The following is a 267,132-nucleotide window of genomic DNA, read 5'->3' on the forward strand; positions in this document are numbered from 1 at the left end:
TCTCATCATTGGTTTGCCTTTTGTATTGTACAGGTGTTGATGGCCGGTTCTGGTACGTAAACAGCGCTGGGTTGGTGTGTTCAGATGGTGAAGCCCCAGAGGATTTCACTTTGGAGCTCCTGGAGCATGGCCGCCTTGCCATTCGTGGCAAAAATGGCAAATACCTGCGTGGGGACCAGGGAGGCACTCTCAAAGGAGATGGACTTAGTCTGAGTAGCTCTGCTTTGTGGGAGTATTAAAAGTAGCCAACATTAGTTAAAACCTGAGAGTTCATTCTTCTAATGTTTGAGATGCTTCACAACTTTAACATTAGTAGTCAAAAGTTAGATTTCATGACATTTATGTCACTGTTTCTCTCCCATTTTGCAGCATAAAAAAATGCAGTATAGTCAGCCGAGACAAGTGTTGATGGAGTGAACAATATTTTGAGTTAGATCTCAAACCACAAGATAAAATAGTATATATTCCCTTTCTTTTCTTTTCAACTAAACATCTGGTGCAAGCGCGACTGGATGTCTGATAGTAAAGAAATAAAGACATGCAAAGTCCCACGTGCAACATTTATGTGACTGATTACTGGTATGACTGGATTTGTTGTTTCATTACATGCTCTGTCCTCCCATCTGTGTCTTGGTCTCTTGCAGGTATTAACATGAGGGACGTTGAGGCAGTTAAGTGGTACCACAGGCATAATGGTGCTTGTCACTAATCAAGTCAAGTACTGTACAGTGACTCAGGGTGCTATTTGAGACGAGTGCGGTCACCATTACAAGAGATGTCACCTTTGAGAGGAGTCATACTGCAGTGATGTTTATTAGGAGAAAATAATGACAGGGTTTCAGGTTAAGAAAGCTGTGGAAACTAAGAACAAGACTCAGATAATACAAACTGTATCTTTTCAACATGGTGTGGGTGAATTTTCCATTTAGTTTTTTTTTAGTTGATTGTAGAAATTATTATGTTTTGTTTCAGCAATGTCAGATTTCTCAGATTGTAGGAGCCAATGAACTATATGTTTCCCATGGTCTTTATGAAATGATCAGAAGTGCATAGTAAATAACAGTCACACAGGTCGAGTGTAAAACAGATTTCAAAATGTTACTATATAATATATAAAGTATAATGCTATTTTGAAACAGGGCTAGAATATAAACATCTTTATACCAGAAATACTGTGTTAGATCAGTGCATTAGTAAGGCTATAAGCGTTTATAATGTACAGCTGTTCAAGCTCTTGTTAACAAAAGTAGCTTATCAGCCAATCACTTGACAGCAGCTCAGTGCATTTAGGTATGTAGACAGGGTCAAGATGACTCACTGTTCACAGCAAGCATCAGAATGGAGAAGAAAAGGGGTATTAGTGATTTTGAATGTGGTATGACTATTGTTGCCAGATGGGCTGGTCTGGGAAGTACTGAGATATTCATATTCAGCTATCTAGGGTTTACAGAGAATGGTCTAAAAAAGAGAAACTATCCAGAAAGCAGCAGTTGTCTGTTGATGGCAGACATTAGAGAATGGGCAAAGTAGTTGGAAATAATAACAAGGCAAAACTAACTAAAATAACCACTGGTTGCAATCAAGACATGCAGAATACCATGTCTGAATATAAAACATGAGAAACCTTGAAGCAGATGGGCTACAGTAGCAGAGCACCACACCAGGTGCCATTCCTGTCACCAAAGAACCAACGTCAAATTAATCCCAAACTGGTTTTTTGAATTCACTGTACGTCAAAGGCCTCCACAGTCACCAGATCTCAATCCAACAGAGCACCTTTAGGATGTGGTGGAACAGATTTTCATCATGGATGTGCAGCCAACAAATCTGCAGCAACTCTGTGATGCTATCATGTCAATAAGTACCCAAAAATCTGAGGAATGCATTCAACACCTTTTTCAATCTATGCCACCAAGAATTAAGGCAGCTTTATATTTTTGATGCGAGCAGGCATCACTGCTGGTATTTCTGCGACGAAAGCAGCTGTTGCTCTTGTGATAGCAGGACATCCTATCAGCTTCTCATTAGTCCCAGTTGTATATTGTACCATTTGTTATGAACCCAATCAACTGCTTCCTGCCCTCTGTACCTACTTCTTCTCACAACTATCTTTACTCCAGACATACTTTTTCAATTCTTTATTTCAGTAAGTTTGTAATTTTGTGAATAAATTTAATTGAGGAAATGGAAAAATAAGTAAGTAAATACATAAATAAATAAATGATGATGTTTTTTTGGTGGACATGTGTGTTAACTAAATAGTTACTTAACAACTAAGTACTGGTTTCTCCTGAATAGTTTCTCTAAACATCAGCCTGACACTGATGGATTGGTTAGCACATTTCCATCAGTCTGCCCCTGGGCAACTGCGGCTACACATGTAGCTGACCGTCACCAAGTATGACTGAGGAGGGAATAATGGATACAATATGAAGCACTTTGGGTGCATTTAAAAGTGCTATATAAATCTAATCCATTATTATTATTATTATTATTATTATTATTATTATTATTATTATTATTATTATTATTTTCTGAAGCCTAACTGATACTTTAATAAAATGTCATTTGAATATAAAAACTCTTTTATTTGATCACTCACACAAGCCTAAAGAATGTGATATACAGGTAGGTCTATAGTTGGTCATTGGGTCATCCTCTTTTAATGAAGGGAAGAAAAGCTGAGCACCATACCAAGGGAATTTCATTGTTTTCTACTGCCAGAAAAGGATAGTAAGATGTACTGCTTCAAAATCCGCTGCTAATTTAAAAATGTGGACCACAAGATTTTCCATTATCTAAACCAGGGGAGCCCGTCCTCGATTTCTACTATCCTGCAACTTTTAGATGCACCCCTTCTCCAACACACCTGAATTAGTTTGACCGAGTGAGTACACTTACTAACTGGGTACAATTAATAAAATCACAGAAAGATTTAAAATCAGAGTAGAGTTGCTGCTCCTCCGCAGCCAGATGAGGTGGCTCTGGTATCTGGTCAGGATGCCTCCTGGACGCCTCCCTGACGGGGTATTACGGGCATGTCCCACCAGGAGAAGATCCCAGGGAAGACCCAGGACATGCTGGAGGGACTACATTACTCGGCTGGCCTAGGAACGACTCGGCATTCCCTCGGACGAGCTGGCGATCGTGGCCGGGGAGAGGGAAGTCTGGCTCCCACGACCTGACCTCGGATAAGCGGTAGAAAATGGATGGATGGATGGATCATTAGACTGCTCTTAGCCAGTCCCACTTTGAATCAGGAAAATTTCAATGAAATTTTCAGGAAATCTTAGAAATGGAATGAGGAACAAACAATTAAATTTTGGAGGCGATTGGGATCTCCACCTCGATCCAGGAATTTTTTAAAGGATTCTTTACTATGGGGAGAGAGGGATATTTTTACCATTAGAGTTTCTAACTAAAAAATTAATACCCTAAATTATTATTAACAACAATAAATAAATAAATATTAACAATAAATTACAATGGCTTGGTGGAGGTCTGCGCTCCGAGTGCTTTTAGTGTAATCATGTAAGACTTCCTTCATCACTGCAGAGCTTGTTAAAGGGGATGTTGTTTAACATCCATCGCATCTCTTCTTCATCTAGCAAGGTTATTCATCACCTAGCCTCATTCAAAGGTGAATATAAAAGGCTTTTTATTCTCTTATTTCTGCACTCAAACTAATAATTCTTTTTCTCATTAATTATTTCTAATTAAATTGCTAAATGACTCACAATTAAAGGAAAACTCAGAATGGCATCAAACACCTTTATGCATGTTTGAATCAATATTACATACACACAAAGATGCAGAAACATAATAAACCAAACAGACTGAAAATGTATACAAACTAGATACTCTAAATCACATAGAATTACAAAGACTTTAAAACTACAAATAAGATCCAGACAAATGACAAAAAAGTAGAAAACAAAATTAAACTTGAATGTAGCCATAAAATTAGAAAAATATGACAGAAAATTACCACTTTTTGCATCCGAAAGCCTTTTTGTTCATAATATAACAGTTAATTTGCTCTGTGAATGTATTTATTTTGAATCCATTAGAGCTGTATAAGTGTACAACAGTCAAAGAGTAACAAGTTAATGAGTCACACAATAATGACTATGAAGTGGACAGAGTTCAAAAGTAATACAGAAAATCTTAGTTTATTCTCATGGAAATAATGTAATTGATTTCTAATATATATGCAAATAAAGTCCTTTATAGTCACTTCAAAGTTTCTGTCTATATAAAACATTATTTACATTGTGATGTAAAAGTATACTTATAGTGGAGATAATTATGCACCATGAATGGTTATTATTTTTTATGCAGGACAAACAAGGCTAAATTATGAGGAGAGGATTCTCTCTGAGTTCTTGGTAAACACCAACAAGAAACCGGTTCACCTGCCCAGAGGACATGCCCACACTAAAGGCTTGTGAGATTTGACTCTGCTGCATCTGTTAAAATGAGAAAAAAGGATGAAAAAGTACAAAAAGATACTATAATTCCAACAGTTTTAGAGACTAGCAGCCCTGTTGTTTTTATTTAGTTGCAATTAGTCATTTCTACCACTAGAGGACACTATAGCCTACACACTGTACCTTTAATGTAAGTAGTTAAAAGAAAAAACTAGGAAGGTCTTACCTTGGCCCGTTGAAGCGCCCGGCTCAAAACTAAATTCTGGACCCCTTTGGTGGAAGCAGTTCTCTCCGTAGCCCTCTGTAACAAAGTCTGTGCAAGGGAACAGAGTGCATTATTAAACCAAAGCAACGTGTTCATCAATCAAGGATAAAAATATAAAGCTGAATCTTGGAAATTTCAAGGTAAACCTGAAGGACTGAATGTTTGTTTCTGAATTAAAGTAGAAGAGTGTGGCTTATATAGGTTTGTATAGGTGTTTGTACCTGCATGCGGCACAGCAAAGCATGATGCAGGCCACACACTGCTGCTATAGATGAGCTCTCAATGTAAACCTCAATACTCATCAAGGAGTTCTCTTTCCCTGGGCTCTCCTCGCCAACATTTACCTGGAGACCAAAGGAGGAAATTATACTTGCATAGCATAAAAGGTAAAATGTGATTAGTATTTTGTTATATAATGAGTCACCTCTTTTGCAGTCAGTTTAACTGTGGCTTCATTTGGACAACGAGCATGGACCACAGAGCTGCTGGAGTCAATCTCATCTCCTTTTCTTGCCATTTGAACTCCTCCAGCACCTCCAGACAACAGCCAATCAAGTAGAGTGAAGCAGAGGTGTTGATGGGCCAACTCAGGCCCTTTGTGGTCAAAATCAAAGCTTTTTGACTTCAGTGTATCCCTCAGTAACTCTGATGATATACATACACTTGCAGAATAGCTCTCAGGCTTTGATGCACTTTCTCCTCCTCTGTCCGTCCCTCTGCTGCACCTGAACTGGTGGGAGTTTAAAAAAGCTTGGACCCCAGATCCCATGAAGCTACTGGATTGAGATGTGGTCATTCTATGAGCAGGTGTGGGACTGATCACGCGCAGGGTGTGCAACCAGTCCACTGTCAGAGTGTTTAAGGGCAAACTAAAACAACTCCTCTGCAAGTCAGGAAAAGCTGCAAGCTCTTCTTCTCCCAGAAGAGCTAAGAGTGAGAACATGAGTGAACAGTTTATAGTCAGAGGGAAGGAAGTCTCACCTGCAGCTGCGACTGGCAGGGTCACTTCTAACGTTTCGTTTGGACAGAGAGTGTGGAATGAAAATGAAAAATTTGTAGAAGAGGTTTCCTTTCCTGCGGTTGATGAGTAGGACAGAGGAGAGACGGAAACGCAGAGTGTCCAGCCTTGTTCCAGGATGTAAGGACTTGAATTGTCCAGGATGCAGGTAAGATTTAATGAGTCTTTTTGAAGCAGTCTGCTCCAGCTTGCGGTGGCGTGACATCTTATTGGTTTCTCCTGGACTGGATGATGCTCTTCGGTATTTGTAGAGGCTGTCAGCAGGAAACTGATGTGGACCACTTGATTCAGCTTCCTGAGGATTTGGTTTTTGGATTTGATGATTGTTTCCAGAACCGATGCTCTAAAAGAATAAAAAGGAAATGACATGCAGTTTGTCACACAATGTTGCTTTAGCCATTTCCCAAAACATATTCAAGTTACATAAATTACATTTGCATAGCATACCTTTCACAAACATTGCCAATGGCAGACAGGAAGTCCCTGACATTATGGCCCACATGTGAGGAAGGAAGCTTGGACAACGCTTCATCCTGGCTTTTCACAGGTAAGCTAATCCTCTGGAGCTGCCCTCTGACAGACAGCCCGAGCAGTTGAATTTCACCTGATGCGTAAGAACAAAACCAAAGACGGGAAAAACAGTTTCAGAATCAAGAGTAAAAAGGGATGTAACAGCAAAAAAATAGAGCGTAATACAGCTCTTACTTCACTCGCACCACAGCCAGCATCATAAGTCCTGGATGAGGACAAAGTCATTATCTTTAAAGTCATTAAAAAGATAAATAATTCTCAGCTGTGGCTCCGAGGCTGTGGAATAATCTACCTTTACAGACTGGCTCCTTCTTCTTTAAAAACTCATTTTTATTCCTTGGCTTTAAACACCATGTGAGATTTTGAATTATTTTAATTTATGTATTTTTATCTCTGTCAGACTATTTTGGTTTTTCTTTTTACTATGTATAGCACGTATAGCACGGCACTGTTGCAGTTTTAAAGGTGGTTTATAAATAAAGAATGGTATTAAGTTAACACTGATATAAATCTATGATTAAATACTCTTATTTGCCTCATACGTTATGTTAACAATGTACACTTTGCAAGTTAAAGGCTGCTATTAATCTTGGTTAAATTTAATGCATCTGAAGGAATAACAGCCAGCAGAGTTACAGCAGAGTTTCTTATATGCTTAACGTTTAATTGCATTTTGAGATTCTAGTCTTTCTTTTCATCAGAAACAAAAGCCACACTCATTATAAAAAGGGTAGTGTGTATTTCAAAAGCTATTTTTTAGCAGCTAACTTACCCACTTACATGCAGGTAACATGCAAGAATTTAAATTAGTTTGCAAGTCTTTTTTTCACTGCTGAAAGCACAATGGCTGTGCTCTGGTTAACCTGAGTAGATGCAATCCTTTCTCATCTGCTCACCTGCAGCGTTGCATGTGGGCTCAGCCAAGGCGATGATTCTGCACACATTTAAGCTGCTGGGACTTTGGAAGGTGGCAGCCATTGGCCTTGATGCCTCTTTGTCCACTTCTTTCTCCCCTCTCCCTGGTGATCCCTCTGACATATTCAGTTTGAACAAGTCTGAACCGGTGCTGTAGTAAACAGAGTTTTTATCCACACAGACACATTTCACAGGTCCCGATACACACCCCTCAGTGAAACCAGCCACGATGCCACCTCTCTCTGGTCCACCCTTATCAGTTTTTATCAGGACCACTCTGCCCTGTTCACCCACAGCCACTAAACACTGTGCAGGTCCTGTATCTGTCCCGGTGACAACTGACGTTCCAACAAAGACAACTGGCTGCTCCAGGCTATGGAGAACTTGAAGTCGTGATCCTGGAAGATGCAGAGGAAGGAAGCAGATACGTCCATCTGGCAAACCGCAAAGGACAACGGGTGATTTGGCGAGAGCAGCTTCAACCCCAAACAAAAGTTTGAAGAGAACAGGCTCGAGTTGGAAGTGGGCATGAGCTGAAGCAGCATCAAAAGAGGATTGTGTCATGTCACCAGAATGGACACAAACCAGTACAGGAGTCCTTGTCAGGCCAGTCTTTGATTCAGTGGTGCCCTGTACAACAGGTAAGACCAGCGGAAGACTGAATGAACTAAGCACCTCATATGCACTGTGTTTGGATTGTGTTTGTTGTGGTGTTTTATACAAGGTCAACAACCAGGATCCATCTCTCTGGCAAAGGCCTAGGAGCACAGAACCAATGAGGAGCAGAGCAGACGCTCCATCTGTGCCAACAACAAGAAACTCAGTGGAGATTTTCAGCACAGTTGGACTAGGGAATGCACAAGCTGAGGGTACTTGAGACCTGCAGACAGATTAAACACAACATATGGGGAGTTCTGTCACTCACTGACAAGAAACTGACACAAATCCAACTGTTGCATATACCTGGGCAGCAGAGAATGAAAGCTGACACAATAAACTCCACTCCTGCATGCCACAAAGATGAGCTGCTTATCATGGTTCTCAACCAGATCACTCACAGGACCAGGAAACTGGAGGACACCCTGCAACAGTGAGAATAACACTGGGTATTCAGCCAATGGTTATAACTATAATAATAATAATAACAATAATAATAATAATAATAATAATAATATTTAAAACCACAAACCAAACAAGTTACTCACCATGAGCTTTCTCTCGTGAGCACTGAAGATATACACCTCGTCGCTTCCAGTACAGACGAAAACATCTGTCCCAACACCATACTTGATATTCGGTGTATTTAATGTTTCCAAAAACCCAAATTCAGCCCAAGTCTCAACAGCACATCGTTCTTCCATTACCACAAACTTGAAGACGAAAAGGGAATCTCTCTGATCATTCAGTAAACAATCGCACTTGTAACAGACTGCAGAATTATGATGTATGAACTAATGCGGTCCCGAGTCGGTTGGTGCCAAAAAGAAAAGCGAAGTACCGCACGTCACGTTTTCCAGCAATGACAGCCATGAACTACATTACCCATGAAAAACAAGCGGGAATAGGATGGCAGGATGGTATTTATAGTTTTGTACTCAATGTTCTTTCACTGAAGCTCAAGGACAGTAGCAGATACGGACAAAATACTCTTTTTAATCTAAAAATATGCCTAAATACAATCAGAGTGCTTGTACTTAGTCTATTTCCGCACCCAGTCACAAACACTGGCTAACGTCCATTAGGCATTTCCACGAAGAAGAAGTTAGGAGACCCTCGTGGTCTTTAACCGCCAATCAAAACAGCCGAAGTGAACATCCGCCGAAATTTGAAAACGCCCTCTGAGCCATTACGTTTGTAGGTGATAGATTTTAGCTGGAATAAGAACTTTTATTTTTATCAGTAAATACAATGGATTCGTTCAACGAAGAAGATATCAAGATGTACTTTTATGAGAACAGACTAAAAACCTTCGAGAAGTGGCCTTTCGACGAAGACTGCACTTGTACGCCCGAGAACGTGAGTGGACGTTTATACGCTTGAGTTTTGCTTTCTTTAGCAAGGCTTTAGCACTCGAAAACTAACAACACAACAGTCATCTATAAACGAAAAACACCGCCCTTCAAGTGGCTGACATTCCGTTTTAACCAGAGTTTAACTGTAGATTTAAAATTATTTAAATAATGGTCACTCAGGTTAAAGATTATAGTTGTATATGTTGTTACTAGCATAACTGGACACAGTGCAGCCCATAAAAAAGCTAAGCTTGACACTACTGTTTTTACTCTGTTACTATACCTTTGGCTGCAGCAACCAATGGTATGAGGTGTTTTGTTTTTTTTTTCTTAACACTTCTTCTTTAGCTGCTTACAAATAGGGGTATTGCATGAAATATTTAATATTCAGTGCTTAAGTAAAAGCGCACATGTAAGCATTTGTGTGAAATTCAATCATGTGAGATGTTTAGAGGGAAGAGTCAACATTTGTACTGTAACCCTAACTGCACTTTTTTGTCGTATGATTATTTGGAAGCTGCATTTAATCTTTAACAGTGTTTTGTATTCAACATGCTTGTTTTATCTGTTATGTAAAATCTTGGAAAAAAAATCTTGTCAGTGAAGCTGACAAATGTAATAGAGAAGGAAGTACAAAATAACTTCTGAATAGTTGATTATAAATCACTGAATTTAAATATGTTATTTAAGTAAATGTACTTTATTTTCCAGAAGTGGCAACCTATAACTTTTTGACTATGGGCTCATTTTCTAGTTATATAAAAATGGTTCACGGTCCCTGTTTTTACACTGATAGAAAAACAATTCCTCATTCTCTTAATAAAAACAAAGTTTTAACTGACGGATGAAAGTGCTGGTAACAAATATTTTTTATTACAGATTAATCTAAGACTGTTTTGCTGCATTAATTATTTGGTCTATCAAATGGCAAATGTTTTGCTTCCCTAACAAGATCTCACAACATAAAGTTTTCAATTAAATTATGTAATAAAATCTAATAAGTACTGGACCATTAAAAAAAAAAACTATATGAAAATTTTCTTTCTATCTTTCTTAACTTTTTATTTTGGGTTGCAGAATGGTTTGATTGTTTCAGATTGGTTCATCTACTGTATTGACCCCCCATGCTGTCTGCTCATTTCTTCTTTTAGATGGCCAAGGCCGGCTTCATCCACACACCATCAGATAACAGCCCAGACGTCGCCATATGCTTCTTCTGCCTTAAAGAATTGGAGGGCTGGGAACCAGAGGATGACCCAGAGTAAGAATAAAACATAAGTTTTCACTTAAAAAAAATAATAAACATACCAATAAAATAATAAAATATGTATACAGTTAAATGTATCATTTTAAGCTGATCTTCTTTTTTTAAGTTACTTGTTTTAATAATGATTTAATTTCTTTTCTTCAGAAACAAGGTTAACCTTGGCATAGAAATAAATGTGCTTTCATTAAAGTATAAAATTCAAATCAGAAAACTTTATCAATCCCAGAAGGCTATCCATTCGCAGTCAAGTCCTGTCAGAAGAAAATACATAGAAGATAGAATTACAATAAAATGCACTCAGACAGCAATCAACCAACAACATCACCAGTGACAGTGTGCAAATGAGTGCAGGACCCACTTGTTACAATTAATGTGTCATAAAACAGTACAAATAAAAATTAAAGGCATTATTAGAAATTGCTCTCAGTGTTCAGTAGCTTGATAGCTGAAGAAATTTAGGAATTTGCGTACCTAGAGGGCGGATAATATTGTCAACCAGAGGGGATAAAGGAGAATTCTGTCGCCTGTACATGGTCAGGTCTGCTAATAACAATCTTAGCCTTCTGGATGATTCTTTTCTCCCAGAGAGAGCTCAAGTCTTCCTGCTTGGTTCCAGTGATCTGGGAGCAGACCATAACACTATCATGCAATATATTTTTCTTCTTAACAGACAACCTTTTATTACAGCATAAAACGGAGCGGTTACAAACTCGCAGCGAAGCACTAATACACAAAATGTTCTTGCAGATGCCAAAGTTGTTGCACATCCTTAGCAGATGGACTGGTTACCCTGCTTAACAATACAGTTTATGTTCTCAAATTTTAACTATGGATCAATAACTGCATCCAAATACCTGTAGTTCTGTCTTGTTTGAATATCTTCACCATGAATTCTTCTGGCTTTATTTTTTCCTAAATTTAATTATCAGTTTCTTGGTTTTGGTTACATTAAGATCAGGGAAGCTGTCACATCTGTCAGCAAATGCAGTTAAAGCACCGCTGTGATCTATCTGGCTTCCCTGAAGAAGACACAGCTTGCTTTGTCCTCTAAATTTTTGACAAGGTAGCCGCCTGTCTGAGAAAAGCAAAGCAAAGAATTCACAGTTAATAATAATCTATAAAGTAGATATAAAGTAATTAATTAGGTTTTGAAGTACAATGAAATTAAAACTGAAACATGAGAGCAACTCTTTGCTCAGTTTGGGGCACAAATTTTCTCTTACAGGACGCCATCAGTGTTAATTTCTTCAGCTCACAGAATAATACTCAGCGATATTTTTCTCTTCTTGGCTAACTAATGACACTTTTATTGCATGAGAGAGCTTAGAACTGTAATACAAAGCAGGTTCAGCATATCCGGGGATTATTTAGGTTCTCTGGCTTAATGAGCCATAACAATGGAGATCCCGTTGAGTGGTATCTCAACTCTGGTTATCAAACGGGTGACAGTTTTCAGAAAACCGATTCCAGCTATGGATCTGGAATTGTATATTTCTTAATAAAAAGGAAAAACTGTGACCCCAAACGTTCACGGAAACTTAGATAGTTAAAGCAGATCTGTAACAAAGCTGCTGCTGCCAAAGCAATACGGAAAGCAGGCAAAAAAGAAAGAATGGCAACTGTGGAAATGTAAACGAATAAAGTGACGTCACTACATCATTAATAAAGGTTGAGTATTGTGTATTATGTCAAGCAAATGTGCTGCACAAACTTATTCTTCAGGCTTTTGAGAAAGTCCTCTTCTGTCAGATACAACACTGACCTTTTTAAATGCTATTTCCACCACATGAAGAACACTCAAACCAGTCAACCAATTTCTATTTGTAGCTGGGATGTATGTCACGAATAGACTGTGTAAAAAGTCGAAAGGTTTAGTTGTATAACAGCCTCCTCTTTCATACTAAGACCATGGACTTTTAAAAATCTTGTTAAAAACTAATTTTCTCTAGCTTTTTAAATCAGTCTCGGCTGAATTTTAGTTTCATGCTTGTCTTTTTATCATCTAATTTATTTTTATATCTTTTTTTGTTGTTGTTTAGTCCTCCTTTTATTTGCATATTATCTCTTAGGTGTACACCACTCTGGTCAACATATCGTATATTGTTTTTAAATGTGCTTATAAATAAAATTCACTTAAATAGATTGGTCGAATGAGGGTGCTTTTACTTGTGTTCTGCACTAGAGCAGGTTAGTTACATTAGACTGGATTGTGTGTTAATGTTTGTTTGAATCTGATTTTTGGAGGCTCCACAGAAGTTGTCTCACACAAATCTGTTGTTTGTAGCGCACTCTCCTGATAATGGCTAATAAAATAATAATAATAAACAACCTGTAAACAAGTGTGGAAATTGCCCAGAACTGAAGGAAAGTTTGGTAAAAATGTGATAAACTTCTATAAGTTTTTAGATGGTACGACACATTTCGACTTTTCATCCTAGCATTTGCCATCTGATTTCACAAGACTGATTTCTGGTTGGTTATGTAGTTTTGCAGTACATCAGCACTTCATGTTCAGTCTGTAAATCTGTAAGTGCTCATATTAGCAAAACTGACACCACTCTTTTCTGTAGGAAGGAGCACAAATCTCATTCATCCTCCTGCCTCTTCATCGCTTTAAAGAAAAACATAGAAGAGCTGACTGTGGAAGAATTCCTCAAACTGCAGAAGGAGAGACACAAGAGCATCATTGTATGTTATAATGTCTAAATGATTTAAACCACATCTTTAATCTCCCTTTTATCTCTCTATTATAAAAATGTCTGACAAGTAAATTAATTGCAACAAGATCGGCGTCTCCAAAGTAGTTGTGGAAGAACAAAAGCACAGCCTGAATAGTAAATAATGTTTAATTTCCTTTTACATACAGATTAAGACTGGAAAGGATGCCATCGCCAAGTTTGAGGAGGCAGCCAAACTGAAAAGAGCAGAGATGATCAAGACCGCCATGGAAGAGGAGTGACACCAGAGTAGAAGCAGATGAATGAGATGGGTGGTGTGTGAGGGACAAACTGCCAAGTGACTGTGTGGTTTCTTGGTGAACTGATCACCAGTCTTTGTTGTTAGTGTTGTATATTCTGTATTGTTTAAATGCTTTTGTTCATTAAATGTGTTCAGTTTTAATCTTTATTGTTTTTGTTTTATTTAAAGTTCAATTACACCCAGAGAATAAAAAGAGCAGCCTTTAATCATTCACTTTTTAGCTGTTAGAGAAATGCCCTTCTTGGTGTTAGTAATGATAAATATTTGTTTTTAGAAACCCAAAGAAATTTCCAGATCCAGCTGTTTTGTTTTGGACACACACACCTCAAAAAAATGGTCAAGATGCATCCGTCTTTATCTTCACACTTAATTAAAGTGCAAAATGACTGCAGTGTTTTCCCAAGCGTTGATTTGCATAAAAGCGCGCGCCTGTCTATGAGTCCCAGTCCCTCCCAGACAGAAAAGTTGCTGCAGCTCGAGCGGAATTTACTCCGTGGAGCAGTAAGAGTCGGTCATTCAGGTCAGGATGCGCTGATGTCCACCTCTGTCACTTTAATCGCTTAAATGAAAACGGCTTTCTCGGAAAATCGCAACTCTACAAATTCGTTTTTTATATAGTTTTTGGTGTGTTAACAGATTACACGTGGAATAAACGTTTCATAGACTGGATCACCGTCAGAGAACCTGCGTTTACGCGTGAGTAAATCCTTCACCTGGACAAGATGAAGTCAACCTTTGGCGCTTTGGTGATCGTAGCCGGTTTCTGTGGGATTTTGAGCTTCGCGTTTTTGGCCACTTCCCTCGGATCTGATTATTGGTATATAATAGAAATGAATCCCATGAATGCGACCGACTCTGAGGATATAAGCTCCCATTCGGGATTATGGAGCATCAACGAAGGTAGGCTGAAACATCTCCCTAACTTTTTGGTCACAGGGAGGGGCGCTTGATTTATATAAATGCCATTAAAGAAGTGGATTGTAGTTTTATCCAGATAATTTGTCGCTTCAACCTGTTTGTGTTACATTCAGGTGGAAAGATGCACGCAGACTCCATTGACTCTTTTACTGCTAATTACTCCAGATACTCTGAGACTGAGCAGCGCTTGCTGAGTGAGTCTTTCTTCCAGCTTTGATGAAACCGTCTGTTTATTGCCAAATCCCCTGCTAATAAAGTTTCAGTGTCAGGACAGTCATAATTCCGCTGATGCTCCATAATCCATCTGTTCATGTCCCAGAAATGCACAGTGCAATAGTGGTGGTGCTTCCCCTCAGCCTGGTCCTGCTGCTGTTTGGAGGGATCTGTGGATTGGTCAGTTCCCTGGCCCGGAGCCCGCTTCTCCTCACGGGCACAGCCACATACTTCTTCATCTGCAGTAAGTTAAGGTTGAGTTTTTCTTCAATCTTTCACTATAAACCATATTTAGCTACTAATGTTTGTTGTTACTGGTACACAAAGATATGTACTCCAACACAAATGAAAACCTTCAAAGTCAAGAAATACAGCGAAGAGCCAAATTTATAAGTAAGTATGCATCATGTTTTGCTTATTGATATAAGATTACAACCTCACCAAACCAACATATTTCCCTGTTTAAAGGCTTAAAAGAGAAAACTTTCAAAATCCACAAGCTTGTAATTAACTGCCAAGAAGGTAACTTTAAAGACAATGTTGAGTAATTTTACTGCCATTTCAGAATAATATGACACTCAGGGAAATCGCTAATGGTATAGAGTATAAACGTCTGCATTTAGAAATGCACCACCAGCACTAATGGGTATATAAAGGTTTTTTTTTTTTTAAGCAACATTTGCTCCACATCCTGACAACTTGGGGAGGCCTTTCATATTCAGCATACCATGCTAAACCATTTGCTGCATGTACAGCCACAGCAGGGCTTCACAGTAGCAGAGTGAAATCGTGAAGTATGAATAAGAAGGAATGTTGAGCAGCTAGAATCCTGTATTAGATAAGAATATGACAACACTCATTCATCCAACGGCGACTATTCTCATTTCTCCGATGTTTAAGTGGGATGTTACACACTGATAAACTTTGCTAAAACTGTTTGGCTGCATGAGTCTTAACCGCTGATGACTGACTGGTCATGAAAAACACCTGCCAGCTGTTAGGCACATGGGTGAATCGGTTATATTTGTTACGTTTCCGTTGCAATCTGTGGCACAATGAATAGTGATCGGTAGATGGAAGAATGGGTTTGATTAAATACCAACAAATTCTGGAAACATCACAAAACCAGCAGAAAAGCTGACTATGAAAGAGGGATGTCTTTATGTCAACAGGACAATGAACCAACATCTAAAAACTTACAACAGTCCCTTTCAAGTGGAGCAAGTCCCAGTTTTTGCCACTGCCCTCAGTCTTATTTTTAAAAGGATCTTTGGATAGACCTAAAAATAGCCCAATAAACAAGTGACACAAGAATTTCAAAGAAATAGATGCCTTTCAAAGGGAGAATTAATGAAAATCCCCCAAACAAGAACTGAAAGACTATTGACTGCTACAAAAAAAAAAGTTTTTAAATGTGGGGGCCTGGGGGAAGATCTGTGGGACTGGAGATGGCCTGGCTTTGTGCCCTGTGACAGTCCATTAGGTTCTGCCATGGATTGGTGTAGATGGGGGTCGGCGTGCACCAGGCCTGGTAAGAGATGCGGGGCTGCCACAAATAACAATCCATATTTTTTTTGTTTTGTTTTGTTTTTTTTTGTTGTTTTTCTTGTTATTTATTGTCATTTGCTCCCTGATTATAGTCATATATTATATATCTTTGAAAGTTTGCATTATAAAGCCTCCCTCTCCCAGGTCATAAAACAAATACAGGCTACAGATATTCACATAACTCCCCCAGTCTTACAAAGGCACCCCTCTCCCCACTTGCACACCCATACGCTAAGCTGAGTTATTTGTTTGTATATGTTATGGTATAAATATTATCTTTTTTCCTTCTTTGTATTTGCTGGAATATGTGTTTTTCTTTGCACCTGTGGTGTTGATTAGTAAGTTTTTTTTGTCTCTCTCTCTTTTTTTTTTTTTTTTTTTAAGAAAAAGAAATAATATGTTTTCAAGCTGCAATATTTGCCAAAAGGGGTGTTACTGAGCACAAACTGCAGGGTTCCAAAACTTTTTACTATACTTTTTTTTTCATTTTAAAACCAGAAAACTGGAAATAAACAGTAATCCTATCTGAAAATATGAAATGTTGAAGCTCCGGCCTATTCAGTTTTGTCCTACAAGGGTCGCAGTTCCGCAGGTCTTCAATGTATCCCTGCTACAACACACCTGACTCAAAAAGTCATTGTGCAGATAGGCTGTTGGGTCCACTGAATTTGAGTAAGATGTGTTGGAGCAGGGAAACATTGAAAACCTGCAGGACTGCAACCCTGCAAAACTGTTGTTTTTTGGTCTAGTTGCTTGTGTGAGGTCTAATACTGTGTCCTGCTTGAGAAATGATTAGGTTTTTGTATATCTTTCAAAATTAATTGGTAAGCAAAGTAGTTTTAGCTGTCCACAAATCTGTAAATGATACATAGAAATATAATAAACTAGTCTTCTGTGCAAAATCTGAAGTTACTGGCATGAGTTCATGTTTTACTGTTTTTGTTTCACTAATCCAAAACTCAAAATCACAGTTAAAAGCCAAATTGTAGCATTTTAATATCCAGAATCATTTGTTCTTGTGCTGTTGTTTCCACAGGTCACGCAGCCACTAAAAGTGATAAGTGTAAAAATGTAAAAGCTTAGTGGTTGAAGGAACAAACACACATAAGCTCAAGGTTTCATTCCTTACATTGTTCATACATGAACAGAAAAGTTCATTTTTTCCTGGAAGAATATCCATTTTTGGATTTGCAGCAAGTTTTGTTTGTAAACTTCTGAATTGGAAAGTTTTATTCTTTATTATATGTCAAATGTTTCTTTTTCTGTCACAAACACTGATCACCGGAAAAGTTTCTGTCTCCGCTGTTTGTCATCAAGAAACTTTTTCTCAGAAAAGATGAGAGGCAAAGCGCAGAAGGAGCTGATATCTGTTGAGATACCACAAATATTAGAAAGCTGACTAACTTGACTCACAGCAGGAAGAAGCAAGATGAAGGGAATATTTCATATGTTACAGCTACTAGTTATCTGATGCAAATTAAGATCATAATCAGAACAATAACAGGTTAGCTTGTCACAAATTTGACTGGATAAACTGAATCATGGGAAGAAAACAAGAAACCGTATTAATAATAGCATCATCGCCTAAATCACATGTATGTCATGTACCAGACACCCAACTTAAGTGTCTAATAAACTATATAAATTTAGGTTATTGGTTGAGTGAGATTAATGTTAACCATGTTAAGGCTATTGTGCCAATCTGGGTATTAAAAGTAATCAAATTACTGTTGTATGCTCATAAACCTAACACTTGAGCATCTGGCACTTCTTTCCCCCGGATCTCTTGAGTGCTCTCCTGCCAGCGCCTTATGACCGCCACATAAAGAAGACCTTGTGATAGACAAACACTTACTTTAAAAAGACTCTTTATAGTCTCGTCTTAATAAGGAGCACATGGTAATGAGTGGAATGGGATAAAGGCTTGAATTAGATGCAGTAGCCCTATGAACTTGTTGGCTGTCCAACTTTTAAAATAACCCAGTCCCAGCAGTGCTGCTCTTCATTCAGTTATATTCTGGAGAAAGTGTTAAACACTCAGAGGCTGAACAGTATCACAGTGCATTCTCAGTCAGTGTTAATAAAACCCTTGAACAAACACGAAACAGTGTATGATCACGGAAAGGACGAGAAAAGATGATGCTGGAAGGATACAAGCATTTTCAACCACACATACTTAATGGGTGTGGTTGGAAATGGAGATAAACCTCATAATGATTCATACCCACACCCAACTGGGATTTGTAATGGATTTTTTAAAATCCAAATAAGTGTATCCTGGCATAAAATGGCATGAGCAAGTGGCAAAAGTAGCACGTCAGCTATGTTATTGATATATCCTGTTTTTGTTGTTTGTTGTTTATGAAACTCGGGGGAAACTACAGGCTGTCTCCATCACACTCAAGCGGCAACCTCCGGCGGTGAAATGTGAAGCCTATGCGAAAGTGCAAAAAATTGCAGTTCACCCCTCATCCGCTAGGGGCTGGCTCCAAACCACAGCAAATCCCCATAGACTCCCATGTCAATCATCCACCCCCACGCTCACAGCCCCCATCTCAGCACCGCCACTTTGCCCATTTTTTTTTGTATTTTCCGGGTGTGACGGCAGGCATGACGCTGCCAGGCGATGGTAGGAACCGCCCAACTTCACTTTTGCTCTTCAGAAACATACGGGTGACGTCACGGAGGCTCCGTCCATCTTTTATGTACAGTCTTTGATCACACTACTTGTCCTCTGTAAAAATCTTCAGGTCTTTGATGTTGGCAGTCTTCTTTTTAGTATTTAGACCCCTCCAAAGATTCTCAGTGGGATTCAGGTTTGAGGGTCTAGCTGGACTGCTTCAGAAGTTTTGTTGTTTTCTCTTAATCTGTTCCCAACCCGTCAAGCTGTGTTTTAGTCATTGTTTAGTTAAAAGGTATAGTGCTACCCAAGTTAAATTTTTTCTACACCTGCTTGATAAATTTCCAGTCTTCTCCTCAACAAGAAAAGCTGTCCAGATGCTGCATAGAGCTGGTCTCTGCTGGCAGCAACTTACTCCACCTGGACAAAGAAGAATGTGTTTGCTGAATGAGACAAAAATTAGAGTTCTCCAAATACAGGGACAAAGCGTTCTTTTAGCAAGAAGCAGGACAATCATTCAGCCCCACAAAACACCATCCCTACGGTCCGAGTGTGAATTACACAGTGACAGTTGGCATGCTGGTTTGAGCTGCAGTGAATTAAAATAATTCAGAGTAGTGCAAGCTCGTGATACAGTGAACTTAAGTCCTACAGTCCTTACAGTGTTTTCCTTGTATCCCATAACCTCTGGAGTTTTCTAATTTAACACAAATCAAATTGGTTACACAGGCTGATACGACACACTGCACAACAACTTTAGTTGTCAGGAGCCATGAACAATTGGTATTCAAGATCAAAGAAACGTGGTGGCTATGAATACAATCTTTCAGTAAAAGAATTAACCAAAAATGTTTGTATTGACTTTCCACTCCTGTTAGATTGCTGTACAGTAACTTGAGGCAAAATAACGAAAACCAGCTGATCTTAGTCTTGATCATAACTTCACTTAAAGAAGCGCTACAGAACTTTGGCTTTGACTTTCTCTGTGACATCCCCCCTTACGACAGCTTATTCAGCATCCATCTTGCATCCTACCTGTACTCTGAACTCTCTTCAGACAGTAAAAGTTGGTGTGATGTTGACTCTTGTCTTATCTTTTATTCTGTCCTTTTCAATCTTTCTTTTTCTCACTTCCTTTGAAAATGTCCTCTTGCCTTTATTTGATGAATCAGCCACAGGGCATGTTCAAAACAGGCACTGTGTTGATATCCAGTTGCTGGAGTGTGTGGTTCCAGGCTGGAACCCAAAGTAGTGAAGTGTGGTTTCTCAGCCTCAGCATATTTCTGGGCAATGATGGCCCCAGGGATGTAGACAATAAGTGTCTTTGTGCCATCAAAAAAAATCAGAAACACATATTTTTATGGTCAGAAAGTTACATAGTGCTACTTTAAACTGATCTGAAAAGTACCAAACAAGGTAAATAGCTTTGACTTGTGCAGCTGACATTGGCAGTTTTCAATGGTGAAGTGAGTCTGTAATAACGAAAGTAAATGATTAAGAAATTTTTTGATCCTGCAAAAAGGGAGAAAAAAGAACTATGTGAATATCTTGGATAGACGATCTTGATGTAAGGTTCCTGTTCAATCGTTAGCTGGGGTCTTTCTGTGTGGAGTTTGTATGTTCTCCCTGTGCATGTCTGGGTTCTTTCCGTATACTTTGGCTTCCTCCCGGTCCAAAAACATTTATGCAAGGTCAGTTGGTGTCCCTAAATTCTCTTTAAAAGTGAGTGTGAGTGGTTGTTTGTCTCTGTGTGGGCCCTGTGGTAAACTGGTGACCTGTCCAGGGTGGACCTTGCTTCTGAGGGCAGTGGGATAGGCTCCAACCCTGCAAAAAGCTTGTGCTGCATGGGAACTTCCAAAAGAGAAAATTATCAAACTAAGTGATTTTCCAGTCATTACTGAAGAAAAGTATAAATATTTTTGGGCAGAACAAAAATGCACAATATAAACACAAACACTGAAATGTTTTTCCTTTATATTTTAGTCCACTGTCTTACTGTCGTAATTGTTCACTACCCTCCTCACCAGACATCATAAAGCCTCATGGGTGTTTTCTGGACTACTTGATGAGCTGGATTTTTGGGCTCTAGCGGCCTTTATTCAACAGTAACCTGCCAGGAAAGGGGATCATAAAGGGCAGGGAATGACATGCAGCAAAGGGTTCCACACCAGGACTCAAACCTGGGCCGGCTGCTCATTTGTTCATGCAGGACTCCTCAACCAGTAGAACTAAACACCATCCTCAAAATGAGAACATTTCTAATACCATAAACCACCCTGTTTAGGTGTAAATGACAACACTGAGTTAACCCCATGTTTATCAGTATGGATTTACATTGGCAGAGAATCAACACTCACATCATAATCACAGTAATGGACAGTGAAAATAGGTTAAAACAAATCTTTTTGTAGTAATTTAGGAGTAATGGTGATACAGCTTTATAATTTCAGTTAGTTTTTATTTTTAATTCTAAACCAAAAGTGACGTACAACCTGACGAGACACCGACGTCCCTGTTTGTGTCACTTTACTGCTGGCTGGCTAAAAGCATGCAACAGAATTTCCAAGAACTGACTTTAAACAGACAAAACTCCAACCATAATAATAACTTCCTCTAAAAGAAAAAGACAGTCAGCTAAATAATGATACTAATGTCTAATCTGTCCTGTGTGTTCAGTCATTTCCCATCTGTCTCCTTGTCTCTTTCTGTTGTTCTGCTCTTTGCAATGAAGTGCCTAAAAATTAGATGTTGGATGCTAGATTCCCAGTTTGTTGCACCTCCGGGTGTAATTCCAATCACATTTTTATTAGTCCCACCCTGGGTAGCTCCACTTACATCACCTAAAAGCAAGAGCATGCTAGTCAAAATTAAAGGGGTTTCCAGTAGCAACACTGTCAGACATGTGTGGACTGTATGTGGGTGTCATTGTCTCAAGTCTGATAAGGGTGATAACACATGCGTCATTAGATTTCCTGTTTCTGGATATTAAATTTCTCATAGCTCCATCAGTAGCTCGGTCTTACTTATTTTTATTAATCAACTCTCACTGTGACAAATATCCGCTTTATAATTGCGTAGTAAAATGTCAGCTTGTGCTCGTTTTTGTGCCTGAAAACATGTTTAAAATTAATAGACACCAATTCAAGTGCTACCCTAGTTACGTTCTACATACTAGAGAAAAATTGTGGGTAGAAATGAGTAAAGAGAGACCTTTGTGTTGCCTTAGTTTTAATTAATATCAAAGTTTGTCCCACAAAACCTGTCAGTTCAATATGAACAAATCAAGACGTCTGCACAGCTGAAACTAGAATGTTTTTTTTTCCCTGTCTGTATAATCCATTAGGTTTGCTGACTCTGTGTGGCACAACCCTCTACATCATCTACTCGTACCAGGCCCTGGCGGAGACCGAGAAGCAGGTAGGAAAGGAGGGTCTGGCCTATGTCCACACCTCCTTCGGCTGGTCTTTGGCTCTGGCTTGGCTCTCCTACGGCCTGGAACTCCTCACCGGAGCTCTGCTGCTCTTTGCTGCACAAATAGCCAAGCAGCAGCAAAGCATCCCCACATTGGCCTGACAAATTCCTTCATCACGGACCCACACTGTCCAAGAACAGGACTGAACTGTGAGTGAACTGGGGGGAGATGCCGCAGTCTGGTACGTTTCTGCTGTAAGACATGCAGGGCTGTAAGTGAACAGCTGGGAGTTGCAAGGATCTGAAAGAAAACAAAGGCTGGACTGCTGTTGGGGACTGATTAAAACTTGCTCTTGCCTTACTTTTCTGTTACCATCTCTTATGTTAATGGGCCAGTTTTGACCCATGTCAATCAGCTGTAAAATACACAAAAAACAATCATCTATCATCCAGTTTCTTTCTTATCTCTTGGTTACCTTGTTAGGCTTCCTCATTCATAAAAATATGGATTTTAATGTTTTCGGTGTGGGCCTCCAGGACCTTTTTTGTCCCTTAATTTTTAACAAAAATTAAAAAAGAAAAAAAACATGGTAAAATGAACCTCAGAAGAATAATGTAAATGAATTAAAGGTTTGTTGTGCTACCTGACTATTACTGAAGAGTATTAGAATACATTTCTTAAATAAATTTAATTAAGTTTTTTCTTTTTAAAATCATTAATTATGCTAACCTCTATGGTGTTACAGGTCAGTTTTGACCCATATTCATTTGCTTAAGAAAAAGATCAAAAAAGGTTTTTTTTCTGCACTTTTTTCCCTTTAGTTTCTCAAAGCAAGGATGCCTATTTTTACTGACGTTGGCATAAATAAAAACATGTCTTGATTTCACTAACTCCTGTCACAGCAAACCTGATGATTTGCAGCAGCTGACCTGCATGTGCATCATGAGGTCCTGACCAACAGATTTTACCATCTTTGGATTTTAATCTTTCATTTGTATTAACTTTACTAACAGTGACCTCCTCATCAGGTGTCTTGATACTATACATTGTCTTCCTCCCACACATCCTTATCGCTTTATCACTTATCTTCACCAAAAATCTTACCTGGAACTTTACTTACTGAAAATGTTCTTCTCATTTTTGCATACTGCAAATTGGACATGTGCACTTTTCAAGTCAGCACCTCTATACTGAACGCTGGACATGCCCAGCTTTGTTTGTTTTGTTTGTGTGCAGGTATACAGGCAAACAAAGCAAAAAGAGAATCCTCTAAATTTTAAATAATTGGGAGAGAAGCAGGCTGTCAGTGTGTTGGATGAGAGTGCACTTATGATTTCAGTTTTGGCTTTAATTATTGCTTTATAATCTTCTTTTTACAACTGGGTTAAAACCGACCGTAACAACACAAAGGTCATAATTTCAGCAAGAGTGTTTTTTAATTTAGAGAAAAATATTTGTTAGCTTACATTTGAATAGAGGTTCCAGACAAAGTCAAAAAGCCTCAGTACAATTGACATATTTATGTTGTTCTTTTACTAATTTCAAACCTAAAAACGGGTCGGTGCCGACCCTAACACAAGAGGAAGGATAATAAAGGTGTTTTTTAAGTGTGTTATTGCCTCAGATTGGTGAATCAAGTAGAGTCAAGAGGTGGACTTTGACCAATTTCGCCCTCTTGTGGTACAAATTGAAGTTGCTTTTCTACTGTAGTTGTGTGTGCCTAAACTAAACTGATAATTTGATATTACTTTAATACAACAGATACATTTGTAAGCTGGCATTATTTCACCTATATTGACTATTTTTATGGTAAATGGTTAAAGTTATATTTGTTGCTTATGGATGCGTTATGTATTATGTAATATGTATTGTGTAGCATATGGACATGTTATTAACACACTGTACTGGTAAACTTATTTCTACATTTACTTACAGCTTTAGACTCAGACTACTTTATTGCCCATTTCATTCTCAAAATGGAAATTTGTCTTTGGCTATTAGAATCTGTATAAATTTGTTATTTGAAATCCCTTTATCAATACTTCTTGAGGCTCTGATTTAATTCTCATGTTACTTAATTTCTGCAGGTATGTAATATAGTGAATGCTGCATACTGACTATTTAATATAATGTAAAGGTCACTTTGCCAAACAGTTTATGTTCTGTGCTATTAAAGAGATAGTCCTAAAATAAAGATACGCTAAACATTAGTATGCTTAAACACAACTGAATTTGTGGTGCTGTCAGATATAGATGGCAGGATTTTATCAGAAAGGGGTAACACACACATTGCTGAATACTACTCAAGATGTGGCAATATAAACATCCCGTGTTTCTTTGCAGGCAAGTGATGCAATTATAAGATTTTGCAACAGACATGCTCTGCCTAGTGGCAAATAACATCAAGTGAAAGTGAATTAGCAGAAAAATAAACAGTTTTGGCCATTGCAAGAATCTTATGTATCTGAAACACGCAGAGTTTAGACGTGTTTGTCCCTGTGGCTCAGAATTCATACATTTTGAAAAGAAAAGAAAAAAAAACTGAAAGAAATTTCAATTACCTTTTTTTTTTTTTTAATGAGATGACAACGTCCATGCTCATTCACAAACATCACACTGCTTTTAGACAACGACAGACTCTGTGTCTTTTCATTGATACGTTGACACTGGCATCAATGCTCCAAGAGCATTAATCAATTCATGAGCTCAATCATGTCCTTATAATGCTGGAATAATTAAAGTCTTCAAAAAAAAAAAAAGAAGATGAGTAATACATTCACTACATCACCAATGCTGTTAAAGAGAGGCAACTCAGATTCATCATTTTTTCTTACTTGAGTGTTAACCAGCACTCACCAGCTTAGAGACTCCTGCCTCGGTTGCATCCATGGATTAAAGCCCTACGATCCACTTGTCACGCCAGTCTTTTAAGCTAAACAGTTTCATGCAACTGAACTGAAACTGATAACATGACATTAAACTGAACAAGCAATCTGAAAACAGATCTTTAAGGCCAAGTGATCCACCACACATTGTAGGGAAGGTCCGTGAAAGAATATTTACAAACATCAAAGCAGGACAAATAAATAAACAGAAGGTGTCAAGAAACTAAACTTTATTGTATATATTACAGGAAGTTCCATGTAACAGAGGTCAGGGGAGACCCTCTGTCATACTGGAGATGACTGGCCAGTATTTAGCTCTTCCAGGTAAGTCTGATCGATGATGGATGATGACTTGAAAGAGAAGAGCCAGTTGTGGCTTAATTCTTGCAGTTATGGCTGGGTAATTCTTAAGGCCCATTTAAAGACTTGATATTCTTGACACCCCTCTGTCTTAGATGCAGTTGCAATCTGTCCACCAACAGTCCTGCTGTACTTCTGCCATGGCGGAGTCTGTTCTAAAAAAATTCCTCTCACATGTTGGTGTTTTTCCAAGTATTCAAAAACAGGGGGTATATCTCAGCCTGGCAAACACACCTTCCCGGCAAACAGCAGCCCCACAATGGTGAAGAATATGGACAGTATGAAGAGCACATAGGAGGAGCCCACCATTGTGCTGTTGGGCAGCTTATATGGCTGCCCTCCAACCTCACTGATGTAGAAGCCCATTGGGAATACAAGAGCAGCCATGCAAAACAGGACCACTATGATAGAAAAAAAAAAAAACAGGAGAGAGAAATTTAAGCATCCCTTCTGGACCAGCGATGCTCAACAAACACACAAGTTCAGTTTATTAGAAAAGAAATATTTAAGAATTTAAAAGAATATGCCAATATACACTCATAAGTCACTTTATTAGATACACCTGTTCAATTGCTTGTTAAAACAAATTACTGATCAGCCAATCACGTGACAGAAGATAATCACATGTAGGCACGGTCACTTGCTGAAGTTCAAACTGAGCATCGGGACGAAGAAGAAGGAGGATTTAAGAGACTTTGATGGTGGCATGGTTGTTGGTGCCAGACAGGCTGGTATTTCAGAAACTGCTGATCTACCGTGATTTTCACAACCATCTTTAGGTTTACAGAAAACAGTCCAGATAAGACATTCAGATGGTAGAGTCTAAATTTAGTAGAAACAACATAAAAGCATGGATCCATCCTGCCTTGTAACAAAAGTTCAAGCTGCTGGTGATTGTGTAATAGTGTGGAGGGTAATTTCTTGGCACATATTGATGCCCAGTGTGTGCCAAGAAAGACCATCCCAAGTGTGCCAAGTGTGGATTTACCAGTAAAATATGCCTTTCATTGTGAAACAGCAAAGGTAAGAGAAATCTTTGTAACTAGCTTCTGGCTAAGTGGTTTCTGCTGGTGTTGTTTACTGGCTTCTATCTCTCTGATGCGTTGGTGTAGAGAGCTGGAAAGCAGATTGTTAGATTAGGATCTCTGCTTTCAATTGACTGGAGCATTTTAAAAGAAGTTTTTGTGGTTTTTAGCCCAGCTTCTGCTGTTTAATTTGATGTGCTGCATCACTATAAATCAAATCTTTGTAGTAAATTTTAAGTAAATTCTAAGCAATTCTGATAGAAATTGAAATATGTGCAGAAACAATTTGCAGCTATAGAGCGAAACAATACTCTTCCTTTTGTCATTAGAAGACCTAATTTTCAACACTTCAACATGTCGTTTCCCCTTTCTAAACGTAAACCAGACATCAGCGTTAGAAGCTCTTTCCCACCTTGTCGGGATGTTCATAACTACCACAGAGGAGTCAGCTTAATTTCAAACTAACTTTTCAGCTCTGACATGAGTGACTGGCCACAGAGCAAAGCTAACGGAGCTTTAAACTAAAATTATGCAAATAATCTCTACTCCTCCTGGGTCAAAATTAGATGATTGTGTTTACTTATTATAATTTATTATATAGTTTAGGGTTGTGATTTAAAGTGGACTTGAGGTTTAGTCCAAACTACTCTATCATATGTAATCCTCCATCTCTGCAACTTTGGGTTCAATTCTATCAGCATGCAAACGTGAATAATCTTGTTTGGAATAATGGCAGTTTTTTATCAAGGCTGACAAACTCAAAAACTACCTGAGAAAATGTACTGACTTTGCCTTTATGTTTGATGTCTATAAATGTCGAGATGCTGATGTTGCATTGGGCTGGCATGTTAAAAGATAAAAAAAGAGGGAAAGAGAACTTCTTACAATGATTTGATTCATTTTTGAGGGGCAGTGTGATAAGATGCCCAAGAGATATAAACCAATCACACATCTGTCCACAAAATCAAAATGACAGATTTACACACAGCCTCTCTGACCCACCATCTGTAAAACACCCTCTCAATTATCACCTGAGCTGCTCCTAACTTTAGCCAAGCTTCTCATTTTCAGAAAAGAATTAAGTGCAGAGCTGTGGACATGTGTGAGAACGTCCCCGGGGGCCATCTGTGACTGAAAACAACCCAGGTTTGCAGTAAATACCTACTCCCTGTAAAGGCGATCCATCGGGCATAGCGAGTAGCCTCTTCATGCCAGTGTGACATCACCAGCAGCCCACAGGTAACAGTGAGGGAGATGATCCCCAAGATGATGAAGAAGAGTGTGGTGATCCACTCGCGGGGAAGCTGTGGGGGGATGCAGGTCCGATCTCGGCCGTGGATGGTCTGGCACTGCCGGACTAGACCCATTGTCTGAGAGCCTATGTGAAGAAAGGAAAACAGCATTTTAGCATCCCTGTAGCCTTGAGTCTGTGCATTTAATATGACTTAAATCTATTTTAACACATGACATCATTTGTCTGTTAACAGGCTTTAAAGCACAATGACCTCCCAAGAGTTTCCCCTATAGAGGCTGGGGGGCTGAGGAACCTGTTGGTATGGAAACAAGTCAACAGAGGTTATGCCAGGATGAGCAGCAGGAGCTCTTCCCCCACCCGCAATGATTAACGCATGACGTCAAACAGGTTCAGGGCTCCAGCATGAACCACCGCAGCACGTTGCACACAGAGAAGCGGAAGTGGCCTCCTGACTCGTAAATCCTCGTGTGCACGGTGATGTCGGGTAGGTGGGCTTCTGTCTGCAACAGAGAAGAACACATGGTTCCCAGCAGAGACTGCGTCTGCTTGACTCTTGTTTCCAATCTCAGCACGCAACACCCCAAACAATGCACGTAATGAGAATGGAAAAAAACACATATTGAAATCCCCACACAATGTCATTTATCCATTTGTCTCCCTCTGTTTTCTTTCTTTCCCAGAATTATCACCAGAGAACAGTTCGTACACAGCAAGAAGACGCAGGAGAGAAGCTTCATACATTTTATGCTTTTATAAATTCAATCAGGGCAATTTAAACCCACTGAGTGCAGAATTAACATAACTGTCACAATGGCTAAAATTAAAATATCACAGAGTGCAAGAAAAACATCCTTTAATTTGGATCCAAATTGAATAAAATCTATGGCTTTGGAATAAAAATGGGATGTTTAAAGCAACCCAGTTTGCATTTTATTATTTGGTGTCCGCTCATTCCACAAGACAAAAACAGAAAAAAAAAAAAACATCTTAAGCTTTATTTCTACATATTCAGTTTCTGCATGAACAAGCTGAGCATGGACACAACTGTGGGCGAAGAACAACAGATGAACCACATCCTCCTGCAAAATGACCTATCCTTATAGACAGGATATCCTGTTTCTTCCAAACATATCCCTTCATACCACAGGGTGGGGGACAATGTAAACAAGTGCACTCATTTCCCTTCAAATTACAAATCAGATGACCAACGTGTTTCTGGCTCTTGCCATTCCGGAAAGTGGCTTTTATTCTTCAGGAAAATGTGATTAAGTGAAGGGTTTTGTTAATGGAATGACTATTTCAATTCAATCGATCCAGTTCATTGTTCTAGGCTTAAATTTACAACAAAGTCATCTCAAGGCTGTTTAAAGGCGAAGTAAAACAAGATCCATACGAGTCAAATTAGATATAGTCCAGTTTAATCCTATTATAATCCAGTTCCATCCACCTAATGGCTTTTGATTAGATTTTGGGTGGCTTAAGACTTAAAGGTAGACATGGTAAGACATAAAGATCTGTTAAAACTGAATAAAAGAAAAGCAATGAGGATGCTGGGTTTGCTTTTTTTTTTTTTTTCTTGTGATGAAGTTTCTGGAAAATGCCTCAGTGACTTGAGTGTATCCAAAGGAAAATCATGAAGATCTTAAGATGCTTTGCAGGGAGCACAGAACTCAGTTTGTGGTATTTACGCTTTCACACGATGACACCAACTCTGACCTGCACTTTGTGCTACTTATGTAGGAAAAGTGCTTTATAAATAAAATTTGATTTGATCTGCTGTAGCTTAAAGGACCCTTAACGGCTTTATCCTAACGGTCCGGAGTCAGAATAGCTACTCTTCATTACCGACCTAGACTATCCACAATTCTTTTCCCTCCACTTTAATGTCTTATTTTATTTACATAAGCTTAAATACACAGTTCCACACCACGGTGAGTGAGGACCCTGCCCGAGTATTTATTTATTTATTTGGTAACCTGAGGGAGCTTTGGCATGAAATATTTCCTATTTGCATTGCATGCGTGACTATTGATGAGACCATTGATGTTTTTAAAAAGAGGCTTAAGACCTACCTTTTCAGCTTAGCTTTTAACAAAATTTTAATTGATCTTAATTTATTTTACATAATTTTATTTCACATAATTTTATTTTATTTTACTCAGCTGTACTACTTATGTATTTATTAATTCATTTATGTATTCATTCAGTCATTCATTCTTAACTGTTCTTTTTGTTTCTTAAGGTTATTTAATCTTCATTTTAATTCCAGTGTTTTCCTCGTCGGGATTCTCAATGCAGGGGGTTTTGCCTGCTCAGTCTGGGGGCTGTTGCCGTGGTGATCGCCCTTATCTAGGTGGTTGGGGCCCTGCACTGCAGCCTTATGGCTGTGATGTGGGCTCCAGTCTGTCCTGATGGGGGTGGTTGCTGCTGTTGGACATGGATGGACTGGCTCCTGGTGTAGATGGATCCCCATGATATTGATATTGTTTCCTCACAGCAACATCCGGCCAGATGTTTATCATTTTTAGCATTTTATACCTATATTCAGTTTGGAGACAGAAATTAGTCATGTTTGTACAGAATTGGGGGGGGAGCTGCTTGGTGTGTGTGTTTATACATGTGTGTGCGTGTCACTGTGTGAAAGATTTTAATTAGTGTTTTTATTGTTTTGTAATTCTACTTTGATGTATGTAAAGGCTTGTTTTATTTTTAATATACATACATTTTTAATCATTTTAAAGCACTTTGTGTTGCCTGTGGCATATAAAGTGCTTTATAAATAAAGTTTTGATTTGACTGATTGACCACAAGGTGCACAACACAAAACCCAAAAAAAAAGGAAAAATGCCTGACAAAAAGACAAAAACAAAACATTTATTAAAACCAAAAATATTTTAACAATCCACATGCCCTGGTAATTTGACTTGAAATCTAACTAAAAACTAAACACAGAAAAACTCATAAAAACTCATAGAAAGAGGACATTAAAGGGCAGAAGTGAGGAAAAGATAAAGTGGGGCAAGAGCCAAAATCGGACTTTTAGCTTACATGCAGAACGGATACTAATTCTAATTTGGGGGCACAGATCTGCAAAAATCTGGCAACGTTCAGCAGTGCCACTGTTTATGTTTTTAGTTAAACATTGAGTTCAGTTAAAGGTGTTCCTAATTTTTGTTTTGGTATTGGTTTGTTTTCTCTGAAGTTTATTTTATTTTACAAACTATGTTTTGAGCTTCAGGACCACCAGCACTTGTCCTTAATTATTTTAATCTATATTTACAAATAGCGCAAACGTGGACACATTTACTGAAGTTCTGCCTCTTAAAAAATAAAAATAAAAAATACACCTTACTAAAGAGATTCATCAGTTTGATGGGAAATTACTGAATCATGCCTTTATGTCTACAACTCTACATCCAAAATCCAAAGTCAAATAAGTCAAAACTGAGCAAGCAGAACCTTAATTCTCCAGGTGGAAAGCATTATCCTCCCAAGAGGCCTAATTAAAAGTCACATATCTTCATCCCCAAAGAACACTTCCTGCTTCAGGTTATTACTCTCTGACTAATGAGACAGAAACAACCGGCTTTCAGACCTGTCATTTAACACCTTCACCATTTACTGTCATGAATGAGAAGTAAAACCTGCTCCTCTGAAATTTAGTCCACTTTCTTCCTTGATGCATGATTGTTGTTGATATAATTGTTCAACAAGAAGCCCCTTGTTAGGAGCTTAATTTGCAGATGTTTGCAGATCTCAGTACAACGGCTCCATTTATCTTTATTGCACTGCTGCAATATGGCGGTTGGTGGGCAAGATCATCAGGGCAGCTGTGCACACTTTACAGTAGTACTAGTAGTTTGCTGCATCACGTTTAGTCAATGTTTAGCTTTGGACTTTGCATCTGAATATTAGCTCACTGTAACAACCAGGGAGGCCGTATGAGCATAACGCATACTGGGGCAACTTTTGCATTTAATATGAGCTGTTGGTTTATTATTTGCCTTTCTTAAGATTTGAGTTTGGCTTTCTGGATCCAGAAGAATCAACATTTGGACAAGATGATGTAGCTAAAACGTGATAAAAATAAGTTTATTTTGCCAAAGAAAGTGTTACTTTGAGGACGTATATCTATTCAATCACAAAATTATTTCTAAGTGGGCAAACCACACCAACCAGAGGAAGTGAAGGAGCTGATAAGACGGTGCTGAGTTAATGCCTGTACTCTGTAAGAACAGAGATTTATTGCATTGTTGCACTACATTGTTCTCTCTTTCTCCATGAAAAGAGAGAGAACAATGTTTTGTGGGGTATGAAATGTCCTGGCCAGGAGGAACTGTGCTCTTGTTCTTGCCGCCTCAAGAAAATTAGTAGGTTTCCTTGTTCTGGTGGACTTTACACTTTAATTTTAAACAATTATATTTGAATCAACGTACTGGAGCCAGAGGCTGTTGGTAATATTGCACTTTAAGTTACTTCTACATAGGATTTATCTCTGACAGTAGATGACTTTGTCCATCATTTAAACCAACTACAGTAAATGCAAACGTTAGTGTGATTGTATAGAGCTCTGATAATCTGATAAAACACCCACAAGATGTATAACAGCACAGTCCATTCTGTTTGCTTTGAGTTTCTTTGGCCTGTGTCAAACTTTTATCTGAATCTACCATTAAAAAACAGGATGGTCTAATGGACACACACCTGAAGGGCTTCAAACAGCACATGAGGAAGGATTATGAAATCCAAAGACTTATCTATGATAGAAATATGCCCAAGTTATGTTATATAAACCCATAAATAAAGCTTTAAGTGTTCCCATGTGGTCTTAATCGTTGTGAAAATGTTAAACTCCCTGCCTTACCAATTAAAGGATCCAGCAGATACTTAGAATAGCCTCTGAATACAGAACTTTCCTTAAGGACCCCCATAGTTAAGCATGGTGGTGGTAGCATTGTGGTATAGGCATCTCTGGGTATACTTTAACGCTTTTTCTAATTTGTCTGATGTCTGTCAGTCTTTTCACAAACTTTTGTTCTTTACCCGGGTTAACACCTGACCTGTAGCATAGTTAGAATAATAAGAAAGTGTGCTCATCATACCAGCTGATTCTCCAGTGTTGATCCAGTCCGAGTTGGCGATGCTGGCAATGGCGAAAATGTCTGCAGCGAGGAAGAGACATGCCGATATCACAGTGAGTTTATCCATGTTGTGGACACAGGTTCGGGTTCGACGAGTTTCGTGCCTCTGTGTCACATTTTTCTTTAAGGGGGTCGGGATATTTAAAAGTCACTATAAGCCTCATGTTGTTCCATCCCGCCGGTCAACAGTAAACCGACCTCCTGGTCCTTCTCCCTCGCTGCCTGGGCTCATGGATAGCTCCGGATACGCCGCCACATCTCCGGTATATTAAAGAGGAAAATGGATAAATTTCCTCAGGAATGCGAGTTTGGATACTTCAATCTATGCTCAATTCTCCTTTTGTAAAAGCAGCTTCTCGCATCCAGTCGACTGATTTCCCGACTTTGCATGAATCCTGAGCTCTCTCCCCCAAATGGAAACGTTTTCTTTCCTCCGGACGAGCGCAGACGAAAAACACCGCCCCTTCTTAAACAAAAAGCGCTTTTCAAGAGATTAAAATCTCACACCCAGACTCAATCCCCCTTTTATAACCAATATTAATACGGCTCTATTCTGTGCTAGACGATTCTGTTCTCTCATAGTGTGGGAAACTGAAATATCGTCAGCTTTCATCTCCATGCCTGTTTAAAAGGAAACTCTCGCGAGAGTAAGTAAATAACAGGCGTTGATATACCTTTTGGATCAGCGTAATTTATGCAGAAGATAATGGGTTGTTTGTAATCTCACTGTTAATAAAAAAGAAAATGACAATTTCTCATGTAATGTCTACAAATTATTAAATATCTACTTTATGGAGATGTTCACTATAGACCACCGATATAGTCTGCCTAGTTTCTTTTTTTAACTAGATGCTTTACCTTTAATTGTATCAAATTTACTGTATCTATATTACATTTACGGTAAATAAAAATAGATTAAAAAAAATCTATAATATGAATAAACTGTCCCAAGATCAAACCAGTTATACAATCCAAGACACAAATCACTGGAAATTATGTTAAGGTAGATAGAATTTATTCCTTATTTTACATCAGCTATACAGTTAATGTGGACAGATGAATGGAGCACAGTTCTGTGATGCACCAAAGCAGCATCATCTGAACATATACTGTTACAACACCTATAAATAGCCAGTGGTGTTATGACGTGTTTCTCTGAACAATGGAATTGCATAAAACAATGATAACCTCTGCTTTTGTTCAAATGTGGTGGAAAACAAATTCTGCTTTGCCGTCAATCATAGTACAGAAGGAGAATTTTAGAGCTCATCCACAAAGGGTGTTTTTGTGAGGTTGCCGCTGGCTGCCATGGTCTTCTTACCAGTCACAAATTTCTTGGCAGCCTGGAAGTGAAAAGAATAAAAGCATAATTATTGCCTGCCATAGAAACAGCATCCAGTCTTACATAACTGAGCACCGATGAAACAAAAAGGTCTTACATTAGCAACATCAGTCAAGGAGATATTGTCAATGTTTTTGGAGATTTCTTCAGGGGAGTGGTAGGATCCACTAGCCAGTGCCTGAGTGCCCATGGCCTCCAACAAACCCTCTGAAGTTTCCAAAGACATCAGGAACTGACCCTTAAGCTGCGCCCTGCAGAAGAAAGAATCGCAAAGTCATTCCCAAACACAACTTTTATGAGAAAAACATTAAACTTGATGAAGTAAATCTAGTCACTCTCAGTTCTGTCTGTGAAGAACATGCTTGTTATATGTTACATACTAAGTGTTTTCTCCTTTCTCACATATTCATACCCAGACACATCGGAGGGCAACGTGGGGTTCTGTGTCTTGCCCAGGGACACTTAGGCATGTAGTCAGGGGAAGCCTGGCATCGATCCACCACTTGCTGTGGTAAATCGCTTTTCCTCCAGAGCTACAGCCACCCCAAATAAAGAAAGATACTGAATCTATACTGTGCAATGCTGCTAACACTTTGTAAAAGGAAACAACTTGCTTCTAAAAGCAGGTTGTGTATTTTCTTTACGCAGACCACTTGCTTCTTCTTCTAACCACATACAAAAAAATGTGTTATTTTCACGTGTATTCATTTATTCTCATACTGAACTCTTGAACTGCCTATTGACAAGTGTTATATTTGCACTCACTTTAATTTGGATAAAGAATTACCAGTAGCACAGCTACGTTTTGCTGGCGTTTTCTTTTAAAAGGACAGATATACAATTTTAACCCCGAAAGCCCTATTAAGGCCTTTTATAGATTAGTTTTTGGTGTACATGCTTGCTTTTAAGGTTTTTTTTTCCTGAAAATTAGCAAAACTGTTGCTTCAGGAATGAAGAAATTAAAGTTAAATCAACCAACTAACTTTAAAGATATTGTTTATTTTAATCTAAGCCCGTCTGCAGCACACGTGACACATGACAAACCACAGCTGAGCAGAGTGGAATGAGCTCAGTCTTTATTGCATGTTGCTGACTAGCTAATAAAGTACATGACTGTAGTAAACAAACAGTGGTCCTGACCATTAGAACCAAAAATCTAGTATTTGTCAGCCTCTTAAAATATGTTTAATTTCTCAACGTAGCCGTGTTTCTTACTTGGCTCGAGTGAGATCAACAGCTGTGACTCCACCATCAGCAACAGCCTTTATCTGAGCAACAGCAGCCTTAATCACCTGGAGAAACAGAAGGTTAAGAGTGATCTTTCCTAGACAATGATCTGGGGCATTTAAATATTCTCAGTGTAATTTCTCAAAAATAAAGCAGAAAGCCTGATTTCATTGCTTTACATGTTTGTGTCATGACTACATCATACTTACATCACTAGCTGCTGCAGCCTGGGAGATGGTGTAGACCCCAAAGAGACCAGAGTCAGAGTAGCTTGCATTGAAAGCACTGACCTGTAACAGAACAAACAAACAAAAAGAAACTGTTTTAATATTTTCCTACACAAGATCCTCTGTAGGCATATAAACCATTTTAACCATGATATCACAAACTGGCTGCAACTCACATCAAAAGGGTCAGCAGTTGCCTTAGCAACACCTTGGACCAGTTTGCTGGAGGTCCTGGGTCCCCTCTTGACATGTGGACCAGCTCCCAGTACATGTTGCAGCACACTGAAGGCCAGAGCTTCATTGGTGCCTGCTGCTGCTGACTGGCACACCACAGCTGAGTGGACCAGACTGGCGTTGCTGGGCAGACGGATCTCACCTGAGGAGAATTACAGGCTAATTAAGAATCTTGGGTTAAATGCATTTCAACTACAGGGAAGTTTTTAATCTCAAGTTTCCAGTAAAGGTTTGCATGCAGCCAACATGTATTTTTTTTTTTTTTTAGGTTTGTTCCCCTCACCTCCACGATACTGAGCCTTAGCCCCTGTTGTTCCAGCCCCACTGCGGATGTTGAGGAATTGCTCCCCCACCTGCTTCAGCACATCATGGTTAACACCTGGAAGAAAAGTTGAACATTATAATCATAACTGATCAATTCATCATTAAGTATGAACCTGAGTATGTTGCTTAGGTGTCATTAGCACTGTCATAAAGCAACATCATGGGTGCCGATATCTTTCTGAAACAATGATGCTAGAATATAATGATTGTTCTTACCAAGTCCAACAAGTGCCATTCTTGCATTTGTGAAATTGTTTTGGACAAACTGGTGGAGCTGGAAAAAAAAAACCAAATATAAAACATAAAGAGAATCGTTTTAAATGGGTAAACCGAAGCAGTTACGAAAGTAAACAGAAATACTCACATGTTCTGACTGGATGTTGTCAATCATGTGGTTTGGGCAGTAAAGGGAATTACACAGGGCGTTCTTATAGGCTGCTTCATGTAGACTCTCAACCACAGCTGGAAGAAAGAGAGAGGGACTTAACTGGGAACGAAAACATAGTTATGGTGAAGACTCATTTTTCTTGTCATATTTGTCTGTATTTGGTTGAGCTGCCTGCAGTCACCTGCTAATGTAGATAACGAACACTTTATGATTGGACATTTACTTTGCACACAAGCCAGAATTAGATCAAATACGATAGCAACAAACTCAACTTTTTGGCCATATGATAAGTATGAATCTAAAAGAAGAACTAAATTTCTGCTATGTCAGACAAACAAATGAGCTGGTTTGCAGCATTTTGTCTCATCCGATTATATCAGGCTTAAATCTGGTCTAATACTCAGCTAAAGGAGAATGATCCTGTCGCCTGTGGCACATAGGTGAGGATACAACTGAGTAGTTTCAGAATAATTTATTTTCAATGCCTTAATTTTGCAGTGGAAATTTTAAAAAAAGAGAAAAAAGGCCCACCTATCTGGGGACTCTGTGCAGCTTGTGCCTTGTCCACCTTTACTCTTGGCGCGAGTTCTGACACCTCCCACGGGCGAAACTCTGGCGCTGTTGTCACGTTGATCAAAAACTCCATGACTGTATCCCTGCAGACCAAAAAATGAAAACAGAAAGGGGGAAAAAAAAGTGGTATGAGGCACTGACACTGTGCAAACACCCTGAAAAATGCCTCCTACCTGCAGCATAATCCTCCCCAGAGTTTTCCATAAAGGGTTATTCATATTAATTTAAGAACAGCCACATTTCTTTCTCTGAATACTGGTATTTAAAACATGTCCATTCAAGGACACACTCACATGTCATCTCTCAGACAGTCGACGGTGTAGACCATATTCTCTCTGGATGAAGTCACACTGCACATTAACACAGAGATTAAAATACTGAACGGTTGTGACGATGGCATCTTTACAAGATTAGGTTTTTTTTTTTCTCTCTTTCTTTTTTAAAATTTCTTATTTTTCTTGTTTGTGTGTGGGAGATTACTGACCTCAGGCTGCCACCCACTGCCTCAACACCACGGCATATCTTGAACGCTGATGCTCCTTTGGTTGTCTGGAAAGATGAAAATGTAAGTCAATATCAGGCAAAGACAGTGGTAGACATTACTGCTCCGAGTAATTATTCTCTTAAATCAACACATGATGTGTATAATTATCTATTCTGGAAGACTTCAATAATGAAAAAGTGTTCATTATAGACTAAATAATAATGTAAATATGAATGAAAATGTAACTTTATTGACTGCGGTAGCTTAGAAGGATTAAAGTCGATGAGGACAATGCCGATTTTAACAGAGGACAGTATTTCATACCAAACTAGAGGCCAGCCTGAGGAGGTGGGTGACCCCCTGGTTTTCAGGGGTCTCATAACGACAACCCGCCTTGATAAAAACGCCAATTTTGGACGCTGGGGAATAGTTTTCCAGTGAGGCAATCACCAGTCCACTGGGCAGTTTGGATACCTGGACAGAAGGATACATGTAGAGTTATCCTTTAGTTTCATCACTGCCATGAAGTATAAGAAACCTGCTTAACTACCTTCAGCTTATACTTGAAAGGAACATCTAAGATTATCTGGATATATAGTTAAGTGATTTAACAAAGCAGCAGACCATGAGGAGATAAATGGCACAAACTTAAAACACAAACAACATTTTCCAATAGGGGTGGGCACTCTCAGACCCAAAATGACATTATCTAGATCTATCTAGCATTAGCTATTCAGGACATTCCCCAACCTACATGGACATCCTGGTAGGAGTGGGCAGCCCCAGGAGAGAGCTTGAGACCAGCCAGCGGCTGGTCAAGGGACTGGCCTTGTCTGGCAGCCACATACAATCGTTTCTGTGGAGAAGAAAGACATGTCAACAACCACTGACCTGCACGTCCTGAGGATGAAACCCAGTGACTTCCAGCTTACGGGCAGCCTGGGCTGCGTAAAGCCTTGTCTGGAAAAACAGAGGAAATGGGAAGGCAGGACATTACAACTAAAGTGTTGCTGACTTGTTGTTTGATGCAAGGGCAGTGTTTAGGTCTCCTTAGAATTGGTGTGAGTTTGAGCATGCTTTCTAATAAGTTAGGACTTCTAACCAGAAGGAGTGAATGTTCATTTACAGGACAATATTACAGAATGCAAACATCAGCAACACGGGCATATACTACTCCCAGCAGAGACGCAGCTCAGCTGTTATAAGAATAACTCAAATTAAATACAAGTTAATTTTTTCACTTTGCTGGACATGACATAATTTGATAATTGAGTTCATAGTTTTTGTCACATCAGTGTATAAATATTCATTACTACTGTGACCTGCCTCACATTAGCAGCTAGGTTCTAAGGAAAATACATGATGATGGACACAATTAAGCACGACCAAAAAGATAGATATTACGCCCATATTTACAACTGAATCTGACAGCACCGTGGGCAAGCTACTTTTCCAGTCACACATGAGCTGGCCAGAAATGATAACAAGTAAGGGAAGAATATATCTCTTAATTAGAGGGGAAATATTTAGTAGTAAGAGACATCTTGTTAAAAAACAAATATGGCTTGTCAGAGCAGGGGTTTAGATTCATATTTTCAATTTTAAAAAACTGTTTGATTTTGACACATTTTTATGCAGCATCATATAAATGTGTGCATATAATGTCCATAGACTTATAGGCAAAAATAATACCTTGTGAGTAATAACAAATAACTACAGCCTACTGCATACAAAGCACATTCAAATTTTAACACTATACCAAAATTAGCACCTCTTGCTTCTGATTCACACAGTATGGGAGGCTGTGTAGCTCAAAATTAATTTAAGTTTGATTTAAAACTATGAATATTGGAAACATCATTAACAAGCTCAAAAGTTTACAACCTAAATTAAACATGTATCATCAATATAAGATAACATTGTATTCGTACAATGTTATCTGTTCTGGAGGCTTTAACTGAATGCACGTATATGGCTCATGAACTTGTCTTATGTCATTTGAGCTAGTATGACTGAAAAGACTTGACTGCTGAAAGAAAGAAACTATTCAAACATCCATGATTCCTTAACAGCTGGAGGATTACTTTCAACAGCAGCCAAGCCAGGACCACGAAGCCAGTTATGCATTAACATTTATGAAATGGTAAGCTAGCCAAACAAGCTTCAGGTTTTTAGATGAAACTAAACCAAGTAAACGCAAAATAGACTAGAAGGTGGATGTTAATTCTCTAGCTAGCTAGATTTAATAGAGCCTCGGGTTAGTGAATACTGGTAATTTAACAACGTGTTGAACGATTTTTTATAGGGTCTATGATGTAACCTTTTCAGGTAGTTTGGTTTAGGTTAAGCGAATTGCTAAGCTTTAGCTGACAGCTTCCTCGTTTCACCCATCACTCACAGCTGATCCGAAACCGTTATTGTCTTTTTCATCGACAGACAACAAGGTAAACCCGCGTGTTGTTTGTGTACTTATGTTCCGACGCAAAAACATAAAGAAAATATACACGAAGTTCTCACCGATAGTTGACTGATTCCCCGAATCCCCTTCATCTCCCCGCTCTCCTTCAGCCAGGACAACGAACCAATATGGCTGGCTTGAAAGTGCCCTACCCAGAATGCACTGCGTCTTCTTCTTTCATCTCAGAGGAGCACAGCCAAGCAAAATCAGCGCGCGCCCTCTTTGCTCCAGAAATTAATGTTGTGAGACAATCCCAACAGCACAGACTTTTTGAATATTTTATTCTGTTTAAAATTGAGGCTGGTTTTTCTGTAACGTGTTACACAACATTTCAGCATTGTAGAGGAAAACATAAGCAATGAAAATGAGAAAAATGCTTTATCAAAACAACGTGTTAATTAATAAATGACCAGATCAATCTGGTGTGATGCTAGTTTAAAAAACCTAAATTTAAAATATCCAATGTTTTATGTGAATCATAAGTTTCAATGCCAGATAATGATTCAGAGTCTCTGTAAAAGGATCCACACTACCTGAATGAAAGGGGCACAAAACACAAACTGTGTAGATACAATTTGTGGTTGATCCAGAGTGCAGCTAATAACCTTGTAGCTGTTTTTCATCAGTCTGTGATTTATTTTATTTATTATTTTTTTAAACTGTCATTTTGTATTGGTTTGCAAAAACATTTTTTTTCTGCATTGTGATCATTTAATGTAATGTCATAAAATTTTATTTTTCTTATTGGGCCATTCAGTTTAATTTGGTAATTATTATTTTACTCATTTTGTGCATGTTTATCTAACAATAGTTTGTGTCTTCCTTTGTGTCCCTTTTTGTTTCTCTTCATGACAGTTTTGATGTCAAGTTTTTATTTTATGGCAGATCTTTTCTAATAATTTTGGTCACTTTGCATTTCCATTTGGTCATTTTGAATGCCTTTACAACATTCTAGCTGTGGTATACAGTCCCTGACAAAAGTCTTGTCGCTTATCCATTTTGTAGAAACAAAAGCTTATAACCTGACTTTAAATTCATCGATTGGTTTTAGAAATGTCTCATATGAAAGCTAAAACCCTCCCAAATTATGCTCAATATACTAAAATAAATTTGCTTCACTGAAGAAAGATTGATCATTTAATGAACACAGAAAGGTCAGATTTTGGCAAGACAAAAGTCTTGTCGCCTTGTCATATGATGCACCCAATCCTAGATTACAGCCTCACCTGTGATCAGTTACTGATCAATCACTTAGTGGGTGTGTATAAAAAGAACCCCAGCACACCAGACCTTCACATCAACTGCAACTTGACCTCTGACAACATGCCTAAGATCCACCCTGAGACCAAAGCGTTAATTATCAAGAGGCTGAAGACCAGATCCACTGCTGAGGTGGCTGACACCTTCAATGTGTCTCAGCGTCAAGTACAAAGAATAAGAAAAAGATATGAAAAGACTGGAGATGTTTTTGACAAGCCCAGGTCCGGCAGACCCCGCAAGACAACTGCTCGGGAGGACCGTTTGTTGCTTCGAAAATCCAAGGCCAGCCCCTTTTCCACTGCAGCAGAGCTCCACCAGGCCTGGTCACCTCAAGTTCCTGTGTCAACCAGAACAGTTTGTAGAATCCTGTCTCGAAATGGCCTCCATGGTCGAATCAGTGCACAGAAACCAGCTCTAAACAAAAGGCAATTAAAAAACCGTGTGGCATTTGCCAAGGCCCACAGCCTGCTAAAAGGATGGACACTGGAAAAGTGGCAGAAGGTGGATTTCTCAGATGAATCCTCGGTTGAATTACATCACAGCCGCCGCAAATATTGCAGGAGACCTACTGGAGCCCGCATGGATCCAAGATTCACCCAGAAAACAGTTAAGTTTGGTGGCGGAAAAATCATGGTCTGGGGTTACATCCAGTATGGGGGTGTGCGAGACATTTGCAGGGTGGAAGGCAATATCAATAGCCTAAAATATCAAGAAGTATTAGCTACCTCTTACATTCCCAACCATAAACGGGGTCAAATTTTGCAGCAGGATGGTGCTCCATCACATACTTCTATCTCTACATCAAAGTTCCTCAAGGCGAAGAAGATCAAGGTGCTCCAGGACTGGCCAGCCCAGTCACCAGACATGAACATCATTGAGCATGTCTGGGGTAGAATGAAAGAGGAAGCATGGAAGGCAAAACCAAAGAATCTTGATGAACTCTGGGAGGCATGTAAGACTGCTTTTTTTGCTATTCCTGATGACTTCATCAACAAATTGTATGAATCATTGTCGAACCGCATGGATGCAGTCCTTCAAGCTCATGGAAGTCATACAAGATACTGAATATGGATCTCACAGCACTACTACTTAATTCACTGATGTTATGCAACATATTTTTGTATTTGAAGTAAATTATTTGTTCAATTTTCTGTAGGCGACAAGACTTTTGTCTTGCCAAAATCTGACCTTTCTGTGTTCATTAAATGATCAATCTTTCTTCAGTGAAGCAAATTTATTTTAGTATATTGAGCATAATTTGGGAGGGTTTTAGCTTTCATATGAGACATTTCTAAAACCAATCGATGAATTTAAAGTCAGGTTATAAGCTTTTGTTTATACAAAATGGATAAGCGACAAGACTTTTGTCAGGGACTGTAGTAAAGGTTATTTCTGTCTCATTTTGGTTGTGGCAGTTTAATTTTTGTGTTTTAATTTCTTCATTTATATCTGCTTTGTATTGTTTAAATATCTGTGTAATATTTCCTTGGGATAAGACAAAGAGTCAACTGTTCAACTGTTGATGGTTATTGTTATTACAATAATCTTTTTTTTTTTTTTGCATTGAATGCAAAATAATTTATCAAAGGTATTTTGAATTGAATTAGATCCCACCCTTCGCCTATTAATTATACATGTGTTTTAATTTAGAATGTGCTTTATAAATAAAGTGAATTGGATATAATCTATTGTGCACATAACCACTGCCAAAAGAGGAAGACATGCATTTCCGGTTGAGTATGCTGATGTGATCAGTGCGCATGTGCACTATCACAACCACACGTGGGGTGAACGTTTGAACTCGTTGCATGCGGGAGAGCTTACGGAGTTTATAACGCTATTAAACTAATTTGAGAATAAAATATTAGGCGTCTTTTTGCCCTTTAACAGTCAAATAGAAGAAAATAGTCCTCCGTGAAGCATTTCGCCGAGAGGGCCGGAATACCAGAAAAAGAATCCACAATGGTGAGTGTTTTTATGAATCAACAAGCTAACATACTAGCTAACTATTAGCAATAATGGAAACGGTTTGTATCCTTTACGCTCAAGATTATATGTCGTTATCGAATTTGTACTTGGTTTTTAACCGGGATTTATGGAGTTAATTCTTTTGTTTGTGTGCGTGTGTTATGATCAGACCGAAGCCCAAGTGAACCCAAAGGCCTATCCGCTGGCCGACGCCACTCTGACCAAAACCATCCTGGACCTGGTGCAGCAAGCATCCAACTACAAACAGCTGAGGAAAGGGGCTAATGAAGGTGAAAACCTAAACATCTGTCTAGTCTATGTAAACACATTTAAGCTGATAGACAGGCAGACCACATTTTTGAAATGTGATGAGCCATCGAAGACTGTGGGAAGGGACTACTTTAACATCAAAGAGCGTTATTTTGTTAAAATTCTCATTTAGATGTATTCAGAAGGTCTTAAGATGAAAATAACTTAACAGGTCAAAAGTCCAGCAGATGAAACCGATCACATTCATAGTTGCTTAGAACAAATATCTGTTGATACATCATATTAAAGTATAGTCACTGGGATTTGTTTAAGTTCTTCTTTTGACATTTGTTACCTAATTCTAGTAAACAAGTGCTTGAAAAATTGCATAGGATGAATATATTGTATAAAGAAAGTATGTTATCACATTGTTTTATATTGGTGTCTATATTTTATCAGTGCACTACTAGATATAATCTAGGGTAAATCTTTCTAAAGTCTAATATCCAGCTGATTTTAAAATGTTTAGATACTATGGACCTCTTGTTACTCATGCATGTTTGTAAAACTACCATCAACAAAAGCTACCAAAAGGAAGAGTTTTTTCTTCTTTCTTTCATGCTCAGGGGATTCTCATTATGCTTACCATACTCTACTTCTTCCCCAGCTACCAAAACCCTGAACAGAGGCATAGCTGAGTTTATCGTCATGGCTGCTGATGCTGAACCTCTGGAGATCATTCTCCACCTGCCGCTGCTCTGCGAGGACAAGAATGTACCGTATGTGTTTGTTCGATCCAAGCAGGCGCTGGGCCGAGCCTGCGGGGTGTCACGTCCTGTCATCGCTACCTCGGTTACAATAAAGGAGGGATCTCAGCTTAAGCCACAGATCCAGTCTGTGCAAATGGCTATTGAGAGACTGCTGGTGTGATATTTTTGTTGCAAATCTTAAACGGGTGGATGGATTCCAGATTCGGATTTAGTTTTATGTTTGACTTTAAAACGAGCATTGACAAGATTTTTCTTTTTTAACAATATTGGTTTACTTTCTGTGTATCATTGTGCAGAGCCATCACCTGTTTCTGAATAAACTAATTTTTTAAATAAGACTTGTTTTTGTCATTAATTTTTGGTTATAGAAATTATAGGCAATATTAAGATGTTCCTAAACTGTAATTATAGAGGATTTTTTTTTATTACTTTAGCACTATATAGGAATGTTAGTCTTAACATTTAAGCTATGGGTATCATATTTAGGCGGTGCCATTACGCAATGAAATCAAACCTAACTTCACATGAAAGTGCTGCAGCGTAGTGCTGAGCAATATAAAACCAATATAGCTCTATGTTTTACCTGAATCACAATAAATGACAGAATCTCAATATTTTTATTTTTTTTTTTTTGGGTCAAGTAACCAAAGAAATTTCTAATTTACACCCTTGAGGACTAAATTCACCTTTAATAAGGATCAGCAGCACATGTGCATTACAACAGTAGACTAAAATTAAAGTAGCTGTTTATTAAAGTAAACGCTTTAAAAATGAATGAAAAGTACTTTTCAATGACCATAACAAAAATACAGTTATGCACAAACATAAGATAATTTTACCTCAAAACAAGCTATCTCAATATAAATGATATTCCCTCATTCAATATCACAACTAATAATCTTGATATATTGTTGAGCCCTAGCTCAAAGTACTGGTTGAGATGTCAGCTCTGGATGCCTGCTGTATGCTTATGAAGAACCACAAATGGCTCTTTTGTAATAAATGTATCCTGTTAATTTGAATTAAAGAGACTTGAGTGAAGTATTTTTCCCCCTGTATCCATATGGAAATACCGATGACAGTGCTACATCCTTGAATAAAACAAAGGTTAAATAGTTGGTATTCAGTGAAAGCAGAAATTTCAGCCTTTTTTTTTTTTTTTTTTTTTTTCTTATTTTTTTTTTTTGAGGGTTTTTTTGAGGGAGGTAGAATTGTATGTTCCTGTTCCCCAGATCCCCAGAGGACAAGGACTATTTAACCGTTCTGAACCCTTGTTTAAGAACAACAACCAACATACTGCAAAACTTAAATGCATCAAATTCAAGAGGGCAAATGTGCATTATGGGAAATTTGAAACCGGTAACTTATGTGCTAAATGACAACTGAAATACCATTTTAATTTTCCCTAGAAAGAAAAATATAAGCGAAGAAGAAGAGAATCAGGAAAGTAAAAAAAAGCAGAAGAAAAAGGAATGCCCGTAGAAACTGCGCGAGCTTTTGAAGAACGGTTATATGCGAATGTTTAGGGCATGTTGGACGGCTGGAAACAACTTTATAGCGATACATTATCTCCGCCAAACAGTTTGTGAAACCGACGTCTGCTGGCTGGAGTGAACTCTGAGCTTTTCACTGCCCGCTAGTGGAGGAATTGACTTAACCACCATGGCAACGCAAAACACACATGACATGGACATATGGACGGCGAAGTATGACAAAGTTTGAAACGGACGTTGCTATTTACGTACGTAAGGGAGTATAAATGGGCATTAAACAATTTTACAAACTTGTTATCGAGAACAACTTTCCTTCGTCAGTCCACTTTTCAGAGACTTCAATAAACATTTCTGCTTCTCTTGGACGCCACTCAGATTCCTGACTGTGGCCTGTGCTTCAACCTTTGTACCAAACACTCCAGTGCTTGTCTGACTTGATTAGATGATTAGAAGAAGAAATGGCCGAGCCTCCTGTTATCATATGGGAGCATGAAGTGAAACACCTGCTGCACTACAGAGACCTGATCCCCCGCCTTGAGGACGCGTTGGGAAAATTCTCCAGACGAGACCGTGCTGAGGTGATCCAACCTGTGCGCACCGCTGTCCCCCTGCAGAAACACAACGGGTAGGCCTTATAACAACTTCTAAAAGAAAATTTTATCAAACACTGGTGGACTACTGCTGTATGATCCTCATTGGCCTTTCAGCTTCATGGGGTTAATGCCTACGTATATGGAGAACGATGGGGTCCTGTCCACAAAGTTTGTGTGCTTCTACAAGCGGGAGGATGGCTCCAGTTTGCCAGCTGTTAAAGCCACAGTAGTGCTGCTGGATCCAGAGTATGGAAATGTCAAGGCTGTGAGTTGAACTGATGCATACACAAATGATTTTGACACACATCAGCTGTGGTTGGTTCAGATGAAGCTGCACTGGTCAAACATGCGGCTCTGTCTCAGACCAGAAATGACGTTTCCAACTTGCAGGTCATGGATGGGGAGGTCATCACAGCCATGAGGACGGCTGCTGTCTCAGCCATCTCTGCTAAGGCATTTCTGTTAACTTTTTTTTCTACAATTTCTTTTCATTATTATTATTATTTTATCTTGTACTATTGTTTTAACTCATAACTATGGTCTTTGTGTACCACGCAGCTGCTGATGAATCCTGGGGCAGAAGTTCTGGCCATCCTGGGGACGGGTGCACAGGCCCTGAGTCATTACAGTGTCTTCACTGAAATATTTTCATTTAAAGAGGTACATTTGCACAAATAATGGATGGATGGTGTTGTATGTTAAATGAGATACATGACAGTAAGTAAAAATAACCTCAGATTTAAGTTGACAAGGAGTCGTCAATAAATACAGGTCCACTTTTCTACTTACATATTTTAGTGATTGTAGCTCAGTTTTAACTTTCTTTTCCTGAGGAACTGTTTCCAAAAGCTTATAGTTACAGGTAGTTTTCATACTGTGACTCATGTAGACACTCACAAAAAGGGACACACTCTCTGAATTGTCCATCTGTTGTCCTACATTACAACTCTTGATGAGTCTGCTAATCAGCTGATTACTGTGTTTTACTTAAGGTGCGGGTGTGGAGTCGCACCAGACAGGGAGTGGAGAAGTTTCTCCACTCAGTCGGAGGTCCTGTAAAGGGATGCAGCTCAGTGGAGGAGGCGGTGAGCGGTGCAGATGCTATAGTGACAGTAACTGGGTCCACTGAGCCAGTGCTCTTTGGTCAGTGGGTAAAACAAGGAGCCCATGTGGCAGGTAAGAAAAATACATTTACACATGGAAAAAGGAAAAAATGGAAATATACTATATTTTTTTAGATCAGTGCCATGCAGAAGCTAATTTGAGAGACAATAGCTTGTCTAAGGGGACTGTTTCACCATCTGTGTTCTCATGGAGCAGCTGTGGGAGCTTGCAGGCCAGACTGGCGGGAGCTGGACGATGTGTTGATGAAGGAAGCTGTGGTGTACACGGACAGCAGGGAGGGGGCGATGACTGAATCTGGTGACGTCATCCTCTCTGGGGTCAGTCTTGATGTTCTATCCACCTGACTGGATGACTGAGCTGCAGGTTACAGACTCCTTATGCAGAACACATGGAAAATGTATGATTATGTGAATCTGGTTTTCAGGCTGAGGTGTTTGCAGAGCTTGGTGATGTCATCAATGGGACAAAAGCTGCTTACAGAGAGAAGACAACTGTGTTCAAATCCCTCGGTAAGCTCTGTAGTCCACATTTGGCATTATGTTTATTTTCTAGCTTAATGCTGTAAGTTGTTCAGTTACCATAACTTTTTTTTTTGTCTGTTTACAATGACAGGGATGGGAGTTGAGGATGCTGTGTCTGCCAAGCTGGTTTTTGACCAGTGGACAGCCAAAGGCAACAAATTATGAAGCTGCCATTTAGATTCCTTGAAGATTTATCACATTAATAATGAACACTATTATCACTATAATAGAACTTGAAACCAGCAAACAATGTGTCTGGCCAGAAAACTGAAATGGTTGTTTTAATAAATATACAGTCAAATAACAATATACCATTTGCTGTAGTCATTCCAAGTATTAACCGGTTTGTCATGTCTTTCATGTTTTTATATGTCAACCATTAACCAGCTGTTGATGCCAGATGAAGTTGAAAACTGATCAATAATGCCATTTAAAGGCTATGTCACTGTCATGGCTATAGATGCCAAATATTTACTGGTTCTTAAATGTTGAAATTAATTTATTTCCTTTGCTTTAATAATAACTTTTGGCCAGATGTGAACACTTTCTGGAAATTAAAATATTAAATCAATTTGGTTCTATGACAAACACAATAGAACATTTTCAATGAATTTATTTGGTTTAAAAAAAATCGGCATGTTACTACATGAACATGAAACCACATTTAGTAAGAAAGTAAAGTGTACACTTCCATTGTGCCATTGAAACACTGACAAAATATTGAGACTAGATTTAGTGTTTCTTCAAAGCACACTTAACAGTTGATCATTGCTCCTTTTAAAAATCAAATGCATTAGTCAAGCATTTACTGATGGACTTCATATTGTACAACACATTAAAAAGACTTCCAACCTTCAAATACAATTACACTGGCTCATCAACTTCATAAAACAGTGATAATAAATGGGGTCCAAATGAAAGTTTCCGCACCGTCATGCCAACATGACCATTTACCGAACATTAAACCGTCACAGAACAGTTTCTGAGCATGAACTGAAGTAGAGATGATGGGTATAACTTCAAGGATAAATTTTTTAGATAAGCAACCACGACACTGCCGGCTGCTTTGTACCTTCACACATAAAATACTGTGTTCAAGTGACAAAGTGAGGCTGATGGATTCACATGGAAAACTTCTAGGAACAAGACAACTAGCTGGAAATATAAAGCAGATGGTTTTAAATCCTGCTCACTGCTCTTTGGTAATTATACCGTTTCAATTCCTGCTTCAACTCCTATTAGTGTTTAAAGGATTAAACTATTTATGACGGCATATCATGTACAGGCTAAATAATACAAAGGTAGCAAAAACAACTTTTTAGTGTTAATGATTGTGATCACTGGCTTAGTTTTAGCATCACTTCAATTTTATCAGATGGAACATGTAAACAAAATGGTCGCTTGATCACAGCTGACGACAAAAAAAAAATCTATAAAACCGTTAAAGTAAAATGTTGTCAAGGCAGCAGGAATCTTAGTGTTTCATGTTGAAGGTGCAGCACAGGACCTCCTTGTTCTATAGTTATATCGATGGAACTACAGGACAAATTTATGCTCAAGTTGTGTTTCTTCATCATGTCTGGGGAAAAATTACATTTATGTTTGTGCCTTTTTTTCTTTATTTAATAAAATCCTCCCTCTTACTCCTTAATTAACCCCAGATGCCAAATCAAATCTCCCACTTTCACACTAAGGCAAAAACCACTTCATTACAGTTAGTCTGAAAGGACCGAACAGATGTGAGCAACCAGAAACAAATCTGATAGAAAATAAAAAACATCTGTAAAGTCCTTTCAGATAAATTCTGATTTACCTCATATCCTACATAAGCAAGGACACAGGGTGACAAGATATTTGTGGGAACCCACCCAGCATCTTCTCCACACCGAGTGGCCAAGTTCTGACTGTAACTGGATTTTCTACTCCCTGTGGGCTTCCATTACAGTACTGTGCACTTCCTCTTCCTCTTCTTGACGGGTGGGGGGCACAGGACCGCCCTGATGGCTTCGTCAAAGACTGTCTTAAGGCCGCGCTGCGTCAGAGCTGAACACTCCAGGTATTTCACTGCACCTAATTGCAATTAAAGTACAGGAAAAATTGTGTTGTAAATACAAACTCTTCACAGCAAAACCATTTTTTAAAAAGTAGATAAGTGGAGCTACAACTAACTTATTTCTTTAGCCATGGCCAAGCCCTGAGGGTAGATGATGGGAGAGAGTTTCTTCTCTTTGAGCTTTTCGATGGTGTCTTTGTCGTCTCTCAGGTCCAACTTGGTGCCAACCAGGATAATAGGTGTGTTGGGACAGTGGTGTCTCACCTCGGGGTACCACTGCAGAGGAAGGATTGAGATTGTACTTGTTGCATGACCAATGTAAGAACAGTGTTACTTTCATGGCTGCATGGTGACATCAAGCAGAGGTATGAATATCTAAAGTACAACCTTCTTAACATTTATGTGACAAATGTTCATTTTACTTTCATTCATACATGAATTTTGAAACTTTAGGGGCATCATAATGAGAATTAGAAAACATTTCTTGCCCAAAACCTATATTTAAAGGTAGGTAAAAATATCATAGTTCTTTTTTTTTTAACTACATGGTCTCATACACTCATAGATGATCCAGCTAGGCTAATCTGAACGGTGAACCAAATATCAAAAGATGGGCTGTTCTCACCTTGGCACGAACATTTTCAAAGGAAGCTGGACTGACAAGCGAAAAGCAAATCAGGAACACATCCTGAGAAGGAAAATGACAAAATAAATAAATAAAAAACCTTAATCAGCAGTGGCATTAATATCTACAACTTCACATGGAAATGAATAAAACCCATGATGCTTAGAATAATCCTAGAGAATACATAGTGTTGCCTAACTCACTACAGATTCAGTAATCCAGACAAATCTGGACTGATCTTGTTGAATAAATAGAGTGACTCTTGCTTTCGGTGCTCTGCTGGTCTTTGGCACAGAGGCCAGATTGTTATGAAGACAAAGAAAGCAAACATGAGCTGCTTTTCACTTCCTTCAGCCCTTCTCCAGACAGTGTATAGGTACTGTAGATACGAGGCTCTACTCTGCTGAGAGCGAGACGCTTGTCCTCAGCATTACAACCAAGAAAATACCTCCAAGTCAATGCTCATAAAGTGAAGACAGTGTTTTTTTTTTAATCAATGGTGAGTGTGTGTACACATGCAGTGTGTGTATATACATACTGTCTGTGGGTAAGACAGTGGCCTGAGCCTGTCGTAGTCCTCCTGTCCTGCCGTGTCCCAAAGACCAAGGTTCACTGGTTTCCCATCCACCATCACATTAGCAGAGTAGTTGTCGAAGCTACAGGCAGGAGGGTGCACATTATGAGTGAATTTTGTTTGACTTATTGTTATGCTGCTTAATATCTAAGATATTAAAAAGATACACTTTGAGTCTATCACATCTTCTGGCTGTGTCCTTATTTATTATAACCTATTTAGTATTTAGTAGGACCACAGCGGTTCACGATGTGTCTGTGCATGACTTACACTGTGGGGATGTACTCTCCAGGGAAGGCATTTGTAGTGTAGCTGATGAGTAAGCATGTTTTACCCACAGCCCTGAGAGGAGAAAGGAGAGAATGATGTTAACTGAAGACTCAGGCTTTATTTGCATTTCTTTTCACTTCCTGCATAATGACAATACATTCTCAAGTAACATGCCAAATCAAGTATCTTCCTATTTTTCATAGTATACATAGCGGGTGTAGCCCATCTTGCCTCACAGGTCAACGGGTCAAGTCTGACAGGTTTAATGTCAAAGCTGTGCCATCTCTCTTTGTAACGCAGAGCACAACAGAAGCATGCTCTGACTTCACTCTGGTTCTTCAATATAGCAAGAAAATTTATTTATCAAATTTCATTTTGAAGGATCTAAGTTTAGCTGATCCTCTATTAAAAAGAGAGAAAAAAAACTGAAGGTAACAAATGTTAATGTTATCACCATTTCTGTACTGTCTGTGTATTTGTGGCACCTTCTTTTACTGTGGCTTAATGACAGCTACCACTTATCCCAATGAGCTTAATGTGATATGAGCATCTATTGACATTAATATCCTGGCTTTAGCCACAGAGCCACACCACAACATTACTGTGGGCACATTTTGGTTTCAAGGTAAGATGGCTTGTGACTCACATCTGTGGATATAATTTTTGTTTGTTTTTACTTTGTCAAAAGATTCAAGATGTGATGTTATCTGCTTTCATTTAATTGAGGATCTTAACCCCAACAAAGCTGTGGACTATCATGCCCTTTTATGCACATACACATTTATATGCGCCTACGTGAATGAGGGCATGGTTTGTCAGCCTAATAAAGCTGTTTTGATCTTAGTAATTAATAACTTTTAAGAACTAAAACGATCAAATGTTATACAACCCAATAAACTGGGGTTGATGATACACGAGAGGCGCTTAACCAATTTTCTGACAAAGATGCCAGAGCTTTCAATCACAGAGCCTCGAAATCCTAAAAAATCCTGCGTCATGTCTGACAAATGCCATGTTGTGACCCTTTCAGCTTCAGCAAACCGAGGCATGAAGATAAGTCTGTGACCCAGCTGGACCGACAGCAGGTACAACAACAGCTGTCGCTCTGCTGGCATGGTATTTGAGGCTTGTTAGCAGCTAGCCAACTGTTGCTAATTGGGTCAACCAAAACAGCTATGTTAACATTTATTCCCTACAACGCAGATTAAACGTTTAAATTAATCAGGTTATAACGAAACTTAAATAAATAAATAACACACTTGAACTTACCCGTCCCCCACCACCACACACTTAATGGCCTGCATCGGACGGCTCGGTCTCAGTTAGCTAACTAGCTAACGGCAGCTAAAATAAACAGGTCCCGGTGTGTTGCTGAAAAGTACCTTGAAACTGAACAAACAAGCCTAAAACTTTATAAAGTCGTTGCGAGATTTATCGGACACACCCTTCCTTGTCAGCAGCAAAACTCCAGTGAAACTCCAAAGTTGTAAACTATACAGGCAACACCCAGAAGAAAAAAAAGGAAAAAAGGTCTGGAGTCAAGATTGAGGGGGGAAAAACGCCCACAGTTGGGAAGCTGAGATCCATGCAAGTCACATCCGGTCAAAACGCGCCATCTACTGGTCATTAACCGCAGGTGCACTTAGATGCTACCCATTACATTACAGTCTGCCAACACTGTGGTAAAGAGAATCCACGTGGTTTGCAAAAACATGTTGAGAATAGAAAGTTTTAATATGATAATGTCCTTCTCAAATATAGATCTGAAAACAACACACAACAGAATAAATATAAAAACCTAACTTCAACTGCTGATTAAACAAGAATTTGTTTTTCACCACCAAACTGAGGAACAAACATTTTCATTATATGACAAATTGAGGGACTCTCTCTTTTTTTTCCAAATATAAACCCCAATTAAAAAGGTTAGTTGTGAAAAATATTTGAATTTACAAGAATTTTTTTCTCTCGATTTATATTGTTGAAACAGATGAGATTCAAAGCGCTGAAACTCAAAGAAGAGAGTAATTTCACCCAGTTGAACAGTTTACAGGAAATTAGGGGGTAAGCTTTTTTGTCTCCAGACTATTTTACATAAGTATCAAATACAAGCAAGAAAGATTTGGGATTTGAAATGCTATTTTTTCTAGTGAACCACCTCCCCTGCACAACCTTAAGAAAAACATAGGTGGAGAAATAATTGAGTAGGAACCTATGAACTTGTAGAGGATTTCACATTTCACCATACAGAAGAAATGACATGGGATAATTAGTTGAGGCAGCACGGAGAAAGACAGTGATGTATAATATTTTGGTTAAATGAAACAGCTGAATAGTACATAAGGTTAATTTTACATAAACGTCATTTGCACCATTATTGCATATTTGGAAATGACTAGAAATTATTGAACAATGTAATAACTTACAGTCCTGACAGGAAGTGCTATGCAAATGAATATTTCCAGTTTTGACTTGGCTAAAAAATAGCATGTATAAATGCTTGTGTAGCAGTTCTTCAATCAGACTCTAACTGTAATCTGTGCTGTTACTTCTAAATGAATTATTTTCTTTTCTTTAATCCATTTGTACCTGTTCTTTTACACAAAAACACCAGAGGGAAGTATTGTACACCTTTACAGCTGGGAAACTATAATTTTGGAAGCATTTACTCTCTTCATGTCTCCACAGTTTTCATACTGGTAAGATGAAATTTGGATTAAACATGTCATTAACAGGATAAACATCCATATTATGAGGGGTAAAAGCAAGGGAGCGAGATTAATGAAGGACAAGCAAAACCATTGGCAGCACAGCAGGGGGGGCTGTAAAACACTGTGGGGGTGTCGCACTGCTGTTTCTCTGTGTGCCAAACAGAGATATTGACTGGATGAGAAACCATTCCACAGTATCAACACATCAAAAGATAAGAATTGGTCTTGTCAGATGTTACAAATGTGATTTTATCAGGCTGCATGTTGAGTCCTGCATTAAATTATGACTGATTTCTATCAATTTAATTTGGGCACTAAATCTGTGTTGACATTTGCCATTATTATTTCAGCTCACAATGCCAGTGCATGTGACAGCAGTTTGGTTATAGATGATTTGATCCTCTGATACATTGATTTGGATGCTGTTTGTGCTTAGGCCGTTTCAGTCCCCCTCTTTCCAATCTTGCTGCTGGTCATATATTAAATTACCATCTGGAAACATGGCTTTGGTATTGATTTTCTCAAATAGCTCATGACAAGAACATGAATAACATTTTCCCACTTGTCCCAGGTTGTTTTGGCTTTCTTAAACCTTCTTATTGCTTAGCTTTTGGTTTCATTTGTTATTTTTCTACAATTTTATTATTATTTCATATATGAGTGTTTTTTATTTTATTGCTGTCTGATGTTGTTTTTATTGTCTGCACTGTACAGTACTTTCGTCAACTGAGGTTGTTTTAAATGTGATATAGAAATAAATTTTGACTTGACCTGAGTTTCCCCATTAAACTTTATTTTTCCCCACTGATGTATATTCTACATATTTTCTATATATGCTTAATTTGTGCACTGAATAAGATCTTATAGGAGAGAATTATATGCTTGACCTCACTCAACTGAAAGTCTTTGTGAGATTTTATAAATCTAACATACTGATTTCAATAGAAACGTCTGGTAGTGTTACAGGGTTTTCTTCTACTCAAATCCAATCCACTTTATTTATATAGCAAATAAAAAAAGCTTTGCTGTACATATAGATAAAGACAGTCCACACACAGTTAGAGATTCTAGGACATTAAAATATAACTAAAATACACTAAAAGAAATTAAAATACAGTAAAACAGCTCCCTCTTAGACTTACACAATAGCATTGCATCTCTCATACAAAGACAGAGCTTTTAACAACCCAGAGCTGCTAGTAAAGTCAATTTAATAATAATAATGATGGATTAGATTCATATAGTGCTTTTCAAGGCACCCAAAGCACTTTACAAATTCATAATTTATTCACTTTTCATTCATACTTGGCCGTGAGCTGCTTGTGTAGCCACCCTAGGTCAGACTGACAGATGTAGTAAGTCTTTGCTATTCAAACACTAAGCCCTCCTGTGACAATTAGTCCCTATGCATCTCCCTTCAAATTCCAGTTCAGTGACACATTTAATCAGATCATTATGTTCGATCATATTCTCTAATAAGCACCAAGATTCTATGACCCCTGTCATGGCGCTGACATCTGCATAGGCGTCAGACTGACAGGCTGCAGGCAGCCATCAGTTAATGCCTGAATGTGCTTTGTATTGGTAACACAACAGGATATGTGAAATGTCTAAATAAAAAATTAAAATAAAAAATAAAGGGAAAAAGTCTCTTTTTTTAAAATAAGTGCTAAATGAGCTAATAAAGCAGATGGCAAAACCTTGCTGCGGCTTTGGCATTTGTGCTGCTGTTATCATCCAGCATGATCGGTGTAGGCTGATGTGCTGCATTGGCAGATAACCAGCTCAGCAATGATTGAGTCAGGAGCTCAAACAGTGACAAGTGATGGGCGGTAGGGCTGGGCGATATGAACCAAATCTTATATCTCGATATTTTTTACCTGAATCATGATATACGATATATTTCTCGGTATATATATATTTTTTTTTGGTCAAGTAACCAAAAAGACAGCTCTAATTTACAGCCTTTCAGTGCCAAATATACTTTTATTAAGGATCAGTAGCATATGTGCATTAAAACAGCTGACTGAAATTACAGTACCTTTAAATTCAATTAAATGCTCCTAAAACAAAATAAATTCAAAATACTTTTCAATGACATAACAAAAATACAGCTGTGCAAAATGCAAAAGAAAAGATGCTTTTAATTCAAAACAAGCTACCTCGATAGAAACGATATTCCCTCCTTCTATATTGCATCTGATAAAGTCTCGATATATTGCCCAGCCCTAATGGGCGGTGCAAAAATTTATCAGTAAAAACGAGCCTGACCAGGCAAATGTGCATGTTTGATCTGATAACAGGCTTTCAATACTCTGCGCACTTACATCAAAACTTCTCTGCATCTAAAGATCGCCACATCCTTAAAATCAAAAACTCATCTGCTCCCTTGAACTTCTGTACATACAGCGAATGCACAAAAAAATACACGCCACATTCTGATAATAAATATGCACAACACAAAATTCCTTCCAAGTGCATCAGCATCAGAAATAAATTCCCTTTCATTCTTTGAAAGCTGCAAACTGCCTCTAGCTCATGTTGTAACATCAGGATTTACTTTGCATTCACGTCCAGGTTGTTTGTGGGCTGTGCAGCTTGTTTATTAGCCAGAAGCAGCAGACGGGGAGTCCCAAAAATAAGCTGCGCTGTTCAAGAAGTCCTCTCACTGCACCGTTTCTGACCTGCAGCATATAAATAGTTTTAGTAATAAGACAAGAGGAACTTCCCCACAGCTATTTGTGTCCACTGCCTTTTATTCACAGTTATTTTTTTCTGATGATGTTCTTGTGATCATCTATGAATTTTTTCTTTTATTAAACCAAGTATGAGTCACATAGTGATGCGGCGGATGTGATAGAAAGTTTCCAGCCTCTAGGTCAAGCAGCAGGAAAACTCAAGCACTTTACTCTCTGTTGGAACGATGTCCCACGTTTCCTTTGTCCACTTTACTCTGCATGTGTGTGTTTCTCTTTCTCCAGTTTCTCCTACGACCTTTACCGACACTGCCTGCTTCATTCTCTCAACCACAGTGAGACAGGAAATGTGTCACATTACTTGTGTGTTTGCTCTAGCAGGAATGTGTGTGGGGGACTTTTCATGAGATTCAGGCCGTCCTCAGATGCTCACCAGGCTCAAATAGAAATGATATGTTCTCTGGTGTCCAGATGTCTCAATTATGAAATGGATATTACATTTCATTATTACAATTCATTTGTTGAACAATTATTGACAGTGATGGACTTAAATACAAGAGATGATACATCAATTAATTCCACAGAAATTGTGCTTTAAGTCCAAAATGTTTCTTTATGCCAAACAGAAATAACGAATGACCTGTGCACAGCTTTCTAGTTCAACCTCATTATAACAGTATGGGTTATGAGACAGGCTCCTGCAGAAGGGCAGTCAAGAGAGGTTCATTTCTGTATTGAGGGAAGCAAAAGTTCAGAGCAAAACATTTTTTTATATTGAAAGTAAAAGTTTGATGCACTAATGAGGCAACAAGCAGAAATCCTCTGCATGGAAATGAGTATCAGGAGAATAACACGTTTCCAGGGAAATGTGGTGCAAGTGCATCCATGTAAAGCATTTCTTTCTGCTGGCTTTTAAACAGCTGACATGATGAGAGACTAAAGCCAAGTTTATGGGTCACATGTTAATCACAAGATGGTCTTGGACTGTTACTTTTACTGGTTATTTCTGTTTAAAAAAGATTCTGAATTTAAATGAGCCATCCTCAGCTTTGTCCTATAATTTAAAGTTGACATCAGCAGCGTCATGTTTCGTTTATTTTAATGAATTGTATCATGGCGAAAGCTTTTTCTGGACTCCACCCTTCTGCTTCCACCGAACTGGAAATGCTACCCTTCCTGTAGTCCACGTATTTAACACAGGACGATTCCCAAAACTTACAGCCTTCCCTGCCCTGACACAAAACCCTGCTTTGCTGCCAGAAACACTGGTGAAAGAGAGAACGAGATGATGATGAAGTTGTCATGTTTCCTAATTAACTTCCTCTCTGAGTTTCTCTTTCAAGACTTACATGAAATCAGCTGTGGTGTCTGCCTGCAGGGTGGCCTCTGAAGGGGTGTGGAGCAGGAATTTACTGAAACATGTTGCAAATCACTGGATTTAGTGTTTGTTTATGCTCGGAGCTTTGGAGGGGAAAAACAAGTTAAACCATTAATTTTCTATTTTAGGATATTTCATTTGTCACTATGTGCTGTCATCTGTTTGAACTAGAAAGAAATAAGGAAATTTAGGAATCAGATTGAATCAGTTTTTGGTTTATAGACATAGAAAGTGATCTGCATTTAATTCCGGTGTTGTTTTTTTTAATCTAAAACTTGTATTAATAGGAAGCATTTGAATATTTGTGATTCATTCCAGTAACAATGAGGTCATTCTCTGTGTAGGAGACAATAGAGACATGCATCAGTCAGACAGGCCACATTGCCAGCAGGTGACCTTTCAAGTAGGAAAAGTTTATTGTGGTTATAAAACAGAGGAGAAATTAAGTAAGAGAGTAGAATTTTTCAAATTAGTTGCGTATGAACACTTACGCATTTCTACAATTGTGATGAGCAAAAATGAAAAAATTCCTTAATATCTCAAAGGTTTTGAAATAGTCAAAATTCTTATAAATTAAGCCAGAATCTTCTAATGCAAAGTATTAATAATTAAATCTGAAATGCAAGATTTTAAGGGATGATTCTCAGAAATTGAGTAATTGAGTAAAATAAAATAAAATAAAATAAAATAAAATAAAGAATTTAGCAGACACTTTCAGCTTTCCCACTATCTATTGTACTGAAGCTGCTGAATCAGTAGTCTTACAGTGTATTGGTGCTGAGAAACCTTTCTGTTCTTCTAAATTTCTGCATAAATCTGCCATAAAACACAGAAATGAGCTTATTTTAATGTTCCTTTGTACAGTGTCCTTGGGTGTTTTGAAAGGCGCTTTTAAATAAAATGTATTATTATTATTATTATTATTATAAAAAATACTCAAGTGAACAATCAAGACATGAAATATGGAAACTTTTCAAGGATTCACAGACTTTCAAGTGACACCATTGTGTGTGTTTCCTTAGTGCACAGGACAGGAAGCACCCAGAGAGCGCAGACCTCCACCAAGCCATAGGGTCACTCACCAGAGAAAAACCCCCAACAGCCCACCCAGTGCCCCCCACATTTTAAACATGCTGGATCACCAGATCCAGAATATCAACATGATCCAGGTTAAACAATGCTGGATTATAACGTCTACCATGATGCCATCTTGTTATTTTATTTTATTTTGCCCTATCTCCAAACAGTAAAGAATCCTTTAAAAATTCTTGGTTTCAGACGGTGATCCGGATCGCCCCCCAAAATGTAATCACTTGTTCCTTATTCCATTTCTAGCATTTCCTGAAAATGTAATCAAAATCTGTCCATAGCTTTTTGAGTTATGTTGCTAACAGACAGACAAACATGGTAACAAAGCACAGAAAGTAGCCAAGCCCTAAATGGCAAATAAGAAGAAAGAAATACTAACAATAATGATTATGATCCAAGGTTATAAAAGGTCATATAAAATACTTTATTAAAATCATTTGCTTCACTTGGTACCACAGGCCAGATTTCATCATACCCCAAGGGTGGAGGAGAACAGGCCCATCACATCACTTCCTGTTCTTTAACTTTCTTCCATTGTGTCTTTGCAGTGTACAATGCGTCCCCAGCACAACTCCCTTCCTGAACTCGGGACCATGTGCTGGGCTCTGCCTTCATGTGTCCCCTTCCAGCAGGACAGCAGCTGGTGTGACCAGGATCTTTAATGAATACGCTTCAGTAAGACACAAGTTCACATGGGAATTTTTTAATAAACATACAAAACTGAGCTCAGCCAACACAACGTTTAAAAATAGTGTAATGGGGCTATTTATACATTTTATGAAATAATAACATAACATGTAGTCGTGTTTTTTATATTGAACTTTGTGGGTTGCTGTGTGCGCGCGCGCGTGTTAGTGGCGAAGGTGTGGGGTTGTTGCTATCAGGGGCGGGGCTTGATGACGCCGCCCTGCTTGCAGTGGAGCTAATGTGAACGCAGGCGGAGCAGCTGAGGATGGAGCGGAGACACATAGAAGCGGCCGTGTCAGATCTCAACTGTGAGATAAAACCTCTGCTCACGAGAATCTTCCTTTAACGCTCACTCAGCAGCTTCCTTTTCTTCTGTGTTTGACCTAATCTCACCGCTGAGATCCTCGCTCACCGGTCCACTTCATCCATCTGTCTGTGAACGCACCACCGGCTTCAGTTGTGTGTGTCAGTTGGATGGAAAGAAGATCCCGTTAAAATAATAATAATAATAAAACATAAATAAATAAAAAACACCCAGCGAAATTCATTTCCCGCGAGGGTTTACACCTTCTGCCGAACTGCCAAGTCGGTCCTACAATCGATATGGATGAAGACAATCACGGTAAGACTGTTTCTTTCTTTGCTCACGTTGCTTCCTCTCTCAGGGATGGATGGACGGTATGGATGGCTGTGTATGAGTCAGGGCACACGGATGAGCCAGGAGATGAGGTGATCTTGTGTTGTTAATGACATACCCAGAAAAACAACCATACTGGGTTGTCATTGAACTTGAAGTAACCTTACATATAAAGCAGTTTTCTCAGAGAGAGGAAGAGCCTGTTGTTTTTCATGCTCTCCATCCTTGGAGATGAGAGCCTGCTCCTGTGCAGACACACGTTAAGAAGCAACGATAGCACGCAAAAAAAAATAAAAAAAACTAGAGACAGAGAGGGGGAAAAAATCAACGTACAAACCTTTTCCATCTGTTTGATGTCTTGTGAGGCTTTGAAGTGTCTCTTACTATCTTGTGGCGCCATTGAAGCCTGTAAACTGGTGGAAATTGATAAGGTATCTGACCGACAGCCATTCGTATCGAGGATAGACCTTGCAGGTCCAAAGCTGCCAACAAAACTGTAAAAACAAGGATAAAATAAAGTTATTTGGTTAATCTTTGGTTCCACAGGAGGCTTATTTGCTGCAGAGATTTTTATTAAATTGACAAAAACGCCTAAGCTCCAGTGTCCACATCTCTTTATTTTTTTTTAAAAGTTGGCTTGCTGTGTAAAATACAGATAAAAACAGAATGCAATGATTTACTAATCTTTTAACCTTTTAAAGCCCGAACCAAGAAAAAATGGTGAGAAAAATCTATTTTTTTTTTCCAAATGTGAAGTCTTTATTTGACCCTTTAACAAAATATATATAGAAAATGGTAATTTTGTATATTCACTGGTTATTACAATGCGATATCTTAAAGTTATTGTAGTTCATTATTGCATTATTATTGTATCTACCAGGGTGTATAAGACAAATATTAGATTGTGTAAAGCAGAGTAAAGTTTTTACCACAGAGTGGTGCAAAAGGTCTAAGAAACTGTATGTATCAAATATGATACAACCTGATTTAAATAAAAATGTTACTAATATAACTTATAAAATTATGAAGAAAATTTAACTTAATTAAATATTTAAATGGCACTTCTTTACTCTGCTTTCATACACTCTGAGTCCTCCAAACTGAAACGAAAAGCCATTTTGCTTATTATCAGCAAATAGTTTGAAAGCATAAACCCTTGCTCGTTCATGGGAGAGTGCATGTACACCTCATAAAAGTGACAGCTTTATGTCATATACAGGTTTTGGAACTATGTGTGCTGCTAAGCAGCTTCTTTCTCAGGGGAAACTATTTCAGCAAGACAAGCTGCTTTCTTTAGGTATTACAGCAGCAGAAGAATCTTGGCTGTCCTGCTTGCAGTCCAGACGTTTCATTTGTTGAATGTGGTGCATAATTGTCTCCTCAGTCCCCAGATACTTTGCAGAGTGATGGTTAAAAGAGAGAGAGGGGAAAAATAAAACAAAAAAACATTTTCACCTTTCATACATTTTTAAAAATTTCTCCAAATCATTGCACTTCTTTTTTTTCTATTTAAAATATGTGCTGCATCTAAACCTCGTTCATTGTGTTTGTATGAGGTTTCTATGAGGGAATTAATATTATTCACAAACCTTATGAAATGGCTTGAAACTGCTATCGTATGTATCAATTTGCTGTTATAAATGCCTGAATAAAAATCAGGGAGCAGCATGTCATGGGATGGTAATAGTCGACAACCCACTAAAGTGTATTAAGGTCACTGAACTTGTTGAACTGGGTTAAAATATTGAAATAAGCCATGCTTCATTTGGAGATTAAATATGATATAGTGACACTCTCTTTACACCTGGTGTTAATGTTGGCCATGGGTATTAAGTAGCCCTGACTTGACAGTGTGATTTGATGTTAAAGCAGAATTTCAACCCCTGCAGTTGCATGTAACCCAGATTACTGCACACACACACTGCCTGCAGCTTTGAGTCAGTTATTTTATTATAGTATGGAAGTACACACTTGCAGTATGTTTCTGAGCTGATAATCCAAACTGTCTTGTGGGCTGAAGTCTGTAAAGCCAATGTAGTGTAAATAAACGGCTGTAGTCTGATAAAAAGCTGTCAGTTAAACTCAGAGATTAACAGAGCTGGGGGAGATACTCCTCTGAACTTCCATGTTTATACAAATATGCCTCTTTGCTCATTTCTAAATATGATTGGAAACAGGAGTACTTATGGGGGGTTTGCCCATTAATGTTGCGGTGCATATTCTTTGTCCCCTTATAGTTTCTTCTACATTTTTTTAGTAAAACTCAGACACAATTAATATAATTGAACGTGTCTAACTGAGGGAACGGTTAACTTTGCACAAGCAATATCATGTGTACTACAAGCAAACTGCTCATACAAGTCCAGTCAGATAGATAACAGTCACTTAGTCCTGTGACAGGAAGTCAGAGAGCAAAGAGTGACTTTGTCTGTGCAGCCAGTATTTAACATAACTTACTGTAAATATTAAGGGCTCTCAATTGCTTACACACACTCGCTGACTTTCACGCATCACTTAACATTGTTCACATGCACACTTTGATATGCTGGTATCACCACACAAACACTTGGTTTCTAATTCTGTCTCTGCCAAACACTTCCAGCAGCTAAAGTCAAAGCTGAATCAAGAGAAGCTTGTCAAGACAGAAATTTTCAGAGCAGATAGCTGAGGTGTAGCTTATAAAGAGTCAGAGGTACTATATTTACCTCATTTGGCTGTGCAGAAAAATATGTCTAAAAAAAAAAAGAAATCTTCTCTTCAAGGTGTATTGGCTCAGCTAACTCCACAAGCAATCTGTTTAATGTAGATACACTTCAGACTCTAGATAAAACATGTCAAAGCCATTTCTTTGGTCTGAGCTGTTATTTTAAGCCATCATATATTTTTTGGGGCGTGCACATTACGTTCTCATGCTGGTACATTCAGCATGCATGAACAACATATGCTCAAAGTTGCGACTTAAACTTGCTCTGCAGTGGTGAACCAATCTGAAAAACAACATAGGACAGAGCCAACAGATGCCGCCGGATTAACAGTATGTAAACAGTTGATGCTCCCAAAGCCACCTCTTAGGATCCTGAATCAGTCTTACAAGAAGCTTCAGCTGGCCTCAAACTGACTGATGAGAATATAAGTTTCTGAACCCAATGATCTATTGTAGATTGCAGATGCTCTTCTAGACTGCTATACATATTTTATATATATATATATATATATATATATATATATATATATATATATATATATATATATATATTATAAAAAGGATCCAGTGAATGTATATGATATAAGCAGAGTTGCACAGTAAAACATTGTTTCAGAAATAACCTGTGATCCTAATTTGCCTAAAACATCATAATGTGTGTAAGATACAGAATTTAACAGTATAGCAGCTGTTAGGATTGCATAAAGTCACCAAAGCCTGTAATTGGTTATCCATGTTGAATAAACCACAGCTGAATCTGATTACTTGGCTTCTATTCAGGGAAAGGGTCAGGTGATAGGGGTGTGATGAGTCAGATATTTGTTTGCCAGGGAAAAAATTGTTTCATTTGAGAGATTTTGTTAATAAAAAGGGGTCAGCAGTATTTGCAAAATACTTTAAAACAAGGTCCTTAAACTCTGGTATAAAGGTAATGATGGTAAATGCAAGAACACTGAGCAGCCAGAAGAGCAGATATTTTCTCCAGGAACTACTCTTTTCAGGTGTGCTCACCATTTAAGGCTGACTGTAGCACAGGTGGTGAAATTGGTTGGCAGTTTGATCCTAGGCCCTCCGCATGTCCTTTGGTGAGACAATGAATCCTAACTTGTTCCCAAATGAGTTGAGTTGCATGCTTGGCAGCTCAGTCTTCAGTGGTGAACGAATGACACACACTGTAGAGCTAACGCTGAAACTGGGGTCCTACTGAATCTCTCTCTAACTTCTCTTTTATTTCCAAGATTATTGAAAAAGTTGTATTTCACCAGCTTCATGACTTTTTAAATGAAAGTGGAAATCTTGATAAATTTCAGTCCGTCTTCCGACCTCATCACAGCACTGAAACAGCTCTGGTCAAAGTGTTAAATAACATTAGTTTGAATACTGATTCTGGTCTAAGATTGTTCTGTTCGGTAGCAAAGAGAAGAGGGTCAGCATTGGCAAACACCTGGAGACTCGAGCTCTTAAAATCACTGACCAAGTTTGTAACCTTGAAGTGTTGATAGACTCAAACCTATCTTTCAGCAGCCACATCAAAGCTGTCACTAAGAAGCTTTTTACCAACTTAGAAACATCAACAGAATTAAAAGTTTTAGTCTCCCAGAAAGACCAAGAGAAACTCACCCATGCATTCATCTCCAGTAGGCTGGATCACTGTAATGGTCTGTTAACAGGACTTCCTAAAAAGAGCATTAAACATCTGCAGCTCATACAAAACACTGCTGCTAGAGTTTTAACCAGGACTAAGAGATCTGAACACATCACACCAGTTTTAACATCTTTACACTGGCTTCCAGACAGTCACAGAATAGATTTTAAAACCTTTCTGATCGTTTACAAATCCCAGAATGGTTTAGGCCCAGAATACATCTGTGATATGTTCAGAGAATATAAACCTAGCAGAGCTCTTAGATCCAAAGACTCTGGTCAACTAGTCCAAACAGGAGTCCAGACTAAACATGGAGAAGCAGCATTTAGCTGTTATGCTGCAAACAAATGGAACAAACTGCCAGTGGAGATTAAACTTTCCCCAAATGTAGACATTTTCAAATCCAGGTTAAAAACATTTCTTTTCTCATGCGCCTATGCATGAAATCTACATGTTAACTTTTTTTTTAACTTATCTTGCTTTTAATAATTTTAATGTAATTTATTATTTTATTGTGATTATGTGTTGATGCCTTTTACTATTTCTAAATATCTGTAATGCCTTTGTTTTATGTAAAGCACTTTGAATTGTCCTGTACATGAAATGTGCTATGCAAATAAACTGCCTTGCCTCGCAAATAAAATTAATTCATTTTGGGACTTTATTAAAGTGCAGTTAATTCCAAAGATGAAGCAGATGAGCTAGACCATCCTGCACAGAGATCATTGCACTTTTCTTAGTTACACTAAGCTACAAACTGAATGCAGCTATAAACTATACATCTGTGGGTTGTTTGTGGGACTCAGCTGCAAAGCGGGATTCATTAGTACTTGTTTACTGCACTCACTAATCAGAGCCGGCGCTTCTCTGCCCAGTTTGCATGCCGCAGAGCAGACGGGGCCTGGCTTCAAAATGGATGAAATCAGCAATAGACTTGAAAATGTTTTTATTACTTGTGTTTATTTTTAGCATCATTGTATAGCTGGATGGAGACGTGGAAAGTTTGCAGGAGCTGAAATTGGCTGGGAAGCAGTGCTCTGTGTGCCTGGATAGAAGCCATGGATTGTAACAGTTTGATTTCCTGTATCCTCCTTGATCCCTTCATCAAGGATAAAAATAAGGCTGTTTAGGGTTCAAGGTATTAAATGAAAGTGATTCATCTTTAAAAAAAACAAGTCTTAAATGAATACTGAGAGCTTGTTCTAGCAATATTTTCTGTTTAAGTGCTACAGTTTAAGTGTCAATCAGCACTCTTCTTTCTATCTGACCGTGGGAAAAGTTGAATGAGGAAGGCCTTTCCTTCAATTCTCTTGCTTTCTTTGGACTGAACATGGGAGTGTGTGCTAGAAATAACAAGTCATATCTGACTGCAGCATTGCTGTTTTGTCTTTAAAGACCTGTTAATGGCGCACACATGCCAGTGCAGAATCACAAATGCACAGCCTTCCTTATGGATTAATTTCCTCTTACATTTCTTCCTCTCTATATTTTCTGCAGTAATCTCATAAACTAAAGAAGATCTGCCTACATGCAATTATTTCTTATCATATTCACTGAAGCAGACATGAAACCCAAGACAAGATGGCTTTGGGGAAACCCGAATGCACACACCATGTACATGATTTCTTGGAGTGTAGCTCTTTAGTTCTGAAGGAGATTAGTTGGCTCAAAGTTGGTGTAATTAGTGTATGGAGTTTATTGTGGCTGTAGGGTATGTGTGTGGGAGGACATCAGGCTGTCTCTTGGGGCTAGTTGTGGCTGTGTACACCGTGGGAGGCTGGTCGGCTTAAAATAAGTGGTTGGTGGAGAATGTCTTGTAAACAGGCAAACAGAGCTCAGGCTCTTTTTTCCCCCTAGGTGTATCTCATATAGAATCTGGTCATTGGAGTCTGCATCTGAGCTTAAATGATTACTCTATTAGTAATGTAATGTTTAATTAATGAGTAGATATTTTGCATGCAGTAGTCTCCATAACTGGAGGCCAGTGAACCTACGTAAGTGCCAATAGTGCAAGTATGAATTAATCTCTTCTTTACTTCTGTCTCTTCTTGTGTTTTTAGTCTATTACTTCACAACTGTGAGTTAAAAGTCTCTGACAGTCCCGAGATTTTTTTCAATGATTCTCATGTGTGCATCTTTAAAACTTTAAAAAAATATGCCTGATTTTAAAAAAACAAGATACCATTGAAATATTTGCCTCCTGTTGATATTGACAGTTTTAGCTATGTTGGGTTATTTATTATTATTATTTGTTTATGATAGTGATTTACAGTTTTACACCCTTTAGCTGTCACATACACTGCCTTGATTATGTCAGCATTCGCTGTGGCATTGTTTTGATGCAATGTCACAAGATTTATTTACACTCAGTGTTGCATTAATTTTTCGCCATTGATGATGGGAGAGTCTGACCACTGCACGAAGCCTTCTCCAGCCCATCCCAAAGATTCTCAAAGGAGTTCAGGTCTGGATTCTTTGGTGGCCAATCCATGTGTGAAAATTATGCCTCCTGCTCCCTGAACCACTCTTTCACAATTTGAAACTGTTGAATCCTGGCATTGTCATATTGGAACATGGCCGTGTCATCAGGAAAGATAAAATCCATTGATAGAATAACCTGGTCACCCAGTATATTCAGGCAGTCAGCTGACCTCATTCTTTAGACACATGTTTCTGAACCTAGACCTAACCAACTCCAGCAACCCCAGATCATAGACTGCCCGCACAGGCTAGTATGGTAGGAACTAGGCATGATGGCAGCATCACTTCATCTGCCTCTCTTCTTACCCTGATGCTGCCATCACTCTGGAACAGGGTAAATCTGGACTAATCAGACCACACGACCTTCTTCCACGCCTCCAGCGTCCAATCTTTATGCTCCCTGGCAAATTAAATTATTTTTCTCTGGACAGTTCTTAACCCAATTTTAGTAGTTTCTGCAATCTTCTTAGATGTTTTCTCTGCTTGATGAATGCCAATAATTTGACCCTTCTTAAACAGACTAACATTTATTCCACAACCACGGGATGCGTCTTTTGACATGGCTGTTTAGGAAATGAGAAGCTCCTCATTGCATCAGTTGGGGTTAAATAACTTTGCTTGCTGAAAGATAATCGCCCATGCAGTAATTATTTAATGAGAGGTTCCTACTTATTTGCTTAAATCCAGATGGTGACTTTTTTTTTTTGGCCAGGCAGACTAATTCCTTCAGAACACAACTCACAGTAGTCAAACAATTTTTGAAAGCATAATAAAAAACATCAACCAAAACTAAACTTGGTGCAGTGATTTGGGACTTCTTTTCCAAAAGACACAAAATATTTTGAGCCATTTGATCAATTAGGGCTGGTGTGATAAGAAAAGAACATTTTTCCTATCACTGTTTAGGTTTAGTGCACTTCACTAAATCTACGAACAATGTGTGGCAGCAGCTCTGTTTGCATGATATAAAAGAATTGGAAAATATTCCACCTTATTGATGTTTTCTTCATTTTTCTGTGATTGTAACCTTCATGAGATACATTATTATGTTCAAGAAAAAATTAAGATAAATGTGATATGCTGAAATCCGGCTATAAAGATTAGCAATGTTGCTAAACAGCATGCTATGGTTTTGAGATGGTTAACGGACAGTAAAACAAGAAAAAACTTGACTCCGTTGTAAAGTATTAAAATTCATCTTCTGGTAAGTTAGCAAAATATAATTTTATTAGGGGTAGGATGATATTTTTTAAAGAAACTGTCACAACTGAATTTAGACAAGCTAGCTGTTTAATGCTTTTAGCTGAGATTAGCTAACTGATGGTGCTCAAAGTTAATGATATTTTCTTGTCAGAGTGGGACCTTTCTAGTCACACCCCTCTGCTTTGTACATATAACACAAGAACTAAGACATTTTTCTTTTCAGAGTTGTTTTGTAACACCATTTCTTCTTCGTTTTCTCTCACAGCCCTGGTTTGGGTGTTCTAACAGCTTGTTCTTGACACATCGTCTGGGCAGAACCTTTTTCTCATATGGTATCCGAAAACTATTGTGCGATTGGTCTGAAAATTAAAGTGGTTAATGTGGAAAAGCAGGACGCAGAAAGTTTTTGATTCCACTTGTTAAAAAAACATATATAAAGACCTGATGAGGTTTCTGGTAACTATGATATGTCCTGGCCAGAATGACCTTTACTCTTGTCCTTGTCATCTTAAGAAAACAAAAATAATCTATGTCCTTGTGGAGCATGTACAGCTGTAAGTCTTGGAATGAGTCTTGTAATGGCAAAACACCTAATAGAGTCAACCTAACAAGTGGGCATATGTCAAAGAAATGGTCCCTCCATCAATTACATCCCCTTACATACAGTGGCTAGCTGGTCGTTAACTATCTAACAGGCACTTTACTGGCAACTTATACTTGCCTGTTCTTTGATGGAACAAAAATGAGGTTAAAAACAACCAAAACATAAAAAAACAAAGGACTGTAGGTGCTTTGAGAGCACAGAGGATTCACTGAAGCATTCTACTGAAATGTCACAAAAGGACTAACTGCTTCAAAAGATTCTTGACATGAGAACAATCCTTTGGTGAAATTTGATTATATGGCGTCTTAGAAAAGCAGCAGTTAGAGAAACACCTTAAATTAACCTTAAAGAGAGTGATTACCATCCTCTGACTTTTCCCAAATTATTAAATATTTCTTTGAAACTGGTACCTGACCCAGAGTACCTCTTAGCTTCCTCTTACGTTTGCTTTTATGGGAATATTACTTGAATTTTACATCTCTTTTGTTCACCTGGGTGCAAAAAGAATTTCACCTCTGGCATAAAAACATAGAGCTTGCTAAATTTTACTCCTCTAAATGCCCTACAACACCCCAGGAGCCTGATATAAATGTCTGCTTTAGTTTGCGCAAATGTGTCTCAAGTGTGTTAAAGCAGAGGCGCTAAAATGTGCTAAACTGTACTTCGCTGGTTGACCCAGTAGGCAGGATTTGTTGTTTAAAGGCTTAAGGGGTGATTTGGAAAGAACAGAAATTTATTTTGCCTGCCAAGATTATGGTTTTTGTTGTGCAACATTAGAAGATTAAATATACAATATATTATACCACATATAACAGGACAGATACACAAACACAGAGACAGTGGCGAGGGCATGAAGTGCAGGGACTGAGTGCTTTGTAACACACTGTGCTATTTATGTGCTGAGAGAGGAGACTACATATGGAGCTGATTAGAAGAGAGACTGCAGAGTCTTCCCTACATGTTCCCATCTCCATGGCATTAGGTGTGTGTGTGTGTGTGGGGGGGGGGGGTTAGAATTTGTAGCTGTTATTACTCAGAGTTGTAAGGAGGGGAAGCCCCTTAAAGTGTGAGACAGAGTAGAGACAAAAAGGCATTGTCAGTTAGATGAGAAAGGGAAAGGGGTTGGGAAGCAACAGAGACTGACAGCAGAGATCCACCATGTTTGAGGAATCTATGCCTAATGTCAGTGGAGGCAGAATTAAGGGAAGACACGGTCCAGCTGACCATATGGACTGTAGGGAGGGGCTGGGAGGCAGCAGGGTTAGTGTATTTTTCTTGGCTGCTGTTTTAATGGAAAATGAAAATGTCAAGTTCACGCTCACCCTAACTCTCAGAAGCTTTGGTTGGTTTTGAACCACTTTTTCATGAACTGGGTTGCAAATTAGCCAACACTATTGTAAGGTAGATGAAGTGACAAAAAATTAGTACTGTTTTCTAAGTATAATAATAACCATAACAACCACATACCAGCCATATCCCTTAAACCTTGGGTGCTTTCATTAGCATAGCCTTCATTTAAACTCTTGCTTTGACTTCACTTCTTTGGAACTGTGATTTAATAATATTTTCAAACCATATTATTGCCAATAACAAAAAACTTTGATAAATCTCTGACCATCCTGTAAAAGGTTTAATAAAAAGTGCTGGCACTATCTCGTTTCATTTCCTTCTCCTCTTTCCATGTCTGGACGTCTTTTTCAAATGAAATTGGAGGAGCACATAGAAAGTCTTTGATCCAGCAGGTGGTTATTGAATATGTTGATAGTTAGCATAATTCACTTCACTAAACTAAAAGTCAATAAGAGAGTACAAATACCTCGACTTTGTGGGTGGCTTCCAAAGCACTGCAATCAAATATTGTTCTGGTTTCATTGTGACTGTAATCAGGGTGGTCCACCAAAGTCCGTGTTTTTACAGGCAGACAGACAACCATCACAGGAACGTCCACTGAACATCTGAGACGGCCAGAAGCCAACACAGAGCTCCTGTTCAACAGAGCTGTACAATGAGAGGTTTGAAGTCTGTGCCAGTCATCCATGTTGAACCTATGTGTCCCTGCTTAAGTCTACACATATTCAGCCTCCATAGAGATATAATATTTTGTTCTTGTCCATTGAAATGAAAAGCTCTCATACTGATTTAAAAATTGTTTTCTGGCTAGATATTAGTCACAATATTTGGATCAGAATATGCTTATATAAGATAAGCATAACATTTATTTCGCTTCTGTCAGTTGCCTGAGCTTCACAGGAAGCAACAGCTGTGTCTTATATGAAATCTTCTTGTGAGATATGGGCTGCCTTTCAGAATGTATGACGTACATGTTTTCCATTCCAGTGTGTTGAGACTGGGATTGCACACAAATGAGGTTAAACCCTGTGAGCCTTGAATTTTGTAATAATGAAGTTAAATAAAAATATATTTAATGAAATAATCTAATAATAAAGCAGAGAGGCTCCAGCTATGCAGAAGCAGGAATGCGTAAGTTAAAGTCTAGCATGTTTTCCATGATAACTGCTGCATTTTGCAAATACATACAGCTCTAAGCATCTGGCCACTAATACTAAATCTGTTACTGCTATAAAGATGGGTCACTTTTTATGTAACGCAAAAAAAAAAAAGAAAAAGAAAAAGAAAAAAACAGAAAAGAAAAGTGTTTTCAAGTTCTGTGTGAAAGCCCCTCATCCTGCACAAATGCCAGAAGAAACAGTTTTCATCTTTGTCATTCTCAGGCCGATCAAATCATCTTATGGTTACTTTGGCCACTTGTGTAAGGACATGCAGCCCATGGATTTATCAAATCAAATATTGTGTATTATAGTGCTGATGCTAAGCAGATGTGTGATATAAGGAGGTACAGACCACCTCCTAGCCACGGACTTGCACAAATGCACTCACGGCAGGAGGTCCCACCCAAAATCTACAGATTAACCAGAACAATCAGTGTGAGGGCTCTGCAGCTACCAAGCCCCAGATTCTGCTTGTGAACCCAGAGATTGTTAAAAACCAGAGGCCACATAAGCTCCCCCAAATCTCTCTTCTCATGCAAAGGCTAGGACTGTTACTGAATTATTACTAATGATGCATGCACAATGAACTAATACATAAATACAGTTAATCTGATTAGAGTAAAATTATTTGGCATGTAGTCAGAAATGAGCAGAGCTGCATCAGCAGCATACTTCATGTACATGTTTGTAGACATGACCCTTACCCCCTGGGTCCTAACTCGTTTCACCTCACATTGGCCCCTGCTCATGCTGACATCTCAGGATTCATGCTTAGTGGATATGCAGATAACTACAGCAGACTGCTGCTTATTATAGTGTTGCTTATTTCTTCCAGCATTACAGAGATAAAGTAGGTTAAAGTCAAGCAGTTGCTAGTCAGTGAGAACATCTGTGTATATGTCTCACTTCCGCTGTGACAGATTCGTCGTTTTGGGCTCAGAGAGTGTCGGATAGAGAGAGTGTGTGGGATTAGAGCCAGCTGGCTGTGGTGTATTTGCTCATGTGCGGGCCCAGCCACATGTCTATGTCTCTGTATGCATGACCTGGGCTGTAAAGCAGAGCTGGCCTTTGTCCACACTAAGAGGGATCGGGGACAGCAGGCTTCAGATTAGGGTCTGGATGTAGAGGAAGTTTCCCTGGCTTTCCTGCTTCTTTGCATGTGACACACTGAGCTGCAGGGCCCAGCTGGGTAACAGGGTTATCTGTTTTTAAAGCTCATCCTGTTCTAAGACATTATAGTGAGTAAAGTCGCAGGTTTAAAGCTAGTGAGTCTGGATAATGCTCCTCTCGCTCACATGACTCAGTATGACTGGGACCACAGCCAGCGTTAAATGTGCGTGGGATTTTTACTCAAATGCCTGTTTTGTGGAAGTCTTTAAGTTATAACCTGGTAATTTGATTTTTTTTCTGTCTATGTTAACCAACAAATGACATGATATGTACAGACACGACCAAACTAAACATGGTAAAAGTTATTAAACTGGCTGAAGTAGACTGATGGTATTTCCTGCATTAGTTAAAACACCATTAAAGCCTCTGGCTCTAGTGGGTGGTCAGGGACAGTTGTTAGTTTTGGGTGTGAAGAGCAGCAGGGGATTTACTCTTAAAAGCAGATTTTGGGGGATTTTTGTTTTTAGGGGGAAATTGCCAGAGCCTCTTGTTCTTAGGGGGCACATGTTGGAGTCTAAACCCTTTGACGCATCACTCCATACAGTGAATTTATATCACAGACTATCCCCTGATCTGACCCATCTAAGGTCTGCTGTTTTCTATGACTTGCACCATAATTGATTTTAGTTGATTATCATTAAAGCGTAGCTATATTTGCTTTGAACCAGTAGAAATGGTAGCAACCAGCTTTAGCTCACAATTCTCCTGTGCTTGCTGTAAACATGAACTATTTTCCTGAGTTTCTCATAGAAGGTCACGGGGAGGAAGCGTGTTAATATTGTAACTGATGGACCATCTCTATTAAAAATATGGATAGAAAATCCATCTGAGCATAAACATTGGTAGCTGGGACTTTAAAGCCTCATGTGAAATTAAATGTATGCTTTGAAAGACCTTAAAGTGGTCTAGAAAGACCTGGATTGAAGGATAATGGTAATCCTATGCCAGTAATGATGGTGAGTTCTTCTTAAAGCGAGCACCCTTTTCTTTTCATTAGATTTGTAATGAATTAAGATTGTAATCATGCACATTGAGGCACTAGTTGGACATGTCCATTAGCTAATGCACAGCCATGAGCTAATGAAAAAGCGAGGGGCTCTCTGCTGCTTGCACATTCCCTACCCCTGGGGAAATTATTAAAAGAAAAAAAAAACAACAACAACTTCTATAGCTTGTAATAACGATTTTCTGTTTTTAAAGATTTTTTTTTAATTTCTTTTACAATATTTAATAGCTATACAAGAATTTCTTTTTAGGGGACTAAAAACTGATGCTTTCAAAAAAAAAGATTGCTGAAAAAAGAAAAAAAAAGGTATTATTGTAATAGAAACTAATAAGTGATAGCTAAAAAGGTGAGTTTAAGATGTATTTTGGAAATGGCCAGATCATTGATCAGCTTGAAAATACTCTCAGAAGGAAAGGAAATGTTTAAAAAGAGTGTAGCACTTGGCCCTGAGCGGCGTAGACAGATGCTTGGTATTAGACAAGTGGAAGTTACGGGAAGGACTGTGTTGATAAAGTAGATCAGCGAGGTAGGAGGGGGTCTGATTATGGAGGCTTTTGTGAGAGAGAAGTACTTTCTAATTAATCTGTTGAAAGACTGGTGGTCAGGGAAGCCTCTGAAGGATGGAGGTGATGTGGTCATGAGAGGAGGAGGAGCAGGTGAGCAAGATGTCAGGTTACAGTGGAAAATTTATAGTAATATTTTTATGAACTGCCATGTACATTAAATGTTGTTGCATCAGTTGATTGTGGATGTGATGACGGAGGTGATGGATGAAGACAAGCTGTTTTTTAGGAGGAAAAATGTAGTTCTGGTGATATGGTTGCAGCTGTGTAGAAGAAGAGACAGGGTGAAGGTAGCAATGATGAGGCAGAAGTTGCCAATTGTATTAGTGAAGGATTTGAGACAAATTCTTATCATATCTTGTGCAATTTCGCTTACATCCATGTTTTACTTTCAGTCATGTAGATGATGAGTGAATTCAGTTGCAGAGGTAATGGATTTGTTAGAGCTGTAGAGCTGGATGTTGCCTGCATTAAAGTGGACAAGGAGACCATGGTGAAATATGCTGTTTTACTCTGGGAGGATGTGGAAGGCAAACAGAAGTGGACTTAGCACCGAACCCTGGGGAATACCTGGGACACAAGAGCAATGGATGGAGATGTTGTTGCTCAATTAACTGATGCCTGTTGTAAGATGTGATGTTAGCTAGTAGAGGGCATTAGTAGTGATATTGAGATAGCTTTGCTAATGCAAAATAAAAAACATGTTCAGAAGATTGATAATGACAACAAACAAAACAGCTTTAAGTTGCTGCAACCAGTGTATGTTTTATCATCTTTGCTTAAAAAAAATCTGTTTTCCAGCTGCACATCTTTGACTTTAATCAATTATTTTTTTATACCTCAGTTTATGTTAACAAACATGAAACAATCTATAACTATGTACGATTAACTTTCTCCCTGATCCTCAGCTGTGCAGTTTCACCCTGCAAGGTGATGGGATTTGATTCTTTTGGTTGTTTTCATTAGAAACCGCTGAACCTGTGTTCCTAAAACAGGTGTTGTATGCTACAGTTTCGAGACAGAAAAACTCAGTTATGGCTTTGACTGCAACACACCATATGGATACTTAAAAAGAGTTAAAAATGTGACAGATGGGGCATTAAAGAATCAACAGCTTAATTAGCAGCTCTATATGATACATTTATATGTATTTAAACTTTGCTTTTGAGCTGTTTTAGCTAGCTAATATTTACTTGCTAACGTTCTTGACTAGGAAATAGTTTTCACCAAATCAGTTTTGCATGCTAATATTTAATATCTGTAAAATTAGGAAAATTATTATCCATAGAAATAAATGATTTAAAAATAGTTTTTATGACACCAGTTAAAACCTCTGGTCACGTTGTACCAACCACCTCTTAGTTTTTAGAGACAAATACTGATTGTTAGCATGTGACTGCTTGTGTCAAACATTTTAACATTTCCTGTCAATAAACTCCTTTACTCATTCAATTAAAAAGTAGTGCATATTTTAAGAAAATACAATAAAAAAAAAAGTATTAGCTCATTTCTAATTAGATGTCAGCAACACATCTCAAAAACTTTGGAATAGGGTGATGTTTACCATTGTGTAGCATCTCCTCTCCTTTTAACAACTGTATGTAAACGTCTGGGAAGTGAGAAGTTGTTGGAGTTTTAGGAGAGGAATGTTGTCCCATTCTGGTCTGATGAAGGATTCTAGCTGCTCAACAGTCCTGGACCTTTGTTGCTGGAATTTTCTTTTCATGATGTGCCTAATGTTTTCTATTGGTGAAAGGTCTGGACTGCAGGCAGGCCAGTTCAGCACCCAGACTTTTCTCCTTTGAAGCCATGATACTGTGATGGATGCAGTATGTAATTAAATATATGTTTATGGGTTTTGCAAATCATAGCATTTTGTTTTTATTTATATGTTACACACCGTCCCAACTTTCTTAGAACTGGGGTTGTACATTGGGCTGTTGCTTTATTACTGGGAAAAACATCAAAATGACACAGCAAACATAGCCTGATTAACTGTTGCTGAGTTGGGTTGTAGAGGTGGACAGATGACACAAGTTCCTCTTTACATTTAGTGTATGTATGCAAAACATTTAGAAATAATGCTCAAATAAAGCATTAAAGGAGTCCTTTAAAACAGCCTTGAAACTTCAAAGCTACGTTCGGACTGCTTACAGTTGCATTACATAAGTGGTAAAAAGCAGCCGGAGGTTAGCAAAACTAATTAACATTTCCTTTTTTTCATACTTTCAGCCATTGTTCACAGGTATCCCCTTCTGCTGTCTATTAAAAACATGGTCCATAAAGGAAATCCTTCAGCCTTCTCCTCACCCCACATCAGGGTTCTTTAGGATTACATAATAAAGTTAGGAACCTTTAGTCTTAGTTGTAATACCTTAAGTAGGTATACTTGGCTGCCTTGAGTGCAACTCTTGGGCTTTCCTCTTAAACCAAGTGACCTTGTTTTACTTTAATTGGTGCAGATTCCTGCCTGTGAGGGAAAACAAGTTCTGTTTTTCTTTTCGAGCTTCAGCAACACGTAGCCACAAATCTGTGAAAAATATTAGATGTGCCATTTTCCTATCAAGAGGTTTGCATTTTCTGCTCCAAAGCTGGCTTAATGAGGCAAGATTGCACAGGCACTGTTTCATAAAGATGGCGAAGTGTGCATTGGGCGAAATGTAACTGGGAGAAATAATAGAAGGAGGAAAGAATATAAAACTAAACAGAGAGACGAGAGGCAAATCATTCTCTCCTCATGCACATATTTGCCCAGAGCTGTAAAACACTCATGGCGGGGGAATTGGGGTCATAGGCTGTGTTAAATTGCCAAATTCACATTTAATGAAAAAAACCTTAATCTGGATTAGTTTTATTAATAGCATATTTCCCTGAGCTAAATGGAGAAGGAGGGATGAGGCAAAAAACACTTTCAAGTGGAATAACTAAAGCTCTTCGCCTTCTCTCTTTCTCAGTTAATTAAGATAAACACAGAGACTCTTGATTTATGCTGTTGTGGCCGGACAAGGTAAAAGAACAACAGCTCTGCCTTTTACTTCACTGTATGAGGCAGATGGTTTTCCATTTTGGCCGTGAGCTCATGAATTTGTGGGTACCAGACTTGATTGAAGGCTGACTTTTAGTTCTATCCTGCTACTTAATCAAATTTACATAGTTCTATTTTTTGTTTTTATCTTTCAGTCAGGATACAGGAAGAGAAAATAGAGATGTGAGCTTTGTACAAATGAGTTAGTCCGCTGTGTTTTTCCCGTCATGTGTTTCAGTTCCTGAGGATCTGTCCCTGGAGGAGAGGGATGAGCTGTCAAACATCCGACGGAGGAAGAGAGAGCTGCTCGATGATATTGAGGTGTGTGTTTGCGCTTTTGATTCATACAATGAGCTCAGTGTATTAGATATATTGAGAATAATGTCAGTAGATGGGATTATTAGTTAGCAGAGCATTTATCTTATGACATGCCAAAATTTTAACCAAAAATGTTTGTTACTGTGAATAATAAAGACAAAGCAATAATCTTATCTAAAAAACATGAGGCATTTTTCTTTTTATTATAATATCACTGCTTTTAAATGCTCATTTTCTTGACTACATCTTTTATGGATGTTTGGGTCCTAAATTTGCAGATATATATTTGGATATATTCTTCTTTTTGATATTTAAACACTCATTTTCCGACACAAGCATATCTAGTTTATTAGGGTCGAATACTTCTATTTAACTTCTCTGGTACACAAGATTAGTTTCAAATATGCATCCTGCAGATATGATCTGCAAATTTCAGATAGTGAATTTTCTGAAAGACAACAATGAGGGTTTCCTGCAAATGGCTCTTCCAAGAAGGTTGTGTTTGTACAAGTGTTGCAGCACAGTAAAACACCCCTCCAGAGTCTGCTACAGTCACACAGAGGTTTTAACTGGCCTTTACTCACATTTCTATAGGTGTTCTCTGGGTTTCCAAGGTTTCAAGTGAACATCCAGATTGAACAGCCAAATCCTATTTTTTAACAAACAAATGAAAATGTTTTTCCACCTCCTTACAGCCTCCTCCTGCACTGTAGGCAGCACTTATTGAGTGAAGCAACAGCTTAGATGAGCAGATTGCTGGGACAAGTTGAGACAAGAGCAATGCTTAATCTTTCTTTTCCCCACTTTTACTGTTTTAGTAACAGAAATTGTGACCACAATTGCTTAAATCTTTGTAAATGTGAAATTAGATGTAAAAGAAATATATATTTTTGTTTTTAATTTTTCACATATAGTTGCATTCAGTTTTTTGGGAGGGGTGGGGTGGGGGTTTGACCTTTAAACTCCATGGCATATCTACTGCAGCGCTGCTGGCCTATTTGCATGCTGTAGGTAATGCAAATAGACCAGCCGTGCATCTTTGCACATCCAGTTTGCACATAAAGAAGTATTGAATTTTCCTCGTTCCCGTGTCTCTTTGCTTTGACCTGTTTTAACATTAAAGAAAGAAACAACTGGAGGCTGTTTTGTTCTGTTTCTCTCAGAGGTTGAAGTTTGAAATAGCAGAAGTCATGACAGAGATCGAGCAACTCACATGTGTCGGGGAAAGGTAAGCTAATTTGTTCATGTTTGTTCTGTTTCAGGATATGATGCTAACCTGGATTATGTATTTTGAGTATCTCCTAAATGATTCAGTGTGAATATTTTTCTTATTTTTTCAGTGTCTCATTTACATAGAAACACTATAATTCCAAGGCTAATTAATAATAAAGTTATAAAATGTTAAAAAAAAACTATCAGCTGAATTTTTATCTGTATATTCCCACATTTTATTAATGGTTTTATCAGTTCAGTTATATTTTTTTGGATATACTGAACATTTATTGTTTCACATCCATGCATTTTTAGACTTGTGTTGCTCTTTTTTACCCCTTACCTAATTTCTACAAGAGGCTTTCACTGTCACCAGTTGCCATTTTAAATTAGAATTTGTTCTTAATGCAGTTAAATAAATATGAGATGAAAAATAGATAAAACGATTGAGCATATGGGACTGTTTAATTGTTAAATTTCTTTATGATGATGCTTTTAATGATGTTGTCTTTGCTCATGTTTGTCAGACTTGTTTCAAGTATAAACATTCTTTTTTATCAGTTTGACATCAGAAAGTCTTTTTTTTATGTTTGTTCTCCAGTAAAACATCCCAGAGAAACAAACAAATTGCTATGGGCAGGAAAAAATTCAACATGGATCCCAAAAAGGTACAGCTTTTTTGTTTAGATTCTTTTCTCTTTTTTTTTTTAACTTTTTAAAAACCTGATGCTTCCATCACGATCTCCAGGGTCTCAGCTGACTTAAACTAAATGATTTTCAGTGTTGGAGTGGAGAGCAACCCACTCTCAGCTGTGAAATCCTGTCATTTTCTATCAGCCACCCGTGACTGCAGTGAAGAGCTATCCTGTTTTCTCCGCTTCCTCTCCAGGGAATTCAGTTCCTGCTGGAGAACGACCTTCTCCAGCACACTCCCGAAGACATCGCCCAGTTCCTCTACAAAGGCGAGGGGCTCAACAAGACGGTCATCGGAGACTACTTAGGCGAACGGTGAGACAGAGCATATGTCAGGCGGGGGGAGAAAGTCCTCCTTTCATGAGATTTACTCCCCCTCTGTGATTAAAAAAGGAAATTATGGCCTGGATTTGCTGATTAAAAAAGGGAGAACATAACTGAGCTTTCGTCAGCATGAATCTTTCGGACAGTGTGGGTGTCTTGTCATAGTAAGTCTGCCCTTGTGGACTTATAGTTGGTAATAAAACGATCATCCAGCTCCTTCGATGTCCAGCCAGACTGCTGGGTAATAAAGAAAGAGGAAAGAGCTGAGCTGGATGAAGATATTTAAACACAGTATTTGAAATAGATAAAAAAAACTTGTTTTTGTGTCAAAATAATGTACAAAATTACCACCAATTGAGTCATGAAATTTTCATCTCTTCATAACCTAAAACACACCTGCAGCATATCTGTAATAGGATTATGTTTGGAGCTTCTTTTCATCAAAGAAAATATTAATTTTATCAGCAAAAACTGAGAACAAGTTTTCACTCTGTGATTGATGGATGATCTTCGAGTTAAACATCAGCGAGCGATCAGTGTGTAAATGTCACAGAGAAAATTACAATCTTAAGCATTTTTTAATTAAGTTTTTGAGATTATTGACGTGTTTATGTGTTTTTTAAATGGATCCTGCCATGTCAGCTCAACCTGGGATCATTTTATTTAGGGTCGTATCAACTGGAGAAGTTTCATGGTGATATTCGGTGGTTAAAGTTTACTACTCTTTTAACCTCAGTAATATTTTATATTTTATAGTGCAACAACTTTTATACATTAACATAAGTTCATTCTCATGTGAAATGTGAATATTAGACTGTATTTATATGTAATCTAGCCATGATGAGCAGGTTATTTCTGGTTTATTTTTCATAAAGCTGAGATTTTATCAATATATTTATATTCTATGTAAATACAAGCCATTTGTGGGAACTTTTTTAAGCAGTGCAAGTAAAATTGGACACATACCCCAAAGGTTTATCATGAAAGAGGACCCATATAAGTTGGATTACTCTAAAAGACTGAACTGTGAGCAAAACAATTGTTTTTTTTACTGTGTGTTTGACGGCTGTTTGGATGCCTTTACAAAAATTTTAATGAAATTTGCTAGATTAACCAAAGCCTCTGATCACTCCCCATACTCAAATTGGCAGGTTTTTAGTATCTATAAATAGACTTTTTGCCTAATAATTTTTGCAAAAAATATAAAATCTGATTCCAACTATGTGAAAACAGTTGCCACTTAAATATTTCCTCTGTGGCCCTAATATTTGGGGTCACATCAACTTAGCACAAAAAAGTAACGTGTTTGGTCATACTCCCCTCGCTTTGATATTACCAATTGGTGTTAAATTATACATTGTTGGAAAGCCTGATTAGTCACCTTTACAATAAGGTATAACTTGTAAGGAACATGATTCTGTGGAATGAGCAACACAGGTAAATGTGTGAGTATGTGCCAAAATCTCCTGCAATATCCTCTTGTTGGTATTCATTCTTGTTTCCAGTTGCCTGGTGGATTGGATGATTGCCCTCTCCCACAGAAATAAGTAATAATTTTTATACTTTATTAGTTTTACACTGTCAGGGACCTCATTAGCTTGTAAACACTGCATATGCAGCGACAGCTTAGCTAATCCTCGTCATGCTGGTCACCAGCCTGGTCACATTTTGCTGTGGGATCCCGTTACTCAACCAGGAGTTGTAGAAAGTCCACCTTCATGGTTGTGTTGGTCACTCTAGCGCGTACAGCATGCCCAGGCTAAGCCCAGAAACATTCACATGGATTTAGGTCTGGGCTCACAGCAGATTATCACATCCTCTCCACTCCCAAATTCTGGAGGTGCTCTGTGATGATCCTGGCTCTGTGGGGGAGAGCGTTGTCATCCCGGAGGATGAAGTCAGGTCCCAGATTCTAGAGATTTGGGATCGTCTTGGCTCCAGAATCTCATTCTGATAAGTCCGTCTATCAATTAGGTGCCATACGTGTGTGACTGTTAACACACCTGGCAGCATTTAAGGTCAAAACAAGAATGAACAACAAATGAAGAATATTGCAGGTCACATTTTTGTTTAATCCAAATATTAAGCTGTGTTGCTATTTCCACAGAATAACGGCCCTTAAAAATTATACTTTGTCGTAAAGGTGACTAATCAGGCTTTCCAGCTGTGGACAACAACACCAGTTGGTGTTACAAAATTGGAGAAATGATAAAACAAAAATTTTCTTACTTTTTCTGCTAAGTTTAGATTAACCTTCCAATGAGAAAAAAAGTGTCAAATCAAAAGCTTAAGATGGAAAAAGTTGATAAAGTCTGTTGAATTGACTTGGAAAAGTCCAACATTATATAGAAGAAAAGTTAGACAAGCAGTCATTGACATAATAAGGGTTCATCATCTATACAACCACTCCAAAGTTGCAGAGTGAAACTTATCATAACTGGCATTCAGTAGCAGCATCCCTCTAGCATTAGCAACACATTATAAGCTTTTTTGATAGCACAGTAAGGCAAGAGAGTTTGAGCTGGGTCAGGAGTGAGAGCAGTGGTGATAGAAGCCGCCTAATTTGCATATTAAAACTGGAGCTCTCTGCATAATAAATAAAGCAAAAGTGGGATTATTTTCATGAAATGCATATTATAAGAAAATGATGATTTTTCTGTGACACAATGTGATGCATTTTTTTAAACAAGAGATGCACAGAGAAAAAATAAAAAACAAATTGTCTCTGAAAAATTGGAATTTCTGCAGAAACGTAGAATAATTCAAAAGCTGGCATTTTCATTGTAACACTGGTTTGTTTATATGAGGAATCTACTGACAAAGGAATTTTGCTTATTATGTTTACAGTGTTCAAGTGCCTGAAAACAGAGACTCAAAACACAGGCACTTGCACAAATAAAATATAGAACATCACAAATCAGCTGTCACTTTCAGGTAACAGTGTCAGCTGGTGGCAAATGTATGCGCATTTTTATTTTTTGCCAGCTGCGCTTCAAATACTTTGGGAAACAAAACCAGACATGGTGCTTTGTTATTTAAGGTTTTTTCAATTTAATGTATTTGTTTGAGGAAAGTTAAGTTCTTATGTTGCAAAAGCTAAGTGTAATATTCAATAACATTTGATGGAGTCGCTCTCCATTCGACAGTTGTATTCAAACAATAGCTTATTCAGTGAAACACATGCACACACTGACAGAGGGCTGAAGGCCCAGGAGGAGGAGGAGGAGGAAGAGGAGGAGGAGGAGGGGGTCTCTAGGGACTGCTGGCACTGCCACTAGGCTTAATGCATGGGGAATCATCAAAAGAGTCCACCAACCCACTGGAAATCACACTAAACACAGGCTGCTGGTTTACACTCAGTAATTATCACTAATTAAGCTTACGCAAGAAGCAGGAAGCTATCATTACACGCTGATGAAGATGAAGAGAAGGACTCGAGAGAGGAAGCTGGTGGAGGACAAAAAATAACCAGAAGGAGAATTTTTTAAATATTTTCCATACAAATGAACTTTTTCACATGCAGACATGTCTATTATATTTCTTTCATTTCAGCTTTGCAAACAGCAGGTCAAAGTCAACCTTATTAGTAATACCTGTCTAGAAATACTTTTATGTGTAACCCTCAGAGGACAGGAGTTATTATATTTGTCTGGCACAACAGTATAGGACGCAATATGGCGAGAAACACAGAGTAGGGTTATAAATACAAATAAAGATGAAATAAACATCCTTCCTAACTCTCCCTAAAACCAAATCACAGAATGTTATTGCAATGTGAGTGTGTATCGTATCATAGTATCTTGCCACCTAAAACACAAAACCCCAAATTCCTGGTTTGATTTGAACAACACACACTGAGAAGAGTTGATCCAGGTTCAGGATCATGGAGTCATTGTACGGTAAATATGATCAAAGAAGCTGTGACCACAGTCTGAGAGCAGTGTTTGACAAAAAGAAGCCTGTGTGTGTGTTTGGCCTCTTTGCTGTTTTTCCATCCGTCAACCCCCCACCCCCCCCCACCCCGCCTGCCCTCAGTGTTGGCCAGCTGTTTAAACTGTTTCCAGACCTGCAGAGCATCTGATACGAATAAATGCAAAAATATGAGAAGAATGCAGAAGAAAAATGCTTTCCTGGATTGAATATGACTTCCCCCACCCTGTCTTCAGAAGAGTTATGATATCTCCTGGATGGATCTTTTTACTCTATGAAAACTTTTAGCTTCATGATGAGTGATACTGAAAATTTGGGTTTTTGTTTTGTTTTCTCCACTAGGGATGACTTCAACATCAAAGTGCTTCAGGCTTTCGTGGAGCTGCATGAATTTGCGGATCTGAACCTTGTTCAAGCACTACGGTCAGAAGATTGTTTAATTAATATTGAACCAAAAATCAATATGTTTACCAAAGCTACATCGTGCTTACCCTGAGTCCTCTGTGTTGTAGGCAGTTCCTGTGGAGTTTCCGTTTACCAGGCGAAGCTCAGAAGATTGACCGTATGATGGAGGCATTTGCGTCACGCTACTGCCAGTGCAACCCCGGGGTCTTCCAGTCCACAGGTTAGATGCTCAGCAGGTTCATGTTAATTTTTCCCCTCAGACAGGCCTTCACAGATGAAGTCTAGTATATCTGTGTTACCATCTTTTTCGCCAAAAAGCCAACCGAAGTCAAAGCAGTGGAATGTAATGGATGCTTTATGTTTCTGCTTTTAGCAAGGATGGGTATTTTTTTTTATAGAAAAACTGTAGCTAACTTGTTAGGAAGTTTCATTTAGGTGTGAATCTTGATGACTTTAAAGTAACAAAACAGCATGCTGAAGTTGACAGAGACACTCTGACAGTTGACAGTTGTCCCTCTGGTGTTCAAAACATGTTGATTTGACCTGATTTTAAGCTATTTGTTGTTTAACAGTGTTAGGTTTTTTTTTTTAAGTATTTGTTTAATTTCACAACCAGTGTTTTCATCATTTCGGTAAAGTTTGCATTTCTGTTACCACCATTTGGAGGCAGAAGAATGATAGTAATTTGAGTTTTTTTTTTTTTTTTTACGTATTCTGTCCAGCATTGGAGCAAACAGAATGATGGTCTGGCTGCTGTGTTGTGCTGGACAAATTTGCTTTATGGGTATAAGGCTCCTCTTGATAATCTCATTTTTTATTTCTATATTTATTTAAATATATTGTTATATCCCATATATACCTCAGTCTTTTATCCACTATCTTTTTCTTTTCCTTTACTTAGGCCCTGTTTACATGACAACGCTAAGTTATTTGGTCTTTTAAAGCAAAACCTACTTCTTGTGTTACATTTATGCTGTAAGGGAAGTTACATAGATAATATGCCAGATAATCAATACATCTTTATACATGCGGAAGGTTACCAACATTTGCCTCAGGATAAGACCTTGGAGAACAAGTGTTGCGCCCTCCGATCTGATTTGGCTGTGGTGCATATATGGGGTGTCACTGCAAAGTTTCACAAACCACTACAGGTCTGGCATGCACACAACATCATTTACAGTCCTGTTTGCATTTTCTGTCTGCACAGAGATAGTTTTCCTTCCGCTGCTATTTTTTTTTTTTTACATGCAAAGGGATAAGTTTTGGGTTTTGTGTGGAAACGTGGTGAGTCTTTTTTGCTCCATGCTCTTCCCACACTCTCAGTCACCACAGTTGCAGCTGGCTAACTCTATAGTCAAATTGACCTAATCTTTCTGTTTAACTATTGGAAACTGAAGCACACCTACCCCCATTTGTGGCACAACTGTGCTCACAGTGCCGTCTATTCACATAAGAGTAAAGTGTGCAATCCAATATGTTGGGTAAAGCCATCACTGACAAGCAGCCTGCTCTAATGTGCCAACAGAAATACTGCCTGAGGGACTCTAATAGGATGTGTGCATGATGGCCTCTTTTTTTTTAAATACATTTCAGTCATTAAGCCATAAGAGTTACTGTAACTACACTTCAATGTGGATTAACCAGATTAAAATGCAGATTCCAGTTGGCTGCAGCTTCTGAGTAAACAACCACCAACAAACAAGGATCATCCATGATTCAGTAAGAGTCAACCTGGCTGAGTGATACTTGGTCTTGGTATAAACAAAATCTACAGCTACATCTGTCAGTGAATAATTAAAGAGGTTTTTGACCTTTTTGTGTACAGTGCTGTCACAGGTGTATGCTGTCCCATGGAGATAGCATACTCTAAACCCTGGTGATCTTCAGGTTAATAGATCACCTGGTGATGCACAACTGAGCAAATACTAATGCTTAGAAGTAAAAGTTAAAGTAATCAAAGCTTGGTATAGAAATTGTAGTGATAATTAGGATAAAAGCTTATAAATGTTAATTTTTTTAACCGGTCAGTTTGCATTTTTAAGAATTACGAGTGTGCCTTTCTTTAGTGGCACCATGTGCACATAGGCAGCCATGCATATTCATTTATGTGTATGTGTGAGACAGTCAGTTGGGGGTGCAGGACAGAACATCAGCATGGAGGCTTGTCTGTGACAGTAATCACAAACTGAGCCCTTAAAAACACAACACAATCTCAAAGCTTTAATTACTATGAGCATGCATGAGAAACCTACTGCCTCGTCCTGCTTATCAGTCTTTCTGTTTTTGACTACACTGACATTCCTCTTGCTCTCGCGCCACTTTCCCCACAGTACAGCACTGTGTTCAGAGCTCCTCTTTTTTTTTTACAATGGGGTAGACAGACAATAGGCGGCACAGGACCGTGTGTCAGGGAAAGCAGACAGACAGAGGGGGATGAATGATTCATTTACAGTCAGCCACTGGCCCGTGTGAGTCTGAGCGTCAACCCACAGCAGAGAGCCTGTCAACCCATCTTACCAACACACATGCATGTCTGGTTTTTCATTGCATGGAGTATCCATTGGCACAAAGCATTACCTACCCCCTAACCCCTACCATCACCACTTTGTACCTAACCCTGAGATTTTTTTAAATTTGATATATGCAAATGATTTTTCAGCACTGAAATGAATCTAACAAAAATCACCACTCACCCAAGTTACAAAAACTTTTTTCATTGTTAAGACCCCCCTAATTTAGTTCAGTAAGACTTTTAGCATTATTGATATGATGATTTAAAATAAAGGCATTGTCATTGACTTTTAATTAACACATCAATAGGACCTGCAATTGCTACCAAATTTAAACATAAGACATCAGGCTGTGAACTGAAGCTGAAAAGAAGCTACAATCCAATCTGAATAATTATGTGTCTGGTATATTATGTATTCATCCAGACAGAGACTCTGTGTGAACGTGTTATCAATGCCTGAATGCTCTGAACCCCTTCTGTTGCAGATACCTGCTATGTGCTGTCATTCGCTATCATCATGCTCAACACCAGTCTGCACAACCCTAACGTTAGAGACAAGCCCCCCGTGGAGCGCTTTATCTCCATGAACAGGGGCATCAATGAAGGAGGGGATCTGCCAGAGGAGCTTCTCAGGGTGAGGATTTGTCTGTGCGTGTGATTGATAATCTGTGATACTTCTGCCACACATACTCCACACAAATGAGGCATGTCCTCCTATGTTTCCCAGTAAGATTAATAGTTTTCCTCCCCTGTTGGCAGAACCTTTATGACAGTATCAAAAACGAGCCCTTCAAAATTCCAGAGGACGATGGGAATGATCTGACCCACACATTCTTCAACCCTGACAGAGAAGGCTGGCTCTTAAAGCTCGGTATGTACATCCAGAGCCTCAAATGTAACTAAGATTATGTTAATTAATGTCGGCAGAGCCTCTGTATCACTTTTAGGAAAGGTTCTTTTAATTTTCTAGGTTAACTATTCTGCATGTCTGTTTTCATTTTGGGTTTTCTGGTGGCCATGTTGGAGGTTGATGAGTTCTGGGCAACAATGACTGTGATGATACTGCACAGCATACGGTGTATGACAGATGTAAAGAGCTGATGGTCTGTTAATTTCACTTATGAAACTTTAAAATGCTTTTTTTTAGAGTATTAAAGGTCTGGTTACAACAACATTTAAAACAGAGCTTCCAGCAGCTGTTCTGACTTTGAAGTGCTTCATAAATCATTGTGTAATGTTTTTCAGGTTTAGTTCAGATTGTAAGCATATCTTCACCCATCATATCCAAGAATGTCAATGCAAAGTTGGGTTTTTAGTTATTCATTTGACCTGTTCTTACATCTGTCAGAGTTCAGGGTGCAAATTCTTTAGTTTTCTTTGAACAATCTATTAAGTTCAACAAAACTTCATGTTTTTTTTTTGGTAATTAACTTTATTTTAAATAGCAGTCTACATATTTTTTAAAAGCACTGATGTCACGACTCCTCAATAATATGTTTGACTGTTTTATTTCCATTCCACAACCATCACCAATGCATGAAGTGGAGTACTTGGACTTTTTCAGCCAATGATCATAACGGTGCAAAACTTACATTCAAGTTAAGCTGCCACAGCTTTTCTTTGGAAATATAAACAGACCAGACAGAGGTGGCTCAGCAGTGCATCACTTTTTGCTTACACACATTAAACCAGAGTTGCAGAATCAGCTCAATAATAACAGTGTCATGATTTAAAGTCATCTTCATTCAGTCATTTCACCTCTATACTTGCGCTCATAATTTAGCTCTCTATTGGATGGTTTAGGTTTTTTTTAGCAGTGTGATGTAACATGTCTGCTTTATTAAATCTCCAGCTTTGTGTGAGCAACCACCTCTGGTGTTACTCAGTCCCAGAGAACGACACCTGGTATAGTTTTCTTTAGGTGGCACGTTTTTTCAATATATTTCTATTAATGTGCACCTAATAACGACACCAGAAGATTTTTTCTTCAATGTGGTTAGCTGCAAATGACCCTCAAGTTTTAAGTTGTCAATTTTAGAGCAGAGTTTTCTATTAGATAGTTACTTTATAGTCTCTGGCGTTGTACAGCCTCACTTTCAAAAACATTTGAGGTGCTGTATAAAATTTAAAAAAAAAAACAAAGCAATGAGATTATCAGATTGTGAAATCTTGACAAATGCTACTTTTTTTATACTTATTTTTTACATACTTTATTTTTTATGTTACTTTATTTCAATTTATTTATATTTTTATTATTTATGTTGATTTTAAATTTTTTTATGCTGCTGAGTCCCCAAATGTTTTTCAGGATCAATAAAGCATTTATCTATATTTATTTGTTATTTTGCATTGTTTTTAATTTACATTTTAAACAGCTCTTTCTAAATTGGGGATTTAAAACTGCTCAGCGGCATCATAGTTCACAGCAGGCCTGTGGGTGGTGGTCTCTAGGTTGTTCCTGACCACTCAGACTTGTTTCCTCTCAGATGAGGGTTACAGTTGCCAGCTGTAGTCAATAATTGTCATTAACAGGAAGGTAACAGTGAGTTTAGATAACTTGATAAGCTAAAGGACATTGTAGAACATTCAAAAGCATTGTGACAAGTCCTTTTTATCATAACCTAAGACGTATGCTGCACTGCAAAGAACAGTTAAAAATAATTGAAGCCCACAATATTGTCACAGTTTTTATGTCCATGAGGAGTTAATGGGAATTTGAATATCACCATTAACTCATCATACCTGCACCACCACCTGATGCAGAAAATGTGGACCAGGTGTTTAAGCTAGTCTTTTCTTTTTATATTATCTGTAGCATGTTAGCAATGTCACAGTAAGCATATTAGCATGACAATATCAGCGGTTTATCTGCTGTAATTAAAAATGGCTGTAGACTGCTTGTCTTCAGCTTGCACACTCTGGTGCAAACTGGTGTTAGTTATAGTGTTAGTTATTGTTTTTATTAAACAGTACATAGGTCAGGATTTTGGGACCAGGCTCATTTTTGCCCAGAAAACTCAATCTCCATTGTGGTTGTTAGAAGATTTGTCATTTTTAACAACTGCAGTATGTTCCTGTACTTCCATCATCTTGTGATCTCTCTTCTTTGTCTTGTGCCTTCTCATTCTAAGCTAGTAGCTAGCTAGCACTTTTAGCTTCTCTATCCACCCTCTATCATGGTGATCTGTCTTTTTCCAAATCCTTCAGTGTTTTGTTGGTTTTGTTTCTCACTCCTTTTCTCTCACCTTTTGTTATGTTCTTTCATTCTTCTCTGTGATGGCTGTTCCCCCTTAAATCTTTGTATTAGGAGGTAGGTAACATTTAGCTCCATCCTCCCAGTTCATCACAGAGTGCTCTCGTACTGGCATTGGCTGCCATTATCTCTTAAGCGCACTGGGCCCCCGAACATGCTAGCTACCTTATATATTTGGCTTGTTGTATCAGCTGTAAGAGGACAGATATGTTCATTAGCACAGTGAGGTGATGGGTTATCTCTTTAAAGAGGCAAGGCAAGTTTGAGGTCATTGATCTGCATGGGGATTGGCTGCATTTCTCTTGTGGCTTTCTAAGAGGTTGGATGACGCACAGGGCTTGTCTCAGCTGGTGCACACAGAGAGCGCTAATTCAAGATTAAGACATGTCCTAGCGTAAAAGATAATTGTCTTAAACTAATACTTTTCACTAACGGTACTACAGCCTGGAAAATAGATGTCAGAGCCATAAAGAAATTAGCAATTAGTATTGTTTTTTAAATAATATTATTATTTTTTTAACAATTTTTTTTTATCTTTGTTTCCAGACTTTGCGCTAAGCTAACACAATGTCAGATGACGTGCTGCTTTCCATGTGCTCCAAAAGTTGAAATCCAAGTTGACCACACTCCCATAGATAGGTTTCTTACTTATAAACGTCAAAAATATATATTTTTTTCTCAACAAGATATACTTTACAACCCTCAACATGTAAAAGAGTTACACCTACAGCAAATACTACACAAAATCCAAGTAGCAGCTAGCTTACTCTGAGTTAGCTGGCCACACAGATTAGCCTGTTAATATACAGTGTTTGTTATCAAATATGCTGAGAAATCACATCACTATTATTGAAAATAAATGATTAGATAAGCTAATAAACATGTATGAATCCTTAAATATATATAGTGTTTTTGGCTATGTTGCTATAAGAAATAGATAACATAGGCATGAAATAGGTGTTGCAGAAACTTTAAGGCTTTTTTGTCTCATTAGACGTCAGACTGCACTTTTATTGGCTGCCAGGCCTTTTCTCTTAGTAAATGAGCTCTTGGTAGTCGCCTCTAAAGATTAAACAATTTCAGTTTATTTTTGTTGCTAATTGTTTTAGGTAAATGCCTTGTCATCTCTGCTAAACAAACCAGGGTCAGGCACCATTTTCTGTCCACTAGATGCGCACAGACAGAAACCCATTAATTGGATGTTTTAAACCCAGTAGGATTTTCTAATTGTTGGTTTCACTAAACAGGCAAGCTATTACTAGTAATACAAGCTGACAATGTCACATTACGCTGTTTTGCACACAGACACCATGGTGATGTACTCACTGATAGAGATTGGACAGAACACTGTCTATGTATTTCATAAAAAGACTGTAGGAAGCCAGATATCTTCAATCAAAACTGCTAGAGATTTTGGTGTTGCTCTTTAAATAACATTAGCTTGCATTGCTATAGAATAAGTAAAACCTTTTTCGCTTGTAAATTGCCTGAGACAAACATTATGAGTAAACTGAACAGGTCACCTCATGGTCTGTACCAGTAGAGACTACCCTGCTGGTCATTCAGCTCCTTTCTAGCTAAAACGCACAGCCATGCTCGAGCTTCAGTGAATGGCCTGCTTGAGTTTGAGCTGTGAGAATACACACCTACTGCTGTTTGGCTGGTCATGCAGAGAAATAAAGAAGACCCTTACTCCTCTTCATCCATCTTCCTGTGTTCCCACCCTGCCACTTCTCACTGCCGCTCTCACCAGCTTCACTTTCACATTAGCAAATTCTCCATTGGGCGCAGCCCCACATGGGTCTAATGAGAGATGATTTCTTATTATTTTAGTTTTAAATGTTGTTTTATAGTATTCAGTAAGGATTGCTTCTGCACTGCTTTGCTGCTGTGAAATCCATGTCTGCGCTCTCAATGACTGAGCCTGCTGCTGTGCCTGAACCCATCATCATAAAACTTGGACAGCATGTCAAAAAATGTGGTTATGTAGAGTATATTTCAGAGGCTGACGAGGTCATAAAGACATAGCCACCTCTGTCAGTCACATCTTGTCCTCACGCACTGGAACACAGTCAATGCTGGAAAATAAAGTACATTTACCGAAGTACTCCTTTGAGATACTTTACTTTTATATTTCTATTTTCTGCTGATGTGTTCCTCCTCTCCACTACATTTCACATGGGAATATATTCAAGTTATTTTTTAAAATGTTTTAGATTCAGACATCTTAGAAAAAAAGTGTGCAGTCTGGTCATTATTTATTCTTTCCCCTACCTTTAATCATCCAACAGGCTGTCAGATTTCCCAGGGGTCCATTTTTTTATAAATGGTCTGCATCACACCATCTATCAGAAGTACAAAACTAATCAGTTTGACTTAAGTAAAAGTTCCAAAAAAGGTTCTTCTTAGACAACAGTAAAGAGACGTGATGTCATGTTATAAATCTTTAAAATGCAGTAAATAAAAAAAGGTAATATAAAACTATACATTTGCTTGCAGCCTAAAAAAAAACAAAAAAAAACAAAACACATACATTGCCAGGTATTGTACATTATCGAGGGTATCTAGCATGTGAAGCCTTTAACTTAATTAATCATTTGAGTCAATGTAACTTGAGGGATTTTCTAAATGTAGTTTCCTTTTGCTATAACACAAAAAATTGATTGCTATTTTTTTACTCCTGCTTTTTTTCTGAAATATCAATAAAATAAACCTCAGTGATACATGCAAACCTGGGAGGCTCTGCAGTAGATAAACATTACAAATGCCATATTTTGTCGATGACAAACATGTGGCTGAGGGGAGATTAGCAGTTCCCTGCTCAGACTTTTCTGTCAACTACAGAAAGGTAAAACGTACATATTGTAGCTGTAAATCATCTTTCCACTTTATTGAATAAAATGCAGCTGTATCTGTTATAATTAAGTCAAATGAAGATTTTTGGTTAATAATTAAATTCTGGATACCACTTTAGTTTTGAGTATAGAACAAGAATCTAGGTCATGTGGACATTGCATATAGATGACATCAGTAACGGCTACTTTTTTACATTCCACACAGTCAGCAAACATGTTAATATGGTGCACATGTTGCACATTGTACATTGATCACATAGGTTAATTACAGATTGCACACTTATGGTGTAATTAACAGAAAATCCAATAATCCCAATAATCTAGTTTTATCTGACGATGCAGGCAGATGGACCGCTCGCGCCTCTTTAAATGGTTTCTTCCTGATACCACGCCTACATTCAGAGGTTTAATTGCATTGTAAACAAACAGATACGTAAGTTTCTTTGGAACAATCAAGAGTCATTTCAATCTGAGCTCCTATAGCCGGTAGCCATCACTAGTCAGACCACCAGTGCTCCCTGCTACTTCAGTTCTCACACGTATGTGCTCTGTACGTGTCTGAGATTTCTCCTTGAAGGTAACACAGGGTTCAACTGTCTTCACACACACACATACACACAAACCCTTCTCCCTTGTACTCGCCTGCGGGCATCAATCTCTGGGGGGGTGGGGGGATGCAGGCACATCCAGCCTTATAACGCAGGGAGACAATGATCTGAACCAGATGTGGCACGTGGAACTGGGGTCTTCTGTAGGTTAGCTTCTACATGCACAAACACTGTCAACCCTTCAGTTTCAGCTCAAATGTTGGTGCATTTCTCTTCAACAGGCGGCCGGGTGAAAACGTGGAAGAGAAGATGGTTTATTCTGACTGACAACTGCCTCTATTACTTTGAATACACAACAGTAAGTAATTCAGTTTCAGTGTGCTTCTGTCTAACGTTGAAACTCTAGTTTAAAGGACAGGGTCGGATTGGCTTTTAACAGAAATCAACAAAGCATTATTGCAAATTTATTAACTAGACGATGATTTGCTTCATTTGTGCTGCATCCTCTGGTTGCTTGGCAACCTTATAATGACAGCAACGGTCAAAACTGTCATGATTTTGTATTTATCTTCTCAAACTGTCAAACTCTTCCTGTTTGAAATTACACCTTATATAGTTTTGCATTTTTAAGATGTATTATTTTTTTATTTGTCAATTTTAAAATGATTAATTGTAAACAAAGGTGATAAATTAAACAAAGGGCAATCCATTCAGTCCATGTTTCTCTCGCTCTGTCTCTGTCACACACACACAAACACACTCAAAAGACAGAGCACAGGTCTTTGCCCTGCAGGTTTACTATTTAACAGATGCAGCCCCTTTGACCGAAATGAGCCACACTCCAGCAATTAACATGAGGCATCATGGGAAACATCTGCAAAGTCTACAGCAACACATCTGGCCCTGCTAAGCTGTAAGCCAAGTGCCCCACCCCCAAACCCCATGGATAGGAATCCCTCAGCACACAAATGCCTGCTGTGGTGGCTGTGGGGGGTTAGCAGCACACACTGAGCCAGCTGTGAGCAGCTGGCCCGTGGTATTTCCTAGCCCCCTGCTGTGCCCCCTCATTAGAAGAAAGATGACAAGCAGGCCACAGAGTTGTTCCTCAAGGTCCCCCCTGCCTCCCTACCTCAACACTCACACACACACACACACCCCTCATATCTGGGCTCAGCTGACACGATGTGTTGGAGAGTGAATGGATAGAGAGTGTAGGGTTACCCCTCCCTCGGGTGCTGTCCCTTACATGACCAGGATGAATAAAAACCTTTCAACGTGCTTTAACTTTAAACACACCTTGATACACGGTGGAAATGAAAGCTGCTGCAGGAAGTCATGTCATGTCAAGGATCATCTTTTTGACAAAAATTATTTTGATTTGTAATTTGTGGTTGTTGCAGTTATTATTTTAATTGCCTGTATAAATAATAATAATAAAAAAACACAGTTGAGATGACAGAAATGTGAGCACATCTGTGATGCTGATGATGTGATTAACGTTTCATCTGAGCCCAAACAACAAACAACTTAATTACAATGTTAAAATGCTCACAAAACCAATTTTTTGTTAATTTTTTCATTTGACATTCACTAATCATCACTGGACACAACCCAAGCTGAGGATACAGTTGTGTTAAATATTATGACCTTTTTACTTTTAGAAGTGTGTGTTATTGTCACACATTTCATGTAAAATATGGGCTAATGTTAGGTTAGGTAGTGTATGGTGCACCTCTAACCACAAAAATAGAAAAAAATATAATAAATAAATATTCATTATATTAGTAATAAATAAAAGAAGGCAACATAAACATACAAAAAAACACAAAACATAAAAGCTTAATAACAAGCATCTTAATTTTTTTAATCTATTTTTATGTAGAGCAAGAAATTCCAGTAAATTATTTTTTTTTATTTCATGGCTAAATTATCATTAATAAATTGCTTATATATATCATTTCATGATCTGCTTCATATGGGCTTGATGTTTGTTCCTTTTTGTGTTTATACTTTTCTGTCTTGCTGGTGAATGAAGCATCTTATCCCTGCATAACAGAGGTTAGAAACCATTAGACGTATTCACAGATAGCTGCTAGATTGAGGCCAGATGTTGGTATTTCCTGGATGCCTGACAGGGAAATATTAAATGCTATCGGGAGATGGAAAAAGCAAAAACAAAGTGTGAAAGAGTAAGAATAAATTACTGTAAATAATAAAATATTTGTCTTTAAATATATACTATAATTAAACTTATGGAGAAACAAATATGTACAAAATGAATTATTTTATTTCTTTTGCTCCCACATTTGCTGATATACATATTTATTCTGTCATTTATTCCTTTTTAACAGATGTTTAATTCATGATGTTTTTGTTCTTCCTCAGTTACAGAACAAAATGACTTTTCTGTCACAGGGTTTCCAAGAAGAATACCATAGCAGGCGGGGAAGTTATTAAGAGACTATGAGTGTTTGAACATCTGGGCTCAATCCTTGCTTTGTTTTTATGCCCCATGTTTGCACACAGAAATTCTCCTTGTCTCTCTCTTAGATGGTAAATGCATGTGCTGAATGAATGATGTGTTGATGCTGAAGGTTGTTTTGTTTCTGTCTTCAGGATAAAGAGCCTCGTGGGATTATTCCTTTAGAAAACCTCAGCATCAGAGAGGTGGATGAACCAAGAAAACCTGTAAGGACCAAATCTAGCAGCTCCCCAGTCATTTTAAATTTCTCTCATTTGTATTATCCAAAAACACAACAGAGAGTTGTTTTATTTTTTTACTCAAAAAAAAAAATTTCTTTTCCACCAGAACTGCTTTGAGCTCTACAACCCCAACCACAAAGGTCAGGTTATCAAGGCCTGCAAGACAGAGGCGGATGGGAGGGTCGTCGAGGGCAACCACGTAGTGTACAGGATATCAGCCCCGACCCCGGAAGAAAAGGAGGAGTGGATCAAATCCATCAAGTAAGAGACGGCGCGTTAGAGTGGATCCATTTACACTTAGAGGGCACTTAGCCAACGCCTGCCTGCTCCCATGAGGGACTTACTCATGTCTGACCTTGACACTCTGAGAAACCAACACACACACACACACAAATCTGTGAGCGTAATCAAGAATTTACCACTCAGGCTGGTGATTAAATGTGACTGTTTCTCACACGGCCATGAAGATAACACTCAGAGGTGATTCCTGCTCTGCTGGATAAGGTCACTTCCCTTTGGCTAGAGCTCAACAAGCAAAGAGAAACACACACACACATACCTCCTCAGGCTCTTGCTGCAAACGTATAAGTGTTTTGGCAGCATTTACACCTACATCCCATTGCTGTCTTGTTATCCATTAGAGAGAGTGGAGGTGCCACTGTAATCTGGGCCTGGTGGGTTATGGATCAGCTGACTGGTTATCATCCACTCAGCTTCAGCTTCACTGGCAAATATGATCAATAGCATAACGGAAAATGATATAACTCAATCTTTCTATGCTCTAATGATGCTATAAACCTCTTAATATTGACAGATGTGTGTCTGTGTAATGAAAGTGGTGGGATTTAGAGAGCATTCCTGAAATCTTGTTGGGGAGAAGAGGAAAGAGGTGCATTTTTCTTGGTTTGGAAGATTTAGTTAGTAGACCTTCTGATGATTAATGTCTTGTGTGCTAAATTATGTGAAGACTATCTTTTGTACTGTTGGGTTAGTAATGATCACAGGACAGAGAGTGTTCTGCTGCAGTTGACCGGACTGGTGAGGTGGCAGACTGTCCTGTGGTCAGCAGATTTCACACACACACTGTCCCACCTGACTCATCTGCAAGGCTGGAGACTGCTGTGGTGCTGTGCATGTGCATAAAGGACGTCTCAGCTCAGCAAATTTTAGCTGCCAGAAACCAGCTAAATGCTCAGCTTTTTTTCTGTCTGACACCAACGGCACATCAGGGTACGGATCTTTCACTCTTCTACAGAGGTCACAGGCTCACATGAAGCTAAATTTACACTCTCTGTAGCTGTAATCTGTAATCACCTACGTTTGCATTTACTCTTGACAGAGCTGCTTTTTGCTCACAGTTTTGGTTTTGCTGTTTCAGTCCAGTCTCACCTTCAAACAGCAAGTAGCTTTCAGAAAAAAACTCTTTGACAAATCTGGTCATAAAAACATTCAAACCCTTCAAACACAAAACATTAAAGCCAGTAGTTAACTAACAAATATATTGCATTGGGGCTAATGGAGATCTTAACAATTTGAAAATTGAATCTTCCTAAAACGGCAAACGAGCAACTTTCATCAGCTTTTTATCAATTTTTTACTACTTAAAGTCAAGTGTGAGATTTAATGACATCTAGTGGTAGAATTGTGAATTGCACCACCTGAATAGTCCGACTTGCCTTTTTTTCTTTAAGAAAAATACACACACATTTAAAATTCCCGTTTAAACTGCTGTCAATTTACAGTTTATTGAGAGCACTTAGACACAGTTGTTAATCTGCTCTTGTCTTCTTCCACAGAGCGAGCATCAGCAGGGATCCTTTCTATGACATGCTGGCCACCAGGAAGAGGAGGATAGCCAATAAGAAATGATGACCATTCACCCTGAGCTACATATTTCAGCAGCACTCCAGTGACCAGGAATCCTTGTGAATGTGTATGTGTTACTGGAGTCACAAAGATCCTCCAGGTGTTGTTTAAGGGCCGAAGGACAAGCAGCAAAACCAAGTGGGTCTCTGTGGATCACCTATATTTCTACCTGAAGAGAGCGCCTCAATTTTTGTCTGACATGAAAAAAGATTACATTTAGTCTGGCAGAAACTTTGAATATTGCTGTGGATCAGGAAAGAAAGAAGAGACAGCCAAGGCTGTAATCAAAGAATCTTTTTGAAAAGACTGCCCTCTGCTGGCCTTGTCAGGAATTGCCTGCTACACTAAGTTCGAATTTTAAAACCTCAATATCCATCGCCATATACTGCAGTACTCCTGTCATCCAGACTTGCCAGCAGGATTCTTATTTTTTACCTTCACCTCCTTCAACAACTGCCAACAGTGATATTTTATAGCAACTTCTGAAAGTCTCAAGCGTATCACTCAGCTGGTCTGGTTGATAACACAGAAGTGACTGCATCTGCATATGTTTCGTTTCTATTCGGTTCAGGTTTGGATCATATACATAGAGTTCTCTAACATGTTTAATCTTTGACTGCAACGGAAAACGGGTTTGAGGACGATACTTGTACACTACAGTGTACTCCCACATCTTAAGTAACCATGATATTTAAAAAGCTGTAGTTAACACTCACCTGAAAAGTATTTTAAGTACTGAGGATTCACCTTTGTGATATTTTTTTGTATTTATTTTGTTTTACAAATAAAGACAGCCCCCAACTTATATTTAGCATGTATATAATGTACATACCGTTTTTTTTTATATATATATTTTGTGTCCATGTAGCATGTAAATGAAGTTGTAGTTTTTACAAGTTTACCTTTTTAGTTCAACATCAACAGCTTGTAATAGTGGAAGAAACACATGCTCATTGTGGAGCACAGATAATACAAGATGCTCTATCAAAAAGGTATAAATGCTTCAAAAAGATGAAACAAATAAGAAACTGGAACTTTCAGAACTCTACGTGTGTGAATGTAGACTGAAATCTTAGCAACCCAGAGCCAGTTTACGTACAGTTTTACATTTAAACTTGATTTTTGTTCGGGAAAACTGCTCCCAAAAACCTGGATGTACAACCTAAATAAAAATAATTGCTTATCATCAAATAGCATTTGTGTTCATGTGAATTCAGAAACAAGTCCTTGACCCATCATCTTTGGTAAATTCAAATGTGGAAACAGTATAAAGAAGAAATGTGTGCATTGAGTCACCGTTCTGGTCCAAGCAGCTAAAACGGTGTGTGCATTTAAGAAAACCTTACAACACAAGAACGGTCGGGTAATGTTCTACATTATAATTTAACTGATGAAGAAAGTTTGCTCAGCAAGAGGCCTGAATACAGTCAATTCTCTATAATACAAAGTAAAAAAAAACAAAAAAAATCCCCCACATCTCAATCAGAATCTTTCATTCATTTCAACACAGCTTGTAAACAAGATACAAGAACAAATTACAATTTCTGACATTACCAAATGTACTTTAAGGCGTTTACCTTATACAATGTATAAATTCAGACATGCTAAACTAAAAAGGTATAACAGCAGTTTTCTCAACTTTGTTCTGAAGTTGAAAAAGACCCCCCCCCCCCCGAAAAAGCAAACCCATTTAAAAACAAACATGAGAATCCTGATACAGGATTTTTACATATAAAAACAACTGATAATACAGTTTTAAATGAAATTCACAGTATTTTTTAATGATGCTAGAGGACACAAGCAAACAAAAATGGTCCACAGCCATGTTTAAAAAAAGAAAAAATCAGATGCTTTTCTTTTTGAAGGTTTTAAATGAAAAGGACGGGAGAAAGAAGAATGATCCAGAAGGAGACCTCATTAACACGTTTTCAGATGACAGAGTTGATGTGAGAGTCTTGAGCTTCAGAGGGAAATGGAAACAAAGAGCGCACAAAGAAAAAAAAAGCTGAGAAATGTTCTCAAGTCTGTCCAGGGTTAACATGGAGGTATAAGCCAGCTAAGTCTTGCCTCCACCACTGCACTCATCCATCTCATTCATAAATATCTCCTCTGTTAGTTTGACCGCACCCAGTGAGATCAAAAACAAAAAAACCCTCAAAAACATTGCAACTCTGTATATATGATATCTTACACTTTTTAACAAACATGATGCTTTTTAATTATTCTCCTTTTTGTTTCATTCTTGTTTGAAGCAGGTGGAAAACTGATGTCGACAAGTTTTCAAGTCCTGAGTTCCACTGAGCAGCAGCTGACATGTTTCTGGCTCTCATATTACTTTTTTCATCTTAATTGTTCAATAGGTGACAGTTATTGACAACAGTAAGGAGATTTACGGCAAATCAATCAACACCGTAAAAAATGCAGGGAAAAAAAAAAAAGGTATTTTTGCACATTTAAAAACATTTTAGTTGTGGTAAAAATTCTATATATTCCCTATGAAGAAGCACCACTATAAAAACTTGATTTCATTCCTCTGCTGTTGTTAAAATGGTGTAGATGGGGCTGGAACGACAAAGAAAGTAGAGACCTCCTTAAAATATGTTTACAAAAATGGTGATTTTAAACATCTGAACCAATTTTCTGACAAACTATACACATTTACAATCAATAAACAGGAAGATCACTCACAGAGTCACTGTTGGAGGCCACTGGAGGATCAATGGGAGTTGCCATTGGTTCGGCTGTAACCGTTTCCTAAAAAACAAGATCAACACTAACTCAAAAAGCCCTGCAGGAAGGCTCATCTCAATGATTCTGTGATTTCGGAGGCTCAGTCTGAATGCGAGACCCTCCATTACCTGTGTATCCATTGTGATGGTGGTGAGCTGAACCGTTTGAGGGTGGGGTGTGACGTGGGGGGTGTAGATGGTCCCTGCTGCTGTCACTGTAGTCTGTGCGGTGACGTTTTTCAGATGGAAAGCCATCGTCATGTTCAGAGTCTTTACAGTCAGAGTAAAGTCGTTTACGGCTCTCCTTTTCTTCACTGCTTCTGTTCTTGTGGCTCAGAGCTGCATCTGGGCTACGGTGCTCGGGATCACTGTCCCTGTGCCGCCTCTTCTTCTTTTTCTTTCTTGTTTCGATGGCTCGGTCTGAATCCATGTCGGAGCTTCTAGGGGAGAGGAAGCAAAAACGTCAATCATAATTTCATTGATCAACAGATCCTTGTGCATTCTTTCTCTGCCTCCACTAATGCCGACGTTCAGACCTCAGTATTGTGATTTTTCTGCCAAGAATGACTGAGCACATTAACTCCCAGCCATTTCACCCATGGCGTGGCTAGTGTCCTCTGTCGGAACTATTGACATATTTAGAAAAATAGGTATCAGAATAATATTTTACACTTTAGCTCAATCTATGGAGTAAATATGTTGCTGATAGGCTGCAGCTTGCTACCACTCTCTATAAGCTGTTGTTTATAAACATTTATCATACATAACTGTTTTATAGGCAATATCAATTCACAATTAGTATACTGAAGATGATTATAGAATTAAAGCTTCAACCCATGTTTGTGGGGTTTTATACAGCATAACCAGGACACATATTTGCACCATAAAACTTTACATCAGCGTTTGATTGATGTCAGTTAAACGTTTATACCAACAGCAACAAATCTGCACTGTCGCCTCAGATTTGCCTTGTATGTATCTTGCTGTTGTTTAAGCATCATGTACCTGTAAATATCTGGCACAGAGGTATAAAGAACTGCTGCATTCTTACTTCATGAGTACTGTAAATCCAAACACCTGACTGATGAAAAAACATAGTTATGTTTAACGTTTTGCTGCTAGTTTACTTTGTTCTTTGATTTCTTGAGCTTCAATGTGATTTAGTAAGCTGACAAATCATATTACTCTTATTGTGGCTTCCTGCAGTTATAATACAAAGTTATCAGGCTTACATGCATATGATTAAGTGCCTTTAGGGTACTGTTATGGGCACATTTGTTTTAGACTGTAAAGTACAATGAATGTGGTATAAGGTCAAAAAGTTCTACTATAACAATCTCTGTGAGAATATTACACTGGTTTTAACAAACAGTTTAAAAATAGGCTTTTCTACAAGTTAAGGCTTGTTGAAAACGTGAAATGATTAGAGGTCTTTTACTGGCATCTAATGTTAGGGTTTCACTGTGCTTAGAGAAACAGTGTCAACTCTAGAAAAACTCTTTGTTAAAGAATGGGTCAAATTGTCAAGTTCATTTTTTACAATTATCTACGTGATAAAATACTTTTTGAATATCCAGTTATTCTGGGAATTTCTAAAAACATTGATTTTGTAAGTTGTATGTCATCAAATACGAACTTGCAACATGAAAACTGAAGATCACCGATGTGGAGAATGGAAGAATGAATCAAACAAATAAATAAATAAGAAAAAAGAGAAATAACTTAGCTTAATACCAAATCTAAAATCAACAAGACAGAGTAATCAACCAGTCTATATTTTAGCTCACTATTTCTTGGTGCCAAGACATCTCTAATGAAGATACTCGTTACAGACAACTGAAAGGTTTTGAGGTGGTCTGAGGATCAGTAGCGAGGAGACTCAAAGACCACATACCGATGTTTTGTTTTTCCTTTTCCGGAAAGAACTGATACGTCAAGATATGATGCTTTTACATAAATTTGTCTCTCATCTTTAACACAACCTGCTTTATCTTTCTAGAATAAGTTGCCTTGGTAACACAGCCTCTTAAAAGGTTAACAACCTTTGTAGTATCAACCTTTAGCTGAACCTGAATGCAACTTCCCAAAGATTTCTGAAAGACAGCTAAACTAAAGACAAGTGACAGACAGTCGAACAATTAGTGCGTATCATTCTGTACAGCAAAGCTCAAACATCAAAGTGAACAAATCTGTTGACAGATTTCTAAGTGGAGCAAAACATTAAGTTTGCATGAATGCAAAGATACAGATACTAACCCGCTCTCATGGTGCTTGTATTTATCTTTTGACTTCTTCTTTTTCTTGCTTTTTTTGTGTTTCTTAGAGCGGTGGGCCTCAGAGCTATCATCTCGCTCCTTTCTCAGGTGATCAGTAGTCCTCCTGTGACTCTGATCCTCCCTTTTAGGAGCAGAGTCAAAACTGGACAGGCGAGCCCATGGGGGAGAGCCCTTGGACCTGTTTTTTTTCTGCAGCAGGGGACGAAATCCTCTCTTTTGAGCGGTAATAGTCTCTCTCCCAGGCACTCCTCTTTTCCTTCATTGCGCGGGATTCTTGACTGTCCTGCTGCCACCTCCCACGACTGTAAAACTCCTCCCTTCCACTGTATCCCTTCTGCTCATGATCCACATAAGATCGCTGGTAGTACTGGCTGTAATGGTAAGAGCGTCTGTCACGGTCGTGCTCCCTTCGGTCACGATGACGCTCAGGCTCCCAGTCCTTGTAGTTACGTTCAGGGGGCAAACGATCTTTGCATGAACGATAGTGATTTCGGTGGTCTTGTCTGAATCGATGACGGTCACTGTTACTTTCTCGGATCTGACTCCTGTCCCTGTAGTGCATCTCCCGGTCCCTGCTATGATCAGAGTACAGTCTGCTTCTCTCCCCATCTCGAGAAGCTCGCCTTTCATTGCCTCTAGAAAAAGGCTTGGACATGTACTGCTCCTTGTTTTCTTTATGTCCTTCAGTTCCTTCTGATGGACCATTGGTCTGTGAGGAATCTTTATCTTCATCTACACATTTGGTAACATTCTGTAGAGCTGAAGATATTCCACTGGTGCTCTGCGAGCACTCTGACTCCAAGGATAAGGCCTCAGGTTTGACATGATGCCCAGAAGAAGCAGATTCTCTGGATGCAGCAGAGCAAGTCTTAGTAGCAGTAGCTGGAGGTGAAGAGGTAACAGCAGAGGTTGATGTATGGTGAGGCAGGGGTTCAGACAGAGTTTTAGCCCTTGTGTCGCTTTCATTAGCAGCAGGATGAATGGTCTGAGAAGAACTGGTCTGGGATGAGGCAGATTCATGTGCCTCTTTACTGAAAAACACAAAAAATGTAAGCAAATAAGCAAATCTTTATTTTTTTATGTAGTTTTTTTGGAAGCAACATGTCTATATATCATTGAATAAGAATACAAATCTAAGCATAAATGTAAGAAAGTAGGTTTATACAGTTAGTCCTTTCTTTATACTTACAACTTAAAATAGTTTATTTTAACTGTTTAATGTGAATTAAACAGCAGTGAAAACAATAGTTGTCTTACTTTGGTTGACTGTGGTCAGTGCCTAGTCCATTAACAACAGCTGTGACAGAGGATGAAGTGCCATGACCGCTGGAGATCTGAGGAAAAAAAAAAGACATGTTTGTTAATAAGGCTATTAAACTACAACTACTAAAAAATTATTTGTACATTCTTAAGGGAATTAACCTTCTCAGGGTTGTTGTGTCCATTCACTTTGTGGTGTCCATAATAGTGTCCATTTTGGTTAGACTTGGATACTCCAGAGGTTGGTCCGTTTAATTCATTACCATTATGGTGTACTCCTGACTCCCCATTAGTGGTTTTTGGAGAAGTGGCACAGAAACTGACTGTGACATTACTTCCCTTAGATTGAGACTTGGATAAGAACGTATTATCCAAAGTGCCACAGTTCTCCTGGTCTGATTCTTCTGAGGACTCCTGGCTGTACGGAACCAGGAAAGATGCTCCATTACCACCTTTGGAGTGGTCACCGTTACTGCAAGACGTGCCATTAACATGGTTAAGCTGACGTGGAACAAAGCGAACATCTGAGTGGATGTCTGAGGTAGACTGTGAGGAGGATGAAGAGCTGGAGGAGGAGCTGCTTGCAGAGGGCGGCTGACTGTAAGCTGATGGTCGGTTCTGTTTGCTTTGTCCAATAAAAAATGAAAGCTTTTGTCGTTTGTCTTGATCTGGGATCATCGTGGGTCTACTGACTGAGTGGGAGATGGAAGAGGAAGCCATTCCATTACCGGCTTTACCCACCGCACTACTGCTGGAGCTGGCCTTTGAGTTGGAGGAATACTCTCGCAGAGATCCATTCCCATTAACATGGAGAGTACCCTGAGAAAACAGAAGAGACACAAGTACGTTCATTAAGAATCCACATAAGAGTCTGGTGACATGCTTGAATCTGTAATGGTCACAAAAACTTTAATGCCCAACGTGAAAGCTCGTTAGTATTACCTTGGTCATGTGAGGTGGGAGCTGGGGACCTATGAAACCAATGTTGTGGTGGGCGATGGTGTTGATGCGTGGTGTCACCACCGGACGTGGAGATGACTGACCAGAGATGCCCGGGTTATGGCTCAAGTTGGTGTAATCCCCAGCTCTTTTCACATCAGAGGATCTAAATATCCCACCCAAACAAAAAATAAGCAATTTTTAAAATGAATTTATCAGTTTCAATAACTTCTTTTGTCGCTGAATTATTTTAAACCCTTGAAAATAAAGTTTTGATGATCAACAAATAACCGTTGTGGGAGAGGATGTCTTCTTTATACAGTGGCATTTCTACTAACACTGGATAATATACTCTAAACAATTCTGTTTGGTTGAATTTATATTTTTCTAACTTAATTAATTATAGTTTACTCACCTAATGTAAAAAAGAATATAGGCCTGCTGGTTAAGAACAGACCGGATATCGCTCACAGACACGGAAGAATCGTTCATCTGATACCACTGACCGTTGCTGGCCTGGAAGACACACACATAAACAAGAATGACAACATTTACAACTCCATATAAACAATTTGAGTATAGTATACAACACAATAATATCTGTTAATGTTTAAGTGACACTAACATACCAACATAGTCACATGATCAAATGTATGTCATGGATACCATAACTAAATGATGTTCATGTACATTCCTAAATTTTTTAGAAACATATTTTGCCCTGTATGCTGTCAGCTCAGACCTCAGTGTGTTACAGCCTACTATACGTAGAAATTTAATTTATCTCTGCTGGGGTGAATTCTTGGTGGAGCACAGGGTCAAATGTGTATGTGTGTACAAGGCAACAGCAGTGTTCTAACAGATCACGATAGCGGGTTTGCTTTCGAGTACCTTCACATAGCAGTAGTAGTGTCCAGCATGACAACTGAACCCAGAGTGAACCAGTACAGCGAAGAGACCGTAGAGCTGGGCCTCCCCTTGAGATTGAGACATGAAGGGTCGCAAGTCCAGGTACTCTGGATATTTCACATCCTGGTGAAAACAAAAAGAAGCTGATTATTTTAAAATACCCGATAAATATATCTGTTCAATAACAGCAGCCCATTACATGAGCTGTTCTGTGTCTTTACAATGGTAATGAGTATTTTAATATGCATACAGTACCTTAGTGATTTTTCCTCCAGTAAAGTTTGCAAATCGTTTGAGTGCAAGAGTGAGCACGTTAGGGCTGCGATGGATTGTAAATCTCTTTGAGGCTGTAACCATTTTTTTGCACCTAAAGGAAACAAATGTTCCATAAATGAATGAATTAATTAGCTAAGTGATACATTAATACAGGCAAAAATATATATTTACAAGTTTGCTTACTTTGTGCATTTGTAGGCATTTTCACCATCCAGTTGCTCTGGCTTGACAAACTGCTCCAGAGCTTTGGGAACAGTGGGAGCCGTCTGCATGCAAAGAAAAGTCTATTTGGATGTTTGCTAAATTTCATGCACTCATGTATTTACAGAAATAAAGGACATGTCAGATCCACAAATAAAGAATAAAATCCTAATACCTTAATTTCCAACGTAATATCCAGAAAAGGGTCAAAAGTATCGGAGACAGCTTTGCAGTTTAAACACTTCACTGAAAAATACAAAAACAGCTCTCAACTTACTGGTCATCAAGGCTACAAAACTATTAAAATGTGAATTTATACAGAAGTAAAATAAAAGATACAAATACAAATTCAAGATAGTTAATTTACCTCTGGACCTAAGGTACCCGCCAAATACTTGATGGATGAAAGTGGTTGCCTGCGTTTGCCTGTCCAATCTGTCACAAAGATAAAGATAAGAATTAAAATCAATATATCTGGGTAGTGACCCATCTCACTGTTTCAGTGAAGATACAGACATTTTGTATCTGGTTATACTGTTAAGGAGACAAAAGGAAAATGAAATCAAAATATTTTAGCTGACAAGTTACAAAATCAGACAGCCCAAGTAAGATCAAATAGTTCAGGGGTCACTTGTTAGTTGCAACAGAAGAATCAGTTTGATTCCCCAGGTTCAAGCAAACACTTCACACAGGTCAGTCCAGGGGACTCTGACTGGGTGGGAAATTCTGGGAAATGTTACACCTTTCTTTGGTTTCACACAGTACTTGGCTCAGCCGACCAAACTGTCTAGAAAAAGTCATGCAGTTCCAACAACTGCTTACTAGGGGCGTTATTCCCTGAAATGACTAACTTAAGAAAAAAGAATAAAAAAAAAAAAAACGGGAAGAAACGGACCATGGTTCTTTAAAAGCAGAACAAACGCTGTCAGTGCGAATGTACCCTTAAGCTTGTTACATACTCCACAGGAAGCAAGAACTTTGTTCTTGTTCTCAAGGCCACAAAAACAAGAAAAAGGTTTGTATTGGTTGTGTCAATTCATCTGTCCACGACAGGGTGAGGATAACCCCCGTGACGTCACCCGTAGATTTCTAAAGAGCAAAAGTGTAGCTCGTTGGGCATTTCCACCGTCGCGATCTTGGTAGCATCACGCGTGTCGTTATTCTCTGAAAATCCAAAAATGGGCAAAGAGGTGGAGCTGAGAGGGGGACTGTGGAGGTGGTGGTAGATGATTGACAATCATCAAACTCTGAGCTGCCTGTAGCTAAGAGCTAACCAAGCTAACACCGAGCAATGTTAGCTAACCAGCTAACGGAGGTATGCGGGCTAAAGCTAAGGTGCGCTGTTAACCAGCTAAAAACCGTGGTTGTGCTACACTCTCCCTTCTTGCTACAGATATTGAATACATGTCAATCAAAAGGACACGCCCCTAATTATGCCGAATTTCAAGATTAAATAACATCCAAACAGATAAGTTACAAAAACTCACAGTTGTCATGAAGGTCAACTTGACCTATTAATCCTAAAATGTTTTTGTACCATGTTTATTTCTGCTGTGAAGTTGGTCTTTTTAACATGGGAGTCTATGGGGATTGACTCTGTGTTGGAGCCAGCCCCTAGTGGATGAGGGGTGACTTTTCACACTTTTTACAGGCGGAGGTTGTTGCTTGTATTTAACGAGAAACTTTGTCCATGGCAGGGCGGGGTTGTGCATACAGCAATGTCTGTGTCTTTAAATCTCACATGTGTTGTATACATTTACGTACTTTCTCACCACGTTGATCAGTTGTTCATTAAAACTTTTCGTTCAACCTCACATCAGGGGCAATGCAGAAACCACAACTTTCCCTCTTTATTCTTTTATTTGTTAACTACGCCCACCTCAAATGTCCGACCAATCACACAAAAACTTCTCAGAGCCCCACAAGAAGGAAGTTCTGCTCAGCTGATGTGACGAGAACAAACAACAAACTGTCCCCATTCACGTCCGCAAGAGCAAAATGACGCCGTTTTGTTCTCGTGGAGTGACTTCACCTTTCTACTGATCTGACTAGAAGAATTTATTTAATGAAGTTTACAATCAGACTCACTTGGTTCCAGGTAAGCAGGACTTTTGCATAGCGTCCACTGTGTACCGCAGGAACTCGTGTGCATCCTCCTGGCTTCCATAGCGAAAGTGTTTTGCGATTCCTGTGTTAATAGAAAAAAATACAGAAAAATAAAAGAATTTTAAAAAAGCTGAATCACAAGTTTAAGGTAAATCTGAATTTAAATTTATTTTTAACAGTTTAAAAAGAAACAAACTTAAAGAAAACTTTCCTCTAAAAATAAAAACATTTCACATAGGGCACGGCTTACATAATTTTTAGCTCTGTAGACATTTACTTACTTTTGAGCTCATTGAGGACACCGATCGGCTTAATGACATTCCCAGAGTTGGCAAAAACCTGAATGATGTGGTTTTGCATGGTGCACATCATACAGAACCCTGGCTCATGACCTGCAGCAGCAACAAATGTACATCGGATTGATAAATTAAATATGATTCAGGCAAGAAAACAGCAAAAATACTATCAAACTATAGTAATTACAACATGACTATCATTAAATGAAATCTCTGTTGCAGAAATGTTTCACAAAATATGAACTTACATGTTTTGGAGTGTTCCCGTGTCATCATGTAGTTGGCTAATGGAGCCGTGTAGGTGAGGCACTGCAGTGCTGAGTTGAGGAAGCATGTGTTCCCCATGTTCTGCAGGCCAGCACCAACGCGATGAACCTGGGTCCACTTCAGACTGAGCCGTTCAGGAGGGAAAAGGACCTTCTGGGGGAGGTCAATTCCATCCCCACTGCCTATAACTGGACAAAGAGTAAAATTGTTATATGTTAAATTAGATTAAATGAATTTGCAAGGTCCAGGACATGAAAAAAAGAAGAAAAAATGTATATATACGTGCCATATTCCTTTAACTCCAGAGAAAGGCCAGATAAAAAGCCTGAAAAGCACAAGGCAACCCATCTTGTTTCTGATAATAACATGGCTTGCTTGAATTCATATCAAAATGCCAGCTGCGTCACACGCTCAGTGATTGATCTTTACCTTGCTTTAAAACTGACTGCATTATGTAACTGGATGAATGAAAGCATTCAAGCAGCAACACAACACCCACAAAACCAACTAACACTTCTGCAAAAACATGAAAAAAATCATTAGCTTCATTAATGTACCCGTGAATGATTTATAAAATTAAAAGATAATAGCTCTCAACTGAACTGCAAAAGTATGTAACTTAAATGTGGTTGGGGAAATAAACCTTAAATGATTTAAACAACTCTGTAACCTTAAGAAAACTAGTGTTTAGCGAGAGTGATGGGTGCATCTGGATTAGAAGAGTAGTGAATTTATGCTGATCCAAGTGCTGCAACCATCATGCCAACAGCCTACCATACAAGCCTTTAGGGCAGTGTTTCTCAATCCTGGTCCTCAGGGATCACTGCCTTGCATGTTTTAGTTCTTTTCAACTCCAGCACACCTGATTCAGATTAACTGAACTGCTTATCAAGTTCTTTGCACGCCCGCTAATGAGCCATTCATTTAAGTCAGGTGTGTTAAAGATGGACACCTCTAAAACATGCAGGGCAGGGGTCCCCAAGGACCAGGATTGAGAAACATTGCTTTAGAGGTACCATTATGTTCTGGGGTTTCGACAATAGCTCAGGTCTAGGTCCGGCAACCTTATGTGACCAAACTAATTAGGTCAACTGACAACATGCATATACTGAATGTTCAGATTTTTCCTTCAACAATTTTCTTTTTCCTTTCACCTGATGACAAACGTATTCCCAGATGACAATTCTAGGATTCATTGTAAGAGAGTAGTTCAGGGAGCATGACATAAGTTTCACATATGCACTTGCATATGTACCCATTATTTAGATGTGCAGGCAGAGATGGAGCAGCCCAATTATTCCATTAACAATACGTCAGTCAAATATTAATACAACTCAGGACAGAAAATAATGTTATGACAATGCCTATTAAAATTATGCAAAGGTTATTATTTAACATTATTAAAGCTATAGATGGTCCAAAATAAAGTGTGTGATTTTTTTCTCATCAGACAGTGTAAAGACAGTTTCAATAAAACAACAAAAGCTATATAGTTTGCCTTGTCATTAGGCAAACTTTTTATTTACTGATTAAAAAAAAAAAAAAACATTACAGAATAACATTATCTCTCAGCATACCAATGTCTGAAAAATTGTTGCTTCTTATCTTCACTAAAAGTGAAACAGTGTGCATCACCCATTCCACTATGTGTAGGGAAAAGATTACTACCGGCCAAAGAGGTCAGTGCATGTATTTGTACTGTTTAACTAAACGGATTGTGTAACTTCTGAGTTTACTGTAAGTGATAAGTTAAGAGCATTAAATGGCTGAGCCCTGGGCCCTCATTTATAAAGCTGGCTTACGTACAAAAACCAGTGTACGCCTGTTTTAGTCAACTTTTGGGATTTCTAAAAACAAAACTTGGCAGGAGAATGTCCCTACCTCAACGGCAACTCTGACTATGCCATACGCACAAAATCTGGAGAAACGGGAAACTGAGACACCAACGCACAGATTAAATCCAAAAAAATTAAGTGAAATGTGAGACGTTTGTGCAAAATCAAACATTACTTTTCATGTTACATTTTATATATTAAAGCTATTTGCAAACATGAATAGAGGCATATTTGATTTTGATACTCCCGGGAATGCATGTAGTCACACTCAAAAAAAAAAAAAAGATTTACAAGAGAAACTGAGATGTAATTAATAAGATCCTCAACCACTAAAATATGTTCTGTCATTGTGAAACAAGACTTACATGTTATAAAATACATTCACGCTAAGACGGACAGTCTGCTGCCAAAATGCGCCAGGCAAATGAAGTTCTAAATTAATAATTACATTAAAATGACATGGTTGCCGTGCAAACGTGCTCGTCACTTAGGCTACAATCAGTGTATTTCTCCCTCCTGTAGCTATTCAGAAAACTGACTGATGGTCTGATATAAAAAGGCATGCACCACAATGTGTAAAGATGCACAATGGCTTATCTGGCACTGCTGGACAATATTGCGCGAGACTCTGGAGTGAGCAGATTTTCGAAGATCATCAAGATTTACTGAATGTCTCATGAGCCGGTTCTGACTGCTGTGTGCTGTGCTCTTGGACCTCTGTGATGCTTTGGGCCCAGCATTACAGAGACGCACCATGAGGAACTACGTTCCTCTGCAAGTGCTGACAACACTGGGTTTTCTTCTAGAGGGACCTGGCTGACAGGTTGGGGATATCACAGCCAACCTTCAGTCATGAGGTGTTAGACAACATCATTGGTTTGTCACAACATTTCATTAACTTTCCTACAGTGGGGGTGAACAGGCAAGCAGAACAATGCAATTTTGCAGCAATGTCAAGTTTCCTCAATGTAACCGGCGCTATTGCACTGCACTAAAGTTGCAATAAGAGCACCAAGTGAGAATAACATTAAATTTCAAATGGAAAAAAATAAGAATATTTTAAACCCAGATGGAAATTGCAAATTGGAAATTAATTCTGTTGTCATTAACCAAAGCATTTTCATTCTCCAAAAGGTCCAAATCATATGTGACGCAAACATGTTGCTCACCAATGTAGTAGTCCAAAAAAATAAGCTTCTTTGCATTTTTTCCCTCCTGAGCCATCATGGAAATGATATTGATGAATACACACAAACTAAACTCCAACCTGCTGCTGACCTTCTACCGCTCATCCATCGAGAGCCTGCTCACATACTGCATCACAGTATGGTACGGCAGCTGCACTGTAGCAGACAGGGAGAGGCTACAGAGAGTTGTAAAGACAGCACAGAAGATCATTGGCTGTCCTCTCCCCTCCCTGATGGACATTTACAGCTCCCGCTGCCTCAGCAGAGCCAGAAACATCATAAATGACATCTCCCACCCTGGCTCTGATCTGTTTGCCCTGCTGCCCTCTGGGAGGCGCTACAGGTGCATCAGGACTAAAACAAACAGACTCAAAAACAGTTTCTTTCCAAAAGCAATAACTGCCCTGAACTCCTGTAGGAATTCAAATCTGAAATACTCTGGACACTAACGACATGTGCAATACATTCTGTCATGTGACATATACAACATATCATGATACGTGCAACAATACTCTGAATGTGCAATATATTTTTTGATTTGAATATGTTTCATACTTATATCTGCAAATAACTCGAGTGTGCACATCTGTTTATTTCTGTAAATATTTTATACCTTAGATCTTTTATTTATTTATTTATCTTCTATACTGTTCTCTTTGCACTGACATTGGGGTTGGCTTAATCTCATTGTATATTTGTATAATGACAATAAAAGGCATTCTATTCTATTATTAAAGGCGCTCACTTGACCTTTTATAGCCACCATAAGGGTGTGGTGAGGCGCTCCCTCGCGTGCACCAACTTTAGAGTTGATTCTGATTTATAAACAGAAACAGCCTTTTATAAATCTGGAAGTTTTAGTGTGCCTCAATTCCTTTTTTTTTCCTATGTACACCACCTGAAGTCATCTTTGCTACGCACTGTTTTATGAATGAGGCCTCTGGTCTGTACACCAGAACCTTCCAGCTTTAAGACAAATACATTAAAATGTAGCTGACAAAAGGCCTTGCTCCTACCTTGGTCTTTGGGCCGGTCCACAGAAGAGGGCGTACTGTTGTAGACAGCAGCACCAGGGGTAGGACCAAGGCAGCTTCCAGGAGACTTTAGCCTCGGCGAGTCACTGGGCATAGTGGGACCCACTGCCCAACTGCTGGAACAACTGCCGTCCATCCCCACGTCTCCACTTGTGAAGGAGGATCGGTTAAATCCGACTGACTCGTGGTCAGACTTTTCTGAAGATCTGTCAACTATGGTCATTGTTCATAGCTGCATTATGGACAGAGACACACAGTTTTATGATTTGCAGAAAAAGGTAGACAAATCCAAGTTTTAATGTGGCTAAATTCTGCTTACATTACAACAGCTAAATATAACAGTATCACTTCAGTTATATGCACAAATGTCATAACAATGGCTAATTTCACACTGCTCAAATATCTTTAAACCCTTCTATGACTTAAAGTGGGTCTTAAGACTAAGACTTAAAAAAAATAATAAAACTTTAACAGTAAGAAACTAGCAATTACAAACTAAATAACTTATTTTGTTAACGGCTACTTGTAAATATCGTCTGATGCTCGGGTTAAAACACTAAACAAAAGATGAATTATAGGATCTATTTGCAAAACACTAAAATATACCAAAGTATAAAATTCATATCTAAAATGGTATAGCTGTATAAAGGTTTCTAAATAAATCTAATGAATCACATAACAGGACAAAATTTCTTGGTCGGAAACACGTTTCCAACAGCAGCTGTTCCCTCCCACCTGCTCCAACAGACTTACATTGGTTAACGTACGGTAGCAAGGCCTTTAACACGCAGCGCCTTTAAATTTCAAGAAAACACGCAGCAAACTAAAGTTAAATGTGAAAGATTTGTCCCACACGAAATATTGATATTTGCTGTTAGCCACTGGAACTTAAGTGAAATGGAATAACTTGTGACGAGCAAGTGGCTCTCGAAGCTTACGCCATGAAGGAGATGAAGAATGGATCACATAGCTACAGAAAGCAGCCAACATCACAGCGCCGTGGTGCTCGTGCGGCAACATTCTTGCTAGGCGGCTAACAAGTAAGCTAGTTAGCATACACAATGGACACTGACTAACATGGCGGAGAGACACAGCTACGAACTTGCATCTTTGAGATAATGAAACGGGAGTTATTTAAAAGTAAAGGGTATTGAATATTAAACGCGAGGGCCTGAGTTAATGGACGTCTAAATAGACGAGAAAGGAGGGGCTCGACACCGGTGGCGGTGTTTGCTCACTGCGCTGCTCTCCGACATGACAGAACCGGTGTAGGCTTACTACAGGAAATACCAGCGACTTAAACCTACTAAAATATTTCGACTGCACATTTATTGTTACATTGACTCATAAAGGCAACTCCACACTCACCTGTAATCTGTTATGAATACGTTAATACCAGTTTTAAATCCATTCCTTATTTCCAGCGGGTGTCCGGCGGTGAACAATGACGTAGCTAATTGCCCCACGGGTACATCCGGGTACCTACCATGAAACGAGGCTTCTGATAGGCCCATTCGACCGTATCTCTGCGAGGAACGTGTTTCGGGAAGCTCCGTCGCACGTACTTAACTCTGACCTTATTAGCGTGCATGTACAACCCATTCCCGAGCTTTGTACCAGCAGAATTATTATCATAAGTGATCCAAACACATCATTATATGTAATCCAAACACAATTATTTGATCAAATGTAGTTTTCTGTCCAATGCATCATCATGCCCTGCAGTCAGCACCACAATTAAATACAAGTCAGAGCAAAGTTTGAAAATGAAAAGCATAACAGGGCATGGACATTAATAATCTGTGCAAACAGAAAATTGAATGGAATTAATAGCATTATAATATGTAAATTCTGCAATAGACAAATAAATAGTCAAGAGGGCCTTATATCCATAAAGCTCCTCTTGTCAACAAAATTTTTTTTAAATCACAACACAGCAACCAGAACAACGCTCTGCTTGCTATAATGTTGGTCAGGACAAGTTTGAAGAAAAAAAAATTAATGGAATTTAATGTTCAATTAATGTCAATGGTCTGAGAGCAAGGCCTCAAGTGGTCACCTGTCATACTGCTTCTTAAAATGCCACCAGATATGTCTGAAACGGCTTTTATTGAACAGCTAAACAAAATAAAAAATAGTAAATGCAACCCATATCCAGGAGTACAAGACACACTGAAATGCTCACACACACACTCAGCCACTTGTACCGAGTCACTAATCCAAGTATAAAAGTGGCAGAATAAATCAAGTTTTGACAGTCTGTTAAGGTTTTTTTTCCCCAAAGGTTTACGTCTTCTCAAACTCAGAGAAAGTAACTGTGACTTGTGAGCTCTGAAGCTGAGTGATCTGCATCTTCAGCTGCATGATTTCTTCCTCCTGCTCTTCAACTTTTCTCTGTAAACCATGGATTACCTGAAAGAAAAAAAAACAAGTTGGTAATTGTTATAAGAACCGTTCAAGTGTGTGGGGGGGAAAAAAAAACTGGGGCAAACAGACAATGATGTATGCTAATTGTATGATTGTATATATGACCTTCTTTGGTTTATTAAAGTTAGAAACTGAACTAATTTTGGAGCAAATATAGTTATGTCAAAGTACCGTGTCTTTATTGAAGAAGAGTTCACTCTGTAGGAGCTGGCTGGCTGTCGGTCGAACACTGGGCTCTTTACTTGTCAACTTAATGATGTACGTAGTCAAAACTGGCCATCTGTGGCAGAATGACTCTGGAATTTTTCCCTCTCTCAGGTCCCCAAGGATCCGGACACGCTCCATCTCTGTCCCAAAAGGTTGGAACAGCTCAAGAGCCAGAACTCCAATGCTGTACATGTCTGACTGAGAGAGCAACATTTATAATCTTATTTTATTACCAATTCTTTCTTTTTTTTTTTTTTAATATCACAGACAAAAGAGAACACTACTAAATTCAACAATAAAAATATTTTCTTACTAAATTACAGATAACCCATAAATAAATCATAATATATTTACATACTGTATTAATTAATGGAAATGAAGTTGTTGTATGATTGATTACCTTTGAATCATAATGGGCGCCTTTAAGCTGTTCTGGTGCAGCGTACACAAATGTGCCAACACCTGAAGTGTGTCGAGGATCTGCAAAATGTTCAATAAATGCCATTTAGAAGCAAATGGTGCCATCTACTGGTGATTTTGAGTCATGTGTTTTTAAAATGTCACTTTACCCCTGCCAGGAGATGTGGCGCTCTTATTGCCATCAACTAATAAATCCCTACAGGCCAAACCAAAGTCCCCAATCCGAACATGGTGGTTGTGACCATGAAGGAAAATATTCCTTGGCTGAAAAAGACCAAACAAAAAAAATCAGAAAAGACACTGAAAGTAGTCCCATCAATCATTTGGTCTACAAATGCAGATTACTCAAGTTTTTACAGTGTATAACATCCTTTTCACAGGAAAATACCTTTATATATTTAAAAAAAAATGTAAGCCTGAGTTACTGCTCTACAAAAAGCAAAAGTGCAGTGACACAAACACAGCAGCAAGTAAGTTAACTGCCTCAGAGTGCCACCAGTCCCCCTAAATGGCCCCCAGTGCAGCAAGAAGTTATCAGTTTTAACAGGAAGTCTGTACATCAAAGTTAGACCTGTACCTCTTAGGCCCTCCTGTTGACAGCAAGTGACAAAGACCAAACACACACACAAAAAACAGAAGTAGCTAGTGTGAAAACAGCAAACACAGAAGTAGATGTGGATTTAGGTTTTTCTGAGAAGATCATCAAAATTAAACAACTGCTCAGTAAATTTAGATTTCCTGAAAGGAGCAAGGATAATCAGACTCAAAATACAGTACATTTTCTAAAAGAAGAAGCACAGAAAGCAATGAGTCTGCAATACTCGGTCATGATGGAGGAGCAGAGGAAAAAGACAGATAATAGAGGTAATAACTTCAACTACGAATTCTACAAAGTTATTAGAAATGAAGACTTGGAGAGCATAGAGGTTATGTCAAAGCAGTATGGGAGCAACGTCCTAATTGATGTACAAGGTTATTTATCTGGAAGAGTTTTCTGGAAGGTAAGTGTAATAATCTTTCTGAATTATTTTTAAGAATTAAAATGTGTAAACTTGAATCTCACCTCACAGAAAACAACATGGACAGACACACAACATCTTAAATAAAATCATACTCAAATGAATAATCATAAAGAGTGAGAAAAAGATGCATCTGTGCACAAACACAATCCTACAGTTTATAAAAGATAATTTACGACATTTATGTAAAAAACAAACATTTTTTGTGTTCTCCTTGAGGGCTGTACCAGCTATCCCCTTCATCTGGCTGCATCTTATAGAAGACTTAAGAGCATGCAGAGTTTGCTGTCAACAGGAGCTAACACTGAAACGAAGTATGAAAAACATGGCACAAATACAGCTCTACACACCAACACTTTCCCCTTTTGAGGGTGTTACATGAGACTGTTTTTACCAAGGAAAGAACAACCCAGCTAAAATAGTTGAAAACTATTTTCATGTGAGGATAAATTTCATGAAACAAATCAGGCCGAGCTTATGTTAAAAGCAAGGTTAATCTAGCCGACATGAACACTTCCTGTTCAAAGTGAAACTGAGTACAGTGATACATAGATAACTGCTTCCTTTAATAAAAACCAGTCAGCTCTGCATTTGCATCACCTTCACTGACCCACTCTGTCACAGGGACAACTCCGGTAAAACTCCGTTACACTTGGTGATACCCAGCTGGATGAGGAGAGAGACCCGGGCAAAGCCTGACTCCAAGTTCGGGACAGTTGTGACTGAAGAGCACAGGCATGCAGATGCCTGTTTACGACTTCTCTGTGAGCATGGTGCCAATGTCAATGCACAGGTGATGAGTTTTTCACTCTAGCCACTTTTTTTTTTTTTTTTAACAAAGATCCTATCTAGGAAAAAAAAGCAGTGTGCTGTTTACAGTTTTTGGTGAAGCATCTCTGGTAAAACAGTAAAATCTTTGGAATGAAATTTCTGTCAAAACATTCTGTCTTCTTGGTTTGTGCTTTGTTGGGGTTTCTCTATAGGTGGAGGATCAAAGTCGCCAGACAGTTCTCCACATATCGGTGCATTATAGGGCGCTGTCTGCTGTCCAGATCCTGACCAGCTATGGTGCTGATGTTAATGCCTTGGACAGCTATGGAAAGACGCCTCTGCATATGGCTGCAGGGATGCTAGATAAAGATATTATCACCAGCTTGATCAGCCAGGGAGCGGATATCAACATGGTTTGTATTGTCCTGTTGAAAGTACCAAAATCAAGTAAATAATTTGATCTTATGTTTTTGCATCCTTTCAATAGGTACTTCTAACATAAAAAGAAACAAGAATTATTCATTCAGCTGAAATATCTCCCTCTTGTTCTACAATAAATTAATATACTTGTGTTTTTTTAAAGGGGGTGCAACACTCTGGGAACACTCCTCTGCACCTAGCTGTGGTGGCAGTAGCTACGAAGACCACTAAAACCACTGACAATGACATTAGTTGCATTATTGAGCTGCTTGAGCAGGGAGCAAAGCCCAATATGATGAACAAGGCTGGAGTGACACCTTTACAAGAGGCATGCAGCATGAGGAACGAGGAACTAGTGGATCTCCTGCTGAGGTACGGAGGCAACATTAATAAGCTGAACAAAGCAGGGGAGAACTGCCTGTTCTTGTTCCTGGATCACAGACCCAAAATAAAAAATAGCTCTCTGCTGATGAAACTCCTCAGCTTGACCTCCCCACTCACAATCTTTGACCAGAATGGTCGCCTGCCTTCAACCCTGACACAACCATGTTTCTTTAAACAGAGAGACCAGTTACTCAGAATCACTCAGCAGCCAAGGAGACTTGGGGATATTTGCAAGTGTGACGTTTATCTGAAATATGTTGGAGGGAGATATGTGGAACTGAGAAAAGTCCTGCCTGAGAGCCTGTATGACTTTGTCTTCAACCACTGGAAGATTCAACACATCACCTTCATGGAAGATTGTGAATAAGACATTTAAAAGAATCTGTGGTGTAACATAGCTGGCACATGTGTTTACATTTCTGCTGCAAACTCTAAAGACATCCTGCATTTAAAACCTCAAACTTACAGTTTACATCACCTATAGTGATCAAATAAAATTCAATAAACCTTACCTTTAAGTCTCTGTGCATGATTCCTCTTGAGTGGATGTACTCCACTCCTTCAAGTATGTGTCTCAGCAAGCTGAGTGTTTGTTCACCATCAACACAGTCATATGGACCTGAAAATATTAAAGTTCAGTACACTTATCAGTACAAAAGAACTGAATTGTACTGGTGATCATTTGTCAATAATGATAAACTGATCAGTTTAAACTTTAAGTGAATGTAGTTTCCACGTAACAAAATTACACTGCGGAGGTGAAGAAAAAGTGTAAAAAATTACAACCTTGAATTTGCCGTTCTTTGGGCCTGGTATTTCTCTCAGAGATCCAATCCTTCAACGAGCGCTCACACAGCTGCATCTGGATATAGAGCATTAAGTGGAACTGTACCTGTACATGAAGAGGAACCATGAATGAAACCTTTCCATATTTCATGCCAACATCTCTTTTCTTTTTGAAGAAACAAAACATGACACACTTTTTAATTCAAGTACGCATTAAACCATGACAAGCGTTACCCTTCTATCAAGTACTCTAATTCACTTCTTTAAGCACATACCTCTTTAGACGGCCTTCTTGTACGTTTTTCAGCCCATTGCTGACACTCATTGTCGATGCAAGAGTTGTTGTTTAGTTCAATGCTACTCCTGCTTGCTTCCTCCTCTAAAAGAGCTGAATTATCCAAGTCCATGGCAGGACATTTAGTGCTATTCACTGCTCCTCGCTGTCCCAGAAACACACAAGGGACGTAGTTTTCTGGGATGCGACCCATCGTCTTGGGACAGACTACCTGTCCCTCCCGGGCTGAAACTAAGGCTCTCACAGGCGGGCTCTCTGATGGAGGTGCTTTGGCACTTGAAGCAGTATCTGCTGGTGCTTGATTGAAGCTTTGGAAAACTATAGAAGAGCTGGCGCTACTGTTGTCAAGGCTTTCAGAACTGTAAATAAATAAGACTGATTTAGCCTTGCGCGCTTATATTGTACCTAAAGAAAGTTGCAGACTAAACCCAAGCTAGTGCTGGGAAATGTGAAAACACTTAGCCTATTAGCTCATTATTGACACACTTAGCCTACCTTTCTTGTTGTCCAGGAGATTCAAGAGCTGGAAGGAGTGACTCAGGATCTGTGAAAGGTGGTTTATTTACAGAATAAAAAATGATTTAGCAATTCTGAAACTGTCATTAATTTCTGTCCAGTAGTTAACTAACACTTACGAGCCACTGGCTGAACATGTTCCATCCATGCAGTGTGATAGCCCACTACATTAACATGCTGCAAGCTGGACAACACTTTTACTTCCCGAAGAACCTACAGTACATAAAATGATCCAGTTAGTTCAAATGTATCTAGGAATAAAGCTAGAGTAGTACTTCATTAATCTGCAATGGCTCACCTTCATGCAGTCTTCCTTTGAGACTTTTTTGATGAGAATCTTCTTCACTGCATAAAGCTGTCCATCCAGTTTGTTCATAACCTGAAGAATAATTTAAAAGAGATTATAATAACTCAAATCTACTCTTGAGGAAGTTTTAAAAAAATAAATAAAAAAAGTGTGGCGCAGAAAAGAGTAAAGTACCTTAAAAACATTTCCATATGATCCCTTCCCAAGCCTACAGATTTCTTCAAATTCACTGAGATACCGTGATGTCTGCGCTTGAAACAATCCCTCCTTAGGTCTGCAGAAAGAAAGAAAAATGTTTTATAATTCAATTAAAAGTTCTTTGTAAGCAACACTGCATAAAAACTCATACAAAACACTTTACCTAACAGCAGGATTAAGTGTACTTGTGCTGAGACGTTGGCCCTACAAAACAAAATAATAAAATCATTGATCAGAGAATGAACATTAGCTGAACTGGTTCATTTGTAAACACACAACCCCGCATACATATTCTCCACTATGACCACAACATAAAAAAACTGACAGCTTAACTAATACTACAACAAAGTGTATACAGCAGTGGGATGTACAGTTACCTGTGGGTAAAGTGAGGAGCTTGCAGCATTAAGTAGCTCAGTGAAAGCCCGGTTGTGCTGGAGTCTGACTGTGCTGAATTCATCACTTATGGCCAAGGGGGACAAGAGGTTCATGGCAGCCAAACGCTGGCCGATGACTGTCAGGAGGGTAACAAAATAATGCTAATTTACCATGGGGACAACATGCTACACTAAGATATATTTAAAGGGTTCTAACAAGGTGTCTGTTTTGAGTAAATACCTTTAAACAGCATACGTGAGCGTGCTGGGTTGCTTTCATAGACACAACACAGATGTTCTAGCAAAGACCCAAGAAGGAGGTGGTTTGGGATTGCTGATGCAAACTCTTGGATAGATGGATAATGCCTACTAGCCATCAACACCTCACGGTTATTATCCGAGTCTGAAGCTGCACATACAGAAGGAAAAAAAACATAATGCAAGAGGAGAAGTTTGATGCTTTGTTTTGAAGTTTTAAAAGACTCAAACAGAATTTTCCAGTACGTAAGTTTGAAGACATATACTTTACCTTCTTCAATAACTTTTGCTATAATCTCCACAATATTTTTTTCTCCTAGGTCCATTTTGAAGTATGAAACCCCTTTTGGTGCGATAACACACTCAAAGCTATACTAATGATTTTTCACTTCAAGTCCAAAACATGAAATGAGCTCATCTTGTTTATACGTAATGGGTGTGCACAACAGTAGTGCTTATCTGCCATGTCCAGCGGAGACATGCCCCCTCCACCTACTGCAAACATGACCTGGTTGAGAAGAGACGTACACTGTGCCAAAACAAGAGGGAGGAGCCTTCTGAGTTCCTCATTCTTCACTGTAATGTCCTCATATTGCAAGATCTGTGGTGGGTCATAGCTTTTCTAGTTATGAGGCATGATTTTAATATTAAATAAACCACTTCATCCAGAAACCTAGCTGATGCAAGATGAAGTCATAAAATCTGCAATACCCCAGATCTTACTTATGTGCCACTTACAGTTTTATAGCACACAAGATCTTCAAAATATAAATATTATATTTACAGTTATAATAACCCTCTGGTTCAGTATGATTACTTCCTAGAAAAAGAGACCACAAACGGTACGGTTATAACAAAATAAATATGATCTCTTTTTTCCAAATTGCGTGTAAACTGTTAATCAAATCATACATACTGTAAATAAGAGTGCACACTTTCTGGGTAAATGACATAAACCATAAGACTTACCATGCACAGAAAATGGCCAGATGTAAAACATACAAATGTATTGCAGCAATGAGGACTACAACTAATCACTGGAGAAAAAATATTCAAGTGACAAATGAACACTAGCTCACCCTTTATCTGATTAAAACCACTAGAACTTTATATGACTACAAGAAAATGCTCAGTAAAACTGATAACTGGCTATTAACCTACTTGGTTTCCTCAGGTACTTTGCTTTGTTTCACATTACATGAATTTAACAGATGATTTTATCCACAGTGACTTAAAAATGGGGAATATATTTGGGGGCAATGTGGGTGTTAGTTACTTGGCTGAGGATACCTCAACATGTAGACTAAGGAGTTGTGAATCAAACAAGCAATCTTTCAAATAAAAGATGGTAGCTCTACATCCTGAGTTACATGACTTTAAATCACCTTTCTCATTAATTTAAAACGGTTCATTTACAGATTCGTAATACCATAGTTATGTAGTCTATACTTCACTGTTACAATATATAGGTGTCACTATAGCAATATATGAGAAACTGAAATTCAAGAGGAAAGCTAATGTTGCAAGAGTAATGTTTCTAATTATATTTGCTGTCCTCAGTTTTAAACGAAGTAGACAAAGTAATACAGCACCACAAACTACAACCATTAAATAACGTGGATATAATTACTACTCCGCATTAGTAAGAACAGAAATAAGATGTTCTCTTCATACCTACATGTCTTAAGATTTATAGTGGGAGTGGTGCTTTAAAGATAGCCTGCCCAATGACCTAGTAGCTGAATGTCTGACACGCTACTTGCTCTCGCGAGATCTAGGAAAACAGCACCAATCAACATTTTCTATATTTTATTCCATCAACGTGTAAAATTACGGTGGGATAATGCCACTAATGGGGCAAAAAGCTCACATTGTATGTTTGAATGATACATTTAAAAAAGAAAAACTTCTTACTATCAAATTGGACTTCGTCGTCCTCCTCGCTGGCCAAACTTAACAAGCTAGCGTTACTCTCAATCTCCTGTTTCCTGACAGGTTTAAGGTTGCGGCGAACCAACAGGTTGCTGCTGCTGCCAGAACATTCCTCGGGGTGCATGATCCCGTTGTTGGATGTTGAACTAAACATTTTTTAAACTAAATTATAGATTAGAGCAAAGGAAATTACAGCTAGCCCATGTTTGTTGTGAGATGCGCCCGGCTATTCGGTAACCTCAGGTTGTCAACATCTACATGACTATTAACTGACCACTAACGAACGCTTTTGGAGAAAGTCCCTCGCGATCCCCCATGTCAATGGTCGGCCATGAGTCAAGAATGATCGAGAAACAGGGACCGTCAATGAGCATGTGTGCTGCAAAATGAAGAATAACTGATTTTAAAATATTTTTTTCCCAAAAGCGAAACATAACATTCGCACAACTGGTTGTTTTGTTAAAAAGTACAGTTATGCAGCTTCAAAAGACTGAGAAAGGGATGTCAACAATAGATATTTTTATTCGCTTTTTACTAATGAGACAGTTATACAGGAGCCCTAGCACCCAAACATCCGGTTAGCTCGGTGATGAAATTATTCATAGTTTTATGTCATATTTTTGCTAAGAAATAATGACAAAAAACTGTTTATTTTATCCAAGCTCGTCTGCAATTATTTTTTTAATGAGTTTCTTCTCTCCTTTTATATTATTTTATTTTACTTTATTTTATTTTATTTTATTTTTTTGAATGCGCATTTTTGCGCAAGGGTAATCCCGCGAGTATTTCGCTGAAGTCGCGCGGGATAGTCTCACTTTAGTGTTTACAGCATGATGTGGAGAGAGTTAATTGAAATAAAATAGCTTAATTTGATTACTATGGCTAGTTAGCAGATGCGCCCTTGTCTATATGATAGAGTGACATATCAAGCTGTAAGGACACCACCACTCTTTGAAGATGTCTGATACTTGGTAAGCTAGCCCCCAGAGTCTGTATTTGTATTGGCTTCAGATTGTTTTGTTTTTGCACCATCCATGCAAATATGCTGTAGTGAATATTTATGACGTTATGGGCTCTCATTGATGCGTATAAATTTGAACCTGGATCTCACTTTGCTCACAAAAAAGCAAAAAGAAAAGTTGAGCTCAATGCAGAATGTTTTTAGAAATTAACTTATTTATCCCAACTTTGCAAAGTACAAAGCAACTTCAGCAGCTATAGCCATTCAGGACGACCTCTGAAAGGTCTGAAAACGGTTTTCACATTTAGTATATTAATCTCACTATGTCACTATATATTTACCATACAACATAAAACGTACAAGAGTTCTGTATAACATGTATTAGATTTTTCCAGCATCACTGAGTTGGTTTTCTTTGTTGCAGCCTTGAACCTGCTGGAGCTATCAAAGCTATTGATAAACACTCAGTGCATCAAATCTGCTCAGGACAAGTGGTGTTGAGTTTAGCTACTGCTGTCAAAGAGCTGGTGGAGAACAGCATTGATGCAGGAGCCACCAGCATTGGTAAGCATGAGAAGTATTTTTCCATGCAGAAGGTTGCTTTTCTTTTATTTATTTATTTATTGTTTATCTAACTGAACAATTTATCTGCAAAATAAACCCAAAGGAAAATAATTTTGGATATCATTGCTTGTTGTTTTTATATCAAATTGTTTTGTGCCTCAGATGTCAAATTAAAGGAGTGTGGAGTTGAACAACTGGAAGTGTCAGACAATGGCAAAGGTGTTGAGGAGGCTAACTTTGAAGGACTAAGTATGTGTCAGTTTTTTATTTCCAGCGATTACAGATGGGGCTGATCTGAAATGTTCTAAGGTGTCACGTCTTCCATCTGATCCACAGCACTGAAGCATCACACATCGAAGTTAAGGGATTTCTCCGATCTCATCCATGTGGAGACATTTGGCTTCCGGGGTGAAGCTCTAAGCTCTTTATGTGCTTTGAGGTAAATTCTTTACTTTCCACGTGTATTCTCCACATAGAACTATATTATTTGCCAACTCATCAGCTAAACTTGGCTCTGATTTCTTGTTGCAGTGACCTGAGTGTGATTACGTGCCATGAATCCAGTCAGATAGGCACTAAGCTAGTGTTTGATCAGAAAGGCCATCTTGTGCAGCGGTCGCCTCATCCCCGGCAGCAAGGAACAACAATAACACTGCAGCAGCTCTTCTACACCCTACCTGTTCGACACAAGGAGTTCCAACGCAATATTAAGAAGGTCAAACATCAAAGATCTAAATGATTCATTTCTATTCCTATGAAAATATAATGATACTGCACTATTGACAGCTCCTTTGTTTTCTTCTCACTTAGCCCCCAGCACATCACCCACTCTTTTAGTATATTATTGTAAAGACAGTTTATGTTTTCACACATTAAAATTGTTTTTATCCATGATCAGTAAATCATTTTAAGGATCATTTTATTAATTATCAAGGTAGGAATCTTTGGGCATCTAATGATTAAACTGAATAATGACTCAGAGAGCTGTGATGTTATTATAAACTTAGTGATACACTTTTCCTTTCAATGCAGTTTCTTCAGTTTTACCTTGCCAAGTGAATGCTTGGCACTGCCAAAGCAAAGTATTTAAAAGATAAAACCAAATCAAAGAAATGTGCTGACTTGACTTTACATTAGCTGGCATATTTTCCATGAATAGAAAAATAATCAACAGGAAAAGAATAGACTGATCGAGTGTTTCACTTCTGCTTTCCTAAGTTTTTCCTTTTCCTTTCCATCAATATGACCGTATGAATTCATACATAGGAAAGCAATTTTTGACATTAATGAGTCCATTCAGAATCTTCCACATCTGCATGTAAGTTTTGATCATTTCCTCCACCTCTAACAGAAATTATAGAATACGACTGAAGTGTCTAATAATTGAAAACATTACATTACAGTAACCACATTGCTTATTAGCTGGAAAAAAAGGTTAAAGAAAACTATTTGGATTCATTGTAGTAAAAAATACAGACCCCCCGGTAGGCGGCTGAACACCTATTTCCACACATGCAGGCTTTTTATCACCACTCTCATCCTCAAGCTTCCCTTTCAAAGCGATACATTCACTTTGTTATACTGGCCTGGTTCACAGCAACATAAAAAACAAATAAAAAATACAACTTTAGCTGAACACATCAGTATTATCTGACCAAAGAACTTGCAACTGGTGTTCATTAGGATTCTTTTCATCTGTTTTACCGAAATTGGGCTGTTTTGTGCCAAAGAGGAACTAAGTCAGGATTCTGAGGCCTAATATCGGTGCATGACAGACCTTAGTGTCATCGCTCATCTTTTACTCTAAATGGTGACACTGAGTCTGTGGATTTGTTTTGCTAATGCAGCTTGTGATGGGAAGTTGAAAATAGTTTTACTTTTCAAGCAGCAGTGGAAATAACGACGATCATAATGACCTGACCCTGATTTTGTTCAGTTTTTTTTCTTTCTAATGTCTTTGGCTTTATTCATTGTAGTTTTTAGTGAACACTCCTTTTCCTATAATCTTTAGTCACAGTTTTTCTGGCAAGTCCTTGCCAATGGGAGCCGCAATGCAGGCATGTGGAGACACATATCCAAAAGTTTATCTAGTTTACATGGAATTTAAGAACAATGTTTTTGTAATTAGATTAATTATTAATCACAAATGCACTAAAATGTACTTCAGTGAGCTTACATTTTTCTAGTCTGTGTGTTGTTATCACAAATATATTCACCAAGGATGCATCAAATTTGTACTTTGGCCTCAAATTAGATTTAGGAAAAAAAAAGTTATAAGTATTACGCAGTGATTAATTTGGACAGTTAATTTAAATGCACAGGGATGTACTCCAGTTTCGTAGTGTGCACCACTGGTGTCAACATTGTATTCAACTTTATAGAAGGGAAAACATTAAAATGCTTCTTTCAGAACATCATAAATTTTAATATTCTGTAAATTTTAGAAAATTAGTTACTTTTTTATGCCATATTTGCTTTAGTTATCTGTATCTTGTGATGTACTTTTTCTTTAATACCAAGTACTTCATTGTTGTGTGTCTCCAGGAGTATGCCAAAATGATACATGTCCTGCAGGCCTACTGCATCATCTCTACAGGAGTGCGCATTACCTGCTCCAACCAAAACGGGCAGGGAAAGCGCAGCACTGTCCTCAGCACCAGCGGCAGCCAAGCCATGAGAGACAACATCGGGGCCATATTTGGACCAAAACAGGTTGAAACACTGTCACGTTTTTCTTGAGCCCATGGGAGGAGATTCCTTTTTTGCTTCGACGCATTGTTTTTATTTTATTTGCTTCCATGATTTTTCTGTGTGCTGCAGCTCCAGAGTCTTCTACCTTTTCAGCAAATGTCTCCTTCAGAAAATGTCATTGAAGAATATGGAATCAAGGACGCTGATCTACCCAAACAGCTTTTTTCGTAAGTGCCATCATCTAATTTAAGTAATGTTTTCCCTTTCTAAGCAGTTTTTTTTTACTGTTTTTGTTTAAACAAAACAAACAAACAAAAAGAAAACCTCTGATTTGGTAGCATCACAGGGTTTGTGTCTCGGGGTGACCACGGTGTTGGGCGTAGCGCCACAGACAGGCAGTTCTTTTTCATCAACAACCGGCCATGTGACCCACATAAGGTAAATCATGTTGGATGTTTCCACAGAGAAATGCCAGGATTTCAGTTTTCCACCTCACTTCTTGTTTTCCTACCTTGCAGGTCACCAAACTTGTGAATGAAGTTTACCACATGTATAACAGACATCAGTATCCATTTGTTGCGTTGAACATAGCTGTTGCCTCAGGTGAAAAAACTGCTGTTAATCAAATTTGTGCTAATTCTTTAAAAGTTCTTTTTTTCTGTACTATGTGAGTGTTTATGTTTTTTTTTCAGAGTGTGTGGATGTGAATGTAACCCCAGACAAACGACAGATTTTCCTTCAGGAGGAGAAACTCTTGCTGGCTATCCTAAAGACCTCTCTCATCGCTATGTATGAGGCAGGAGTCAATAAGATCAGCCTGAACTATGCACCTGCAGCCAGTAGGAGCACATCTTTATACAATTCTCTTTTTTTATTCTAGTTCTTTTGTGTTGACTGTTTTGTCTTTGCGCTTGTTTCTAGTTGAATCATGTTCGTCTGAACCAGTTGTCTGGTCAAATGGGAGTAAGACAGAACCAGAAGATGGTCAAACTGGGAGTCCAAGCCCAAAATCATCTATGAACCTGGCCGCCCTCAAAGCTGCCTTTTCAAATCAGAACATTTTCATTTCTGGCAACAAATCAAGAACTGAAAAAGCTTCCAGCGGCGGTGCAACACAGAAAACCCTGCAGAGTTTTTTTAAGGACTCTGTGAAAGCTTCTGCCTGCAGTCCAAGTGTGAAGTCTCCTTTAAAAGCCACAAGAGAGATGGCTAAATGCTCGCCAGTGGGAAGATCTGTGCTGGATGGTTTTAGGTATGGGAGGTCATGCAGTGATGCAGATTCTGAGAAAGACAATGTTGTTTCCAGGTGTGACTTTATGACAGAAATTACAGATATGCAGAGTTCTGGTCTGGAGTCCACCTCTCTTAAAGCAGTTATAGACAGCAGCAGTATAGAAGATGGATCGCTTGTAGAGACATTACACAATAGTGACCACGTTCCTGAAAGCCCAGAGTTACAGACTGAAATGTGCTTATCTAATAAGGACTCTGCTGTGAGCCCAGAAGCTAAAAGAGCCAGGGTAGAAAAACCAGATATCCCTTCAGAACAAGAATCCAACACATTTACAAACCACATGGATAAAACTTCCTTAATGCTGGATGCGCCGGTCTGCCTAAAGAAAAGAACAGTACATTTGAAGTTCTGTTTACAAGAGCTGGCAGGAAACATGAGGAGATTGCAGGAGCAGCAGAAACACAGAATCGTTGAAGAGCTGCGATTCAGACGCTTCAGGGCCAAGATCAACCCTGGAGAAAACCAAAGTGCAGAAGAAGAGCTCAAGAAAGAAATCAAGTAGGTTTTACTGCTCTAACTATGGCTGATTGGACTTGGTAGTATTAGTGTGTCATTTCCACGACATTAAATGATCTTACTATAATTCTTTCAGTAAGGAGATGTTTAAAGAAATGGAGATCATCGGCCAGTTTAACCTGGGTTTTATCATCACCAAACTGAACTCGGACATCTTCATAATTGACCAGCACGCCACAGATGAGAAATATAACTTTGAGATGTTACAGCAGCACAATGTGCTACAAGGACAGAAACTCATTGTGTATGAATACGAATCTGTAGATAACATCTTGTTTTGGCCTGTGCAGAAGGGACTTTGTCTCTGATTTACCTGTGTTTTTCTTTTATAATTTCAGCCCACAGAAACTTCACCTCACTGCAATTAATGAGAACGTACTCTTGGAGAACATTGAGATTTTCCGAAAGAATGGCTTTGAGTTTCTGGTTGATGAGGATGGTATGTTCATTTAATAATCAAGAGATTAAAAATGAGCTCATTGTTGATTATCTTTAGTCCAGAATGGTTATTTCCCATGCTGATGATATGAGTTCTAACTGTTGTTGTTACTGCAGCTCAGGTAACGGAGAGAGTTAAGCTGGTCTCGCTGCCCACCAGTAAAAACTGGACCTTTGGTCCTGCAGACATTGAGGAGTTGATCTTCATGCTGACTGACAGCCCAGGTGTCATGTGTCGCCCGTCTAGAGTCAGACAGATGTTCGCCTCCAGAGCTTGTCGGAAATCTGTGAGTTCATATCTGTATAAGCTAAATTTAAATGTCCTTTTTTTATTTATTTAAGCCAAACCAGGAGATAAGTGTTGTCATTAGTAGGCCATTTGTCAATACAGGGCCACTCCATTTATGATTTGTTTTTACTTTTTGGGCTCGACTAGTTTCTATCAATCATTTTTGCTTTACATTACTGCAGACCTTCTTATATGCACACTTTATACACACAAATATTTTTTTTTCCCATGAATTCCTTGCGCAACGACAATACTCTTTAAATTCCACTTGCACTTTATCATAATAACTTTTTTGTATGTTTTAAATATTTTCTATGACTTAAATATTCTTTGCAATACTAACAATTTCAAATGAAAAGTATACTTCTGCAAATCTTAATTGAATATCTCTCAGGTAATTAAAATATTAGTGGAAACAAAAGACTGCAAGGAAGATTAAGATTCACCAGAAAATTTGGCATTTTAAGGGTAATGCATGGTTTTTGCTCGTCGTAATCTAAAAAGGAAAAGGCTTGGCGATAAACCAAGAAATATTTCCCAGTTTTATCGTACACAAATTATATAGCATTATATTATATTATAACAGTTGCCTCTGGAATCAGTTTTTAATGATCTGTTTTCAGGTGATGATCGGCACTGCTCTGAGCGTGAGTGAGATGAAGAAGCTTCTGTTTCACATGGGCGAGATCGAGCATCCATGGAACTGTCCTCATGGCAGGCCGACCATGAGGCATCTCGCTAACTTGGACATCATCTCCCAAGACTGATGCAGTAAAACATGGACTGCCTGAGTATTTCACTTGACACCTGCTTTATAAAAGTGGACTATGCTTTTACTCCAGTTGAGTTCTATTAAACATCATTTCAGTTTTTTTTTTTTTTATATTTTCTACATCTGACATGTAGTATTTGATGTTTTTGTTATAATCTCTGTATTGGTGTGTTCTGGATTTATTCAACTTTCACCTCTTTTTTCTAAATGGAAATAAATAGGGAAAAATACATTATGGTCAAAACACCAATCTTGTTTTCTCGAAAGCTGAGCCAGTACAGGAAGAAATAAGTCATGTTTTTAGACGTTTTGGAAAGAAAATGTCAGAAATATGGATTTAGGTCATCATATTGCTTCAGTATGATCAATTGAAATTTATGAAAATCAACTCAGATAATGCTCAGTTTGCAAGAACAGAAAGAAATCAATACTTGTTAGTCAAAATATTTGTATTGCCATAAGTTATGTAGTTACATCAGCACCTATGACATCTATAGGTACTATGTAGCTAAATATCAGTTAATTTACTTTTTCTGAGGTTTAAGCTATTTTTCAATAAAAAAAAATTGTTGGAGTTGTACAACACTAAATTCTATTTTAGTAGAATACTTTTATTTAGCCCTAACAAACAGGAATCTAGTTTTATGCCTACGGTTTTTGTAAGGGTTTTATAGTGGGGCATATTTAATTGTTTAATTTTTTGGTTTGAATCCATCTTCACAGAATATTTTATTCATGAAATGTCCAAAGTTACCTCAGTGATAAACTTTTACTCAAATATGCCAACAAAATTTGTTTCAAATTTCCATTCTGGAAAAATAACCACATATTTTGTCATTAAATTGAATGAAAACATATAATTTAAAAAGATGTGTTTTTTAAGTGCCTTTCGTGGCTTTTAAAAATGTTAATCCTGTAGCACGCCTAGATTAGTGTATTTGTGTGTATCGTGTTCGCTTTTTAGCTACATAAGGCTGCCGTAGTTTTAAGTGCGCTTCGGCGTTACCATGGAAATATTTTTGCCCCCAATTTGCGGGTGAAATACATAAGGGTGGAAATGGCAGACGGTAGTGCTCCAACTAAGAGCAAAAGATGCAATGCTTCACCGATATGTTATTTGAAACGTGAAGAGGAGGAAGAGCGCGGAACAGAGAAGCCACAGGCACCAGGAGACAGAGAAACTACAAAGTTGGTGAGGTGGTCAGCTCATTTCAGTACACCAGATGTTGACCATGACATGGAGAAACTCGGAAGCGATGGCACCTATCATCTTGATGAGGTTTACCTGAATATACAGAGGTAATTCTTCACTGATAATTCTGCAGCAGTATCGACACCTGCCGCCTTCGCCCACATTGGCAAACCTTTGAAGAAACCGCAACTGCCACTGTAAAAACGGCAAATACCATTTATTAACTCACAGCTAAAAGTAATTACAGTTTTTTCCCCACATATCTGTGTATATCTGAGCTGTACATCTTGGTTTGCCACAGTTACGAAGGGGAAACTTATGAAGGGCAGATCCATGGAGAAGGTATTGCTTGTTTTGAGGGAGGCCATACCTACAAGGTACAGCTGTTTTTCGAAAGAAGACGCGCTTGAATCCTTTTTTTCTTTTAATTTTCTTTATTGTAAAAAAACAAAACAAAAGAACATACTTTAAGTATTAAAAACTTCTTTAAAAGTTGTATCATTATCCCGTTGTATTCAGATACTGCATCAGATTGTTGAAAATGTGCTTCTCCAAGTTCAGCCAGTTATTATCCTGCTGCATAATATAGAGACAGCTGCTTAAATTTATGTTACACAAAACTCATTACAATTAAACTGATACTTTTTTGTGTAGGGTACATTTTCCAAAGGACTTATAAATGGATTTGGTGTCTTCACATTGGCAAATGGACTGAAATATGAGGTGGGATATGATATGTTATGGTGATGCTATTGGGCTTATATCGAGTCTGTTTGTATTAATTACTAAATTAAATATGCATCTATCGTACAAAGTTTTCAAATAGTGTACTTTCTGGCAATGTTTCACAAAAGGGGAAAAAAGACTGAATAAAATGTCAAGATGAATTAATTTTTTTCCCAATAGGGTGAGATTGTGTGCAACAAGCTAATGGGCCAGGGCACCTACACCTGGCCAGATGGCAGCACCTATACGGGACATGTCAACAATGGTATAATACATGGGATAGGAAGCTTCAAATGTGCCAAAACCAGTTTATTATACAGAGGACAGTGGCATATTGGTAAATGGCATGGAAAGGCATGTTACACCAGTTTTTTTAATCATCAGGTATAATACTTCTTCTTCTCCTCCTTTTTTTTCTTTAATTGGTCATGTCTTTTTTTAGGGTACTGTGTATTATAATGAGGACCAGACCTCTTGGTACAAAGGAGACTGGGTGTTGAACAGCATAGAGGGATGGGGAGAAAGACGGTATGTTTGTGGTGAGCACAACTTCTAGTTTGTAGTTTGCATCAGCCTGTAGATAATATCTGCTTTTAAACAGCTACCTATCTGGTAACATTTATTCTGGTGAGTGGAGGAACAACATGAGGCATGGAGAAGGCACAATGAGGTGGCTGAAAGAGGGACAGCAGTATGTTGGGGGATGGAAGGATGGTGTCCAGGTATTTTTTTTTATTATTTTTTTTTTTCTCATACCAGATTTCGGTTTTTGTTTTTACCCTGACAAGCTCTCTTCTCTGGCAGCATGGTCGAGGCACACATGTCTGGTTCTTGATGCGTACAGACAGATCCCAGTATCTCCAAAGCAACAAGTACACAGGGGAATTCTTTCAGGGTCAGAGGCACGGAGAGGGAACCTTTTACTATGCTGATGGTGCAGTCTACGAAGGAGAGTGGAAGAACAACAAAAAACATGGGCAGGTTAGTCATTGTGTGTCACCTACTTAGTGAAATGATCAGCTTTGTGGAGCTGTGATGCAAGTAAGCCATTATTTTCTCTTTACTGTACAGTCTTCTTTGGGCTATTTAAAAAATACTTTTCTTTGCATGCTTATCCTAACTTGGATTAAAGTCATGAACGAGGCATAATATGCAATATTTTCACTAGCTGCCACTAATTCCTTAGGTCTTAATGAAATTTCAGCAAAGTAGTTTAATTAAAATTCCACAGAATTAAAGTTACACTACACTTCTTTCAACCCTATTTTTATAGCTCTTCTCAAAGCTGCAGGTTGCTAGGAATGGAGTTAGTCACTCTTGCCATCTCTTCCGCAGCATATTGCTCTTTTGAGATCAGTTGTACCGCTTTGTGCATTCATGTAAATGAAACTTGGACACAAATTACATTCAATAAATTTTGAAACATGGTATTATACTGTGGTTACACTACCACACACCACACAGGAATTTTTTTCACACATCTTTCCTCATCCACAGTTTAGCCATGGACAGTTGGCACTGATCCATCTTCTAAGCTTGAGCTCATTGTTAAAACACAACATCACAAATATGAATCTTGTAATAACATAACTGCTAAAAGTCTAGATGATTCTGCTCTGAGCTGGTACAAATCTGAACAGTTTCCTAAATTACATATTTTCAGATCGATGCAGCTTAAAATATAGTCACAGGACTGGTACATCAGAGTTTACAAGTTGATGGATACTGTCAAGCCCCCAACAAATCTTCTAAAATGTCCCCTTCAACACACTACATGAATTTGTCAGTTTATGCACTCCTTTGGTTTTTAGGGCAAATTCATCAGCAAGGATGGGCGTGTATTTGAAGGAGAGTTCATGGATGATCAGATGATGATACCTAACTTGAATGGAGGCAGAGCCCCTACTTCTTTAGGTAAAAACCTGTGGTTTGTATATATATATATATATATATATATATATATATATATATATTGAAACTGCATTTTGTTACAGGTGCACTCCCTCTGTCAGACTCTACTGTACTTGGGCCAAATATGGCTCTGAACATAGAAAGTCTTCTGAAGAAGATCCCTAAGAAAACGCATGCCACTGAGCGCAAACAGGTCATCTCCTGCTTCTTACTACAACTCTGTCAACCTAAAGTCTAATTTCTTACATAATCTTTGTCCAGGCGCCTGTCATGATGTTCAGACTTATATTTAACAGGTGGAGTTTGTGGTGCTGCAGCATGTCACGGAGCTGAGGTCTGTCTACAGTTTCTACAGCAGACTTGGTCAAACCCCCTCCCCAGACAACACCTTCCTGCTGTCCCGCCTGCAGTTCTGGCGCCTGCTGAAAGACTGTCACATCCATCAGCATGGCGTTACTCTACAAGAGATAGACCACATTATCAATGGTGAAAGATGCTGCCATTCATCATCCCTGTCCCTATCAGATTTTCATTTACAGGACAGAATGAAGAATTCAGTTAGCTGCTTGATGACTGAATTATCTTTCTTTGTGTTTTAGAAAAGACCAGTTCAGCAGAAATTCTTTCTCCTTTTACAACCATGTTGCTTCATGAGCTCCTCAGCAGTCTGGTGATTGTGGCCTACCACATCTACAGTAAAGACATGAAGTAAGGCATAAAATCTCTTCCAACAGATAATCATCGGTAGACCTGAAAACTTTTATTTTTCTTTGCAAGGTAATTAACTTGTCATGAAAAAACTGTTATATTAGTCATGAAAATTCCCAAGAGGATGAATGAAACACAATGATATCAAGGTTTAGCTGATTAAAAAGAAAGAAAGAAAGAAATGGATAAGAAGAATATCTAAAAAAAAATGTTTAAATGTTTTAACTGAATGGAATATTTTTATTAGATAAACATACATTTCCAGGTCACAACAGAACCTTCTGGCTGCCTGTTTGTCCAGACTGATGACAGATGACATCCTTCCAAATGCTAAGAATGTGACAGGTATTGACACATATAACTGGTACATGGGTGCATGCACACTGTGTTTGACAATTAGAACATATACATGACAATAAAGTGTTTGAATTTATAAAAGTATAAATAAAAGAAAATATAAATTATATAGTTTTATTTAAAAATATTATATTACAACACTTTGTTACATTAGTTTAATTTTCTTTCTGTTTTATTTCTGAATGTTTTAATTTTCATATTATCTTAAAAATTATAGACTTAATTACAGTTTGTTTTCTTTTTATAAATTTTTTTTTTATTTAATTATTTGTTTTTAGTTTTCCCTCATTCTTTATGTTCTTCACACATTTTATCAGCTTGCTGGTGGTTGACTGAAAAAAAGAGAACATCCATCCATCCATCCACATTTTCTTATTTAACAGGATGATTCTTTTCACGGGTCTCCTATGACTACATAGCAAATAAGTTATTTAATAATAATTAAAGAAAAAAAGAAAGACAACTGGTGAATAAAAATACCTACTTTTGAAACTCCAGTCCATCAGCCCAACCACAGGTTCCTGACATGTCATGTATTGGCATCACACATCTACAGAAGCTACTTCTGCCGTATGATGGTGTTGTTACTTGACTCTGTTAAATTGTGCTGCACTTAGTAACTACAGTTGTGTTGCTCAGGCTTCCTGTTTAAGCAGCCCAACTTTGCATCGGTGGCTAAGAAATACATGAAGAAGTGCTGGGAGGTCTATCAGACCTTCTGCAGGGTCAACACAGTTTGCAGAGAAGATAAGACCATGACCTGCCGACAGCTGCTGTGGATGTTCAAGGTACAACATGTATGATACTTACAGCACTGTGAACATCAGTTCTCCGTAGCTAATTTTCCCCACTTCTCCTACTTTCTGCTACATATTCATATAACACAACCAGGAATCGGGCCACAAAGGAATTATATTGAATTAATAATATTGTTACAAGCTACTGACAAGATTCAGTTTGTGTAGAAGGTATACGTTATCTTGTCGAATAACTATTCAATAGACACATGAGTTTTTTTATGACAGGTTTTTAAAGTCCATCTGACACAGATGTATTTTCTGTTCAGACATAAACAAAGCTGATATTTCACAGCCATGACAGACAACAGGTTGAAAGTCGTGTCTTCTTCATGCCTACGTCACTGTAAACCAATATATCACAAAAATATGTCACATAACAATGACTAATGTTTTATAACCCTGGCCAGGATCTCCGCCTGTTGGACCACAATTTTACCACAACACGATCACTGGAGATCATCGCTGCTGAGTGCGGTGACCCCAACAACACGTCCTCCTGTCTGGATCTAGAGGTCTGTCTGTAATGTTTCTACCAGTCAAGCCTTTAATAATTTTCCCATGTAAGCTTAAATATTAGAAGGAATCTAAATATCCTATTCTGTCTCTCTGTCTGTGTTGCAGTTAACATTCCTGGAGTTTTTTGAGATACTTCTGGGCTGTGCAGAAGTGAAATGTCAGCAGGTTTCTGATGCCCTGGAGGAGGACCTGGCTCTCGTCAGGGTTGATGGTCAGTCCACGAGGAAGCAACCTGAAATAGAGGCAAAGAAAAATATACAGACTACGAGCAACCATTTCCAAATGGTGAGACTCTGTCCACCTACTATCCATGCTACATTAAATTTGTATTGGTTCCAGCATGCAAAGACTGTTTTTTTGTGGGGGAAACAGGAGGAGGAACCTATGAATTATCCTATTTATTGATATCTTAATGTAGGAAGACGGTTCCACTCCTCGAGAGGTAGTGAGTCAACATATGTGGACTGAAGACCACAAGACACCCAAATCTACAGGTCTGTTTGCACATCCTTTGACTTAAACCATACAGTATAAAATGGCCCAGTCTGTGCAGTGATTTAAAGGGAAATTAAGTATTTGTTGTGATTTAGCTTGGCATTGTTTAGTGACAATGCATGTGCATATTGTGTACACTGACAAATAGTCTCTAAATGAAGAAAAAAAAAAAACACCTGAAATTATGTTTTGAGTCATGAGAAAACTGCCAATGTTTGGGTATTTTATGTTTCTAGAAGAATCCAGACATGAAGAAAAGGATGAACAATCCAGTGGATTGGAGGCCAAAGACTGTGAAGTGGATCTTGGGACCCAAAGCGTTAATCACTTTTTTAACAACTTTTTCTTCCCAGCATTCCAACATCACCAATTAGTGACAAAAAAGATGAAGAAGCCATCCCATGAGGCCAAAAGAGATATGGTAGTGCATTTACAGTAATTCTCCAGCTCATTGTTGGAAGTCTGTATAGAGAGTGAAGATTTGCAGTACTGTATTGTCAAACACTGGCTTTAGTCAGCAGGTTGTTTTTTTTACCTGTTGTTACACAACTTTGCAGCCTGATGTCACTAAATCCTTTACGGTTTTAAAATGTTTAAGCAAAGTCAAAGCCATATATTGCACAGCATCATCAGATGGTGTCTATACCTTTCACCTCCTATATTCACCACATACATTTGTGCTATAGCCTGAGTAGTGCTCAGTAAGATGTGTTTTGTTGCAGGTATAAGGGTTATTCGTAGGTGGACTTCGAATACATGATGATCAGTTTTCAGTAATTCCTGAAACCTGGTGAACTTGAAGAAATCTTCTGTTCTGTAATTGAACCTGTCAGTCTAAAATAAAGAAATAATCAACCAAAATGTATTTTCCTGATTTGTGACAGAATATAAATAAAGACCTTAAGCCATTTCCTGCTTGAACCACAACTTTATTTAGAACCTTTTGGAAAACAAAACAATTCTTCCAAATCTTGAAATAAAAGTGAAAGTTATAAACTGAACATTTTGAGAGACATTTATCTTTGGCTATATGTCAGGAGGGGTGAAGAACATGAGGTCATTTGGACAGACAGACTGGCGTATCCTGTCCTTCAGATCCGGGGTGAACAGAAGCAGGGCAGATTCTGCAGTCTGGACCTAAAAATGACACATTAATAAACATTTATAAAGAGAGGAGTTGTTTTTGAAAGCCCGATTAACTTTTTTGTTGAGACTAAAGTTATATTTGGATGTAAAGAAGTGAACAGTGAAAAATTCGAACCTGTGGTGACTGAGGAGCTAACACCGAAGACTCTACAGACAGTGCTGTGGTGACAGTGAGCAGACGTTGTTATTGCTGTGCATTCAGGCAGACACCTTTTATCTAAAAAGATGCAATATGCAGGTCTGACATATTAGAATTGTCAGCTTATTAAAGACAAGTCCAAATGATAAAACCCTGCATACTGCAGCTTTAAACTCAATAAAGTGGCAAAGTATAAAACTTAAGTTAAAATTGCATGCACTACACCTGTATGCAATAGTCATACCCGGCTCTTGCTGTGTAAGCAGTTCCTCAGATTGACTTCTTGGACTCTCCATCTCTACATCTGTTGCCATGGGTGACAAACTCTCTCGAGCCACCGTCTCGCTTGGTGACAGGCTGCATCTCTGTGAGGGCTGTAGGTAACGCTCAAAGTCCAACCCAGGAATTTCCTAAAATAACAATTATTAAAAAAAAAAAATCATTACTGTGAAGTCTGAGAAAACAGCCTTTCTATCAGGAAATACTTTTTAAAAAAACAATATCAAAACAATAAAATGAACAGAACCTGAAATATGATTTACCTCAATGACTGATGCATTTTGTGTGTGACACACAAACTCCTGGGCCTCCATATGAACCTGCCTAGCAGGAGAGGAGATGGCTGGCTGGCCAGGAGTTACACAGGGTGACAGCATGAAACTCATGGCTGCTGAGGGCTCAGGAGTCTGGAGGACTGGAGAAGGTGTTTTGCATGGAGCGAAGCTAAGTCTTGGAGGGAGAGAGAGGTCATTATGGATGTCTTCAGCTGCAGTGTTGTCTTGTGATGAAGCCCTTTCTAACTGTTGTGTGGAGCTTCTCTCTGACTGGATTTCATCTGTAAGCACTTCCTTAACAGGTGAGAAACAAAGGGAGCCATTTACAGCTCCCTCTTGGTTCTGGGGCAGCTGAGGAGTGGCTCCCCTAGACTTTGGTGCTGGAGTTTGCTCGAGGGTAAGATGCAACCGCACTGGAGTGTGGACAGACTGAGCAGGAGACGCAAGTGCAACCATAGTCTGGGCCAATGCGAGGGACTGTCGAGTGACTCTTCTAGGTGAGACGTATGTGGTGCAGGGAGAGGCACGGGGCAACACAGCAGCACTCAGACGGCTGGATCTCCTTACTGAAAACACAAACATACAACATTGTTATAGGAAGAAATAATAGAGCTAACAGAAAAGAAAAGTACATCAGAAAACACAAAAACATGACACGAAAAAACAAAGCAAAGCCTTTTTTTAAGTAATTATTATTCTCTCTCACTTGTTGATTTGGCTGGGCTCTCCACTTGAAAGAAGCCTCCATCAAAGACTACTCTTTCCAATGTTTGGGCCCCTGATTGCGGTTGAGGCTCCTGAGAACTTGCGCCTGTTTCAACATTTTCAGCATCCTTGGTCTCTCTCTCCAGCGTGGCCGCCTGCTGTCTGGCTTTCATGGCTGCTTTTACAGCAGCCAGGCGAGACTTAGCCGCTGCTCTGGTTCCTGTTGGGTTGGTAGGTGCAGCTGTTGGTTTCTGTCATAAAGAAAAGATGTTAAAGATTTTTTAAAACACACAAAAGAAACAAAGCATAATTTCTTTAATGAAGAAGCTAAAAGAGAAACTAAAGAGACAGTATGTAGATGTTGTACCATGTGTAATTTTTAAAATCTGTTATAAACAAAATAGTAAAACTGCTCTGCAAGGTTTTGTTTTGTTTTTTAATGAAAACAAATATTTAAGTCTTCACCTTTACCACTTTCCTTTGGCGTGATGGGGGTTTGTGCTCCTCCACCCAACCTCGGCCCTCTGCTTCTTTGAGAGCGTCAAACTTTTTCTTGACATCTTCCACCTGACAACCCACAGAAGGACAATAATTGTAACTTTTGTCTTTAGAGTCTGACACAACTTTGTCCCACTCCTAAGAGTCTCACCTGGTAATAAACCATATCCCAGAATCCCTGCAGGTCAGTGCAGGTGGTGATCTTCTCCCCTCGGCCCAGCTCACAGTCATCCACCAGACCGCTGAACTGGTTGAAGCGCTCCTTCATCAGCAGCCTTGCCTGACCGACAGCTGAGCGCATACGGTCTCTCACTATCAGACAGGAACAAGAATGGCCTCAGTAAGAATTGCTCTTTAATTAATTATGTTCAGTCCCTCTCATTAAAACCAAATTTAAAAAAGTAAGATACTCAAAATGTCACTTTTGGAAGGGAAGATGCACTTACTTTCTTCTGGGATGGACTCATCTTCCACTTTAGACTCCCAGTGGAGACTAAGAGTTGTCAGTTTGTCTGTCTCTTTGTCAATTTCCGATCTGATAATAATAATAATAAAAAAATATTATAATAATAATAAAATAACACTTTTAATCACACTTATCAGACCAAGATCCACAATAAAGAACAAAAAGGGGAAAAACAAAAAAGAAACGCCACCTGAAGTATGGCACATCATGCTTTGTCAGAGCAGGACCTGCACAAGGAGAACAGTGTGGAGTCTTGGGAGGAGAGGGTTGGCTTGGCTTTGTTTGAGGCTCAACACTGCAAATTGGGCCTGGAGGAAGATTGAAGCTGGAGCTGGACAGGAAGAATTTAGATAAAGCAGTTACATAAAAAAGACTAAAGGCAATGAAAAAAAACCTGTGGTCCTAGTCTTCTCTAAGTTTAAATATTCAACAAGACATGGAAGTGGAGCCTTTCGGCATTGTAAATATCTTTGACAAAAACCACAAAAAGACTACAGGGAAAACAGACCTTGGAGTAAGGAAGGCATCTGCTGAGCGTGGAGTAAGAGGCTCAAACTTGAAGGATGACAAGCCAGCAGGAGCCTGAAAGGTGAAACCGTCGGGAGCAAAGGATGGTAAAGCAGCATCCCCAGAAGGAACAGGTTGCTCTGGAGCTTGGTCCACTACCATATCTTGCTCCTCAGGACAAGATGTTGGGCTGGGAGGACAAGGTGTTTTCTCTGCTTCTGTCACCTCTGGCTCCTACATAAAACCGTAACAAATGACGAACTGATCCCTAAAACCTGATATAAACCATTATGTTGTGTGGAACACAAACAGAAGCACTCACCTTGGGGTGGACTGGGTTGCTCCCAGCTGCTGTATATGCTAAAGGAAAACACACAAAAAAAAATTAGACAAGTTAAAACAGCTCATATTTACAAGGAAAAAATAAGCACTGTTCAGCAAGCTTTAAGAAAATATGGGTAGTTCTTTGTCAGTATGAAAATACCTTTGCAGTTTCTTAATCCATCAGATGGGGGCGCAAGAGGGTTAACAACCACTATGGTCCTTATGGGTCTTACATCTAGAGACAGAAAGACATTTAATATACTTTCCAAAACACTGTCTTTTTCCTTCTATGGTAAACAATGTCTCTGACACAAAAACCAAAGAGTACATTTTCAAAAACAGCTTAAAAGCTTGTGTTGGTGTATAGTGTGTTCCAGCAGGCTTACCTTTAGGTTTGTCTTTCATTGCAGGAGCTTTAGTAACAGGAAGCCTGTTGGCTGATCTGGTTGAAGAAGCTCGTACAGCAGGCTCCACTACAGTAGGATGACCCGAAAGAGACACAGATTGAGATGCAAATACAGAAACACAATAGGGTGACACAAACACAGTAGCTGCTATTCAGGTATATTTATGCCCCAGGTTTCGTCCTCTTGTTAGTTACCTGCACAAACTTTGCTTTTGGTGGCAGCTGCTGCAGGCCTGACAGGAGCTACACAGGTCCTAGTTGATTTTTCCACAGCAGGTTGAACTAAGGAAAGAGTGGGAAGTCAGATCTAAAAACATGGAATGATACAGCTGAATTATGCGTTATTTTCTTTGAAGGCATCAAGCTAATTTACCTTTGTTTGTCCTGGAATTTGGATCCTGCATCTTGAGAGGCTGTGCAGATATTGACAAAAGAAAAACAGTGCACCAACTATGTATTAGTTTGATCAAATAATTTGACAGTTTATATGGAAACAGAGAACACAGAATCTAAAAAAAATGTCACCTTGTGCACTTCCTGCTGCTGTTTCATAGAACGGGTAACTCTGGTGCTTTGGGTTATAGCTGTATTCACCTTTTTCTGAAAGACAAGCAAATATTACATATTAATCAATGCATACAATTGTGTTTTTAAGAAAAGGTCAACCTATGTTATCCTTCATGTCATTGAAAAAAAAGTACAAATGAGGGAAAGAGGTGAAATACAGATATGCTTGGTATGAATAGTTCTTCCTCACCTCTTTAGGTCTGTTCGAAGCAGGTGGGACAGCAGGGAGCAACACAACAGTGAGGGTGTCCTTCGGTTGATAAAGGCCAGTCTTAAACACCCCTTTACGCTCTTTCTCTCTCTTCTCCTTTTCCCTTTCAAGAACCTTCCGTTCTTTCCAGCGCTCAAGCTGTTTCACCCTCTCCTCTTGTGCTTTAGCTGTGGTGAAACAGGTGGGTCATATTAAGCACATTTAAGCAAGGATGACAAGTACATAAAATAGCAGAGCTGCCAGGTAATCACGGAGCTTTACATAATGAAAAGGTGATTGTTATGGCGTTAACTCCCTTGCACATGTGTGCAGGGAACCTGGAGTTGTTGCTGTGATAGATAATGAAGTCATACTTTTTGCAGGTCTTGCATTGTCCAGTGCCTTCTCCTGAATGGTAGACATGTTGGCCAACATGATGGATGCATCCAAAGAGGACATTTCCAGCTCTGGGAGTTTATCTAGCTGCCTGCGTGTATTTACAGCTCGCTCTCGATTCTCCTTTTGGGACTGAGATCTTCTTCGTGACATTTTTACCCTCAGCATTGACACACTGGCGTCCCGCTGACGCAGGTGAGCGAATCGAGACTCCATGTTCAGGTATCTGTAGTAATTGGGAAGTTGGAGTAATTATGCATTGATGGGTGCACTTCATGTCAGAGAAACCAAAACAACAGCACATGTATTTTTGAACTCAGGTTATAACTGGCATATAGTAAGCATATCATAAATAAATCATCATAATTACTCATTCAACAATGTTAGAAGTCATATAGAGGATATAGGATCATGAAATATGAGTAACTTTTACAAACACACACATATACATACATACATATATATATACACACACATTTTATATACCATATACCATACATAGTTAAATCTACTTTATTACACAAAGTAAACTTTTAAAGCCCTTCCATACAAAATGGCAATAATAAGAAGAAAACCTTTATTCATTCCTCAGTGGGGAAATTGCATAGTTGCAACAGTACAATGAGAAGCTCAGAATTAGCTTAATACATATCTGATGAAGACTAGAAGCACATAATTTGATGCCTTTCTTTTTAGCTGATAGGACTATAATTCTTGATACAGTCCTCATAGTGAAGTAGATGGGATATACAATCCCAAGAAAAAAACATAATGAAATCTAATACCTGACATATATACAACTTCTAAAGATTTAGAAAGGTGAAGTATCACAATTAAAAAAAGATGCGAAATAAAAGATGTCTGGAAGTAAAAAGAGCATTTGTTCTTGGTATTATTCAAAGTTAGAAGGGCTGAATCAAAAAACAAAAACAAAAAACGATCTGAATATCCTGCGTTTTGTTACATTAAGTTTGCAGTTCGGTCTTTATCTTGCGTACTAAAGCTAACTTTTTTCATTTAATTTAAGACTAACAACAAATACTCTATTGCTGCAACCTGTCTAAAGAGATACAGTGTTGATAATTTAATGTTCAAGTGTCATAATGAAAACAATTTACTATTATTCTGTCAACTGAAAGGTTCCTACTAATGTATAATAAAGTACATGTCAAATAAACTAACCTGAAGGGGCCAGAATATGAATCATTAAACGTTTTCCCATCACATCAAAATGAGAAACCCTCACTTTGACAACTCTGCTCAATATTAACGGTTTAAGTAATGGGGTTTGTAGGACTAGTGATATTATTAGTGATTAAGTACACAATTAGCATATTAGTAATAATACAATCACTTGTAATACTAACTTTAAAGTCGTTACAAAATAGTGGAATAAAGACGACACCAAACTAGCTAAAACGGTTAAACTAAAACTGCCCCTGGAGCTAACTCTCCTACCCACTATAGTCATACAACTATATAAAGCAAATAATTACTTTAGCAACCAAGAACCTACAACGAGTGTGTAACTTATAAACGCACATCCTACCTGTTTCTTTTCCAAAGATCCACGTATAAAAACACGATTTTTCCTTTTACGTGATATGAAAAACTTTACACAACAACGGGCAATCGCGACGAAGCCGAAAATCACAACATTTAACATGGCGGTTTATTTTTTAAATTCGTCATAGCTGACGCTGATTGGCTGTCTGTGGTAAATAGTTGGGCTCTGATTGGTTGCGATTCTTCTTCTTTAGGTTTAATTTTGTAGTTTCAATTCGATTCATTAACCTGAACTATTAGAATCATTTTTGTTTTTTTTTTTGTTTTAAGTTTTACAACTTGAAAAGTGATGTTTCTTTAAACATCTATAATCTCTTTCCAACTTGATTTATTTTCTCGTTTTTTAAATGTCTCTTTTCTTCCGAAAGACTTTGGGTTGCTAAGCACGGGTGGGGAGTGGTGGAGTCACGTGTGTTACTCACTGTAGTGTTTTAATCTTTTTTAAAATTTACAATAGCCTTATAGTGGTTTTAGGATTTAAATAATTTAACGTTTCCTACAAATTTTTTTTGACTTGTTTTTGTTGAATTTTTTTATTAAACAGAAATTTGCTTGGTTGTATTATTCCTATTAAGAAGACAGGATTAGTGACAGTTTAACTTATGTTTTTAGCTCCCCCCCCCCCCTTTTTTCTTATGCATTTTGGCAAAGGGATGCACCTAGAATCTAATCTCTTATAAGACTCATCTTTTACATTGGGTACAACTGTTCTCCTTTATGTTTTTGTTGTTTCATGTTTTATTTTGTATTATTTTACCTGTTCAGCACTTTGGATACTTCTTAGTATGCGAAAGCGCTATATAAATAAAGTTTAATTTCATTTTATTTAATTTATAAGAGTTAATGGAATTGCAGAGATCAAGCTAAACCCTGTTTAGCTTTGTGCTTTCGAGATTTATCTAATACACCAACAGAAGATTGCATAAAATGAAAAGAAAGAAAGAAATCACAACACGAGCTGTACAGATGCTAAAGATTCTGCACCTTTTTAAAAAGTCTCATTAACAGCAGGTATGTGTAACCACAATTTTAGGACAAATTAACTTTGTAGACCATTTCTGTTTACTTAAAAAAAAAAAAAAAGATCTTAAAAACCACACTCTCACCCTTCCACCGCTACATCTGGAACACTCGAGTCCTTAAACTTACCCAAAGATATTGTAAAAATTAATTTTGTACACAAAGGAAAATTGCTTCTTAATTTATTTAAAGTTAGTGCAGTCGTTTACAAACCACAATACTTTTTGATATGATATCATCTTAAAACTATATCACTGTTCATCAAATTAAACTAGAATAAACTGCTTGGTGCATGTCAGTTTTTAAATTAATCCAGCACACTGTCATGATGTGGTTCTTAAAAAAAAGACAAAGGTAATGTTGAGGCAACATATAAGCAGTTAACAAAACCCTACAAGTATGTACAAAGAAAATGAAATAGTTCATGTACAGTCAAAATCTGGATTTTTACAATTAATTACAAGAGAAAATTACAATTTTTGTAGATTAAATAAAAAAAAAAAAGGTGAGAAAATGTCATTATTATTGTTTTACAATGCAATTATTGCATTACGCTGATGCTGTCACTGATTCTCTGCAATGCTGACAGTTTTTGGTGTGATCAAACAGCATTCATCTGTCAGCTCAGTCCAAGAAGAATATGTTGTTGAACTGCGTTGCACAAAGTCTCTTAACTTCCTCTGCAGTAGAAAAAACACAAGAGAGACAAAGATGCATTTAAGAGTAAGGTAAGATGGATGTTAAAGGAACAGTTAATCTTTTTTAGGTGAAGCTCAGTTTAAAGAATCAGAAGCAAATCTTGATGGGCAAGTTAAACTAAAGAGGTGTGTGCTGCAGATAAAATAGACTTCACAAGTTTTTCCACATAACCTTTAAAAAAGACAAAACACCCCTTTAAATAGAAGTAGAAGTAAAATTCTTAATAATAATTTAACAACAAAAATTCTGACCCTTCAGATTTCTCGGAGACATTCAGCTCAGGGTTCGAATTACAGGGGAACTAAAGGGAGCTCGGCTCCCCTGAAAGGCAGAGGAGCTCCCCTTAGACATTCAGCTGATACTTTAAGGGGGAGCCTGAAAAATAGTCCACTTTCAGGTCTCATGTTTCTTGAAAAGAATAGCATTAATTTGAGTTTATTAATTAATTTAATTTAATTAATTAAATCTTCCAGTTGATCCGTTTTATGTCCTTCAGCACTGTGGACAGCAGCATTGTTGTGTGCTATGAACGCCCATACAACAAATACTTGATATCAGGGCTGGACAATAACTCAATAAAAATATATAATCGATCGATAGACATGTGGTGTAATAAAAAAAATAAAAAAAAAGGGGTCAAAAAAAGTTCAATAGAAAAACAGTTTCCCTTCCTTTTTCATTATAGCCTATCATGTAGCTTAATACTAGTCATTACTTTCTCCTAACCAATCACAACAGCAGACCCAGGCATGCTACTTCACCAAGCCCCCACCCCTCTCAAAGTATAACATGGAGCACATGTATTGCAAAAGATGTTTGCTGTAAGGAGAGGCAGAGGAAATTGTCCCAAAAAGAAATAGGGTAGGGGTTGTGGTTTCTGAGCTACCTAGAACTGGTAGTGTGCCATTCCTACCAAAATACACTATTCTAGTTATGTTTTATTTATTTTCATCAAAACATTATTTAAATATTTATTTATCATATTTTCTGGTCACTTTAGTTTCTTCTTTATGTATGCCAGTATTTAAAGACATCACTCAGGTCAAGCTGACTTATTTTTCTTTTTTAAAGATTTTTGGTTATGGTTAAAAATGTGGTTGAATAAAAGGTTGAATAAGAACTCAGTGTTTGTGGTCTTCATAAAAAGTAGAACATTAAGCAATAGCATAAAATGGCTAGGACTGCACTTAAAATATATTTTTAAAATCTTTTGATAATTAGCAATACTTATTTATATAAATTAATATGATTCTTTTATTTGATATGCTTTTTTTCCTATATAGTCCAGCCCTACTTGATATGCTTCTTTTTGTTGTTGTTAAAGAACTTTCTGTCCCTGTTTCTGATTAAACAAGCTGCATACAGTAGTAGCAGAGTTTTTTGGGGGGGGTAGTAACTATATTTCTGACCACACTACATCCACTAATATGCATGTGACTTGCAAAGCTGCAGTACACGCCCGAAAATAAGGTCCCCCCGAAAGGCTTGGTGTAATTCAAACCTTAATTCAGCTGCATACAAAACACTGCTTACACACAAACATGCCAACAGAATAACATGCGACATTAGTGCCCTGTGACCCTCAATCGGATCAAGCAAGTATAGAAAATGGATGGGTGGATGGAGGATGAATGATAATAAGTATCAAGGCAGACTCATCCCGGCAGTGAGGACGTACCATTAACTTCGATCAGATTGGCGTTCTTTTGATTCAAGATCACGTACAGCTCTCTCTGGTCTGACTTCTTGCCGACTACCCAGTAGTCTGTCATAGCTTTTACGATGATTTCCTCATCTTCATCAACCCTGGGAGACAAATTGAAACATCAAATAAAGATAGCATCACATACACATTAATGGTACTTGAAGACTGCAGATCATTAAATGCAGTTAAGAAAAAATTATAATGATCACTTGCTATAAAATATTTAAATCCTATTCCCCTTGTGTCCTGAATGTTTTTGGTGATGTTTTTGCAAAGAAAATAATTTTCTTGTGTACACAATATACTTTATTATTAACCAAATTATGTGAATGTTGTGTGCATCTGATATCTGTTAAGAAACACCTGAACTAACAGCCCAGTTATTCACCAATAAAAATTCAGACAGAGACGTCACCAGAAAGACAAATATAATTACCCACAATTCAGTGTTTAATAGCCTGAACAGCTTAAATATATATAAAATATCTATAGTCACTGGAATTTGACTAAAGTGTCTATTGCCTTTATGAGATCTGTTTTCTCTTCTGATGCATGTTTGGTGTTAGAATTTAAATAAGGGTAAATATAGTCATGAGCCTAAAAGTAAAGTGACAAGAAACACGCCACCCGCACATAAAGAGGAACGGGTATTGTTACAGAAATGTATGAAGTGAATGCCGATGCCAGCCTACAGTTTGTCCCACAGATGGAAAATGGAATTTCCACATGACTACAGTCTCATGACTGCTTGAAAGGACAGAGAAAGTTTACAACAATCTGCTACGCCCCATTGAGTGAGTAAAATGACCCAGTTGCCCTGAAAACAAGGAGAAACCATTTGAGAATTTGATGTCTGACACTTTTTTTTCTTTTTGTGAAAGTGTCTCATTCCTGGCTTGGACATTAAACATTGCACTTATTTAACTGAAATTAATCAATTTGATGTACTTTGTGGTTTTAGCTGGGAACGTCAGCAATACTACTAACCTAATTTGTGGTCATTACACAAAGACGCACTAAACAATACCTGGAGGCATCAGTTAGATAGCAACCGGTTCACAAGGCCAGAATTAATGCTGTACCTGGCAAAGTCACAGTTGATGTCTCCCAGGATCTTCATGAGGTCAGGATGGACAGAGGTAAGACAGACACTTGCAGTCTTCCTCATATGGATGGTGCTCTTCTCTGCCAGGTTCATGTGGTTAAAGTAGATGAACTTAAACTGGGGCTCCTTCTCTGGTCTAAAAGGACAAACATAGCGTACATGGACAAAAAAGATACATAAAGTAAACAAATGTGTGAGTTTCATGTGCTACACACATAGTAATGGTTATGTTAGCTGGTGCTTATGAGAAACTGAGATTTGGGATTTTAGAGTGACACTGATGGCTGCTGTTTGTTTACCTTTAAAGCAAAATAATTTATTGCCATTTCAATGCATCTGAATTGTTCTTACCTTTATTAAAATAAAATTAGGACACAGTTTGGATAACAGCTAACCTCATGCACAGTACTGTGATTGCTTCTCTACAATAGGATGCATGAATGCATTCAAATAGGCCATGAAATTATTTTTTATCCATGGTGTGTACAATCACCAGGCCAAATTCAGGACACACACCTGTAAGCCAGCTGAGGAATTTGGAACCTCATTATTCATTCAGTGGATTCTTCACTAAGTTGATTACAAGAAGCTCATCAAGCTGCCAGGGCCAGTTTTGGATTACAGGCCAGGACTTATCTGAGTGTAATTGCAGGGGTTAAAGAAGTACAGCCCAGGATGCCAGTCCTTAAAGCAGCACTGCTTGAGTTACCCCTTAATAGTGCCATGGTGATATCCTGTAATATTAGAGCTTTGTTTGTCTCTGCCAGCTTCACAGAGTTAATACAAATAAATGATGACAGATGATAGGTACTCTAGAAAAACAGCACTAAACTTTGACTAGAGCAAATTATTCCTGACAAATACACAAACACCCTTAATAGTTAGATTTATTACATGTTTGTTTCATTACTAAGCACCTGGAGTATCCAAATATCTTTTTATACAGCTGTATCTAAATAAAGAATTTTAAGGGGAGTCATTGTGTGGCTGTTGCACAGTGTGTATACCTTAATGCTCGATGTAGCCCCTTTCTTAGATTAGTACCATCACTGGCTGCAACGATGAGCCACTCTTTAAGCCCCTTTACCCATTTCTCCAAATTAATCTAACTAACACCAGCGTATCCTTTCATAAATCACTACAGTGTTGTAGTGATGTCCCTCTGCAGTGTGACATATAAAACTTGTGTCTGATATATCTCTCATATCATCTCCTCAGCTAGCCATAAGAGTGTTATGCACAATGACCACATGATGTTAAAATATTTACACTCGCTGTGCTGTAGTATGATTTAGTGAATGTTCAGTTTTAAATCTTGCTGTGTGCTCGACATAAGCCATGCATCATCACAACATCACAATGTCATGCTGCTATTCTACCTTCATGTATGAAAGCTGGCGCAAGTCGAGTCTGTTCTGCATCCGTTATAAATTTTATAAATTTATAAATTTCATTGACGGCTCAGAAGTGAATCAGAGGTGACTTAATTCTGACCCCCCCCACCCATTCCCCCTCTACCCTTTCAAAAACTTAGACTTAGAAAGGTGTGTGAAAGGGGGTTGTGATTCATGATGGGAAATAAAATCTTGCTCTGTGTAATGTAATTTAATTTTAAAAAGTGGTGGATTCTTCACCCACCCAGATATCCTGCGGTTAATGGTGAACTGTTCACATATATCTGACGCCAACAGAGTCAGCTGAGGGCCCACCAAGCCATCCAGTTGCTCACAAAACTCCCTCGTCAGCTCCACAGAGGCTGGAACGACATGCAGGAGGGAAACGTAAAAAGAAAAGAAACACACTAACACAACATCAACTGTATATTGACAACCAGGAACAGAGAAACGAGCTCCATCCTATAAGTGGATAAACTTACACGTACCACTGATCATGAAACAAGCTGCAGCGCTCATCGCCTGCAGAAGAGCAGATCAGGTTAGGTTACAGGCAGAATCTGGGCCACGCAGGTTAGGAACCACTTTAATGTGATGATAAGCATTGTGGAAAGTGTTTCATCCTTTTTTAAAATGAGCTGTTTAATCCCAAAAAGCATTAACAGAGTAGTGGAATATTTCCAAAATGTGAAGTTTATACATGACAAATCCTCCCATCACACATAATGAGACTCATTCTGCAGATAAATAAAAATTAATTCTGGATTCTAATACATTTAAAATCCCTGTGAGCGTATAAATGCAACGAGAGCTGAAACGCCACACCTTGTAAACAATCAGATGCAGCTCCTCATAGCCATCTTCTGCTGTGACAAAAATTTTTGGAAATCGGAATTTGGCCTCTGGATCTTTAAGATTACTAGGTCCTGTTAGAAACCTGAGAGCACAGATGAAGGCACGGTTGGGTTAGTAATCACAGAATAAGTGTGAAAGTCAAAATTATTATTAAAAAAAAAACCTGCTTATTAAATAACAGAAGAGAAAACCTAGTTCACTGGATCCCAAAATGAATGAGTTGACTTTCCTTGTGACAGGACACTTTATTCCTGACACAGGAATAATGCATCTGAAATGCTCCTCTGTGTGCATTTTAAAAACTGTTGCATCCTTTAAAATAATTAGCTAAGAACATCGTAGCCTGGAGGATGTAGAAGCAAAGAGATTAGGAGGTAAGAAGTAGAGACATGAGATGAAATTAAGATCTGTGAAAGAGACACGACCCTTTCATGACAGATTTCCAAGACTGTTTGAAACCCTCTATAATTTCATTTACTGCTATTTTTCTTCTGTTTTTAAAGTAACCTTAGTGTTTTACAAAAAAGAAAAAAAATGTGTTTTCCCATCACATGACAGGCCACTCTGAATTAGACCTGAACCTATTCCTGCTGTTTCACATCACTCTTAAACACTAGTTATTTCAGCAGGGGACATACGTAAATGTTAGTCAGCCAACACTCAAAGCAAACTTTCCTTAGTTACACTAAAACTGAATGTAGTGCCGTGCACTACTCTACCTTTTGGCTAAACCCACAATTTGTTAACCAAGGGAGTTACCTCCTTATCTTATTAACTTGTCAGTTGGATGAAATAACTTGAGGTCAGCTCACAGACATGCACCCACCCAAGCATTTATCTTCAAGCATTCATGTGCATGTACAGTGTATGCACTTTGTTGTATCTGGGACACGGTGGCCCATGAATGACATTTCTCCATGGACTGCATATCTCTGGAGAGAAGGATTAAAAAAAAAGGTAGGGACACAGATGGGATTGGGGATTTACCTTCCATAGTGCAACAGATTTCCTGCAACTTCTGGCCTCAGAGGAGAGTCCCTGCCAGCCAACTGAGGTGAGAAAACAATAAAAGAGGAGGGTCAGACTGAAAATATATGGGATTACTATATAGTAAGTTATGAATGTCATGTCAAGGGTAAAATGCTTATCCATCCATTTGGGAAAAAAAATCTAAAGAGTTCTACAGTGTAAACTACATTTAATTCTATGAAATAAGCAAAGCTCTGCATTAGCAGCACACATTTTCCATACTAACATAGCATCTTAAATTTCTTTGATCGTTATTGAAGTCATCCTAATTTCTTCATACTTGAGTCAACTGTTCATTGCATGCTCCCACCTACCTCTGGTTCAGAGTGCCTGGGAAACAGCGAGGTGGTCAGATATTTATACAGGATCCGCATATCATCTTGTTCCAGCCCGCTCCTGCACATAACAATGATAACAAAGTTAACTAAATGTATTGTTGTTTGCTTTTTTGGTGTTCTGGTAATGGCTAGATCTTAAAAGCATCACATGTCCTTAATGAGAGTGGCTCAGCATGTGATGCAATTAATACTCTAGAATAAAACATGAAGGCACAAAATGCAGCTTTATGAGTCAGACAATTGTAACAGCCGAGGGGGTAGGCCTTAGTCTTTCCTGTTGGCTGTGTTTACCACTCTGTCAGATAGATGTGGACGGATCTTGTCAGAAATGCAGTAACACCTGATCAGGATGTGCTCAGCAGGTAATGAATCAGATCTGCAAGATCCAATCTCCTCTTTGGTTTTACATAATGGCCTACAGACTTACTGTACTATAATCTTTTTTCTTCCTTAATCAGTTATTCATTTAAAACGACTGGTACCATTTGAAATTATGTATTGTCTTCTTTTGAGCCACTCAGTGGCTAAACAGCCTCTTTCCTGTTTCATTGTTCACTGAAAGATGAACATATTTCATTAGCAGCCATGTAAAACCACTCACTGCTTACACACTAAGGTGGCTGACAACATTTTACATGTCAGAAAACACATAAATCGCAAAGAGGATTAGGGGTTATGTTAAGGACCACCTCCGTTTCCCCAGCATTCAATTGTGTGTTTTTACATGCTAATGGTGAGATTTTATGATCATAATGTATATGGCAGTAAATATGGATAGGGCTGTTCATGGCTGTCAGATTTAATAGTCAATGGATTAGAGGGATAAGTGAACACAGTTTTTAAAAGTGTGCAGTCTATACCAGATAAGCTGATCGTTGTAGAGGAAAGCTGTGTATTTGATCAGGCTCAGGCTCTCCTCCACTCTGTTAACAAAAGACTGGATCTTCAGGTAGGTCATCTTGTCCAGGGGGAAGAAGCTGATGCCACCAAACACATCCAGCAGGTCGCAGGACTGCAAATGGAGAGTCTGCAGATACTGGAAACCCCAGCGTGAACACACATACACACATGCAGACAAAAGGAGAAGCAAGGGAGAAAGAGGTCAGTTTACCTTCCCATAGTGTTTGATACAGCCCAACAAAGAAAGTGGAATAAGAAACTGACTGATGCTCTGCAAAGACGCTTGCATCACTGAGGGAATAAGAAGTGGAGACATTCAACCTCTGATGACGCTCATCACAGCGTCTCACTTTCTCTTTGTCTTTAAGTTACATGGTGGAGAGGGAAGCCCGTGTTAACTTAAGAAGGGTATTCCCTAATTAGAAATCAATTTTTTAAACTTTGGCTGAGTGTTAAAGCCAAGAGTTGTGCTGTTCCAGAGAAGTGACAGTGATGTAAAATGATGAAAGGTACTGTAAATTAACTAACGACCAATGAATCAGGCATGACTGTAAACATCTTACAGCTTTCCAAAATTAACATGAGTATTTACACAGAAACAACTACAGACACTTGACTGTTTGCCCAAACATCATAAGCTAAGCCCAGCCCTTGTGAAAACACTAACTGTCAAGGTCTAGTGACTTTTTTATACACAAGTATGTCCAAGACAGTATGTTGAGCATTAAATGAATCCAAAACAAAGAAAAATACAAATCCACCTAGCAACAAAGAGTTGATGGGCAGATGTAAACAATCCTTACCCTGTAAAAGAATTTTTCAAGCTTCTGGATAAGCAGCTCCACTCCTCCGGTTTCCATTGCTCTACCAAATGTGCCATTGAAGAGCTACAGCACACAGAAAACAAACACTGATAAATGGGGATACTTTTAGTAGAATACTTTTAGTCGAAGTGTTAGAAGGTATAAGAGAGTCCATATTTGGATTATAGGAGAAGAGCCTATTTTACTCAAACAGGCCACATATACACCATAAAAATAAATGACTGATCCTAAAATATACTGAAACTCACCTTGTACATACTGTAGCATTGCCTTACCACTGCACCATAGACAGTATCCTACAAGGAAAGATGGGATCCATTACATAACAGACAATACTCCAAAAAGAATAAATCTGCATGTATCTCTTAGTACTTACAAGTATTTCCTCTTCTTGATACTCTATTGTGGGAGGTTTACCGTCTTTATTTGGCTTCTCGATCATTGGGTTTCGAACCACCTGAGGATTGCATGTAAAAAAACAGCACGTATAAATAAAAGAGTAAGAACTAAATTACAGTCTTACTAGAAATAAGGAAGGCTGGAAATGTACCATGACTATCCAGAAATTCTCCTCGGGCTCAAAGAAAAACTGACGGTTTTTCTGTGTGTGCAGGGATTTAGCTGGTTTTGTTGGGCAGAATGTCCTGCAACAAAGACAAGGTCATAGGCAGACAAGATGAGCTTCTTTCATGGTTTTGCTTGCATCTTAAATGTATTTGAGCATATCTAGCCGCTTATTACAATATTTCCATGTTATGTTATTTGTCCTCAGGCTAACATAGACTTTTGGTTATCGATTAAATACGCCAAAGAAAACCATGAAACTGAAGACAGACACTTATCAAATTCATACCAAAAAGCTATAAAGGAACTCCTACACATTCATACTTGTATGTGGTACCTGGTGAACTGTACAATAGCCTCACAAAGTCCCACATTTCGGATCTTCTCATTTTTCTCAACATCACTTGGGTGGTAAAACAAAATTTTCTTCTCTTCCTCTCCTTCCCGTGGTCCAAATGTAGGGTTATAAATAAAAAAACTGAGCAGAGATGGTGTATACTGTTTTTCCTGCATTCCTGAGGCCATTTTGGGACTACAAAAGACACAAAGACAAAGCTGATAATTCACTGATTCATTCAGGTTCTGCTAATCTCCACTTTGAATCGTTCTTACCTTATCATGAGCATTAGTGCAACTTGTGTCTGGACTTCCTTTGCTCAAGTGACAGTTTGGTTAGCATGCCGTGTGCCTGCAGAGTGTGGATAACTCCGTTAAAAAAAAATCAGAAACCAACAACTAGTGCTCCTACACATATTACTGCTCACAGTTATAAGGTCAAGGGGCATTTCTATTAAGAAAATATACCAATGTCATATCAGATCAGCATCTTACTATGGTAATTACTGCTGCATGAAGCTTGGGAACTATGCAGAATTAACAGGAATGTGGTCTGATATCTATCTAGGTGTAGAAAAGCAGCCTTAATCTATGATATGCTCTTCCACTAAGCTTCTGAACCTGAGCATAACACATTTTTTTTAAATAAATGAATAAAAAACAAAACTACAATGATATTTCATTTTTCCACAGAAGATTGTCCCTAAAGAGTTGCAGCACATTCAATTCTCTCTCTTTCTCCTTTTTAAATAAAAATAAAACAAAAACAAGAAAAGTTGTTTATTGTGTGGCGTCCATCCATTAACACAAACCTAATACAGTGGAAACATGCACCAAGGTTTATATCAAGTTGTAGAGGTTTCTGCAGGTGTTTTCTTGATATGCTGGGAATCTTCCACCTGTTATAAGATTACACATTATGTTCTTAAAGGGATTTTAGCCAGACATCCTCTCCTAGGGAGGAAAGAAACAGTCCAGAATTTCCTTAGTTTGTAGACTTTTTGTTATACTGTGGACTGATTAACATCCAGGTCTTTACAAATGCATTTCTAACCCTTTGTAATGTCACTTATTGATTATCTTTGTTCTAAAATCCTGTGAAATTTGTTTTTGAGGCAGGTTTGTGCTATTTTTTGCCTGTTTAGGTTTGTTTATTTTTTTACATTTTGAAGAGAACAAAACTTTGTCAGTCATCTAGCACACATTTTTTCTATGGACGCTCTTTTCTTTTTCTTAGCTTGGACTTTGAAGATCAACCAGTGTGTTCAAGTTAGTTTTATTATTTAAGCTAATTACGCTGGTTCCTACTAGGGAGGGGATATATTTCTGCAGCAAGAACATTGTGATGTGTATATTGGCAACGGCAACAACACAGGATGAGCAATGTCAAGTCAGGCAGATAAACTCAAGCATCTCAAGTTACAACAAAGTTGTAACTTAATACAACGTGGAAATTTAGAAGAATGTCATTTAATGGCGTATATAGACAGATATATATAAACACCATGACATGCTAGATCATTTGCTTTAGACAGTATCGACGCAGATGTTCTGTATAAATACAGCCGTGTCACTAATGAATTAATATGTCCGTTTCCAAAATCACTTCTGAGGAGCAACTGTACACACTGATTTCCAATGTGTTTGGAACTTTAAAATAAACTGTATAGCATTAAAATGAAATAAAAGATGCATTGAATCTTTTATTAAGTCACTACTGTAAAGTTTAGTATATTTATTCCTACTTCGCTCTCACAGTGTACCTCTTGATCCAGGAGGGAAATCTACTGGTTACTTCTTCAACATATCACTGTTGGTACACACGATGTTGAAAAGTCGAGCACGTTACCACTGTCCTTAAGCCGGTGAAGTCTCGCGAGCTGAGCTACGACCCAGATAGGGGAAATCCCTGGCGTTTTCATACTCTCCATTTCTCCAAACCTAAAAAAAACTCACGGAGCGAAGCCGGTGACTATGTAGCTAAACAAGTACAACTACTTGAAGTCGCTACTATGTGACGGCAATTCAGCTAGGGCAGCTAACTGGTTAGCTGGGCTCTGCTAGCAGAAGACTTGTGCTCTAAGCGAAATCCTAATTGAAAAAATGACGGTAATACTCACCTTACAAAGCATACACACAGCACGTTCGGGTTCTCAATATTATGGAGTGTGTAATTAAAAATAAAAAGCATTAAAAAAAATATCAGTAACAGGAGATACCGCTCGCATTATACTTTACATTATTAACTTCCTGCTTTTGACAGCGCGGTGTCGCAAACTAAATTGTTCGGGGATTCGCACTTTCAATTTACTTAAAGGTTCCTCTTACAGGGGGAAGCCTTGCCGACTGTTGCGTACAATTTATGATCCCTAGAAGTTAAGTGATCAATGCACTTTACAAAGTTTGCGTATTATTTGGTTTGAGATGTATGTAGCGGTTTTATTATACATTTGATCGACAGGTGAAACCATTTCTATTTAAGAGCATATTTTTGCAATTTTTGGAGTAAATATTTTTTATAGACATGTATGTAATAAAAAATATTTTACTATTTTATTTTTATTTATTTTATTAATCCCAGTCGGGATTAATAAAGTAAAAATTATTATTATTATTATTATTATTTGTGTCTAAATAAGAGATGTTTGCCATCTTAAGGTATTTTGGCTTCCCTGTTAAGCAATTTCTACATTGATGTAGTATTTGGATTTAGTGCACTTTATATCAAGATATGCATATCAGCTAAAGATTAATACAGTCTTTAATCATATATTTTATAATACACCAAAATAAAATCAAAACTAAAAATATGCACAATTCCAAGAATTCTTTTATTACAATATGGAGCTCGGCATTGAAATGAGTTTACACAATGTCACTATCAAATAATTCCGAAATGTTTTTCAGTCCCACTACCATAGATTGTGTTAACAAAATACCCTTATGGAATTTGTTGAATGTGAACACTCTGTGCACAGATGTAGGTTTCCACATTTATTCATTTCAAAGGTGGTATGTGAACAAGGACCAAGTGAAAGACACATTAAAATGTTTTGCATTTAAAATGACATAAGGTCATTTAAAACCAAGAGCACACAGAAGTGAACAGAAGAAACAAAAAAAAACCAAAGAAAAAATCTTTAGTTCTTGGGAATGGAAGCTTGGCTCAGAAGACTCCAGAGGTGGGGAAAGATGTCCAAAGACCTGAAGACTTCTTGTAATTTGTCAAACTCAGGACAGGACCATAGTCTGGAATTCTGGAGAAAAGTGAAACATGAGGCAATGCCAAAACCTACCTCTGTCTTCTTTGCTAGTGCCACACATCAAATGTCATTCAAAAGCAATGAGGTTTAATAGGGATGATTAATTACATAAAAACTGGTGAAACACGGTCACGATTTAAGTATAAAAATTGGACCCAAACTTTCAGACACCTTCTCTTGTAGATGCATGTGTGCTGATACAGAGGTGGTTAAAAACGTGTGGTGCAAAGTTATTAAGACTTGTCAATACGTTTGAAATTCTAAGCTGGTTTCTGGTATAAATATGTTTCCTTTTTTTTTTTTTTTTTTTTTTTTTCTGTTGTAAATCATCTTGAGCTAACTGTTTGAACATAGATGATCAAGCTAAAATACCTAATAGCTAGAGTGCTATTTTTAAATAATATTTAAACTTCTCTGAGTTGTTTTCTATCACTACCTGAGATTTAATCCATCCAATGAGATAATTTCGGTCTCTATCGTGATTTCATGCCAACACAATGTGAATAGTCAGATACTGACCATCTACTCCAATTCGTCCATCACTGTCATCATCACCTGCTGAGATCAAGCTCTTGGTTTCTGCTTCGGTCAGGGTTCTCGCCCCAGGAACGAACCGCTGCAGGAAGTACCTACAAGCAGACACATATACAGGATGTATTTGATATGATCAGTTTCTCACGGATGAACTAAGCAGATGTCTGACTTTCAAAATAAACCACTCCCTAACTTGTACAACTCAAGTCTGCCGTGAGCAGCCACAAGGGGATTAATATAACACAAATACAGTAATAACACGTTAACCGTGGTAGATTACGGGTTTTTGTAACCCTGTAATTCAGTAAATATTAATGTGCAATTCATTAACACCTCAGTTTTTTGCCAGGCAAACACACAAGTGCACAATTCTCTGAAGCTCAGGTTAATTATGTACTTGCAGGAAGAAGTCATAAAACTTGTAGGTTGGTAGAGTTCTGAGCCAGACGTAGATACATTGCATTTAGAGAACTGGTAGGCATAGAGCACACATCCTAGCTATCAATTTACACACTTGAGCTCAGATTCCTCGATATAGCCGCTGTTGTCCTCGTCGAGGATCTGAAAGACATCTCTGACCTCCTTGGGTGTCTTTGAGGACAGGCCACACAGCTGAAAGAACTTCTTGTAGCAGAATGAATCTGGAGCTGGAAACAAATATTGAAAAACAGAATAGACAATAAAGAGTCTTAGCTCAGTTCGATAGGTCACACACACTAAACGCTGATGTTGAGATTAATCCAGCATGTGGCTGCTGCCCTGTTTTTCATCTTTTAAGACCAGCAGAGTCATACCTCCTCTAAAACAGACACAATGATTAAAAACCTTTTTAAATTCAGATTTAAAGCTGTATGTGACTTTAGCAGAGAGGATATATTGGAAATAATGCAGTTGTTGAGAGGATTATTCACCTATATGAAGGAGAGTACTTAAAGGATCTGAATGTGACTGATGCAATACAGATTATGAGTCTGTCAATTTATCAGTTGGATTATTTTGTATTTGACTGTTTTTCATTGTAGTTAAGATGTGAATTCTTTGCTGAGTCAAAGCTTTTCATCCTGAAGGTAGTTTAAGCTTAAATAAATGGGCATAACTCACCCTGCATAATTTGGCTGTTGCAATTTAGATGTGTAATTATTAGCGACAAATATTTGGAGGGAAATGTTCAAGCTACCTTGACAGTCCTTGACAGCATTTTCAATGGCTTCAGCTGATAGAATGGAGGTAAGCGACATGTTGGTCCTGTAAGGTACAAGAGAGACTGTGTAAATTATTAACATACACTAACACACACAACTTTCTCTCCCTTTCAGATGTACGGTATCTGTACCCACGTCAGACTTTGGGATTTGTTCACCACCCTGATGGATTAACTTTTTCTTTATTTATTTTTTATTTTCATTTTTACTTTTGCAGATTTATCTGGGTTATATTATGATCAAATCAAGACTCCAGTTGTGATTGCTTCTCAGATATACTGACTAAAGCATATTTCTAGAAAAACAAGCAAAAGGGGTACATTTATGGACTTTACAAACTTAGGGACCTTACAAACAGATTACTTTTTATAAAATAAATGTGTGTACAGTTTACTTAATATAAATAAGAATTTTTAGCACATTATCACAATAACAAAAGATCAAAATTTATACTTCTTATATATTCTTCTTCTTGCTTTAGTTAATTCTGTTATTCTACTGGATGTCTTACAGAAATCTGAACACAGGGGAAAAATAAAATTTTGGTTACCTGACAGCTTCAAAACATCAACTTGTCATCAATAGTTTGGTGAATTTTGTGGCAATAATTCTTATCATTATCATTCTTACCATTTTAAGTCAAAGCTACATGTGCCTAAAGATCAACCATCTCCAGCTAAATTGAAAAAATAAAACTTTATTCAGATCATTTAGGCTGTATGGTACCTGCACAACACCTGTACTCTGGGTTTCCCCATACAGATGTGTGTGGGACTCACCACTGTTGGCTCCTCTCTGTCCAGATCCAAAGCAGCAAGCAGCAGATAAGGCTCAGTGGTGACTGCTGACTGTTGTCTTATATACTCTAGACAGGATGTACAGAAGGATGCTTGAGTTTCCAAACTGTCCAGGGATCAAATTATCCTGTAGCCACAGCAGCCTCCTTCTCGTGTTCCTCACCTCCTCACCTGTCTTATTAACCTTTACTGTTTATATCAGCTACACCCTCCTGTCACGCCCCGTTCTCTTCCTTTAATGTCACAGTGCAGTTTTCATCCAATCAAATTTTTGTGTTAAACCTCCCCCTTCCCTCCCTGTCCTCCTCTTCACCCTCCGTCTCTGCAGGTGCTTCTGAACGCTTATAGACATCTCAAACTTAATTCAAGCACCCGTTCGTCTCTGGTTTTAGTAAATAATCTTCTAAATGCAGATAACCATATTGAATAGCAAGGCATAATGGAGTTTTAAATCACCAGCAGCCTAATCTTTCATAATGGACCATGCTGATACTTTCCCTGTGAGACTTATAAAAGGAAACCATGCAGTTGTTTATTGGTATATTTTATATTTACATTAACATGTTTGAGAGGTTTACAAGAGCGTTTTACTAGCTGAGGTTATGTTATTATAAGAAAAGTTTAAAAGTAATCTTCAAAAACGACTATTCCCACTGTGCAGGACTCATAAAGTCCCAGTTAAACAGGCTAAATTATATATTTTACAGGGGAATACAAAAGAGAATATAGTGATTCATCATGAAAAGTCAAGCTGTTTTTTTATAATTCATATGTATAAAAAATCAAATGAATAAAAGTTTCGAACAGATGTTCCAAAATAGCCTTACAACAACAAGGAAAAGCATAATGTGTACTTAGAAATACACCATCACTCTTGTGTGTTAAATTCTGCTGAAAATGCAGTATTATGTGGCACACACTCCTCTACCTGAGTAAGGAGTTCAAGGTAAAAGGCTGGGTGTGGCTCCGATGTTGTGAAGAAGGTCTTGGCAATTGGTCACAATAGCAACTAGCCACTTAAAACTGATGAGTTAGTTTCCTGCAGAGAATCTGTCAAACCACCTGACACAGCACTGTCTCTGGTGAATCCAGTCAGCACTAATGTTATAAGCACAGAGGGCAGAGATGCTTTTTGTAATGAGAACCAGGGGAATAAATCTCATAATTTTTCAAACTTTCATTTGTTGTGAAGCTTTGACTTCACACCTTCCAAATAGATCAGATTTTTATGTTAGTCTTATAGCCTCTTGTTGCACAAAGCTCACCTGTTAGTTGAAAACATGACCAGCCATTAATGTGCTGCAAAGTATTTAGGTTTGCATATAAAAGTTAGTTCCATCTGAAAGGCTTGTGTCTTACTGGTGCCACCTTGTGGCTGCTTTCCATGAGCACAGCTCTAATTTAAAAAGAAAAGTGATGCAACAGCAGATTTGTGGTACCACCTGCACTATGGCTCCTTTCAGACATGAAAAACAATCATGTATTTCATGAATTTACAGCCCATATACTATGAGATATGTGATCGCTTCTATATTGCATGTTGATGTTCCTTATGGCTCTGTTCTGACTTACCTACAGTGACAGGGAGATGCTGTGTGCCACCTTCACAAGAATACAGGTGTATCATAAAAGATGCTATTTCAGACATCTCTTATTTCTTGATACATCATGGAAGAAATTTCCAATGAAGTTCTCAATAGAGAATTTTATTTTTATTTTTTATGGTATCGTTAAGGGCCTTCTCCAACAACTTTTACATGATCAGTATCATAACAACCTTTTCATTCACAATATGTAAAAAGCACAAACTGCATAAAAAAGATAGATTGTACCTCCATGTTGAAAGTGAGGCTGGCGGAGGTGTAACATATACCTGTTTCTAATGTCTAGTGTGCTGGCCCAGTACTAATTTTTTCCTCTCTTCATAGGGTGGTGTGCCAGATGGGCAGCTTTTTGTTAGAGCACCGGGCTTTGGTGCATCCCGCTTAAGCCTAGTCTTAAGTATTTCTCCCTCTCTCTCTCTCTCTCTTGCAGACTGGTTGTTCACTACACTGACTTTACATCACTGATTGGTCACTTTTACATGTTGCACCTTTCTACTAATAAGATAATAATAAGTTATTTTTCTAAATAACATATATTTTGACAGTATTTTGCACGTCCTTTTTACTTGTATTATTACAGCCTATGCACGTCATAACGCAAGCAATGAGCGCCTCTTCTTTTATTTATGGAATTTCGGGCTCTATTGGCCTTTATTCAATAGTAGCTTGACAGGAAAGTGGACCAGAGAGAGCAGGGAATGATCTGCAGCAAAGGGCACCTGGCCGGGACTCAAACCTGGACCAGCTGCACCAAGGAACTGTAACCTCTGAGGATGAGGCAGCATTTAGCTCAACTGGTAGCGACCCAAGAGAGCCTCTTCTTGATGCAAACATATCTAAATAAATGAAGGAGCGAATTCTCCAATAGTTATGACTACAAAAATATTTAGCTATTAAGTTTATGGTCACAATCACTAGTTTCAAGGCTTCTTCAGTGCAGCGTGATGTTCACTTTGTAAGTCACAACTACATTTAGAGTACAATTAATGATTATATCGTACAGTGGACATACTTCGTCTGGAGGTTCTCAAGCATTCCCAGGAACGTCTCACTTGAACTTCAGGCTTCAAAACAGTACGCCTGTGGATGTAATGATTGCTGCATCTACGTTTTAAATACAAAAAAATTATAACATGTTACGGACATAAATTAATGACTGTGTGTAATGCCAGCTGGGAAATATGAATTCATCATCTCCCATTCTGAATGACCAGTAATAAAATCTTACAAGAAATTGCTTTTTTTGATTAGTAACTAATTTATGTGACTAATTTAACATTCCTGTTCAGAACTTGGGAGTTAAAAACAAAACAAAAACAAATGCAATTTTGACCTTTTGATTTTCCAGCTGATTTTCTTGTTGATTTTTGTCTTAGTGGAAAAACTGGTGCAGCTTTCATAGAAAAATAACCAGAATTCGCATCAAGACATGTAAGTAACCCTGCAGCAACACAAAATAGAAAAAAAAACATTTTTTTTAAGTTGTTTGTGAGATTTATCCCGACTAAATTGATGAACCCAGAGAACCAGGTGTGCAGATGTTAGCTAAAATCTCAGTGTACCACGCTCATCTACAAATATAGCTACTTCTAGCTTCAAAAAGTACAATATGGCAACAAAGATGAAAAATCAAGGCCTCAAACAGTGCTCCCCAATCCAAGGGTAGCATCATAGCGGTTATGTTTATTTTTTAGATACAATCAATGATCTGACATTACTTGCTCACTTTCTTGACTTTTTATGTTTTTATGTTACGTCTCTCGATTTGCTCATGTGCAGATTTAACAGGGACGTCTGCTGTGATTCAGCTTGCTCATTAAAAGGTGTTTCCTATTCCCAGATTATTTTTTTCTTTAAGGTTGAGGCCAGTTTCTGGACTTTTAATGCAGTATATTAAGTAACATATGTTCCAAGTGTTTCCTCGTGCATTTTTAAGGCGGGGCAGTAAACACTTAGTCATTTACAAGCGACAACTGAAGACCAGGGTCAGACTTTTGTTACTGAAAAAGAACCTTTATTTTTTCTCGTCTGTCCGTTTCCCGTAAAAGTGCACCATTGCTGATCTCACAGTACTCAAATATCACACAGAAAAACGACGACAGAAGTGAGAGAGAGAGAGAGAAAGACACAAGTCAACCACGCCATACATTTAGTCAGGTACATTCATGGATAGCACTGGGGTGAGCACGACCTCAGAGAGAGAAAGAGGGCGGTTTGTCTGTGGTCGGGATGTCAAAGGTCAAATGTATAAAAGTGGTGCTGAGAGATGACTAAAGAGAGAGAGAGTGAATGGGAAGAGGAGAAGAAGAGAGGAAGAGTATGTCTTGGCTCAAGTTGTTCCTTTAGAGTTGTGATGTAAGTTGTTGGTCGGTTTGTCTGTTTAACCCTTGACCATGGCGGCGAACTCTGCACAGTGGGGGAGAAAGACAGGAGAGTTATTGAAAAGTCATTGGAATTTATGTCTTTTCTTTTTTTTCTTCAGATAAAATGTATATCTCCCTTTCTGACCTTGAGCCTGTTATTATCAGTATTGTTATAACTTTCATGATTTTTAGAAAACAATATGAAAAGCTGAAGGTTTTACCATCAAAAAGCTTCATTATTGGCTGAGATATAAAGATGAAAGTGGATAGTGGATAGGATTTATGAGGCTTTAAAATGCTCTTTTTAAAATGGCACCTTAAGTATAAATGGACTAACGATGAACCAGATATTTTCTTACCATCAACTCCGATCTTGCCGTCACCATCAGAGTCACCGGCCTTAAGGAAGGTCTTTGTCTCAGCATCGGTCAGAGCTCTGGCACCGGCAGAGAAGTTCTGCAGGAACAGCCTGAAGAAGACAATCAGAAGATTAAGCAATTTCAGAACAGAATCACATCTTTAGTTTCTCAGCTGAAGTGGTAGGCTTTTTTTTATTTTTTTAAATTATTTCATTTTAATGTAAATGTTTTATTTTGAATGCATGTTGTGAAGCTAATCTTCTAGAAACTCTCAACTGCCTTTTAACTAATCACTCACTGCATCTTTTTCACTGTAATTGTTTGCTTGAGCATTGAGGGGCTTTATTTAGAAAAGGACAACAAAAAGCACTTAATAGAGCTTTGTAATTTGAGCAGGTCATTTCCCCTCATGCTTCTTCGCTGTTCTGCAACACCCTATGATACGAGGCACCAGAGAGCTGGCATACAGTTACTGCCAGAGCTTCTTGGATGCTTTGTTAGTGTGACATCATTGTGAATTTACTCTCTCCCTAAGAAAGGTGATCCCTGCACGAAACAAGCTTTGAGTTGAAATCTAATATTGGGTGCCTACTTCAGCTCATCCTCCTCAATGAAGCCACTTTTGTCCTGGTCAATGACGGCAAAGGCCTTCTTGATGTCATCAGCAGACTTGGCAGCCAGGCCGACCTTAGCAAAGAAGTCCTTGTGCTTGAAAGAGTCGGCAGCTGTAACAGGATGGAGAGGGAATCACATCAGTGGCTGAAATGTATCACATACAAACTCAAGTGTTTTTGCTGGTGCACTAGGATTTGGATTTGCTTGGAAGTTCACCATTTGAGCCTTTTATTTTAGCTTGTAGAACTGTTTGTCTTTCAGCTAGGACAATTGTATTAAAATTCTGCAAGCTGGCTACACCATACATCTAGCTCAGAGATGAGCTTTGATGCTCTAAATCACCTGTACTCTAAGGTCAAACGTGTATTAAAGTGTCTTTCTTGCAAAACACATGCTAATAGACAGGTTTCTACATGAGTAACAACCATTTAGGATGTCTCCAGTTATGTTACAAGAGTTTCATTGCTGGGTTTACCTGAGCAAGCTGCAAGGGCTGCAGTGATGTCAGCATCAGTCAGAAGTCCGGCGAATGCCATTTTTAACTGAGGGAGGAGAGCAGAGGACAAGACATCAGTTCATCAATCAGCTGAAGCAAAATCAGATAGGATGAAACACTTTAACTCTGAGTCTAAGGATATTTCATTGCACTTAAGAATACACCCTTCAGGGTCATGCAATATTTCACAGTCCCTCTCTGTAAGTATTCCATGGCACAAATGATCAGATAAGGTAGTCCAATATTGCCAAAACCAAGCCCTCCAAGACAAAAAAAAGTCAAATCCTTTGCAGCTTTCCCCCCATTTGGTTCCTTTGTTAGTCCAAAGCCAAAATCTGTGCTTCTGATGTTCAAAATCTGGACCACTTTGCCCCTTTGCGTGAATTATATCCTGATGCATGAAGAAAGCCTCTCTAAGTCAGGGGTCTGCAGCTCTTCAGTGGAACTCACCTCAAAGTTATCTCTAAGACTAGAGTGGATTCGCTCAGATGAATCTGCCGACTGCAGTGAACCCCCTCAGCGTCTCTCACAAGCTTATATACAGTTCACTCAGCTGAAATATGATGCATAGGCTATGTAATGGACACTGTGTGCAAAGAAGTCGGTTGAAAAATGTGTCCAGTAGACAGAGCTGTTCTATTTATATGTACATAAATGAAGATGCTTAAATGGTAGGCCAAGTGTAGGCCTATGCAAAAGTGCTTGATATTGCATAAGGCTAATAATATACGCTGCTGATTTGAGTGAAACACACTCTGCATGCAGCCTGCGGGACTGTGCAAAGCGGCACAAAAGGAGGAATGAGGTAAACTTTTTAATAACCACACAGATCATTTAGGTTTGCATTTTCTGCATAAGCTTTGTGTAATTATTTTAATTTATTATGGGATTTTGCATGGTGACTGTGCCACAATTTAGGCAGCATTCATTTTAAAAGAGGAGTGTAAAGTTGTTTTTCTTGAGCTCTGACTTCTCAGTGTATCTTATAAAATATGAGATATTCTGTAAAAATTAAACTGTGCATGGGAGATCTTTAAACTGAATTAACTATATCATTTTTGCCAAAAAAAGTCTATTTTTTAACCCTTGGAAATAGCATTCCATAATAAAGAAACGATTAACAACAAAACAGTGCAAGGTTTGCTGTTTATTTACAGTGTGTGCTTTAAAACCCCAATCACCACAGTTTTTTTAAAAAAAAAAGTAAACCTGTGTGAGACTGGCTTGTGGAAAATGTCTGCAATGACTACACTGGCATTCCTCTGTCAGAAAGGTCTAGTTGTTGTGATTGATTATGGTTGGCAGTGGTATTATGCATAAAAAAAAAAAATAAATAAATAAAAAGCCAACTGTAATTGCTAAAACATTAATTTATCTACAGTTTTAGATGATAAGATTTTTTGCAATTCATTATTTTGTGAAATTTGTAGCATTGTGGACGCCAGGTTGTATGAGATTTACTCTGACTATGACAAAAACAAATGATGTATTGCCATGTCACTTGGAATCAATATAAAATAAAACAATAAATAATACAACTATATAAAATGTACACTACCGTTCAAAAGTTTGGGGTCACTTTGCCATGGGATTCAATAGGGAAGTGACCCCAAACTTTTGAACGGTAGTGTACATTCAAACAAAGATTGCAAACATTTAAGCCTAAATGTTTCTTGTTCACTTGTTTGTTGCAAAGACAAAAAACAAAACAAAACGCAAGTTTATAAAAAAAAGAAAAAAAGAAATTTATCCCAAGCTATGATGATAATGGTCCGCGACTGTGGCGTAGGGGGGGTAGTCACAGGGATTAACAGAAATATTTCAGTTTAACACTGCATCATCATCATCATTTACTTACACGCGGCTCACCACTGTCTGCCAGGTCTTATTTTTGGATCTCTTACACTTATTTAGACCATTCCTCCTTATGGAGATGAAACTATTTGCTCTACTATTTTGGGAAACTCTGAAAGCTGATATAATAAATCTAATCGTCATCACTATGGTCATTATCATCACCATCATCATCTTGACACACCAGTACAGATCTGTGTCATTGCATAGTGGGCTCTCACTCTGCACCAAAACAATAAGATTAGACGAGGGGTTAGTCCTGGGGGTCTTTCCTTGCCCATATTTGCTCTCAGGGCTGCTGTATTAAAAGTCTTGTGTGTCTCTTACACAGTAGGTGGCAGTGTTGAGATGATCCTGTAACTATTGACTTAAGGGTTTTATATTAGCAAATTTTAACAGTGTCAAAGCTACATATTTAAACACTGATTAACAGTTTCTTTACTGTTTTAATGATCTGATCTCTTTTGTTACTTCATCACAGTTCTTGCAATATACATGCAGTAAATAAATGCTTATTTAATTTCCCCTTTTCTTCGTCTTTACCATAAATCTTAAAAGCTCTGCAAAAGGAATCTTTGGCCTTTAACATTTGCTGTGGTCAAATGAGGTCTCTCACCTCAAAGGACTCAGCCATAGATACTGTAACTATTCCTGCCCTTCTTCAATATCATGCTTGGATTACAAATATCTAACAGCAGGGTTGAAACGCATCAAGCAAGGCTATGAACCTCTGTAATTCGAGACAGCACAAGAACATCCCCCCGTCAAATTCTGAAATTTATATTTGAAATACTGATTTGTGAGATGTGCAGAAAGCGAAACCTCCCATCTCCCAATTAAATACAGAGCTTATATAAGGCCTGGTAAATATGGAGAGGTGCACATTATATTTCAGGATGTTAGTCAAGAATTATTTATTTAAAGTTTAGATGGCGGTAGCAGCAGGTATAACTGTGTATTTGTCCAAATCTTCAGCTGAAAACAGCAGTTTGTTCTGTCATGCTGCAGAGGAAAAAGAAGTGACCCACATTCACTGTCACCATCTGACAGAAAGTTGCAAATAAATGTTCCTGTCTGACACAAGTCCTGTAAATGTGCTTGTCCAGAAACTCTATCCAGTCCCAGACCTTCTCTGGGTCACTCCAAAACGCATGGCCTCCTGGGACCATGACTGCTGAAGCTTTGCCAGACACCCGGTTCCTCCCATCCACAGATATCAGCTGCTTTCCAGTCCAACAGGATCCTGTCTGCGCACTTCTGTTCACACCAATAAAAGTTTCATGTGGTTGAGATTAGGGTATCAAAAACTTGGACGATTACAGGTATCACTCTGCTGAATCTTGTCCTAATGTTACGTTGTTATTACAGAATTTGAAAAAGGAAAATGTTGAGATTTGTATGTTTTCCTTTTCTGAAGCTAATTTAAAGATAAATAATGGGAAGAATAACTTTTTCTGCCACTTGACAACATTCCTGAGGAAATCATTGATTTAATATAACCACGTTTAGTAGCTTTAAGTTAAAAATAATGAACATGATACTGTTGAAAGGCTATGTGTGAACACCAGAGCGGCATACGAGTTGAAGCTGACTGTACCGTATAAGGTGAGAACCATCATAGTTTAAATAGATGATTATTTCAGTCACACTTTTCAGACTTGTTATATTCTGGCAAACTAGGAAAAGAACTTTAAATCAGTGTCACTTCAGCTGATAAAGTATACCAAGGAAAATAGGTTAAATGTGTACATGTAATTCATACTAGTTACGAACTCTGAGGTGTCAAACATCGAAACTGTCACTTCTTTTGCACTGCAGAAAATTGCTCGTGCAATTTTTTGGAGAATCCAAAGCCTGCTGCTAAAGGTTGAACGTCTCCCAGTGTTGCACCATAATGTTAACATCATCTGTTGCCAAGGATGGTCCTTGAATATGAGCTGGGAAAATAGATAAATAAAGTTACACCTTAATATCACATACAGAAATCTATTTATAAACTTTTCTGGCAGGGAAAGGCAGATAGGAGAGGTAGGTGGGATTTAATTCATGGTTCACTTTAATTACTTCATTAGTTTTATTGATGCTTTTGACACAGTTACTTTGTGTCAACTGGTAACATTAGATCTACACAAAGATAACATGTGAAGTTCCCCAAGGCTCTGTTTTGAACCCCCTAATGTTCAGCATCTACAAACTCACACTCGGTTGGATCATAGAAACAAACAAAATATGTTATTTTAATTATTCTGACAACACTCTCAGCTGCTCTCACTCTTAAGTGTACTAGAATTGCCTTCAGCTAAATAAAATAAATAATAATAATAATAAAAAATCTGAAATAATTGTTTTTGAAAACAAAGGTGTACGTCCAAAGACAAATTCCCAGCTTCAGTTAGCAATGTTGAAATCTTGGTCTTATCTTGGACTAAATAAAAATTTAACAGGTATTTAATTGGTCAAAGTTGTTTTCCACCCCGAGAAATAAAACTAGACAAATTGAATCTGCATTTAATTGTTTTTGATCCTAATATCTGGAAAAAACTTTCAAAAAACCCAAAGCCTGCTCCAAACCTTAGTTCTTAGTTGAGCCTTAAAACATTTTAAAAACAACTTTTTGATTGAATTAGGGAGTTTTTTTTCTCTCTTTTTTGTTTCTCTTTGAATCTATTTTCTTGAATGTATACTGAAAATGCTAATGACGTTGATTATGATGACAATAATGGTGATTATGATTATGTATTCATTATATATAACTCACTGAATGTGTTGTCCTGATTGCGTCTATTGATTATATACGGCACACTGGGTTGCCTTATGTGTGAATGTGCTCTGTGACTAAATTACCCTTGCCTTTATATACCTTCCAAGGCATGTTTCAGACTATGCAAATCACAAGCTAAGACAAGTAATACATTAAAGAATTATATAATTTGAATTAAGCATTTGAATTAAAATTCAATATCAGATTACAGCACTTTTTCTCTTGGTTCGCTGTCACTTTCTTGGTTTATGTTACTGGTTTACATTCTGTTTTTGTATTTATGGTCATGTTTAGCACTGTGTAGCTATTTTTCCTGTTTATTAGTTCACCTGGGTTGATTTGTTCACCTCACTTGTGCCTAATTAGTCCTTCAGTGTATTTAAGCCATTGGTTTCAGTTCCTCCCTGCCAGTCCATTGCTGTTTGCTGTTAGTTGTAGTTCATACCATTGTTTGTTAGGGTTAGTGTTAATCTTTAGTCTTGTGTCAGAGTTTTTTGTTTTGTAAGTTTAGTTTTACATTAGTTTTATATTAAAGGCTTTTTTTCCTGCCCCGGGCTGCCTCCCACCTCCTTAAGTCTGCGCTTGGGTCCTCATCCCCACCACATTGTGACACCCTTCACAACATCTTTTCAGTATATTTTTTTTCACTCTGTTTAAAACTCATCCAAATATGTGTATTTATGTATTCTGGACTTGTTTGCTGGAAATTTAAGATTTTAATTTATGTCTATGTTTCAATAAATGAACCTTTAAAAAAAATGTTACATTTTGTGTTTTTCAGCATTAACATATCCATCAATCTTTAGGCACTTTTTTTGGGTTGGGTTGCGAAGCAGCTGCTTAAATAGGGAAGCACAGAACTTCCTTCTTCCAGACGTTTCTTCCAGCTCACCTGTGGGAAATTTTAAGCCTCCCCTTGGTAGTCTAATTAGAGATAGGCCTCTTAATGTTGATTCCCATTTTTATGGTGACACAAAGGGGCAAAAAAAAAAAAAGTTATTAAACCTCAGATCTGCCTACCTTCCACCGACATCAAGGTCTCCCTCCAGATGAGAAGTTCTGGTCCCAGCTTCAGCTGTTTGCTGTCTGAAGCAGTTGTGAAGCTAGTGACTGCCATTGTGCTGTTTGATAAACTCTGGTACAGAACAGGACTACGGACTGAGCAAAAGGTAACAACTTTTAACGGTAAAAGGACTTTATCGCTTAAGTGTAAAAAAACCACCAGTGTCCTTCTGTCTGCCATCACCTCCTGTCGACCTCTTGAGCCTTTCATAACCATTAATGAGTTTGTTTGTGAAATAGAGAATTTGGTGTTTCTGGTTTATTTTGTGCAGGGGTCAGAGGTCAGTGCACATTTACATGTACGTCCTCAGACCCTGGACAGGTAGTATCTGTATGTAAACAAATCAACAGTCAGTGGGGTTATATTTGGTGTATCCACAGGGAACCTGGCTGGCCTGCAGTTTCTCTTTGCTCTTGATTCCAGCCACAGTTGGTGCATGCTTGCGGTCGTCCCTGGCAGTGTTTCCACAGGCAGTAAACATCCTGTTATTATGGCCTCTGTCACTTTCAGGCTGCTCTCCATGGAGCTGTCACCTTGTTCCCACATGCTGCCGTTAGTCCTGTCCACCATTTACTTACATTCATTAAAAAACAGGGCGATAGTGTAGATTAGTTGTTCCCAAACTTCCCCTGAGTATGACGTTTTTTATGGTTTTTACAAAGATATGTAATTCATTAGTCTCCAGTTCATCTTTGACCTCTAGACACCTATTGTCACAAATTTACAACAAATGCTTATTGAAGAACTTTTATTTCTGTCTGAATTAATTACTTTTTTATTTATTTACTATTATTTATGTATTTAATTTTATGTTATATATTAATGTTTATTTATTTATTGTTATTAAATAATTTAAAATTTGATTGTTGCTTATTTTATTCAAGTCTTTTTCTATTTCCCCCCCTAATTTTTACAGTATCTATTTTGTTTTTATTGTAAATAAATTCAGGCATTAAAGGAGTGATGAGATTGGTGGTGAAGTTTATTTATTCTGTCCCGTATTAAAGTTTTAAGTTGCATTTGTGGATTTTTTGTTGAACTGTATCTACTCACAGGGATTTTTGAGTAAAATCCCTCCCTTCTGTACACATTTCGTAATCTTTTTTGAAATTTTTTACAAGAGCGAATGAAATTCCCAAATCTTTTAAACTAGTTGTCCGAGATAATCTTGCGGACCTTCCATGCATTTTGCTACCTCTGTCCCAGTTTTGTTTAATTTGGATGCCTTGAAGTTTGTATTCATTTAAAAATGAGTATATCATTTTAAATAACAATGAAATTTCTTAGTTTCAACTCTTTTAAAAGTTTTGTTTGTATCTTTTTCAAGTAAATACAGGAAAATTTTTATTTGCATGATGTTTTTGTACATATTTTGTAGTACAATCAATTGCTCAGTGGGAGTCTGTGGAAAACCGCATGCTGATAAATTCTCACACTTGCAGGTGGGCTGGAAGTTGGCAGTAGATACATTTAGGAAACTGAGTGTGGTTAGTAGGCCAAGTTATAAACTTTTGTTCTGGCTAAGCACCTCCTCACAGTATCTCTTTACACCACATCTGGCCCCCATTACATACATATCAGATTTTCCTGATTGTTAAACCTAACATATTTTGAAAAGTAGTTTTTATCCATACGTTGTCTTTAACTGTCCGTGTGTTGGAGGCTGCTGCAGCTCTTATGAGTCACACTGGCCCTACAAGACAGCACGTGCAGACCCTAGGCTTAGTCAGAGTGACGTAAGCCTGGCTTCCTCAGGATGGACTACAACGAGGCCTGCAGCAGCCTGAGAGGTAGAGGAATCAGAAAAACATCCTCTGCTCCCCCTCACGTAAGAGCCCCCCCCTCAGGCTTGTGCCTTTCCATGCTCTGAGGCTTGTTTTCAGGAAGACCAGACTTCCTGCATGATGGAGAGGTGGATGAGAAGGGGAAGGAGGGTTAGCGTGGGCGGGAATAGAGAGGAAAAGACAGAGAAAGAGATGGATAGGGATGGGATGTTAATTTTGTGCACGCAACAGTTTGGGAATGTTTGTTGTGCTGGTTGTTTCCTTAAAAGACACATGCAGCTGAAAGGGAGTCTGGGCAGCTTGAACAGGTAAAATGCTAAATAAATCTTCTGCAGAGACAGAAAACTTTGATGTTTTTTCTTCTGCACCAGCAAAAAGTTTTGTATTATGTCAGCTAACGTAACAGGGAGCAGCCTGATGTGCTGCAAGGATACATTCAAGGCAATCAATGCCTTTGGTGGGTACAAACAAATCGGTTTTTGGACTTGGCCTTAACCTGGACCATTATATTTTCACAGATCTGAAATATTTGTTTTCATGGTCTTCAATTTTTATTGAAAAATGTGGCAGGCAGCATGAGGCTGGAAACCAGCAGAGGTAAGTGTCACATGAACAGATTTTTGGTTACCACACTCCTGCATTGGTTGTTGTTTATCAGCTCAGTTGTTTGTCACACATGTGTACACATAAATACATGTAGAGTCTATTTATACTAACTCTTAATGGAGTGACTTGTCTCACTTGGCTCATAAATGGACTTGAGGGGGTTTGTATTGTGAGATTAGGCTTAAAGGGCAAACAAGATTTAAAAAAGTCTTAAAAATAATTTTAACAGAAAAAACTACAGCCATCTTTTCTCATTGCAGCATCACTGAGTGCGTGTTTCATCTTCTCATCTCTTTACATCACTGTTTGAATGACCTTTCCTGATGCTGGTGCATTATTATAGTTCACATCTTTAAAGCTGACTTGATTAACATGGCTAAGATGGATAAGTGTGTTCTTACCTAATTGTAGTGGATTAACCCAGGCTGCACTTGGTTTTACAATAAGAAATTAAGGACCATAAAAGAGAAATGCTTCCAACTTCACTGTATTAATGAGTTACAATATCATCAATTACAATGTACTAATACAAATTTAAAATACAGTCCTAGTAGCGTTATTTAATACTGCAGCACACATTTGTGGGATGATTCACACTAATGATGCATCTGGATGTGTTTGGTTTGGGCTTCAAGAAAATCAGTGGTTTTGTTCCTGGCCCCCATGGTTCTTACAGCTCAGGCAGCTGTGACATTGTGTAATCCTGTTTCTATAATTTTGTGGTCCTCCGAGAGTCCTGATCCATGCATGTTTTAGAGCTTGTTAAAGTGTTTTTCAGCCTGCTTTAGGAGTGAGTACTGGTTAACTTGGGACAAAGTTCTGGTAGTTTGCTGTTGCAACTAAAAGGACACAACAATTTCAGTCTCTCAGACTTTATTACACTGTCAATAAACGATCATAAACAATAACAAATCATCACAAATTTCCCAAACGTTTATCATGGGCACAAGCGCAGTTTAAACTTCAATTCCTCTGACTTTACCTGGTGCTGCTTTACTCTTCTTACGGGGTCATTTGTAACTCTGTAGGTTTTTCTTGTTTGATATTGTTTTGCCTTTTTAATCCAGGATATATTATCCAGATCTTTTTCTTCACTTCATACTTCCATCCATAATTTTTTTAACCCACTTTATCTTGTTAATGGTTGCAGTAACACAGAGAGAAACCCATCAATGCTCAAGTTCACTGCTTTGGCCCAGACAGAATTATCAGTTAACCCTTTAAAAGATGCACTAAGAAAAAATAAAGAGAAAAATGTTTTCTGTTCCTGTGAACAATAATAATAAGGATAAATGTCTTTCAACTAATGGTTGAGATGACAATTAATAATAAAGTAACAATAAAGAAATGGTCAAATTTTGAAACGCTTACTTTTGGCATTACATACCCAAACCAGATAATAAATAAATAAATAAATAAAATAATAAAAGAAATATTGGAAATATCTGAATCTGATAACATAAAATCTGAAACTGAAAGAAAAAAGTATCTTAAACTTGAAAAGAATATGTAATATTGAAAACGAATAATTAAAATTTACTTAGAAAAAATAAACAATAAACAAACCCACTGAACTTCAAATTAATATAAACATTAGATACATTTTGTTTTATTCTGAATTCCAATTATTTGTTCACTCAGCTCCATACACTCCTATGTTATTTTATCTAAGGCAGCTTGTGAGATTTCAGCCAGTTCCTTAGGGCAACACCTTAACAACAACTTTTTCTGGAGGCCATTTTAAATGAGATGGATGATAATATCACATTAGACTTTATGTCCTGCTGCATGTTCAACCAAATCCTGTAAGTTCCCTGCTAATGTCTGAAATGTTTAGTCCTTTCAGAGACAAAGAAAGACAGACAGAGATGAGGAGACCACTCACTCATCCCTCCTTGCATCCCTGAGGAAACTGGCTGCTTCTCTTTTTTTTTTGAGCTCAGTTACTTCCTCAGCTATTTCTATCTGACCAGCTGTGGTGTTGGCATGCCAGTGCCACTTTCAGATTTAGCCATCTTGTCTTGTCTTGTCTTGCTAACAGTTTGGGCTTCTTGTTCCTCCAGTATTTCAAGCTTGAATACATTGTAGTCTGTGGCATTCAGTGTGTCTGTCTCCTCTCTATTATACAATCTTTTAGACTTTTTCTAGATTAAAGTTAGCTTTCTTACTGTTCATAGTCTCCCTGATTTCTGTCAAATGTATGCGCACCTGAACCTGTTGACTTAATGCTTTCTTCAACGGAAGTAGAAGTACACAGTAAGATCATTTGTAGGTGAACTTTGTGAACTGTAACTCTAAAGATGGCACTTCACACAGTGACTTCGACAGTTGCAGCCATCCCAAAGAAGTCAATGAAGATGTGAGTTGGCTACATGCTAACCAGATGCTAGCAACAAGTTAACTCAGATGGAAGTAATTCAGAGGTTTTAATTTTCCCATTCATGAGTTTAATGAAATTTCACATATGTTTTGCTTCTTTCGGATTAGGTTGAGAGGAGGGAAATGACAGCAAATATTCAAGTATATGTAGCTCAAGAATGTTGTGTGGCTGCTTCCCGCTGTCTACTGGAACTCTCAATAATCACAACCCAGTCACCGAAAAACAAACAAACAAACAAAAAAAAACTTCACCATTTTATATTTACAGAAACAAAAACAACAACAAAAAATTTCCCAAGGATTCTCAAAAAATATACCTCATCCGAAGTACGCATGGGCTCTTTCAGCCAGCAGACATGCTTTGATTTGGATGTCAGAGGGATTTCAGATCCAAGCTTGACTTCAGTGTGAGACCGTATTTATTTGACTTGGACTCTCTTGTGTATCCCTTGTGGGGCAATTATTCTTAGTTCTTTTTTAAACTTTCACTTTCTCTCACACTTTGCTTTTGGTTAAGCTCATCTCTTGCTAAGGTTTAATGGCCGAAGCTATGTGCAGGTCTTTCACTACGTAAAACTGTAGAGACATTTAAGTCTCTGCTAAAGTCTCACTTCTTCTCCTTGGCTGTCAACTTGAGAAGAGGATACTATCTAAATTTAAAATTAGCTTCCGTTTAATTATGTCCTCTTCTTTGACTTGCATTTATATGTTTTATTACCTTGTAGTTTGATGTGAATTTTTATTGACTGTGAAGCACTTTGGCTAACTTTTGTTGTTTTTACCGTGCTATTGACAGTAAAACTTAATCTTATAAAAAGCTCTTTTGGCTTGGAAATGTTGAGCTTGTATACAATTTTGGTTTTTAGGAAGGAAAATCTTGCAACTAAAATCAGTGAGACATTTTTGCTATATATCTGAGGACAAGAAATCCAATCTTAATATGACGGCCCAGTTTCACCTTAAAATATGGATTAGGTAGGTTTGCCCATGTTAAAAAATGTAGTGAAGTTACAGTCCAAAGTTAAAACATTGTGAGATGGCAAGGTATCCCTAAGTTAAGTGTCTTAAATGATCAAAAATCTGCCTGAAAGACTGTGGAATAAGAAGGAGCCTCAAATTGGGATATTCCCTTTAGTCTCAGCTGAAATTTGATAAAATTGGTTGCAAACCAACTCGTGTTATTTCTATACTTTCTTGAGTTTCTTGCAGTAAATGGATTGTTTTCTAGAAATTACCTGAGATTTTATTATCAGCAGCATTTTATGCAACTACCTGCTACATGTCAGCACTGAGGTGAAAGTTGATCTTCCTCAGGGGGGTGGATTAACTGCAAAGATTAAATTAAATGCATGTCAAACGCACTGAGATGCAGTTATCTCCATGTCCTTGGTCCCGGCCTCTGTATTTCTCATCTGTTTGAGCCGTAACTAAGGGCCAGCCCTGACTCATTACATTTTTTACTTAAATGTGGATGCTGCTGTGCAACTGGATCAGGGCCTGATGAATGCCAGTCAGCTTAGGATGCAAGTGATAGGATCTGTGCTGAGGCAAAACAGGGTAAGGAGGTTGGTGGGTTGTGAAGGGAGGAGTGAGGGACTCCCTCAGGCGTCTCTGAGGAGAAATCAGTGGCTGATTGCTACAAATATAGTATAAAATAGATGGTAACAGACACTCAAAACCATTTAAAAATGCAGCCATCTGTACAGGTTCTTGTCTTCGTTACTTAGTCCATGTTGCAGTTACTTGAATCCACAGGCCAATATAAGCCTCCTTACATTAAAAACGATTTGACATGAAAGTAGAGAGTCCTGTTTACCAATACTATAGTGTGAGGTGCCGTGACAGATCCCTGGGCAGTATTCGATTCCCATGTAAAGATATTTACGTATAGCCTAAGACCAGAGGCCCCCGGAACCCTTATCACTTTTAAGATTAGCTTCTGAAACAGATCTGCTCTTATCTGCTCTGGGCTGTGCATATGTGTGTGTGTGTATGTGTGTGTGTAAATGAGAACTCTGCCAACCGGACATTTAAACTCAGCTCCTCTATAAACACTTCAAACCACTCAAACAGCTGTCTCGGCCTGTGCATGCTCAAATGTATATGTGCCTGTGTGAGTATGTTTGCTCAGGTCAGAGGTCACGCTCACGCTTTTCAACTCTATCATTGGTCTGCCAACCATCCTGACATTTCAAGCGAGTACCTCCTCACGTGTGTGTGTGTGTCCAGTTTTGTGTTAGTTTAATGTTACTGCTGAAATTTAATTTCATCCTACTTAGCTGCTCCCTTTGCTGTGCTGTGATAACATTGCAGGGTGAGTGTTTACATTCACAAGTGTGGAAACAGAAATGGGCCCTCATGCAGTGACAGACATGTGCAAGCCTTTCATCGGTGGCTTTAGTGCCAGGATAATATCTTGGGTCAGTGTTAAAAGCCGGTGTGCTGCATGCTCAGGAATACACACGTGTTCTCTGTGAAGCATACAGACATGCTATTATTTGATTTCCTTATCACACTATGCACTCAGTAATCATGATTGCGTGTTAGAGTGTGAAATTCTGTCTTCGTTTCCCTGAATGAAGCGAAAAGCTGCACAATACTACCTCCCAGTGGTAAGAGATAGCAACGACATGTGCTGCAGAAAAGGCAACTTACAGATTAACATTTCTGCTCCCTGATTACTCACGTTTTTATGTTTTTAATTCTCTTCGCTCTGTTAAAATAATCTGCACATGCAGACACTGCAGAAATCTATTATCCATATCCAGATAACATAATGTCATTTTTGGTGTACTCTTTTAGTGCAATAGTTTTTTGTGCTATTATGTTTGCATACATAGGTGGGCTGGATGGTGCAGCTCTGATTGCACTACTTTTAGTCTTTGTGTGAGATTGACAAATTAAAAATATTCTATCTCTTCTGGGTTACAGTCAATAACAAAACAGTACTTTACTAAAACACTTTTGTCACTTTCCAGTTGGATTTAACCAATAAAATTACTTGGTTAGCATTAAAAAAATAAACATGGTTAGGACTAAAAGACATTGTTCTTAAGTTGCAACTATCACCTTCATGGATGTCATTTTAGTGGTTGTCATGGTTACATACCCAAAGAACACCAAAATAAATATTTGGGGGCATCAGCTTACCATCTGGAAAAGAAGAGAGGCACCTACAATTTACTGTAATAAGTCCTCCAGTTGCCAAAAGTGTAGTAGATATAAAAACAAGTTTTCCTCAAAGAAAAGCATAGTATTTAAGTGTATTCAGTTACAAGTTTTTCCACCATTGTCAGTTATGAATCCAGCCAATGAGTGTGTCAGGTTTACATTTCCTGTGTGTGTCATTCTTGTTTAATGGTCATTATATGGAGTGACACCAGCTCCAAATCTACACAAAATCCCAACAGCTCTGAGAGAACTTTTGAACATGTTTAATTTTCTTTCAACCACAGGTTCCTGTTGTTCCAGATCACTCACAGCCTGGGTAAACAACATGCTGCCTCTGTCAGGAAATGGATTCAATCCGGCAATGGACAGAGTAATAAATGATGATCCACCTTCTTACAGCACCAGGAAATGAGCTAAGATAGGCCCCCACCCACAGCGCTCCCTGATCCTATATCTATCTGTCACACTTTTTGATTCAAACACACACCCACATGTCTCCCAGTAAGGCAGTGACCTTGGCAGCAGTGGTGCGCCCTCAGACAGGCAGTGTTCCCAGGTCGGGACTGGTGAAGAGCAGGTGTACTGCTGTCAACAGAAGCTCAGAAAAACTCAGCTAGTGATTTGAGATGGATAATACATTTATGTCAGCAAACACTTCTAAGACCCCATAATCTCCTGCCTAAGTCTTTTCTCTCTCTGGAGAGTTGTCAGACAGGGCTCTCTGTTGTGCAACCCATCAGTGCTGATCTGTGACACATTAGCCAGCGCAGACAGGCAGAACTGGATGCGGGCTTCTGCTGCAAACAAAGTTTCCCATGCCTACAATAACAAGAAGCTGCAGATTTATTACCGTTGAAGCCACACACCTAAAACCAACATGGTGACATACTGAATTTACCACTTTGTATGCTGTTATTTTACTGTTACCTTTCACTCCCTCTCACCCCTTTCCTCTGCAGGCATGAGACTCAGCTGTGTCCAAATAAAGGCTGCAAATAGCACTACCAGTGCCTAGACTGTATGCTACACCATCCAGTCCATTCCCATATTACCCACAGTGCTTTGCCCCATTCCACAGACTTCAGACAGTGACTTTAGAGACTGGATCTCCATTCCTCTTCAGGCCTTGAACATGGTATATTCTGCATGCTCAGAATAAGCCCAATCATCTCCAATTACCCTCCTCTCACGGATTGTTTGGTGTCACTTGCCGTCTGGATATGATGATTCTGCGCCTGCAGTGTAAATGGATACAGGTCTTTTGGCATGTAGTGTGCATGTTACAACTCTATTGGAGCAGTAAGCTCCAGTGGCCCTAAAACAGTCAGTTATCATTGAAGCTGTTGACCCCAAAGCATGTGCCATTTTTCACCATACTAGAAAGCAGTCTTTATTCTAGAGCACCTGTTGATGCCCACAGAGGGATGTTTTTGTGATGCTTTGAAAAATGGGATGGAGCTACTCCTCTAATGGCGAGTTGGCAAGCTGAATCACTGGCTATTTGGTTTTTGGCTCACTTCTGGGTAAAGAGTCAAAGTAGTTCAGTGTAGAAATCATTTCCACTACTTAAATAAACTACAGCAAATAATAAAAGACACCCATCAGGCCATCTAACTCTTCAGGTCTGAAGGCCTGAAACTAAATATCTATCACTCATTCATCTGACATTTGGATGCAGGAGTTGTCGCCATATCAAATGATATGAACATCAGTCTGAACACATCCATCATAGTTCAAATATTAAAATAGATGTGAAATAGAGTGGAACAAGCTTACATTTTGAGGATTTAAGCTCCATGACTGTGTCACATCCTCATATGTATTTCTAGGTCTGCTGAAAGAAAATGCTGACTACACTGAAACACTGGAAGAGCCCATGCTGTGGCTGACCTGATATGGGTCCATGGGGGCAGACTGCTGTATAACACAATGCCCAGGAGGCAGGCTGTATATGGAAGAAGTGAGCAACCAAAGGAGAGAATCTCTTTATTTGACACTCCTGAGAACCAGAGGTGGACTGGATGGTAAATTCTTTTCCCCTGGTAACAACATCCTGATGCTGTCTGGGTGTGCCAAGAAGAACTCCAGCATCAGTGATTTTGTTGCCAGGGGAGGACTCAATCAGCAAGAAAATCCAAGTAAACATCAGAGTTTGAAAGCTGCTTATGATGAAGAAAACGTTTGATTAGTTATACAAGTAATAAAGCATGCAATAGTGAGGAATAGTTATTGCAGTAGAAATGACTCAGCAGCATCATCTGAAAGATCATTTTTATATATTTTGTAGAGTGGATAAAACTGGCAGCAGTTGTTATTCTCTTTTAAGCCTCTAGAGGGAGCTAATGTTTATTCTAGCAACAATCAAAAGGCTTATGCTGTGTAAAATGATGTGTTAATAAACATACTCTTATGACACCAACTTATGACGTGGGACGCCTTTTTTTTTCAACTGTGTTGGTCTGTTTTGTTCCTCATGGTTTCATATCCTGGGTCTTAAGTCTTTATTTCAGTTTGACAGTTACGTTGATGTCCACATTTATTATCCCCTGTTAAATTTAATGCATTTCATAAGAAAAAACTCTACCTCTCTAACTGTTAAGCACAGAGGTGTTTTTCCTCAGTGTCTTTTCAAGACTGTAAATGCAGTTGTATAACAACTCTTGTTTTACTTTTCTAATCAGAGAAAAATCCTCTTTTTTTTGACTACTACAGGTCCTTTCTGTGAAAAAAATTAATGTAGATACAATGCTCTGCACAGTGTGCAGATTAGTATGTATTTAAAGAACAACCTGCTTAACAATATTGTTAAATACGTAAGAGAACAATCAAAACTAATCAGCAACAAACACAAAGGTTTCTATCTTGTCACAAACAGTTTCTTTTGGATTATTGCATCCATTTTAGGTCAAAATTATAGTCCTCTTGCACAGTATCACATTTCTGTTTCCATCACAGTGATAGTGAAGCCTGTTTCAGAAACTCATTTTTTGTCCAATCTGCCATTTCCGATTGTTTTCTTTTTTATAATGTTACGTCATATTAACATAAAGACAAAGGACAATAAAAGGCACATTACTGAAAGGATGAACCATTGCTTTTCTACACTTTGCGAAGACCTGATTTAAATGGAGTCTTGAGGCAAGGCAAATGTATTTGTATAGCACATTTCATGTACAAGACAATTCAAAGTGCTTTACATAAAACATTTCAGCAGGGTGCAGAAAGCAATACAAGTGCATTAAAAAAAAGCCCAAAGATTAAAAGAAATGCAATTAATGAAATAAAAACAGAACGAAGATGCTAAAATAAAATAGATAAAATGCAAGAAATGAAATTCCAGTGTGGGGAAAGACAATATTAAAACATGATTCCAGCTTAAAAGAACCAGATGTAGATTTTGACTTCTATATAAAAACTACTGAAATGCAGCAGGTGGGTTTTTAACCTGGGTTTAAATAAACAGAGAGTTTCAGCTCATCTGAGGCTTTCTGGGAGTTTCTTCCAGACATGTGGTGCATAGAAGCTGAATGCAGCTTCTCCATGTCTAGTTCTAACTCTGGGAACTGATAAGAAACTGGATCCAGATGACCTGAGGGTTCTGGTAGGTTCATACTGGGTCAAGAGGTCACTGATGTATTTTGGTCCTAAACCATTCAGAGCTTTATAAACCAGCAGCAGAACTTTAAAGTCTATTTTCTGACAAACAGGCAGCCAGTGTAAAGACCTCAGAGCTGGACTGATGTGGTCTACTCTCTTGGTCTTAGTGAGGACTCGAGCAGCAGAGTTCTGAATAAGCTGCAGGTGTCTAATTGATCTTTTAGGTAGAACATGTAAAACACTGTTACAATAATCAAGCCGACTAAAGATGAAAGCCGGACTAGTTTTTCCAGGTCCAGCTGAGACATCAGATCTTTTACCCTTGATATATTCTTAAGGTGATAGTAGGCTGACTTTGTAATTCCCTTAATGTGTTTCTCAAAGTTATGATCTGAGTCCATCAATACACAGATTTCTGGCCTAGTTGGTGGATTTTAGACTGAAGTTCTGTGGTGACCTTTAACCGTTTCTCTTTGGTTCCAGCTACAATCACCTCAGTTTTGTTCTTGTTTAATTGAAGAAAGTTTAGACACATCCAGTCATTAATCTCCTCAATGCATTTACCAAGAGCCTGTATGGGGCCTTGATCTCCTGGTGACATTGTAATATATATCTGTGTGTCATCTGCAGAGCTATGGTAACTAATTTTGTTTTTCTTTATAACCTGTGCCAGTGGGAGCATGTAGATGTTAAACAGAAGAGGCCCCAGGATGGAACCTTGGGGAACTCCACATGTTATTCTTGCCTGCTCAGATGTAAAATTACCTATTGACACAAAGTACTTTCTATTCTCTAAATAGGATTTAAACCAGTGTAGTGCAGTGCCAGAGAGGCCCCCCAGTTCTCTAGTCATTTAAGTAATTTAATTTAATTTTAGCAGGGGTTTGATTACAGCTGTTTTTAGAAGTTCTGGGAAGATGCCGGAAATTAAAGACAAGTTCACAATCTGGAACAGATCTGGCTCCAGAGTCTTTGAGACCTTTTTGAAGAAACCTGTGGGCAGGATGTCCAAGCAGCAAGAGGAGGAGTTCAGCTGACATAAGATGTCGCCCAAATCTTTGCTGTTAATGGGATTAAACCATGTCATGGTGCTTAAACTGGTTTTCAATGGACAAAGTATGTCTGTTGAACCTGCTGTTGATGAATGAACTGCTTGTCTGATATTCTGGATTTTTTCATTGAAAAATTTGGCAAACTCATTGCAGGCCTCGGTGGAATAAAGTTCAGGTGCTACTGACACACCTGTTAACCTGTCAACAATAGCAAATAAGACCCGAGCATTATGATAGTTTTTGCTAATAATGTCAGAGAAATAGGACTTTTTTGCATTCCTTAGTTGTAAATTGTAAGAGTGAAGTTTCTCTTTATACATGTCATAATGAACCTGTAGATTTGTTTTTCTCCATCTACACTCAGCTTTCCGACACTCTCTTTTTCCATGCTTCACCAGTGTGGAATTTCTCCATGGAGACTTTTTCTTTCCAGAGACAACCTTCACCTTGATAGGAGCAATAGCATCCATAATATTTAACATTTTAGCATTAAAACTAGCAACAAGTACATTGGCTGAACCCCCTGGTAGGGCAGGTGTTAAAGAGAAGACCTGGTTAAACATCCCACTCATGTTTTCAGTTATACATTATTTTGTGATGACCTCTGTTGAGACATTTGTGTGAACAGGAACTGTACGCTCAAAGAAAACACAGTAATGATCAGACAGGCCCACATCACTCACAGTAACCATGGAAACATCCAAACCCTTAGAAATCACTAAGTCTAGAGTGGGTCCTTTAATGTGTGTGGGCTCTGTTGTATGCTGAGTCAGCCCAAAGTTCTCCAGACTGTTACCCAGATCTTTAGTCACTTTTCCCTGAGGGTTGTCTACATGGATGTTAAAATCACCAACAATAATTACACATTGAGACACATTGTTACTGATAGCTTCTGATAGATACTGATAACATCTGTTAAAAATGCCAAATATAGCCTAATTTGACTGACATGAATGAATATTTTTGCATGAACAAGATGATTATTCAGGAACAATTAACTGAAAGCCTGATGTATCTCAGCTGGGTATGCAGTGCGACCTTAAAAAAATAGAGGAAGCTCAGTGAAAGATAAAAAAAAAGAAAGGCCTTAAAAGATCTTTAGCATATGAACTGTAACTGTCATTTTTAAGGAGGGGAAGCAGGAGAAAAGTTCTCTGAGGTTTGCTAAATGACAGAAGAGCTGGACTGAAAATCAGTGGCAGCAGGTCTGAGTGTTGAATCCGTCCCAGAGCCCAGACCTCAATATTGATAGAGAACAGAATAAACAACAATATGACATTATAAACAAAGTGGAACAAATTGCCAGTGGAGATGAAACTTTCACCAAATATAGACACGTTTAAAAACAGGTTAAAAACATTTCCTTCACATGTGCCTATGCATGAAATCTGCACTGTATCTTTTAACTTATCGAGACTGTTGTTTGCATTTAATAATTTTAAATAAGTTATTTTTATATGATTTTATTATGAATGTTTTCTACACCCTTTTAAAAATGTCTTAATATGATTTTAATTGTTTCACTGTTTGGAATTCTCTTTATGTACTATTATGTCAAGCACATTGAACCTCTTTTATGTATTAAATGGGTTATAAAGATAAACTTGCCTTGCCTATAAAAACAGAGCTGTACATAGTACTGTATATTATAACATATATTTGTATAATAATTATAAATTAAACGAGGAGGTAGGAAACCTCTAAATGTGTTATCATTTAGCCAAATGTGGAGCTGCCTGTACTAAAATATCTAGCCACAAGTTATTTAAATGTAAATGCATGTAGTTTATTAACACAGCCCTGAAGATGATGAAGGTTATTGCTTTCTGTGCCGTTGGGAGTTATATTTATAACATTACATCTTCATAATCTTTTGCAAAATAATGTAATTTCTGACATTATACTGCAAGTACATGCAGGTTATCATATTCTATGAGATAGGAAGCTGCGTTACAATAAAGCTAAAGTTATTGATCACATTTGGCTCTCTGATGCAGGAAGGCCAGAAGTCTTCTGGGAGTGAGCTGTATATGTGAGCTCTTTGTCCTTTCTTTGCCCTTGCCTCCTTTTCACCTCATCTTTTTCTTTCACCCCCCACCCTAACTATCTCCTCACCATCTCACCCCGGCTTCTTTCCCCCACACCCCATCTGTCTTCTCTCTTCATATGCTTAGCTAGTCTCTGTCTGTGAACTTGATGAGCTTTCCATTGTGCGGTCAAAACAGGGGAACGACTGGAGCTCACATAATGCAAGGTAGGGGGAAAAAAAAATGCTGCAGCTGTTTAAGGTGGATGCAGAGAGAGAGGCTGTGTTGCAACGCTTTTTGCTCTGTCATGATGCAGCAAGATTTGGACGCAACATATACCAGCTGAGAAGCATGTTCTCTATTTTACAGAGCTAAAATACTTCAGGGGTGGAGCTACACTGGTGATTTCAGTGGACGGGTTAAGTTGTTTTTTTGAAAAGAGATGCAGAGGAAAAAGACTTAAGAAAAGGTATTTATATTTTTACTACTATGATTACCTGTCTGAGGCTGACTGTTTTTTTTTTTTTTTTGGAAAAGTCTAATAATCTACCTTCCTTTTAAGCCCCTCCACCTGTTACACAATGAGGTGTTAATTTACCCAAACAGGGCAGATTACAGGCTTTACGGCCTGCTGCATGCATGTGTTTGTGCATGTGTGTGTGTATGTGTGTGTGTCCTTTTACATCCTTTACGTCACAGCTGCTGTGAGTCAGCTTCTCTCTTCCTTTCCTGAGTCACTCATCCAGGGGTTGCTTGGTTACAGCAGAGCGGTGAAAGTTTCCTATTGCGTCTTTGTCTCTGGAGATGGATGGGCTCCGATATTTATTCAGGCTCAGGAGTGAGTGGCCAAATAATGTATGCGTTTGTGTGCATGGGTGCATTTGTGTGCACTATTTCCTCCAATATGAGCAACAACTGAACAGTCTGTGAAATTTATATTTAGATTTGATCCTGTTTGGACAAAGCCTGCATTAAATTTTTTGGGTCAGAATGACCCAACTTTAGGTACATTAAATTGTGTAGCAAGTGGCTTCATGTTGTAGAGGGAATATCTTTAAAACTGTACAACCACAGCAACCAAGCACTCTTTTAATTCCTACTTGGTGGTGATCAACAGTTAAAAATTGTCATAAATGAAATTATGTAATTTCCTGTATGTATTCACCTTTATTTTTCTTTAAGTTCACCCTCTATTAAGTATGCTGCATCCTATTTTCCCATCATGTCAAAAAAGATTTTGATGAGTGAAGCTCGGGGTCTGCTGAAGCCCTTTTTACCTTACTATAAATTGTTGATGTAACATGAACTTTAAATACTTGTATATAAACTGTATTTTGTTTGGAGGTCATTCCCTAACTAACTCTGGGTATTACAGTTTTAAATCTAAACTAACTACAGTCCCTTTTTTTGTGCATTAGATGGAAGAAATATTGGTCAGTTCCTACTAAAACTTAGCACCTTTGTGAGTGACAACATACTCATCCTCAAGTAAAGCCACTTTAGCTATCTTAGTGACTTTCTGTTCTTTAATGTATGTTGCAATATTTTCGGGAACACAGTTTTTAAATTCCTCCATGATAATTAATTCTCGCAGCTGATCAAAGGTTTTTACATTTTGAGCCAAACACCAGTGATCAAAAAGAGACTTTTTCATGTACAAACTCAACAGAGCTCTAAATATTACTCCTTTTCTGACAGTGAAATTTCTGCTGATAAGCCTCAGGTACCAACACATCTACCCTGAGAACCTCCGCCTTCAGCTGGTTGTAATCCAAGCTCATCCCAGTGGGAAAGTGGCATATGCCTCCTGAGACTTACCTGTGAACACATTGCAACAATAATAGCCAAACATTTCCTTCTTGTCTTAGCCACCTACTCAAACAGGACAAAATATTTGTCACCATCCTTTTCAGAGAAGGGCAGATTCAGACGAATAAACTTGTTCACGTCAAAGTCAGAGGAAGCAGAGGAGGCAGGTGAAACTGAAGAAGACTCACTCAGCTCCAGGTCCTGCAACTGCAGTTGTCTTCTGCTCTCCTCCATTTTATTTACTCAAACTCACTGCCAAGTTTCTTCTCCCAGAGACCAGTTTTCCTGTCTCTAAGCACTAAAACAACAGAGCTCTACCTCCAACTCCAAAAGATGGAACTCAGAGGTAGACTGATCCTCCGCAACTGGTGATGCTGAAACAGTGTCAGATGCCACAGGAGCAGAATCAGGCTCACCCAGTGGCAAAACGCCTTTGTCAGTCAGAATGGTATAAAGTTCAAATTAAAGCCGGTAGGTTTAGACTCAAAAATGAGTCTGTCTTGGAGTCTTGTGTCTTATCTTCCGCCTTCCATCGAACCTACTCACATGACTTATGCTAGCTTTGATAATCCATAACTACAGAATAATGCTTGCCTGATGCATTTACTGTTGCCACAGTCAGAATGTTGATAACCACGGTGGCAATATTATACGTACAGCAGTTCCCTGTGTGTTAGAAAATGACAATAAGACCTAACAGGATGGGCTTATGATCAAGAGGCAGCATGGAAAGAACTGGAAATGAGAATCTGTTCAGTTAAATTCTTTTTTTTTTTTTTTTATAGTGTCAATTCACAACAAAGTCAAAGGTACTTTAAAGTTGAGGTACTTTTCCACACACAATCCAGTTTAATTCAATCTATCTTAGATCAATTATAATCCAACTAATACAAATCCAACAGGAAGAAAAACCTCAAGCAGAACCAGGCTCTGAAAGGGCTCCGATTTGCCTTGAACAGTTGGAGGTGAAGAGGACAGAAAAGAGGGGCAACAACACCATAATTCTAAGCTAGGCATACCTGCTCAGAACGAAACAGAGATACAGTATAATGGAGCTTGTTGTTTAAATTACCCAATGAAAAGAAGCTAAAATTGGAGAAATTTGAGTTCTCTTGCTAAATTTTATCAAAGCCCTCGCTACAGCATTTTGGATCAGCTGAAGGTTTTTCAGAGCATTTTTGTGGCAGCCTATAAGTACTTGCAGTAGTCTGAACTTAAAGCAACACATTCATATGCTAGATTTTCTGCATCACTCTGAAACAGGATATTCCTCATTTAGGTAATATTGCAGGGCTGAAAGAAGGCAGTCCTAGAAACTGGGAATCTATTGGTGTTTGCAACAAAAAATCTGAACAATGACTTGGTTGCCATAAATCCTTTTCACATTGACACTTTGACGTGTCATGACAGGAAGTGAACAGGCGTATCAATGATGGCTGCATGACATTTGGAGGAAAATTCTGCTGTTGTGCACACTGGTTCAATTTCAAGGTTTATAGAGGCACTTAAAGTAACTGCTGATGTGAGTGTTTTGCATACATTTGATACTGTGACAAGTCAAAATGTCTGCTTAAAAAATCTACAGTACACTATGAGGAAAATGTATTCTTACTTGCAATTAATTATTATTAATCATTGATGCAGGGGTGAAGGATTCCAGTTGTGGATGTCCTCCCCTCGGATGACACAGGCTGATGAGGAGCAACAGCTAGTCACATGCTTCTGTACCCTTGATCAAAGAGGAAGTGCAACCCTGACAGTATGGACGAACTCTGACCGCAGATCAAGCCTGATGACAAGGTCTTCATCTTTCTCTTTCTCACCTCAACACTTTTGCTCTCTGAAGGGGACCACCCAACAACCAGCAGGGCTTCTTGTACTTAACAGGAACATTTTCTGTTTGAATATGGCAACCTCACAGGATAGCATCACAATAGATGCTATGAATAAGTTCATAGTTTCCTTTGATGACAGTATACCTGCACAGCTGTGCAGTGACATTTACTCCCCTCAGCACTGGAGGACATCAACCAGGCACGCTGCTTGTTGTAACAGTGATTACGCGAATATGCCAATAACAGAGGACACCACTGCTCAAAGGCCTCCTAGTCACACCATAAACTCTGAAGATGCTGAGAGGGAAAATTCACACACATGCAGCCTTGGAAGACATTTGAAATCCTATCAAAACTACAACTATCTAAAAGAGGCATCAGGAAGGGTGAAAAGCATCAAAATGAAGAAGAGTGTGTCCTTTGATGAAGATGTCATGGTCTACCTGTTTGATCAGGTACTGTTCTCCTGCTGTACTTCATTCTTGGTGAGCTTGATGAGTTTTAGGTGTTTGTGATTTTTATTTTGTTTTAATTTCATGAAAGTCAGTCAAGTGACCTGTTTTGCAGTTAGTAGGTCAGTACTCATTCACTGTCAACTGTTGATTTTTAGGAGAGTCCCACTTTGGAGCTGCACTCTGAGCCCTGCATCTCTCAGTCAAACAGCTGTCCCTGCAACCTGCAAGGTGCCACATCAGAAGACACTGGTACTGCTTGACTCGCACCCCCATGATTAGTGTGTTTTCATCTAATTTACAAAATTATTGTATATACATTGTTCACTTTAACATGTTACACTATCAACTTTTTAGAAAGGAAATATAGTCTATTTATCTATATTCTGCTAAAGCTACTGATTTGTGATTTCTTATAAATTTAATATGAGACAGTGCATTATTAAACAGCCCTAATCTCTCTTTGATGTAAGTGACCTGTAGAAAAGGTGTATGACACTGTAATAAGACCAGTGTGGAGTCCTGGAAGTGTTCTGTTAAACCCAGTGTTATTTATTATAAGCTCAGTATCATGATCATGGTTGTGGATTTTCCTTGCAGGCTTGCAGTGGGAGGATGACTTCTCAGCGTTGGAGAATAGCTGCCATTTTCAGTACCCCAGCAGATGCTCTCATACTTTTTCCATGCCAACACAGGGCTGGACTGCACTGTCCAGGCCGGAGCATTGCTCTCTGTCCCAAACCTGCCTGTTCCTCACCTATGTCACTGAGTCAGACCTTGAGCTGTGAGATAAAGGGTGAGTGACACACACACGTTGAGCTGTAATATAGTGATTTTTATCACACAGCGGTGGTCAAAGCAGCCTCCCTGTCACAACAGCTGCTTTCACCATGGCCTGATGTGACATCCACTTGTTTTTCTTTCAGACAGCCAGCCTTGGTCTAATGGAAAAACTGACTAATAGTCCAGATCTCGTCCTCTTCACCTCTAACTCATCTCCCCTCCTCCCTCCTCTTTTATGAGTCAGGGATTTTAAGGGCTGTTTTCCCCTCTCTCTGTGCTCCAAATGGATTCAAAGCACTTGTCGTTTGTGACATCACAGCCAAGCCATGCTGTGTGACAGTTCATTTGGCTTTCACACAGACGTCGGTATGACATGATCTGTGTGTGTGTGAATGTGTGTGTGAAACACGGTCTGCTATGATGTGATCAAACAACAGTTGTGTAACAGTACTGATATGTTTCCAGCTGTAAACCAAACATTTCAGGCCAAGTTTTAACTTGCAAATTTACTGTTTAAAGTTTGAGCTAAATTGCTGCATTGCTGAATTTCGAGGTCGATCTCGGTGATATGAAAAGTTTGTTTTGCTAAAAAAGAGCATGCTTGTAGAGGCCCTGCTTACTTGGCTTATTACTGATTTGTATTTGGCTCAGAATTTATCTGCAGCTGTGGCAAAATAAACAGTGCAGGCCTTAGAGCCGATGCTGGCAGAAACTGAGCAAACTAAAAGTACAAGATAGTGTTTCCACAGACCGGCACCAGCGAGGTTTGGTTGATTAGATACAGTGTACCTGAGGAGAGGCGGAAACCTGGCAAGGCCAGTCTGTGTTCATAAGAACACACACACTTACATTTTCATCTCTTTGGAGGTCATCACACTGACTTTCAGTAATTACTTTAAGATGTAGCCAAACCTAAAACCAAGTCCTACGTGGTAACTTGCAGTAGGTGCTGTGGGTCACCATAATGTGACTGCATTGGCACAGCTCATGTAGTCTGTATACACACCCACACACATACACACAGGCTGTTCAAGGACACCAAAAGCAAAAGCTTGGTGTTTACTTCTGAGAGCTGGGAGAAACACACCTGTGACATACTGTGTTTTTGCTACCATAAAAGCACAACAATAGCTGCACTCATCTTATCTGACTCCATTCATAAAATGCCTCTTGGTCATTTTCTATCTTTTTTCTTTGTCTTTGGTGAAAATATTCTCCTAAAGTTGGTTTCTATTGCCACCTATATTTCTTTTTAGTTTCCAGATGTGTGTGGTGTGGTGTGATCAACAGAAAGAGGCAATACTCATTTGGGTTTTTCTTTAATTTTTTTAAATATTAGATTATCACTTAAGCTGTAATAATCATAAAATCAAGACCTTAAAAAAGTATTATCTCATTTGTGCCAACATTTTCCTGGTCAGTGCCCCCACCTGGCCTGCCATCTAAAATTTTCTAGACCCGCCCCTGCATATCTGAATCCTTTCTACCACCTGTCAGCTACTTTGTTAGTGATTTGTATCTCAGAACCTGTTCATAATTTATCTCCCCATATTCATGGCCTCTAAATGATCAGGCCTGCAACAGCACAGCACCAATGAGTTAGAGAACACGTCCCCTTGCTTCCTTTTGTTGTTTTACTCTCACTAGATATGTGAACCTGATCTACAGTATCTTCATAGAAGTGTTAATGGCTGTCTGATGACTAGTAGTTTTTATAGTTGTGTCACTAGTCATTAATACTGAAATGTTATATAAAATAATGACCAACAATCTATAATGAAATAGGCTGTTTTGATTAACTGTTTATTTTCTTCAGCTTTAGTGACATGGGCCTAATAAATGTTGCTTACTTACGCGTCCAAACACAATACTTTTGGGTAAATATGTGGCAGTGTGAACCATGAACTGCTAGTCTCCTCCTTCTTAGCTGAACGATAACCAAACACAACATGAGAGACGCTGCTAGCGACTGAAAAGCTGATCAGCTGATCACCGACAGCTGCCATGATTCACAGCAGGAGATGGAGGGGAGAGGAGGACGCTGCGCTGGGCAGACACCAGAATAGTGACGTTTGTCCAAACGTATGTCAGAATTTTTATTTATTTATTTTTTTTAATGCGGGTAAAGTGTTAAACTCTCTTACCAGGACACCTCCATGTCTCGCCGTCATAAATGATGGATGCTGCACATGCGTTAATTGCATTAATTGCGTTAAACATTGTAACGCAACTTACATAAATTAGTTACCACCGTTAATGCTTATTTTTGACAGCCTTGATTATTATGTATATTATATATTCATAGACACATATTCATTCCATAATATATATGCACATTGATGTTCTTAAATATTCAGAGATAACAGACAGAAACTATGCATTATATAGCTTTAGGAAACCATTAGCTTGTCCTCTTCTTATTACGTTGAAACCAGTCATATTTGCTATAATTTTCAGCCAGCTGTGTAGGGTTGTCTAATTTTTTAGAGTAATATAAAGCAAGGAATTGTGTGTTTGATTGATTGTTCCTCCCCTTTAATAATACCAGCTGGTGCTGTATTATACGTCATTGGAAAGCTTGAGTTGCTGCCATTACAAGGTACAACTTGTAGGGATCATGCTTGAAATAAGAAACACAGCTAAATGTGTAGAAAGTTCCCCCGCCCCACAAATGTGCCAAAATCCGCTGCAATATTCTCTTGCTGGTAATTCTTCTTGCTTTGATATTCAAGTGCTGCCAAGTGTTCCAGTCATAGATGTTTGACAAGCACCTAGCTGATCGAAATGAGGTTTTGGAGCCTGCAACAACCTTTTATCTCCAGAATCTAACTAATTCCATTTTTCATGATAATAATGCTCTCCACCACAGAGCCTACAGGAGTGTACCTCCACAATTTGGGAGTGGAGATGATGGCATTGCCTGCCACAAGTTCAGCTTCAATTCATTTGAACATTTCTGGGATGAGCTTGTATGTGCCAGAGTGACCAACACAACCGTGTTGGTTAACCTTCAATAACTCCTGGATTAGGAATGGGATGCCAATCAACAGCAAAATGTGGCCAGAATGAGGAGGAGGTGCCAAGCTGTTGTGGCTACATATATATCTTCCACACACTACTGAGGTCCCTGACAGTGTGAAATTAAAAGTTTTTTTTTCTTCTTCTTCTTCTTTCTTACTGTAAGTGAATGCAATCAACCAATCCTTCAAGCAGCTCAAAACAAGGGTGAAAAACAACAGAAGAATATTGCTGGCACATTTTTGGGGGTCAGTCCCCAATATTTAGCTGTGTTGCTTATGATCCTTGCAAGTTATACCTCATTGTAAAAGTGACTAATCAGGCTTTCTAATTTTATTTTATACACAACCAATTTATTTTATTAAAGGGGAGAAAAAAATCACCAAACACCAAAAAAAGTTTATATAAGAACATTTTACAATATCTGTCCCGAGAAAGGTAGGGAATTGATATTTTTGATTGCCATTACACAACATGAGATCCTGTCATGTCCTATTGAAGTAGTGTGTGCTCAGTGTATCTGAACGAACTGACACCTCTCAGTTTAAGCAGTGCATTAACTACAGACTGTAGAAAGAAGTAATAAGCCCAACTGCCAACAGCTGCTGGCAGGTGAAACAGACAAAGCAGGATTTGTGCAAGTCACACATCACTGTGGGGAAAGGGTGTGATAGTGATTACTCAGAAGGGGTAATTATTTTAGTGATGTTTTACCACTTTGTCTGCATGTTTGTTAGGTTCTCTAGTGGCTTGAGGGAGTACACCCGTTTGCATTACTGCCTCGTTACAGTAGTGACAGAGTGCAAAAAAAAGTTTAAACTATTTGTTTTGGTTAAAAAAAGCAAATAATGTGACATAGTTTAACAAGATCTGCTTCTGTACCATCCAGTGTAGCCTGCTTAACTGTATTCAAATGAAACAGTGGAAGGTGATAAACCACAATGGAAATTATGCTAACAGTTTTGCCTTGCCATTCTTACTGCTTGCAGCAGGAAAAGTTCAGGTTACTCCTCCTCCTGCTGCTGCTGCTGCTGCTGCAGAGAAGCAGGAGGTTAGCTGACATTAAGCTGATGAATTTGGTAAGACAACAGTTTACAGTTGGGGAATGTGATACAGGATGTTTTGAGAGTGATGTGTGCTCTTAATGTTAGTGGGGGAGGGTGGTTCCTTGTTTATGGTAAAAAAAGAAAATAAAAGCCAACTAAGAGCATTGTGCAATTGCCATTTGGAAAAAATAAATTGCATTTTTTTCTTATTAGAATAACAGCTTTGTTTATTATTCAACAAATATCAGCTGTTATGATTAGTGGAATTTAATTAAGTCCATTTTCTGAAGAAATTCGGAATATTGAGGTACTTATAACATTTTATATCTCTTTTACAACTCTTCCTGTCTCTCACTGCACTTTTAGGCACCTCTTCAGTATTTACATTTTTCATAAATTGCAATGAAATATGTATTATTTTACTAGTATAATCATGCCATAAACATTCTGGTTTATAAATAGATTAGTTTAACTACTTTGTTCTAAAACTTGTGTATTTTGTCAATATCAAACTGTGAATGGAAAACTGAGTCTTTCATTTTAAGAAGTGCTGGTTTATCTTTTACCTGTTCTATAAAAATGGACTAAAAACCCTCGTGTCTTTGGGAATTTTGCATAAACCCTGTTGATATGCTGAAACAACCGTAAGAGACAGAGTAATTCTTGCAGTGCATGCAGCAGCAGCAGCTTGTCTCTGCTGAGGGGGCGGAGCTGGACTGAGCGGTTCTGCTCTCTGATTGGCTGAGCTGCGCAACGTGTACATCAGTCAGCTACAGGTAGCGCACATGTGACAGTTATCTGCGTGTGTCCAACACAGAGTGACGCTCTGTCGCTTCTCCTTGCTCTGAAACGGACTTTTTAAATGTTCTTTTCTTTTTTGGTTCATCGTGATGACCGGATGCATTTTTTCTATAAACACGCAGGAGCAGGCCAGTCTGTTTAACTCCCACGGTAAGTCGCCAGAGTCCACTCCACGCTGTTAAATCCACTTTTCATGCGGCTTCTTTATGTCTCATTTGGTGCAATTGTCTTGTTCTTGTCATATCAATTACAACGCTGGCGGTTGTCTGATTAAAACTGAAGTTAGGAAAATAAGAGGGGGTGGTGATGGAGAAATCCCCAGAGGTTTTCACTGTGTCCTCTCTTATCTATGTAAAACGTGGTTATCTTGTCAATTTCAATACTGTCATTCTTGATAATATGGTTTAAAGTAAATTCAGTGTCATCATATTTTAATGCAGGTTGTATTAACTCCATCTAAAGTAAGTTTATGATGAATTATTGTCCCTAAATGAGGCCTGGTTAATGAGAAGTTAGTTATTGCTGTGGCTGCCCTCTCCGTTTTTGTGAGCCTAACCTTGAAATGTGCATTATCTCTAAACTGACTGGATAAGAGAGGAAACATCATGGAGTTTTCACACTGCAAGAGACCGATTAGATACAATCTGATGGAAAGTTGATTGAACTGCAGGGGAGCTTGTAGTGGGAGAGGAAGCCTTATAAATGACACTTCTTCATTCTAAATATTTCCCTTCTTTACCCCCAGAATTACTGAAGCTGTGAGATCTACGTCAAAGGGGGGAGCAACAGGATGAAGTCTAAAGGAAAGGCTGTGAAATCCTCCAGGATGTCCTGGTCTGACCCGGAGCCAGAAGTTGAACCAGATACCGAACCAGGCTCCAGTGAGCATGAGGGTTCAGAGGCCTCGGTCCGGATCGGTGGCTCCTGGAGGGGCTCACTGAGGAGCGGGAACGGGAGGCGGCAAGGGGGAGCGGGCGGTGGAGGCCGACGGCGCAGACAGCACGGCTCTGGCACCAAAGAGCGCAGCATCCGACGGCTGGAAAGCAACGAGCGGGAGCGCCAGCGCATGCACAATCTCAACAATGCCTTTCAAGCGCTGCGCGAGGCCATTCCGCACGTGAAGACAGACAAGAAGCTGTCCAAGATCGAGACTCTGACCCTGGCTAAGAACTACATCAAAGCTTTGACCACCATCATCTTGGACATGTCGGGGGCCTGCCTGCCTGCTGGAGGGGTTCCCTCAGAGGCCAGCGCTGCCAAGCTGCTCCAGTGTTACCAACAGCACCTGGAGCAGGAGGGGGAGGACGGTCTCACCCAGTACCTCACCCACATGCAGAGCTTTAGCCAAGACAGCTAACAGTGAGACTCTAAGGTGGCTGAGCAATCCTGAGGAGCCACCGGGAGAAACATGTGGATGATGCTGGATCTGTTCCATGATGTTTCCTGTAGGAAAGAAGTGTGCTGACCTGAGACAACAAACCTGCGCTTGAACATTAGTGAAAGTTGGGCTGGTTAGTGATTGCGGCTCATTCATGCAGCAGACATAAGGACTGCAATGAAAACAAAGTGGACCATGGTTGTTTTAAGGTACACTCAGAAAAGAGTGGCTCATCTTTTGCAAACTTTTTTTTTTATTTCTCTTGTGCTATGGTTTAAACAGGGGAAGGCCCTTGTTCTCTTTTGTCTTATCTTGTGTGTTTTCTGTTGGGAAACCTGCTGAGTGTAGCCAGTCATAACTTTTACACTAAAAGAGAGAGAAGGAAAAGCAGAAGGCCTAAATATTGAAATGTTGTCATTCATGATGATAATTTACTATTAAATATTAGATCCTTCTGCAACCCATGCTAAGGTATTAGAAGAAGATAAATTTGGTAGTGTTATCAATAAACACATTTATTTATTGAAAATGACTTCTTTTTTTTACCATGCACAAACGGACCACTTTGTTAATAGAGTAGCAATGATGTGTTGGACACTACAGTATGACGGCATGATGTTCATTATTAACAGGTAATACAAACATGTCTGTACACCTTCAACATTTACAAATATTTTAGCAGATTGAGACAGTAATTCATTCAGTAATTTGCGATTAAACCACCATTAAAATAAATTAATGCCTGAAATAATCCAAGTCATCAGTAATGGAAAAAGAGAGTTAACAGCTCTCAATCAACAAGTACAAACACATCTCCATCTTAATACAGGAACACTGTAACAACCACAGTACCAGCAATATATGATAGCAATATCTTAAAGATTTATAACAAAAATATATAGATTTCTTTTTTTATTACTGCTCAGTCATTCTATCACTGTGTGGCCAAAGGAGACAGCATGCAAATACAAACACTCCTGAGAAAGAGGAAGGTTCAGTGTAAGCATTTCAACCACAAGATTTTCACAAGTAATCCACACCCCCATTTACGATGCTAACAATTGCACATATTCCATGACAAAAACACATTTTTTATAGAAAATAACATCAGAATCTTTATAAAAATTGAAGTCAGATGCTTTTCTGAAAACCACAAGTAAAGGGAGCCAATGTGGTTCTTGTTACACCTCACAATCCATTAAAGTCAATGGATGGATCTTTATATTCCTCCTAGTCTGTAGATTTTATTTCCAGTTAATTCTTGGTTTATTTTAGGCCCATTAGAACAGGCTCAGTAAAGTAAAATTTTTTGGTGTCGTTTGCATTTTTAAACACATCTCAGCCAATCACTAACCAAGGGATGCTTCCTCTTGCACATCCTAATTTAGCTACATGCAGGTTTCAACCACATAAAATCAAAACCTGCTAAATGCAATAAAGTCGTTCTTAAATAGGTGTTCAGGAAACCCAGAATACGCCAACAGAAACCAATCAGTGACATTATTATGCTTTGTATATGTGGTTGAATTTTGTTTAGAGCTCCTTCTGCTGTGTTCCCCTTAACAATAGAGGACCTTGTTTATTTATAAATGTTGGAAACTTTAGTTTTCCTGGTAAAGAGCTGGATCTACATCTGCAGGGCTGTATCCATGTTTTCTATATTCTCCGACATAAAGTCATAGATCAGCAAACAACAGAAGCAGCCAGGGTAACATGGAGAAAACCTTCATTCTGTTCAGCATTAACCAGCATACAGGTTTAATGCTTCAGAAAATAATTTTATTCTTACCTGGTAGCTAAGCAGGTATATGACTATAATTCAAGTACACTTATCGCTTCCCTTTCACAAAATAATAAAAAAAAAAAACTTTTTAAAACATGTTTTTTTTCTACAGTTACCTTGACCTGAAACATGGAATTTTATACACAGAAACCACACAAAATAAAATTCACATCTTGATGAATAAAATAAGGCAAACAGCACTACGCAAAACAACATAACACTGAAATGCCCATCCAGAGCAAAACAAAAACATCAGTAGTCTTCATACAACAAGAAACAGATTCAGCTCAGCATTTATGTTGGCAGAATTCCACACAGATTGTCCCAAAGTCACAATTCTCTGTTGCACTGGCTCAGGTGATGTGAAAACTACAACCTGCTCTCTACTACTCTAAATCACTAGAAAGGTAGTATGGTTTTGGATGGCTTCGTACAGTATGTGTGCACATGTGTGTCTAACAGCCCACAGCGCTGCCGTTGACATCTGAGTTCCTGACTGGGAGGGGGCTGTGAGGGGCCGGGCCAGAGGGCTCTGTTAGAGAGGGGAGACGGATGCGGGGCGGCTCCATGGAGTTTCCCCTCACTGTGATGTGGTCCCATCCACCCTAAAAAATTGTGACACAGAGAGGGAGAAGATGAGAGCTTAAATTTATTCAGGAATAGACTTATTTACAACCTGGCTATAAGCACCTTTTGTTGTTAGAGTATACATGAGAAATTAGTTCTCATAATAACAGCAGTAGCCTAATGGAAAGGGTTAGGTCAGGTATGATTAGTACATGTATTGTCCTTAAAATATTAATAGAGATTATTTGTTTCCTTACCCCAATGCCATAATCCCATGATTGTCCCTTTGGTTCCAGGGGTTGGACTCCGAGTCGATGGCACACTGTCCCGCAGCTCAGACTGTGGGTGCCCTGAACCTTGTCTGCTATGACCCACACCTATGACCCCACAACAACATCCAAAACACCCATGAGTGGGAGGACAAACTCTTAATTCGGAATTTCCAAACACAAAAATGTTGTAAAATCTGTTAACTGTTAACAGGATGATCATGTTGTGTCAAATGCACATAGGTGCATGTGACAGTGCTGATGTCCCGGTGCTTACCTGATCCAAGGGTCCTACGGAAACTTTACGCACATTGTTAGAAATGTGTTCCCAAGAGGAGCCTTGAGGATAGCTAGGTGTCACACCCTGTCTGTACCACAGGTTACCTGAACAGGAAATATCCAGACCAGACACCTGATCAGAGATTTTTTACCATGAAACACGTGTAAAGTCCCTCAATAGCACTGATCAAAGACTGGACGCTTGAAAACCTTGGCTGTAAACACAACTGTGGAGCTTTTACCATTTTCATCTACAGTGCAGACCGATGTCCTGCCAATAGACACCTGCTTCAGCTTCTGTTTGGCTGGAGAGGGGATGTGGTACCAACAGTCTCCTGCAGAGGGAGACACAGCTCGTATAATACTGTAGACATTATGACTCAGCTCAGTCGTGATCTAATTTTTCCAATCTTTGATAATTATCAGCTGATGGTGCCACATGTTTTTCAAACTATTCCAGTTTATCCTACTGACCTGCTGGACTCTGTGGTGAGACAGAGCCCCTGTAGAAAGCAGAGCCGTCCCTGGCAATGGCCCAAACCTGGCTGGCAGCTCCGATGGAGATGGACTTAAAAGGTTGGTCTGTCCCCACATGGAGCCATGAGGATCCCTGAGAGATAACCAGAAAGATGTTACAATAACTACGTCTAGTATATGATAAGTTTGTATACTGGAATCCAGTGTTATCCCAATGGGTCCCAACTTAATTTTTTTCCTTTCATGATCACCAGGGTGTATTAAATCCATCTTACATTACAATAAAGTGCTTATTGCTGTCTCATCAAAAGGTTTAAACACATTCACTGGGTGTCAGCTTGCATATTATTAATGACTCACTGCAGGTGTCAGTGCGGTGACTCCCAGTCGACAGAGCACATCTCCCTTGTTACTGATCGCCCACACAGGAACTGTGTCCACGGTACTCTGAGCTGCACATGGCAGGATAGTTACATCACTCAGTGGGATGGGGGGGATTTCTTGCCATGGCCCCGTAGTGGTCAATTTACACTTCCTGTGCAGCAGAAAGAATATACAATGTTCCCAGGTGTCCTTATTAAAAATTATATGTAATTTAGGATGCTGCTAAGGTTTTAGATAAAAAACCTAGATTGAACCCGGCTCCTAATCTGCTCCAGACCCAGATAAAATTAACAAATGAATCCAGAATATATAATATATATATTATGAATTCTTTGGTCACATGTTCACATTCAATCTATTTAATTATTTTCTACTACATACAAAACTATAGTACAAAGAACTATGATTTCCATGTCTTGTTTATACCAAAAACAGAATAACTCATGTCAGGTCATCATGCCCACATTTACTGAGTGAGACAACGAAGAACAACAACTTTAATGGCCACTTTCAGACCACAGTTAGCTCACTGAAAAAAATACTGCACTGATTAATAGCTACTGCTGCTTGTTACAGTACCTCGCCCATCGCCTGCGCCGCACAAAGTCCTTAATCGTTTTATAGCCGTGATATGACCTGAGTGGAAACATTGGGGAAGTGAAGGAATGAATTACAGGAAAAAAACATATATAAATGGGTGCAACTATGAATAAAGTTTGACCCAGCTTGAGGAAGAGCAAGTGAAACCTACGCTGGAAAATCAGCAGCATATTGCCAGCCTTCTCTGTCTGTCCCTCCAGACACGCTGTAGTCGATAGCCCAATCAGACACCTGGAAGCAGGATATACGAGAAGTGAAAGACTGAACAGCTGCACACACTTTCTGACAATTCAAGAATAAATAATTATAGATTCCTAAGAAAAAGCTAGAATGGAAGGATGGTGGTTAACCTATGAGACACAAAACAGGTGTCAGTTCACTACAATAGATTCCCTCAGTGTGTGTGTGCAGCTTACCCATGTCCACTGAGGAGAGGGAGGTTTTGTACTCGTCTTTGTGCACTCATGTAATCCTGATGCATCGCTCCACATGTAGCGATCTGTTGGGAGACCTCTAAAAAAGCACAAGTCATGTATGACTGAACAGATACCACATTAGGCCTGAACGATATAGGAAAAAATTCAAACTGCAATTCTTCTGACCAATATCGCGATCGCGATTTGGTTTAATCTTCGAAAATCCAGCTTCTGTTCGGTGGTCAAGCAGAAATATATTTCTAATATGATATTGAAGATTACCACATGATATGACATCTAAAAATGACTTGCTCTGTATTATAACGCATGGATGCCAAGTTGCCAACCTGTGGCCAAAACACTGAAGGGTGAGGTTACATTTCCTCATGAACAGGCTTTTACTTTGCCCTTGTATTAAAAACTAAGCAGTATGGTGTTATTTATCAGATTTACACCCCAGCATGTCATTTCTTTCTACATGATTTCTTTATTACACACCCCGATGTGCACACACTGACACGTGCGTTTGTGAGCACAGATAATGCATGTCTGACAATTTGTTGCTTCATCCATCAGAAAAACCTTAAAAGATATGTGTTTTTAAAACTACTCTCCTGGGGAGGTGAAGATGGAAACACTAATATGGGAAAGACCTCACAGCTGAGTGTAGCTGTCACATGTTGACTGTTAGGGCTGAAGCACATCTTAAATTGTGATTTCAATTTAACCAGATGTGTCACATAAATAGGGAAAGGGGGGAAAAAACTCTGCTTTTAACTGGACACTGAGTTTAGTACCTGTTGGTGTAGCCGGTGACGGGGTTCCACCTCTGATTCTCGTAGATGTAAACACTCTTGACATCAGTCTGAGTGTAAATGTTGTCTGTGCTGCTGGCCAGTCCCTGAAAAAATCCTCCTCCATAGCCACCAGTGTAGATCCAGGCAGTGTGGTCATAGCCAATCCCCCATACGATCCCAGCACTGTTACACTCCACCATACGCAGGTGGCCTCCGACCTGCCGCCAGAACCTGTACGAAGGAAACAAAGACTCATGGCTAAGCATGGGGAAATGTACATATGTTTACATCCTCATCTAGCCGAGAGTAAATGTCTTTCTCCTTCATAAGTAGACCATATATGTGATGGTTATTCTTACATCTGGTCACAAGGTATTGGGTAAGGCATGGCTTCTAGGGCAGAAGAGGGCTCACTAACGAAGATGTCCCCTTTACAGGTGATGGACCATATGGCCTGTTTGGAGGGAGGACCCCGGATTCCTCTGGAGTCGCAGCATGACACACTCAACAATGCCAGCTGGAGATTGGGTGGGTGGTGAAGACAGACAGACAGGAAAGAAGGGACAAATAAAAATTCATGGTAAGATACTAAAATCAAATTATGTGGGAATTTAATCAGTAATTAACTTCATCCTAAACCTTTTTGAACTTTGAAAGCTTTGATTTTGCGTGTTTGAAATTGTAGTTCAAAACAAAAATACAACTTATTGCAAAACAAATGGCGGTCTATAAAACTTTTTTTTCCATCAGGGGAATCTATGAAATTCCAGAACAGCAAATAAAAATGTCTTCCTCCACAGGTCAGAATTGTTTGGACATACTTTCCCATTAGATTTGATGGGAAAGTGTGTCCAAATCTTTGACTGGTAGAGTAAGTAGGGATGCACGGACACATTGTTCCAACATCTGCATCAGCCAGTTTCTGGCTAGTTGACAAAAACTGTACGATAATTTATCTAACATGATTTGTTGTGGTGCACTAACTTGCCCTAAATGTGACAAGATTTATTAATAATCTTTAATTGTAAAATTAAGGAAATCCTTGACTGTAAGGAAGTTGCCTGATTTTGTGTTTATTTGTGAATCCAAGATGAAATCAGGCACTATCAGAAGTTTAGTTTTTAAAATCTAATGGCAAAAATTCATTATGGGAACGTGGTGCATAGTCACAGAGAAACAACTTTCACTTTTGACATGATTCTTTTTCCATACACACCCAGTCATGCATTTCCAGCTCTGTGGCGGCTGCCAGTCTGATCGGCCACCTCTGTTTTGTACGCTCTGGAGTGTAGATGGCAAAAGTGTGTTTGGAGTCATTTAACACAGGGACCAGAATAGTCACTTCATTAATGAAGGCATGCAGGTACTGGAAAGAGTTAAAGGAAAGAAAAGGACAGAAAGGGTTAAAGTTATGCAAATTTTCTGCTTTGAGCTTCATGATTCAGAAATGCATGCTGAAGTTATTGGATTAGAATTACACATTTAAAAATATCTTTTCAGCTTTCTCAGTAGATTTTAAACATTTTTAATGTAAAGGTAATAGCTGTATTTACTTAATTTCACACACACTTCTTTCTGACCTTTTTCTCCGCATAATAATTGTAATAAATGAACAGGATGCCGTCCTTGTTGCCCTCTGGTCCCGAGAATTGCTCCAAGGCAAAATGAACATCGATCCACTTGTGTGGTTTCCAGTCTCTCCACCACTGCATGGTTCCCTTCTTCATCCATACAGACTGGGAGTAAATGTTTAAGTAAAGTAATGAGTGAGTATTAATGAACAGAGCTAATAACAAAAGCTCTCTTGGCTGTGATGTACACCATAGATTTGATAATACTGCATGTACCTGTTCTATGGCTTGCTCGTAATGTCTGAAATTATCCAGCTCTCTCTTGGTCCTCTCATTGAGCTGCTCAAAGATTTGTCTCCGCCAAGCGGCTGTCTGGGCTGGGGTGACTGACAAACTCAAAGACTGGACTGACTGCAACACAGCTGGAAAAAAGATAGATAGAACATCATTTTAATAATGAACTGCAGTTTGTGTAACAGTTGTGTCTAACAACTGGACTCACATGTGTTCATGGAGCAGTTAAACCAGCTGAGTTGTGAGTGGCTATCCACAGAGCAACCTCCTCCACTGACCCACGCCCACAGAGGATGCTCATCTGCCCCATATGGGTCCTCCATGGCAAGGGTGTAGGTGGCTACAGAAGACAAGCTGCAGGTGTCGGCTGAATCCTGCACAGCTCCAGTCTCAGCCTGCTGCATGTGTGCCTCCTCCAGGTCTACATTACTCCATTGGGGACCAGGAAAACCGCCCCCAGCTTGGCTAGGAGAAAGAGCTACATCGGCACAGGGAACTTTGACCTCTCCTTCTGGGGGTAAGACCTCCTCTTCCAAGACAGCTGGAGCGGCTGAGCCAACATGCTTTGAAGTCTTCCCTGATTCTCGATCAGAGACGAGTTCGGAGATGAAGCTGTCACTGGTGACCTTGGGGATGCGGGGTTTGGGGGCGTCAGGAGAGGGGTCTGTGGGAGCATCAACAAAGAGCTCTGGGGAGGCAGATGTGACATGTCCGCTGGCTCCATCTGCAGAAGCTTTCCCGATGTCTGATTCTGCATCACTTCCAACTGACTGAGCACGCACCTCACCAGAGAAAAAACATCCAGCACTGTGGAACAGCAGGGAAGAACTTCATTAATCTACCAGTACGGTGTAGGGAAAAATTTTAATATAGAAAAAATGCTGACAAGTGGGCACTTGTATTCCCAGAGAAAGCTAATCATCCACCTCTGCAGGCTGGTTGCACTGGCGCTGGAGTGGGATCGGTCTCCATCTCGGGGAACAGTGATGACCTTCCATGTTTTACCACTTAGTTCACTAGAGGTCACACCCTGTCTGAAGTACATGGCCCGATCCTCATAGCTTATAGCCCACACCTAAACACAAAAGCAAGAATGTAAATGATCGACTTGCTAATATGTGCAACTATAACAACATATGCACATCTGTCGCATCAAATTGCCAGAAATCACCTGATCGTTGAGTCCCACATTGATCATAATCATTTCTCCAACCATGCTGATCCAGCCGGAACCGCAGGGGTTGTGAGAATTCACACCACGCCTGAACCACACCTGGTAGAGCAGCAGAGCAGAGACAGAGTACATGTCACTTTACATTTCTGCAATTTACCTTTGCGTTCATCAGTAAGCTGTTATTAGTCTTTATTGCATGTGCACATTTCCTACCACTAATTTAGAGTCTGCACTGTAGATTCTAGATTCTCTGCACTGTAAATTTTTACTGACTGCTGAACATTTTAAGGTAAAACATATTTAATAGCTAGAGTTATAGTGCTGAATTCCTGAGAAATAAATGAGAAAAATTTGTGCTTTTATTTTTATTTTATTCTTTTTTGTACTGAGGCCCTGAGAGAAGAGAGGATGGAAACTGATCAGACCGCCAGGTTTCGCTGTCTTACTGGTCAGCAAACCAATTAATGAACTGGTAAACGTGACCAGTGTGGCTGCATTTTTACTGCATGTCGCTACAAACTGTTTCATAAGTTTGGTCAAAACTTCTCTCGAGTCAACAATTTAAAAGCACATGAAAGGAGATCATTCCTTTTTTATTTACTTAATTCTTTTAATCTTTAAATCACTGGTTTACTGCATTGTAGTAACTACAGTTAAACCGTTTTCTACCAGGAAGCTTCTCTAAAATGTGTTTAGTGCTTTAAAAAATGGTCTGTTTAAACCCAAACCATGATTGTTTCCTAAATCTGAGTAGTCGCTTGTGCCTAAATATAAAAACGTTTGTTTCCCTAAAAAAGTTTTATTGGATTTTTTTTTTCTCAGATGAATAGAAGCACAATATGCTGATCAGTTACTGTGGTATCTTTTTTCAACTTTGTATAAATACAACTTTCATCTCCAGCTTTGAGTCAGAAATGCAAAAGACAAAATACAGATCAGACTAAAAGGAATACCAGAATTTTGTTTTCTCAATTCTCATAAAACTAGGAGTTTTAACAAACTAATATATTTTTTCTGATAAGTCTTAAGAAACTGTAACATGTCAGTGTACTGTTTCAGACTTTGACTTATGTTTATATTGACAGACAACTGGTTCTATGTTTTTCTAGTACTGATTTCCAGCATCTGGTATTTTCTTACTTTATTGTCCTTGGTCACAGCCCAAACAACGTTGACTCCCACAGCTACATGTATGGCCCCAACCTCCAGGCTCGGAGACTCCACCACTGCCCAGGAAGAACCTGGATCACAGGAAACATTATTCTCAATCTATAAACACAACCTCACAAACACCATGTCCTCCTCCCACTTGGCCGCCTGTTTGTACCTTTGGGGCAGTCTCGGCTGATGCCTTCCCTAACAATGAGCTGTCCCTCCCACAGCACCGCCCAGACCAGGTCCCCTGGCCCGCAGCTGATCTGGACCACCTCTCCAGGGAGAGGGACCTCATCCCATGAAGAGCCCTCAGGATTATGATGATAAATTCCCTCTCTGAACCACACCTGAACCAACAGAGAGAAACATTTTAAATGATGAAAACTGATAGTAAAACAGTAAGAGAGGAAAAACAACACACATCAAGCGTCGCAAATGCAGTTGTTTGTGATGTGACAAGTGTGTCTGTGATCTTGTGATGGACTTTAAAAAACAAACAATACAACATTACACATGACACAGTTATTAAAGGGTTTTCTTTAACTAAAGAGGACAAATTTTATGAGCTTCATGTCAGAAAGTGTTTAGTTCAAAATGCAAGATATGCTCACACATTCTTTATTGCGCTTTCAACTCTGCAGTCTCTTGAAGAATAATATTCTTTTACAGGCGCAAAGACCAGAAACTGTGTCACAATGTGAGGCTGAGAAAAGCAAAATATCTATTTTTTTGTGCTATCATTTATGCTAATAGGCTAGCTAAAATATGGAGTATACTGCTGCAGATTCCTGGGACAAGGTACGGTTGCCACATGTGTGTGCGTGTGTGTGTGTGTGGGATCTGTACCTTGCCCTGTAGGGACACAGCCCACAGTGACAGCCGTCCTCTGGGCTCCTCACTGATCTCCCAACCTCCACAGCTGATATCACTGAAGGGATCTGGTAGAGTCGTCTGCTGTGAGGGGATCTGTCAAATACACAATAAAGATGAACGCGGCTCAACAAACAAAGAAAAAACAACCTTCACGCTTTACCACAAACTACATGAAGAATCTAACACACCTTAGCCCAGGTGTCCATGGCTTTGTACCTCCTGTAGCGAAGCCATCGCCTGCGACGGACACAGGAGTTCCACTTCTTGTCTTTGGTGTAAGTGGCGGGGAAATCGATGGCATACGTCCACCCCTGCCATTACAAATTTCTGAATTACTAGTACAAGGTAGGGAGAACGAGGATGGAAGTAAAAGGGAAGAAAAATAATTGAAAGACTCACCCCCTTCTCTGTAGGCTCACCCTCAAAGTTTTCATCAATGTACCAGTCACTCTCCCACTCCCAGCTGCTGGAAGGAAGCTGGAAGCTGTCCAGAGGCTGGTGTTGCAGACCTGTGACATCACTCCACTGCCAGCGGTCGCTTGGCAGCAAATGTGCTGAGAAACCATCGACAGGATTCCAACGCTAGCAGAAAAACAGGAAGAGATGATGTATCAGAATAAAAAAAAATATATATATATGACGTATGAAGATGTTTTGGTTTGTAATTTTAAGGGTCCCAATAACTTGATGTCTGCTTTGTGTTAGTTTCCACTTTTATTAGCTCAAGCTACTTTCAACTAATCAGGTTATATCCCAAGTGTAGCATCATCTATGAGGGCTATCAGCTAAAAGCTTTACATAGGGCTGCACACAAATCCATTTATGTCACCATAAACACTGCTTAAGTGACACAAGAAATATTTATCTAAAAGTCTGTTCCCCCCTTGAATTAACTGTAATCTAACATTTACTTCAAAGAAATCTTTTGGTGAGATGCTTCCTACTGCTAACATGATTCTAATAACCCGAGAGACCCGCAACTTTGGCTATAGTGGGACAAATATTTGTATCACACACTGAAACAATAAATAAAACAAGTATTTCTTCTGCCTTATACTACTCTTTGTCATATTCTACCTAAAAATATAATCTCATCACAAACAGAGACCCACTTGGTTCTCATAGGTCTCCTCTTTGTAGCGGACGGGCAGGTCAGAAGCATGGACGTTCAGGTAAATGCTGTTATCACACCCGATGCCCCAGCAGCACTGCTGAGCTGCCGTCGCCCGCTTGAACTCCATCTGGGCATCGCGGCACTGTTCCCACTGCTGTCCCACTGTGGACAGGCTGTAGACCCGTCCGTATACATCCACCGCCCACAGCAGGGAGACAGGCATGGCTGCAACAGGTGCCTGAAGGAAAGCAGGAGAAAGATTGTGTTAATGTGATTAACACTGGACTAAGGAAGGAAATTAGCTTTGCTATAATCTTACATATTTACATGAAATGTGTATATTAATGTGCAAACTTTAACTCAACAACTCGTACTACTTTGCAAAAATCTGTTGTTTGAAGAATAAAGCCACTATAAATTACTTTAGATTAGAAAAACAGGATAACAAAGTCAAGCTTAATGAGCTCTAAAAGTGAGATGAAGTCAGGCTCATTTGGTCTGAATCATCCAATAACAATCTGTTGACAGATCACTCCAAATAGGATCAATAAAAGTCAGCTGTGTGGAAAAAGTACCCACTTTCAATTTTAAGGTTCATATATCCAGATAAAATAGAAAAAGAAAAACAGAACTGATCCTTACCAACAAAATACACTACATGTTTAAATGGCTTTAGAAGCAATAAGTAATAGTTTTCTGTATGATGTCACCAGTATCTTACATTGTTCTGCAGGAATTTTGGTTTTAAGTTACGCCATTGTGTAGTTTATTAGAGTTTATGGGAGTTTTTTTTTTTTTTTTTTTATCCATATCTACTGAGATTCAACCAGAGCATTTCAATCAGATTTATTTCTGTACTTTGGGTCTTTTCTTTGACATTCTGTTGTAGATTTGCTACCATGCTTGGGATGTGCTACTGTATGTGTCAGTTTCAGCCAAGCTTTAGCTGACTCACAGATGGCCTCACATTTGTCTTTCAAATTTTTAACATTGACACCTGCAAGGTATCCAGGTGCTGCGGCTACATAATGAGCCTAAAACGAGTCTAATCCATCTCCACCACCAGGTTTGACAGTTTTTATGAGGAGTTTGTGCTGATTTGCTGTGTTTGGTTTTCCCCAGATGTGTTGCTGTACATTATGACCCAACATCTCCACTTTAGTCTAATCTATCCAAAAGACAATAATGTTCCAAAAGTGTTATAGTTTATAGTTTTTGTTATAGTTGTCAGATGCAGCTTTGCAAACCTAAACAGTGCTGCCGTGTTCTTTTTTAAAAAGATGTTTTCTTCTGGAAACCCTCCCAAACACACCATACTTGTTTAGACTTTTTCCCAAATCATACTGCTATGACCTTAAAATGTTTAACAAGCTAACTGAGACCTAGAGTCTGTAGCTCTTTTTTTCTGAGCATTGCAAGGCCTGACGTCGGTGCTTGTTGAGGAGTTTAATTCTGGGAAGACTGATAGTTATTTTAATATAAATATTTCTTGAAAAAAAACATGCCAATTGATTTTAATGGCGTCAACATGTTCCAAAAGAGTTGGAACAGGGGAAACAAAAGATTTTAAAAAGGAAATAGGTTAGTCACATGATTGACTAACCTATTTCCACATGAAATAGAGCACCCAAGACTGAGCCTGGCACAGGAAAAGGTGGCCAGTGGCTCATTAATCTGAAAAAAGAGAGTAAGGACAAATAATTCAGTTTAGGAAAAATGCTTATAAACATCATCGCTAGTAAATGAAATAATTAAACAGTGCAGATAATCTGAAGAAATATCTGTAGGCCTTGGACAAAGCTGAATTAAATGAAAATCTAGACAGCGTTGTATCAAAATTCACAAGTTTAAGTTATAACTCTACAATGCAAAAAAATTAAACAAACATAACCCAGATCCAAAAATGTGGACTTGTCTGGACCAGGTGAACTAAAGTGAGATGGAAAACAGTTTTGTGGTGCGATAAACCAAAATTTAAAATAGTTGTATCAGCTATTCAAAAGCCAGAATCTTTTGACAGTAAGGCCAGTGCTTGGTACAATATCCAAAAGACTTCTTCTCATGTGAATGCCTTTATAATTACTCAAAAAGATAATAAGCACATTCTATTGTCAGTAGTAACCTGGGTTTTACACACAGTGAATTGGAAAAAAAAAGAGAATCCAAACTCAATGTTTATGTTGTCTTAGTACTCTTTTCAATTAATTATAGGGTTGCAAATTTGAGTTTTAAAAAGGATTAAACTCTTTTTAGACTGTAACTTAAACAGGTCAGATAATCAACACAGTTAAATAATCCAAAACAGTACAAGAATAAAGGCTACTCTCATGGACTGAAAGGTCTTTTTGGAGCAGAGCTATTAACAAAAATTGTGATCCTATGTTGATGCACAGATGTTGTTATATCTGCTTTTTGCTCCACTTCTGAGCTCTGACCCGAAACCTTGATAATGTCACAGCGAAACTGACCTTTATTATAAAGGCTGGACTTACTGCCTTTATAATATTAGAGCCAGCACGTGCAGGAGAAATTACAGTACATAAATCTACCACGATCCTTGCTGCCATGCCTGTTCTTATAGGTTAATTTCACATTGACCAACAGAGATGTTGTTGCTACAAAGCCTGTATACTCTGTCCCTCACTTTCATAAAGTGTATTTCACATTTACATCATATAATAGTGATGATAAAATGAAAGATATCACATAAGAAACTAAGTAGCAACACCTCAACGATCATACCATAAAAGAGACAGTTTATGCCTGACGTTTGTTACAGCGTAACAAGCTAGCTTAATATTAACGCAAGTCAAATAACCCTTAATGAGCATTACACTGCAGACATGTAAACGGTAATGCTTTAAACAATTGCAGACTGTAGTTTAAAACCAGATTTGGGCTTTGGTGACAGCAGCCGGCTTGTTTTAGGCGCAGGCTTACAGGCTTAGCCCTCTAGACATAGCAGATATAGCGCTGTTGAAAACACTAACCTTGAGCTTCCTCTCATAAAACGTCAAACGGCAGAGGTGGTATGTTACCACTCTTCATTCGGCGAGTTTAAATGAATGGATAGCAGTCTATGTCATAACGTGTACAGTGGCTGTTGATATTTACTCCCTAATCTCTCTCCCCCTGCATGAAACAGGAAGTGCTGCGCTGTCTTCGTTCCTATTGGCTGTTTCCACGGCAGCAGGTGTTTGTGGCGCAGTGTACCAGCAGAGGGCGCTATTAACTCATGTTTGCTTAATTTAGCGTTAACCGAATTTCTTTATTTATTTATTTATTTATTTATTTATTTATTTATTTATTTATTTATTTATTTATTTATTTATTTATTTATTTATTTATTTATTTAATATTTTATTGCATTATTTTATGTAGTCCCTTATGTGTATCGTTATTCTTGTTGCTCCTATATTCTGTTCTTATTTTTCTTATTGAAAGGCCAGCTTTGATAACAATTTTTGAAAATGGGATTGAAAAAGATTAATTCAGAACATAAAGGTAATTATACTTTTATTGGACCTGAATAAAATATAAAAGTATTTATATAAATATATATATATTCATTAGGAACAAAATTCAGATATATTTATTAAGTGTATTTGGGAAATATTTTGTAATGTGAAAGCATTTAGTTTAAAAATTTAAACATATTTAAAAAAATATAAAAAAATATGTTGATTTTTTAATGTCACAACACTTTTGTTTTAATTTTATACAAATTTATTGAAAAACATATTTGATGAATAAATCTATTAATTTTATTTATCTTTGTATCTTAGGTCAATAATGTTCTGCATTTCAGCCTTTGAAGCTAGGAGCTAAGTTCTTACAGTCAACAGTGGACAAAATGTTTTGCTTACCTTAAATCACGTTAGTGTGAGTAGTGAGTAGTGTGATAGTTGGTATAAAAGTGAAGTTATGAATGTTTGAGATTCTGAAATTTAATTTAGTCAAAGACCTGCTGGGATTATTATAGTATTGTTTTTCAGGAAGGTCAACTTTTATCACCATCTATGAGCTATTAAGGGCGCAGTTGTTAAGAACACATTTAGAAACACACCTTTTGTCTTACCTGCACTAATTACTCTGACTACACATGAGGTAAACATTTAATGTCCGTAGTTCTACTATAGATATTTGGCTTGTTTTGGTAAAGTGCCTCAGAAAGATCTAAGATGTGTGGTTGTTATTATTGGAAAATGATCCATGGTAGCCATGCCTTTACTTAATGTTATAAATTATTCCCAATGATCAGAGAAATTATGTACTGACACACAAACCACTCGTTTTCAAACTTCACTTGATTATCAAGTGAAAATGGCATCAAAGTAAATAATTGTGGGCATGGCTATTCTCCCAATATTTCCACAGATCTTAAACTTTCACAAGTATTTATACTGGGAAAAATGATCAGAGAAATTCAGAGAAATGTAGCTGTAACTGCTTTAACTGTTCTGAAGTTCAGATCTGAATCTGTTTCTTTAAGATGGAATTTGAACTTGAGCATGTTTTAATACCTTTTTTTATATGCATAATATAAAAAATCCTAATTCTTTCTCAAGAGGACAATTCAATCTTGCATAGACTTTTATATAGAAAACTATGGAGTATGCATGCAATTATTATTAGATTTTTAGTATTTATTAGTGAAATTGACTGTAATTTTGAATTAGGTGATGCATTATTGCACAGACATTGTGTGTGAGAGGACGAGTATACATGTTACCAAAGTATGGTGGTGTTTGTGTGAGATTATGAAATTATGTTAGAAACCAAGTTTAAATTATCTCAATTATCAATATGAAGTTAAACAGCATCACAGAATACATGTAATGCTGAGGCCGCTAGATTCTTGGTCTGTGTATACCTTTTTTCCAATATAATTTCCAAGATATGTGTGTGGTCTTAAAGTTTAGCACTGACACCTTTATGTGAAATTATAAGCAAAACTACCATAGCTGACATCCCAACTAAAACATGCGATAACTAAATCAGTAAGATGACAACATTATGAAACTGTGTAGACAATTTTTTTTTTTATTGAGAAAAAATTACTACACCAGTCAATACATGGCAAGATACTCGGAAGAAAGAATGTAGCAGTAACTGTCAGTGTGATGGGTATGTGTACATCAGTGAGTCTATATGGATCAATAATCAGTTCCTCAATCATACAATTACATTCATAAACAGCAAAATTGTGGCAAAAAAAAGTCATTTTCAAACAATGAACCCACATTATTCTCAAACAATTCAGTTGTCTATCAGTAAAGCACAATAATTGTGCATAATGTGCACACAAATGTTACATAAAACATCTTTGTTTCATTACACGGTCACTCTGCCCATTTAAAATATATATCAGCATTTTAATCTAAATCAGAGTGGGAACCATGGCTCAAAATGAGCACTGTTGTATTAAGGGGGCACTTCCACAGAGCGGCCTTCTGTATACATATTTATTTAAATACTTCATACAAACTTATTGTATATAAATAGCCTTCTTATGTAAAACTGCATTCAAAATACAAACCCTTGTCCCAACAAGTCACGCTCCCTTCATTCTCACCACTTCTGTATATCACAAGTGTGTCTTAAGAAGACAAAAATAATTACAATAAAAATAGAAAGTCAGGTAAGTCAGGAAGACGGCCTGGGTGCTTGTCTGTTTCATCCCTATCGGCTCACAATTGTGAGGTTTCTTCTTATTTGTATACAACCACAGTTGATGCTTCAAGGTCAAGACACTATTTCTTCTTAAACACATTATTTTTATACATTATACAGCATGTGTTTTGTGGCAAAACAAACCTTTAATCAGTTTTTAGCATTTGAAACGTTTTAAATATGGTGGTGAGGTGTTACAATTTAGACGAGAGGTTTGATTAATCAAATCCATTTTTGATGTGCCTTTAACATATTTCCTCATTATTTACAACTAAAATCATGTTAGTTTTTCCTGGAAGTGCCTGGATTTTAGCTGAATAACCCCCTGTACATGTGAGGAATTCACAGGAAATGAGGAATATATGTTATCCAGTGCTCCCCTCCCTCTTCTCTCATTCGTATTGTTTGTCATCTTGATGGCATCTCTACATGGTGAAGTTTAAACAGGGTCCAAACCTTCATTTTGTAGTAAATTCTCTTTGTTAAACTTTTTCATAATTCCTTTCAGTCCATATGTGGATTCTGTCATGTTTCCCTTTTGAGTTTAATGCAAAGCACAAACTAGCAGAAACACACACTCAAGAAGAAACTACATATCCCTTTAATAGAGCCAAGCGATACTGACAAAGACGAACATGCAGGCTGGTGAGATGTCAGGTTGGGGAGATATCCGGAGTGTTGCATGGGTCCTATGTTGTTGTACAATCTCCCTGAAGGCATAACAGCAGTGAAAACTCCTCTTGCCTGTTTTAGATAATTGGTGCTGATCTGTCATTTGTGACAGTTGGCCTCAGCTTGACTGTGGCAAATGGATTCCCTCCTCTGCTGGAAATTAATAAAAAACAAAGGAAAAGAGGGAAAAGTGTCACATCTCCAATAAATACAAACCCATCATTACCAGACTTTAATTAGTCAAACAAAACTTTCAGTTTTTCCTCTCCGTCACTCACCCTAGAAAAGGAGCCTTTCCAGTTCCGTTCACTAAAGAAACCTGTCAAAGACATAAAAAAAGACATGTGAAGATCCACTGGGCAAACAGAAATAACACAAATCATTCAGCACATATCTACACAAATACACCTTCCAGCAGATAAAGTTAGAGTGGCCAGACTGGTTCTCATCAATGGATGAGAAGCAGAACACTCCCTCCCCCTCTGATTACTGCAGCTGAGCTCAAACATGTAGTTTGGCTAAAACTTGGAACGTCAGCGCGTCTGGAATCCAGTCAATCTAGAAAATCTGGTGAGAGACACATGCTCCCCTCTTTTTCGTTCACCCGAGGACACTGATAATACTAAGTGAGCATATTTATCATAATGTGGGTCCCTGATCTTTGTGTCAAAAAGCTCATTATAAACATATGACATCATAAAATATGTACAACTGAAAGACACATCATCTAATTTACATGTCAGAAGAAATCCTGTTTGCTAAAAGGTGCTTTATTTATTGTTTAGACTGTTTATGTTGCTTTCTTTGTAGATCAGATCAGATCTACTTAAACTAAGATATCATCACTTTATTCTGCTAGTATGACAAAAGCTGATGAAAGATGACTACAGTAACCTCAGATTATTCAGCTGCATCTCTTTACACTGAGTTATCCATTTCACAAATATTCTGAAGGCATTTGTTGTTATTGTAAAGCTTAAACAAGCATTATCGTATCTCACCACTAGAGAGCAGAAAACTTCCAGGTGTTACCAACAGCGAGGCCACATTTGGGTTCATTCCCTCCTCACATGTCTTAAGGTTATTTAACTAATTTCTTAATAGATAGTTCATAAATTTGAAGCAAAGACAGATTTCAGCCCAAGCGCTTGTTAAGTGAATTACTAGAAAGCACTTAAGAAACACCTGGTAAACATTTTATTATCTAAATCACTACACACCGGTCAGTTTTCAGAAAAAGATTTTGTCACATGAAATCTATGAAGAGTTTGTGAGATTGTGTAATGCTTTGGCATCGCAGCTAAAATTATATAAACACCTACTAGTAACAAGTAGTAAGAATTGTAGAAAATACCTACATTTTTTTGGCTGCAATTTTTTTTAAAAAGTACAAATTTGCTGCTTTTTCTTCTAACTATTTTGTTAGTATAGAGGGTTTTTGATTGTATTATGCAAAGTTTGTCACTGTGAGTTGTGATTATATCCAGTCTATAAGCCAGATGAGTAGAGAGACCAGCTGAAACCTTCACTCTGGGTCATCAAATCCCAACTCACAAGGTTTATTATTTATTTTATTTGCCCCAACTTTGGCAAATAAAAAACTGTCAAATGTCTAACATCAATGGGTCAGCTAGATGATTAATGTGACTGGAGAAATCAATTATGCAAAAAGATAAAATATCAGACAACCATGGTTATAAAGCCTTTTTTTTTTTTAAAGAAATCCCTTTTTATTTTGTTAATTAATAAAAGGCATCTTTTAAAGTGAGGCGGTGGAATCTGAGTGCTGCCTGCAAAACTAAATTTGGTGAGCTAAAGAGTTAGGAGAAGTGGTGACAAGGTCCAGCTCTGCCTCACAGCCACAACAGCAAACAGCAAAGTCAGCCTCGTGCCTTTTTCTAAACAAATGGCCAGAGTTCAAAGCACTCTTTATCACAGTTTCATTGACACTGCGCTACTTTCTTGCAGGATATTGGGGAGGTATATCCCTCACTGCAGTTCATGGAGAAACCCTGAGGCAGCAGATACAGAGGACAGTGAGGACAGTACTGTGCAGGCAGAGCAGCAGGGAAGGTGATGGTGGAGAAAGAAGTGTGTCTGGGCTTGTCTGCCGATTGGACTGATAATTCATCAGATGACAGAGCGCGGCCATAAAGTGAAATTGTGTCCGTACCCTCCTGTCCTTTTAGGCCTCCCTCTGTAACTCTCTATTTATCCTTCAACCTATTCGTTTTGAACAAACTCTGCTTGAGAGAATTTTATAAATTCTGTAGGACTCAAAGCTTTCTTTTGCTCTTGGTCTTGAAAGATGTATTTGTGTCTGGATCAGTCACAATATCAAAGAGACTCTTGTAAAATACAAATTTGAAGCTTGCACTTGCTTAATCAATAAGATAAATGTGCTGTATTTTCTTGAATGTTTAGGAGTGCTCTTGGCTCTGCTGTACTTTCAGGGTGCGGAAGAGTGACTATGCATCTCAGAGCTGTTGATAAGATGTAATTACTCAGACTTAAAGTTCAACCTGTGCGATGGCATTTCGTAGGCTGGGTGTGTTGCATGTTACAAATCAACTCGTGTACTTGTGTCATTGGGAAATTAGCAAACTATTTTAGTCTAGAGCATATCATGACCAATATCAAAGACATTCAGTCACTTAGGGCAGTGCCATTGCAAGAGTTTCATTTAAAAAATGTAGACAATGACTTGTCGGCTTTAGAGAAACACTAAGACTGCTGTTTATGACGTATTCACATATATATTTAACTGACTAAGCTCTCAGTATTGGCCGTCTAAATGTGACAGTAAAGCAGAGGAGGTCATGTGTGAAATGAGAGGTCGCAGTCAGCTTGGATGTGACTAAAAAGAGGAGCAGTATATCGATTTTCAGGCAGCTGATGATCAAATTAGTTTAGAGCACAGTTGAATTGCATGACTAGAGACTAAATGAGGTTAGCTTGATGTAAGAACTAAGTGCTGCTGTACCTGAAAAAACAATTCAACATTAGAGACTGTGCTGAATTACAAGACAAGCGCCTAATGAGGGTGACATGTCAGGATTTCAGGTTTCTGTACCATTAAATCTCCAGTACTGACCATGTTTTGTGGTGAAGGTGTTGACTGGACCATTGGACTAGATGGGACATCATCACTGTAGTCTGGTGGTGGGAGAAGTACAGGCTCCTCCTCTTCCTGCTCTGGCAGACTGGCCACGCTCAGCCGCCGCACTGGTGTGCTCAGATTGCTGCATATTACAGAAAACCTTATCTACAAAACAGCCACTTTAAAACAACTCGATTCAGCCCCTGATATGCTGTAATGCTTTCTTACCTATATGATATCGCTGGTTCAATGTAAGGTCGGCAGTAAGATGAGGGAAACCAGCCCCGCCTGATCGTAGAAACACAAACCACACACTCATTTACATAAAAGGCTCCATACATTTTTGTTCAGTAATTTATTGCTACTGTGGGAATAACTACTACTCCAAGGCCCCATTTTAACAATAGAGGTAGCAAACATTGTAAGGCCACCTCATAAGTCAAAATCACAATTATTATATAACAAAAAAAAAAAAACATTAATCAGTCATTTTTAAAAGCATCCCCAGTTTTGCATGCAAACGACAAGCAGCAGGTTTTCTGTTTGTGTGTGATAATGGTATAAAATCCCTTTTGCAAACAAAACATGCATGAGATCCAGACATCAGACACAAAACACATGATAGAGGAACTGTGTCCACTCAGACTCAAAAGAAGACTCTGAGAAAAAGATGGCTTATCAAACCAGTGCACTGGATTTGTTGCTAGGAAACAAAACGTACAGGGATTTATCCTAACATGTCCCCTCTTTCAAAACCTCCTGGCTTCATCAACACCACTGCAATACAAAGAAATGCTTAATGATACCCACTGTGAGCAGATAAGGATTTTCTTCCTTTCTTTCAAAGTGGTAACGACAAAAAAGGCATGTTGCATTAGGAGTCCTAATTGATCTAGTGAGGAAGAGTATTAATTACACATTTTAAAAGCTGCATTAGCTTCATATTTAAACAAGACACGTTTTAAATAAACATTTTAAAAACTGATGGCATGAGTACTAAATACTCAGAAGGCAGCAATCTGAATTAGTGCATATTAAATTTCATCACACCTTATAATGCATCAAGAATTTGATCCTTGGTGAGTGAAAACAAAGCACCAGATTTCCCTTGTTTATGTGCATGCAAATGCATGTGCATGAATGTTGCTGAGAGGAAGCCACTGAGCTTTACGACTGCTGTGTTGAACATATCTAGCATACTCTGCTTCTAGGCATGATGCATGAGCACAGCAAAACATAAAAAAGGCAGAAACTAGTATTTCCACCTGAGTTATGTGAAAACGGCCTTAGTTAGTGCTACTGCATTCCTCTTAAAATGAAAAGTACATTTGTGTGCAAATGTTTGTGCTGCTATAAGAAAAGGTTTGTGACAAGTTTGGAATTACCTGGATCAATGACTTCATCACTAATACAACAGAGTGTTGATCAGCATCAGTTACCACCATGAAGTGATGATACACACTGACTAACTGGCTAACGGTTCAGGTTTAAAACTGAAAACTGAACGTTTGAATTTAGAAACTATATAGAAAACTAAGCCATTGTCACATATGTCCTGAAAGCTGCTTACCTGTAGACTTGCACAATGATGACGAGACTTGTTACTAATGAAACCCTTTCAGTTTTTAATATTTCTGGAATGTCTTATCTGAGCAGATCTGTCCAGGTCATGTCAAAACATCGCAGCTGGGGTAAAGTCAAGCGTTGCATATTCCAAAACATGACCATTTGTCTTATTCAAATCTTCTGTTGTTGATTTATTAACTTTGAGTGATCGCCTTTTTGCCTTACGTAATCTTTCTTAAACTAAGTTTCAAGACTTCTTGTTTTTGTGTCATTACTTTGCCAGTGATTGAAAAGCAACTAAATCTGAGGTAGCAAAGTCGTCCCTAACTAAGATACTCCCACCACCATGCCTTACAATTCACACATTTTTTTTAAGCTGCTGTATTTTGTCCCTCCACACAGATTTTACCTGAGCTTTATATGGTTTTTTTTAAGCCTGGACTGTAAGTGTTTACACACTGAATAAATAAATGAGACATCTTTAGAGAAAAAAAAGCAAGAATGCATTATTTAATCTGATAGTGTTTGTCTAAAACTGTTATTTTGCATAACAGTACAATCAACGTCTCATGAGAAAACAAAGAAATATTTATAACTTTAAAGGTTGAACTAATTTTTTGTTGCAGCTTTTTTTAGCTAAACTCATGCATGTGAAGGAGGGAATCTACCTCCACTTATTTGGCATATTTGGACACATTTCCTTTTCATGTAACCCTTAAAAAGTTAAATATGATATGCAGATTTTAAGGGTTGTGGATGAAAAGCTCAGAGCTGTCAATGATGCATTAAAGCGACTAATGATGATGTAAATACAACAATGAATCCTTAATAACTAGAAATACTGAGATGGATAAAAATAGATGAATTGTGAGCATTTTTCAGTTAAATTACCAGCAAATAAATGCAACTGGAATGTGTTAACTATAAAAATGAATACTTACTGCTGTGCCTTCTCCATCTCTCCGTACAACCAACCGTCCTTCTCTTCCTGGATAAGCAGAGTGATAATGTCACCATCATCAAAGCTGAGGAGTGTGTCATTGTTGCCCGCCGTGTGGGGAAAGATGGTCACGACTCTGGTCTTCCTGCCCACATTGAGACCAGATGACTGGGATGTGGATCTGGACAAACTGCCCTCTCCAAGACTGCCCTGGTCTGGAGGTAGAAGAGGTTCACAAAACAGAGAAAAGAAATGTGATTGAGTCTGCTACCAGTCAAGATTTAAAACATGAGGAATAGTTTGACATTTCGAAAAACAAAGTATAATGTAAGTATGCTTCATTAATGATTATTTGTCATAGCAAACACAGTAACTCAGACACCAATGCCTCCACTGTCAAAACGATGTCTGTACTACTTATTCAGTTTTGCTGAATCATAGCTGAGTGATGTGTCTCATTAAAGAAGTCAGAGTAATTTGTGAGGATCAATAATTTATTCATATATTCTGAGCAGCCAGCAGTACCTGAATTGTGGTCTGAAGAGGAGGTCAGCGGAGATCTGGGTTCGGGGTTAAACATATTGGCCAGGGGACTGATCTGAGCCTTTAGTGGTGGTGCTGGAGGAGGCACTACAGACCCCACATTGTTCTGAGGAAGATAGCATGGGTGAGCAGATTTACAGACACAACAGTATGAGCTAGTTTTATGAAAGTTATACAAAGTTTTGGTTCAATATTGTCATATGCAAGTATGAAGTCCTAATCTGTTTAATAATTTGAAACCATCATAGTTGCAGATTAACCTTCCTTCTGCACAGCACTAGTTGACTTAAAACAGGGTAACAACAACAGCACATGCAAGATTTACCATAGCTGATATCAGCACTTTGGCTAAACTACATGCAGCAATAAGTATGTGAGAGTCAAAGTACACCCTGGACAGGTCACCAGTCGATCGCATGTACTTTGTTTCAGTTATGCACAATTTATTATGCTTTATCTACAGATTTCACCTGAAGAAGATATTCTTTTGGTTAAATGTGATGATACAAAACTTACCCTGTTGTAACGTTCAACCAGCGGTGACTGTTCCGGAGTAGTGGACAGGCCCTCAATCATGGTCACCACCGTGTCCGGCACTTTGGTGATATCGCTGCATTTTTCCTGCCAGCTGGGAAGCTTTGTAGCCAGAATTTCTTTGGCCTGTAGAACACAAGAGAATGTATGTATACATGGAGGATAAGAGAAAACTCCACAATGGAAGGTGGGAGTCTAGCAGCACAGGAAGTTCTTCTTTGTCCTTGCTTACTTTCTCGTGGAAGTTGCTAAAGTGGTAGGAGAACATGCAGTGTTTGTCTGCCAGAAAACAGAAGCGTCTCTTTTCTTCAAGTAAGGCCTCTCTGCAGCCATCAGCAATGAACTTCTGCATGTCCATCTGGCGGGACGAGATGGTTTCCAAATACTGCAGACAGGGTCAGAGGACAACAAAGATGTCACAAAATGAGATTAATATAATACCAATAACAAGACATACTACATTATAATGACATTACATGGTCATGCATAACCATTAATATAACTGGTGTCATTTAATTTGTGATTTCTTAGGCTCTTTTAAAGGTACAATACACACACATTTAAAAAAAATTCTCCTTCCATATAGCTTGTTGACTTCTTTCCAATGTTTACTTTACGCTTCTTCATTTTTAGGTAGCTTTTACTATTTTTCCCATGTGATAAATCTTTTAAACTTAGATTTTTATTCTTTGTCATAATTCTTATTATTATTTTTATGTTTTAAGTCAAGCCTTATTGTACACATCTGTTAAGGTCTCTAACTGTTTTATTCATGTATTATTATGTCAGCCCCAGTCTCAATCAAACACTATCCAATTTACTAGGACTGTACAGTTTTTACATCCTGACAGACCTGAAAAGGAAAACTGGCACTCCCTCTGGGCTCTCTTAGCGAAAGCTAATTCAGTGGCAACAACTAAATCTTTATGCTCTCAGGCCAAATCAACAAATCAAGGCACTGATGAGCTTTGTAATCAAAGTCTCTACACTTAGTGAGAAGTTTGTTTGGGCCTCCTGTTGCTCCTGGATCAATTTTAGCTCAGTGGGAAACCAAATCAGTGAGCTGAAAGAAACACCTTCCCTGTCGAGACTGATTCTGCCTGTTATACGGTGCAGATGGGAGACTGAATCTGACATAAGGAGATCCAAACTATTCAAAATCACTGCTCAAGCTTCCCTCTATCCATTTTTTTTCCTGTGTTCACCCCTCTATCTCTCCCATTTTCTGCAGGTTGTCATGGAGATGGAAAAGCAGCCTGTCTCTAAGGGCTGTGTACAAGACCCTGTCCAACCGGCTAGTCTCATTTTCTCAGATGCTGAAGCAAGGCACTTTATTTTTCCATTTTCAACACAAACAATCACCCAGACTCTTTACCAAAAGATGGAAGGCGATACAGACAGGGCTGAGCTCATTACTGGCAGCTTACACAAGACCTGCACATGATTAGTAGAAAGCTGGCAGCTTGTAGTCCACCTGTGTCATTTGTATCAGATAATGAAAATGTCAAGTGTGAGGGAGAAGGGGCCCTGACTTTCAGCTCAGCCTTAGAAACAGGATCAGGCAATCAAGCTCCACCCAGATAAGACAACCTATTGTGTCCATGTGTTTTTTTAAAGGTACCATTTTAATAGCAAGTATAAAGAGAAGCCTGACTTTTTAAATCCACACAGGATCCTTTGAGAGGAATCTAAACACCTACATCTACTTCACAAACTCAAACACCTTTAGATAGCTCAGTCTAAAGATTTGTATAATTCTCTGTAAACAAGCCAGGCTTACACACCATTCATCATCAGATTCAGGTTGTAAGAACAGTCAAATAAATATAGACAGGACTTAGTCCTCAGTGTTTACAGTCCATCCTTCATCTAATCAAAATGATTCACATAGAAAATCTCTCTTTACAATCTTAAGACAGCAGGATGTAAACAAATGCATGTGAAACATGTGAAAGCATAAACTTTAACCCATACAGTGAGGACATCTGAACAGCATAAAAACACCTACTTATGCGCAGCAATGTCAACACACAAATCTATAACTTCAAAGTTGTGTTTGTGTACTTTTCTTCTCAGCGCAGTGACACAGTTTTGTGTGCAAAGTGACTTCTGAGATTAGGTTTCATGAGATCACATTGCTGTTCATTCACGTCTACTTGTAAGTAGTTCATGCATTTTTTTGTGGCTAATTGTCAGAACGTAGCAGAAAAGAACGTTCAGATCACACAACATCTTAGCGGAAGTGCTCTTTTATCAGCTTGAATCATGTCATTTGAGTTTTTGTCACAGGACAACCTAGAATGTGCAGTTTAGCTTCCATCATGTAAAACCTATCAGAAACAATAAAATATCATGTGCTTTAAGCTACAGTATGTTCCCTTTGTTCTGGGATTAAATGTGGTACAAAACCAAAAGAGAGGTCTTAATGGTCCCTGTCACAAAAGCAGCATCCTGATAAGACTGAGTTGTATCAAGATGCCACAGATGTTATAGCAGACAGACGGGCAGTAATGAGAGTGTTGCACTGGTCCGTTGTGAAGAGGGAGATGAACCGAAAGGCAAAGCTTTTCGAATTTCCTGGTACACCTTTGTTCCACCCTCTCCTCTGGCCATAAAATCATAAAATCTTTTTTTATTAATGTAAAGCCGGTACTGGCTTCACTTCACTGGCTTCCTGTACAGTTCAAGATCCAGTTAAAGATTTTATTGCTTATTTTTAAAAGTCGTACTACCTCACCAATTAGAGCTTACCAGTCCTGTCAGAGCACTGAGATCAACAAACCAGCTGCTCTTGACAGTTCCCGGAACCAAATTAAAAGGCAAAGGTGATGGAGCTTTTTCTGTTGCTCTTCCCAAACTTTGGAACAGTGTGCCTTTTAATATCAGATCTGTACAGAGCACTGATCCATTTAAATTTTTATTAAAAATACACATTTTCTCACTGAGTTTTCCTTCAGCTTGAGCATTTTCATTTGTCTTTTTAATATGTCTATGTACTTATTTGTATTTATATTATTTTAATGTATTTTATTATAGTGCTGTTTAACCCATATTTTGTTTTATTTGATTTATTTGTTAATTTTATTTCATTGTTGACTTAGGGATTTTATTTGTTTTGTCTTGTACAGCACTTTGGTCAACTGAGGTTTTATAAATGTATTTTACAAGTAAACTTGACTATTTGTGCAGCTTTCTCTTCTGATGTATGAAGTGTATGAAGTACAGCATACTTTGTGCAGAAAATAGTGCAAACCCTCAAAATGACTCTTAGTTTAGTTAGTCTAACTGGATTTGTTGAACTTGCTTGATACGCTCCTCTGTCCTTCAAGACGTCTTGCTTTCATGAACCCAGAACTCAAGTTAAAATGATTTTGAAATCAAAACTTAAACCACAAAACAAATGTTCACAGCCCTGTCTCACCATGTTTCAGTACATTACAACAACTGCTGTAAAATGATTAATGGATAAACTTTGAATCTGTCCTGCAGAGTTTAACTTAAAGGTCCCATATTATACACTTTATTCCCAATCTGAGACCATTCATTAATATCTAAATGAAATATTTCCGCCATGGTATGGACAAATCGACCCTCAGTTTGAGTGCAGCGGCTTCTCTTCACCTCCCTCTTTTTAGCAGCTTCAGAAATGTGCCGTTTATGGTGGGCGGAACCCTGGTGGAGCAGCTCAGCTGTTGGCTCCGCCCATCGCATCGCCCGTCATGAGGTGATTGACAGGTTAATATATTTTCAAGCTATCAGACTAATAAGGCCGAAATGATAAAATAACTGCCAGCTCTTACCTCTCCAGCTGTGTCACGGACAGTTGGTATTGAACCTGGCTTCAGCTTCAAACGGTTGGCGAAGCCTGCTTTCCATGCACCCATGTTGTGGAAACAGTCCTCTTTGAAATGCTGGCCACAGACATGCAAAACCTTTGGAAGTTTTCCGGGTACATTTCCTCCAAAAATAAAATTAATCCACTCAGTCCTCGTGGGTTCAGTGGATGGAAGTAAAAAAACGTTTTCGTGTTCATTTATGCAGCCACAAACAGAACAGTGCTTCTGTCGCTTAGCCATGTCCGCTAACGAGGGTTGCCGAAGAGGGAAAAACACTGGGCGCTAGGTGATTTTTAGAGGGCGGGCTTTGAGAGCCGGTAGACGGGTCCATCGCTCTGTGGGGAGTGGTTATTGTCCCTTATGACGTCATAACGTACACGCTTTCAAACAAGCTCATTTCAGCACTTACTTCCCTAGAGGTGGAGCAGGGGGGAGAGAGAGCGCCTGAAAGAGTTTCACACTTACGGGTCTCCTACACATGCGGGGGGACCAGTATGACTGTTCCAAAACCATTAAAAAGTGAATTTTGCATAATATGGGACCTTTAATCTATTTCCTCTAAATGGAGCTCTTCACTGCTTTAAATTTGTTTTATTTTAAAGCCAATATAACCTGCATCTCATTGGGTCTGAAACTGTGCTTGCATGCATGGTTTTGTTTGAACAAATTTGGGTGTGTGTGCCTTTAGTTAAAAAACATCTGTAGCTACACAAAGTCAGTCATTGTATAATGTTCATATAGTTTTTTATGTAAAATGACTATCTGCAAACAGCCTTAGAAAATGATGCCTCTGATGATTTTAGTCCCTTTTAGTGAAAGGGCGTTTACACTTAAAGGGTTTCTAAATGTCTGTCAACAAATATCTGCTCTTACATAATATTGAAACACAACTGGAAGCCAGACTTGAAATTTCAGTTCCATGAGGCTTCTTTATAAAAACATCTTCTCCGCATCTTCTGTTATAAGCTGATGAATGAATATCATTAGAATTGTCTTGTCTTCACCCTGTCACACACTTTACACCTGTTGTTTTCTTTTCACAGGCATTGCAGCATAAGATTGAACCGCATCATGTTTGGAAACCCTACCAAATACTTTTGCAGGCAATGAAAGGTAAAGGAGTCAGTTTGGTTTCAGTCTCACCTCATTCTCTTTGATGTCATACTTGGATGAGTGCTTTGCCTGGCTTTTCCTCCTGAGCTTCTTCAGGTCTGTCTGAGAGCGATCCAAGGAGTCCTGCTTCAGTTTGTGGTCAGTCTGATAGCGCTTGAAGGTGGCCTGCAAACATTTGACAAGAGATGCATCAGACAAAGGAGCTGATGATGAGAATTGAGCTGTTTCACACACTGAAAAATTCTGAACTGAGTTCCTGTCACTTACATTCATGTACTTCACATCCATCTCTGTCTTCTTCTCCAGCTCAACGATAACATCTTTGTGGAATCTCTTGAACTGCAGACAGACATTTGTTGCATTACACATAATTTTAGATGCATTTAGTCTCAGACAAGTTGTCCCGTTCAGTCACATGATGCTAATGGGATTTTGAAAGGATAAAATTGTACCCACCAAGGCTGGCTTATCAGCTTATTAAAGTTAAAGATTTACAACCTTTGCCTTTCTAATATGCAATCACACTAACAATAATTTTAGAATTTCTTGCTGGTCTGACAGTATCCAGTTTTTTAACATACAACTGAATGTTGTGTTTGAACTGTTGGCAGGTTTAATATAGTGACACTTGAATTGAGTTTAGTTGTTGACACTAGGTATGTGAAGCATTTCACCAAGCAGGAGAGCCAGGAATAAAGTACAACAGGACTTTAGTACTCTTGTCAAACTTTCTCTTCCTAGTAACAATGACATCAGGATTACAAAAGGAAAGAAACAGGTTTTAAAGTTCTTTAACAGGTAGGGCTGGGCAATATATCGAGATTTTCAAATATATCGAGACTTTATCAGATGCAATATAGAAGGAGAGAATATCGTTTATATCGAGATAGCTTGTTTTGATTTAAAAGCATCTTTTCTTTTGCATTTTGCACAGCTGTATTTTTGTTATGGTCATTGAAAAATATTTTTTTATTTATTTTGCTTTAGGAGAACTTAATTTAATTTAAAGGTACTTTAATTTCAGTCAGCTGTTTAAATGCACATGTGCTGCTGATCCTTAATAAAAGTATATTTAACACTGAAGGCTGTAAATTAGAACTGTTTCTTTGGTTACTTGACAAAAAATAAATAAATATTGAGATATATATCGTATATCGTGATGCAGGTAAAAAATATTGAGAAATAAGATTTGGTTCATGTCGCCCAGCCCTATTAAAAGGTAACAAATTTTTAAAAATGAATTTGGTTTTAGACAAATGGCAACTGAACCACGTGTCATCATAACTGCAATGCAAATAAAACAATAATTCTCAAGAACTTCTAACTTTACAAGACCATGACACTAATACAAAGTCACATAGTTTAGTAATCCAACTGATGACTTTTTGGTTTTTCAACAATAATACATAACAACTGAATAACTATGAAAAAGTGAATTTCTAAAACCACACACAAAATGTATTCTTTATTTTATGCAATGCTCTTTTATCCTGCATATATAGTTTGTTTTTACATTTACAATGTATTATTTAAAAATAAATACAGATAAGGCAAATATTGACTAACCAAAATAAATAAATCGACATGAACAATGAACGGACAAGAAAAATAAGATAAACAAACTGTTTTTGTAAAGTGTCTTTATAGTTTATCTTACCTCTTAAAGCACTTTAACATGACATTCTAGTATCTATTAAGTGCTTTTAAACACATTTAACCACAGTGGACACATCGACAGGCAATGTGGGGTTCAGTGTCTTTTCCAAGAACACATCTACATATAGTAGTGAAAAGACAGGAAGTGATGGACCGACATCTGACAAACATACAAATGTTACCATAACCACAAAGATAAGGAACAATTTTAAGCTGGTCTCAGTATGCCTGAACAGAGAATTGAACTTTGGACCCTCAGATTAAAGATCTGATTCTCTATGTAAGCTATAAAGTCCCATAAAACTGAATGTGGGAAATATGATCAGCTCTTTATTAAGTTCCTGTTAGAAGGAAATATGTTGGCTCAATGTTGCAGTTTCAGGAATTCAACTTGAACTAAATCTGTCATCTACAGTAGATTTGTTTGCATTCAAATGGAAAAGACATAAATACAGGTTTACTTAAGAAAAAACATAACAAACCAAAATAAATGCAAAGTCTTATCACTGTTTTTTTTTTTTTTTTTTTTTTTTTTTTTACTTCATCGTGCTGTAAAGCAAACTCTATCTGGAATCAATATATCCATAAAAAAATTTAGAGGAAAAAAAAGAGGATGTGGCCTTTAGTGACAGTAACTCAGGGAATGACATGTAGCAAGGGGCCCAATGCTGAGATTTGAACGTGGGCCAACTGCATCCAGTAGCTGTAGCTTCTTTATATGTTATGATTATTAATGCACATGTAAAACATAACAGAGAAATGCTGCTACAGCTAACATCCCAGTTTTTGTAACCTGGCACAGCTGGTACATTTATAAAACAGGATCTGAAATTCCAGTCCTCAAGGGCCACTGCCCTGCAGGTTTAGGTGCTTCCATTAATGACTCATTAATTTGAATCAGGTGTGTTAGAGCAAGGAAACATCTACAAGCTGTCAGACAGTGGGTTTCAAGGACCAGAGTTTGAGATTCTTGAGCTAGAGGCAGACATGCATGAGTAGATGTGTTTCTTTAGGTATTTCAGTCCATCCATGCAAACGCATTTACATTTAGTGATAGAGATCACTGCAGAATTTGGAAAGAAAAATAAGTTCAGAAGTAACCGTTACAACATCCTTGCTTCTACTTTGTCTACATTACTTTCCCTTCTGCTATTCCAGCTGTGTAGTGGTACACTACGCACAGTAATTGCACCTGAGGATGTACAGGGGCACAAGCAATGCTCAAGTATGAGGGTGAATATTTACATTTTGCCCACACAAAAAACAATTAATCAGCCACAGCTTCACACAAAACACACATCTTACTGATAACCAGCCAGGTGACTAAATTGCAGTTAGATAAGTGTTTTTTTTTATTGTTTAAATACTTAAAAAGATGATCAGCGAGCTACTGAATCAAAATTAAGGTAGTATCAAACTTTTAATGGCAGACTTCTAAGGCTACTTACATTCTCTTCCAGTTCGTTCTGGACCTTTCGATGGGCTTCTGCAATCTCCATCAGAACAACACCTGCAAGATAGTGGAACAGCTCTGAGTACTTAGGACATGATTACAGGTTGCATGTTTTATAATGTGTTACCAGCATCGCAATGTAGTAATGTGTCTTCTCATCTACCTCTTTGTATGATAGCCAATTAACATGTTTACTACGTTAATCTGTTCCTTTATGAAAGTTAGGTGACAAGCATTGGAAAACCCTTAAGCACAGATCCAATAAGAGAAAAAACATAAAAAAAATGCAATTTATTCTGTGAAAAAAAACCCCACTGACAGTTGCCACTTTCCAAAATTCTTGAGTAACCAGTTTTTCATCAAGCCTTGCATACATTTTTACAGCTCATATTTTCCAGATGACTTATCTCGTTTAAATATTTGAACAGCTGTCAATAAGTAATCTCTATGAAACATTCTGTTATTGTGCAGTCAGATACAGAACAGTCTCCATTCACAAACAAACTACAGCATAGGCAGAGCAGCATATGACATGAAACAATGGGAGTGAGTCAATCCTGTAAAAAGAAGTGGACAGTCAGAGCTACGCAGTTTATAGTGCAATCTCTGTCACAATGGGGCAAAATCTAGACAGGTTTACTATAGGACAAAATGTTCTGGTGACAACTGAAAACACACATACTGTACATCATATCCGCACATGTGACTGTCAGCGTTCATAGAAAAGGGTAAGAGTTACAGACCCACATGATTTCAACAACCTCAAAGAAGGTAAAGAGAGCACAGGTGTCAGTTTCACTTTGTCATGTTTGGGTTGTTGCCCATGTCAGCACACTCCGCCAAAGCATTTATGCACAGTTGACCCAACACCTGACATTCCTCTGTGCACGCCTTCATCGAGAGCAAACAAACGTAATGACCCACTGATACAGAGATGTAATTCTGTGATGCAGCAGGCGGCACCCAGCTATAACAACATTGCCCTCTGAAGGTCACCAGAACGTACTGGTAAATGCTGCCTTTGTGTCTGAATATGGGGGTGGCACTGGACGTAGAGCTGTTTGTACAAGCCTCGACAACGGATTGCATGGGGTGGAAGGGGGAGGCTGAGAAAGGCTGCGAGGGGGTTCAAAGAGGCCATTGTATACCAGCGGGTTTCACCTTTGGGGTGAACAAGGTGTGAAAACCTTCCTAAGGAGAGTAAAAGCTACAGAAACCACCACAGGATGCATGATTCTGTCATCAAGTTAAGGGTGTGTTTAAGTTGAAAAAGACACAAGATTATGTCGTTCAAAGGAAAGAAGATGCTGTTTTCCTTTTGTTTTGTTTTCCCCTGAATATACTGTACTGCTATTCAAGTTTAGTATCTTAACACAGGGAAGCTTTTTCTTAGTTTATCTTATCTCTAATCGCTGCTTGTTGCTGGTGATTTATTGACTTGAAAATTTCTAAGTACCAAGATAATCTAGTGTCCCTTCAGCAGTTTCAGATAAACAGCAGGCTGACACAAGCTTGAGGTAAGATCATTGTGGAAAACTACGACATCCATGACTCACACATTTAGACTATAATTCAGTATCAAGATAACTCTGTCACCATCCGGTTCACAAAAACTTTTCCCTGCACTGGATATTACCAAAAACTGCACACTGCTAATACTAGTCCTACATAAAATTAACTTATTTAAACGCTGGTGTTCACTTGTGTAAGCGTAAAGTTATCTAAACGTAAAGTTATGGTTATCTTCATATAAGTGTATATGAAGAGAACTTCTTATCACCTCACAACAGCAGGTTGGAGTAGATGGCGCTCCTCCCAGAGTTGGATTCTATGGGAGACGTCTTTCTGTTAAAAGTACATTTTTCTTCCTACTGTCACCAAATACCTGCTGGGTGTCTCAGAAGCGGCAGTTTGCTGTGTATCAAAAATATATAATAACAACTAAATTAGTCTTAATTGTTAATTACCGTAAAACTCCCGCCCCCCCATAATGTTTTCTTGGTTGTCTTCTTTAACTTAATGTTTATAGGACAAAGAACAATGCCTTTTACATTTCTCAACAGGTGATGTTTTACACTGACTCAACGCATAGTCCACCTCTTTGGTGTAAAATAAAGAAGGTGTGCCCTCTTTTTACTGGATTCACAAATGATCTAATTTATTAACCAGTCCTAAACTTTGCCTTAATTATTCATCATCATCTTGTAACTTGTTCTTTCATTGAGATGCATCATTGATAACCCACACAGGTACGTAGTGTCTGAGCTAAGATACAGCCACCACCTATATGAGTCAAGATCAAATAAAATCTCTATTACACTGTTCTGAATGTAAGTTGGAAGACAGATTGGATGTTGCCATGGATGAGCTCCGCCCTTTGTTTTATCACTATTAAGTCACTGTGACTGATGGTAAATCTGCAGTCATGATAACATGGCCTAGTGACTGAGGCCAATCTCCCTTTTGACTTCCTTATGACTGAGATAGCTAAAAAAAAAGACTAGTACTTTGTAATCCATTAAGGGAAAAACAAACAGCTGGGCACTTTAGAAAATGTCCTACTGAAGTGATGAAATTCAGCCTACCAAGTGAACCATGCAGGAACCTGCCAGTTAACACAAACTACTGCCATAGTTGACTGTCATCACACCTAAAATCTAACTGTACCCATCAGTAAATATGACGCTAATTGGTACGAATATTTGTGTTTTAGCCACAAAACAGCTTAGAGCCCAGCAAGACAGGTAGATCTCTCATGACTGCTGCCTTGAGATGTGAGCAAGTTTAAAATAAAATTCCTTTTTAAAAAGTCTAATTGTTTTCTCAATTAATTTGGCAAAAGTTATCAAACTGTATTTGTTGATAAAAATCATATAGTATCAACACAAAACTGTTCAGCCAACTATTACCTGAACTTAAACATGCAATCAAAAGTTGACATTTGCAAATTATTGAGAATTTTTCAATAGGTACCGCTTAATATTACTCTATCTGATATATTGAATGGTTAATATAACCATCCAATATATCAGACAGAGTAAAATCTATTGGATTATTAATATAACCATCCCATTTACTGAATGTGTGTGCTGTCAGCCCTTTGGAGAGCACACTGCAGTAGCTACCAATCAGACATTGCACTCTTGACTATTGATCATCAGTTTATTTTACTAATTATGATAAAAAGCAAACTTTTTAGTTTGTGCAATTTACTGTCATTAGTGAGTTCAGCATCTAGTGTTATTCGGCAACAGATCAATGGCCCTGACAGTGGCCTTAAGACAGAGCAATGACCTGCTAGCATAGAGAGCACATAAAATCATTTAATTCTCAAACAAATGAACCAGCCTCATCCTGGAGCATGAAAACTAGATCTTGGTTGACATAATGCTGCAGAGTAAGGTACCATCTCAAACAGCTTTGAGGTTTACAGAACTGACAGCTAGAAAGTCATGTAAACCTTAAGATTTTAAATCCATTAAATCCATTTATTTCTTTTAAAAATACTGGTTATTACCACCACCAAGGCAGAGCTTTTTTTTTTTTTTGGTTTGTCCATCTATTTGTTAGCAACATAACTCAAAACGTTATGGACAGATTTTCATAACATTTTCAGGGAACATCAGAAAAGGAAAAAGGAACAATGATTACATTTTGGAGGTGACCATCTGGATCCAGGAATTTCTTAAAGGATTCTTTACTATTGGGAGATAGGGATAATTAATTCAGCAGATAATGCTCAGAAAGGCAAATAAATAACAAAATAAAACTTACAACATGGCATCATGGTAGATGTTAAATACACTAACGGGTTTTTCTCAGGCGAGTGACCCTATGGCTTGGTGGAGATCTGTGCTCTCTGAGAGCTTCTAGTTCAAATCTCAAATAACTGCTAACTCGCTTGTGGTGCAGAGCAAAGAGGCAACATTTCATATGCTCCAACTTCATGCTTCACTTAACTGTAAGTGACTCTGGTCTCTTTAGAGATCTTCCAGAGAAAACTTCCAGTGTAGTGGAGCAGAATCAAGGTCTCAAGTTCAAGGATTATAAGAGGAAGTGGAGTGTTACAGGAGCAGCCACAACTGACTGAACACTATATTGACTAGAAAACATCCTCCCTGCTGCCTTTTACACACTTTCTACCCACACAGCTTATGTCTTTCATGTGGCTAAAACTGCTGTTTCTTGTCACACAACTCATGATTCATGTAACTGTACTCATAAATTGTGCACACTTACTGAATATCATGAGCAGTAATGCTGATACCACTTCAGGTTTTGAAAAAATGTTGATATTCTTTGGATTAGTACTTTCTAAACACAATGTCAGAATAAGATAGGATATTGTTACCACTGTTTTTGCTCTATCTTAGCTTAGCTTAGCAGACACAGGACAAAAAGGCACATGGATATATAAAGAGGAATCAGCATGCTGCCACTCAACTCAATCATCTGACTAAAAAGCAATTAATTTTAATATTTCTGAACCTCTGAAATGGGAGCAATGCGTCCTCTAGGATCAGTGACTTGTGGCGATATTTGAAAAGATAGAAAAAGCTCAGGTGGGCTTCAAACACTTGCAACAGGTTCTGCATTAGCCAGGTGATGAAAAAGTTGCAGGAGCTTCATCCTTTTATTTAAATGCAGTCTCTTGTGATTCGCAGGTTAGAGTATTTTCCTTTTTTTTTCCCTTTTAGTTTCATCTTCAGTCACTCATTGGCTTGATTCAGGCACAAAACCTCCCTGGTTATCAAAGGTATGTTTCTGACAAATACCAGCAACACATCAAGAATCACATTGGGTTCCTTTGGCTCACTTTAGTCACCATAGTCAGTAGGAATGTAAACTGTCATCATTTCATTTTTGGCAACAGCGGTGTAACTGTGAAATGTGGCTTGCTGATACTTGTTGACATTGTGCCAATTAGGAAAGATAGATAGCCCTTCATGTGCTGATGATATAGGGAATATTGTGTATGAAGGGTTAAGTCAGCTAGCTGTAAGCTAGATGTTTGAAACTGCAACAAGTCTTATTAATCATAACATCACAAATGAAACTGCGTCTTTCGAACAGCACTTATGAAAGCTATCAGTGGGAAACACTCAGTGTGTTCTCTTCATTCTCCAGAGAGAATGGGGAAAAATGGGCTGACATTATTATTTTTTCTCAAGCTGACACTCTACTTCAATTTTTCAAGCAACAATTTAAGCTGAGGTTTAACAAACAGTGCAGAGAAAAGGTGGAAGGGGTGCGGCTCATGCTATTCATTCTCCATGAACATTTTCAGGCCTTCAATACCTGCAGAGTGGAAGAGCAACTCCCTGCAGAGTCAATGACCTTTAAATATACACAAGTAACATCTTGTGTGTTTTTTTTTTTTAAGTAATTATTTTTATCTGTGACTTGCTTGAAAGGAAAGCCATAAAGTCACCCTTCTAAATCATGAGGCACAGTTGTTTATAGTAGCATATATTAGCTGCTATAAGCTAATGTATGCTTTAAAGGCTTTAGAGGCAAAATCTCTGGAATTACAAACCTGATACTTTGATTCTGAGTTTGTTTAAGTATTTAAAACTAAAGTTCTCACTTCTGAAACTAAATACGTTTTCAAACCAGTTAACAGTGGAAAAAGTAAATTTGTTATTGCAAATAAAGGGGGGATTGGGACAAATAGCCTACTGCATGGGAGCAAATCTCATCTGTGAGGTTGGTCTTAATCATAAAATATCAACATTAACCATCTGATAATTTGAATTACCAGGCGATAATAGAACTGCTTTTAGTGAAGTCAATGAAGGGGATAAAAGAGCACAGGAACACAGACAAACCTTATCAGAATTCGTTCGTCTAAACACACTGTACTTAGTTTTCCATCAGGCATCTGACTGAAAGTCTTCTATTGCTGATACAATGTCACTTCAATCATGACAATAATCTGAAAAAAGGAACAATTCCTAAGCAAACGCCCCAGGTAGCTTTCTGCAAACCGACTACCTGCCAAGCTCTGTGACGCTAGTGCTTTTTGCATAACTTCAATCATGGAGAGAGGGAAAGAAAAACAATCTGTCACTATAGAGAAAATAATCTTTACAGCTGTCTGCAGCAGAGAACTAAAAAGATGTACCTGGACTGTCATTCCTGACAGCTGTGAGTTTTAATTAAACTATATTGAACTATGTGCCTAATTAAATGCTCTTCTTTCGGAGATGATTAAAAAGTCCCTTTAGGTCATTATTATGTGACTAAAAGTGTCTGAAGTCAAACTTCTGCTGGTTTTGTAGAGATGAAATGGGCAAACAGCCGAACAGGGGATGGGTGGCTCAGTGGGAAGACAGTCTCCTCTGTCTGTCTGTTTGTTCAGAGGGTTTGCTATTTTCCACGCAGCGCTGGGTGAGAAAATTCACACTGTCTTGTGGTCTGTTCCAGGCAGACAAGGAATAACTATACAGCGAAGAGTTCAAGCCATTTTATTTGAGGCCATCCAGACATTGCAACAAGTGTTAATGACTTGGGTCAAATAATGTGATGGAGTACACATGGTCGAGCATGGCTCTGGTCCACAAGAAGTACAGGAAATGATGACTTAACTTTAACTTGTATGTGGTCATGCATTCAAGCAACAGCGTTTTTTACTGTGCTAGTTGCCACAGTGACTAGTCCAGACCAGATGCAGAGATTTTACATGCTTTTTGTTGACCATTTCATAAAAAACAACAAGAATACATTTTTCTGCTGCTATTGTAGCTTTCTGGTAAGGTCAGACTTTGAATCCAAACCGGTTTTAAAAGAACAAACTTGATGCATATTGTGAATTTCTCCATGTCCAAAATACAGCAAAGACATTGTTGTTCAATGAAGAGATGACACATTGCTATTGTTCATTGCCGGGCGTGGCTCAACAAACTTGATTCAGGTTTCGTAACAGCACAGTACACAATGTCTCTTATCACATTAAAAAAGTTTTTGTAATGCAAAGACAAATGAAGAGAGTAAAATTGCTGTTAAAATGCAGACTTTTTGTATTTGTTGCAGTATACTGCAGCTAAATGGGCCCCATGTTAATATGCTGTTGGACATTATTTTGGACAAGAAGAGCTCTTTTAAGATCCAATTAAATAAGACAATCCTGGTCTGTGATGCTTTGCTTTGTGCCTCTTATGTTACAAAATGCATTATTCATGGTTTAACCTTGCAACACTGACATTACAGTGGTGATTTATGCTGTACTTTACTAGTTCGCTCACTGCTGTGTTTGGTTCGTCCGAGAAAGTGACAGACACACCTAATGCCTTTCATACATGATAGCTTTGCAAAAATGACTTTATCTTATTTTTCACTATTGAGAAAAAACAGCTTTTTTTTCTTTTTACTTCACTTGAGCACAGTTTATATAGCTCATAAGTTAGGAGTGATACAGCAAAATCCAGACAGAAACATGATGAATTGTAATGGTTTGTAATTATGGGCCTTAAACACAGTAAGTCAGAGCAGAAATTCAGCACAGACAGAAAAATTGATTCACAGGGTGGATCAAAACAATCTGTTCACACTCAATGGCAGCCACTTCAATCAGAGAGATAGACAGTGCATAATGATGATACATTTTTTCTGCTGCTGTGGCCTGAGCATTTAATTATTGTTTTTTCCAGATGTTTGCATAATTGATTTGCTTTTTAGAGGCAAAACCTGTCACCATTTCGAGACCAGATATAAGCAGCACTTTTATGGAACCAAGCTTCCATTATCACAGGACATTTGTCTGAAACATAGCTGCAGATTTCAGCAGAAGTTAATTTAATTATTTTATAATAATTATTTTTATTCAGTCAGCATTTTGGGAAGTAATCTAATGGAGCAGCTAGCTTTGTAGGAGTAATAGGTACATGCATATTAGCTTGTTTCTTTTTTCAGCTGTGGTTATGAAATCAACATGTCTCAAAACACCTTAGGTCAGCCGTGTTGATAATTCGTCCAGCTGAAGATCAAAAGAGAGATAAAAGTGATTTGTGAGAAGCTGATTGTTTAACCTTGTATTGCACTGTTACTTAAAGTCTGTACAAAAATGTAATCGCAATACATTCAATGTTGTGATGCTAAGATGCTGTGCACTGCCATTGTGAAGCATACCAGTGACGGGTGAGAGCTTTTATACATAAATGTGAAATAAGCAATGACATGCATGAGAAACCATAAGCCAGAGCTTATACTATTCTGAAGGTAAATGTCCCCTGACCTGATGATATCAATATAACCCTGTGGGATGTACTAACAATGTCTGAGATAAATTGTTCTTTTGTTAAGAACCAGAGCCTGCCTGAGGTCATCCACTGGTAGGTGCAGTGACTTTATCAAGCCTCAAGTTTGGTGTTTTGGCTTTTATCATTTGGTCTTTCAAAGCCAGATGCTGTGACGTTGTTTAGGTATTTTAATGTAAATGGGACAATATTTGTCCTCAGTGAACTTAAAGTCGCACTGTCACTTTCCAAACTTTATGTGTTCGTGACTTGTTTGATGGCACAGTGACATTTATTAGGCACATTTCTGGAGTTGCTGCTGCCCAGCAGAAACTGTACTTCACAACTTTTGCTTCCAGGACACCATGCAAGGTTGAAGCTGAGTTTCTCTTAATGCACCCCGTCCCATTTTAGCAAGCGGATACCAACAAATCAACCGTCTTGAACGTGCACTGTGCACCGTTCAGCAAAGAAATGCAAGAAGACATTATTGGAGGAAAAGAGGAGAAGAAAGAGAGAAAGGGAAAGAGCAAGAGATGCGACAAGAGTCAAGATTTTACTGGTTTTTACTGTCTGGAGAGATCTCACAGTACAGATAGGATGCAAGATGGATGAAGAATTAGCTGTTGTTATGGGGTGCGTCACTGAGAAAATATGCCAAAGCTTCGCTTGTCGGACCCTGAGGCTACGCCCATCTTACATGCAAATCGTACTCTTGTGTTTATATAGAGACATGACCACGGGAAAAGTGAATAAGAACATTTCCCATAATGTCTGATTACTCATTTATACACACTTAAACATAAGTGAAGGTCGTTGTTTCTCCTACATCTCTACAGTCTTACAGCAGAGACATTCAGGCATAGATATCAGGCAGACCCCCACCCTTGAGATTTTGCTCGCTGCAGGTAAACTGAAACTGGACTAGCATGAAACTCACCGAGCTCTCGGGATACTGGAGACACGATAGCATTTTCTCCAATCTTTGACACTGCATCAAAGTAGGCTTTTCCAGCTAGAGTCATCGCTGTGTGGCAAAAAGGACACAAACATCATTGAGCTGTTGGAGAAGATTTCCAGGATCATTTGGAGTTTTAGTAAGAGTATTTAAAGAGGTAGCCTAATACTTTCATTCCTAACATCAGAGTAACTTTTAGCAGTGAAGTGGTGGAAAGATAACAGTGAATGGGATCCTCTTTAGGTTAGCTGAAGGTGAAGCAATGTTTACCTGTGACTGATTTCTCGTAGCTCTTCCCAAGGTTGACCAGGTTCCTCAGACCTGGGTTGAACTGCTCCATCACATTCTGGGATACAGAGCAGAGACACATTGTTGAAGAAGAAAGGAACAACTACACTTTCTCCTTACATTTATACAATTCCCAAGTCACTTTCTCTTTAGCTCACTTACAAACATATCTATTTTTACTTTATTTTTTTCTAAAAAGCAGACCTTGTCACAAATACCACAAATACCAAAACTCTGGAGGCTATTTTAGCTAAACTGATTGGAAAAAAACATGAAAATAAGTGCAAGTGTTTCTGCTTTTGCTCTATCAGCATGTAAAGACAATAAAAACTTTCAATATTTAACTTGACCTCTCACATATGCTGTACAACTCCTTGAAAAGAGCGAAGTCCCACACAAAGTGGCAGCTATTTGCAGCATGAACCTCATCGCTCCCCTGCCACCCCTTTCTCAGTTTATTGAAAAGTCTTAACAATCAAGTGCTGCTCACTCTCCCCTTGTTTTTATTCCCCTGGCACACCCTCAATAGAACAATGAAGGTGGAGGGGGGGAAGGTATGACTTTACATGGAGGGGCCAAAAAAAAAGAAAAAAGAGAACGAAAAAACAACCTAGGAGAGGCAAACAGGTTCCTTGATTTCTGTTTCTCTCTCTCTCAGCTGAAACTGACAGACTAAATTATGACTCTTGTCTCTATCAGACTTTCTATTTCAACACCTGTGAGGACATTCAACTGGGAAAAAAGCAAATGCAGAACCTGAATTCTACCAGATAACAAAATAACCTCCCAGTCATTGTTCTAATTTTACATCCATGTTTTAAATGATGTGGTCCTCTAGTAGGCATGACAACCACATACATGATGCTTATTACATGTGATAAGATGAAGTGTAAACTTGAGGTTCATTTATGTAATTAAGTCATGATTGCATTCATGATTAAACTACTGATTTAATCACTTTAAGTGTGCTGATAAACAAAGGCAGGTCTTTCACTACACATATACTGAGGTGATTTAACAGCAACATGGTCATATAAGATATATGCACAATTAATAACAGGGTGTTGGTTTTGATTTCTCTACCTTTTCTACATTTCAAGGTTCAGCTGTCCCTATTTAAAATGACTTAAAATGTTAAGGCAAAAGATAGGTCCTCTGTACCCTCTCAATGTATAAAACAAAGTATAAAATTATAAAACTTCAACAAAGTCTGACAATTCCATCACATACAGACTTTAAGCTCACTTAGCTACAAATATTTACCTTCTCAAGCCTAATTTAAAAAACATCGCCATTCAAATGTAGCAATACTTTTTCTTACTTTGACTCACCTTGTATGTACTTTCAGTCAGCTTGTTCACACCATCAGGAGCCCGAGACATGACGGCAGGCTTATTTTAAATATCAGATATTAGAGGAATTTTTTTATATATATTTTCTTCTTTTTTAAGTTAAAATTGTTTTAAGTTATCCTGGTGTTGTTTTCGCTCTGAATAACAAGTCCCAAAGTCAGTTCTGCTCCCTGTCTGCACCTTGACTCCGTGCATGTGAGCGGACAGACGTTGTGCTGCCGGTGGCGGCGGACTCACTCACTGACACGCCGACAGAAGCCCCCGTGCGTTTAGGGTAGACGGGGAGGACGGTAGCGCGCGGGGGGAGCGCGGGGTGGGAGGGTTCAGTGGCGTCACGAGAGGTGTGACTAAATAAAACTTGTTACTATTTTTAAATAAAAAAGTTTCCTTGACCTCGGCTCTCTAAAAACAAAACAAATAAATACTAATAATAATGATTAAAAAAAAGGGCAGGCATGACGCATTTTCCGCACGTGCTTCTAATGTTTAGATGCAATACTCCAGGATGCCAAGAGAGGGCGGTACAGCACAACTAATTGCACAATTACGTAGTCTGTACCCTTTAAAAATAAATAAATAAATAAATAAAAAAGCATTTACAAGGAAAAGTGATGTGTTCAGACTTTCATATTTGTAAAGGTTAGATGTCATTACTGCATGCAAACCAATAAAATTAAACCTAAAGCAGAAAACCCCTTATAAGATTGTTGACTAGGGGATTAACTGCATTTAAACTATGCAAGCGGTTAAGATAAATCCACACCTATTCACTGCAGATAACTGAAAACTCAGAACACAACATACTTTTAAAGTTTTCATAATATTTGTCACAAATTACAAGAAAAGCTGACATGATTTATTTCTCATTGTCTGTTTCATATGTAACTCACTGTATGTATTCTCTTGTCTGTTTCTTTTGATTATCTACAGTATTGGGCTAACTTATGAATAAAATGTGAATATTGTGTGAATATGAATTTGCCTTTCTTTGTCTCATAGTAAATTTAGTTTACACTAAAAACATTTTCTTTTGTCACAATGATGCCTCAGTGTGTCTGGGCTTTGGATAAAAACAACACACTAAAGGAATAGCATCCTATATGCTGTAGATAACTTGACACTTGATACACCTGGTTTGTGCTGGTGTCCCTTTAAGTAAGTAAAGTAAGTAAACTGCATGTAACAATATGTCCAAATTTTTGTTAAATGTCACATTGTCAGTTTAGACAATTCATTATATCACTGTTAGCCAGTATTGGTTGTAAAACATTACATAGTCTAATCGGGGGAATCTAGCCCAGCAACCCGCACCTAATATTAAGAGTGACCTTAATATTACACCTTTTTTTTTTCTTCTTCTTTTTTTAAATATATGCTTCTTATTCATTTGCTGACTGAAGGAAGAGAGGAAGGTGTACGCTCACCAGTACTCATGCTGTGTACATTTTGCATGACAGCATAGTTCATGTGCTTTTTGCACCATGCAGAGATTTTTATGCAGCAAAAGATTTGTGCAAAAGAGAAAAGAATTTCCTTTTGATACAAACAAGTGTAATGTCTCCACTGCATATACTGTACATGCATGTATTTTCCAACAAAAGTAGCCCTTTTGTGGGCAAATATGCTATCTCACACAATGACACAGAACAGTCACGAGGCATCTGAAAAATCAAACAAAGCGGCAAACTCAGTGGTATACTCAGTCTTAAGAAATGATTCTGTGAAGCAGCAGCAGGACCAAAACAATTTTAAAACAAAAGTATCTCAAAACAGCCAAATCTCCTCAGATTGGTCAGATCCACAAGCCTGAACTGCTTTTGTCCTTTTCACATCAGCTCTGTTGGGGTCTTCGTTTGAATTAATCATCATGTAGGACAGATACAGAAATTCAAAGAACTAATTCATTGCATTCAGTAATAAAAACAATCTGAGTTGAGGATAAATCCACAACATTTTGTGGTATTCTGAAGGGAAATGATAAACATGACATTATTATGTTCTTTTCAATCCTTTTTGGGCCCGACACTGATGTATAGTAGATGTACGCTGCAGGAAATACATGAATACAGCTCAACATTTATAGTTCATTGAATTTTGTTGGTCACATTACAGTTCACAATTAATTTTTTTAATATAAATAAAATTAGCAAAATTATTTAGTGTCTATTCTGCCAAAATGAGTCATTTTCTGGGTCATTATTCATTCGTACCACCTGACCCCATTAAATTAGCATTTAAGCCTAATTTGATGCGTCCACATCTAAGGGGGCATCTAACACCACGGACAGAAATGTGATCAAGACCAAAACCTCCTACTCAAAAGCTGATTGTTGTTGTAATACCACATGACTGAAACGCATGGTGCCAATTTCCAGTCCTTTACAGTTCACATTTTTACTTGCTCTCACAGTCCAGAAAGATCATCCATCCACTCTCACTTCATCCACTCAAACTTTGAAGGAGAGATCCAGCGGACATGGACAGGTAAATCAAACATGATATCTTTAAAACATCATTTAGCAATGCATGTTTTAATTTATGAATGTGTGTTTACAGGAAACATCCAGTATGGATACTGATGCTTCTCCTCCCTCTTTTCTTGGCTGTGGTTGATTCTACAGGCCCTTTGACAGATTTGGGTATGTCATCCAGCATGTTTCCTAATGGATATCTTGGCTTTATAACAGCATTTTTTTTGTTGTTTGTTTTAATCTTTCCTCTAGAAAATATAGCTGGGAAGCTAGTTTTCTATCAAATGGAGGGAAATGCCACCTATGTGAGAGACACAGGAGAGTTGGCATCAGATGTTCCCACAGAGACAATGTTTGAACTCTTCAATCCACAAAGGAATTTCAGCACGGCCAAGTTTACTTATACCTGGGATCTAGGGAATGGGTAGGAGGATTTATCATGTTTAAAGTATTCAGGAAGTCTTTAAATGTTTTATGTCTTTTTCTCATATAGCTTTTTTTAAATTTTATTTTTATTTTATTTTTTTATCTTTGATGCAGAGAAGTAATCCAAGGGACTGAACCGGTTGTTCGATATCATTACTCAGAGTCAGGAAACTACACGCTGCAGCTGAAAGTCAATGTGGCCAAATCTGCACCTCCAATCACCGGGGTCTACTCTACAGATGTTCAAGTACTTGGTTTGTAGTTTCAGTATATAAACTATTAACTTGTGGCAGTTAAATGAGTGATTTGAGTGATTTGAATAAAGTTACTGTTTAGTACTTAATATAATATGCTGAATTTGGGACTCACTTTATGTTTTTGAATACAAAGATTTTCTGTTTTTCTGTATAAATGTGACTTAAAACATGATCAAATTTTCTTATAAAGTGAAAATCTGAGATAAGTGTATGATACTTGGTTATTTATCTGTTGAGGGAATTAAGCAATGAGCTACTACATAAGTCTAAGCAAGACTGAACTCTGAAAATTGATGGGCTTTTTTCTATATGAACGCATCACTTTAAGTCCTTTCACAACATTTGGATTAAAAGCAGGATTTTGACGTGGTCGACCCAAAACTTTAATATTGTTATTTTAATTGAACTCTTCCTTCGTAGAACAAGTTCTGTGCTTAGAGTTGTTGTTTGGCTGCATGACCCACTTTCTCTTTGTGATTCAGATCATAGATAATCTCCCTCCAGAATTTTCTGGTATGACTGATAATTAATTGTTCCATACGTGTAGGGAAAGAAGAGATCAGGAGATGGGCCTTAGTGTTCTTTCTAGAGAGAAGTGGCTTTCTTCTTGCATTCCTGCAGTGCACACAGTTGTTGTTTATTATCATGATGGTATTCTCATGGACATTAACATTTTTCACTGTGACTTATAAGTGACTAGTTTCCTTCAAGGCTTTGCAGACTATTTCAGATCTTTCTCATGGGATAATTTTTGTTGGTCAACCTCTTTGAACACAATCTGTCTAACTTGTGTATCCTTGTGTATTCCTAACTCTAGAGATATATTTTCCCACCTGGTGAGCCTTAACAACTCTGATGTCCCCAGACATCTTTGTACTTATTACATTTGTTGTGAAGATCAGCACCTTACCAATCACATATGTAACATTCAATTTCCTCCATAAAAAAAAACAAAAGAAAAAATTCAGCCACGTTTTCAGGTTGTGTGTACAAGCACACGTGGTAGACATTGCGCTAGTATGCTGGTAAAGGAATAAAATATCAATAATGATATTTAATTTGCAGATGCCATCACAAACATTGAACTAAAGGGGCCAGCAAGCTACGAAGTATCTCAGAACACCAGTTTGGCTTTTCACGTTGATGGAAGGTAAGCTTAAAAAAATGACTGAAGAAGAGACAAAGTTACAAATTACAGCAATAATTTTATATATTTGGTGCAGTGTAGTAAACAACTGCACAAAAATAAGTTAACCGTCTTTTTCTGACCAGTTGCAGCAAAGAAAATAAGATCAGCAATCAATATTTTTATTTTATTGTTGTCTTCAGTCCTCCAATGTGGGTGTGCTGGCGCTTCCTCCCACACTGTGTGCCTGACATGACAGGCGGCTGCACGCTGACCATGTTGTATGAAAACACGCTGCGGCTGAACCACACCTTCACCTCTGCTGGCGTCCATTGCCTGGACATCAGCGTTCGAAATGACATCAGCAAGCTGCAGACCTCTTTCAGTCTCTACGTCAGGAGAAGCTGTGAGTGACCCCCCCCCCCCAACAAATACCTGCTGGATAACATGATAATCCAAATAACAAAATGGTCCTTTAAAAAAACATTATAGACAAATTAATTAATACAATTAATTAATTAATACAAATTATTATTAAAGCTATGCTTCTTTCTTCTAACAAGGAGATAAATAATCTCCCTTTTGAAAGTTTCTTTTGGGTCTCTATACTCAGGATAAAGCTTCTGCTTTATGTATTTAAATATATTTAATTAAAATGCACATAAATGAGGGCTGGAATGAGGGTAAGTAAACATTTAGCTTTCGTTGATTTTCTTCAATTAAAAAGGCTTGTTGACACCAAGATATGTTGTGCTGTGTCATGCGGTTTTCCAAATAAAACATACCATGTGCCATCTGGCTACATTAGTTAGTTCCACAGAAACAGAAGGAACATGGAAAACCGAGAAACCCAAGCAAATCAGAGAGGAGCTATCAGACTGGTCCTCACATGTCTACCGTGCTCAACTGATTTACTTTTGCTGTGATCCATTTGAAGTTCTGATACAGTTGGCACTAAAAATAAACCTTTTTTTATGCTCTCTTTTTCTTCCTGAGAGATAACTGAGGAGTTTGAGTTTTGTTCCTGAGAGCCTGATCTGTCTGAATCAAACTGTTTCTTCCATCATGTCATCTCAGGTTGCACTCACTCTGTGACATGTTTTGTGTTTGGTATCTGCAGATAATACCCACCTGTTCTTCATCCTGTCATGTGCTGCAGTTCTTGTAGCGACTTTCTCCTTCATCATAGCCATCGCCTGCCGTCCTCGTCACCACAGCAGGTCACAGGTAATGTGTAAAAAGAGCTGAACATCTTGTTGAATCTTCTAATGAACCAGGTGAAACATCCTCTTATAAATGTGAAAAATCCGTTTATGATGCCAAATGATTGTTTCATTAAGCTTGGATCTAATATGATAGAGACATGTATATATAGATTTTATATGTACAGCACTTTTCATTCAAAACTAAGTACAAAAGACCAACATAAACAATACTAAAAAGTATTAAAAACAACTAAACACACCCTGTACCTTCCTACTCTAATGTACTAAAAGGAAGCAACATTGAAAGAGTCATAACGGCAGTAAAGGTGAAAAGTGAGGAAATGCTATAGCATCTGGGGAAAAAAAAACACATTTGTGTGAGAATATACTAGAAGTAGATAAGTATTTGCTAAATGGTTACATTATAAAGCTTTCAAATGAATGAAATCAGGAGAAAAACATCAGTAATTAATAAAGCAGTTAAATAGGACTTAAAAGTAAATTAAAATCAGACTTAAAGTATAATAAAAATTAATCACATTACTTCTAAAATGCATCTAAAAATATGGGGATAAACAAACAAAATATAAATATTGATAACAATAATCTTTAAAAATGGTACACTGTATTTTAGTATGAAATCAAAAATATATATATATATAAAAAAAGACAAATTTTTACTGTCTTTGAAACCGCTTTTTTATTTATTTATTTTTTTTAAACATGCAAACGTAGAACTTACTGACATTCGTCTGGTTTACTTCAAATTACAGATTGCGACGTCCAGTAACGCCATATTTCTCAAGGACCAGGAGGCAGAAGGTCAAAGCCAAATCTTCTTTAAATTATCCAATGTGGAGAGAGGAGAAAGAGAGCCCCTCATCATGCAGCAAGGGACCCAATACAGTTCCTAACCATCACACTGAACCTCTGGATCTTCGCTCTCTTTATGCCACCAAACTGTGATAAATATATGTGTGTGTCATCGGCAAAGAAAAATGTACAATGAATAAGAATGTATATAAAGCATGTATTTCCTATCTTATTCTAAATGTGTAGCCATTGCTTGTAGCTTATCTGTGCTTGTGCATAACCTCTTATGGCATTTATATAAACAAAGCAGCATCAGTGCCTCTGTGTATCTTGTCTTGTCACCAATGTTGAGTGAGCTAAAAGACCACACTGTTTTTAACACTAAATAATGATGATATTGATCCATTAATGAGTTGCACAGCTCAGGCTGACATTCAAATGGACTCATAAGAAATTAATAGCTGAAGTGCAGGTCATGTTTAAACAATGAGCATTGATTTATTTATGCTGTGAATCACACCTCTCATCTATTTATGCCTTTTTCGATAAATGTAGGAGATTTGGGCTTTGCTTTGCTTTTGCATTCCTGAAAAGATTAACCAACCTGATCTCACACAGAGGATGAAAACATTGTGTCTTCAATAAATATAAATATATACTATGACTATATGTCTCATACACTGTTTTTACAGTTTGTACCTCCTACATTTTCATGCCAACTATCTAATATCAGTATTCTTCATCTCAATAAGTTTCACTCCATGTCATCATGTAGTGAGACGAGCAGCAGGAGCAACATGACACAGAGTAGTGTGTAAATGTCATTACATCCATGTTGCATGGGGTGTTTGTCAGATTTGGAGCATTTCTTTTGTACGTAAATACTTAGAAGGAGGAAGGATGCGATGGTGGAGGGAGCAAGTAACAATTTATTGACAGTGCTACTATTTGCAAGAAAAAAAGGCTGAACCAGAAATGTAATTAAGATCATTTAAATAACAAAAGAACACCACCACTAAAGTGCCTATAACTTCTTTAAGAGAAGATTTTTTAAATAAATGATAACAAAATTATTTGTATGTGGAAAAAGTAGGGCTGATTTTTTTAAGATTGGATTCCTTTTCATTTGAAACGGTCTATGCAATTGTCCCCATGGTGTATCCATAAAAATAAAGTTTTGTTGGATTTTGAGGTAATGGCTGGTGAGATTTCCCTGACTTTTCAATGTCTTGAAAGATTTTAGCAGTCTTTCTAATTGAAATTCCCTTCTAGGAAATTAGTAATTAATCCTGAAAAATAGCTGGGGGTGACCAAACTATATCAACAGGTTGTAAATGTGCTGCCCTCAACCTTTTTCCTCTCCTGTGTGTTAGTATTGTGCTTAATAACAGGTGCTGGATCAGCTGCACAGGTGTCAGGTTGTCAGCTTCTTCCCATCAACACTCTGCTCTGCTGCATTTCTGGTTAAATGTTCCACTGATTGCCAAATCAGACTCGGCTTATATCTGTTTATCAAGTTCTGAGCAAGTGTATTTTTTATTTATTTATTTATTTATTTTGTCTTTTTGTTTTTTACTAATCCAGAAATCTTTAGGCCAGGGGTGTCAAACTCATTTTAGCTCAGGGGCCACATACAGTGCAATTTGATCTTTAATGGGTGGGACCAGTAAAATAACATAATAACCTATAAATAATGAAAACTCCTAATTTCCCCCCTTTCTTTTGGTCTAGAGAAGTACAAGTATTATCAATGTGCTTACATTTAATGAACTGACCTTTTAGAAAACACATTGGGAACAACATGAAATTTCTTGAGAAACATAAGTGGAGCTTGATCAGTATTTTGCCCCAATCAATCATTTACACTTGGATTACAACTTAGATCACAATGGATCCACAAAATCCCAAAACATTAACTCACAGGTATCTGGAGCTGAAATTACAGTATTACATATCATGATTAGAGCCACTTCTCAAGAGCTGAAAGTTATTTTACATGTACTTGCACATTTCCATCTGTAGTAATCCATACCACCTGAACATATATACCTTAATCCTTTAACTGAGCTCCTTTAGGTGAGAAAGATATAAAAGATATAACACATTTACCTCCTTGCCTAATTTGCTACTTTCATACCGAAAAATCAAACCTTACATGGACAAATAAAGAATTGCAATTACATTTATTAGAAAACGGCAGTCAATGTCTTGTATGTCATTTTCATACTTACAAAATTCATCCTGCAGAACAGAATCAACCCTCATTTAACACCCCTGCTTCAGGCTGTCATCCTGCTGTTCAAAAGAGAATTAATCCATGAAAGACTCTTCCCTATGTTTCAATTAGTTTAGTTCAGTGTCTTTGACCCTCCCCATTCTCGACTTTGTCTAATGGGAGACTTTTTAGACAGGCCAGACCATCATTAGCTGATCTTAATTGTTGTACAGGTTGCTCTATTTAAACTTGTTTAGCCTGGCTACCTGCACTGCTTCCTTCACAAGCTGCTTTGCAACACACCTACCTAATCAGTGTCTGTCATTGATGCTATTTCTGTGATGAAAAGAAGCCTTGAACAGATGTTAGGCTCAAAAGGCTTCCATGCTGGATATCTTGAGGGGCCATTATTTAAACAGAGACTCGTACATTTCACCATTTGCTGACACAAGTATGCATGTCTGTGTCACACGTGATTAAACTTTTGTATAAAATTTTGTATTCATCAAAATTTTGTCTGTAGATAACAGGTTAACATAAGGTGGTATATTCAGACCCTCTTCAGATATAAACATGCATGGTTAACTAGTTGAGTTATAAATGGCATTTATAAGACTTTAGTCTCTGTAAAGCATTGCTACTTGCATGTTAGCATTTTAGCATGCTAACATTTTCTTACAAGTATACGTTCAGCTTTGCATTTGTTTAGAAACCAAAAGGTTCGACCAAATTGGCATGCTCTTTATTTCATCTCGTTCAGTGAATAAACTAAATTGTATTATCTCACTGAGCAATCTCTCAAAGCTATCACTTTAAAACCTACAAGTGAAGCACATGGGGAAACTAGAGGTGTCACCACTTGATTCATTGTGATTCTCCAGCTGTGAATTATGATTGAATTTTATTCCCATACCACAGGGCAGTTTAGATTGGGAATCTCATTCGTCCTATAATATTGATTTAACTATAATTATAAATCTGAATTAAGTAGGTGGATTTGAACTGTTGCAGCAGTATGACTGGTCAAAGGTTGCCACAAACAAAAAACTATAAGGTGAAAATCTAAATCTAGTTTAAACACTGAGATTGACATTATAACTTTTAGAAATAAATAAAAGATGCTAGGAATTGAAAAAAAAAAGTAAATAAATGTAATTCACCAGCAGGAATGGGCTGTAAGTGCTTCAACCAAAGCAAACCTGCTCAATCTTTCCCAACAGAACTGAGATCAGTCAAATTATTTTTAGTAATTTAGTGCCCCGGGTAGTGTTTAATGGCTGCTTGTGTTCTGTTAGAGATGTCGCAGAATTGTTAATTATGAGTCTTCTGATGAATCCTAGGTGTCAAATAAGACACAGGTGGCTGCTGATGCTAAAAACTGACTTCACTCCCATCAGAGAGTCAACCTTGAGCAAAGACGTCCATAGTTAGAGCACAGCTGTTCACAGTTACATACAGCCTCAGTTGATTTAGATCACTTACCAAAGCGCTATTAGCTTTTTTCCCTCAAGCTCTGGGTTTATCAGCTCTGTTTCACCTCATAAAGTTGTTATGGTATTAATAAACTGTTCAAACATCAAGATATGCCTTTTTTTGGAAGCACTAAAATGTGCCTGTTGTTGACTCAGACATATTAATGACAATAGTAAATAGAGACAAACTGGCTTTTTTAATTTCATTCCCAGACGCTGGCTCTAAATAGATCTGATAAAAGTCTGTAACTTGCAGAAAATTATATTTTGTAAAGGGGAAAACATGTATGGAAAGGCATAAAAGTCAAAACCGATTAAGCTTTGTCTTTAAAATAGAAAGAAAAATCTGATTTAAAATTAATATTCACCAAAGACAGCAGTGGGGAAGCTGCACTGGCAAACATCAGCCAAAAAAATCTCCTGTTAATAAAAAACCCTCCAAGTTCTGGTGATCAGGCTTTCATTACTGTGGGTTTAAACAGAACCGAAATTCTCTGTTACTATATCAAATAAATAAACAAGTGTATAAATAAATATATAGCTGTAAAAACGAATGGAGTTTTATCCATTTTTCTTTTGCTTTTCTATGCATTGAGTGGATGGATGGAGCATTTGAAGAAGAGTATGACGCCACCTCTGACCTTTTGGCCTCTCATCTGTTAAGCATGGCTAATGCCATAGGCCACACATGTTGTTGGTTGACCTCAGCCAATAGAGTGTAAAGATCCTGCTCAGCCTGTCTTATTAACTACTCCTGTCACTCCTGCCTCACCAGCTTAATAGATACAAGACACAAGGTGGTTTTAAACTGGTGTAAAACTGGCATGATCCTTAAACAAAGTCTACCTGATATAGATCTAATGATCCTAGGTGACCCTGAGCTACTAAACAGAACTCTTAGTGCCCAACAAAGACATTAAGATAAGACATACAACCAGGAAAATTAAACTGGGAGATTAAACACACTTTAACTTCTGCAACAGATGTTTTCTTTATTTTCTTATTTTTCATTAATGGGCAAAGCAAATCATTTTCAACAGTTAGAAAAAAAAACTTGTAATGGCACTTAATCTTATAGGAAGGCAACATAAAGTCTATGGATCATACATGAGCTAAAAACATGTTGTATTTAAAAACACAGTAAACAATATGTTGAATTCCACTGGACAATCACAGTGAGTAAAAATAAAGAAAAAAAACTTACAAAGGATTAAATTACATTCAAAATACATGTTTGAAGGACCTTATGGGACTACTTTGTTTTGTGCTTGATGAGACTACGCACAGCAGCAATATCACAAACCACGAATAAAAATATTTCACAACACAGTAGCTATGAATATATTTTCAACATGATCCATCTACAGTCATCATAACAGCTTTAGTTCAGAAGCAGAGCCAGGTAGAAAACACTGATAGACCCACGGTGATCCACCTATCAGTCACTGCCGCAATACCAGAGTACCAAATAATGCTTGCTATAGTCTCTTCAGAATGACTCACTTATACACATGGATAGAACACATTCTCATCAAAAAAAGTCTAATGCGTTTGTAGCATTAGAGGAACAGTTGTGTGCATTTGTGCAAGACTGGAGGCCTGTACAACAAAGCTGGACTAACATACCCGGGATATCTCTCCATTACCTGGCTTGATTTACCCAGACAATCGCAATCCTGATAAGTGGTACTGCCAAGCTGGTTATCAACTCTGTGATTCAACCCAGGGTTTAACTATCATGTGCATGCTCACATAAAATGGTTTGTGTTTGCAGCGTCTAACCATTCGCAGACAAGGAGAAACCCTGCAGAGGAGCATACAATTATTCTTAAAAAATACAAAGAATTTCATACACATCATCCAGGCCAAAAACACCACTGCTGATGCAGCAAAGGCCAGGATGCAATGCTGGCAGAAAATTGCAGACTTTGTTAATGTGTAAATTTGGGAGATTGTACAATATTAATTCACGAGGCAATATAAACTGATAGCACTGATCACTCAGTTTCATTTTATCATGGCACAGATGTTTCACATAGAGTGTTTCCTCAGTTCCTTTCATTCCTTTATATTTTCCATACAGTTTTTTTGAGGCTCACCCCAGTGTGAGCACATTTTGTGACAACATGAGTAGTTGTGCATTCCATAAATTCATGGTTATGCAGTTCTGACATGGGTGACCAATATTATCAACCTCATTATTTCAGATGCAACCCTAGTGGAGCTAAACGGACTTGCGAACAAGTACAAAGACATACTTCAAACTGGTCAGTGACAAAGCTTTATTTCTTCATCAAAAGGACTGTAAATATCTCTAAAAACTCTTTCTCTCCTAAGCGCTCCTCTTATGATCCAAGCATCAAAGTGGACAGGGTGCTCCAAGAATGAGCAGGACATTTTCCAAGAAAACTAACTGGTCAGGAGGTGATGCTTTTATACTCGTTGATCTCTTATCCGGAACATAACCTGCTCCGGAGCAGGTTAGCTGTTACCAAGTTACCATGGTGAGTTACCCTGGTAAGAAGTGAACCAGCGTTGTAGTACGGAAAATCCTGGGTTAACCCCGAATTTACCTCAGTAAGAGAAAATCCAGCTTTGTAGCACAGGCCTCAGGCCTCCGGTCACTACATGAGAGATTTTGAAAAGGCGAATCATGGAGAAGGAGAGTTTGTTTTACTGCTAATCCCTGCAGGGACACTATGGTTGGTCTAATGAAGTTATACTACCACTCCAGCAATTTGCACTTTGGTGTGTTCCAAATAGCCCAGCTTCACAAAAAATAAACAAACAAACAAAAATAAAAAACCATGTAAAACGTACATTTGTCCTCTTGCATCCAGCCTTTCAACTCTTGACATGGCTGTTCAATTGACATGACAGGAAGTGGAATGCATGAATATCAATAACCATTGATAACCATAACCATTCAGTTTTTCACAAGGTGAATTGTAACATGAGCACCTAACCATTTATACTGATTCTAATCCTCATCACATACTTTTTCCTATGTAACCCGAACCATTCATGGATGGGAGTGCAGTAGTATGCAGATGCACAACTTTGATGTACTCACGAATTGAAACTTAAGGTGTATCTGTGAAGTGAACTCAGTAATAAAATTGTAGTATTTTTTTAGTCCTTCTTGGGAAACTAAAACATAGTGCACGAAACCAATGTAGTAATTTCATGTTATGTCATGAGATAAGATCTGTTCCAATATTTGGTGCTACAGAGCCCACCTGGTTCACAGAAAATACAAAACAAAAGCTTTGTCACATATCTCTTCATAAACTGAAGCTGAAGGCTGTGCAGTAACCTTTGCAGAAAACCTTTTCAAATGCTGAAAGGATGGAAACACCAGCTAATGAAATGAGAGGTTTATGGATTTTTTTTTAAATTTTAAGCATTGGGCAGTCGCTCCAGACACATTTCCAAGGGCCGTTTGAATGCTCCTCTTCCAAAAACTTCAACGTTACTTGCTAGCCAGGAGATCACGTTCCCAGGGATGTAAGAACTGCAGTTTGCCATCGACTGGATCTCAATTGGCTTTAGAATACGGTCCCAAATGTTCACCTGACTCAGCTCGCCCACGAAAGCCTGTCCAGCATCAAAGCGCCCACCTACCACATCCTGTGAGAGCAGTAAACGGTCAAAAGGTACATTCAAACAGCATCACCAACATTATCAGAGGTAATCATCTTTTTAAAGCAGAGGAGGCAATCAGTGGGGAAAGCAAAGTCATTACACCTAAACTTTCATCTAATGTGTTATGGCCTTGCTCTGGTCCCAGCTGTCTGACAGCCATCCAACACAGTCTCATGGTAGTTGTGAAGCTGTCACAAGCTGACTGGTGTCCTGAAATATGACTTTTTCTTGTTTATGTGTGTGTGTAAATAATAACTCATTAAATAATGTTTTTATGCAGTCTCAAGCATTGTGTATAACTGCCACAGGAGAGTTAAAATAGTTTTAGAAGTTGAAAAAGTCCATGTTTGTCAGCTTATATGTAAATTTTCAATTTTGTTTCCTCTATTAATTTCACAGTTTAAGATTAGGCTTTTAAAACTTCATGGTTGGGGGCAGGAAAGCTTTGTAGCTTGTCCATAAATAGACCCTTCTGCCAGTTGTATAGTCAGTGCTTCTTTATGCTTGTTTACCAGGTGACAATTCCCACCCAATCTGCAAAACACACAAATGTGGTGTAGGAAAGAGACGGCATCCCGAATCACTTTGAAAGTCAAACTGGTTGTCATAAAAAAAGTGCACATCTGCAGTCATCTGTGCAAATAAAATAATTTAATTTCATGTTTATTTCCTGATACTACAATGAGACTAGACTGATGCATCACAACAAACTATTAAACCAGTTTTCTCTATTTTTTTTCAGCACTGAATATGACTGTTTTTTCTGAGAGTGCATATTCCATATTTTAAGACATAGTTTGTCTTCAGTTGTTTCCTTTAAGCCCTGTGTATACTTTGTATACCCCTCCCATTGAAATTAAAATAACCACTGGACACAAAAGCTACTTAGCTAAACTTATTTTCTTTTACAGTTAATTAACTCTTGGAAGGAAAAGCAAAAGATACAAATAGTTAAAACAGATGAATATCCATAGTCTTTTAAAAGAGGTCTGAAGAGATCGTGTCACACCTGACCTGTGGCCACACTTAATCCATAAAGATTGTACACAGCACATGCATGTGTAGACCTGCACGTTTGCCCTCTTTGCCCTGATGAAACGTGATATGATGGCATCGTTTGCATGACATGATGAAAACAGCAATAATTTACAATAAAACTAAAGTTCAAATTCTTGCTTATTTTGTTGTTTTCAATCCACTTCAGAAGCTTAGATGTAAAGATTTGGGCAAACATGGACAATTCTTTTATGCTTTTCAGAATCTATGAGGTTTAGGAAGTTTGTAACGCTGCTGAGATTTTGTAATCCACAATGAAAGGCTTTTGTAGGTCCTGATGGATTAATGTTCACAATTAATAAACATGGATGCAGTCTACATCCTACTGTAGCTGGACATGTGGACTTTCAAAACTTGAAATTAAATAATTTCCTATGCAAACAAGCTTCTATAACCAGGTCAGTAGCTTTGATTGTTATTGTTGAGGTTTCAGCTTGGGGTCAGAGGAGCCAGGAGTTAAATGCTAACATTAATCTGCTAACATGCTTACAAGGATATGCTGATGTTGGTCTTGCTGTGTGTGGATTAGTTGAGCTGATTCGCATGCTAACATTTCAAACTTAGTTCAATAGGACAGCATTTGTTTAGCAGATTTTTATTTATTTATTTATTTATTTATTGTCACAAATCAAACTTTTGTTATACCAACATGTGTCAGTTTATCTTGGTGGGACCGACTGCCTGTGCCAAAATCATTGCAATCCAATTGATGGATCTAGAGATAATTCAGTCTGAACCAAATTGGTAAGCCAACTACTCAGTCACAAAACAACAGACTAGTATTACAAACACAAGCCATACTCTTCTTATCAATCAAATATTTTATTCTTTACTATATTAATTAGTTTTATGATGCATTTGGATTGTCTTTTTCCAACTATTTGGTCAGAAAGGGTTCCTTTTTCAAACTAAACAGTGATATATATATCTCTCATCCACTGTGGAGACCTCAGTAACAGATGTTTTGTTCTTTTGTCATGGGAACATGCCTCTACCTCATTTCTGCTGCTTTTAACTCTGGTTGATTTTCTCATTTCCACTTACAGTTTATAAAAGTTCCTGTAGCTGCATCGCTTGTTAGTAAAACAACATGACATTACACCTGAAAGACTTTTACTTGTTATAACATGAAGAAGTTGCTCTAAACAGTTGATGAGACATTATTCATTTGTAAAACCCAGAAGTCACTGGTAATTTCCTTTCAAGTGGCTCATCTCGTTTGATCATGACAAGAGAGGAAGAGTAATGACACATAAAAAGAACACACTGACACCAAGTGTTCTATCATATGTTCTTACCTGCTCCTGCCCCAGGATGATGACTCCTCCAGGTTTGATGGGATGCCAGGCTGCGAGGTTCTCACCAGTTCCCAGCTTCACCCCGTCTTGGTAAGCCTCCCACTGGCCATCCCGTGTGGTCCAGGAGATGCAGATGTGGTGCCACTTTCCATCACGTACCTCTATAGGCAGCTGGGCAACCTACAGTAAAGGGACATTGCACTTTTGAAATTACACATTTAGCTTTTTAATTCATTGTTATCAAATAACCACACCTTTCCAGTGACTTGCCTTGTCATTAATGAGAAGCTCAATTGGGTTATTGCCCCACTCAATCAGCACAATTTCATTTGCTTGCCCTGGAACGCCGTATGAGAAAGGTGTCCCGATACCAGGGCTGGCACCAGACTTGATCCACATACAGAGTGTGAATGCGTACATTTCTGGCAGGCTCTTAGTGAAACGGCCGTAGAGATAGTTGGTCCGCTGGGGAAGGGAAAGCTTAAACTGCTCTGGGGACTTGAAGTCTCCCCCTCCTTATGTATGAAAGGTAGAAAAGATGGAGAGGATATGAGTGCAGAACAAAAAAAAAGTGACCTGTCAGTTTAATTTCATGCTAAATGTACACAAAAGGATCTGTAGATATTTTCTAATGTGATTTGATTCTTAAATTCTTAACTCCAGAGTCTAAGTTAAGTCTTAGCATGTGCAACAGTGCTGTATAGTAAGCAGAAGGGGCATTCATGTAGATTTTTGTTGTGTGCCAATTTTTTTTTTTTTACCGTGTGCCAGTCAATCATACCAATATCTTTCTCTCTCTTTCTACACACACACACACACACACACACACACACACACACCCACACACACACACACACACATGTATATATATATATAAATATATCTCAACAGGTTTGTATTTTCTAAATAAAATCCTATATATAAATATTATTTTTTATCTTAACTTTGTCTCCATAGCTAGTGTATTTTAAAGTACCTTTTTCCAGTTCAGTGATCCGCTCCACCAGAGCATTCAGAGTGCTCTCTGTCTTCAACCTGTAGGCAGCTGTGGCATTGGAGAGCAAGCTCTTTTCCTCCTCCAAGTTGCTGACTTTTTTCAGGAGCTGTTTCTCCAGTTCACCGAGCCTACGTTGCAGCAGGTCGCGAAGCTCACTGGGAAATGAGGCGCCAGATATGTTGGCCCTCATTTGCTGTTGCTACGGAAGGATGAGCAAGAGACCATGAGCAGGAAGTGTACCAAGGTGATCAGGGGAACTGAGCATGCTGAGGGCTTGCAGGTGATGCCATACATCACTATGAAACAAGTTGTGATTTTCTTGTAAAGTATATCATGACAGAAGTATGAAAACTTATATTTTAAATATGGTATTAGTAAAAACTGGAACATATTTTTGTTTTAGCTGTTGAGCTTATTTAACCATAAGAAACTCGGGCTGCAAAGAGAAGAATGACAAATTATTAAACATTTTCAATGCAGTATTTTTGTTTTTTAAAAGACGTAAGTAAGAAACTAAAATTTTGATGGCAAAAGCAAAATAAACATATGTCACCTAATCAGAGCTATGTTTTAGAATGGACACACACTTAATATGTATACAGATACTTCCTTTGGCTCTCAGTGGCAAATTCTGTAGTGATTCTAGAAAGTGCTGAAAGGTAACTGCTATTTGCCTCAATACTATAAATAAATTCTCAATGCTTTTACGCAAGGTGTTGCACGCTGGTTCTGCTTTGCGCAGCTGATGCCACCGTACCTCCAGGTTCTCCAGACGATCCTTAAGACCCTGCATGGTTTTCCCAAGATTGTCAATAGAGTCGTTTGAATCTCTGGGAACGTCGCCCATTGTATTCTGCTTGTCTTTCCCCCACGAACCTCCTTTGCCGTACTTCCTATCGGCAGCGGCTGAGGCGCAGAGGGACAGCTTTGTGGTTAGCTCGTTGATTGTGCCCAGCTGCTTGGAAATAGTTTCTTTTTGTTGTAAAATTGTCTCTCGTAGCTGCATGACTGTGTTTCTGAGCTCCTCTTCTTGGTCCCCGGGGGAAAGCTCTGGTAACAACGTTACGGGGCAACTGGCATCGCCGCTGATGGGTATTGCCCGGCAGATGTAGCGCTTCCCATCGTCCGCCTGGCCGCTTGTTAGTTGACCGCAACCCAGAGTAAAAAAGCACAACATGCCGAACAAAAGCGAAAACATGCCGTTTGATTTTTAATGTTACGCAAAATCAAGGGAAACCCGAACTTGAAACTCACAACTCTCTTCGTTTGAACTCTCCAGTTTAGCGCGTAAAAGCGTACCAAAAAACGCCGGCCTAATTATTTCTACAAAGTGGCGCCATTACCAAGCAAGAAAATCCAATCAAGTGTGAGTCTGTCACCGTAAGCCCGTTAATGCTGCTTGTGCTAACAGGACTATTTCTGGCTCGGAGAGCGTGCACAGTGTGGTGCTGAACAGACAGCTCTTTGCACTAAAGCGGATTACCAAAAAAGGTGTCCGTGAAAGTGCCTCGATTGGTTAAAGGTGCCTGACGTCACAGGCGCGGGTTTGATTATTTGTAGTCAGGTAATAAAGCAACAAAAACTCAGTGTTTTCACAGTTCTTCTCATACCTGATTACATAAACTCCCCTCTTCTGGTTTCAGCTTGTATCCGTCTTTCGTGCAGTTGAGTCATGTCCTCATGTTAAAGTGTATGGGCTTAATCAGTAACACGGCATTTATAAGTGGCATAAGATTTGTTGCATAAGAACAAGCAAATAATAGTGTCCTTGTCTGAAAACATTTCTAAAATCGAGATAAGAAGGCACTTGAGGGCTAGAACCATGTGAAACATGACAATTTTCAAATCTGAGTGATTTTATTCATTAAAACAAGCAATGAAGTAACAGGATGTGGTGGCAAACAATTAGCAACACAAGCCTGCCTGGTTGTAAAGGTCAATAAAACCTGGTGTGCAGCCTAGAAGACATACCACTGTGTTTTGCTCATGTAGTGTCATGCACCAAATCAGAAACATGTCTGTCAAGGACATTTCTTTCTTTCAGTGAAGCAATAAAAACACTGCTATTAAATTAGATTCAAAAGTCTATTTTTTTAAAAGTAATTCCAAGGCTTATTGAAGTTACTGCATCACATTCAGACGTTGTCATGACAGTTGGCAACTTAAAAAATATTTAAAAAAATCACCAAGGTTAAGATAACTTTGAAAGCCTTTTCTTGAAGTAATTTGAGGATCTATGAGTGTCCTGTCTGTATTTAATACATGTCATGAATATAGTTACATGAGAAACGATTTGCTGATGGAACAACTTGGAGTGGACAGTTTGATCATTGTCTTCAGCCTTCTTCACATAATAGTTCTCTTTCCCATAAAATCATAAAATCACTGAAATTCAAATATGGGGTGTGAGTTTGAATTTAAGCAGAATAAGACAAAAAATGTATTTGTTTGGACTTATCTGTTCAACTAAAAATTGAGTAAATGTGAACATTTTGGGGTACTTCACACAATTAAAACAGTGACAATCATTTTGAAGAGAAAATAATGTAAAAAACAACCTTCAATTCCAAAAAATTTGGACGCTGTGTAAAATGTAAATAAGAAAAGAAGACTGTTGGGTCTTCTGTCTTTTTAATTTTACATAACAGAACATTTCCCAGAAGTTTTTCCACAATTTTTAGATGCAGTTTGTGTCTGTCTCTCTTTAGGCTCTGCCTCTCTTAAACACTTCTATACTCAGTCCTGTGACTGACCTGTTGCTAGTTAACCTATTTATCAAATGCTTATGATTTGTGCCAATTTTCCAACTGTTTGTTGCTACTGTTCAAAGCTTTTTGGAGATGTGTTGTTGCCATCAAATGCAAACTTTGATCAGATTTTCCGTGAAATGGTAAAATGTCTCATTTTCAACATCTGATGTGTTGTTTATGTTCTATGATAAATAAAATATGGATTTAAGAGACTTGTAAATCATTGCTCTGTTTTTATATATGTTTGACATGTCCCAACTTCTTTGGAAATTGGGTTATAAAAAAGGCTTAGAGGACATAAAAATGGAAATTTTTACTTTAATCTGTGAACATCAGTGTATTGCATTATACTGTGTAAGATAAATATGATGTTTATATATGTATGGGGAAAAAAATAATTAAATGGAAGGAAACAGCAGAGACTGAACACTAACACCTTCAGTTGAGTTAGCAGGATTTGGGAGCTTTGCGACATAGTTTGCCTCCTTTGATTTAATGCAGAATATTGTGGAACAACATCACACCTATTTCTAGTCACTGCAGGACACAGACCAGAGCTGCGTGCCGGCAACTGCTAGAGGAAATGGAAAAATTCCACACTGATTAGGCAAGAGAAAACACTGTCATTAGAAAATAATGATTTTTCATTATCAGATATTTTACCAAGATGGAGCAACGTGTGGTCTGAGTCTTTTACTGTGAATATTTATTTGGGACACAGAGCACACATTCTCTTCTTTTGCAGACTTCTAGAGTGAACAGGAGTAAAAAAACAGTGAATGTGCAAGAGGCCCCTAGTTGCATGAATAGATTATATGATATTGTTGATGATTCAGACGCAGTCTTGAGCAAAGTGCACCTTTTTCTATGGAAGAAATGACTCAGGGGTGGTCCGGCTTTGTCATAGGGGCATCAGCAGGTGCTGCAGTGGACTGAAAAAAAAAAAACACAATCTAATGGACAGATGAGTGGTTTTGGAAATCTACAGAACCAGTGTGTCATCCACTCTGTCCTCTCAGGATAAAGCTCCTGTCAGGGAGAAAAATGATCCCTAATGAAACAAACAGAACAGCGCAATAAGCCAGAGACAAACAGCTCTTAGCAGATCATTATTACTCACGGAGCAGGGGTGGAAAATAGAATAAGAAAATCACATCATATGTGAAATTATCCTTTACATTATGACATTCACCAAAAGTAATATCTCATTCTGCAGTCATTTATTGCCACTGGGCTAGTTCTACGGAAGGCTGTGAGGGAGTGAATTGTGAATGAAAACCCATTAACAGAGCTTGTGGGTTGGAGATGGGCTTTATGGATTGGGAAAAAAGGTAAATCTTTCAACCAAGCTTTATTATTTTCAAAGCTATTAAAACGAGCATAATGAAAAGATTTGTTTTTAAAAAAACTTCTGTTGCCATATGTACTTTCATTTGTGAATGACCCTCACATGTATTAAAGCAGCAAAATATGATTACAATGAAACTCTGAAAGAGCCATGAAAGGTTCTTTGCTCTGATCTGAGATAACAGCTGTTTGACTAATTTAGAAAGAGCAATCAAAAGAAAAATACTAAATGAATAAGAAACACAATGATTTGACAGTGAAAATGGACCCATTAATTATTCTAACATTAAGGATTTTGTTAAACTCAGTTTCACCTGACTTTATTAATATAGCACTCTTTATCAAACACACAAGTGCATTAGCATTTCATGGAAATTTTAGCTTATTTTGATTTACAGTGGAAACAAACAGCTGGAAAAATAATTGCACAAAAAAAAAATAGAAAGATAGAAAAAGAAGTGGAGGAGCATTTAAAAATTAAATAAACTCTGCCAAAGCAACATCGGAGAGGAGGAGGAAGATAACGCTACACCAGTTGAACATACGGGCGAAATTATGAAAGCGATTCATGATCTAAAGACGGAGTTTGCAGGTAGATTTGATGGCGTGCTTTCTGCTGTGCAAGATATGCGGAATGACGTGCTGGGGTGCATTAACAGAGTAACGCAAGCGGAAATTCGCGTCTCCCAAAATGAAGACACAGTATTATGTCTCCAAGCCACAGTTAAGAAACTGGAAAAAGAAATGAAAACGCTCAGCTCTAAAGTAGACGATCTAGAAAACAGAAGCCGACGGTCTAACTTGAGACTGGTGAATCTACCCGAGGGCGCAGAAGGTGTGGATGCGTGTGCCTTCATGGAGAGCTGGCTCCCAGAAGTACTGGACTTAGGGCCGCTTCGCAACCCGCTGATCATTGAAAGATGCCACCGCATTCCCACAAATAACCCCAACGCGCCACGGCCCGTAATTATGAAGTTTTTAAACTTCAAAGAAAAAGTACTGGTCCAGGATGCTGCGCGGAGAAAGGAGAGGATTCTCTACAAAAACCACCAGGTGATGTTTTTCCCGGACATATCCGCGGAGGTCCATAAACAACAAAAGAGCTACAAAACGATCAAGCTGAAGCTACGTGCCAAAGGGATCCGCTATGGGATTGTTTATCCAGCGCGCCTAAGGGTCACGCACAAGGGGCGTACATACACCTTTGAGACTCCCGCTGAGGCAGAACGCTTTATTGAGAGCTTGGACAATGAAACGCGACAATCAACAGGAACTGATTGATGGGTTAATAATACATAGAATTCAGTGACAACTAAATGAGTGAGTAATATGCCATACACACTATATTAACATGGTCTAACAATACGTTCATCTTAACTGTTAACAATGATTCATAGCTGAACCTGTGGTTTTGTTTTTTGTCTGTTTTTGACATGTAAGTGCAGAGTATATTAGTTGCCTACAGCTGCAACAAGGTTGAGTAAGAGAATAGCTATAGACATAGGTCGGAGTTTTAAGAAAGTGGGAGGGGAGCTTTATCTGAAGGCTACAAATCGTTTCGGTTTTTTTAGTTCAACGGTTCATGGTTCAGGGTTGTGTTCCCAAGGGATTATGTTAATGTACTTTTTGATTGATGCCTCTGTTTACTTTTGCTTGCCATTATTATTTATTTTTTATAATTATTTTTATTTCTCATTTTTCTCCACTCCAATCTATTGTATCGTAAGACACAGATTTATATCTGACCATGGCCCAGATGAGGGATATTAAGATAACAACTTGGAATTGTAGAGGTCTAAATAAAGTGAGTAAGGTGAAGCAGATATTGTCCAGATTGAAAAGGTTACAGGCAAACATAATTTTTTTACAGGAGACGCATCTTCTGTCAACCAATGTCTCCATAGTGACTAAAAGATGGCAGGGGTCTGTTTTTTCTGCACCATTTAGCTCGCATTCACGAGGTACTATGATCCTTATACATAAAAGCATTCCTTTCAAGACTGTTAATACCATCCTAGATGCAGCAGGCAGATACTTAATCGTACAGGGCACCCTTTTGACATCTAAGCTCAACTTAGTTTGTGTATACGGTCCAAATGAGGACAATTCCAAATTTTTTAATGATTTGTTCCTACTGCTGTCAACATTAGATGGTGAAAATATTATTGGAGGTGATTTTAATGTAGTTTTAGACCCTCTCAAGGATAGGTCATCTGATTCCACCGTTACTTCACACTCTCAAGCAAGAAAAACCATTCATCATTTTATGGCTGAGCTAAATCTTCTTGAGATTTGGAGAAAGCTAAATACAATTGATACTGTGTACTCCTGTTACTCTGCCACACATAAGAGCTACTCCAGAATTGACTATTTTCTTATATCTGCATCCCTAAGTCACAAAATTAAAGACTGCTTCTATGATAGTATTTTAATCTCCGATCATGCTCCTATGTCCCTAGTTTACTTTGATACTGAATTTGTTGCAAATAGACCACGGTGGCGATTTTATATAAAATGGTTACAAAACTCAGCCTTTATAGAATTTATTAATACCCAGATGGATGTTTATTTTGACTCTAATACTTCAGAAACATCTGCTTCAACCCGCTGGGAAGCCTTTAAAGCATTTATACGTGGACAGATAATCAGTTTTACTGCCACAAAATCGAAGTATAGACAACGGAAAATTGGGGAACTTGAGGCTAAAATTAAAACTTTGGAAAATCAAGTTTTTGACGGGTCCTCACAATCTGAACAGGAATTGCTTTTTCATAAGGCTCAATATAATGAAATTACAGCAGAGAGGGCAGCAGACAGTTTAAGGAGAGTTAAGCAGGCCTTTTATGATCAAGGGGAAAAACCTGGGAGGTTACTCGCATGGCGTCTTAAACAGGCCCAAACAGATAGAGCAATTAATTCTATAAAAAATTCTCTAGGTGACCTGGTAGTACAACCAGAAGAAATTAATAAAATTTTTAGGGAGTTTTACGAAAATCTATACAGTTCTGAATATTCTAATGCTGATGACTTACAAAGCACTTTCCTAAATGATCTTGATTTTCCATTGATTCCAGAAAACCTTAGATCGGATTTGAATGCCAAATTGACATCCAGGGAGATTTTGGAGGCAATAGACAGTATGAAAACAGGGAAAGCAGCTGGCCCCGATGGGTTACCTATGGATTTTTACAAAAAATTTAAATATAAACTTTTGAACCCACTGATGAACATGTTTATTGAATCCTTTAAAAATGGTTTGCTTCCACCCTCCTTGAGAGCGGCGTTGATTACATTAATTCCAAAACCCGAAAAGCCCAGGGATGCTTGTCAATCATATCGCCCAATTTCTCTTCTGAATG

The 267,132-nt window shown here is 38.3% G+C and overlaps 24 protein-coding genes and 1 long non-coding RNA gene across 41 annotated transcripts in view; 12 read left to right on the forward strand and 13 right to left on the reverse strand.

Moving 5' to 3' along the window:
* The window catches only part of fscn2b (fascin actin-bundling protein 2b, retinal), a 19,392-nt gene extending 18,862 nt beyond the window's left edge, over positions 1-530 (forward strand). The window contains exon 7 of the mRNA XM_041973635.1: positions 34-530. Coding sequence (XP_041829569.1) covers positions 34-239 — 206 coding nt within the window. The 3' untranslated portion in view covers positions 240-530. The remainder of the gene's footprint in view (positions 1-33) is intronic.
* A 3,227-nt stretch (positions 531-3,757) lies between these two features.
* faap100 (FA core complex associated protein 100) lies at positions 3,758-8,870 on the reverse strand. Its single transcript, XM_041973631.1, has 8 exons — positions 8,365-8,870; positions 8,123-8,241; positions 7,141-8,039; positions 6,161-6,317; positions 5,120-6,056; positions 4,917-5,039; positions 4,657-4,743; positions 3,758-4,469 (listed from the first exon to the last, which is right to left on the reverse strand). The coding sequence occupies exons 1-8, from the start codon at positions 8,518-8,520 to the stop codon at positions 4,353-4,355; spliced, it is 2,595 nt and encodes an 864-aa protein (XP_041829565.1). The 5' UTR covers positions 8,521-8,870; the 3' UTR covers positions 3,758-4,352.
* A 92-nt stretch (positions 8,871-8,962) lies between these two features.
* birc5a (baculoviral IAP repeat containing 5a) lies at positions 8,963-13,630 on the forward strand. Its single transcript, XM_041973651.1, has 4 exons — positions 8,963-9,175; positions 10,323-10,432; positions 13,009-13,126; positions 13,305-13,630. The coding sequence occupies exons 1-4, from the start codon at positions 9,068-9,070 to the stop codon at positions 13,395-13,397; spliced, it is 429 nt and encodes a 142-aa protein (XP_041829585.1). The 5' UTR covers positions 8,963-9,067; the 3' UTR covers positions 13,398-13,630.
* Positions 13,631-13,932: 302 nt separating this feature from the next.
* On the forward strand, positions 13,933-22,814 carry tmem235b (transmembrane protein 235b). The gene is made up of 4 exons (XM_041973648.1): positions 13,933-14,317; positions 14,449-14,529; positions 14,655-14,792; positions 22,060-22,814. The coding sequence occupies exons 1-4, from the start codon at positions 14,140-14,142 to the stop codon at positions 22,287-22,289; spliced, it is 627 nt and encodes a 208-aa protein (XP_041829582.1). The 5' UTR covers positions 13,933-14,139; the 3' UTR covers positions 22,290-22,814.
* Positions 22,815-24,958: 2,144 nt separating this feature from the next.
* On the reverse strand, positions 24,959-33,430 carry LOC121632298 (uncharacterized protein C16orf52 homolog B-like). Its single transcript, XM_041973650.1, has 3 exons — positions 32,756-33,430; positions 27,564-27,776; positions 24,959-25,774 (listed from the first exon to the last, which is right to left on the reverse strand). Exons 1-3 carry the CDS (start codon positions 32,859-32,861, stop codon positions 25,590-25,592), a joined length of 504 nt encoding a protein of 167 aa, XP_041829584.1. The 5' UTR covers positions 32,862-33,430; the 3' UTR covers positions 24,959-25,589.
* Positions 33,431-33,792: 362 nt separating this feature from the next.
* LOC121632292 (cytochrome b-c1 complex subunit 2, mitochondrial) lies at positions 33,793-40,217 on the reverse strand. 2 transcript variants are annotated; one of them, XM_041973638.1, is made up of 14 exons: positions 40,111-40,217; positions 38,485-38,553; positions 37,918-38,067; positions 37,594-37,658; positions 37,403-37,459; positions 37,068-37,192; positions 36,513-36,610; positions 36,365-36,422; positions 36,108-36,203; positions 35,767-35,966; positions 35,573-35,653; positions 35,352-35,428; positions 34,234-34,387; positions 33,793-34,137 (listed from the first exon to the last, which is right to left on the reverse strand). In XM_041973638.1, the coding sequence occupies exons 1-14, from the start codon at positions 40,141-40,143 to the stop codon at positions 34,054-34,056; spliced, it is 1,347 nt and encodes a 448-aa protein (XP_041829572.1). In that variant the 5' UTR covers positions 40,144-40,217; the 3' UTR covers positions 33,793-34,053. The 2 variants fall into 2 exon arrangements, with proteins under 2 accessions (XP_041829572.1, XP_041829571.1); XM_041973637.1 differs by lacking the exon at positions 38,485-38,553 and adding an exon at positions 38,348-38,449 and having other exon boundaries at positions 40,111-40,207.
* Positions 40,218-43,072: 2,855 nt separating this feature from the next.
* LOC121632300 (NHP2-like protein 1) lies at positions 43,073-44,636 on the forward strand. Its single transcript, XM_041973652.1, has 3 exons — positions 43,073-43,276; positions 43,449-43,569; positions 44,196-44,636. Exons 1-3 carry the CDS (start codon positions 43,274-43,276, stop codon positions 44,456-44,458), a joined length of 387 nt encoding a protein of 128 aa, XP_041829586.1. The 5' UTR covers positions 43,073-43,273; the 3' UTR covers positions 44,459-44,636.
* A 1,095-nt stretch (positions 44,637-45,731) lies between these two features.
* On the forward strand, positions 45,732-48,337 carry crym (crystallin, mu). Of its 4 annotated transcripts, none has more exons than XM_041973644.1 (9): positions 45,732-46,043; positions 46,167-46,416; positions 46,499-46,649; positions 46,775-46,837; positions 46,943-47,044; positions 47,377-47,560; positions 47,705-47,826; positions 47,934-48,018; positions 48,122-48,337. In XM_041973644.1, exons 2-9 carry the CDS (start codon positions 46,250-46,252, stop codon positions 48,193-48,195), a joined length of 948 nt encoding a protein of 315 aa, XP_041829578.1. In that variant the 5' UTR covers positions 45,732-46,043; positions 46,167-46,249; the 3' UTR covers positions 48,196-48,337. The 4 variants fall into 4 exon arrangements, with proteins under 4 accessions (XP_041829578.1, XP_041829581.1, XP_041829577.1 ...); XM_041973647.1 differs by having other exon boundaries at positions 46,234-46,416; XM_041973643.1 differs by having other exon boundaries at positions 45,732-46,039.
* A 293-nt stretch (positions 48,338-48,630) lies between these two features.
* Positions 48,631-53,138, reverse strand: rac1a (Rac family small GTPase 1a). Its single transcript, XM_041973649.1, has 6 exons — positions 52,822-53,138; positions 51,553-51,624; positions 51,247-51,364; positions 50,709-50,771; positions 50,200-50,359; positions 48,631-50,100 (listed from the first exon to the last, which is right to left on the reverse strand). The coding sequence occupies exons 1-6, from the start codon at positions 52,854-52,856 to the stop codon at positions 49,970-49,972; spliced, it is 579 nt and encodes a 192-aa protein (XP_041829583.1). The 5' UTR covers positions 52,857-53,138; the 3' UTR covers positions 48,631-49,969.
* Positions 53,139-60,364: 7,226 nt separating this feature from the next.
* Positions 60,365-99,463, forward strand: LOC121632294 (cytohesin-3). Of its 3 annotated transcripts, none has more exons than XM_041973640.1 (13): positions 60,365-60,735; positions 77,900-77,982; positions 79,143-79,207; positions 79,793-79,859; positions 80,081-80,199; positions 84,481-84,561; positions 84,651-84,763; positions 87,541-87,689; positions 87,815-87,926; positions 93,993-94,069; positions 96,328-96,399; positions 96,521-96,675; positions 98,211-99,463. In XM_041973640.1, the coding sequence occupies exons 1-13, from the start codon at positions 60,717-60,719 to the stop codon at positions 98,281-98,283; spliced, it is 1,185 nt and encodes a 394-aa protein (XP_041829574.1). In that variant the 5' UTR covers positions 60,365-60,716; the 3' UTR covers positions 98,284-99,463. The 3 variants fall into 3 exon arrangements, with proteins under 3 accessions (XP_041829574.1, XP_041829575.1, XP_041829576.1); XM_041973641.1 differs by lacking the exon at positions 60,365-60,735 and adding an exon at positions 77,371-77,643; XM_041973642.1 differs by lacking the exon at positions 60,365-60,735 and adding an exon at positions 77,648-77,723.
* A 181-nt stretch (positions 99,464-99,644) lies between these two features.
* usp42 (ubiquitin specific peptidase 42) lies at positions 99,645-115,573 on the reverse strand. Of its 2 annotated transcripts, none has more exons than XM_041973630.1 (18): positions 114,964-115,573; positions 113,578-113,827; positions 109,521-109,727; positions 109,258-109,368; positions 108,959-109,058; positions 107,238-107,305; positions 107,046-107,116; positions 106,853-106,935; positions 106,649-106,760; positions 106,376-106,516; positions 105,900-106,000; positions 105,488-105,650; positions 104,708-105,364; positions 104,543-104,619; positions 103,266-104,316; positions 101,139-101,446; positions 100,969-101,034; positions 99,645-100,842 (listed from the first exon to the last, which is right to left on the reverse strand). In XM_041973630.1, exons 2-15 carry the CDS (start codon positions 113,816-113,818, stop codon positions 103,422-103,424), a joined length of 3,027 nt encoding a protein of 1,008 aa, XP_041829564.1. In that variant the 5' UTR covers positions 113,819-113,827; positions 114,964-115,573; the 3' UTR covers positions 99,645-100,842; positions 100,969-101,034; positions 101,139-101,446; positions 103,266-103,421. The 2 variants fall into 2 exon arrangements, with proteins under 2 accessions (XP_041829564.1, XP_041829563.1); XM_041973629.1 differs by having other exon boundaries at positions 101,139-101,449.
* Positions 115,574-115,685: 112 nt separating this feature from the next.
* eif2ak1 (eukaryotic translation initiation factor 2-alpha kinase 1) lies at positions 115,686-124,317 on the reverse strand. 3 transcript variants are annotated; one of them, XM_041973632.1, is made up of 15 exons: positions 123,895-124,317; positions 121,964-122,131; positions 121,723-121,859; positions 121,509-121,549; positions 121,322-121,421; positions 121,139-121,219; positions 120,954-121,053; positions 120,820-120,868; positions 120,305-120,683; positions 120,030-120,135; positions 119,756-119,862; positions 116,799-116,913; positions 116,630-116,709; positions 116,194-116,427; positions 115,686-116,007 (listed from the first exon to the last, which is right to left on the reverse strand). In XM_041973632.1, the coding sequence occupies exons 1-15, from the start codon at positions 124,064-124,066 to the stop codon at positions 115,882-115,884; spliced, it is 1,995 nt and encodes a 664-aa protein (XP_041829566.1). In that variant the 5' UTR covers positions 124,067-124,317; the 3' UTR covers positions 115,686-115,881. The 3 variants fall into 3 exon arrangements, with proteins under 3 accessions (XP_041829566.1, XP_041829567.1, XP_041829568.1); XM_041973633.1 differs by having other exon boundaries at positions 120,960-121,053; positions 123,895-124,315; XM_041973634.1 differs by lacking the exon at positions 123,895-124,317 and adding an exon at positions 122,252-122,509.
* On the forward strand, positions 117,271-119,754 carry LOC121632293 (ankyrin repeat domain-containing protein 61-like). The gene is made up of 5 exons (XM_041973639.1): positions 117,271-117,650; positions 117,888-117,982; positions 118,293-118,461; positions 118,652-118,852; positions 119,023-119,754. Exons 1-5 carry the CDS (start codon positions 117,456-117,458, stop codon positions 119,608-119,610), a joined length of 1,248 nt encoding a protein of 415 aa, XP_041829573.1. The 5' UTR covers positions 117,271-117,455; the 3' UTR covers positions 119,611-119,754.
* A 396-nt stretch (positions 124,318-124,713) lies between the features above and the next one.
* On the forward strand, positions 124,714-132,017 carry pms2 (PMS1 homolog 2, mismatch repair system component). Its single transcript, XM_041974935.1, has 15 exons — positions 124,714-124,883; positions 125,298-125,437; positions 125,600-125,686; positions 125,774-125,876; positions 125,969-126,152; positions 127,982-128,149; positions 128,258-128,355; positions 128,467-128,566; positions 128,647-128,731; positions 128,821-128,967; positions 129,050-129,920; positions 130,015-130,182; positions 130,277-130,377; positions 130,494-130,663; positions 131,289-132,017. Exons 1-15 carry the CDS (start codon positions 124,870-124,872, stop codon positions 131,430-131,432), a joined length of 2,580 nt encoding a protein of 859 aa, XP_041830869.1. The 5' UTR covers positions 124,714-124,869; the 3' UTR covers positions 131,433-132,017.
* A 442-nt stretch (positions 132,018-132,459) lies between these two features.
* rsph10b (radial spoke head 10 homolog B) lies at positions 132,460-138,981 on the forward strand. Of its 3 annotated transcripts, XM_041974200.1 has the most exons (18): positions 132,460-132,736; positions 132,931-133,006; positions 133,284-133,352; positions 133,536-133,709; positions 133,798-133,883; positions 133,957-134,077; positions 134,160-134,336; positions 135,167-135,269; positions 135,350-135,459; positions 135,563-135,752; positions 135,866-135,974; positions 136,240-136,319; positions 136,971-137,119; positions 137,539-137,643; positions 137,753-137,932; positions 138,066-138,141; positions 138,379-138,563; positions 138,865-138,981. In XM_041974200.1, the coding sequence occupies exons 1-18, from the start codon at positions 132,495-132,497 to the stop codon at positions 138,868-138,870; spliced, it is 2,238 nt and encodes a 745-aa protein (XP_041830134.1). In that variant the 5' UTR covers positions 132,460-132,494; the 3' UTR covers positions 138,871-138,981. The 3 variants fall into 3 exon arrangements, with proteins under 3 accessions (XP_041830134.1, XP_041830132.1, XP_041830133.1); XM_041974198.1 differs by having other exon boundaries at positions 138,379-138,981; XM_041974199.1 differs by having other exon boundaries at positions 138,382-138,981.
* Positions 138,982-139,055: 74 nt separating this feature from the next.
* Positions 139,056-145,728, reverse strand: dlgap5 (discs, large (Drosophila) homolog-associated protein 5). Of its 2 annotated transcripts, none has more exons than XM_041973044.1 (19): positions 145,590-145,728; positions 144,019-144,266; positions 143,645-143,832; positions 143,413-143,487; positions 143,261-143,300; positions 143,083-143,169; positions 142,868-142,954; positions 142,642-142,716; positions 142,480-142,508; positions 142,159-142,391; positions 141,841-141,981; positions 141,631-141,719; positions 141,336-141,496; positions 141,152-141,253; positions 140,688-140,937; positions 139,970-140,547; positions 139,672-139,837; positions 139,404-139,447; positions 139,056-139,279 (listed from the first exon to the last, which is right to left on the reverse strand). In XM_041973044.1, exons 2-19 carry the CDS (start codon positions 144,254-144,256, stop codon positions 139,169-139,171), a joined length of 2,694 nt encoding a protein of 897 aa, XP_041828978.1. In that variant the 5' UTR covers positions 144,257-144,266; positions 145,590-145,728; the 3' UTR covers positions 139,056-139,168. The 2 variants fall into 2 exon arrangements, with proteins under 2 accessions (XP_041828978.1, XP_041828977.1); XM_041973043.1 differs by having other exon boundaries at positions 142,480-142,517.
* Positions 145,729-146,791: 1,063 nt separating this feature from the next.
* ccz1 (CCZ1 homolog, vacuolar protein trafficking and biogenesis associated) lies at positions 146,792-158,646 on the reverse strand. Its single transcript, XM_041974593.1, has 16 exons — positions 158,496-158,646; positions 156,652-156,727; positions 156,377-156,571; positions 156,026-156,119; positions 155,852-155,932; positions 155,724-155,771; positions 155,455-155,538; positions 154,612-154,787; positions 153,728-153,809; positions 153,372-153,433; positions 152,355-152,466; positions 152,018-152,051; positions 151,774-151,891; positions 150,113-150,271; positions 149,004-149,131; positions 146,792-147,306 (listed from the first exon to the last, which is right to left on the reverse strand). Exons 2-16 carry the CDS (start codon positions 156,663-156,665, stop codon positions 147,251-147,253), a joined length of 1,443 nt encoding a protein of 480 aa, XP_041830527.1. The 5' UTR covers positions 156,666-156,727; positions 158,496-158,646; the 3' UTR covers positions 146,792-147,250.
* Positions 158,647-159,193: 547 nt separating this feature from the next.
* pvalb9 (parvalbumin 9) lies at positions 159,194-162,328 on the reverse strand. Its single transcript, XM_041974069.1, has 5 exons — positions 162,154-162,328; positions 161,350-161,417; positions 160,687-160,819; positions 160,158-160,267; positions 159,194-159,632 (listed from the first exon to the last, which is right to left on the reverse strand). Exons 2-5 carry the CDS (start codon positions 161,408-161,410, stop codon positions 159,607-159,609), a joined length of 330 nt encoding a protein of 109 aa, XP_041830003.1. The 5' UTR covers positions 161,411-161,417; positions 162,154-162,328; the 3' UTR covers positions 159,194-159,606.
* Positions 162,329-165,773: 3,445 nt separating this feature from the next.
* LOC121632473 (parvalbumin alpha) lies at positions 165,774-168,108 on the reverse strand. The gene is made up of 5 exons (XM_041974020.1): positions 168,059-168,108; positions 167,588-167,654; positions 167,090-167,222; positions 166,498-166,607; positions 165,774-166,181 (listed from the first exon to the last, which is right to left on the reverse strand). Exons 2-5 carry the CDS (start codon positions 167,646-167,648, stop codon positions 166,156-166,158), a joined length of 330 nt encoding a protein of 109 aa, XP_041829954.1. The 5' UTR covers positions 167,649-167,654; positions 168,059-168,108; the 3' UTR covers positions 165,774-166,155.
* A 7,486-nt stretch (positions 168,109-175,594) lies between these two features.
* Positions 175,595-187,262, forward strand: LOC121632567. The gene is made up of 3 exons (XR_006008922.1): positions 175,595-175,667; positions 181,511-182,034; positions 187,166-187,262. It is a non-coding gene; the product is annotated as an uncharacterized LOC121632567 (long non-coding RNA).
* A 4,319-nt stretch (positions 187,263-191,581) lies between these two features.
* Positions 191,582-199,529, forward strand: bhlha15 (basic helix-loop-helix family, member a15). Of its 4 annotated transcripts, XM_041974396.1 has the most exons (4): positions 191,582-192,001; positions 192,157-192,250; positions 192,599-192,794; positions 198,392-199,529. In XM_041974396.1, the coding sequence occupies exon 4, from the start codon at positions 198,437-198,439 to the stop codon at positions 199,001-199,003; it is 567 nt and encodes a 188-aa protein (XP_041830330.1). In that variant the 5' UTR covers positions 191,582-192,001; positions 192,157-192,250; positions 192,599-192,794; positions 198,392-198,436; the 3' UTR covers positions 199,004-199,529. The 4 variants fall into 4 exon arrangements, with proteins under 4 accessions (XP_041830330.1, XP_041830327.1, XP_041830328.1 ...); XM_041974393.1 differs by lacking the exon at positions 198,392-199,529 and having other exon boundaries at positions 192,599-192,788; XM_041974394.1 differs by lacking the exon at positions 198,392-199,529 and having other exon boundaries at positions 192,157-192,229; positions 192,599-192,788.
* A 1,252-nt stretch (positions 199,530-200,781) lies between these two features.
* Positions 200,782-213,901, reverse strand: tecpr1a (tectonin beta-propeller repeat containing 1a). Its single transcript, XM_041974392.1, has 24 exons — positions 213,768-213,901; positions 210,776-211,015; positions 210,063-210,245; positions 209,852-209,974; positions 209,637-209,756; positions 208,963-209,137; positions 208,776-208,876; positions 207,633-207,734; positions 207,388-207,536; positions 206,670-207,268; positions 206,444-206,589; positions 206,177-206,332; positions 205,813-205,962; positions 204,956-205,113; positions 204,597-204,827; positions 203,800-203,896; positions 203,535-203,614; positions 203,363-203,419; positions 202,760-202,934; positions 202,397-202,532; positions 202,165-202,257; positions 201,921-202,027; positions 201,632-201,751; positions 200,782-201,412 (listed from the first exon to the last, which is right to left on the reverse strand). Exons 2-24 carry the CDS (start codon positions 210,998-211,000, stop codon positions 201,263-201,265), a joined length of 3,633 nt encoding a protein of 1,210 aa, XP_041830326.1. The 5' UTR covers positions 211,001-211,015; positions 213,768-213,901; the 3' UTR covers positions 200,782-201,262.
* Positions 213,902-217,036: 3,135 nt separating this feature from the next.
* baiap2l1a (BAR/IMD domain containing adaptor protein 2 like 1a) lies at positions 217,037-242,945 on the reverse strand. Of its 2 annotated transcripts, none has more exons than XM_041974472.1 (14): positions 242,675-242,945; positions 241,326-241,401; positions 241,038-241,124; positions 231,859-231,920; positions 229,022-229,093; positions 228,785-228,919; positions 224,038-224,190; positions 223,788-223,931; positions 223,254-223,377; positions 222,730-222,943; positions 220,451-220,510; positions 220,217-220,364; positions 217,401-217,441; positions 217,037-217,272 (listed from the first exon to the last, which is right to left on the reverse strand). In XM_041974472.1, exons 1-14 carry the CDS (start codon positions 242,723-242,725, stop codon positions 217,200-217,202), a joined length of 1,440 nt encoding a protein of 479 aa, XP_041830406.1. In that variant the 5' UTR covers positions 242,726-242,945; the 3' UTR covers positions 217,037-217,199. The 2 variants fall into 2 exon arrangements, with proteins under 2 accessions (XP_041830406.1, XP_041830405.1); XM_041974471.1 differs by having other exon boundaries at positions 217,037-217,275.
* A 2,391-nt stretch (positions 242,946-245,336) lies between these two features.
* Positions 245,337-249,267, forward strand: tmem130 (transmembrane protein 130). The gene is made up of 7 exons (XM_041974878.1): positions 245,337-245,346; positions 245,419-245,590; positions 245,707-245,846; positions 246,915-246,999; positions 247,179-247,381; positions 248,096-248,202; positions 248,954-249,267. Exons 1-7 carry the CDS (start codon positions 245,337-245,339, stop codon positions 249,092-249,094), a joined length of 858 nt encoding a protein of 285 aa, XP_041830812.1. The 3' UTR covers positions 249,095-249,267.
* A 6,810-nt stretch (positions 249,268-256,077) lies between these two features.
* nptx2b (neuronal pentraxin IIb) lies at positions 256,078-261,104 on the reverse strand. The gene is made up of 5 exons (XM_041973105.1): positions 260,434-261,104; positions 259,656-259,875; positions 258,950-259,194; positions 258,680-258,859; positions 256,078-256,310 (listed from the first exon to the last, which is right to left on the reverse strand). The coding sequence occupies exons 1-5, from the start codon at positions 260,872-260,874 to the stop codon at positions 256,080-256,082; spliced, it is 1,317 nt and encodes a 438-aa protein (XP_041829039.1). The 5' UTR covers positions 260,875-261,104; the 3' UTR covers positions 256,078-256,079.
* Between the last annotated feature and the right edge of the window lie 6,028 nt (positions 261,105-267,132).

This window comes from Melanotaenia boesemani, chromosome 21, assembly GCF_017639745.1.
Source record: "Melanotaenia boesemani isolate fMelBoe1 chromosome 21, fMelBoe1.pri, whole genome shotgun sequence".
Taxonomy (NCBI): Eukaryota; Metazoa; Chordata; class Actinopteri; order Atheriniformes; family Melanotaeniidae; genus Melanotaenia; species Melanotaenia boesemani.

Coding starts and splice junctions, on each gene's coding strand:
- LOC121632300 (XM_041973652.1), top strand. Junction 43,570..44,195: donor GAGGAAAGGGGCTAATGAAG/GTGAAAACCTAA, acceptor CTTCTTCCCCAG/CTACCAAAACCCTGAACAGA.
- LOC121632473 (XM_041974020.1), bottom strand. CDS start 167,648: ATGGCATTCGCCGGACTTCTGACTGATGCTGACATCACTGCAGCCCTT. Junction 167,223..167,587: donor AGCCCTTGCAGCTTGCTCAG/GTAAACCCAGCA, acceptor ATCCTGTTACAG/CTGCCGACTCTTTCAAGCAC. Junction 166,182..166,497: donor CGGCAAGATCGGAGTTGATG/GTAAGAAAATAT, acceptor CCCACTGTGCAG/AGTTCGCCGCCATGGTCAAG.
- tmem235b (XM_041973648.1), top strand. CDS start 14,140: ATGAAGTCAACCTTTGGCGCTTTGGTGATCGTAGCCGGTTTCTGTGGG. Junction 14,530..14,654: donor GACTGAGCAGCGCTTGCTGA/GTGAGTCTTTCT, acceptor TTCATGTCCCAG/AAATGCACAGTGCAATAGTG. Junction 14,793..22,059: donor CACATACTTCTTCATCTGCA/GTAAGTTAAGGT, acceptor ATAATCCATTAG/GTTTGCTGACTCTGTGTGGC.
- pvalb9 (XM_041974069.1), bottom strand. CDS start 161,410: ATGTCGCTTACCTCCATTCTATCAGCTGAAGCCATTGAAAATGCTGTC. Junction 160,820..161,349: donor TGCTGTCAAGGACTGTCAAG/GTAGCTTGAACA, acceptor ATTTGTTTCCAG/CTCCAGATTCATTCTGCTAC. Junction 160,268..160,686: donor ATCGAGGAATCTGAGCTCAA/GTGTGTAAATTG, acceptor GTCTGCTTGTAG/GTACTTCCTGCAGCGGTTCG.
- crym (XM_041973644.1), top strand. CDS start 46,250: ATGGCCGAGCCTCCTGTTATCATATGGGAGCATGAAGTGAAACACCTG. Junction 46,417..46,498: donor CCCCTGCAGAAACACAACGG/GTAGGCCTTATA, acceptor TTGGCCTTTCAG/CTTCATGGGGTTAATGCCTA. Junction 47,827..47,933: donor GTGACGTCATCCTCTCTGGG/GTCAGTCTTGAT, acceptor TCTGGTTTTCAG/GCTGAGGTGTTTGCAGAGCT.
- tecpr1a (XM_041974392.1), bottom strand. CDS start 211,000: ATGCCTGTCTCCCTGCTGTGGGCGGTGGATGTATACGGACGGGTCTAC. Junction 208,877..208,962: donor CAGCCGAGACTGCCCCAAAG/GTACAAACAGGC, acceptor CCTGTGATCCAG/GTTCTTCCTGGGCAGTGGTG. Junction 203,897..204,596: donor GTCACCGGCTACACCAACAG/GTACTAAACTCA, acceptor GTGCTTTTTTAG/AGGTCTCCCAACAGATCGCT.
- tmem130 (XM_041974878.1), top strand. Junction 247,382..248,095: donor TCTCTACGTCAGGAGAAGCT/GTGAGTGACCCC, acceptor TGGTATCTGCAG/ATAATACCCACCTGTTCTTC. Junction 248,203..248,953: donor GTCACCACAGCAGGTCACAG/GTAATGTGTAAA, acceptor TTCAAATTACAG/ATTGCGACGTCCAGTAACGC.
- rac1a (XM_041973649.1), bottom strand. CDS start 52,856: ATGCAGGCCATTAAGTGTGTGGTGGTGGGGGACGG. Junction 51,625..52,821: donor TGTGTGGTGGTGGGGGACGG/GTAAGTTCAAGT, acceptor TTCTCCTCTCAG/GGCTGTGGGTAAAACATGCT. Junction 50,772..51,246: donor CACTGTCTTACCCACAGACA/GTATGTATATAC, acceptor TTTCCTTCTCAG/GATGTGTTCCTGATTTGCTT.
- pms2 (XM_041974935.1), top strand. Junction 125,877..125,968: donor AGCTCTTTATGTGCTTTGAG/GTAAATTCTTTA, acceptor TTCTTGTTGCAG/TGACCTGAGTGTGATTACGT. Junction 128,356..128,466: donor CTACCCAAACAGCTTTTTTC/GTAAGTGCCATC, acceptor CTGATTTGGTAG/CATCACAGGGTTTGTGTCTC.
- nptx2b (XM_041973105.1), bottom strand. CDS start 260,874: ATGTTTTCGCTTTTGTTCGGCATGTTGTGCTTTTTTACTCTGGGTTGC. Junction 259,876..260,433: donor ATCGTCTGGAGAACCTGGAG/GTACGGTGGCAT, acceptor ATCCTTCCGTAG/CAACAGCAAATGAGGGCCAA. Junction 256,311..258,679: donor TCATCCTGGGGCAGGAGCAG/GTAAGAACATAT, acceptor CTGCTCTCACAG/GATGTGGTAGGTGGGCGCTT.
- LOC121632298 (XM_041973650.1), bottom strand. CDS start 32,861: ATGGATAAACTCACTGTGATATCGGCATGTCTCTTCCTCGCTGCAGAC. Junction 27,777..32,755: donor CAACACTGGAGAATCAGCTG/GTATGATGAGCA, acceptor TTCTTCACATAG/GCTCTCAGACAATGGGTCTA. Junction 25,775..27,563: donor ATGGATCGCCTTTACAGGGA/GTAGGTATTTAC, acceptor TTTCTATCATAG/TGGTCCTGTTTTGCATGGCT.
- LOC121632292 (XM_041973637.1), bottom strand. CDS start 40,143: ATGAAGGGGATTCGGGGAATCAGTCAACTATCG. Junction 38,450..40,110: donor GGGGAATCAGTCAACTATCG/GTGAGAACTTCG, acceptor TCTTCTCCACAG/AAACGATTGTATGTGGCTGC. Junction 34,388..35,351: donor GTTGATCTCACTCGAGCCAA/GTAAGAAACACG, acceptor TTTCTTCTGCAG/GGCGCAGCTTAAGGGTCAGT.
- faap100 (XM_041973631.1), bottom strand. CDS start 8,520: ATGGAAGAACGATGTGCTGTTGAGACTTGGGCTGAATTTGGGTTTTTG. Junction 8,242..8,364: donor CTCACGAGAGAAAGCTCATG/GTGAGTAACTTG, acceptor TCACTGTTGCAG/GGTGTCCTCCAGTTTCCTGG. Junction 6,057..6,160: donor ATTGGCAATGTTTGTGAAAG/GTATGCTATGCA, acceptor TTATTCTTTTAG/AGCATCGGTTCTGGAAACAA.
- baiap2l1a (XM_041974471.1), bottom strand. CDS start 242,725: ATGTCTCGGGCTCCTGATGGTGTGAACAAGCTGACTGAAAGTACATAC. Junction 229,094..231,858: donor AGAACGAACTGGAAGAGAAT/GTAAGTAGCCTT, acceptor GTCTGTCTGCAG/TTCAAGAGATTCCACAAAGA. Junction 228,920..229,021: donor TGGATGTGAAGTACATGAAT/GTAAGTGACAGG, acceptor AAATGTTTGCAG/GCCACCTTCAAGCGCTATCA.
- dlgap5 (XM_041973043.1), bottom strand. CDS start 144,256: ATGGAGTCTCGATTCGCTCACCTGCGTCAGCGGGACGCCAGTGTGTCA. Junction 141,720..141,840: donor CATGATGTGCCATACTTCAG/GTGGCGTTTCTT, acceptor TATTATTATCAG/ATCGGAAATTGACAAAGAGA. Junction 141,254..141,335: donor GGGATATGGTTTATTACCAG/GTGAGACTCTTA, acceptor GTGGGTTGTCAG/GTGGAAGATGTCAAGAAAAA.
- LOC121632294 (XM_041973640.1), top strand. Junction 84,764..87,540: donor CGGGGTCTTCCAGTCCACAG/GTTAGATGCTCA, acceptor CTTCTGTTGCAG/ATACCTGCTATGTGCTGTCA. Junction 96,676..98,210: donor GAGTGGATCAAATCCATCAA/GTAAGAGACGGC, acceptor CTTCTTCCACAG/AGCGAGCATCAGCAGGGATC.
- rsph10b (XM_041974198.1), top strand. CDS start 132,495: ATGGCAGACGGTAGTGCTCCAACTAAGAGCAAAAGATGCAATGCTTCA. Junction 134,337..135,166: donor ACAACAAAAAACATGGGCAG/GTTAGTCATTGT, acceptor TTTGGTTTTTAG/GGCAAATTCATCAGCAAGGA. Junction 135,460..135,562: donor ATGCCACTGAGCGCAAACAG/GTCATCTCCTGC, acceptor TATATTTAACAG/GTGGAGTTTGTGGTGCTGCA.
- ccz1 (XM_041974593.1), bottom strand. Junction 155,772..155,851: donor ATCAAGAAGAGGAAATACTT/GTAAGTACTAAG, acceptor CTTTCCTTGTAG/GATACTGTCTATGGTGCAGT. Junction 155,539..155,723: donor AATGCTACAGTATGTACAAG/GTGAGTTTCAGT, acceptor TGTGTGCTGTAG/CTCTTCAATGGCACATTTGG.
- LOC121632293 (XM_041973639.1), top strand. CDS start 117,456: ATGAGTCTGCAATACTCGGTCATGATGGAGGAGCAGAGGAAAAAGACA. Junction 117,983..118,292: donor GGAGCTAACACTGAAACGAA/GTATGAAAAACA, acceptor ACTCTGTCACAG/GGACAACTCCGGTAAAACTC. Junction 118,462..118,651: donor GTGCCAATGTCAATGCACAG/GTGATGAGTTTT, acceptor GTTTCTCTATAG/GTGGAGGATCAAAGTCGCCA.
- bhlha15 (XM_041974393.1), top strand. CDS start 191,618: ATGGCAACCTCACAGGATAGCATCACAATAGATGCTATGAATAAGTTC. Junction 192,002..192,156: donor TGGTCTACCTGTTTGATCAG/GTACTGTTCTCC, acceptor GTTGATTTTTAG/GAGAGTCCCACTTTGGAGCT. Junction 192,251..192,598: donor TGCCACATCAGAAGACACTG/GTACTGCTTGAC, acceptor TTTTCCTTGCAG/GCTTGCAGTGGGAGGATGAC.
- eif2ak1 (XM_041973632.1), bottom strand. CDS start 124,066: ATGTTTAGTTCAACATCCAACAACGGGATCATGCACCCCGAGGAATGT. Junction 119,863..120,029: donor CAAAGAACGGCAAATTCAAG/GTTGTAATTTTT, acceptor TAATATTTTCAG/GTCCATATGACTGTGTTGAT. Junction 116,914..119,755: donor TCATGCACAGAGACTTAAAG/GTAAGGTTTATT, acceptor GGTCTTTTTCAG/CCAAGGAATATTTTCCTTCA.
- birc5a (XM_041973651.1), top strand. CDS start 9,068: ATGGATTCGTTCAACGAAGAAGATATCAAGATGTACTTTTATGAGAAC. Junction 10,433..13,008: donor GAACCAGAGGATGACCCAGA/GTAAGAATAAAA, acceptor TCTTTTCTGTAG/GAAGGAGCACAAATCTCATT. Junction 13,127..13,304: donor AGAGACACAAGAGCATCATT/GTATGTTATAAT, acceptor TTTTACATACAG/ATTAAGACTGGAAAGGATGC.
- usp42 (XM_041973630.1), bottom strand. CDS start 113,818: ATGACCATAGTTGACAGATCTTCAGAAAAGTCTGACCACGAGTCAGTC. Junction 109,728..113,577: donor GGACCGGCCCAAAGACCAAG/GTAGGAGCAAGG, acceptor CTCTTTGTCCAG/TTATAGGCAGTGGGGATGGA. Junction 106,001..106,375: donor ACTACTACTGCTATGTGAAG/GTACTCGAAAGC, acceptor TGTGTCTTCCAG/GCCAGCAACGGTCAGTGGTA.